Below are 284,039 nucleotides of genomic sequence, written 5' to 3' on the forward strand. Positions count from 1 at the left end.
CGGCTCACTGAGCGCTTACCTGCTCCAAGCACCGGTGGCCTCTCCTCTGTCTTCCGTCCTCCACGGCTCTCTGCACACTAAGGGTATGTGCGCACTAGGTGTTTTTTTCACACCGCGTTTTTTGTGCATTTTTGCTCACTGCTTTTTTATCCGTTTTTTTATCAGTGAACAATGCCATTAAAGATTGTTGAAAAAAAGCTGATGTCATTTCCTTCTTCAATATGTTCTTCATTCTCCACTAGTGTATGCAGGAGAGCAGACAGCAGCTGCAGAACCACAAGGCTCAGCATGCTCCATCCAGGACTGTATGCAGGAGTTTTTTGCCCTCCAAAAAATGACGTGGGCTTCGTCATATTTTTGTATGCTAGCCAGGTACAGCAGGCAGCTATGGGCTGCCCCCAAAACCCAGCTGCCTATGTGTACCCGGCTGGGAACCAAAAATATAGAGAAGCCCTTTTTTTTTTTATTTCATGAATTTCATTAAATAATTTAAAAAAAAATGAATTGGGCTTCGCCCAATTTTTGAGTCCAGCCAGGTACAACTAGGCGGCTGGGGATTGGAATCCGCAGTGCAGGGTGCCCAAGATTTCTGGGCACCCCCTCTGCGAATTGCAGTCCGCAACCACCCCAGAAAATGGCCCTTTCATAGAAGTGCCATCTTCTGGCGCTGTATCCAACTCTTCCAGCTGCCCTGATGTCGGGTGGCTCACTGGGTAATAATGGGGTTAGGGCTAGCTGTATATTATCAGCTGGCCCTAAGCCCGAAATTCATGGTGTCACGCCAATATTAGACATGGCCACCATGAATTTGTAGTAAAGATAAAAAAAAAACACAACACACAGAAAAATATTTTTATTAGAAATAAAACACAACACAATTAGTGACTCCATCTTTACTGAAATAAAGAACCCCCCTCCTCCGCAGTAATCCTGGGTCAAGGGTCCCGCGCCGTCCAATCCAGATCCAATATCCTCTGATCGGTTTGCTGGAAGGCAAAGCGATCTGATGATGTGTCAGGATCAAGGATGTGAATTCCATCACACAGCAGCTGATTGTATTAAAGCCATTTATACAATCAGCTGATGCATCAGTGCAAAAAAAAAACAAAAAAAAAACTACACACTTCAGTGCAGACTCCTGTCAGACCGATCAATGCAGGACCCGGTGGTAATCATCTGATAAAGTCTCCTGACGGCATCAGCTGATAGTTTAGCCGGCCGGGTAGTAAAAAGCCGGCGTCACCACTGTCACTGTCAGCTGATTCCTTCAGGTGACCGCATCAGGTGATCAGCGCCAGGTCCTGCAGCTATCGGAGGTGTCCCAGCCGTCTGCACACAGCCGGAGCAGGGGTGGCGGTACCGGGAGAAGAGCTGGGAGCGGACATGGCACCGGGAGGCTGCAGACAGGTGAGTATGACATTTTTTTCTCTACTGTTCACTTTTGACTTCGCAGCTGCTTCCAACTCCTGCCCGTACATGGCGCCGCACGGGAGCGGACATGGCACAGGACGGGAGATGGAAGTAGCGGTGCCAGTACTGGGAGGATTCATGCTTCTGTGTTTACCAACAGAAGGAATCCTCTTCCTGTACACGTCACTGTACTACTCACCCCTTGCGTTTACAGCCGCGTTTTTAGTCATAGAAGCGCAGCTATATTTGCAATATGTGTTTTTCATTGCGTTTGTGAACATCTCATTGAACTCAATGGGTGGAAAACGCAGTGAAAACGCAAAAAAGCGCTGTGTGCGGACAGCACTTCTGAAAACCCATAGACATTGCTGGGGAAGCAATGTCACATAGTTTTCTGCAAAAAAATGCGGTAAAAAACGCTGCTAAAAACGCAGCAAAAACGTCTAGTGCGCACAGGGCCTGACGCTGACAGACGGCAGGAGGAGGAGCTACCTCCCCACACTGCCGTGACCTCTGCAGCGTCAGCACGTCGCTGCACGCCGGGTCAGGGTCCACTGAATCCGGAAGTGCGGCGCATACGGAGGTACAGGGATTCATTTGTGTCAGTGTCTTAAAGAGACACTAACACAAATGAATACAGGGAACCGGATCGCTGGAGCTGTTTCTTGCTGGTTCTGGGAACCGGCTGCTACTTTAACAACCGGTTCTCCAGAACCAGACAGAACCGGCTGAATCCCACCCCTGACTGTGCAGACATTTGAATGGAATAAGGGTTAATGTTACTGATCTGATTGCCCACAGTCTCCACATGCCCAACCGACCCTCCCCCCGGGCACCTGCTTGCCCCCCTGGGCCCCCGTACACCACCCCTGGGCCCCCGCACCCCCCCCCGGGCCCCTTCTCGCTTCTCAGGCCCCCGCACCCTCCCGGGCGCCTGCTTGCCCCCCTGGGCCCCCGTACACCCCCCCTGGGCCCCCGCACCCCCCCTGGGGCCCCTGCTCGCTTCTCGGGCCCCCGCACCCCCCCCCCCGGGCCCATGCTTGCTCCCCCTGGGCCCCCGCACCCCAGCCCCCGGGGCCCCTGCTTGCCCCCCTGGGCCCCTGTACACCCCCCCTGGGGCCCCTGCTCGCTTCTCGGGCCCCCGCACCCCCCCTGGGCCCCTGCTTGCCCCCCTGGGCCCCTGCTTACCCACCTGGGCCCCCGTACACCCCCCCCCTGGGCCCCTGCACCGCCCCGGGGCCCCTGTTCGCTTCTCGGGCCCCCGCACCCCTCCCCCGGGCCCATGCTTGCCCCCCCTGGGCCCCCGCACCCAACCCCCCCGGGCCCCTGCTTGCCCCCCTGGGCCCCCGTACACCCCCCCCTGGGCCCCCGCAACCCCCCGGGGCCCCTGCTCGCTTCTCGGGCCCCCGCACCCTCCCGGGCCCCTGCTTGCCCCCCTGGGCCCCCGCACCCCACCCCCCCGGGCCCCTGCTTGCCCCCCACTGGGCCCCCGTACACCCCCCCTGGGCCCCCGCACCCCCCCGGGGCCCCTGCTTGCCCCCCTGGGCCCCCATACACCACCCCTGGGCCCCCGCACCCCCCCAGGGGCCCCTGCTCGCTTCTCAGGCCCCCGAACCCCCCCAGGCCCCTGCTTGCCCCCCTGGGCCCCCGTACACCCCCCCTGGGCCCCACAACCCCCCGGGGCCCCTGCTCGCTTCTCGGGCCTCCGCACCCCCCCAGGCCCCTGCTTGCCCCACTGGGCCCCCGTACAGCCCCCCTGGGCCCCTGCTTGCCCCCCTGGGCCCCCGAACCCCCCCGGGCGCCTGCTTGCCCCCCTGGGCCCCCGTACACCCCCCTGGGCCCCCACACCCCCCCTGGGGCCCCTGCTCACTTTTCGGGCCCCCGCACCCCCCCCCCCGGCCCCTGCTTGCCCCCCTGGGCCCCCGTACACCCCCCCTGGGCCCCGCACCCCCCCCGGGCCCCTGCTTGCCCCCCTGGGCCCCCGTACACCCCCCCTGGGCCCCGCACCCCCCCCCAGGGCCCCTGCTTGCCCCCCTGGGCCCCCGTACACCCCCCTGGGCCCCCGTACACCCCCCCTGGGCCCCGCGCCCCCCTGGGCCCCCGCACCCCACCCCCCTGGGCCCCTGCTTGCCCCCCTGGGCCCCTGCTTACCCACCTGGGTCCCCGTACACCCCCCCTGGGCCCCTGCACCGCCCCGGGGCCCCTGTTCGCTTCTCGGGCCCCCGCACCCCTCCCCCGGGCCCATGCTTGCCCCCCCTGGGCCCCCGCACCCCACCCCCCCGGGCCCCTGCTTGCCCCCCTGGGCCCCCGTACACCCCCCCTGGGCCCCGCAACCCCCCGGGGCCCCTGCTCGCTTCTCGGGCCCCCGCACCCTCCCGGGCCCCTGCTTGGCCCCCGCACCCCACCCCCCCGGGCCCCTGCTTGCCCCCCACTGGGCCCCCGTACACCCCCCCTGGGCCCCCGCACCCCCCCCCGGGGCCCCTGCTTGCCCCCCTGGGCCCCCGTACACCACCCCTGGGCCCCCGCACCCGCCCCCCCGGGCCCCTGGTCGCTTCTCAGGCCCCCGAACCCCCCCGGGCGCCTGCTTGCCCCCTGGGCCCCCGTACACCCCCCCTGGGCCCCCGCACCCCCCCCTGGGGCCCCTGCTCGCTTCTCGGGCCCCCGCACCCCCCCCAGGCCCCTGCTTGCCCCCCTGGGCCCCCATACACCCCCCCTGGACCCCACAACCCCCCGGGGCCCCTGCTCGCTTCTCGGGCCCCCGCACCCCCCCCCAGGCCCCTGCTTGCCCCCCTGGGCCCCCGTACACCCCCCCTGGGCCCCACAACCCCCCGGGGCCCCTGCTCGCTTCTCGGGCCCCCGCACCCCCCCGGGCCCCTGCTTGCCCCCCTGGGCCCCCGCACCCTACCCCTCTGGGCCCCTGCTTTCCCCCCTGGGCCCCCCCACAATGCCCCCCCGGGGCCCCTGCTCACTTCTCGGGCCCCCGCACCCCCCCTGGGCCCCTGCTTGCCCCCCTGGGCCCCCATACACCCCCCCTGGGCCCCCGCACCCCCCCGGGGCCCCTGCTCGCTTCTCGGGCCTCCGCACCCCCCCCCAGGCCCCTTCTTGCCCCCCTGGGCCCCCGTACACCCCCCCTGGGCCCCCGTACACCCCCCCTGGGCCCCTGCTTGCCCCCCCTGGGCCCCCGTACACCACCCCTGGGCCCCCGCACCCCCCCGGGCCCCTGCTCGCTTCTCAGGCCCCCGCCGAACCCCCCCGGGCGCCTGCTTGCCCCCCTGGGCCCCCGTACACCCCCCTGGGCGCCCACACACCCCCCCCCCCGGGGCCCCCTGCTCACTTCTCGGGCCCCCGCACCCCCCCCGGGCCCCTGCTTGCCCCCCTGGGCCCCATACACCCCCCCTGGGCCCCGCACCCCCCCGGGGCCCCTGCTTGCCCCCCTGGGCCCCCGTACACCCCCCCTGGGCCCCGCACCCCCCCCGGGGCCCCTGCTTGCCCCCCTGGGCCCCCGTACACCCCCCCTGGGCCCCGCACCCCCCCGGGCCCCTGCTTGCCCCCCTGGGCCCCCGCACCCCACCCTCCTGGGCCCCTGCTTGCTCCCCTGGGCCCCCGTACATCCCCCCCGGGGCCCCTGCTCACTTCTTGGGCCCCCGCACCCCCTCTGGGCCCCTGCTTGCCCCCCTGGGCCCCCGTACACCTCCCTGGGCCCCCGCACCACCCCCGGGGCCCCTGCTTGCCCTCCTGGGCCCCCGTACACCCCCCCTGGGCCTCCGCCTTCTATACTCACGTGCTGCTGCTCCTGCAGCCTGGCCTGGGGCGACGCCGGGTCCGTCCTGTGCAGCGCAATGCTGCCAGCACCTGCACAGGAAGGAAGCAGTCATCGCTCTGAGACTGCTTCCTCCTGCAGTGTCGCTGGCTGCGCAGATGAGTCAGAGCCGTGCGGCACTGACAGTGACAGGAGGCAGAGCTGGAGATCGCTCTCCCTGCTTGCCGCTGCAGAGGCAATGGGATTGTCACTAATCATATCGGCAATGTGCCGATATGATTAGTGAAATTACCGGCCGGGGGAGGGGGGGGCCTCTCACACATATCCATAGGGGCCCAAGGGGGGTAGGGGGGCGGGGCCTAGGCGGCGTGGCCATCAATAGCAGGGGCCCACCGGGGGTTCTCCCGACCTCCTGGTGGGCCAGTCCGCCCCTGGGTGGCTGGGAAAAACCCGTTGTTATGGTTGTTAGCCCAGTTCCAGCGGGAAAGCATCTGGCTGTGTTTGTTGTGTAAGTGAAAACCAGTGGTTAACCTCTCCCTCACCTGGGATGAGTATTGCACCTTAAATTAGATGCAATACCCTGTGGCGACTGAAGCCTCAAGGGCGCCACATATATATACAGTACAGACCAAAAGTTTGGACACATCTTCCCATCTCTAGAACAACTGTTAAGAGGAGACTTTGTGCAGCAGGCCTTCATGGTAAAATAGCTGCTAGGAAACCACTGCTAAGGACATGCAACAAGCAGAAGAGATTTGTTTGGGCTAAAGAACACAAGGAATGGACATTAGACCAGTGGAAATCTGTGCTTTGGTCTGATGAGTCCAAATTATAGATCTTTGGATCCAACCACTGTGTCTTTGTAGAAAAGGTGAACGGATGGACTCTACATGCCTGGTTCCCACCGTGAAGCATGGAGGAGGTGTGATGGTGTGGGGGTGCTTTGCTGGTGACACTGTTGGGGATTTATTCAAAATTGAAAGCATACAGAACCAGCATGCCTACCACAGCATCCTGCAGCGGCGTGCTATTCCATCCGGTTTGCGTTTAGTTGGACCATCATTTATTTTTCAACAGGACAATGACCCCAAACACAACACCCAAAATAGTGTAAGGGCTATTTGACAAAGAAGGAGAGTGATGGGGTGCTATGCCAGATGACCTGGTCTCCACAGTCACCAGACCTGAACCCAATCGAGATGGTTTGGGGTGAGTTGGACCACAGAGTGAAGGCAAAAGGGCCAACAAGTGCTAAGCATCTCTGGGAACTCCTTCAAGACTGTTGGAAAATCATTTCCGGTGACTACCTCTTAAAGCTCATCAAGAGAATGCCAAGAGTGTGCAAAGTAGTAATGAAAGCAAAAGGTAGCTACTTTGAAGAATATAAGACATATTTTCAGTTGTTTCACACTTTTTAAGTATTTCACTCCACATGATATAATTCATAGTTTTGATGCCTTCAATGTGAATCTACAATTTTCAGAGTCATGAAAATAAAGAAAACTCATTGAATGAGAAGCTGTGTCCAAACTTTTGGTCTGTACTGTATGTATATATATGTATATGTATATATATATATATATATATATATATATATATATATATATATGTATATATATATAGATATATATATATGTGTATATACATATATAGATATATATATATATATATATATATATATATATATATATGTGTATATACATATATAGATATATATATACATATATATATATACATATATATATAATCTCTGGCCAGGTCAGAGGAAATGGAGCTACTGGGAGAGATTATTTTCTTCCTGCTATTACTCGCTTCCAGTCGTTTAGGTGGTGATGCAAAGGACTGTAACAGTGCCTGCTCACTGCGCAGTAACACGTCTCCAATCTCTGACCTAGTATTATATATGAAGTACTGGAGTACATATACCATACCTGCCTTTCATATGACACTAAAGGGGGCTTTACACGGTAGCGATATCGCTAGCAATTTGTAGCGATAGGGAGCGTGTAAGTACCCGCCCCCGTCGTGAATGCGATTGTTTGTGATCGCTGCCATAGCGAACATTATCGCTACGGCAGCGTCACACATACTTACCTGGTCGGCGGCGTCGCTGTGACTGCCGAACAATCCCTCCTTCAAGGGGGAGGGACGTTCGGCATCACAGCGACGTCACCGCAACGTCACTAAGCGGCCAGCCAATCAAAGCGGAGGGGCGGAGATGAGCAGGACGTAACATCCCGCCCACCTCCTTCCTTCCGCATTGTGGCCGGTGGCAGGTAAGGAGACGTTCCTCGCTCCTGCGGTGTCACACACAGCGATGTGTGCTGCCGCATGAGCGATGAACCACCTGGATAAACAACCCTTACCGATTTTTGAGTTTGGGACGACCTCTCCATGGTGAACAATTTTCACCATTTTTGAGGTCGCTTAAGGTCGCTGGTCAGTGTCACACGCGGCGATATCGTTAATGACGCCAGATGTGCGTCACTAACAACGTGACCCCGACGACCAAACATTAACGATATCGTAGCGTGTAAAGCCCCATTAAAAGGTGTTTAGCTTTGTGTAACCTAATCAATAAATTAATAATTAAAAAAAAATAATGTGAAGTCCCCCTTATTTTTGGTAACTAGAACAGATAAAGCAGACAGCTGCAGGATATTATCAGGCTGGGAAGGTCCATAGTTATTGGGCCCTTCACAGACTAAAAATACCAGCCCACAGCCACCCTTGAAGTGGCACATCATATTAGATGCGCCAATTCTGGTGCTTCACCTCAGTTCTTCCCAATTGCCCTGGTAGTGTGGCAATCAAGGTAATGGTAGTTGAGGTTGATGTCAACTGTGTAGTGTCAGCTGACATCAAGCCCAAGGGTTAGTAATGGACAGGCATCTATTAAATACCCGCAATTCTAACCCAGTAAGTAAAAAACGAAAAAACACATAAAAATAGTTTATTCAGAATAATGAGTGGTGACATTCCTGACGTTACCACTCACCACAGCAGCCGGGTTTTGCGGAGTACAGCATGAGTGAGGAGAGACTGCTGCTCAATGTCTATGAAGCCTTGTTCTGAGGTCTCCTTCTGAGGCTCCATAGCCTTTGATCTTCGTAAGGCTGCTTTCACACTACGTTTTTTTAACATCTGTCATGAACGTTTTTTTAACGCAAATATGTATCCAGTGCAAATGCGTTTTCATTTCAATGCATTTGCAATGGACTCGCGTCACCATGCGTTCACATGCGTTTGTGTGCGTTATAGCGAGGATCCAGCGAGTTGCAGTTTTTTAACATTTTTCAAAAACGCTATTTGTAGCGTTTTTGAACTGCGTCCAAATACTGCAAATTGCTGGATCCTGACTAAACAGCACGCAAACGCATGTGAACGCTGGCATGCTGATAGACAGGATCCTGCTTGCTCTACTGAGCATGCACAGAAACCAGCCTCGGGTGATCAGTCTCTCTCCCCCCTCCCTCTCTGTCTCTCCCCACCTCCCTCTCTCCCATCCCTCTCTCCCTCTCCCTCTCCTCTCCCCCTCTCTGTCTCTCTCCCTCTCTTCTCTCTCTGTCTCTCCCCCTCCCTCTCCCTCTCCTCTCTCCCTCCCCCGCCTGAGAGCTGCAGACACTCGTAACCAAGATAAATATCGGGTAACCAAGGAAAGCGCTTCTCTTAGGTACCCGATGTTTACGTTGGTTACGTGTGCTGGGATGCTCCTAGCATCTGCAGACGCTGGTAACAAAGATAAATATCGGGTATCCAAGCAAGTTACCGATGTTTACCTTGGTTACGAGCCGGCTCCCAGTCTATCACGTTCAGTTCCACTGACTCCCAATCATATGACTCCAATGCCCGCCCATAAACTTAAAGTGACAGGATCCTGCAAAATAACACATGCGTTTGCATGCGTTTTTTTGCTGTAAAAGCAGGATTCGCTTGCAGCGCTGAGGTCCTGGGTTCAATTCTCACCAAGGGCACCATCTGCAAGGAGTTTGTATGTTCTCCCCGTGTTTGCGTGGGTTTCCTCTGGGTACTCCGGTTTCCTCCCAAAGACATACAGCGCTATGGAATTAATAACGCTATATAAATGAATAAATTATTATTATTACTGCAATGCCCTGCTCATGAGGTAAGGAACATAATTGATCAGGAGAGCTATATACTACATTTCCAAATGGAGGGATTTGCTTTTATAGTTTCCCTGCTGAACGACTACCAAACATGAGAGTCCGTTATACGCCACAAGAAAACACATCTAAATAGCGAACTCTGTTGTTAAGTATTCATTCAGCTGGATAACTGGACTTAAAGGGGTATTCCATCTCCAAGATCCTATCCCCAATATATAGTAGGTGGAATAGCAATAATATCAGCAAATACCAATATTTGGAAATGTAGAATAGTTCTCCTGATTAGGCATGCCCTTACCTCATGAGCAGGGCATTGCAGCTTTGGTAGCAACCATTACAACATGGACTCTGCTGCTGTGGACCCGGGGAGAGTGAGTGCAGATTCATTGCACCCACACTCCTCACATGAAGGGTCTGCACTCCTAGAAAATGGGGGATACGTTCCCTGAGTGTCTCCCCCCCATATTCTAGACGGTCCAGAGTCGTCGTGGGACCCCTTTATTTTTTTTCTTACAATAAATTGGTGAAAGAGGAAATGTTTTGGGGACTGTTTTTTCAAATAAATTTCTTTTGTCGATTTTTTTTTTTGTTAGTACTGACAGTTTATGATGTTGGGTATCTAATAGACGCCATGACATCACAAACTGCTGGGCTTGATCTCAGGTGACTTTACAGCTAGTATCAACCCGATTTATTACCCCGTTTGCCACTGCACCAGGGCACGGGATGAGCTGGGGTGAAGCACCAGGATTGGCGCATCTAGTGGATGCGCCACGTCTGGGGTGCCTGCGGCCTGCTATTTTTAGGCTGTGAAGGCCCAATAACTATGGACCTTCCCACCCTGAGAATACCAGACCACAGCTGTCCGCTTTACCTTGGCTGGTGATCCAATTTGGGGGGACCCTACTTTTTTTGTGTAATTATTAATATTTATATAATAATTATAAAAAAAGAGCCTGGGGGGACCTCCACATTGGATCTCCAACCACGGTAAAGCTGCCAGCTGTGGTTTTCAGGCTACAGCCGTCTGCTTTACCCTAGCTGGCTATCAAAAATGGGGGGACCCAACGTCATTTTTTTTTAACTATTTTTTAAATAGAAAAAATTAATGTGCTTCCCTGTATTTTGATTGCCAACCAAGGTAACGGCAGGCAGATGGTGGTGACAACCCATAGCTGTCTGCTTTATCTGCGCTGAGAATCAAAAATACCGCGGAGCGCTACGTCATTTTTTTTAAAGATTTATTTTTACAGCACTGTGATGTCCAGCAATCAAAATACAGGGAAGCCCATTTTGTTTTTAGTTATTTAAATAAATAATTAAAAAAAATATATATGGGCTCCCGCTGCATTTTTTGTATTGCTAGCTAAGGGTAATCCAAGCAGCTACTGGCTGCTAACCCCCACTGCTTGGTGTTACCTTCACTGGCAATGGAAAATCCATGGAAGCATTTTTTATTGTTTTGCCAAAAAACTACAAAAAAAGGACGTGAGCTTCGCCATATTTTTGTATGCTAGCCAGGTATAGCAGGCAGGTGCTGGAAGAGTTGGATACAGCGCCAGAAGATGGCGCTTCTATGAAAGTGCCATTTTCTGAGGCGGCTGCAGACTGCAATTTGCAGCAGTGGGGCCCAGAAAGCTCAGGCCAACCTGTGCTGCGGATTCCAATCCCCAGCTGCCTAGTTGTACCTGGCTGGACACAAAAATGGGGCGAAGCCTACGTCATTTGTTTTCTAATTATTTCATGAAATTCATGAAATAATAAAAAAAGGGCTTCCCTTTATTTTTGGTTCCTAGCCGGGTACAAATAGGCAACTGGGGGTTGGGGGCAGCCGTACCTGCCTGCTGTACCTGGCTAGCATACAAAAATATGGCGAAGCCCACATAATTTTTTCAGGGGGCAAAAAACTTCTGCATACAGTCCTGGATGGAGTATGCTGAACCTTGTAGTTCTGCAGTTGCTGTCTGTCTGTATGGAGAAGAGCAGACAGCAGCTGCAGAACTACAAGGCTCAGCATACTCCATCCAGGACTGTATGCAGAAGTTTTTTGCCCACCAAAAAAATGACGTGGGCTTCGCCATATTTTTGTATGCTAGCCAGGTACAGCAGGCAGCCACGGGTTGCCTCCAACCCCCAGTTGCCTATTTGTACCCAGCCGGGAACCAAAAATATAGGGAAGCCCGTTTTTTTAAATTATTTCACTTATTTCATGAAATAATTAAAAAACAAATGACGTGGGCTTCGCCCCATTTTTGTGTCCAGCCAGGTACAACTAGGCAGCTGGGGATTGGAATCCACAGCACAGGTTAGCCCGAGGTTTCTGGGCGCCTCTGCTATGAATTGCAGTCCGCAGCAGCCCCAGAAAATGGCGCTCTCATAGAAGCGCCATCATCTGGCGCTGTATCCAACTCTTCCAACAGCCCTGGAGCCGGGTGGCTTGTTGGGTAATCATGAGTTAATACTGGCTTTGTTTTACTAGCCAGTATTAAGCCAGAGATTCTTAATGTCAGGCACGTTTGACCCGCCATTAAGAATCTCCAATAAAGGGTTAAAAAAAAACACCACACAGAGAAAAAATACTTTAATAGAAATAAATACACAGACACATTAGAGACTCCATCTTTATTACCCCCTGTCAGCCCTCCACGATCCATGGTCTTCTGTCTTTCTCGTTCAACAAATGCAACTCTGCTCCATCACTGCTGCATGGGGGAAGACGCTGCTTCCCTGCAGCCTTCACTCCGTGAAGGCTGCACGGGAAGCAGCGTGCAGCCTTCACTCCATGAGAGATCAGTGCTGCTGGCTGCTGGCGGTGACAGACGCGTTACCATAGCAACAGGGCTCCGATCATGCGATTCCCGGAGCCGCGGTTAGCGGTGACGTCACCGCTAACTGCGTTGCTATGGCAACGGTGATCTCCGTTAATGACCGGCTGTGTCAGCCGGTCCCTAACGGAACGGGGACTCGACCGTGTGCTAGAGCATGTCGCCGGTACACGGCGATACACAAATGTGCACCGTGTACCGGAGAGTGCAATGACAGGTCCTACATGACACGTCATAGTCATGTGACCAGTCTGTGGCCAATGAGATAATAGCCACGTGACTGGTCACATGGCTATTTTGACGTTATGATAGCTCCTGCATCACTGCAGGCAGTGCTGGTCACCGGGAGGATTCAGCGATCATCGGATGGAATAGCGGCAGGAGACAGAGTGCAGGAGGGATCGCGGCGACCGGTAAGTGTTATGGCAATGTTTATTAACTGTATGTGTACATTTATAATGCATTTTTATGTGTTTGTGATTGCCTCCCATTATATCCTATTGGTTCGAGTTCGGTTCGTCGAACGTTCGCCGAACTGAACTCGAACGAGACCTCCGTTCGACGAACCGAACTCGAGCCGAACCACGGCCAGTTCGCTCATCTCTATTTGGGACTCCAGCAAATCACAGTGAGAGCCATTACACACAAATGGTGAAAATATGGAACAGTGGTGAACATTCCCAGGAGTGGCCAGCTGACCAATATTACCCCAAGAGTGCAGCGACGACTCATCAAAGAGGTCACAAAAGACCCCACAACAACACCCAAAAAACTGCAGGTCTCACTTGCCTCAGTTAAGGTCAGCGTTCATGACTCAACCATAAGAAAGTGACTGTGCGAAAATGACCTGCATGGCAGAGTTACAAAACAAAAACCACTGCTGAGCAAAAAGGACATAAAGGCTCGTCTCTATTATTGGGTGGACTCGCAAATAACCGGGACCGGCAGGTCAAACTGGTTAAAAAAAACCTGTTTTCGGCCCAGGATTGATCCCAGTTGTCTGGCCAGATGCCGGTCCCTATATAAATCTATGGGGACTAGAATCTGGGGATGAAAAATGGTGGTAAAAGGAATAGGGGGATAGGAGCAAGCGCTTCATACTTACCAAGGTTCCGAATGGCTGTAACTGCTTCCAGGCTGATCATTTACCTTCATTGCATATGCACTGCTTTCTCTGTCCACTGGCATCTGTGATTGGTTGCAGTCAGACACGCCCCCACGCTGAGTGTCAGCGTGTCAGCTGACTGCTTCCAATCACACAATCTATGTTTTAATGTTTTCTTTAGGATCCCCTCATATTTTGATACCCAGCACAAATAAAGCATACGGCTTCAGGCTGCAGCCCCCAGCCATAACTGCATGCTGCGCTTTTTTAAATATTTAAATAAATAATAAAACCAACATGCTGTCCCCTCCATTTTGATACCCAGCCATGATAAAGCTTGGGAGCTGGTATTCTCAGGCTGGGGAAATCCATGCTTATTGTACCCCCCCCCCACCTAAAAATTGCAGCCTGCAGCCACAAAGAATTTCCGCATCCATTACATGTGAAAAGCCTAGCGTTTTACCTGACTCTTCCCAATTGCTCTGGTGCGATGACAATTAGGGTAATAAGGGGTCAATAACATCCCATAGCTGCCACTAAGCCCTAGATTAGTGATCGGAGGTGTCTATGAGACCCCCCATGACTAATCTGTAAATGAAATGAAATGAACACAAAAAAACAAAATAATCCTTAATTTTAAATAAAATACAAAAAAAAATCACATTTTTCACAACTTTATTAACCCGAAAAACACCCCTGAAGGTCCCACAACGATTCCAGCTCTGCTACATCTGAATTCACAGAACAATGACTTCCTGCTGTGAACTGCAGGTAGAGACTGAGTGAGCTGCACGATCAGTGGTGACGTCACTCAGGTGATTTGCGGTCAAAGCTGGAGGACCGTGGAAACCTCCAGCTGTGACCAATAATCACCTGAGGGATGTCACTGCTGATGGCATGGCTCACTCAGTCTCTGCCTGCAGTTCACAGCCGTCAGTCATTGTTCTGTGAATTCAGATGTAGCAGAGCTGGAATCGTTGTGGGACCTTCAGGGGTGTTTTTGGGGTTAATAAACTGGTGAAAGAGGGTAGCTTTTTTGTCTTATTTCAAATAAAGGATTTTTTTGCTGTGTTTATTTCTTTTTACTTCCTGATTAGTAATGGAGGGGTTGAATAGATGCCTCCCATTACTAATCTAGGGCTTAGTGGCAGCTGTGGACTGTTAATTATCCCTTATTACCCCGATTGCCACTGCACCAGGGCAATCAGTAAGACCTGGGTAAAGCGCTGTGTTTGTCACATTCAATCAATACGGCTGGGAGGGCCCGATAAACATGGGTCTCCCAAGCCTGAGAATACCATCCTCCATCTGTCGGGCTTTGTCATGGATGGGTATCAAAATTAGGGGAACCGCACATTGTTTTTTTTTAAATTAATTTAAATAATTAAAAAAAAGACGCATGCGGTGTCTCTTATTTTGATACACAGCCAGGATAATCGCATGGCTGGGGGTTGCAGCCTGTTGTCGTATGTTTTATCTGTGCTGGGTATCATAATATGGGAGGACCCCAGACCAAATATTGTATTTATTTATTTATTTTTACACCACGATAGTGACTTACAGACAGTGCCTGTGATTGGTTGCAGTCAGACGCTGTCTCACAGGCTGAGGGCGCACCTGACTGCAACCAATCACAGATGCCGGGACTGCTGGTGGGCAGGGAAAGCAGTGCATATGGATGAGCAATAATGAGTATCCCTAGAGAAAGAATGAGTGGCCGCGGGAGCAGTTACTCGGTAAGTATGAAGCGCTCGCTTCATTCTTATTTTCTTCATTTTTCCTATTTTTTTAATTCCCAAGTGCTGGATCCAAATTATTAGTCGGAATTCCCTGATAATTCCAGGCCCGTGCTTGGCACTTGGGTACATTTGAAACCGCACGAATCCAGACTTTTACAGTTCAGATCCGCCCATCACTACTTGTCTCAGTTTTGTCAGAAAACATCTTTATGATCCCCAAAACATTCGAGAGAATACTCTCTGGCCTGATGAGACAAAAGTTGAAGTTTTTGGAACATGTATGTCCCATTACATCTGGCGTAGAAGTAACACTGCATTTCAGTAAAAGAACATCATACCAACAGTAAAATATGTTGGTGGTAATGTAGAGTCTGGGGCTATTTTGCTGCTTCAGGACCGGGAAAACTTGCTGTGGTAAGTGGAGCCATGAATTCTGCTGTGTACCAACAAATCCTAAAGGAGAATGTCCAGCCATCTGTTCATGACCTCAATCTGAAGCGCACTTGAGTTATGCAGCAGGACAATGATCCAAAACACACCAGCAAGTCTACCTCTGAACGGCTTAACAAAATCAAAATTAAGACCTTGGGGTGGCCTAGTCAAAGTCCTGACCTTAATCCGATTGAGATGCTGTGGCATGAACTGAAAAAGGCGGTTCTTGCTTGGAAATCCCCCAGTGTGGCTGAATTGCAACAATTCTGCAAAGATGAGAGGACAAAATTCCTCAAGAGCGAGGAAAAAGACTCATTGCCAGTTATCGCAAATGCTTGATTGCTGTTATTGCTGCTAAAGTGGGCTTTACACGCTACGACATCAATAGCATTTGCTGGCGATGTCGAGCGCGATAGCACCCGCCCCCGTCGTACGGCCGATATGTAGTGATCGTGCACATACCTGCTCTGCGACGTCGCTCTGGCCGGTGAACCTCCTCCTTTCTAAGGGGGCGGGTCGTGCGGCGTCACAGTGACATCACACGGCAGCCGTCCAATAGAAGCGGAGGGGCGGAGATGAGCGGGACGTAAACATCCCGCCCACCTCCTTCCTTCCGCATTGCCGGTGGAGGCAGGTAAGGAGATGTTCATCTCTCATGCGGTGTCACACACAGCGATGTGTGGTGCCACAGGAACAAGGAACAACATCGCTAATAAGTAGAAAACGATTTTTTATTTCAGGACGACCTCTCCACGGCAAACGATTTTGCCCTCTTTTGCGATCGTTTAAGATCGCTCTTAAGTGTTACACGCTGCGATCTCGTTAATGACGCCAGATGTGCATCACAAACAACGTGACCCCGACGATAATTCATTAACGATAATGTGGCGCCCTGGCCTAGCCAGGTCGTCACAGGTAACACACAAACACCCCCACCCCCCATTAGACAGTAACATTAGCCAAACACAAAACCCTTGTTGCCTCCCTCCAGGGTCTGATGTCCACACCAGGTGGGGCGGAGCCAAGCGATTGGCCCCACCCACCTAGGAGTTCACAGGCCTGGAGGCGGGAAAAGTGTCAGTTAGAAGTTGGAGTTAGAGTTTGGAGGTTGAAGTGAGAGGAGCAAAAACTTGGGTGTCTGGGTTTGTGGCCCAGGCACTGACAGCAAGGTTGGCAGACGGTGGTGGCCGTCTGCAGGAGTGGTGAAGCAACGCGGAAGCATAGGACCGGGGTCGGGTGTTGGCCTGCCGGTACCGACCGGGGAGCGAAGTGAAGCCAGCACACACAGGCAGGGCCATCGGACCCCGACCAGGCTTGGAGCCGCCGACAATAGTCAAATCCGAGTGTGACCGGAACCCCAGGGGTTTCCTAACAGCCAAAGACCCAATAGAAGGCAACCGCCCACACCGTGAGGGTATACAGCTACCGCCTAAGGCTAGAGACCCAAGTGCCAGCACCTGCGGGCAAACGGGCTCCTCCGGCATCCATACACCGGGGAGCGGACTACCGTTGGGGATCCATCGTAGTCAAACAAATACATCAAGGTGCAGGGAAAGACAGCCGCCATCACCTGTTTGGGGAGAGACACTGCAGCCGGCTGCAGGACCCGTCCATCCAGCCGTTTGGTTTACCGAGGACTTTGTGCATCTCTTACTGAGTGAGTACACCTGTGCCATCCGGCACCGCGCCGCGTTGTCCCTGCAACCCTGCACCTCACCAACCCTGCCTCCTCGTCACACCACCGGGCCCCGGGACAACCGACCCCTACCCACGGAGGGGGAAAACAACATCCCAGCTGCTCCCTACCATCGCTCCCGGGATCCCCGTCACCAGCAGCGGTGGTGCCCATCTTCACCACAACCCGTGGGTGGCGTCACGGACTAAATCCCCCAAACCAACCACCCCTTTCACTCACGGGCAAGGAGTGCCGCTCGAGTCCCCGGATCAGGCCCACCGCTCGAGCCACTGAGCAGCAGCAGCCGCAGCAGCGCCGGACCCGAGTGTTAGCGAGCGCGCGGCAGTGGCGTCCTCCCCGTCCGCGACAATATCGTAGCGTGTAAAGCCCCCTTAAGGGTGGCCCACCCAGTTATTAGGTTTAGGGGCAATCACTTTTTCACACAGGGCCCTGTAGGTTTCTAATTGTTTTTCCCTTAATAATAAAGACCTTCATTTATAAACTGCATTTTGTGTTTCATTGTGTTATATTTGTCTAGCATTTAAATTTGTTTGGTAATCTGAAACATTTATGTCTGACAAACATGCAAAACAATTCAGGGAGGGCGAAACACTTTTTCACACCACTGTACAGTATAAATATAAATATATTTTTATTGATTGCCAGAAGGGTTCTGGCTGGGAACTTATAAGTGTATATCGCACGAGACTTGCCAATGCATGTCTATGGGTACGAGAAAAAAAAATTGGATGACACACACGCCATTTGTGTGTCATGCAATATTTTTCTTGCACCCACAGACTTGAATTGGCAAGTCTTGTCCAATATGCGCAGCCATTGACAGCATGTAACAATATTTGCTTTAGCCCGATTACAGCTGAGGAAAAACTCGCAGATGGATCCTGATTGAATAACATTGCTGCAAGTGTAATCCAATTTTTTATCAGATTGCACTCAACATTTTTAATCGCAAGTGAGAGTGAGGCCTACGTTTGTACGTTTGTCTATATGCACTACATAGAAGCATGTTCACACTGTGGCCATGTAACAAACAAAAGATAGAAACAAAATGAGAACATACCCTGCTGTAAAAAAATAAAATAAAAGTAACAGTACATATAAATAACATAGGGTACCTTGTACACACTATTTTGATCAGAAAAAGCATAAACGCCATCCCACCGTGACAAAGTGTACCCCAATCAAGGTGGTCCTTAATCCTCTAATACAGTATTAAAGCAACACTATGGCTTTTTTTAATTCATTGTTGAAGTGGTGCTTTCAATGTAACTCCTCTGCCCTCGTCTTATACACACCGGAAGCCATCTTCATCTGTTTCCAGCATCACTCCCATTGGTTGCTGGCGATTTGTGTTTCATGGAGCGCGACAGAGACTCAACACAATTCTGTGAGAGCCACTTTCTGGATCTCGATTGAGTTCAGGTCTGGTGACTGTGGAGAGCAGGTCATCTGGCGTAGCACCTCATCGCTCTCCTTCTTAGTCAAATAGCCCTTACACAGCCTGGAGGTGTGTTTGGGGTCATTGTCCTGTTGAAAAATAAATTATGGTCCAACTAAATGCAAACCAGATGGAATAGCACACCGCTGCAAAATCCTGTGGTAGGCATGCTGGTTCTGTATGCCTTCAATTTTGAATAAATCCCCAACAGTGTCACCAGCAAAGCACTCCGACACCATCACACCTCCTCCTCCATGCTTCACGGTGGGAACCAGCCATGTAGAGTCCATCCGTTCACCTTTTCTACAAAGACACGGTGGTTGGATCCAAAGATCTCAAATTTGGACTCATCAGACCAAAGCACAGATTTCCACTGGTCTAATGTCCAGTCCTTGTGTTCTTTAGCCCAAAAAAAGTCTCTTCTGCTTGTTGCCTGTCCTTAGCAGTGGTTTCCTAGCAGCTATTTTATCATGAAGGTGTGGCGCCCTGGACTAGCCAGGTCATCACAGGTACTACAACATACACCCCCACCCTGAGACAGGCACATCAGCCAGACACAAAATCCTTGTTGCCTCCCTCCAGGGGCTGAAGTCCACACCAGGTGGGGTGGAGCCAGGTGGTTGGCCCCACCCACTGAGGAGTTCACAGTCCTGGAGATTGGAAAAGGAAGGCAGTTCAGATAGGGAAGTGGAAGAGTGAGGAGTAAACTGACCGTGTACGGGTGTGTGGCCCGGGCACCAAGAGCAAGGTTGGCAGACGGTGGTGGCCGTCTGCAGGAGAGGCAGATCAACGCGGAACCGTAGGACCAGGGACGGGCGGTGGCCCGCCGGTACCGAGCCAGGGAGCGAAGTGAAGCCAGCACATACAGGCAGGGCCTACGGACCCCGACCAGGCTTGGAGTCGCCATTAGAGGTCAAATCCGTCAGTGACCGGAACCCCAGGGGTTTCCTAACAGCCAAGACCCGATTGAAGGCAACCGCCCGACCAGCAAAAGGAAATACAGCTACCGCCACAGCTAAAGTTCCAAGGGCCAGAGCCTGCGGGCAAAAGGGCTCCTCCGGCACATATATACGCTGGGGAGCGGGTTACCGGTGGTAATCCATCGGAACCGAACATACACAAATGTGCAGGGAAAGGCAGCCACCACTAACCGTCCAGGAGAAGCCACAGCAGCCGGCTGCGGGACCCGTCCATCCAGCCGTTTGGTTTACCAGAGACTTTGTGTACCTTTGTGGCTGAGTGAGTACTACCGTGCCGCCTGGCACCGCGCTGCGCAGTCCAAGCGACCCTGCACCCATCCAACCCTGCCTCCCTGTCATCTCACCGGGCCCCGGGACCACCAACCCCTACCCACGGAGGGTGAAAACAACATCCCAGCTGCTCCCTGCCATCGCTCCCAGGATCCCCGTCACCAGCAGCGGTGGTGCCCAACCTCACCACAACCCGTGGGTGGCGTCACGGACCAAATCCCCAAACCAAACTACCCCCTTTCACTCACGGGCGAGGAGTGCCGCTCGAGTCCCCGGATCCGGCCCACCGCTCGAGCCACCGAGCAGCAACACCGGACCTGAGCGTTAGCGAGCGCAGCGCCCCGCCGCCCGCGACAACTTGGCGTCACGAACAGGATCTTACCGTTCTACCGGCTGGTAGAAGTGCGCCTTGTGTCCCACCGGCGGTGTCCGGCCGAAAAATTTCAGAATCCGTCATTTTGGGCGCGAAGATTTTCCCGCTCGAGCGTCTTCTCGAGCAGTGGAGGCGCGAAAGCCGAAGCCCCGCCCCTGAAGAGGAGGTGCCGAGAAGAGACCAAGGGATGACGGATGGCGTCTGGCCGCATGTAAGCCGAAGCCGTGAAAACAGGGACGCCAGGACTCTGTAAACAACCCGGTTCCTGGAACCCTAAAGCCGCGACACCATTTCAGCCCCGCCTGCACCGCCCGAGGCCCAGCAGCCCGCGCCCGGGACCGTGGCGTGGATGAGGGCCCGAGTAACTGAGTCTAACCAACGTCATCAGAATCAGATACGTCTCCTGGCGGAGCAGTGGACCACCGAGGTGGAAGCGCTGGTTGCGATTGCACAGATGCACGAGATGGGAGCCGACGTGACGGAGCTGGTGAGTGACCCACGCCTCCATGTCCCAAAGGGACCGGCCGCTGCGGCTGGGAGACCCGGTCCGATCCTGGCCCTTGTACCGTCTCTGCCACTACCCATGGGGCTCCCCAGCGCTAACCTGCCTGACCTGCTGCCCCGTGCTACGGCGGTGGGACCCGAAATGCTGAGTGCCGAGGGCCCGGAGGTCGGAGAGCTTGAGGAGGCTGCAAGCCCGTATGCTGCTGCGACTGGTAACGACTCACCTGGCGCAAAGGAGAAGAAGACCCCGGTAGTCCGCCTGGCCCTAGAGGGAGCGCCTGACCTTGAGGGGGTTAGGAGTGACGATTCCGGACATGATACAGAGCCAGTTTCGGAGTCCGAAGAAGCGGGTGAGAGTCTTCGTCACGGCAGTGGGCCGGTAGCTTTCTATGTCCCACGCGCCGGTGGAAATGGATACCGGGCGGCCCTTTCCCAACAGGCCTGCTACCGCATGTTTGAAATATTGGCAGCGGAGGGCGAGGCCACCTCAGGGGAAGAGTCGGAGTAAGGCAGCGGTTCCTCCGTTGCACCGTTGTCCCCGTTGGGACCACCAGTACCGTTATATGTTGAATGTGTAAATGAGTAAATGAATGAATCAACCGAGAAAGTAACCTGATTAGCACCGTGATTGACCCGGCCGTTGCCAGGAAGTTGTCCCCGTAGGGACCCTTTGTACCGTTGGCATGAGGAACTCTTCATGGACATGCCTGAGAACTTGCAGGGCACCCACGAACTAGTGGGATTGTAAATATGTTGGGGCATGTTTCCGTTGCCTTCTCCAGAGAGGCTGATTTGGAGGATGGGCCTGGAGGAAAGTGATGGCCCAGGCCCGCCACTACCGCAATCGGTGGCAATCCTCCGGAGGTCAGGGGTCCCCCATGGACGTGGGGTCCCCTGAAGTGACAGCCGGGTGCGAGGCACCGTACCCGTTCCCGCTCGGGCAGCTTGGATCTGGACTATGGTCAAGGGGTGCTGCCCACTTCTTAGGGGCAACATCAGGGCTAGGTTTCTTGGGTGGGAGAGCGGAAGCCGTCCTTTGTTATTAAAAATGTAAATATATGTGTTTTTGCAACGTTCAAGATGACCTGAAGTATGCTTAATATTTACGGTTACATGTTATTTATTATTTTTACAGTTGAAAAGAAAAATAAAACCGGTGATGGACGGGCAGCCCGTGGACGGTCTGCATTTAACCAAGAGGGAATGTGGCGCCCTGGACTAGCCAGGTCGTCACAGGTACTACAACATACACCCCCACCCTGAGACAGGCACATCAGCCAGACACAAAATCCTTGTTGCCTCCCTCCAGTGGCTGATGTCCACACCAGGTGGGGTGAAGCCAGGTGGTTGGCCCCACCCACTGAGGAGTTCACAGTCCTGGAGGTGGGAAAAGGAAGGCAGTTCAGTTAGGGAAGTGGAAGAGTGAGGAGTAAACTGACCATGTACGGGTGTGTGGCCCGGGCACCAAGAGCAAGGTTGGCAGACGGTGGTGGCCGTCTGCAGGAGAGGCAGATCAACGTGGAACCGTAGGACCGGGGACGGGCGGTGGCCCGCCGGTACCGAGCCGGGGAGCGAAGTGAAGCCAGCACACACAGGCAGGGCCTACGGACCCCGACCCGGCTTGGAGTCGCCATTAGAGGTCAAATCCGTCAGTGACCGGAACCCCAGGGGTTTCCTAACCGTCAAGACCCGATTGAAGGCAACCGCCCGACCAGCAAAAGGAAATACAGCTACCGCCACCTGCGGGCAAAAGGGCTCCTCCGGCACATATATACGCTGTGGAGCGGGTTAGCGGTGGGAATCCATCGGGACCGAACATACACAAAGGTGCAGGGAAAGGCAGCCACCACTAATTGTCCAGGAGAAGCCACAGCAGCCAGCTGCGGGACCCGTCCATCCAGCCGTTTGGTTTACCAGAGACTTTGTGTACCTTTGTGGCTGAGGGAGTACTACCGTGCCGTCTGGTACCGCGCTGCGCAGTCCAAGCGACCCTGCACCCATCCAACCCTGCCTCTCTGTCATCTCACCGGGCCCCGGGACCACCAACCCCTACCCACGGAGGGGGAAAACAACATCCCAGCTGCTCCTTGCCATCGCTTCCGGGATCCCCGTCACCAGCAGCGGTGGTGCCCAACCTCACCACAACCCGGTGGTGGCGTCACGGACCAAATCCCCAAACCAAACTACCCCCTTTCACTCACGGGCGAGGAGCGCCGCTCGAGTCCCCGGATCCGGCCCACCGCTCGAGCCACCGAGCAGCAACACCGGACCCGAGCGTTAGCGAGCGTAGCGCCCCGCCGCCCGCGACAAAGGCATGCCACACAAAGTCTCCTCTTAATAGTTGTTCTAGAGATGAGATGTGTCTAAACTTTTGGTCTCTACTGCATATATAATATATATATATATATAATTATGTACACCACGTGCAAAATTATTAGGCAAGTTGTATTTTAGAGAATTTTTTTTATTATTGATTAACAACTATGTTCTCAATCAACCGAAAAGACTCATAAATATCAAAGCTTAATATTTTTGGAAGTTGGAGTGGGTTTTTTTAGATTTGGCTATCTTAGGAGGATATCTATTTGTGCAGGTAACTATTACTGTGCAGAATTATTAGGCAACTTAATAAAAACCAAATATATTCCCATCTCACTTGTTTATTTTCACCAGGTAAACCAATATAACTGCACATAATTTATAAATAAACATTTCTGACATGCAAAATCAAAACCCAAAAAATTAGTGACCAATATAGTCACATTTCTTTATGATGACACTCAACAGCCTACCATCCATAGATTCTGTCAGTTGCTTGATCTGTTTACGATCAACATTGCGTGCAGCAGCCACCTCAGCCTCCCAGACACTTTTCCGAGAGGTGTACTGTTTTCCTTCCCTGTAGATCTCACATTTTATGAGTGACCACAGGTTCTCTATGGGGTTCAGATCAGGTTAACAAGGGGGCCATGTCATTAGTTTTTCATCTTTTAGACCTTTACTGGCCAGCCACCCGTGGAGTAGTTGGATGCATGTGATGGAGCATTGTCCTGCATGGAAATCATGTTTTTCTTGAACGATACTGACTTCTTCCTATACCACTGCTTGAAGAAGTTGTCTTCCAGAAACTGGCAGTAGGTCTGGAAGTTGAGCTTCACTCCATCCTCAACCCGAAGAGGTCCCACAAGTTTGTCTTTGATGATACCAGCCCATACGAGTACCCCACCTCCACCTTGCTGGCGTCTGAGTCGGAGTGGAGCTCTTTGCCCTTTACTGATCCAGCCTGTGGCCCATCCATCTGGCCCATCAAGAGTCACTCTCATTTCATCAGTCCATAAAACCTTTGAAAAATCAGTCTTAAGATGTTTCTTGGCCCAGTCTTGACGTTTTATCTTATGTTTCTTGTTCAAAGGTGGTCATTATTCAGCCTTCCTTACCTTGGCCATGTCCCTGAGTATGGCACACCTTGTGCTTTTTGATACTACAGTAACCTTGCAGCTCTGAAATATGGCCAAACTGGTGGCAAATGGCATCTTGGCAGCTTCACGCTTGATTTGCCTCAATTTATGGGCAGTTATTTTGCGCCTTTTTTGCCCAACACGCTTCTTGCGACCCTGTTGGCAATTTGCCATGAAACGCTTGATTGTTTGGTGATCACGCTTCAAATGTTTGGCAATTTCAAGACTGCTGCATCCCTCTGCAAGATATCTCACAATTTTGGACTTTTCAGAGCCCGTCAAATCTGTTTTCTGACCCATTTTGCTAAAGGAAAGGAAGTTGCCTAATAATTAAGCACACCTAATATATGGTGTTGATGTCATTACACCACACCCCTCCTCATTACAGAGATGCACATCACCTGATTACTTTTTTGGTAGTTGGCTCTCAAGCCTATACAGCTTGGAGTAGGACAACATGTATAAAAAGTATCATGTGATCAAAATACTCATTTGCCTAATAATTCTGCACACAGTGTATATATCTATGTTACTGGATACAACCACACTTGCTATTAAAAGTCTGTACTGTAGCCCATAGCCTCCTCTTTTTTAAATATCTACTTTTAATAGACTATGACTAAGGGTGCTGTGTACACCAGAAACACACACGTCTGTAACCAGTGGTGATTACATTTTTTTATACTCTCATAATGGATTTCTAATAAAGAAGCAAAGCGTTTGAATTTTTAGTGGTGGCGCTATCAAATCCTTCTTCAATTGTACCTATCGACTGCAGCAATTATCTAAATGCATTTTTTTTAATATAATGTAGATGTAAGTGTAGTTTAAGTGAAAAAATAGCTTAATGTTTTACATTCATAAATATCTTTTACAGGCATCCATAGAGCTATTTTCTAATTTTGCATTTTTGCTCCGCAGGCAATCAGTTGTGAAGTATAAATCACAAAATTATAGGAATAATAAATATGTATTTTTATATTTTTTTGGGAGGAAAACATTTTTAACATTTTTTTTTTCTTCATGTATTTACCTACTATTATAAGGCCATGCACAAATTCAGTGATTTTTATTCATTCTTTCACAAAGGCCAGTAAAGGCAGATTGCATCTCTGGAGCTGGAATTTGTGCATCTGTGGCAATGGGGTTAAATCTAAAAAACTGATAACAAGATGTGTCCTAATACTTTTGTCCATACAGTTCAGAATGAAGAGAAAGAGATTACCACTAGAGGGCACTAGTGCATGAAGGAAAAGGAATGGAAAAATAACCACATAAAGCTCCAAACTTGGCTTGATGGGAATGTTGAACCTCATCCAGCCCCCACTTATCTCCATTGGATCCCTTTAGATGTTCTTGGGGGTTATTTTCCTAAAAAATAAAATGAAAGGTATTTTGCTGTTTTATTTTCCAAGAAACATTTTTGCTTCTTTAAATACTCTTCTGCTGTCACTGAGCATTGATTTGAGTGTATGTGTATGAGAGCTACAGAAGCAGCCAATGCCACATTAAGCACATGTCGGGGAGGTACCTAAATTGTACCAAAACTCTCATGAGCGTATCAAAAAATCATTAGATTTTCATCTCAATTGTCATCATTTTAGCATCAAATTTTAAATATCAGCAGTTATTAAAATTTACTAGACAAAAGACAGTTTCATATATTAAAGAAATTGTGCAGTTACCAAAACTGATTTTTTTTTTCTCATAAATCTTGCTAATATGTGCCTCTCCACACATCTATTATGCTATAATAATAATAATGCAAACCACCGCGGCTCCGGCCGTGGATCTCCCCAGCGAAGTCCCTACGTGTAGCGCCAACCCCCTTTCAGAGCGACGTGACCCCCGGGTCTGTGGAGAGCTCAAGCCACTCACCGACGAGCACGGATCCGAGCGGCTCGGCAGCCCGGCCGAGCCCCGGCGCGGTACACATCAACTCTTCTGGCGTCACGAGCAGGATTGAACCCATCCACTTAGGCGGGCTTTGCACGTTGCGACATCGCAAGCCGATGCTGCGATGTCGCACGCGATAGTCTCCGCCCCCGTCGCAGGTCCGATATCTTGTGATAGCTGGCGTAGTAAAAATTATCGCTACGCCAGCTTCACATGCACTCACCTGCCCTGCGACCGTCGCTCTGGCCGGCGACCCGCCTCCTTCCTAAGGGGGCGGGTCGTGCGGCGTCATAGCGACGTCACACGGCAGGCGGCCAATAGCGGCGGAGGGGCGGAGATGAGCAGGATGTAAACATCCTTCCGTAGAGGCGCCGGCGGCAGGTAAGGGGAAGTTCCTCGCTCCTGCGGCGTAACACACAGCGATGTGTGCTGCCGCAGGAACGAGGAACAGCATCGTACCTGTCGCGGCAGCATAATTATGGAAAAGTCGGAGCCTGCAACGGTGATACGATAACGACGCTTTTGCGCTCGTTAATCGTATCATCTAGAATTTACACACAACGATGTCGAAAGTGATGCCGGATGTGCGTCACTTTCGATTTGACCCCACCGACATCGCACATGCGATGTTGCAACGTGCAAAGCCGCCCTTACCTGTGGAAGTGCACCTTGAAGTTCTTGTCAGCGGAGTTCCCGTTGAAAAATTGCAGAATCCGCCATCTTGTCACCTTCCTGTGGCGCGAAGTTTCCCGCCCAAGCCGTCTTCTCTGAGCAGGAAGGGCGCGAAAGTGAAGCCCCGCCCCCTAGAGCAGAGCGGTGCAGAAAGCAAGTGAAGTGCCCCGAAAAGACCAAGGGGGGGCGGGTGAAGATCCTGCCTCATGTGACTGAGGGGATAAAGGGCAGGGACTCCAGGACTCTGCCACCCGTCTGGTTCCTGGAAAAGCAAGCCAAAACATGTCCGCCCCGTCAGAGAAGCCCGAATTCCCAGAGCCCGCACCCGGAACAGCGGCGTGGGTGGAAGCCCGGACAACCCTGATGTGTTGCCGCCTACAGGTGCAGGTGCAGGTGAGGTACCTTATGGAGCAATGGTCGGCTGAGATGGGTGAGATAGCTTCGGCTGTGCGGGCACGTGAGATGGAGACAAATTTTGGAGGAGCGGGTGAGCGACCCACGCCCCTGTGTCCTTGAGGGACCGGCCGCTGCGGCTGAGGGATCCGGTCTGCCCCTGCTTCCCCTGTCGACTCCTCCATGGCCCGTATCAGTTGTGGCTGCTTCCCCGCTCAGTCCGTCGCCCCCGACACCGGCGGCGGAACCCATTCCAACTGCCCGCGAGGACCCACCTGTAGAAGCGGCTCGCGGACGGCCGTACGTTCGGCCAGCACCGACCCCGCTACCTTGGAAGGTGCCCGCCTCGGACGTAGTCCCGCCGGTCCCGGAGGGAGCGATGCCCAGAGAGACCCCGGCCCCGGCAGTCTGCCCGGCCAAGAGGAAGGTGATCGCTAACCGGAGACCCGCCCAGCAGGTGAAGCTGACCGCTTCCCGACCCCAGGCCTCGGCGGAGGCAGCGCAGGGTTGTCACTGCAAAGCAGCACTCCAGGACGCGACACAGCGGGGTTCCCCAGATGAGGTGCAGGTCGTGGCCGGCACGGGGGAGCTCCTGCTGGACCCAACCCGCGCGCAAGGAGGGCAACTGGACGCCCCATACTGGGAGTGGCAGCAGCGCCAGCTGGGCTTGGAGATCGCAGCCCGGGAAAAAAAGAAGGTGGAGATCCTGGCCCGCACCATCAAGGAAAAAGAGGATCTCTGGAACGCCACATTTCGGGTGCAGGGCCCGAGGCACGAAGGCCAGGTCAGGCGTTTTGACCACGACAAAGGGTGGGGGTTCGTGTCGGCCTGGAAGCGGAAGTCTTTGTGTCCCGTCGGGACGTCTACCCCCAACTGCCAATGGGTCGCCCGGACCGTGACCTGATCCCCGGAGAGCTGGTCAGCTATACCCGTCATTGTGAGGAGAGATGCTGGTTCGCCCTTGACGTTCAGAAGAGGGCATACAAAGAAGGCCCGAAGCGCTCCCAGACCCCTCCCCCACCATACAGCCCTGGAGTTACCGTTGAGGCTGAATACGAGGAAGAGGATGCTGAGTAAAGGCAGCGGATACCGGCTGCCAAGTTGAACACAGTCCCCGTTGGGACCCTACTGCCCGTCCCTGTTGGGACTTTGTTTTTGCCCCGTTCATAAAGTCAAGGCCGAGAACTTGCAGGCCACCCAAAACTTTTGGGTTTGTAAATAGTCCCCTTGACCGGCCTTCCCCGTTTCACGGCCTCCGGAGAGGCAGACTGGAGGATGGGCCTGCGGGAGAGGGATGGCCGAGGCCCGCCACCATTGCAACCGGTGGCAATCATCCTGGTCAGGGGCCCCCTGGACGTGGGGCCTCTGAGAGACAAGCAGGTGTGAAACCCTTCACCTGTCCCGTAAAAAACACCTGGGCCCGTTCCTGGACTGGGGAAAAGGGGTGCTGCCCATTTCTTAGGGGCAGCATCAAGGCTAGGTTTGTTTGGGTGGGTGAATGAAGGACTCGGTCCCGTTCCCGTGTTAATAAAAATGTTATATTTTGCAACGTTTAAGTATGTGCCTCCCGCAAGGGAAGAATTGAAGCCAATCTTCGAAGTTTATACAAATATTAGTATACTTGTAACGTGTTCCCAATCTTTTGCAGTTAAAAAAGAAAATAAACCAGTGATAGACGGGCAGCCCGCGGACGGTCTGCATTAAACCAAGGGGGAATGTGATGCCCTGAACTAGTCAGGTCATCCCAGGTAGTCGCGTGCACCCACACACACCCCTTAGAAAGGTGACAGCAGCCAAACTACAAACCTTTGTCACCACCCTCCGGGTTTGATGTTTACACCAGGGGGGCGGAGCCAGGTGGTTGGCTCTGCCCACCGAGGAGTTCACAGGCCCGGAGGTGGGAAACAGTAGAGAGGAGTTTTAGCTTTGACAGTGGAAGGAAGTGGGAGAGTCAAGTTCAATAGCAGGCCCGTGCTCAGGCCTGCCAAAGTCTACACTAGGTGTCTGGGTTGGAGCCCAGTCACCTCTGGCAAAGAGGCAGACGGTGGTGGCCGCCTGCAGGAGCTGGGATTACAGCCGGTGGAACCGTAGGGACCGGGGTCGGGCGGTGGCCCGCCGGTACCGAACCGGGGAACCGATTGGAAACCGGGGGAGCACCAGGAGGGGTACTCAAACCCAGTACTAGGCTAAGTCGAATCAACTGATTGAGGACTGGACTTTAGGACCTTTCCCACACAAGACCCGACTGAAGACAACAGCCCAACTATTAGGGTAAAGCCACTGCCAAGGCATAGAGACCCAAGGGGCCAGCGTCTGCGGGCACACAGGGCTCTCCCGACATACAGCAAGCTGGGGAGCGGACTACCGTTGCTTAGGCATAAGACTATGTGAGCAAGGATGGTTGACCTTAGGGAGATCAACATCCACCACTGCGGAGACACCATCACGTGTTTCTCAACGCAGTGATTCTAGAGCAATGCCCCCTGGGAAATATTCAAATCAAGAAGGCCTGCGGAGACACCATCACATGTTTCTCAACGCTGGCAGGAAACTAGCCAGGTCTTTCACCGGGAAGGAACAACCACGGGAAGGGCAGTCTCCAGTCAAGGAGACCACCTATGCCAAACATGGTATCCATCCACAGACAGCCGTTTCGGGGTATTTGCCCCTCATCAGTGTGGAGTAGGAATCTGGCTAGTGGGACATTGCCTAGTAAAAGACTATGTGAGCAAGGATGGTTGACCTTAGGGAGATCAACATCCACCACTGCGGAGACACCATCACGTGTTTCTCAACGCAGTGATTCTAGAGCAATGCCCCCTGGGAAATATTCAAATCAAGAAGGCCTGCGGAGACACCATCACATGTTTCTCAACGCTGGCAGGAAACTAGCCAGGTCTTTCACCGGGAAGGAACAACCACGGGAAGGGCAGTCTCCAGTCAAGGAGACCACCTATGCCAAACATGGTATCCATCCACAGACAGCCGTTTCGGGGTATTTGCCCCTCATCAGTGTGGAGTAGGAATCTGGCTAGTGGGACATTGCCTAGTAAAAGACTATGTGAGCAAGGATGGTTGACCTTAGGGAGATCAACATCCACCACTGCGGAGACACCATCACGTGTTTCTCAACGCAGTGATTCTAGAGCAATGCCCCCTGGGAAATATTCAAATCAAGAAGGCCTGCGGAGACACCATCACATGTTTCTCAACGCTGGCAGGAAACTAGCCAGGTCTTTCACCGGGAAGGAACAACCACGGGAAGGGCAGTCTCCAGTCAAGGAGACCACCTATGCCAAACATGGTATCCATCCACAGACAGCCGTTTCGGGGTATTTGCCCCTCATCAGTGTGGAGTAGGAATCTGGCTAGTGGGACATTGCCTAGTAAAAGACTATGTGAGCAAGGATGGTTGACCTTAGGGAGATCAACATCCACCACTGCGGAGACACCATCACGTGTTTCTCAACGCAGTGATTCTAGAGCAATGCCCCCTGGGAAATATTCAAATCAAGAAGGCCTGCGGAGACACCATCACATGTTTCTCAACGCTGGCAGGAAACTAGCCAGGTCTTTCACCGGGAAGGAACAACCACGGGAAGGGCAGTCTCCAGTCAAGGAGACCACCTATGCCAAACATGGTATCCATCCACAGACAGCCGTTTCGGGGTATTTGCCCCTCATCAGTGTGGAGTAGGAATCTGGCTAGTAGGACATTGCCTAGTAAAAGACTATGTGAGCAAGGATGGATACCATGTTTGGCATAGGTGGTCTCCTTGACTGGAGACTGCCCTTCCCGTGGTTGTTCCTTCCCGGTGAAAGACCTGGCTAGTTTCCTGCCAGCGTTGAGAAACATGTGATGGTGTCTCCGCAGGCCTTCTTGATTTGAATATTTCCCAGGGGGCATTGCTCTAGAATCACTGCGTTGAGAAACACGTGATGGTGTCTCCGCAGTGGTGGATGTTGATCTCCCTAAGGTCAACCATCCTTGCTCACATAGTCTTTTACTAGGCAATGTCCCACTAGCCAGATTCCTACTCCACACTGATGAGGGGCAAATACCCCGAAACGGCTGTCTGTGGATGGATACCATGTTTGGCATAGGTGGTCTCCTTGACTGGAGACTGCCCTTCCCGTGGTTGTTCCTTCCCGGTGAAAGACCTGGCTAGTTTCCTGCCAGCGTTGAGAAACATGTGATGGTGTCTCCGCAGGCCTTCTTGATTTGAATATTTCCCAGGGGGCATTGCTCTAGAATCACTGCGTTGAGAAACACGTGATGGTGTCTCCGCAGTGGTGGATGTTGATCTCCCTAAGGTCAACCATCCTTGCTCACATAGTCTTTTACTAGGCAATGTCCCACTAGCCAGATTCCTACTCCACACTGATGAGGGCTAAATACCCCGAAACGGCTGTCTGTGGATGGATACCATGTTTGGCATAGGTGGTCTCCTTGACTGGAGACTGCCCTTCCCGTGGTTGTTCCTTCCCGGTGAAAGACCTGGCTAGTTTCCTGCCAGCGTTGAGAAACATGTGATGGTGTCTCCGCAGGCCTTCTTGATTTGAATATTTCCCAGGGGGCATTGCTCTAGAATCACTGCGTTGAGAAACACGTGATGGTGTCTCCGCAGTGGTGGATGTTGATCTCCCTAAGGTCAACCATCCTTGCTCACATAGTCTTTTACTAGGCAATGTCCCACTAGCCAGATTCCTACTCCACACTGATGAGGGGCAAATACCCCGAAACGGCTGTCTGTGGATGGATACCATGTTTGGCATAGGTGGTCTCCTTGACTGGAGACTGCCCTTCCCGTGGTTGTTCCTTCCCGGTGAAAGACCTGGCTAGTTTCCTGCCAGCGTTGAGAAACATGTGATGGTGTCTCCGCAGGCCTTCTTGATTTGAATATTTCCCAGGGGGCATTGCTCTAGAATCACTGCGTTGAGAAACACGTGATGGTGTCTCCGCAGTGGTGGATGTTGATCTCCCTAAGGTCAACCATCCTTGCTCACATAGTCTTTTACTAGGCAATGTCCCACTAGCCAGATTCCTACTCCACACTGATGAGGGGCAAATACCCCGAAACGGCTGTCTGTGGATGGATACCATGTTTGGCATAGGTGGTCTCCTTGACTGGAGACTGCCCTTCCCGTGGTTGTTCCTTCCCGGTGAAAGACCTGGCTAGTTTCCTGCCAGCGTTGAGAAACATGTGATGGTGTCTCCGCAGGCCTTCTTGATTTGAATATTTCCCAGGGGGCATTGCTCTAGAATCACTGCGTTGAGAAACATGTGATGGTGTCTCCGCAGTGGTGGATGTTGATCTCCCTAAGGTCAACCATCCTTGCTCACATAGTCTTTTACTAGGCAATGTCCCACTAGCCAGATTCCTACTCCACACTGATGAGGGGCAAATACCCCGAAACGGCTGTCTGTGGATGGATACCATGTTTGGCATAGGTGGTCTCCTTGACTGGAGACTGCCCTTCCCGTGGTTGTTCCTTCCCGGTGAAAGACCTGGCTAGTTTCCTGCCAGCGTTGAGAAACATGTGATGGTGTCTCCGCAGGCCTTCTTGATTTGCTTAGGCATAAGAGTCATAACGTTTACACTAAAGAGGTGCAGGAAAAAGGCGGAAACCACCAACCTGTTAAGGGGAAGCTGCAGCCGGCTGCGGGCACCATTCATCATCTTGTTTGGTTTACCAGAGACACCAGCGTGTTTTAGCATAGTGAGTACACCAGTGCTTTCGGGCCGCGCACCGCACCGCACCAGCACCCCAGCACGCATCCATCTCCTCGCCTCAGCACCTCCCTCGGGCCCCCGGGACCATCATTCCCCCTACCCACGGGGGGGTCAACACCAAGCTGCGCAACACCATCCCCAGTCAACGGCAGCGGTGGTGTCCATCCATTCACCACAACCCGTGGGTGGCGTCACGAACGTAAACCCTCCTGCAAACCACCGCGGCTCCAGCCGTGGATCTCCCCACGGAAGTCCCTACGTGTAGCGCCAACCCCCTTTCAGAGCGACGTGACCCCCAGGTCCGTGGAGAGCTCGAGCCACCCACCGACGAGCACGCCGAGCCCCGGAGCGGTACACGGACACAGACCACGACCACTCTCTGTGAGCTTCCCGCATCAACTGAAGTGAGTCGCGCTATCACCGATGACGTCACTCAGGTTACCCGCGGCCACAGACCTCAGCGGGAGGACTGCAGCTGTGGCCGCGGGTAACCTCAGTGACTGCACTGCTGATAGCGCAAATCACTAAAGTCACTCGGTATTTACGGTCACCGGTGAGACCTTCACCGTTGACCCAAAATCAGGCCATGCCACACAGACAGAGCCGCGGGATGACAATGAAGTCGGGTGAAGTTCATCCGACTTCATTCTGATCGTGCGGCTCTGTCTGTGTCTGCTGTCAGCGGGCATTCAGCTCTGCTACAGGGCTCTGCCTGTGTCTCCTGTCAGCGGCCATGTAGCAGAGCTGAATGGCAGATGACATAGTTGCTGAGAATAAAAACGGATCCGTCAAAAATAAGCAAAAAAAACAGCACCCAAACGCATGCAAACGCAAGTGAACGGTCCGTTTTTATGCTGGATCCGGTTGACGGATCCAGTTACAAAACGTTCAGGTCACTTGCGGTGGCATGCGTTGTACTCCAAAAAAAACGGGTCCAGTAACATGCAGTTTGCGTTTTTTTGCTTTAAGGCAAAAAAACGCTGATGTGAAACCAGCCTTACTGCAGCAGCCTTCTCTTTGGTCTCTCATCCAGCACTCTTGCATGCCATGAATACATATTAAGCTATGAATAATTACACATACAACATATAACAGGGCGCTCCTATATAACTAATGGCATAACTATTGCGGCCGCAGAGCTCGCAAATGGGCCCAAGCGTACAGGTGACCTGCGCTTGCTTTAGCTGGATGGAGCCTAGGTGGAGTCTCAAGGGGGCCCAAAAATTTTGCCAGTATGTGGCCTGATATTCCTAGTGGCGGCCCTGATTGTACCAATAAAAACTCCAACTCATCTCACAAAAAACAAGTCCTCATATGATTCTGACAGCAGAAATTTAATAAAAAGATAGCCTTAAAAATGAAGCAGAAAATCGTAATTTTGTAAAAAAGAGTTTTTTTGTGTAATAGTTAAAAAAATATATAAATCTGGTATTATTGTTACTGGTCGTACTGACCTAAAAAATAAATAAAATCACCTAATCACTTATACCACAAGGTGTATAGTGTAAAAAATAGTAATAAACCCAATTCTTCAACTTCTGTTGATTTGATTATTCTGGTGTCGCTCACATTTATCCTGGTCTCTACACTGAGCAATTATATCGGGAGTTATGTGTATATCTCTGAAACACATGATTCAGAGAAAATTCCCAACCTTAAATACACTGCATTTAGGCAGAAGTAGTCACTTTGAACTCTTGTACGAGTTCCGTACAAGAAGTTCTCATATGGCCTGTGGTTTGGGGATGTCTATCTTTTTCTGCATCTGTGACACCCCTGGACTATCAGGTCGTCACAGGGTACTGCACAAGCTGCTCTTGCGTGCAGTATTTCGCCTCCCCCTTGTTTCTGGGTCCCTACTTAAGTGGTGTTGCCTACAACAGCAAATCAAATCCTAGAGACACCCTGCACCCCACCCACCTGACACACCAGTGGACGGCTTGAGTGAAATAGAGTCTCCCACCTGGGGGGTCAGGGAGGGGAGGTGAGGAGTATAGTTAGTGTAGTCTGTCTGTGAGTGGAGAAGGAGTTGGAAGTAGCCCTCGAGCTGAGAGGAGCTCAGAGGAAGTCAGGGAGTGGTGACTCCTGAGGTAACTGCCTAGGTTGCAGACGGTAGTCTGGGCCTAGAGGAGTTGAACCCCCGGTCGCAGGGGATTGTGGCAAGGTGCTCGGACCTGTCGAGGATAGCCGTCAGCACGACTGGGTACAAGGACCCTAGGTCGGGGAGTAGCTTGAGGCAACCCGGCAATTCACCAGAGGAGAATGGAGCCTTTACGATCCGTTCCCACCTGCTCCAGAATCGGGGCATTAGCGCAACGAGGGGGATAGGACTTTCCAACCAAAACGGTCGAGAAAATGCCAAGCGTGAGCCCTGAGAGCAAGCTCCCATACTTAGCCATAGTAGGGAGCGGGGCCCGGCTAGTTCCATGCTACCAGGGCATCAAGTTGAAGTCAAACTAAGTGCCAGGAGGCAGGTCACGGATCACCAGGCAGCACCACTTGGGGACAGGACCCGGACGAGCTCCCTTCAGCGGCAGCGGTACTCAGAGACTTGTTTTACCCGGTTGTCAGTGTCTGCCTATGAACTGAGTGAGTACAAGAGCATCTCCTGCATCCCCACGGCACCCCCTTCACCGAGTCCCGGGTCATCCCCTACCCGTGGAGGCTTACAACACCTTGCTGCCCCCGCTCCATCATCCCCGGGTACTCTCAACGGCAGCGGTGGTACTCCCAATTACCACACACCACGGGTGGCGTCACGAACTATAACTCCCCTGTTAATAGTGTGGTGCCCTGGACAAGCCAGGTCGTCACAGGTACTACACCAACACACCCTACACCCCGGCTAGGCACACCGAGGCCAAACACAAATCCTTGTTGCCTTCCTCCAGGGGCTGATGTCCACACCAGGGGGTGGGTCAGGCGGCTGGTCCCGCCCACCGAGGAGTTCACAGTCCTGGAGACGGGAAGAGTTGAGAGAGCAGTTGGAGAGAGTGAAGGAGTAGCAGAGGAGACTGACCGTGTCCGGGGTGTGTGGCCCGGGCACTCAGCAAGGTTGGCAGATGGTGGTGACCGTCTGCAGGAGAGGCTGATTGGAGTGAACCGTACGGACCGTGGATGAGCGGTGGCCCGACGGGACCGGATCGGAGAGCAAAGAGAAGCCAGCACCATCCGGCAGGGCTTACGGACCCCGACCAGGCTAGGAGTCGCCGAAAAACCGGTCAAATCCGTTAGCGAAGGGAACCTCCGGGGTTTTCCAGCAGCCAAGACCCGATTGAAGGCAACAGCTCACACCGTAGAGGGAAACACAGTCACCGCCAAGGCTACAGTTCCCAGGGCCAGAGCCTGCGGGCAAAAGGGGCTCCCTCAGCATCCATCCAAGCTGGGGAGCGGGTTACCGGTGGGAAGCCTTTGGAACCATAAACACAACACAGGTGCAGGGAAAGGCAGTCACCATCAACCTACCGGGAGGAGAACAACCGCAGCCGCCTGTGGGACCCGTCCATCCAGCTGTTTGTTTAACCAGAGACTCTGTGTGAATTACTGGCTGAGTGAGTACCACCGTGCCGTGCGGCACAGCACTGCCCCCGCAACCCTGCAAGGCCCCGTAACCCGCCTGTCACCCCCAAACCCTCACCGGGGCCCCGGGACAACCAACCCCCTACCCACGGAGGGGAGAACCAACATCCAAGCTGCTCCCTGTCATCGCTCCCGGGATCCCCGTCCAGAGCAGCGGTGGTGGTGTCACAACTTCACCACAACCGTGGGTGGCGTCACGGACAATATTCCCTAAACCACACACCAAACCGCCCCCTTTCACTCACGGACGAGGAACGCCGCTCGAGTCCCCGGGATCTGGCCCACCGCTCGAGCCACCACCGAGCAGTAGCAGCAGCAGCCGGACCCGAGCAGTGGGTGAGCGCAGCGTCCCCTCCTCTGCCCGCGACAACAGCCCCCTTTTCACTCGAGTGGCCGCATGACCCCCGGGCCCGGAGACCCTCGAGCCACAGCGAACCCGGATCCGAGCAGCTAGGCTGCTTCCACGGGGGCGGTATACATCTTTTTGGGCATTCATAAAAATGCAGTCAACAACAGTTTTCTGTACCATTAAAAAGAACATGTGTTGCCCAGGGTTATGAGGTACTCGGTTCCGGGCGGTGTATAACTGAGAAATGTCACTTTGGTGGCCGTTGCCCGGTTCTGTGCCCTGGGTGCTTTTTGAAAAAGGTATATATTTACAGGGAAATGATATGAAAGTTTATCACGATATGCCACTTGCGGTTTGCGGCTATGTGGATGGAGCCGCCGCTGAACAGTTTTCACTACTGCGGCTGGTGTTAGTGGCAGCCTGAATGTTAGGCCCTCCACAAGCAGGGCCAGGCCCCAGAGGATAGGTGATGTAGATGGGTGTTGAAAGAAGGTAGGCCATACAAAGGGTTGCAGTGTAACTGGTTCCTTTACTCACAGTAAGCTGGAAACTGATCACCCGAGGCAGGCTGGTCTAAAATGCAGGTCCCCTTAGTCCCAGTGCTGGTTTAGTGACCTGGTGGCTTCTTTGCCCTGCACCTGTCTTTGGTTGGTGGGTCCCCGTGGCTTGGAGTAGCTTGAGGTCCCCTCCTGGTAGCCTCTTAACGGTAGTCCGCATGATGGTAGCGTGAACCCTGTGTGGTTGGAGTCTCTGCTCCTGGTCCCCGGTTCTCCCATTGCTACTGTGTCTCAAACTTCAAGGTCAGTGAGGTCCTTGATGGTCCCCTCACTGTGCAGATTTTATCAGGTCTGCCTGGACCGTTTGCCTGACCTAGGATTCTGTACCCCGTTGGTGCGTGGTTCCGGGAGTACTCCACCATACTCCACCAGCAACAAACCGCCTGGGCCCTCAGGTCACTGTTTCACTCCTGTCAATGCGTCTACTTTCTTCCTCACTCTGTCACCGACACCTGCCGACTACTGTCTTTGACTGTCCATTGTCTGCCCCTCCCACCTGGTCATCTAGTGGACTAGATTGGCTCCACCTCTAGGTGGCCATCCATAGGTCCAAGCCTGGTACCAGTCTATGGGGAAATTGGGGAAAACAGGGATTTCTGGAATGTTTGGTTGTTAACGGCACTGGTATTCTGGGTCCCTAGGGGGTAGGCCCTGCATCCTGGTAGGGATGCAGTACCTTGTAGCTCCCTGATGGCTTCAGGGGGGCTGAAAATACAGCTGAACAGAGGCCCAACAGAGTCTGGATTAACTCTGCTGCCTCATTAGTGAATGGATCCGTCTGGGGGTTTCACCTGAATCACGTATTTTGGAGATGTAGATGTAAACTCTAATGTACCGTATTTTTCGGACCATAAGACGCACTTTTTTTCCCCCAAATGTTGGGGGAAAGTGGGGGTGCGTCTAATGGTCTGAATGTAGGGCATGGCTGCGGGGAATGAGGGTTGTTATGATCCGGAACCATGGAAGACCACCACAAATCATTGGCAAAAGGTGACAAGAGCATTAGAAACTAATCTGGCCGCCATCCCCTTACTAACCATCACAACTAGAAGTAGCCGAGGGGTGAACTAACATCCTGTGCACCGCGAACCCAGCCGGAGAACTAACTATCCTGAAGGTAGGAAAGATGAATAACTCTCTGCCTCAGAAAATAGACAAGAATAGCAAGCCCCCCACATTCAAGGACTGCGGTGATATAGGAAAAACACAATACACAGGTAGATGACAGGATTAGCAAAAGGTGAGGCCCCCGCTGACTAAAATAGGAAACGACAGGAAAGGGACTGATGGTGGCCAGAGAAAAACCCTGCAAAATACCAACTTCCTGATAGTACAAAAAGGCCCTCAGATCGCTCGATCTGAACTCCGTCCTAAACCAGGTGCCCTTGTCATACAAATGAACAGAAAACAAGAATTATAACAAATTCAACAAGCCACAAACACATGGACCCAAAGGAGCTATACTCCACACAGAACTGCAGGGAGTTCCTCAACAATCCACTGAGGGGGAAAATCCCTGGAAGGAAATAAACTGAAACCAACCACAACAAATGACAAACCCAGATAAGCAAAAGAACCAGACAATAAATTAAGAGCAAGCACTTATCTGGAGTAGATGTGGTGTAAAGCAGGATTAAGCAGGCTGGAGATACAAAGAACAACTGACATCCGGCAACAGCCTGCAATCAGACCAGGACTTAAATAAGCAGAGAGTTAGCAAAGGAAACACCCACTACACAACACACCTGGTCCAAGTCCAAACCATTCCCGGCCACCAGAGGGAGCCTCCCAGCAGCCAAAACATAACTAACATTCACAACAGTACCCCCCCTTGAGGAGGGGTCACCGAACCCTCACCCACGCCACCGGGTCGCTCGGGATGAGCATGATGGAAGGCGTGAACCAACCTGTCCGCATGAATGTCAGAAGCCACAACCCAAGAGTTATCCTCCTGCCCATAACCCTTCCATTTCACAAGGTACTGAAGCTGACGCCTACTGCGATGGGAATCCAGAATTTTTTCAACCTCATACTCCAGATCCCCTTGTACCAAAACAGGGTCAGGAGGCGCTGCTGCAGGAACTGCTGGCTCCACATGTTTCTTCAACAAGGACTTATGGAAGACATTGTGAATCTTAAATGACACAGGCAGAGTCAAACGGAAAGATACAGGGTTAATAATCTCCGAAATCTTATAAGGTCCAATAAATCTGGGCTTAAATTTAGGAGATGGAACTCTCATAGGAATATTTTTAGAGGACAACCACACCATGTCCCCTACTTTAAACCGGGGACCAACAGTCCTATGCCGGTTGGCAAACTTTTGGGCAGTTTCTTGGGACTGAAACAATTTATCCACTACCTGCCCCCAAATTTTCCCGCATTCTATTGACCACCGAATCCACCCCCGGACAGTCAGACGCCTCAAGCTGCCCTGAGAGGAACCTAGGGTGATACCCAAAATTGCAGAAAATGGGGGACACCAATGTGGTAGAGCTAGCTCTATTGTTAAGGGCAAATTCAGCCAAAGGCAAAAACGAAACCCAGTCATCCTGATCCGCAGAAACAAAACACCGTAAATAGGTCTCCAGGGTCTGGTTAGCCCTTTCAGTCTGACCGTTGGTCTGAGGATGAAACACCGAGGAGAAAGACAGCTGAACACCCAATTTGGAGCAAAAATTCCTCCAAAACCTGGATACAAACTGCACTCCTCTGTCAGAAACAATGTTTTCGGGAATACCATGCAAACGAACAACATGTTGGAAAAACAAAGGCACCAACTCTGATGAAGACGGCAACTTAGATAGGGGAACCAAGTGGACCATCTTGGAGAATCTGTCACAGATCAGCCAAATCACAGTCATTTTCTGAGAGACGGGAAGATCTGAAATAAAATCCATAGAGATGTGCGTCCAAGGTTTCTTAGGTACAGGCAAAGGCAATAATAGCCCACTAGAACGTGAACAACAGGGCTTGGACCTAGAACAAACTCCACACGACTGCACAAAACGATGGACATCTCGGGACAGGGAAGGCCACCAAAAAGAGCGTCTCACAAGATCCCGAGTACCAAAAATGCTAGGATGACCCGCCAAAACAGAGCAATGAACCTCAGAGACAACTCGGTCTCTCCATTGGTCTGGGACAAACAGTTTCCCTGTAGGACATCTCTCAGGTTTATCCCCCTGAAATTCTGCCAGTGCCAACCGCAGATCAGGCGAAATAGCCGAGAAAACTACACCATCATTCAGGATAGTAGACGGTTCTACAACCTCCAAAGAGTCAGCGCAGAAACTCCTGGAAAGGGCATCGGCCTTAACATTCTTGGTGCCCGGCAAAAAAGAGACCACAAAATTAAACCGGGTAAAAAACAAAGCCCACCTGGCCTGCTGAGGATTCAACCTCTTGGCCGATTCCAGATAGATGAGATTCTTGTGGTCCGTAAGCACCACAACTTGATGTCTAGCCCCCTCCAACCAATGCCTCCACTCTTCAAATGCCCACTTCATAGCCAATAATTCCCGGTTCCCCACATCATAATTCCGTTCAGAAGGAGAAAACGTCTGAGAGAAAAAGGCACAGGGCTTAAGTTTACCCAAAGTAGCGTCTCGTTGAGACAGAACAGCACCTGCTCCAATCTCTGAGGCATCGATCTCAACTTGAAATGGGCGAGACACATCAGGTTGCTCCAGAACTGGGGCAGAAGTGAATCGCCTTTTAAGCTCCTGGAAGACCACAATAGCCTCAGGGGTCCAATGCTCCGCATCAGCTCCCTTCTTTGTCAAATCCGTCAGAGGTTTGACAATGGCAGAAAAATTGGCTATAAATTTACGGTAAAAATTAGCAAACCCCAAAAACCGCCGCAGGGATTTTAGATAAGTCGGTTGCACCCAGTCGTAAATAGCCTGAACCTTAACCGGGTCCATTTCGATAGCGGAGGGAGACAGGATGAAGCCCAAAAAGGAAATCCTTTGCACCCCAAAGAGGCACTTTGACCCCTTAACGTACAGTGCATTATCCTTAAGTATCTGAAAAACATCCCGTACTTGCCCAACATGAGAGTCCCAATCATCTGAAAAAATCAAGATTTCATCCAAATACACAATCAAAAATTTACCAATAAGGTCCCGAAAAATATCATTCATGAAGGCCTGGAAGACGGAGGGTGCATTAGTGAGCCCAAAAGGCATCACTAGGTACTCAAAATGCCCCTCAGGAGTATTAAAAGCCGTCTTCCATTCATCACCCTCCTTAATACGGATGAGATTATACGCACCCTTGAGATCCAGTGTCGTAAACCATTTGGCACTCTTCACTCTAGAGAACAGATCAGACATCAGAGGCAAAGGGTACTGATATTTAACCGTAATTTTATTAAGAAGACGGTAATCAATACAAGGCCTCAACGAACCATCTTTCTTAGCAACAAAGAAGAAACCGGCACCCAAAGGAGAAGATGAGGGCCGAATGTGCCCCTTCTCCAATGATTCCCTGATGTATGACCGCATGGCATCATGTTCGGGCACAGACAAGTTGAAAATCCGCCCCTTGGGAAATTTACAACCGGGCACCAAGTCAATGGCACAGTCACAGTCCCGGTGTGGGGGAAGAGAATCAGATTCCTGGTCATTAAATACATCACGGAAATCAGACAAGAAGGCCGGAACATCAACTGCCTGAGCAGACGTGGATGACACGGAAAGGTCCCGATGCACACCTTGACAACCCCAACTAGCTACCGACAAGGATCTCCAGTCAAGAACCGGATTATGGGTCTGCAACCACGGAAATCCCAGTACCAAGGTATCCTGTAGATTATGCAATACTAAAAATGTACAAGTTTCCTGATGCGCTGGTGCAACTCTCATAGGCACCTGGGTCCAAAATTGGGGTTTATGTTCTGCCAAAGGGGTAACATCAATGCCCCTTAAAGGAATAGGAGTTTGCAAAGGAACCATGGGGAAACCACAATCCCTAGCAAACCCAAAATCCATCAAATTGAGCGCTGTCCCTGAGTCCACAAAGGCAAATGCAGAAAAAGAAGACAATGAGCAAATCAATGTGACAGACAAAAGAAACTTTGGTTGCAAAGAACCCACAGTAACAGAAGTAGCCAATCTCCTTTCACGTTTAGGGCAGACAGAGATGTTATGAGAAGCGTCTCCACAATAGAAGCACAATCTATTCTTCCGTCTGAACCCCTGCTGACTAGCATTAGAAAGGACCCTATCACACTCCATAGGCTCCAAAGGCTGTTCCACAGGCACAAAACCAGCAGATATCTTCCTGCGCTCACCTAAACGCCTATCAATCTGAATGGCCAAGGTCATAGAGGCATCAAGACCAGAAGGGACAGGAAATCCTACCATTTCATCCTTCACAGCATCAGCAATACCCTTGCGAAAAAGAGCCGCAAGCGCATCATCATTCCATTTGGTAAGGACCGCCCACTTTCGAAATTTCTGACAAAAACGTTTCTGCAGAATCCAAACCCTGAGTTAAGGACAACAAGACCTTTTCTGCTTGGTCCACAATATTGGGTTCGTCATATAATAATCCCAAGGCCTGAAAAAAGGAGTCCACATCATTGAGAATCGGATCATCAGACGCTAAAGAGAAGGCCCAGTCCTGAGGGTCACCACGCAGCAAGGAGATAACAATCTTAACCTGCTGTACGGGATTCCCTGAGGACTTAGGGCGCAGGTCAAAAAATAATTTACAATTATTTTTGAAGCTCAAAAATCTCGACCTATCTCCCAAAAAAAATTCAGGAACCGGAATCTTAGGCTCTGCAAGGGGAGTCTGTGCAAGATAAGACTCTATACGATGAACCTTAGCATCAAGAAGAGCAACACGCTCATCTAATTCATCCATGCTAGACAAAAGAAATCTTCCACAGAACCCAAAGAAGAAGAGGAAAAACACCCAAAAAAAAAAAAAGAAAAAATATTTTCTCAGCAGCTTTTTTTTTTTTTTCTTTTTTTTTTTCCTTCTTAAGAGTACCCTTTAAATTTGTGTGCCGGATGTACTGTTATGATCCGGAACCATGGAAGACCACCACAAATCATTGGCAAAAGGTGACAAGGGCATTAGCAACTAATCTGGCCGCCATCCCCTTACTAACCATCACAACTAGAAGTAGCCGAGGGGTGAACTAACATCCTGTGCACCGCGAACCCAGCCGGAGAACTAACTATCCTAATAACGAATAACTCTCTGCCTCAGAAAATAGACAAGAATAGCAAGCCCCCACATTCAAAGACTGCGGTGATATAGGAAAAACACAATACACAGGTAGATGACAGGATTAGCAAAAGGTGAGGCCCCCGCTGACTAAAATAGGAAACGACAGGAAAGGGACTGATGGTGGCCAGAGAAAAACCCTGCAAAATACCAACTTCCTGATAGTATAAAAAGGCCCTCAGATCACTCGATCTGAACTCCGTCCTATACCAGGTGCCCTTGTCATACCAATTAAAAGAAAACAAGAATTATAACAAATTCAACAAGCCACAAACACATGGACCCAAAGGAGCTATACTCCACACAGAACTGCAGGGAGTTCCTCAACAATCCACTGAGGGGGAAAATCCCTGGAAGGAAATAAACTGAAACCAACCACAACAAATGACAAACCCAGATAAGCAAAAGAACCAGACAATAAATAAAGAGCAAGCACTTATCTGGAGTAGATGTGGTGTAAAGCAGGATTAAGCAGGCTGGAGATACAAAGAACAACTGACATCCGGCAACAGCCTGCAATCAGACCAGGACTTAAATAAGCAGAGAGTTAGCAAAGGAAACACCCACTGCACAACACACCTGGTCCAAGCCCAAACCATTCCCGGCCACCAGAGGGAGCCTCCCAGCAGCCAAAACATAACTAATCATTCACAACAGAGGGTGCTGCAGTGGAGCCGGTCATCGGGGGCACGAGCAGGCAGCAGCAGCGCCTGCCGTGACCACGTGGACCCGCTCAATTAATATGCACGCCCATCCTCCCGCCCATCTCTCAGTGCTGAAGCCAGAGTAGACAGGTGGGCGGGATGATGGGTGGGAGGATGGGCGAGGGATAAACAGCCGGCCGTGGTCACCCCTGGCAACTACAGCCTGGAGTGATCATGTGCGGCTGTATTCACTGCCCCCCGAACATCATCATCAGCGCGGGGTGCAGTGAATCAGTACACTCACCTATCACCGTTCCCCTACAGCACCGCGATCTCCTGGCTGCCGGCGGCCGCTGAGTGGACCCGTCCCCGTTCTTCTGCAGCATCGCTCCTCCTCCCGTCTGTGTCAGCGGCAGCGCCGCTGAGTGGAGCTGTCCCTGTTCTCCTGCAGCATTGCGATGTCCTCCTGTACCAGCGGCGGCCGCTGAGACTAGCGGCGCACACAGCGATGACGTCATCGCTGTACGGACGTGTCCACACGCAGCCGTCGCTGGCACAGGAGGACATCGCAATGCTGCAGGAGAATGGGGACGGCTTCACTCAGCGGCGCTGCCGCTGACACAGACGAGAGGAGGAGCTGATGCGGCGGGGAGTGAGGTAAGGTAAGTATAAACGTTTATTTTTTTTATGTGCCACAGGATGTGGGCCGTATACCAGGATGGGGGTATAATATGAGCAGGATGGGGGTATAATATGAGCAGGATGGGGGTATAATATGAGAATGATGCGGGCCGTATACCAGGATGGGGGTATAATATGAGCAGGATGGTGGTATAATATGAGCAGCATGGGGGTATAATATTAGCAGGATGGGGGTATACTATGAGCAGGATGGGGGTATACTATGAGCAGGATGGGGGTATACTATGAGCAGGATGAGGGTATATTATGAGCAGGATGGGTGTATATGAGCCGGATGGGGGTATGTAGCAGGTTGGGGGTATATAGCAGGATGGGGGTATACAGCAGGATGGGGCCATATGCCAGGATGGGTTACCGTATATAGCAGGATGGGGCCATATGCCAGGATGGGGTATATAGCAGGATGAGGGACATATACTGTATATACAAGGCATGAGGATCATTACCAGGCTGAGGTACCTTAGTAGAGAATTTGGAGACATTACCCCCATAACAGTGTCAACAGCAGATCCTCGACCCATAACAGTGTGTCATGACTCCCATTTTTTGCTTAAAATTTTATTTTCCTATTTTCCTGCTCTAAAACCAGGGTGCGTCTTATGGTCCGGTGCGTCTTATAGTCCGAAAAATACGGTATGTGCTCAGCATAGAGCACAGGATAAATATAAGCTGATCCAAAATGTTCTGTAACCCAAATTACAACCAAATATCATTCAATTCAACCTACAAAGAAACAAGTCCCCACTCAGGCCCATGATCTCTTAACAGAAATATAAGGGGCTTCCATGTTACTGATACCACAAAGGCTTTGGAAAAGACTATGGCCCCCCAAGAAAGAAATCCAGCAAAATTTGCACTATCGATCCAAAGGCCCACCTCCCTTCTGAGTCCCACAGTATGGCTATGCCACATTTAGAATCCACATGTTTGCATTTTTGTGGAGGGAGGACCCCTTTAATTTATGATGTGTGAGTCTCCAGAGCATAAGCTGGGCACAATGTGTGACGCCCTGGGCAAGCCAGGGGCCACAGGTAATGACATCACCACACCCTACACCCCGGTTAGGCACATCAAAGCTAGACCAGAAATCCTTGTTGCCTTCCCCAGGGGCTGATGTCCACACCAGGGGGTGGAGCCAGGCGGTTGGTCTCCACCCACCAAAGAGTTCACAGTCCTGGAGGAGGGAGAACACAGGCAGTTAGAGTGAAGCGAGGGAAGTGAGAGGAGAGACAGAGTTTGGAGGAGGAAGTAAAAAGAGGAAAGTGACAGCTTAAGAGCCTGAAGTTGGTCCGGGTGTGTGCCCCAGATGGAGACAGCAAGGTTAGCAGACGGCGGTGACTGTCTGCAGGAGTGGCCTATCGGAGGTGCCGTGAGGACCGTGGACGGGTGGTGACCCGGCGGTACCGGACCGGTACACAAGGAGAAGCCAGCACCATTGGCAGGGGCCTTTCGGATCCCGGCAAGGCTAGGAGTCGCCGTAAATTTGCCAAATCCGTCAGTGAAGGGGACCTCCGGGTTTCCAAACAACTAAGTCCCGATTGAAGGCAACAGTCCAACCGTATGAGAGAGACACCGCCACCGCCAAGGCACCAGTTTCTCAGGGCCAGCGCCTGCGGGCAAAGAGGGGCTCCTCCGGCCCATATCCAAGTCGGGGAGCGGGTTACCGGTGGGAACCCATCGCTACCAACTTTACACAAGGTGCAGGGAAAGAGACAGTCACCGTTAACTACCGGGGAAAAGCAACAGCAGTCGTCCGTGGGAACCGTCTTTCCAGCCGTGTGTTTTACCGAGAACTGTGTCACCGTCTCAGGCTGAGTGAGTACCACTGTGCCGTGAGGCACAGCGCTGCCCCCCGCGACCCTGCACCACACCAGGCCCCGCACCTGGCCTGCCATCCCTCATCCTCCACCCCATCACTGGGCCCCGGGACAACCAACCCCTACCCACGGAGGGGAGAACTAACAACCTTGCTGCTCCCTGTCACCGCTCCCGGGATCCCCATACAGAGCAGCGGTGGTGTTACCAAAAATCACCACAACCGTGGGTGGCGTCACGGACAATAAATCCCCAAAACCACCCCTTTTCACTCACGGGCGAGGAGCGCCGCTCGAGTCCCCGGGATCCGGCCCATCGCTCGAGCCACCGAGCAGCAGCCGGACCCGAGCAGTGGGAGAGCGCAGCGTCCCCTCCTCCGCCCGCGACAATTTGGTGTCACGAACAGGATCTTACCGCTCTGCCGTTGGGTAGAGGTGCGCCTTGTTACCGCCGGAGGTGTCCGGCCAGAAAATTTCAGAAGCCGCCATCTTTGGCGCGAAAAGTTCCCGCTCGAGCGTCTCCTCGAGAAGTGGAGGCGCGAAGGCCAAAACCCCGCCCCGATAGAGGAGGAGCCGGAAAGAGGCTAAGGGGGACGAAATGGCGACTGGTCACATGTAGCCGCGGCTATAAAGGCCGAGACGCCAGGACTCTGCAGGAATACTGGGTTCCTGGAAGGCACGATTGCCAAGATGTACAGTCTGACCGCCAACGAGGACGCTCCCGCACCCGGCACAGCGATGTGGCTGAGAGACTGGACTGCCCCGTTGAGTAACCGTCTGCAAGCCCATATGCAGCTCCTCCTAGAGGAGTGGGAGACCGACATGGCGGACGTAGTGGCTGCTATGCGGAGACGCGAGGTGGAAGAGGATTTGGAGGAGCGGGTAAGAGACCCATGCTCCTGTATTCCCGAGGGATCGACCACTGAGGCTGAGGAGCCCGGCCTGCATCCGCTCACCCTGCCTCTCTCCCCACTACCCGTGTTAGCTGCTGCCGCCCCGCCACTAGGCCTGCTACCTGCCCAACCGGTAACGTTACCCTGCCAATCCGCCCCGGCGGACCAACCGGCTGCAGACGCTCAGGACGTCCCTGAATCACTCCCGGGGAAACCACTAGGATCGCGGCCCCTTAATAGAAATGTGCCAGAAGTCCCGGCAGTGATTGCACCAGACCCCGAGCCCGGAACCGTGGCATGGATGAAGGCCCGGGTGATTGAGTTCCACCAACGTCAACAGGACCAGATCTTCCGGATGATGGAGCAGTGGACCAACGAGGTGGAGATGCTGATAGCAACTGCCCCGATGTACAGAAGGGGAACAGATGTAACAGAGCTGACTGGTGACCCACGTCCCTATGTCCTACCAGGACCGGCCACTGCGGCTGAGGGGCCCGGCCTAGTCTCGACCTATGCATCACCCTTGCCGTTACTTATGCGGCGCCTCAGTGTAAACTCGCCTGACCTGCTACCCCGTGCTACTGCGGAAGGATCTGATGTGCTGGATGCTGGAGGCCAGGAAGCTGCGGCAGCTGGCGGCAACCCGCCTGACGCAGATGCAAGTGATGGTGACTCCAGCGACTCCAGCTCTGGTGCGGAACCCGCCCTTGAAGGTGAGGAGGCAAGTGAGCGTCTCCGCTATGTGGGGGAACCAGTAGTTCATTACACCGCACGTAATGGTGGGAATGGATACCGGGCGCCCATGTCACAGCAAGCCTGTCACTGCATGTTTGATATGCTGGTGGCAGAGGACCCAGCAGACACAGAAGAGTCACAGTAAGGGCAGCGGAGCACCGTTGTCACCGTCCCCGTTGGGACCACCAGTATGTGTTTTAAAGTTTTGAAAGTTTGAAAAATGAAAATGATTAACCGAAGTTAACCTGATTGTCTACACTGCTGATTGAACCGGTCGTTGCCGGCACCGTTGTCCCCGTGGGGACCGTCTGAAGTTGCGTAAGGGACTCCTTACGGACAAGCCCGTGAACTTGCAGGGCAACCACAAACTTGTGGGATGTAAATAATGTTGTTGTTGCAGCTTCCACCGTTGCCGCCTCCGGAGAGGCAGATTGGAGGGAGGGCCCGCAGTGGAGCAGGCTGGGGCCCAGCCACCACCGGAACCGGTGGCTACCCTCTGGGGTCCAGGGGCTCCCCATGGACGTGGGTCCCCTGGAAAGGACAGATCCCGCTTGGGTAACTTGGTGCAGGACTGGGGTCAAGGGGTGCTGCCTGTTTTCTTAGGGGCAGCATCAGGGCCAGGTTACTTGGGTGGGAGAGACCGGAAGCCGTAACCGTTTGAAACCGTTTGCAACGTTTAAGAAAGTGCCTCCCGAAGTGGGATGATGTTAATATGCATGTATGTCTGTTACCGTTTTTTATCTTTTACAGTTTAAAAAGAAAAATAAAACCGGCGTTGGACGGGCAGCCCGCGGACGGTCTGCATTTTGCTAAGGGGGAATGTGACGCCCTGGGCAAGTCAGGGGTCACAGGTAATGACATCACCACACTCTACACCCCGGTTAGGCACATCAAAGCTAGACCAGAAATCCTTGTTGCCTTTCCCAGGGGCTGATGTCCACACCAGGGGGTGGAGCCAAGCGGTTGGTCTCCACTCACCAAGGAGTTCACAGTCCTGGAGGAGGGAGAACACAGGCAGTTAGAGTGAAGCGAGGGAAGTGAGAGGAGAGACAGAGTTTGGAGGAGGAAGTAAAAAGAGGAAAGTGACAGCTTAAGAGCCTGAAGTTGGTCCGGGTGTGTGCCCCGGACGAAGACAGGAAGGTTAGCAGACGGCGGTGACCGTCTGCAGGAGTGGCCTATCGGAGGTGCCGTGAGGACCGTGGACGGGTGGTGACCCGGCGGTACCGGACCGGTACACAAGGAGAAGCCAGCACCATTGGCAGGGGCCTTTCGGATCCCGGCAAGGCTAGGAGTCGCCGTAAATTTGCCAAATCCGTCAGTGAAGGGGACCTCCGGGTTTCCAAACAACTAAGTCCCGATTGAAGGCAACAGTCCAACCGTATGAGAGAGACACCGCCACCGCCAAGGCACCAGTTTCTCAGGGCCAGCGCCTGCGGGCAAAGAGGGGCTCCTCCGGCCCATATCCAAGTCGGGGAGCGGGTTACCGGTGGGAACCCATCGCTACCAACATTACACAAGGTGCAGGGAAAGAGACAGTCACCATTAACTACCGGGGAAAAGCAACAGCAGCCGTCCGTGGGAACCGTCTTTCCAGCCGTGTGTTTTACCGAGAACTGTGTCACCGTCTCAGGCTGAGTGAGTACCACCGTGCCGTGAGGCACAGCGCTGCCCCCTGCGACCCTGCACCTCACCAGGCCCCGCACCTGGCCTGCCATCCCTCATCCTCCACCCCATCACTGGGCCCCAGGACAACCAACCCCTACCCACGGAGGGGAGAACTAACAACCCTGCTGCTCCCTGTCACCGCTCCCGGGATCCCCATACAGAGCAGCGGTGGTGTTACCAAAAATCACCACAACCGTGGGTGGCGTCACGGACAATAAATCCCCAAAACCACCCCTTTTCACTCACGGGCGAGGAGCGCTGCTCGAGTCCCCGGGATCCGGCCCATCGCTCGAGCTACCGAGCAGCAGCGGCCGTGGCAGCAGCGGCAGCCGGACCCGAGCAGTGGGAGAGTGCAGCGTCCCCTCCTCCGCCCGCGACAAATGCACTGAACACTACAAAGTACTGGGCACTACAATGGCAGATATGCAATTGTCACTGTACTGTTCGGTGCAAAGGAGGATATACGGGACCGTGCACCGGACTCCCCCATGGGGGACTACCAGGAGTGAAGTCCTATACAGGGGCTGTCTGGCGGCCACCCCAGAGGGCCTAGATGCACAGCAGCCGGGACACAACAGGAATACGGGTTAGCGTCCTTAAGATATCCGTGCAGGATAGGGAGGCTGGTCCAAGGGTACATGTAGGCTGAAGGAAATCAGGACGGATGAGCGGAACCGGGTACAGGTGCCGACTGGTGGTAACAGACGGAGTCGGGGATCAGCGAGGGTGCAGACTGATCATACCGGGTGGAGTCCAGAACCAGCGACGGGTACCGGCTGACGGAAGGTGATGGGATCTACAGCAGATCGTCACTGGGGAATCTTCTGGAAGACCGGTGGGCTGGACACACACAGGCTGGCAGTCGGGATCTGTGGGAGGGCCCTGAACACCTAGCATAAGAGACAAGGCTACTACTACACGTTGAACAGGCATCGCCCACATGGAAAAGGAAGTCTTATATACCCTGTACCTGTTATCAGCCATATCCTGTTTCAGAGACGCTGGCCCTTTAAGAGAAGATGAGGAAGCGCGCCCGCGCCCTAGTGCGCATGTGCGAGGCCCGGGAGCCAGAGATCAGTGCAGGAAGAGGAGACGCAGGGGAGTTGGAGGCAGAGTCCCGGGCTGCAGTGAGATGGCGGGGATGAGGAACAGGGAACACGGAGGAGGCTGAGGAGGGGGAGCAGGAGCAGCAGCCGCGGTCAGAGCGCACAGGGACTGGGTCGGTGAGTGAGGAGCTGCGCCGAGATCAGCGGCGCCATGACGAGCGGCGCCGTGGCCCCGGGAGTGTGACAGTCACGGAGCAACATCCATTGCTTCTTGTTTCTGGAAAACACCCATAGAGTCAAAATCGTTGCTACACCTCACTCACTTGAGATTCTGCTTATCTGGCACGTAGGGCTTTGTATATGGAGTCAGCAAACTGTTTTATGAAAATTTGTACTCCCAGAGTCAAATAGCACTCCTTCCATACTGAGTCTCGCCATGTGGCTAAACAGTATTGTACAGCCACATTTGGGGTATTCCCACCTTCAGCAGAAATTGTGTGACAAATTGTGGTGCCATTTTTACCTATTTTGCTGTGTGTATATGTAAAATCTGTCGCTATAACAATTTTTTTGTGGTAAAGATTTAAAGATCTTCATCACCCAACGGTATACAATTCTGTGACACATCTGTTGTGTCAATATGATCAGTGCACTTCAGATGAATTCATTGAGAGGTGTAGCTTGTAAAATGTGGTCACTTATGTGGGTGGTTTCTGGTGTTCTGGCACACCAGATGATCTGCCAATGCGCCATAGCACCCTCAAAGCATAACGGGAAAATCTGCACTATAATAAAGTGCTCCTTCCTTTCTGAGGTTTGCACTGTGCCTCAAAAGTAGTTTTTGACCACATATGGTGTATCAGTGTGCTCAGAAGAAATTGTATCATTTGTTTTCTACCATTACCCCTTTGAAAATTCAAAACGTGGGACCAAAACACTGTTGTAGAGGAAAAAGAAATGGTAATTTCCATTTGCTCAGCCCAATGTTTTACAATTCGGTGAATTGCATGGGTATTAGAAATGCTCACTAATCCCCTAGATGAATTCATTAAGAATTATAGCTCCCAAAATGTGTGCACTTGTGGCGTGTCAGGGGCTCTTCAAATGTGACATGGCATCCGCAATCTATTCCAGCGAATATGGCTCTCCTTCCTTTTTGAGCCGTGCACCAAAGCAGTAGTTTTTCACCACATATGGGATATCACTATACTCAGGAGAAATGGTAGTTTTCCACCACATATGGGGAATCACTATACTCAGGAGAAATGGTAGAACAAGTTGTACAGTACAATATCTCATGTTACCCTTTTGAAAATAAAAAATTGGGGGCTGAAGCAACATTTTTGTGAGAAAAATTAGATTTTTTTATTTTTACGGCTCAAAGTTATACTATTTTGTAAAGCACGTGGGGGGGGGTTCAAAGTGCTCACCACACATTTAGATAATTTCCTTGAGGAGTCTACTTTTGTGTGGGTTTACACTGTTTGGGCACATCAGGTGCTCGCCAAATGCGACATGGAGTACGCTAATGATACCAGTCAATTTTGCTTTCCAAAAGTCAAATGGAGCTCCTTCTCATCCAATCTCTGCTTTGCACCCAAACAGTAGTTTTCCTCCACATTTGGGCTATCACTGTAGTCAAGAGAAATTGCAAAACAAATTGTATGGTGCAATTTCTGCTGTAACCCTTCTGAAAATAAAAACATTTGGGGCTAAAGCAAGATTTTTGTGGGAAAAATGTGATTTTTTTATTTTCATGGCTCAACGTGATAAAATTCTGTGAAGCAACTGAGGGGTCAAAGTGCTCAATACACATCTAGATAAATTCGTTGAGGGGTCTAGTTTCCAAAATGGGGTTACGTATATGCGGTTTCCACTGTTTAGGCACATAAAGGGCTCTCCAATCACGACATGGCTTCTGCTAACAATTGCAGCCAATTTTGCATTCCAAAAGTCAAATGGCGCTCCTTCCCTTCCGAGCCCTGCCGTGAGTCCAAACAATTTACTTTCACCACATATAAGGTATCACCATACTCAGAAGACATTGCACAACAAATTTTAAACTGCATTTTGTCCAGTTACCTTTGTGAAAATAATACATTTGGGGCTAAAGTAACATGTTTGTGGGAAAAGGTAAACATTTTTTTTTCTTTCCACATTGCTTTAGTTCCTGTGAAGCACCTGAAAGGTTAATAAACTTCTTAGATGTGGTTTTGAGCAGTGTGAGGGGTGCAGTTTTTAGAATGGTGTCACTTTGGGGTATTTTCTGTCACATAGACCTCTCAAAGTCACTTCAAATGTGATGTGGTCCCTAAAAAAATGGTTTTGTAAATTCTATTGAAAAATGAGAAATTACTGATAAAATTTTAACCCTTCTAACTTTGTAACAAAAATATATTATTTTTAAAAAATTGTGCTGGTGTAAAGTAGATATGTGGGAAATGTTCTTTATTAACTATTTTGTGTGAAATAACTCTCTGGTTTAAGGGCATCAAAATTAATATTTTTGAAAATTGCTACATTTTCAAAATCTTTGCCAAATTTCCAACATTTCACAAATAAACACAAAAAATATCTTTCTAAATTTTCCACCACTATGAAGTACAATATGTTATAAACAAAAATCTCAGAAGCTATTACCTAGTCAGAATTGAAAAAAATTGGCTTGCTCAGAAAGGTGAAAACCGGTTTGGAGGTTAATACACCCTAAAATCCTGTTTGCTTTTGCACCTGCTGCCTGACCTGACTGCTGCTTGGCTTAGGCTGCTTTCACACATCCGGTTTGAGCCGTGCAGCTCAATCCGGCTGTGAAACCTATGCAACGGATGCAGTGAAAACACCGCATCCTTTGCATAAGTTTTTTAATAGCGGCCCGTCCGGTTTTTGCCGCTTGCGGCATGCTACTGAGCATGCGCAGTGGACAAATCCGCATGCGGCGGCTGGATGCGGTTTTTGCCGCATTGCGCCGCATCCGGCGTCCATAGGAATGCATTGAAAAATGCGCCGCATCGGCCGGATGCGGCGCAATGCGGTTTTTTTTTGCCGGAGCAAAAAACGTGCCAGGGAACATTCCATCTGGCCGCCGCATTGGCTAAATCTGCCGCATGCGGCAAAAAACGGACGGAACGCAAGCCCATGCGGCACAATGCGGCGCCAATGCAATACAATGCTGTAAAAAACGAAACCGGCGGCAAAAAAAAAGGTTTCGTTTTTTCAGCAGAGCGCCGGATTGTGCCGCACTTCTAGAGCCGGATGTGTGAAAGCAGCCTTATCTGTAACCTTAATACCCATGTCCTTCTCCTGTTCTGTAATCCTGAATATATTTCCATATAATGTATATGCAGCAATATGATTACTCCAGCCATGGTGCAAAACTCTACATTTATCAACATTAGTCCCTTAGCAACTGAGACAAATTTTACCTTAATGACCGGATCAAATTTTTAAAATCTGACCAGTGACACTTTATAAGGTAATAACTCTGGAACACTTCAACGGATCCCAGTGATTCTCAGATTGTTTTTTTCCGTGACATATTATACTTCATGTTAGTGGTAAATTTAGGATTATATTTTCCTGTTTGTTTGGAAAAAATTCTGAAATTTGGAAAAATTTCTCAATTTTTAAACTTTGATTTTATTTTTTATGCCTTAAACCACATTAGAGTCATGATGGTACCACTACGGATAGTGGTCCCTCCTATTTCTGGTGTCAAGAGATTGCGGTGCAGGGCTATATACACATTTGCTCAGGTTAATACTGATGGATGTGCAGCTTCTCCTTTATCAGGTGATGCTATGGTTAAGTAGTTTCTCTGGTCTCCTAAACTCTGGATGAAAGCTATAGCCAGTTGCTCTGTGTTGATAATTACCTCTGCTATGAACATGCCTCTCCCAGCCCAGGTAATTGCTAGTGATAGCTTCTGCTTAGCTTGCCTCTAGAGCAGGGGTTCCCAAAACATGGCTCGAAACCCACATGTGGATAGTGTGCCTATGATATGTGGTTCGTGGCTGTCTTCCAGCTTGGTGCATAAGCATCAGAGATAGCAAATAGCTATGAACAGCAGGTCTCCAGATGGTGACTTTTGTGCATAGCCCCACATAGAAGAGCAAAGCTAAATGGGGTAAGGTTGGAACCCCTGGATCTTGGTATACTGCCTTGGTGGGATTTCTGTGGAGAAACTTTGGCTTTCATTATATTTAAAATATGGGCTCTGGGTGCCACTACAATGAGAGTGGCAGGAGCTGAAGTGGCTCTCGAACCTCTCTCAGAGCTGAATGTGTCTTGCGATGCTCTTTCAAAGCTGACTGTGGCTCTCATGGTCAGAAAGATTGGGGACCTCTGCTCTAGAGAGAACCTGTGAGCTGTAGACCATGAAGTCATTCAGAGATCCATTGCTGGAGTTTGCTGTTTGAGGTGAGTGGTGGTTTTCCCTTCCTTATTCCTTTTTTGGTTTTGCTTTATCGGTCAGTTCTTTATTACTTCTTCCTGTCATTTGGAGTGCTTTGTATGAGTGCTGTTTAATTTACCCGTGTCTTTTTAATCCTCTCTGTGTCTTTAACCTAGAGGAGGACTAGGGCTGAGTTCAGGGAAAGACAGGGATAGGCACATGATCGGTGACGGGGTGAAAGAATGAATCTATATAGGGATGTTCAGGAGTGCAGGAATCAGCCTCAGGTGAGTTTAGGAGGTGACCCGGCTCCCCTTTTTCTTGCATTCTGGCCCACCATTATATTATATTCCCAATGCACCCTCTGTGTTGCGGCGCTCGCCAAAGATTCCCATGTACCAGGTGGGACCCCAGTAGTCAATGTTTTATAATCAGGATCATTTTTAAACCCATTTTTTTGTTAGGAAGTTAGAAGATAGAAGGTTAAAAGTTTATCAGCAATTTTTCATTTTTACGACAAAATTTACAAAACAATTTTTTGTGGGACCACATTACATTTGAAGTGACTTTGAGAGGCCCATATAACAGAGAATACACAAAAATGACACAAATCTAAAAACTGCACCACTGAAACTGCTCAAATCACATTCAACAGGTTTATTAACCCTTCAGGTACTTCAAAGGAATTAATGCAAAGTGGAATTAAAAAAAATACATTTTTCATAAAAATGTTGCTTTAGCCTCGATTTATTCACTTTTACAAGGGATAGCACCACAAAATGGACCCCAAAATTTCTTACCCAGTTTACCTACATGTGGTCAGAAACCTGTGTGGATAAATGGCAGGGCTTGGAAGGGAAGGAGCACTATTTAAATTTTGGAACACAAATTGGGCTGATATAGATTGTGGGCACCATGTCCCATTTGCAGGGCGCCTAAGGTACCAAAAACCCCTAACAAGTGACTCCATTTTGCAAACTAGACCCCTCAAGGATTTTATGCAGGATTATTGTGAGCATTTTTAACCCATAGACACTTCATAGAATTTAATAACATTCAGTCATCATATTGTCAATTTTCATATTTTTTACTAAAATGATGTTTTAGAACCAAATTTCTCATTTTTACAAGAGTTAACTGTGACAGCTCAGAGTCTGACCCCTTGTGTGGAGGGTGAACTAATCTTAATTAGGCCAGACGTATTGTTCCTTTGATAAATAAAGAGAAGTTAGCCATTATTTCATGTTAGACTTACCAGGGCCTTATTGTTTGTTAAATGTGGATTGCCGCAGCCCCTTTGGCTACATCAATCAGAGGAAGATTATGAAATCGGATTGAACTAGCGACTAATGTGAGAACAGCCATCTCCCTCCAATCCTGTAAGACACAGTACCCTGAAATAAGAACTGAGGGGTATAAAAGGGCCTTGCTCCTGTGACTACATTCATTTCACATGATATCAGCCTAGGATCCACAGTTCCAGCTGGAGGATCACAGAACTGATTCACTGCTCAATGCTGAGCCCATAAAGTCACTTGCAGCACCCAGGTTGGGACAATTCGGTTGCCTGGCTACATATCTTGCTGTGCTCTGTCAGCTTCCTCAGCCTGCCGCTATCTCCTGTCAGTGAATGCCCACCAACAGCGGGGTAATACTGGCTGGGATAGTTTACCCTGGAAACCATAAAGATTCTAATCCCTGGCAAACAAGCAGAAGGCTGAGACTCTGTCGTTTGAACCATCTTGTTTTCTTGCTGGGAATGTACAATATGTTTTTGACTGCTGGTGAACTAAAAAAGTCTAATCAAGGTGTGGTTCCCTCCCCTCACCATGTGCTGTCTGAGTAGTTTTCGGCCCACAGGGAAGGAGTGCGGGTGTTCAGTGGGATTAGTCTTAGTCTATGTGGTCTTTCTGAAGGCAGTCAGGCCAGCAGGAAGAGCATTTGTGGCACCCCAGTGGCCCGGTTGCCACAGTATCATTGCCTTCTTCACAGGGAGTAATGTTGTGCCTGGAAGCAAGAAGGGGGTCCCCCATGCTAGGTAGCACCAGCAGTCAACACTTTCCTGACTCCAGACCAGAAGGGGAAGCTCAAGAACCCGGTTTAAGGGGAGCTTCCCTATACATTCTGGCCTGGGGAGGGATCAGAAACAGGGAAGAGCAGAGCAGAATCAAGCAGACAGTCTCTAGAGAAAGAGCCTGGGGAGCGGATCAGGAACAGAACTTGTGCCAGAGCAGAGCGCTAGGAACAGGACGCCGGAGTCTTTCGTTGTCTGGGTACTGAAGGCCCGGCAGCTGAATCCAGAGGGTAGGAGACTGCATGTCTTCTGGCCACACAAAACGCCCGGGGCACAGCAGCATACTAGAGCCCAGAGTTATTACCAGAGGAGCGGCACCTGTAAAGGGCTCGCGCCGCCTGCCATACAGGTGAGAAACAGTACAACACCAGGAAGAGGGTCGCAGCAAAGCTTTAAGCAGCAGGGGCCTACACTGGACAGCACAGAAGGAAGGCCTCCAAACCCACCTGGCTTCCAGGCTACCCGGACCTCCGTTACCATCCGAACTAGTTTCCCTGGCCTGTACCATCTACCACCAAGTAAAAAGGTAAGGGAAACTACAGTCCCTGCATCATCCAGTTATTAGCTGCGTCTTCGGTCCTGCACCCCAACGTTAATTCGTCCATCATACACTATATCGGTTGCCCTGGGGCCCTGCTCCACCTGTGGCAAGCTGTACCATCATTGCTGCTCCACCATCTGCCCCAGCGGTCCCTTCTAGTAGCGTCGGCCATACATTGCTGAATACCACAGGTGGAATTGTGTCGCCCTGGGCAAGCCAGGGGACACAGGTCACACACCACCACACCCTACATCCCAGGTAGGAACATCTAAGCTAACCAAAAATCCTTGTTGCCTTCCTCCAGAGACTGATGATACACACCAGGGGGTGGGCCAGGCGGTTGGCTCCGCCCACCGAGGAGTTCACAGCTCTGGAGGCGTGAGAAACCAGGCAGTTGAGTCAGGGAGGAGGAAGTGGAAGGAGTGGAGGAGTAGCCCAGACAGGGCTAAAGTAAACAGCTAAGTGAAAGTGAAGGAAGAAAAGTAGTAAAGGAGGAAAGCAGGAGTGGTGACAGAACAGAAAGAGTGTGCAAAGCCTGAAGAGTCCAGCTGAGTGCAGGGCAGGTCAGCAAGGTCAGCAACGGCGGTGACTGTCTGAAGGGGGACCGTTTGGAAGTTCCTGGAAGGACCCCGTAGGCTGTGTGCCCGGTGGTCTGGAGCAGTGTTCCGAAGGACAGTCAGCACCAGGGCAGGGGCCTCTCGGACCCCGGCAAGGCTTGGAGTCGCCATAATTTGCCGAATCCGTCAGTGAAGGGGACGTAGATCCCCCAACAACCAAGTCCCGATTGAAGGCAACAGCCCAGCCAGTGTAAGAGAGACACCGCCACCGCCAAGGCACCAGTTTCTTAGGGCCAGCACCTGCGGGCAAAGAGTAGAGCTCCTCCGGTCCAGCTTGAAGCCGGGGAGCGGGTTACCGGTGGGGACCCATCGCAACCAACAAGTACACCAAGGTGCTAGGAAAAGGGACATCACCGTCACCTACCGGGAGAGCAAGTGCAGCCGTCCGTGTGACCGTCTTACCAGCCGTTTGGTTTACCGTAAAAACTGTGTCAACGTCTCAGGCTGAGTGAGTACCACAGTGCCGCAAGGCACAGCGCTGCCCCCGCGTCCCTGCGCCCACCAGGCCCTGCACCCCCCAAGCCATCACCGGGCCCCGGGATCACCAACCCCTACCCACGGAGGGGCAACACAACACCTGGCTGCTCCGCATCACCATCCCCGGGATCCCCATCCAGAGCAGCGGTGGTGCAATCACCACAACCGTGGGTGGCGTCACGGACAATAAACAATCCCCACACCCAACCAATCCCTTTCACTCACGGGCGAGGAGTGCCGCTCGAGAAACCCCCGGGATCCGGCCCACAGCTCGAGCCACCACTGAGCAGCAACCGCCGGACCCGAGCAGAAGGGGTGAGCGTAGTGTGCTGACACCCACCTCCCCGCCCGCGACAACTTGGCGTCACGAACAGGATCTTACCGCTCTGCTGTTTGGTAGAGGTGCGCCTTGTTACCGCCGGAGGTATCCGGCAGAAAAATTTCAGAAGCCGCCATCTTTGGCGCGAAAAGTTCCCGCTCGAGCGTCTTCTCGAGTAGTAGAGGCGCGAAGGCCAAAACCCCGCCCCGAGAGAGGAGGGGCCGGGAAAGAGCTAAGGGGGATGCGATGGCGGCTGGACGCATGTAGCTGCAGCTATAAAAGCAGAGACGCCAGCACTCTGCAGCAATACTGGGTTCCTGGAAAGCACGACTACCGAGATGTCCGCCCCACCTAGTTCTGCAGAAACTACCGAGCGGGTGTCTGGAACTGCGGCATGGTTGAGGGCCCGGGCGGCGGGGATCTGCCGTCACTACCAGCGTCAGATCGGCGGGCTGATGGAGCAGTGGGCCGCGGAGGTGGAGGCCCTAGTTGCGGTGGCACGAGTGTATGGAGTGGAGGCCATGATGGAGGAGCTGGAGAATGACCCACGCCCCTGTGTCCCCGAGGGACCGGTCGCTGCGGCTGAGGGACCCGGTCTACCCCTGGCTCCTGTGTTACCTCCGTCCTACTCGCTCGCGCGCTGCACTGCACCTGGCCCGTCGGGTGTGCCTCCCTCTGTGACTGCGGCGGGGGCAGAAGATAGCGACTCCGGTCCTGACACTGAACCTGTGTCAGAAGAAGAGGAGGGGGTCGTCGCCCTGCCTGGCATGGAGGCCACCTATGTTCCCCGAACCGGGGGCAACGGGTATCGGGCGGCCCTTCCACGCCGTGCTTGCTATGCACTGGAGGGGCTGGTGCCCGTGTCCTTCCACCCCGAGCCGGGTGAGGAGGACGAAAATACCCAGTAGGGCAGCGGAGCACCGTTGTCCAGTCCCCGTTGGGACCACCACTTTGTTTGTTGTTTAAAAGTTTGAAAGAATGATAAGAAAAAGATGATTACCGAAGTTTAACCTGATTTGCTTTGTGATTTGCAACCGGCTGGAGCCGGCACCGTTGTCCCCGTAGGGACCGTTTAAAAAGTTATTTTGCATGGGAACTATCCATGGACAAGCCCGTGAACTTGCAGGGCACCCACAAACGTTAAGTGGCTTGTAAATATGTTGTTTGCCGTTACCGTTTCCGCAATGCCGCCTCCGGAGAGGCAGGTTGGAGGGAGGGCCCTGAGCAGAGCAGGCTGGGGCCCAGCCACCAAAGGAACCGGTGGCTACCCTCTGGAGGGAAGGACAGATCCCGCTCGGATACCGTGTGCTGGACTGTGGGTCAAGGGGTGCTGCCTGGGCTTTAGGGGCAGCATCAGGGCCAGGTTGCTTGGGTGGGAGAGAGCGGAAACCGTAACCGTAAACCGTTTGCAACGTTAAAGAAATGTGCCTCCCGTTTGGGAAGAGTTATTAAAAATGTACATATGTTATTTTACCATGTTATCTTTTACAGAAGAAAAATAAAACCGGTGTTGGACGGCAGCCCGCGGACGGTCTGCATTTTGCTAAGGGGGAATGTGTCGCCCTGGGCAAGCCAGGGGACACAGGTCACACACCACCACACCCTACATCCCAGGTAGGAACATCTATGCTAACCAAAAATCCTTGTTGCCTTCCTCCAGAGACTGATGATACACACCAGGGGGTGGGCCAGGCGGTTGGCTCCGCCCACCGAGGAGTTCACAGCTCTGGAGGCGGGAGAAACCAGGCAGTTGAGTCAGGAAGGAGGAAGTGGAAGGAGTGGAGGAGTAGCCCAGACAGGGCTAAAGTAAACAGCTAAGTGAAAGTGAAGGAAGAAAAGTAGTAAAGGAGGAAAGCAGGAGTGGTGACAGAACAGAAAGAGTGTGCAAAGCCTGAGGAGTCCAGCTGAGTGCAGGGCAGGTCAGCAAGGTCAGCAACGGCGGTGACTGTCTGAAGGGGGACCGTTTGGAAGTTCCTGGAAGGACCCCGTAGGCTGTGTGCCCGGTGGTCTGGAGCAGTGTTCCGAAGGACAGTCAGCACCAGGGCAGGGGCCTCTCGGACCCCGGCAAGGCTTGGAGTCGCCATAATTTGCCGAATCCGTCAGTGACGGGGACGTAGATCCCCCAACAACCAAGTCCCGATTGAAGGCAACAGCCCAGCCAGTGTAAGAGAGACACCGCCACCGCCAAGGCACCAGTTTCTTAGGGCCAGCGCCTGCGGGCAAAGAGTAGAGCTCCTCCGGTCCAGCTTGAAGCCAGGGAGCGGGTTACCGGTGGGGACCCATCGCAACCAACAAGTACACCAAGGTGCTAGGAAAAGGGACATCACCGTCACCTACCGGGAGAGCAAGTGCAGCCGTCCGTGGGACCGTCTTACCAGCCGTTTGGTTTACCGTAAAAACTGTGTCAACGTCTCAGGCTGAGTGAGTACCACAGTGCCGCAAGGCACAGCGCTTCCCCCGCGTCCCTGCGCCCACCAGGCCCTGCACCCCCCAAGCCATCACCGGGCCCCGGGATCACCAACCCCTACCCACGGAGGGGCAACACAACACCTGGCTGCTCCGCATCACCATCCCCGGGATCCCCATCCAGAGCAGCGGTGGTGCAATCACCACAACCGTGGGTGGCGTCACGGACAATAAACAATCCCCACACCCAACCAATCCCTTTCACTCACGGGCGAGGAGTGCCGCTCGAGAAACCCCCGGGATCCGGCCCACAGCTCGAGCCACCACTGAGCAGCAACCGCCGGACCCGAGCAGAAGGGGTGAGCGTAGTGTGCTGACACCCTCCTCCCCGCCCGCGACAGAATCATGACTCATCCCCTGTAAATATCCCTCATTTAAACGACACCGCCAGGGTCACAGAGTCAGGCCCTGCCGTCGTGACCTCCCAACAGAACCGGCCTGGTTCCGAGTGTTCCATGGCCCTAGTGGGCGTGTCACATCCACTGACCCTTCTGTCTCCACAGTAACACCAAAAAGTGGACCCTCAGTTTGTTACCTTCTTTCTTACCCTACGTGTAGTCAACAAGTTCTGTTTGGACAAACAAGAGGGCTCGAAATGGAAGGAGCAATATTTGAACTTTAGAAAGCAAATTTGGCTGAAATAGATTGCGGGTACCATCTCGTATTTGCAGCGCCCCTAAGGTACCTAAACACCAAAACCCCCCCACAAGTGACCACATTTTAGAAATTAGACCCCTCAAGGATTTCACACAGGGGTATAGTGAAAATTTTGAACCCACAGGCACTTCACAGAATTTGATAACATTAGGGTGTCATATTGAAAATAATTTTCTTTTTTTTTTCCACAAAAATGTTGCTTTACTACCAAATTTCTCACTTTTACAAGAGATAGCATTAAAAACAAGAGTCCACAGTTTGTTAACCACTTTCTTATGTTTGCAACAATACCTCACACGTAGTAAAAAAGTTCTGTTTGGACAAATGGAAGGCCTCAGAATGGAAAGAGCAATATTGGAATTTTGGAAAGTAAATTTGGCTCTATTTGGAATAGATTGTCATATTTGCAGAGCCTGATTGGTTGAAAAAGAACATAAAACACCTATAAATGTCTTTTTTGTAAATTATACTCTCTAACGTATTTATTTAAGGATGTAGTGAGTAGTTTGATGCCACCATTCTCTATTAGAGATGAGCGATCCTGCTGAGGATTGGATAGGGTCGAGATCGCCTGGGTTCCAATCGACGATCCTAGCCAAACCCACTGAATTCAATGGGAGTCAAAACTTATGTTATAAAATGGTGTAGGGGGGCTGCAAATGGTGTAGAGGGGCTGCATTAGAAAGAAAATAAGGAAGGACTAAAGCAGGACATACTTACCGAGTCTCCCCGTGGCTCTAACGCTAGTTCTGGGCCCGCTAATTATCCTCATACATATCAACTGCTTTCCCTAACCACCAGTGTCTCTGACAGGCTGCAGTCAGACAGTGTTGTAAAATCTATATATATAATTGCCTTATTCTGTCTGTCTGTCTGTCTGTCTTGCTCCAAAATTGTGTCCTTACGGTGACACAAAGCTGATTGGCCGCTGGGATCGCCATGGCCCCGCCCCCCCGCACGGATTGGCAGCTCGCCTCGCCTCGGCTCCGCCCCCCCACGGATTGGTCGCTCGCCTTGGCCTGGCCCCGCCCTCCGCATGGATTGGCCACTCGCCCCGGCCCTCTGCACGCATCGCCAGACATAACCTTGCGCTGCTGGGATCGTGACGGAGCCGGTGAACGCTGGTAACCATTATACACATCGGGTAACTAAGGTCCCTTAGTTACCCGATGTGTATCATAGTTACCTGTGTACACCGGCTCCGTCACGATCCCAGCAGCGCCAGACATAACCTTGCGATGCTGGGATCTTGACGGAGCCGGTGAACGCTGGTAACCATTATACACATCGGGTAACTAAGGTCCCTTAGTTACCCGATGTGTATCATAGTTACCAGTGTACACCAGCTCCGTCACGATCCCAGCAGCGCCACACATAACCTTGCAATGCTGGGATCTTGACGGAGCCGGTGAACGCTGGTAACCATTATACACATCGGGTAACTAAGGTCCCTTAGTTACCCGATGTGTATCATAGTTACCAGCGTACACCGGCTCCCGGTACACATGTGCAGGGAGCCGGCATTATACTCCTCTCCCCCCAGGACTACTCCTCCTATTATAGTCCTCCTATTATACTCTTCTCTGAGTATAATAGGAGAACTATTATAGCATGGGGGATGGAGCACGATGGGGTGCGCAGCATGGGGGATGGAGCACGATGGGGGGTGCGCAGCATGGGAGATGGAGCACGATGGGGAGTGCGCAGCATGGAGGATGGAGCACGATGGGGAGTGCGCAGCATGGGGGATGGAGCACGATGGGGGGTGCGCAGCATCGGGGATGGAGCATGATGGGGAATGCGCAGCATAGGGGATGGAGCACGATGGGGGGTGGGCAGCATGGGGGATGGAGCACGATGGGGGGTGCGCAGCATGGGGGATGGGGCACGATGGGGGGTGCGCAGCATGGGGGATGGAGCACGATGGGAGGTGCACACCTCCCCCCAACACACACACACAACACACCACACACACACTGGGAACCACAAACACCGCCATACACAGACACCCACACACACAGACAACGCCGCACACACACAACACCCAACACACAAACACCGCGGCATACATAAATATACGCACATACCGCACAACACACACATTGCACAAAACATACCTCCCCCCAAAACACACCACACCCACACAAACCGCGCAACACACACACACAACGCTACAGACACACAGCGCTCCACAAACAACGCAACACACGCAACACACATACAACACCGCTCTCACCCCCCGCCACACCCAGACAACACCCAGAATATGTACAGCGCCCTACACAAACACTTGGTAACTACACACAACAACATCTATATATATATATATATATATATATATATATATATATATAACAAAAATCATACATGAACTACACAATACGTAAATTCTAGAATACCCGATGCGTAGAATCGGGCCACCTTCTAGTAAATAAATAAATGTCTTGTGGTTCTCCTATATATTGATACCCGGCACAGATAAAGCATACAGTTTTAGGCTGCAGCCCCCAGCCATGCGCTTATCTTGGCTCTGTATCAAAATAAGAGGAACCGCATGTGGCCTTTTTTTTATTTTAATTATTTAAATAAATAATTTTTAAAAACAATGTGTGGTCCCCACAATTTTGATACCCAGCCAAGATAAAGTCCAACAGCTGGGGGCTGGTACTCTCAGATTGGGGAGGCCCATGGCTATTGCCCCAGCCTAAAAATAGTAGCTTGCAGCCACCTAGGATTGTCTCATCCATTAGATGTGACAATCCCAGAACTTTATCCAGCTTATCCCGAATGCCCTGGTGCAGTGGCAATCGGAGTATTAAAGGGTTAATAACAGCCCATTATATGCCATGACTGGGCAGATCTAAAAATGGCCGTTTTTGTATGCTAAATATCTCATTTTTCTTACATTTTCCTTTAGCATTAATGCGTATCTATATTCATACATTCATGGTTTTCATGCTTTAGCATTTCAGAGTACAAACTGTATATATTTTTGTAAATTTAATTTCATGTTCAGTTATGCACCTGTTCACATTGCAGTTTGGTGAGTGATGTCAGTATTTTTGTCTAGATTAATGGGGGTCATGCCTTATGACCATGCACCCCTCCCCCAATAGCCACAGGTGATTTTAGTCTCTATAGCAGGTTCCTACTTGCCAAAACACAGGAGGGTTTTAAACCCAGAGAGAGGCTTCAGTATAGAGTAGGTGCCCAGTATACGAGATATGCCGTGAAGTGGGTACTCGGCAGATATACAAATGGCCATTTCTATATGCTAAATATCTCTTTTATCTTAGATTTTCCTTAGCAGTAAAGCATATTTATATTCATACATTCATTGTTTTCATACTTTAGCATTTCAGAGTGCAAACTGTCTCTATTTTGCAACCAATCACAGACACCAGGACTGCTGGTGGGTGGGGAAAGCAGTGAATATGTAAAGGCTAAAGAGAGGCCCCGGAAGTAGAGTGAGTGGCCCAGCAGCAGGTACAGCCTCGTCGGAGACTCGGTAAGTATAGCGCACTTGCACTAATCCCACTATCCCTTCTACCACCATATTTAAGTGTCGGATTCTGGTTCTCATAGACTTAAATGAGAATGGCGTCAGGCCAGATATCTGTGATCAATTCCAGGCAAAAAACATATTTTTTTCTTTTGTTTTTTTTTTAAATCAGGTTACACCCGCAGATCCCAGATATCTGCGAGTCCATCCATCACTACTCAAGACAAACTTCCTCTCATTCTTGGTCCACATTACAATTGGTTTCAAGCCTTGCAGAGATCCCACACATTGTGGATGTTTCCGACTGATCTCTTAGAATAACATCCTATAAATAACATCCATCTTTTCGGATGATTGATTATTATGTCACATTACCTAGGATCTCACTTCCCATAACCCTATTGGAGTTTAGGCATTTTGCCTCCCTGTCCAACTTTAAGGTTAAAGGTAACCTGTCACCTGAAATTTCGCCCAAAACCTAAAAGATTCCCCCTCTGCAGCTCCTGGGCTGCATTCTAGAAAGGTCCCTGTTATTATTGTGCCCCATGTGAGACCAAAATAAAGACTATATAAAGTGGTACCTTTTTGGATTCAGATACTGTAAATGTGACACGGGGGCGGGCTCTCTGCCGTCCGTTATTCTGCCTCCTGGTCCTGTATGCCGCCCCCCCATCACTCCTTTCCATAGCTGATGCACCGCCCACTGCTCCAGCCATCCCCGCGCATGCTCAGTGCCAGTCTCACGGGACTGAGCAGTGTGACCGCTGGTGACGTGTGGCAAGTGATTATGGTTATCAGCAAGTACCCGCCCATAATCTCGTGAGCGCGCAAACCTCACCAGCGGTCACACTGTGCTCAGAATAGATGCTAAACTGTATGGGCTGCTTCCAGGGATGACGTCCCTTTTGTCACGTGATAGTGGCGTGTTCAAAATACTATCACGTGACAAAAGGGAAGTCATCCCTGGAAGCAGCCCATACAGTCTAGCATCTACCCTGAGCACAGTGTGACCGCTGGTGAGGTTTGCGCGCTCACGAGATTATGGGCGGGTACTTGCTGATAACAATCACAGCCCCGCCCATAATCACTTGCCTGCGCACACGTCACCAGCGGTCACACTGCTCAGTCCCGTGAGACTGGCACTGGGCATGCGCGGGGATGGCTGGAGCAGTGGGCGGTGCATCAGCTATGGAAAGGAGCGATGGGGGGCGGCATACAGGACCAGGAGGCAGAATAACGGACGCCAGAGAGCCCGCCCCCGTGTCACATTTACAGTATCTGAATACAAAAAGGTACCACTTTATAAAGTCTTTATTTTGGTCTCACAGGGGGCACAATAATAACAGGGACCTTTCTAGAATGCAGCCCAGGAGCTGCAGAGGGGGAATCTTTTAGGTTTTGGGCGAAATTTCTGCTGACAGGTTCCCTTTAATCTAAAGGGTGCTTTACACGCTGCAACGTCGCTAACGATATATCGTCAGGGTCACGTCATTAGTTACGCACATCCGGCGCTGCTAGCGACATCGCAGCGTGTGACACCTAGGAGCGACGTGCAATGATCACAAAAACGTCTAAAATCGTTGATCACTGACACGTTGCTCCTTTTCATAATATCGTTGCTGCTGCAGGTGCAATGTTGTTCGTCGTTCCTGTGGCATCACACATCGCTGTCCTTACCTGTGTCCACTGGCAATGAGGAAGGAAGGGGATGAGCGGCATGTTCCGGCCGCTCATCTCCGCCCCTCCTCTGCTATTGGGCGGCCACTTAGTGACGCCATAATGACGTCGCTATTACGCCGAACGCATCTACCCCTTGGAGGAGGGATTGTTCGGCGGTCACAGCGTCATCGCTGACAAGGTATGTGCGTGTGACGCTGTCGTAGCGATAATGTTCGCTATGGCAGCGATCACCAAATGTCGCACGAACGACGGGGGCGGGTGCTATCGCGCTCGACATCGCTAGCAATCACTAGCGATGTCACAGCGTGTAAAGCACCCTTAAGTCAAACCTGCTTACAGGGGTTATGCAGATTTGACATGAAAGTCTGCAATCACTCTATGTGACTATAGACTTGTGAATTCTCACTTTGTGTACAGCACACACTGTCAGAATTCATCGATGCTGGCTGCGAGACGATGGGTGTCAAGTAACTACAGATATGCAAAATGCATACTTCTGGCCACATTATCACATTTTAGCTAGACATACTTGGCTTCTCTCAACTCACTTGTATTGAACGTGCTCATGCAGATCTAATCAGAATATGGCCGAGAGCATGCATATTTCATACTTGCAGTCATATGACCAACCAGCCTTGACGCAGGCGCCAAAGAATCCTGACGGATTCTGAGGATTCACAAGTCTGCAGTCACATAGAGTAATGGGTACTTTACACGTTGCGACATCGCTAGCATTGGCTAGCGATGTCGAGCGCGATTGCACCCGCCCCAGTCGCACATGCAATATGTGGTGATTGCTGCCATAGCGAACATTATCGCTACAGCAGCATCACATGCACATATCTGCTCTGCGACGTCGCTGTCGAACAATCCCTCCTTCAAGGGGGAGGTGCGTTCGGTGTCACAGCGACGTCACCGCGACGTCACTAATCGGCCGGCCAATAGAAGCGGAGGGACGGAGATGAGTGGGGCATAACTTCCCGCCCACCTTCTCCCTTCCGCATTGGCGTCTGGACGCAGGTAAGGAGATGTTTGTCGCTCCTGCGGGTTTACACACAGCGATGTGTGCTGCCGCAGGAGTGACAAACTACATTGTACCTGCGGTCGACCCAACATTATGAAAATGAACGACGCTACACAGATCACTGATTTTCGACAATTTTGCGATCGTTTATCGGCACATCTAGGATTTACACATTGCGATCTCGTTACCGGCGCCGGATGTGCATCACTAACGACGTGACCCCGACGATATTTCGGAAGCGATGTCACAACGTGTAAAGCCCCCCCTAACTGCAGACTGTCGTGCCAAACCTAGACAACCCCTTTAACATTAATCTCCCAGATGCAGAGGTTTTACATCTAAGTTCTACATTCCCTTTAAAATGAAAGAGGGATCACATGAAATATCTTACAATTTATATTCCAGCGATATGTCTAAGGCCTCTGTCACACGTCCGTGAAAAACATACACGTTTTGCATGGACATGTAAAAGGTGCGCATGGCTCTCCGTGTGCCATTATTTTGGCACACAAATGCTCTCCGTGTGCTATCCGTGATAATACATGGAGAACAGGAACTTTCTGCTCACCTGTCCCGCTCACTGCTGTCCATGGTGCTGATGTCTTCCGCTCTGTGGTCTCCGACCCTGCTGACTCCCTGCTGCTGCTGCTTCCGGCCCGAACTGCAGTGAATGTGCGAGGAGCATAATGAGTGGGGGTTGAAAGCAAATGACAGCAGCGGTAGAGACAGCAGGACTGGAGAAGGTGAGTATAGAAATTAATTTTATTTCACAGAAACGTGGTTTTCTCCAGTACGTGTCACACTGATGTCACACGGAGCACGTTTGTGTGGTCCGTGTGACGCCCATAAAAAAACGGATAGGTCTACGTGTGGAGCACATAGACACACAAATGCTCTACATGGACACATGGTACATGTGAAAACATGCACATATGCGCAGACCCATTAATTTTAATGGGTCTACGTGTGCCCATGTCTACGGTATCTGTGAAAACGGACATCACACATATCAGAGACATGGATGTGTAAAGAGGGCTTACCATATACTCTTTTAAATTTCAATCCCTACTCAGGAATATAGGAAAAAGCCCTATTGGACTGGAGTAAATTCTGTATCTTCGTTTTGGCAGAATCAATATCCTGAAGATTAATATTTTACTAAAGGTACTCTACCTTTACTAGATTAGTAATTAAAAAAATCAGAGACCCTTCCCTCTTAAAATAAAGTCCATGGCTTCCAAATTTGTCTGGGGTCTTTCCAGAATGAGATTGTTTTACTCACTTTTGGCAAGTTTTATGGGACAAAGGGACACACATGTCCCACTTTCTAGATATAGGGCCTCGATTCTTACCTGTATACTAAATATTATTCACAAGAATTTTGAGTTGGAGATAAATATTAACCTATTGCACTTTGGTCTATATCTGTTCTACACTATAGGTCTTCTCCTACATCTCCATTATACTGCACACTCTTTTCCATTTGGAACTTGTCAACAGATAAATATGGCTTATCTTCGATACCAAGACCTATGATTCTCCTTCGGTTTAATCCTTAAGGCCCACGAGGTCCAAATAAACTTAAGTTCCTGGATTTTTGGACATTTTCAAACTCCGAATGAGACATGTCACTACCAGCATAAGCTTAAAGATCCCTTGAAAGCCTAATCCTTTTGGGAGGAAAGCATGAGAAGTTTAAGGCCTCTTTTACATGTCCGTTAAAAACCACGCACGTTTTTCACGGGCGTGTCAAAGGTGCATTTTGCCCTCCGTGACCCATGTTTATGGGCTATGTGTGTTCTCCGTGTTTTATCCGTGATAACACACGGAGAATGGGAACTTTCTGCTCACCTGTCCCTGGCTTCGCTGTCCGTGGTACTGATCTTCGGACTCCAGCCCTGCCGTCTCCCCGCTGCTGCTGCTTCCGGACGCAGTGAAGTGAATATTCAATGAGCATAATGAGCGGCAGTCGGAAGCAAGTGACAGCTGCGGCAGAGACAGAAGGGCAGGAGAAGGTGAGTAATGTTTTGGGTTTTTTTTCTCACAGACACATGTCTTCTCTCCGGTGCGTGTCACACGGAACACATCCGTGTGGTCCGTGTGTGTTACGTGTGACACGTTTGCGTTCCGTGTGACACCCGTGATGCTGGAGAGAAAACGGACATGTCGGTGTGTAGAGCGCATGGACACACGTAAGTATGGAACGGACACACGTTCCATGCCAACATACTTACGCGTGTCCAAATCCATAGGAATCCATAGGTCTACGTGTCTGTGTGTCTCTGGTACGTGAGAAAACTGCCAAACACGTACCGGAGGCACATACGTGTGAAAGAGGCCTTAGATGGAGAGCAGCTGGAACCATAGTTTGTTTTATTCAATCCTTTCTCAAATGATGTAGACAAGAGCCTTGACCTCATTGGAGCATATTTTCTCTTTTAAGGAAGCCTGCTCTCATACCAATTCAGTGATATATGGGTTGCTGTTCAGTAAGGCGACAACAAATATACCAGTCCTGTTAATTCATTAACCATCTGTGCAAAGCTAATCTTCATCTTTTTAACTTTCTTTTCAACGCATAATTCCGTAAAATTTCCAACATTTCCCTGCATTCCGTCCTACCAAGTTCAAGTTCATGTCTTAAGAAGGGACTTTTCTGCATATTTTTGGTAGAAACCATATACGATACGATACACTTTATTGATCCCGTGGGAAATTATGGTATCACAGCAGCACAACAGATGGATAAAGAAAGGAATCAATTGATTTCCATATACTGTATGTATGGAAAGAATGGTGCTTTTAGATAGCTGGTCTGCCCAGAGTCACATGAATATACTTATACACTGTGTGCTGAATTATTAGGCAAATGAGTATTTTGATCACATGATACTTTTTATACATGTTGTCCTACTCCAAGCTGTATAGGCGCTTGAGAGCCAACTACCAATTAAGTAAATCAGGTGATGTGCATCTCTGTAATGAGGAGGGGTGTGGTGTAATGACATCAACACCCTATATACAGTGTGCTTAATTATTAAGCAACTTCCTTTCCTTTGGCAAAATGGGTCAGAAGAGAGATTTGACAGGCTCTGAAAAGTCCAAAATTGTGAGATGTCTTGTAGACGGATGCAGCAGTATTGAAATTGCCAAACTTTTGAAGCGTGATCACCGAACAATCAAGTGTTTCATGGCAAATAGCCAACAGAGTCGCTAGAAGCGTGTTGGGCAACAAAGGTGCAAAATAACTGCCCATGAATTGAGAAAAATGAAGCGTGACGCTGCGAAGATGCCATTTGCCACCAGTTTGGCCATATTTCAGAGCTTCAACATTACTGGAGTATCAAAAAGCACAAGGTGTGCCATACTCAGGGACATGGCCAAGGGAAGGAAGACTGAAAGACGACCACCCATAAACATAAGATAAAACATCAAGACTGGGCCAAGAAATATCTTAAGACTGATTTCTCAAAGGTTTTATGGACTAATGAAATGAGAGTGACTCTTGATGGGCCAGATGGATGGGCCAGAGGCTGGATCAGTAAAGAGCAGAGAGCTCCACTCCGACTCAGACGCCAGAGGACTCTTCACGGTAAGAGCAGTGAGGCTCTGGAACTCTCTTCCTGAGGAAGTGGTGATGGCCAACTCACTGAATGAATTTAAGAGAGGAATTGATGCTTTTCTTGATAGCAAAAGTATAGAAGGTTATAAATAGCATAATCTTACAGGTAGATAGAAGATTATTAGAGGAATGGGTGGCCTGCAATACCAAGACAAGTTATTAAACTTGGGGTTATTTAGTTGGAAAAACAAAGGCTTAGAGGGGATCTAATCACATTGTATAAACATATGAGGGGACAGTACAGAGACCTTTCCAAAGATCTCTTTACACCTAGGCCTGCAACTGGAACAAGGGGGCATCCACTACGTCTTGAGGAAAGAAGGTTTAGTCATAATCACAGATGAGGATTCTTTACTGTACGAGCAGTGAGACTATGGAGCTCTCTGCCGCATGATGTTGGAATGAGTGATGCACTACTAACATTTAAGCAGAGCCTGGACTCCTTTCTTGAAAAATTTAATATTACCAGTTATGTATATTAGATTTTATGACAGGGTGTTGATCCAGGGAACTAGTCTGATTGCCGTATGTGGAGTCAGGAAGGAATTTTTTTTCCCCATTGGAGCTTGTTTGACAGATTGGGTTTTTTTTGCCTTCCTCTGGATCAACATGTTAGGCTACGGGTTGAACTAGATGGACTTAGGGGTACTTTGCACACTACGACATCGCAGCTGCGATGTCGGTGGGGTCAAATTAAAAGTGACGCACTTCCAGCATCGCATGCGACATCGTAGTGTGTAAAGGCTCGATGATACGATTAACGAGCGCAAAAGCGTCGTAATCGTATCATCGCTGCAGCGTCGGCGTAATCCATAATTACGCTGACGCGACAGTCCGATGTTGTTCTTCGCTCCTGCGGCAGCACACATCACTGTGTGTGAATCCGCAGGAGCGAGGAACATCTCCTACCTGCGTCACTGCGGCTTCCGTAGGATATGCGGAAGGAAGGAGGTGGGCGGGATGTTTACATACTGCTCATCTCTGCCCCTCCGCTCCTATTGGCTGCCTGCCGTGTGACGTCACAGTGACGCCGCACGACCCGCCCCCTTAACAAGGAGGCGGGTCGCCGTCCAGAGCGACGGTCGCAGGACAGGTGAGTCCATGTGAAGCTGCCATAGCAATAATGTTTGCTACGGCAGCTATCACAAGGATATCGCTGCTGCGACGGGGGCGGGGACTATCGCGCTCGGCATCGCAGCATCGGCCTGCGATGTCGCAGCGTGCAAAGTACCCCTTAGAGTCTCCCTTCAACCTTAAAAACTATGAAAACTATGAAAGCAAGGTGGAGGTGGGGTAACATCAAAGATGAACTTGTGGGACCTTTTCGGGTTGAGGATGGATTGAAGCTCAACTCCAAGACCTACTGCCAGTTTCTGGAAGACAACTTCTGCAAGCAGTGGTACAGAAAGAAGTTGGTATCGTTCAAGAAAAACATGATTTTCATGCAGGACAATGCTCCATCACATGCATCCAACTATTCCACAGCGTGGCTGGCCAGTAAAGGTCTAAAAGATGAAAAAATAATTACATGGCCCCCTTGTTCACCTGATCTGAACCCCATAGAGAACCTGTAGTCCCTCATAAAATGTAAGGTTTACAGAGAGGGAAAACAGTACACCTCTCGGACCAGTGTCTGGGAGGCTGTGATGGCTGCTGCATGCAATGTTGATCATAAACAGATTAAGCAACTGACAGAATCTATGGATGGTAGGCTGTTGAGTGTCATCATAAAGAAAGGTGGCTATATTGGTCACTAATTTTTGGGGGGTTTGTTTTTGCATGTCAGAAATGTTTATTTCTATATGTTGAGCAGTTATATTGGTTTACCTGAAACAAGTGAGAGTGAGTGGTTTTTATTAAGTTGCCTAATAATTCTGCACAAACAGATATCCTCCTAAGATAGCCAAATCTAAAAAAAAACCACTCCAACTTAAAAAAAATATTAAGCTTTGATATTTATGAGTCTTTTGGGTTGATTGAGAACATAGTTGTTGATCAATAATAAAAAAAATTCTCTATAATACAACTTGCTTAATAATTCTGCACTCAGAGTAGATGGTCTCCCTGGTCACTTCTCAGAAATGCACAAGAATTAAATTCTTGGGTCTCTGGATCTGGTTGCTGTGGTATATGATCTTGAGATCTTCCCATCTATTTTTCTTTCCATCTTACTCTGCTTCTGAGTATACTCTTGCTTTCCTAGCTTCTGATAAGTTTTACTCCCTTCCTATCCCTCCTTATATTTTATCCTTCGTTCAGAGGCAGATCTAGGCTTTCCAGCACCTGGAGTAAGAATTCAGTTTGGTCGCACCACATGCAATTCGAGAAGTCTTCATGTGACCGCTCATTAATGCGATTGCACATTTACAGTCATGTGTCGACGAATAAGCTCCACACACACACCACCATTACAGTAAATTTTCGGTGTCTTCAGATCCACATGAGCACTTACCACCAACACTGTGTGTACTTCTGTGGTGCAGGCAAATAACGTTAGCAGCGTGGTCAGATGACCTGATCACACTGCTGATTTGGCCCTGAAGTGCCAGCAAAAGACGCTAGTACAATTGGCAAGGCGGTTCAGAGAATGGCAGATTCCAAGTCTTGGGGATGGCAAAATGTCACCTGGGAGACACCTCAGACTGCTTCATCAGGCGTCCCAACGGCGTCCCCTGCTGGCTGCTCCACAAGGCAAATACCCTGTTGCCCCTCCCTGGATACACCTCTGCTTTACTACTTTTATCCGTTCACCATCTAGTCTTTCAATCAGAAGTACCTTTTTCTGCTGATTTGTATTTGGCGTCATAGTAATAATTTTGTTTTCTTGTTTTGCCAGTGATTTGGTAAGTTTTAGCTTTGACTTCTGCACAATGACCACTTTCATGCCTTGTACATTTTGTGCATTTTATATTATATTTTATATTGTATATGTTCTTGAATGTTGATTCCAAATAAAACTTTTATTGAATGAAAAGACTTGCCCAAGACATTCCATGAGAGGAATTTTAACACTTTGCTGCCAGTTTTCATGTTCAGAACCACTTTTGGCTGGAATGACTTTAGCCGAATTCTATGCCGAAGTCATAGCCGAAGTCATCTTATATGTATCCAATGTGATAAAAAAAACACCCATTAGAAATACAGTTTAGTTTCAGTTACCTAAGTAAAATAAAAAATCAGTCGGAAAAAATAAGCAACATGTGCATGAGAAAAAATGTCATTCATTTTTTTGTAACAATAAAATGCTGATTTTCTCACATGAAAAACACGCAGATTTCTTTGTGATCTATTCTCCCTTCTTTTTACTTTTAGAATAAAAGAAAATAGGACCATGCATTGTTGGCATAGGAGCTTCTACTAACCTAGATCTGGTTCTGGGGAAATAATATCTATTACATAGTGTTAGGTTTTTTTATGACTACGGAGCTAAATAAGAAACCAACTGAGCGTCGTCACTGACTGTTCTGTACATACTTCCACACGAGTGGTGCACAGTCTGGTATGTAGCACTGCTCCCTCCACCCTCACTCCCTCCTGTATTGTCACATCCTCCTCAGTTCTGTGGATGCTCTAGTCAATCCAGAGACAAGGATGCGAAGAGACTGCAAGATCCCCCTGCGAGGTAAGGGATACCTACAGCTGAAGCTTTATAGAATTGTGACACAGTTAGTAAGTAACCATGTGGAGGTCCTACTAAACTAGTGGAGATGGTAAAGTATGTGATCTCAGGAGCAAACCTTACTGAGGGTGGGTGACCGGTGGGCTTAGAAAATACAAAATGATATTAAGATGAACACATTTGCTCCCACATGAGGAGAAGACCCAGTGATTCAACCCAAGGAGTTTCAGAGGGTCTTCTCATAGATATGAGAGGGTATGCAGAATTTAGAAAAAGTATGAAGACCAATGAGTAATTTCAGGGTGAAGAAGTAAACAGGTGAGTTACTCGAGGAGGATATTGTTCTGCCTGTTGAATATTTCATAGAGTTGGATTGAGTTTCCTTAGTGTATAAAACAAAAAAGAGGAAAAAGTTCAAAATTGGGACATGAAATATTGTCATTTCCTCAAAGATAACAGTATCAATGTCCCAAATGGCAAATTATTAGGGATCATATCAGAAGGCTTAAACTATAACAATCTAAAGACGTTTACAATATGTAACCTCATGCAAGTAAAGGTTTATAATATGTGTGGTGAGGGGTGTGTGATCAATATTAAAACCATGCTTTTGTATATGTTTATGGTATGGTAGTGAACATGTAATGATTAACTCGCGTGTCGCCCTATAATCACCAAATCCTTATAACACATAACTCTCTTGTATCATATCACTTATCATATAATTAACCTCTTGTTGATATCTGACTCAATAAAACAACTTTTTACCCTTCCTAATCAATTTTTATTTTTTTTTTAGTAAATGAACAAAATACAAATGACTCTGTTGACTCTGGCGTTTGTCAAGGATACAATGCTTTTAGCGACATTATTGCCCTGAAATGTATTTGTACCCTGACAGACCCCAACAAAAGTCAAAGGGTACATGTACATACTGTAGATTACCTCTACATGTATAGATAAACAAAAGTATCCTCATAACTCACATTAGGAGTGCAAGCTTAAAAAAGCACTACTTCCTTTCAAACACTAGAGATCACATGGTGGTAACCCTTTTTATGTCTATGGGTTTTTGCACTTTTTATGCTTAAAAACCTGCTACCTTCCAACTACTAGTGATCAGATGGTGGTAACCCTTTTATGTCTATGGGTTTTTGGACTTTTTATGCTTAAAAACCTGCTACCTTCCAACCACTAGTGATCAGATGGTTGTAACCCTTTATGTCAATGGGCTATTGGACTTTTTATGCTTAAAAACCTATTACCTTCAAACCAGGTAGTGATCAGATGTGGGTAACCCTTCTATGTTTATGGGTTTTTGGACTTTTTATGCTTAAAAACCTACTACCTTCCAACCACTAGTGATCAGATGGTGGTAACTCTTTTATGTCTATGGGTTTTTGGACTTTTTATGTCTTTCATTTTTAATGGGACAGCAATTTTCTATTAAAAATGGTCAGCAGGAAAAAATAAAAAACATTATTATAGGACAGCAATGCCAAATATATGTATATTGTGAAATGTTTGACATTGCTATACTGTGTATAACACAATTAGTTTTACATATATCTTCGTCCCTTAGATTTACATGCATCCTCTGTACATAGATGTTCATCCAGGTCCAAAAGCTTTTAATAAGCCTGAAGTGGAAGAGAAAGGAATTGGTTAAATTGATGTACTGTATATACATACATACCTTTTTTATCATTATATATATATACCTTTGTTATCATTATACTGTCCTAATGTCTGACCACTTGACTCTTGTTCAAAATGGGTTCATGTTACTTACCGTAGTTTGTCTAATATTGGTGCATTTTAGATAGTTGGGGAACTATTTTAATTACTTTTGTCATTTTTTTACACTTTTGGGGCTCGTATATTATCAATGAATACATGATCTACATCTCCCCCAGAGTCTTCATATACAGATCACTGGTAGCAGAGATATAAAGTTACTGTCTATCAGATCATTGTTACCAGTGATCTCTATACCAGAATATGTGGAGTGAAGACAAAGACCCCATACATGCTCTCCAGCTCGTTAAGCCTGAGGGACATCAGCAATGATTATATTGGTTTCCTTACAATTAAGCCCAAATATACAAGCAGTGGTGTTAAATATGAGTGTGGTGATCATAATCCAAAGACCCATTAATAGTATAATAACACATTCTAGATATTCCAAAAATGAAAATACAAACACATGTATGAAACCTCAGCAGGTAATTTAGTTTTTACATGTGAGGAAAACATGATCACAAAGCTATTAGACAAAAACGTAAGAATCTTTTCCAAGGTTGACAACGTGAGACAAAGATCTAATGTAGGGTCCCCCTTGTGAGATTTCCTCAAATCTGTAAAACTTATGCACCTTCCCCATTGAGTGCTCTATAGAGGGAATAGTGGTAGAAAGCCAGAATTATGGGATGAGTGAGCAGACTGTACCCATTTGAGTTGACTCATAGTTTTCCATACATGTGAGTTATTTTAATGGCTCCCCTATTGCAATGATGACAATGACTGCAGATCTCCAGTATGGCTATATGCTTGAATGAGACAAATCAGTATACCTGAAGGCTCCTTCGTAGGCTTAAATGTGGTTGGGAGATGACCACATCATGTCTTTTGAACACATTTTCCAACTTATTTTCAAAGAAAAATGACCTAATAATATCCTATTACTAATATAGCCCCCATCTTACTTAGCTAATTGAACTAATGATCAATTCATATGGCTTATACTCTATTGCTAACTGACAGTGAGGTTGGTTTTATCTACAAAGTTCAAGTCCGAAGATCTAGTAATTCTTTTGCCTCCTCCTTGGTATCACTCGTGGAATGCAGCTACCAACATCTGGTGAGCCACATGTAGAAGGCCTGGAAAACAAGATATCAGATCAACTATTTTTTTTTTATTGACCATCCAATCTTGCATTAATTTTAGACCTGTGTCTTTTTTATCTTGATGACCCTTCATGCATGTTCCTCCTCACTGCATCAATGATACTTTTCAAGACTGGGCAAAAAAAATAATCATTTATGTACGATGGCTTTTGTTAGGGCTCTTGATGAATCTGCTCCTAATAGGAATTGGCAATGGTAGCATTTGAATTATATCTGCATATTTACAATGTTTGCTTCATGGATCTGTATGCTCCTTGTAAAACTTGGCACTAGCCCCATATGGTCAATAGTATTTTCAGTCAATGATCTAAGTGCTCAGAGATATACACCGTGTCCACCTCTGTCCACCGGTTTTATTTTATCATTCGAGAAAATCAGTCAGATTACACTAATCACACTCTGATCAGAGTTTGATCAATGCGTGATCCCATGTTTTGTCAGTTCAAGTGGCTTGCATGTGCCATTTGAGTTACAAAGGTAACTCAGACATGCTGTGAGCCTTTCCAAAGATAAAATCGGACATATGTAAGGTCACATAAAATAACATTGATCCGAGTGCAATGCTTTCTCGGATCGCACTTGAACTGAAAATACTGTGGTGTGAGAGAGGACATAAATGGAGCAATAATTGAGTATGGTAAATCCTATGACGTAGTTGTCAATTCTCCTTAAATAGCAGTGGAATAAATCCCTAGAACTACTCATCTCACCCAAACTAATATGGAAACAAAATACTCGAAGTCTCCTGAGAATGAGTGTCTGATTTTTGGTGGCCAATTAAGAAAAATAGTTTTAATTCTTAGTGGTCTTATCAACTGTACTCCAGCAAACAGATGAAACTTGAAATGGCTTCATATGTACCATAGGTGATTCCAGTCTGATAGGCATACAAGTCCTCTATGCTACTCCCATACAATGTGCCGTTACAGGTTGGCTGCCTATGGAATATGCAGAAATTATAAATCAATTTCATTGTTGCAGGAGAAAGTTCACTGTCTTTCTACACAATGTATCTTTGTATGTTTGAAGTGAAGAAAGTCTACTTGCTATTGCTTTTTATTCTTGTCTTCCCTGATAAACCCCATGGGACCAGAATGTCACTATTCATAGACTATTTTTGTCTATTAATGTGATGGAATTAATAAAAGATTAAGTTTTAATCTATCTCTGTTGCCTTGGAATATTGGATAATGTTTCTTCGGCTGGGTGGAAGGTTGAGCCGAGTATTCTTTATGAAGAATGGGACTTTTCTCAAATGCACAGTCCTGGTAGTAAAATGCAGAGATTACTACGGTAATTAGGGTTTTTTTTTTTTATGGAAGGACGAAAGCTATTTTTTTTTTCAATAGACTAAAAAAGAGAATGGGGGGCAATGCAATGATTCATTGTAGGATATGAAAAAGGTCTATTTTCTTACCAATGATTGTGTATATATTGTCCAGTGTTATTTATGGATCCTTTTTTGTCCTTTTTGAATATTGAAATGCTAGGTAGAAGCAAAGTTTTATTCCAGCACCAAAAGGTCCTTCAGTGATCCCAGGTTCTGACACGATGCTGATGATAACCAACTTAGAAGCTCAATTTGGACCAAATCTTTTACCACTAGGAGTTATTGCTAAGTGATTGAATTAATAGCAGCTTCTTTAATGCTAATAATAAAGGCTGTGATGAAAATAAAAGTGTCATTCACATGTTCTGTATATGTACAATGAAGATGTAGTGTGAGACCTTAAAATAATTTGCTCTTGAAGACTCCAGAAACCTAAGCCCAAAGGGTGGAGGTGCCAAAACAAAATTCTGCACTGGTTCCATCTGTTGACTGTCCTGTAAAGATCTAAAAATAAAATCCTCCCTGGCACATATACAGTATTTCCAAAGTTATAGTAATAGTCTAGGTTATATGGTTAAAATGCTTGCTGTAGACACATAAACATTAACTAATTTGTGCTTTGTTCTCTTTTTCTCCTGCTTGCTTTTCCTTACTCTTCTTTATTTGTCATAGGCTCCCTCCAGTACCTCCTTGGTTTTCTCCTCCTCCTTCCCCTTTCACTTTCTTACCCTTTTTCCCTCTCCCCTTGTCCTTCCCTGTGTACGTGTTATCCCTCACCCCCAACAGCCAGCTGCCAATCTCACAACCTCTCCCGAGTTCCCTCTCCTCTACCCAGTCAAGCACGAAGAGTTTTCCTGCAAAACAACCAGATCTCAGATCTGGGTCCTGGGTTATTTTCTCCCTTCACATCTGTTCTATGGCTTTTTTCGAATCGTATCTCTGTATTACGTCCTGGGACTTTCCAAGGTTTGGAGCACCTTGAGGAGCTAGATCTAGGCAAGAATCCCAATTTACCACCTCTTCAGCCAGACACCTTCAGTGGCCTCAACTCTCTGCTGTCCCTGCACCTGTATCAGAGTAATATCCACAGGCTACCGGCTGAGCTGTTCCGAGGCCTCCACTCATTGCGCTACCTCTACCTTCAACACAACCGCCTGACAGGCCTGCCGGTGAGATGCATGTTTATCTACTGTTATTATCTTCTAATTTTAAGTTCTAAGTCTACCCTAAAGACCTCCCATACACATTAGACTAATGTCGGCCAATCGTGCCAATATCCATTGGTGGTATAATTAGGGCCCTGGACAATTTATCATCGAAGGAGTTAAGGATCCGTCTTGTCTGAATTTGGACTGCCAATCCTTTTGTTTTCCCAGAGATAAGTCAGCATAGTGGCTCTCTTATAGAGAACACAAGTTTGTTCGGACGAAGAAGCACTCCTATGTTTGAGAGTGCCAGCCAAGATGGCTGATAGCTGAACCATCATTTGGCTGACAGTCATCTAATATGTCTGGCAGGCTTAAGCCTTTATATTCTCCACTTTTGACAATGTGTAAACTAGAAACCTATTAGCAAAAGACAGAAAATGGAATCTGGTTTGTTGAATCTGTTGTTTTATATAGCCATTATATTATAAACTGGAAATGCATACATGAAACATATAGAGATTATTTTAACAATGTTCTTTTATTTTAGATGCTTTAAATAAAACTTGTATATTTTCTTTAATTTTCTTGTCTAAATGCTGCTTTACACGCTATGAGATCGCTCAAGCGATCTCGTTGGGGTCACGGAAATTGGCTTTAGCAATGTCGTTGCGGGTGACACCTATGAGCGATTTTGAATCGTCGCAAAAACGTTCAAAATCGCTAATCGGTGACATGCCCCCCTATTCCCAATTATCGTTGCTGTTGCGTGTACGATGTGAATCATCGTTCCTACGGCAGCACACATCGCTGTGTGTGACACCGCAGGAACGAGGAACCTCACCTTACCTGCGGCCGCCGGCAATGCGGAAGGAAGGAGGTGGGCGGGATGTTACTTCCCGCTCATCTCCGCCCCTCCGCTTTTATTGGGTGGCTGCTTAGTGACGTCGCTGTGACACCAATCCAACCGCCCCCTTAGAAAGGAGGCGGTTCGCCGGTCACAGCAACATCGCTAGGCAGGTAAGTAGTATGATGGGTCTGAGCGATGTTGTGCGCCACGGGCAGCGATTTGCCCGTGTCGCACAACCGATGGGGGCGGGTACGGACTCTAGCGATATCGGTAACGATATTGCAGCGTGTAAAGCGGCCTTTAGGCTGTTTTTACTGTTAAATAGAATCTGTCACCAGGTTTTTGCTCCACCATCTGAGAGCAGCAGAATGTAGAGACAGAGGCCCTGATTCCAGTAATGTATTACTTACTGAGTTTATTTTTTTTTCTCTACCAGTTCTCTGAATGCTGAGCTCTATGTAATCCCGCCCACACCACTGATTGGCAGCTCAGTTTTGGGTGCAGGGTTATACACAGCTCATGAATATGCTGGACTACCTGGCAGCACACTAAGTAGTCCTCCAATGATAATATCCTGCTGCTAAAACAGTCATTTTATCAAAACTATCAGCACTAAGCAACCCTGTAACTAACTCATTTCTCATTGCTCTGTCTCTATATTGTGATGTTTTCAAATTTGGTGGCAAAAACTCGGTGAAAGATTTCTTTAAATGTCACTCTCCTTCAGTTCCTCACTTATAGACATAAAGAAATGAATCAATCTGATCCCTACCATTTTATTGGGTTGGTTGCTTAAAGACAGGCAGGGATTACTATTCCAATTCTCCTATTGCAAGCAATGCAGTGGTAAAGATTTACTACCACAGACAATCTATTTAAAGGAAACCTGTCACATGAAAAACTATATTAACCTGCAGATATGGGATTAAAGCACCGCTCCAGGATTTTTTTTTTTTGCACCGCTGCCGCTTCATTGGGCTCTGGCGATTTGCGACCTGCAGTTCCAGTGTGTCATGGAGCATGCCAGAGGCAACAAATCAATATAACTCTATGGGAGCCTCGTTCTGGCTTTCAGAGAGATGCATTGAGATCTTGTGATGTAATTTCTGACTTCCAGACAGTCAGAAGTTACAGTCACAAGATGGCGCCATGGGACTGGAGTGGCGCCGGTAAAAGGTTAGGACACTAAAGGTGAGTATAATACTGGGGCCAGGGAGATTGGATTTAAGGCACCACTCCAGCGCTGAAAAACAAACAGTGGAATGATGCTTTATTCTACATCTGCACTTCAAAGCCCACTGATGGGAGGAAATTAAATTTAATCCTCTCGGCAGCATTCTGGTTTCAGCTGCGGGGTGCGGTGCCGTCACTGGTTGATTCTTTACTTTGTATGCAGAATGGAAGCTGTAACCACTCCCCCGACACTGACTGACAGTCTCCTCTAATGCTGAGCGGCCCGTGCAGGTTCCTCCCCAATGACTGAAACTCGAATGCTGCCTAGAGGAATAAAGTCCATTTCCTCCCAGCAGCAGGTCTTGTAGTGCAGGCGCCAGGCAGGTACAGAATGTTATTAACCTGTAGATTAACCCCATATCTGTAGGGTAATAGCAATTTTTCATATGATAGGCTCCCTTTAAATTAAGAGAGAGGAGGAGATGAATAATCTCCTAGGACACATACAATACAGTTTATTCTGCGATACGAGAGCACAAATAGGTTTGTGCACTCAGGATATTTTGTGTGTATTTTGTTGAAAACATTTATGGGTTTAAACTGCACATTTTACCCTTTGTGCTGCAAAGCGTGAAATATGAAATTTTGTATTATCCGTTGCATAAATTTACATTTTTTTGGTATTCTGACCTGCAGCACTGGTCAGTTTAGGCTACTTTCACACATCAGGTTTTTCCCATCAGGCACAATCCGAACAAAAACGGTTAAAACGGATGCGGTACCGCATCCGTTTTATCCCCATTGATTTGTATTGTCGCCGGATTGTGCCTGATGACCTTGCATTGCATCCAGCTTTTTCCGGATGCGGCTTAGTTAATGAATGCGGTGGCCGCATGGAATGTTTCATGCAACGTTTTTTGTCTCCTAAAAAAAAACGCACAGCGCCGGGTGCGGCGTTGTGCGGCATGGTGCATAATGAAAGTCTATGCATGCCGAATCTGGTGGCATGCATCAAACGCCGGAAGCATGTACCGGATTCGGTTTTTACTTCTGAGCATGCCCAGAAGTGATTCTCTGGCCTAAGAAAATCGGTGGACCAATTCTAGCCTGTGTGTCTGCGCACATGAGCGATTATTTTCTCAGCCCTAATCGGACCGAGAAAACAATCACAGCATGCTGCGGGTGCAATGCGAGACTCTATTCAAGCGAATGGGGCGAAAGAAAAATCACACTGCACCCGCGGTACACTGGTGTACCATGCATGCAGAGCGAGAGTCGCAATAGCCGGCAACGGAGAAGAGAGGGAGATAAATCCCACCTTCCCCTCCTCCATGCTAGCCCGCCCCTCCTGAGAGCCTGCCCACCCCCCGCAGCTGTGGTTCGCTCGCACGGTCGGACCGCAGACGCAGGGACACTAGCATGACACTCGGCTCCTGCTGTGCTGCCAGCACGAGCCGAGTGTCATGCGAGCATCGCAGTAGTGCCCTGTGTGGCCCCAGCCTCTCTCTCTCACACTCACTGACTCACTCGCTGACTCATTCACTCACTCTCACCCACTCACCGATCACGGGCGCGGTGCTGCACGGCTGTCACACTGCTGGCGGCTTCTCCTGATTTGAAAATGCCGGCCTACCATTATTCAATCTCGTATTCACTACTTTCCCCGTCTACCGGCGCCTATGATTGGTTGCAGTCAGACATGTCCCCACACTGAGTGACAGCTGTCTCACTGCAACCAATCACAGCTGCCAGTGGGCGGGTCTATATCTTGCAGTAAAATAAATAAATAAATAATTTAAAAAAAATGGCGTGTGGTTCCACCCAATTTTGATACCAGCCAGGGTAAAGCCACACGGCTGAAGGCTGGTATTCTCAGGATGGGGAGCTCTACGTTATGGGGAGCCCCCCAGCATAACAATATCAGCCAGCAGCCGCCCGGAATTGCCGCATGCATTAGATGCGACAGTCCCGGGACTCTACCCGGCTCATCCCGAATTGCCCTGGTGCGGTGGCAATCGGGGTAATAAGGGGTTAATCATGGGAGGCATCTATGAGACACCCCCAATGATTAACCTGTAAGTGAAAGTAAAGAAACACATACACCCAAAAAAATACTTTATTTGCAATAAAGGACAAAAAAACATCCTCTTTCACCATTTTATTAAAATCCCCAAATACCCCTCCTGGTCCGACGTAATCCACAGAGGTCCCACGACCCTTTCAGCTGTGCTACATGAAGCTGACAGGAGCGGCCGTGGAACACCGCCGCTCTCTATCAGCTCCACGCAGCAACTGAGGGAGTCGCGCTGTCAGCGGTGACGTCACTGAGGTAGTGTCGTGGTGTGCGGTGATGATGATGCATGTGGGAGTGCCGGGGTGTGTGCGGGGATGATGCGTGTGGAAGTGTCGGGGTGTGTGCGGTGATGGTGCGTGCGGGAGTGTCGGGGTGTGTGCGGGGATGATGCGTGCGGGAGTGCCGGGGTGTGTGCGGTGATGATGCGTGCGGGAGTGTCGGGGTGCGTGCGAGGATGATGCGTGCGGGAGTGCCGGTGTATGTGCAGTGATGGTGCGTGCGGGAGTGCCAGTGTCTGTGAGGTGATGGTGCGTGCGGGAGTGCCGGTGTATGTGAGGTGATGGTGCGTGCGGGAGTGCCTGCGTGTGCGGTGATGACGGGGTCTCTCCCTCTCTCTCAGCTTTAAAAAAAAAACAAAACAAAAAAAAAACCCGGATCCGTTTTTTACCGGATCCGTCGCATCAGTTTTTACACACTCTGACACGGATCCGTTGCATCAGGCACAAACCGGATTGTGCCTGATTGCAAAAAACGGATGTGTGAAAGTAGCCTTACACTGTGGATATTCTTCACAATGTGAGCATGATATTTCCTAAAACCTTACAAAAGCATTGCAAAAAAAACAACCAGTTTTCTATCTTTAAAATCCAGACAGAAATTTGTATCAGATGCGCACAATGGTAATATACTCTTCAGATCCATAGAGGGCAGTTTCATACCCTGCTGAAATAGTTTATGAAGTGCTTTAGGTGCGGTTTGGTTACCTTGATTAAATCTTGATCACGGCATTGTACTTGGAGTAACCCATGATTACGGTCTCCTTTGACATTCTAGGATGGGGTGACAGTATAGTTATGCAGACAAAAAAAAAATCAATGTTAACCCTTTAGCAACTGTAGCGCCCCTGAAGCCATCAGGGAGCTACAAGGTTCTGCATCACCACCGGGATGCAGGGCCTACCCCCTAGAGCCCCGGAAGACCAGTGTCGGTGACACATAAAAAGTCCAGGTAATTCCAGTTTTACCTAACAATCCCCCATACAATGGTACAGGCTAGGGTCGGACCAATGGATGGCCGCCTAGAGGTCGAGCCAGTCCAGTCCACTAGTTGGCCAGGTGGGAGGGGCAGATTGTGGAGAATAGTCAGTACAGAGTAAGAGAGGAGTGAAGGTGGACATGAGGAGATGCACTGACACGGGGTTGACAGTAACCCAGGAGAGTAGTTGCTGGTGGACTATGGTAGAGTACTCCCGGAACTACGCACCAACGGGGTACAGGACCCTAGGACAGGTATAAAGCTCCAGGCAGGCCTGTTAACACCTGAACATTGAGGGGACCATCAAGGACCTCACTGACCCTAAAAATCTGAGACTCAGTAGCAAAGAGAGAGCCGGGGACAGGACCAGAGACTCCAACCCCATAGGGTTCACACTACCGTCATGTGGACAGAAGTGAAAGGAAACACCACCAGACGGGGACCCACAGTTGCTCTACACCACGGGGACCCACTAACCAGAGACAGGTGCAGGGGATGAAGGTACCAGATTACTACACTGGCACTGGAACAAAAGGGAACTGAAGGTGAAACCAGCCAGCCTCGGGTGACCAGTTACTACCAGAAATTGAGTGAAGAACCAGTTGCACTAAACTCCTTGTGTGGACTACCTTCTTCCGACACCTGTCACTACACCTACCCTCTGGGGCCTTGCCCTGCTTGCGGAGGGTTTAACATCCAGGCTGCCATTAACACCAGCCCCAGTGGCTCCGCAAGTGATGTTACGTATGAACATTAATCTCATCCCCTGTAATTATATCGCCTTTACAAAAAGGGCCCAGGGCATGGAACCGGGCATCGGCCACCAAAGTGACATTCCCAATATATGAACTGCCCGGGACCGAGTACCCCATATCCCTGGGTACGACAACCCTCATCTAAATAATAAATATGTTGGCAGTTAATGCCAAGTCCTTCATAGGTGATCTCTTAACTTCATTAAAAAGTGTAACTACAAACGTAATAAAAATGAGACAAAATTAAAAGAAAAAACCTATTATGTTCTTAAATATAATACTGTACATAACGTAAAAAAACTAACAACATACACTAATTAGATATATTCTTGATTGTACTTCACTTTTTTATTATATACATTGCACAGTAATTTATATGTAACTGTGGCGCCCTGGACAAGCCAGGACGTCACAGGTACAGCAACAACACACCCCACACCCCGGTTAGGAACACCAGAGTCACACACAAATCCTTGTTGCCTCCCTCCAGGGGCTGATGTCCACACCAGGTGGGGTGGAGCCAGGCAGTTGGCCCCACCCACCGAGGAGTTCACAGTCCTGGAGACGGGAAAAGGAGGGCAAAAGAGTTTGAGAGTTGAGGGAAGTGGTAGTGGAGCAGACTGGCCATGTCCGGGTACGTGGCCCGGGCACAAAAACAGCAAGGTTGGCAGACGGTGGTGACGCACAACCGTAAGGACCGGGTTCGGGCAGTGGCCCGCCGGTACCGGACCGGAGAGCGAAGAGAAGCCAGCACCATTCGGCAGGGCCTATGGACCCCGACCAGGCTTGGAGTCGCTGTTAAACCGGTCAAATCCGTCAGCGACGGGAACCTCCGGGGTTTCCCAGCAGCAAAGGCCCAACTGAGGGCAACCGCTCAACCGTGAAGGGAAATACAGCTACCGCCACAGCTAGAGTTCCCAGGGCCAGCGCCTGCGGGCAAAAGGGGCTCCTCTGGCAAATACACCGCTGGGGAGCGGGTCATCGGTGGGAAGCCATCGGAGCCGAAAACACATCAAAGGTGCAGGGAGAGACAGTCACCGCCAACCTACCGGGAGTGACCACCACAGCCATCTGTGGGACCCGTCCATCCAGCCGTTTGTTTTACCAGAGACTCCGAGTACGTTACTGGCTGAGTGAGTACCACCGTGCCATCTGGCACTGCGCTGCCCCCGCGACCCTGCACCTCCCCAACTCCTGCCATCCACCCTCCAGTCGCTATCACCGGGCCCCGGGACCACCAAACCCCCCTACCCACGGAGGGGAGAGAAACATCTCAGCTGCTCCTTGTCATCGCTCCCGGGATCCCCGTCCAGAGCAGCGGTGGTGTCCCATTATCACCACAAACCGTGGGTGGCATCACGGACTACATCCCCAAACCAAACCATCCCCTTTTCACTCACGGGCGAGGAGCGCCGCTCGAGTCCCCGGATCCAGCCCACCGCTCGAGCCACCGAGTAGCAGTAACAGCAGTGCCGGACCCGAGCGTGGTGAGCGCAGCGTCCCCTCCCCGCCCGCGACAACTTGGCGTCACGAACAGGATTCTTACCATTCTACCGCCTGACTCCACGGCCCCCCGAAGAAGTTAGCGAAACGTGCGCGTCGGGGCACGTTTTCCTTGGCTTCCACGATATCCAGTATGGGTGAGTTCAAGATGGGAATTTCTCTATTTGCTCTCATTACTGTTTATTCCTATTCTGGCTGTCTGTAACATGGTCTAGGATGTGGCTCCTCTGAGCACTGGGAACTATTAACTGTATGAGTGCCCGTTACTTTAGACACATACTGTAATGCCCCTTAACCCTGTATATGCTTTGTTATTCTATGATGGGCAAATTTGCAGTCCCTGTATAGTTGCTTAGAGGAGTCATCATTTGACATTGTTGTATTTTTACTCCCTATATGGTACGTGGATCCGTGTTCTACACCAGTGACATATCTTTAGCCTGATCAGTACTCTTTATTAACGCTTTCTGATGATGTTTTTGTACTGTTACTTCTTTTGCTATGCATTATATTTAAATAAATATTTGTTATATTTTTGCAAAAGATGTTGTGCTAATTATTGACCCTGTGGTCCCTTGTGTGACCCATGACTGCTTTGCCCTTGTTTTTCCTGGGTCATTCTACCGCCTGGTAGAAGTGCGCCTTGTGTCCCGCCGGAGGTGTCCGGCCGAAAATTTTCAGAAGCCGCCATCTTGGGCACGAAAAGTTCCCCGCTCGAGCGTCTTCCCGAGCAGTGGAGGCGCGAAAGCCGAAGCTCCGCCCCTGAAGAGGAGGTGCCGGAAAGAAACCAATGGGGGACGGATGGCGTCCGACCGCATGTGAACCGCGACTGTGGAAGCAGGGACGCCAGGACTCTGCGGCCATCTTTTGGTTCCTGGAAGGTACCGCTGCCAACATGTCCGCCCCGTCCAGCTACGCAGAGACGGAGCCGGTGCCCAAAACAGCCGCCTGGCTTAGGGCCCGAACTGCGGGGATCTCCTGGCGCTACCAGAATCAGATCTGCCTTCTGATGGAGCAGTGGACCGTGGAGGTGGAGGAGGTGGCTGCAGTCGCCCGGGTGTACGGGATGGAGACTATGATGGAGGAGCTGGTGAGTGACCCACGCCTCTGTGTCCCTGAGGGACCGGCCACTGCGGCTGAGGGACCCGGTCTGCCCCTGGCCCCCATACTACCCTCGTCTTCCCTGCCTGCGCACCCCGCCGCTGCTGGTCCGTCTGGCTTGCGGCCCCCTGTAGCGGCAGCAGAAGGAGTAGCGAGCCCGGAGACTGCAGCAGCTGGCGGCAACCCACCTGGCGCAGGAACAGACGATAGTGACTCCGGGCCCGACACCGAACCTGTCTCGGGGGACGAAGGAGTCGTCGCCTTGTATGACATGTAAGCCACTTACATCCCACGGAGCGGAAATAATGGATACCGGGCAGCCCTTCCCCGTCGCGCCTGCCATGCGCTGGAGGGGCTGGTACCCGTGTTCTTCTACCCGAGGCCGGGAGAAGGGGATGAAAGCGATCAGTAATGTCAGCAGTCTCTCCGCCGCAAGTTGTCCCCGTTGGGACCACCAGTACCGTTAAATGAATGAATCAACTGAGTAGTTAACCTGATTTGTAACCGTGATTGAACCGACCGTTGCCGGCAACTAGTCCCCGTTGGGACTTTCTGCACCGTTTGCGTAAGAAACTACTTACAGACAAGCCCGAGAACTTGCAGGGCAACCACAAACTAGTGGCATGTAAATAAAAAAATGTTGGCTTATATCGTTACCGCCTCCGGAGAGGCTAATTTGGAGGATGGGCCTGGAGGAAATGGATGGCCCAGACCCGCCACTACCGTAACCGGTGGCGATCTTCCGGGGGTCAGGGGTCCCCCATGGACGTGGGTCCCCTGAAAGAGACCGTACCCGCTCGGGCAATTTGGTTCTGGACTGGGGCAAGGGGTGCTGCCCACTTCTTAGGGGCAGCATCAGGGCCAGGGGTGAAGAGCGGAAGCCGTTTGTTTAATAAAATTGACTACCGTTTAGTAACGTTAAAAGTACCGTGCCTCCCGTTATGGGAAGTTTATACAGTGATGCTTGTGTTTAATGTTTTTGTATGTTTTTCTACATCTTTACAGTTAACAAAAATAAAACCGGTGATGGACGGGCAGCCCGCGGACGGTCTGCGTTTAACCAAGGGGGAATGTGGCGCCCTGGGCAAGCCAGGACGTCACAGGTACAGCAACAACACACCCCACACCCCGGTTAGGAACACCAGAGTCACACACAAATCCTTGTTGCCTCCCTCCAGGGGCTGATGTCCACACCAGGTGGGATGGAGCCAGGCGGTTGGCCCCACCCACTGAGGAGTTCACAGTCCTGGAGGCAGGAAAAGGAGGGCAGAAGAGTTTGAGAGTTGAGGGAAGTGTTAGTGGAGCAGACTGGCCGTGTCCGGGAAGGTGGCCCGGGCACAAAAACAGCAAGGTTGGCAGACGGTGGTGACCGTCTGCAGGCGAGGCCGATTGACGTACAACCGTAAGGACCGGGGTCGGGCGGTGGCCCGCCGGTACCGGACCGGGGAGCGAAGAGAAGCCAGCACCATTCGGCAGGGCCTACGGACCCCGACCAGACTTGGAATCGCCGTTAAACCGATCAAATCCGTCAGCGACGGGAACCTCCGTGGTTTCCCGGCAGCAAAGACCCGACTGAGGGCAACCGCTCAACCGTGAAGGGAAATACAGCTACCGCCACAGCTAGAGTTCCCAGGGCCAGCGCCTGCGGGCAAAAGAGGCTCCTCTGGCAAATACACCGCTGGGGAGAGGGTCATCGGTGGGAAGCCATCGGGGCCGAAAACACATCAAAGGTGCAGGGAGAGACAGTCACCGCCAACCTACTGAGAGTGACCACCGCAGCCATCTGTGGGACCCGTTCATCCAGCCGTTTGTTTTACCAGAGACTCCGAGTACGTTACTGGCTGAGTGAGTACCACCGTGCCGTCTGGCACTGCGCTGCCCCCGCGACCCTGCACCTCCCCAACTCCTGCCATCCACCCTCCAGTCGCTATCACCGGGCCCCGGGACCACCAAGCCCCCCTACCCAAGGAGGGGAGAGAAACATCTCAGCTGCTCCCTGTCATCGCTCCCGGGATCCCCGTCCAGAGCAGCGGTGGTGTGCCATTATCACTACAAACCGTGGGTGGCATCACGGACTACATCCCCAAACCAAACCATCCCCTTTTCACTCACGGGCGAGGAGTGCCGCTCGAGTCCCCAGATCTGGCCCACCGCTCGAGTCACCGAGTAGCAGTAACAGCAGCGCCGGACCCGAGCGTGGTGAGCGCAGTGTCCCCTCCCCTCCCGCGACTTAACCCCCCAAACAATGATAAAACAGTACAAAGTTTCCAACATAAAAATGAACATGAAAAAAGTGACATCAGTAAAAAAACAACAACTTTTAGCTGATGAAATGATGAGAACACAAGCAGTACCTCAATAGAAAATCAATATAACAAAAGCATGTGCCAGGACTGAAGGCAGGATCTGACGAAGCATTGGCGAAACATGCCGGGTATTTGATGGGTGAGGCTTGTTATGTCTTTACTATTCTATGACCTATTTGCACTTTATGTTATGAAATTATGGGGAGGGTTTTTTTGTTGGCATTCCCACTTGTATTATTATATTATGTACAGTTAGGTCCAGAAATATTTGTACAGTGACACAAGTTTTGTTATTTTAGCTGTTTACAAAAACATGTTCAGAAATACAATTATATATATAATATGGGCTGAAAGTGCACACTCCCAGCTACAATATGAGAGTTTTCACATCCAAATCGGAGAAAGGGTTTAGGAATCATAGCTCTGTAATGCATAGCCTCCTCTTTTTCAAGGGACCAAAAGTAATTGGACAAGGGACTCTAAGGGCTGCAATTAACTCTGAAGGCGTCTCCCTCGTTAACCTGTAATCAATGAAGTAGTTAAAAGGTCTGGGGTTGATTACAGGTGTGTGGTTTTGCATTTGGAAGCTGTTGCTGTGACCAGACAACATGCGGTCTAAGGAACTCTCAATTGAGGTGAAGCAGAACATCTTGAGGCTGAAAAAAAAAGAAAAAATCCATCAGAGAGATAGCAGACATGCTTGGAGTAGCAAAATCAACAGTCGGGTACATTCTGAGAAAAAAGGAATTGACTGGTGAGCTTGGGAACTCAAAAAGGCCTGGGCGTCCATGGATGACAACAGTGGTGGATGATCGCCGCATACTTTCTTTGGTGAAGAAGAACCCGTTCACAACATCAACTGAAGTCCAGAACACTCTCAGTGAAGTAGGTGTATCTGTCTCTAAGTCAACAGTAAAGAGAAGACTCCATGAAAGTAAATACAAAGGGTTCACATCTAGATGCAAACCATTCATCAATTCCAAAAATAGACAGGCCAGAGTTAAATTTGCTGAAAAACACCTCATGAAGCCAGCTCAGTTCTGGAAAAGTATTCTATGGACAGATGAGACAAAGATCAACCTGTACCAGAATGATGGGAAGAAAAAAGTTTGGAGAAGAAAGGGAATGGCACATGATCCAAGGCACACCACATCCTCTGTAAAACATGGTGGAGGCAACGTGATGGCATGGGCATGCATGGCTTTCAATGGCACTGGGTCACTTGTGTTTATTGATGACATAACAGCAGACAAGAGTAGCCGGATGAATTCTGAAGTGTACCGGGATATACTTTCAGCCCAGATTCAGCCAAATGCCGCAAAGTTGATCGGTCGGCGCTTCATAGTACAGATGGACAATGACCCCAAGCATACAGCCAAAGCTACCCAGGAGTTCATGAGTGCAAAAAAAGTGGAACATTCTGCAATGGCCAAGTCAATCACCAGATCTTAACCCAATTGAGCATGCATTTCACTTGCTCAAATCCAGACTTAAGACGGAAAGACCCACAAACAAGCAAAACCTGAAGGCTGTGGCTGTAAAGGCCTGGCAAAGCATTAAGACGGAGGAAACCCAGCGTTTGGTGATGTCCATGGGTTCCAGACTTAAGGCAGTGATTGCCTCCAAAGGATTCGCAACAAAATATTGAAAATAAAAATATTTTGTTTGGGTTTGGTTTATTTGTCCAATTACTTTTGACCTCCTAAAATGTGGAGTGTTTGTAAAGAAATGTGTACAATTCCTACAATTTCTATCAGATATTTTTGTTCAAACCTTCAAATTAAACGTTACAATCTGCACTTGAATTCTGTTGTAGAGATTTCATTTCAAATCCAATGTGGTGGCATGCAGAGCCCAACTCGCGAAAATTGTGTCACTGTCCAAATATTTCTGGACCTAACTGTATGTAATATACATACTGTATATACCACATTTGTACTTGAAATAATACTTCCTTCACTTATCAATTATGTGATTTACATACTGTGTATATATACTGTGAGGTAGCAGCGTTGTTTGGGCAAAAACGTGAGGCAGTGAGGCAGCAGCGTGTTCACACCAACAGTCTATTTATTGTTTCAGCATAAATAGATCCAATTTCCCACAGTCAAAGTCTCTTCCGGATCATAGCCGGTGCATATAGACAAATTCTTTGCATCAAAAAGTCTTGTTACCTTAGGACCCCGATAACCGCAGGGATCTGTATAAGGTTCTCCTAGGCTGACACTCTTCGCCTGTGTTCACTCCACACAGAGCCAGCCCAGCTCACACCGCATGTGTTAGCTTCACCAAGCCTGGCTCTCAACTGAGACACCCCCTGCTGTGCTCTTCATGATTTTAAATGAAAATGCCGGACATGAGGATTGCTACAAAACCTGGACTGGGAGGAGGGATCTGTCTCCCTGTTACCCTTTGTGCTATACTCCCAGTAATAGCTATAGCAAACTCAGAGGGTTTCCAGACACATTCTGGGGGACACATAGCGGTCTTCAAATATTACCCCTGTCACTGCCTCACATATCCCCCCCCTCAGTTAAAACGGGCGGGGTTGAACTTTTGCCAACATACAGGGACCTCTGGACAGGGCATCCGCATTGCCCTGCAACCTACCAGCCCGGTGTTCCACAGAAAAGTGAAAGTTCTGCAAGGAGAGAAACCACCTGGTGACTCTAGCATTTCTCTCCTTAGCATTCCTCATCCAGACCAAAGGGGAGTGGTCTGTCACCAGGCGAAAGTGTCGCCCCAGCAGGTAGTAGCGTAGGGATTCCAGAGCCCATTTTATGGCCAGGCACTCCTTCTCCACTATGCTATAGTTCTTCTCTGCCGGGGTGAGTTTTCTACTCAAATAGGTGACCGGGTGCTCTTCTCCATCTACCTCCTGGGACAGAACCGCACCCAGACCCACCTCAGAGGCATCTGCCTGTACTATAAACTCCTTTTGAAAGTCAGGGTTGACAAGAACAGGCTGACCACATAGGACTACCTTTAGCACCTGAAAGGCTTCCTCTGCTTGTGTATTCCAGTGGACCATGACCGACTTCTTCCCTTTTAAAAGATCGGACAAAGGCGCCGACCGTCCAGCAAAATTGGGTATGAATCGTCGGTAATACCCCATTATACCCAGAAAGGCTCTTACCTGTTTTGTGGTAAGGGGACGAGGCCAGTTTTGAATGGCTTCGATTTTGTTTACTTGTGGCTTGATAGGCCAAGGGGTTATCACATACCCCAAGTAACGGGCTTCTTTGAGACCCATAGCACATTTGCTTGGATTCGCCGTCAGACCAGCCGCTCTGAGCGAATCCACTACCGCTTGTACCTGAGATAAGTGGGTGCTCCAGTCACTGCTATAGATGATGATGTCATCCAAATATGCGGAGGCATATGGTTGATGGGGTTCTAACACTATGTCCATTAATCTCTGAAACGTGGCCGGAGCCCCATGTAAACCAAATGGCAAGACGACATAGTGATAGAGCCCCCCTGGCGTGACAAAAGGGGTCTTTTCTTTTGCCGCCTCTGTCAGCGGCACCTGCCAGTAACCTTTAGTGAGATCGAGAGTCGTGAAGTACTGGGCCCGTCCCAGTCTCTCTATCAGCTCGTCGACCCTGGGCATGGGATACATATCAAACTTCGATACCTCATTTAACTTTCGGAAGTCATTACAGAATCTTAAAGAACCGTCTGGTTTCGGGATCAGCACAATGGGACTGGCCCATTCGCTCGTGGATTTTTCAATAACCCCTAGTTGGAGCATCTTTTTTACCTCCTCCGCAATGGCTTGCCTACGAGCCTCTGGTACCCGGTATGGCCTCAGGCGTACCCTTACTTGAGGCTCTGTGACAATATCATGGTGGATTACGGTTGTTCGGCCGGGTAGGCTTGAGAACACATCCGTATTCCGCTGCACTAATCTCCGAGACTCCCGTCTCTGCTGTTTTGAGAGAGAATCCCCTATCCTTACTCCCAATTCATCATCAGGGGACTCCTCCTTTGTTGTTGTCAAGGCACCTGAAAAGGTTAGGTCCAACGTTACGTCAGCCACCATACATTCCCTGTCTTTCCACGCCTTCAGCAGGTTTACATGGTAGATTTGCTCTGGTTTTCTTCTACCTGGCTGATACACTTTATAGTTTACTTACCCCACTTTCTCCCGGATCTCATAGGGACCTTGCCATTTGGCTAAGAACTTACTTTCTGCAGTAGGTATTAGGACTAAGACACAATCTCCCGGTTTAAAAGACCTGATGGAGGCCTTTCTATTATACTGAGTACTTTGGGCTGCCTGAGCATCCAGCAAATGCTCTTTAACAATGGGCATTATTGCCGTGATACGATCCTGCATACCCAAAACGTATTCCACTGTGCTTTTGTGAGGGGTGGGCTCCTGTTCCCAAGTTTCCTTAACTATATCCAGCAGTCCCCGCGGATGTCTGCCATACAGTAACTCAAATGGCGAGAACCCGGTGGAAGATTGTGGGACCTCGCGGATAGCGAACATTAAATAGGGCAATAACATGTCCCAATCTTTCCCCTCTTTGGAGACCACCTTTTTCAACATAGCCTTTAGAGTTTTATTAAAACGTTCCACTAGACCATCAGTCTGGGGATGGTACACCGACGTGCGTAGCTGCTTGATCTGGAGGAGTTTGCACAGTTCCTTTGTAATTTTAGACATAAAGGGAGTGCCCTGATCGGTCAGGATTTCTTTGGGTAACCCCACGCGACAGAACATAGCAAACAACTCCCGAGCAATAAGCCTCGCCGAGGTGTGACGTAGTGGAATGGCCTCCGGATAACGTGTCGCGTAATCCATCACTATCAGGATGTGCTGGTGACCACGGGCTGATTTTACAATGGGTCCGATCAGATCCATAGCAATCCGCTCAAAAGGCACCTCTATAATGGGTAAAGGTATCAGAGGACTACGGAAACGGTGCGTTGGTGCGGTCAACTGACAAACTGGGCAGGACTCACAGAACCTCTTAATTTCTGCGCCGACCCCTGGCCAGTAAAACCGCTGAAACATTCGTTCCCGCGTTTTCTCTTCACCTAGGTGCCCACTCATTAGGTGGCTATGAGCCAATTCCAAGGTCTGACGGCGGTACGGCTGAGGGACCACCAACTGTTCCACTATTTCCCCCCGGATTGTATCAACCCGATAGAGCAACTCTCGCTTTAAAGCCATGTAGGGAGTTTCCAGCCTGGCACCAGGCCGCTGGGGTACCCCATCAATTACCTGTACATTTCCACGTCCAGGAGCCAATGTGGGGTCCCGGAGCTGTGCTGTTCCGAAATTATCTGGAGACAGGTTCAACTCCGGGATTGCCTCGGGTGGCTCAACCTCTCCTGCCATTACCTCTAGGGAGAACCTGGCAGGGTTACACTCTGTCCCTATACTGGTGACCCCTACGGCAGGTATCCCTGAGTCTGGATCGTCCGGCTCAGGGCCTGGTTCAATCATACACCTCGGAGGGCTAGGTCGCCTCCCACATAATGTCCAGAACAGGGGCAAGTCTCTTCCCAAAATAACAGCATATGGAAGTCTTTTCATCACCCCCACTTCATGTTGTACCTCTCCACACGAGGTAGCAATGGTGACCCTTTCCATAGGGTATTCACGTAGGTCTCCATGAATACAAAGTACCCCTACTTTATGTCCCGTAGGGTTTTCCCCGGAGACCAAGGAGGCATGTACAAGAGTCACTAAACTTCCTGAGTCCAACAAAGCCTCTGCTGTATAGCCATTAACACGTACTTTGCAGAGATGGGGCTCCTCCCCCATAGTAACAGTGCTTACGGTACAAACAGTATGGGCATACATTGATACCCGGCGAGCGTACCGGCAGTCCATGGGTTCTGATGTGAGTGGGCACTGTGCCATCACATGCCCGAGCTGATGGCACCGCCAGCACATAACAGCAGAGGTGTCCCTGTTTCGGGTGTCTGACTTTGGGGAACCGGGACTCCTGCTGACCTTAGTCTGGGGTTTACTCTCTGCCAGGGCTGAAGACGGGGCAGCACCCGAGGAGGGACGGGAGTCTTTTACCAACTGTGAAGGGGGCGTATTCCTACGGAGTGCCCGCCGTGAAGCAGAGTCCCGGACCAACTCCTGGGTAGCTGTGTAGCGTTCCACCAAATTCACTAGCTGGTCTAGGGTACCGGGGTCCCCCTGTCCCACCCACCGTTGAATGGGGGCTGGCAAAGTCCGCACAAACCGTTCAATCACCACCCGCTCAATCATCTGTCCGGGGTTCAAGGTCTCCGGCTGCAGCCATTTTTTTACAAGGTCCAGTAAGACATGGGCCTGTGAGCGTGCAGGTTTTCCCTCCTCAAAGGACCACTGATTCACTCGTTGGGCCCAGAGATAAGTGTTAACCCCCATTCGTGCAAGGATCTCACCTTTCAGTGTGCCATAGTCCTTGGCATTCTCCGTGCTGAGATCCAGGTAGGCTTTTTGGGGTTCACCTACCAAGAACGGGGCCACGACATCAGTCCAACGGTCGATAGACAATTTCTCTCGCTCAGCGGTGCTCTCAAACACGGAGAGAAAGGCTTCTGGGTCATCCTCTGCACTCATCCTCGTAAGTGCTGCCCTTACTCTGTCCTGGGCCGCAGGAAGCACTGGATGACCTGGAGTTACCGCTGGGAGCGCTTCTCGCAGAGCAGAAAGCTGCTTAGCCAACAAGCTGTTTGTCTCCTGTTGCTGAATGAACGCCCGCTGGAGCTGGACATTGGTTTGTTGCTGCTGAGCATTAGCCTGGGCCAGCTGCTTTACAAGATCCTCCATGGTGGCTGCTGAGTTAAACTGTAACTTTGCAGGCTTGATCATAAACATGTGAAAACTGGGTTGTTGCCCCTAGCAACCAGGCTGCAACGCCTGCAGGCTTCGTGGACCCGCCGATCCACCGCAAACAGTCAGTAGAAAAAAATTTATTTTTTTTTTCTTCCGGGTAAGTACCTCTTAGGCCATTGCCCTTAGCAACCAGGCTGCCATGCCCGCATTCTCCACCATAATGTGAGGTAGCAGCGTTGTTTGGGCAAAAACGTGAGGCAGTGAGGCAGCAGCGTGTTCACACCAACAGTCTATTTATTGTTGCAGCATAAATAGATCCAATTTCCCACAGTCAAAGTCTCTTCCGGATCATAGCCGGTGCATATAGACAAATTCTTTGCATCAAAAAGTCTTGTTACCTTAGGACCCCGATAACCGCAGGGATCTGTATAAGGTTCTCCTAGGCTGACACTCTTGGCCTGTGTTCACTCCACACAGAGCCAGCCCAGCTCACACCGCATGTGTTAGCTTCACCAAGCCTGGCTCTCAACTGAGACACACCCTGCTGTGCTCTGCATGATTTTAAATGAAAATGCCGGACATGAGGATTGCTACAAAACCTGGACTGGGAGGAGGGATCTGTCTCCCTGTTACCCTTTGTGCTATACTCCCAGTAATAGCTATAGCAAACTCAGAGGGTTTCCAGACACATTCTGGGGGACACATAGTGGTCTTCAAATATTACCCCTGTCACTGCCTCACAATACCCTTTGTGTAATCTTTTTGTGGGGGGTTCTCCCCCTCTATGACTCACCCACTAGACATTTCTGTGTTAGCTATCTATTTTTTCACATATATATATTCACTTCAGTTCTCGCACATTCTTTTGTTGTATTGGTTTTCTGACAAAATTATGAGAATCCTTCTGTTGAGTCCCAAAGTGGCTTCATCATTAAGGATGGTTGAATCAAATTCCTTTCAAATGACAAAAAGCAAAAAAAATAAGATAAAACAACACATTTTATTAAATATTATATATAGTACCAGTCAAAAGTTTGGTCACAGCTGATCATGGAATGGATTTCCTTGTTTTTATTGGAATGTGCACATTGTAGATTCATAATAAAGGCAGCAAAACCAAAAAACAGAATATATGGAAACAGGGACTAATAAACGTGTGAAACAAAGCAGAATATGTATTAAACCTTAGATTCCGCAAACTGCCCCTTTTTTACTATGATGACAGCTTTACACACTGTTAGCATTCTCTGAAGCAGTTTCAACAGACAGTCACGTGGAAGGGCTTCCAATAAAACAGGTAAGTCTCATCATTCATGAGTCAATTTGTGAAATCATTCAGACAGTCAAATGTGTTTTGCAGAGGCAGTGTGGCTATACAGTTTCACACAGTGATGAGCCGTATTCCATAAAAAATATGGCAAAAAAACACTCAGCTACATAAAGACAATTGACAGTACATCACTAATTTTAAATCATGAAAGTCAATCAACCTGGAAATTTTTTAAAACCTTGAAAGTATTCTTAACTTCAGACTTAAAAAATATCAATGAATTGCCATGATGAAAGTACATCTCATGAGGACTGCCCCAGGAAAGGAAGACCAATAATGATTTCTGCCTCTGTAGCAGAGGATAAGTTCATCAGAGTTACCAGTCATATAAACCATGAATTGACAGCAAGTCAGACAATAGCTCTCATAAATGATGCACAGACATCAACTAGCCAACACATCTTAACATCAGCTATTCAGAGGAGACTGTGAGAAGCAGGCTTTTATAGTCGAATTGTTTCAAAGAAGCCATCACTGAGGACAAAAAACAAGAAAAGATTTGTTTAGGTCAAGTGACACAGATAGTGAATAGGTGAGTGAATATATTCGAGCAAAATTGAATTCTAAAAATGTTGATTTTTTTTTTTTGCAATGCGCTTCCACATGGATTCAGCAAAATGAAGCCCACTGATTGACATTTTTCTGAACTGTAAAAGCCCATCAAAAGGTTAAAAAATAAAAACAATCTTTATCTCCTCACCCACTCACCTGTCTAGCCCCTCCGCTCCTCACTCATTTGATCCTAGCTGCATTTTTTGATCACCACTGCCAGCGCTGAACTCCCCACACTTACCACAATGATTCAGGACTTCCAGCACTAATTAGGCATCAAAGCAGTTCTGCGCATGCACACGCAAGGTCATGTCACTCATCCTTAGGTCAAGGATCACGTTGTGATCTTTCGCACTTGAGCAGAACCCTCCAGGGTTTCATCCTGGGGATTTCTTTGCTCACTGCAAGGATAAGATTTAACGAGGATCAAACTAATGATGGTAATAAGTGGATTGTGCAAAGAGGTGAGTAGTAAGGTGAATGTAAGGATTTGTCTTATTTTTTATAAATTGCATTTATTATGTGCTGGGCTCTTGAGAGGGACATTAAATTTGCAAAGAATAGCCTCTCTAATAGGGATAAATGGACTCGGACTCTATAAGTCCGAATCCACACGGTTTAAAAGATACCCAGGTGCTGGACCCGGGCCCGGCATTTTGAGTGTTTGATCGGGATCCTGCAGTCGAGAAATTAAAAAACAATAATGGAAAAATAAAGAAAATAAGAATGAAGCAAGCACTTCATACTTACTGAGGCTCCATCGCGGCTGTAGACTGCTCTTGCGGGTCGCTCATCATTGCTCATCCATGTACACTGCTTTCCCCGCCCACCGGCCGGCCTGGCATCTGTAATTGGTTGCAGTCAGAGGCGCCCCCAGCCTGTGTGACAGCGTCTGACTGCAACCACTCACAGGCACTGTCTGCGATCAGTATCGTAGTATAAAAATAAATACATAAAACAATTGGTGTAGGGTCCCCCATATTATGATACCCTGCACATGTCGCGGGCGGGGAGGCCGCCGCTGGTGCGCGCTCGCTAACGCTCGGGTCCGGCGCTGCTGCGGCTGCTGCTGCTCGGTGGCTCGAGCGGTGGGCCAGATCCGGGGACTCGAGCGGCGCTCCTCGCCCATGAGTAAAAAGGGTGGTTGGTTTGGGGGATTTAGTCCGTGACGCCACCCACGGGTCGTGGTGAAGATGGGCACCACCGCTGCTGGGATCCCGGGAGCGATGGTAGGGAGCAGCTGGGATGTTGTTTTCCCCCTCCGTGGGTAGGGGTCGGTGGTCCCGGGGCCCGGTGATGTGACGGAGAGGCTGGGTTGGTGAGGTGCAGGGTTGCAGGGACAGCGCGGCGCGGTGTACTCACTCAGGAAGAGATGCACAAAGTCCTTGGTAAACCAAACGGCTGGATGGACGGGTCCCGCAGCCGGCTGCAGTGTCTCTCCCCGGACAGGTGATGGCGGCCGTCTCTCCCTGCACCCCGACGCAACTGATCGACCACTATGGATCCCCAACGGTAGTCCGCTCCCCGGTGGATGGACGCCGGAGGAGCCCGTTTGCCCGCAGGCGCTGGCCCTTGGGTCTCTAGCCTTAGGCGGTAGTTGTATACCCTCACGGTGTGGGCTGTTGCCTTCTATCGGGTCTTTGGTTGTTAGGAAACCCCTGGGGTTCCGGTCACATTCGGATTTGACTATTGTCGGCGGCTCCAAGCCTGGTCGGGGTCCGATGGCCCTGCCTGTGTGTGCTGGCTTCACTTCGCTCCCCAAATGCCAATGCCCAACCCCGGTCCTACGGTTCCGCGTTGCTTCACCACTCCTGCAGACGGCCACCCCCGTCTGCCAACCTTGCAGTCTGTGCCTGGGCCACAAACCCAGACACCTAGTGTTTACTCCTCTCATTTCCACCTCTTGGACTAAACTGTTCTTTTCCCGCCTCCAGGCCTGTGAACTCCTCGGTGGGTGGGGCCAACCACTTGGCTCCGCCCCACCTGGTGTGGACATCAGACACTGGAGGGAGGCAACAAGGGTTTTTGTTTGGCTGGTGTCACTGTCTAATGGGGGTGGGGGTGTTTGTGTGTTATCTGTGATGACCTGGCTAGTCCAGGGCACCACACACACACATCATATGGCTACAGGGTGCAGCCCCCAGCCCTGCACTTATATAGGCTGTGTATCAAAATAAGAGGAACCGCATGCGGCTTTTTTTTTTTAACTATTTAAAAAAATAATTTAAAAAAACAGCGTGCAATCCCCCAATTTTGATATCCAGCCATGATTAAGCCCAACTGCTGGGGGCTGGTATACTAAGACTAGGGAGGCCTATGGTTATTAGGCCCCCCCAGAATAAAAATAGCAACTTGTAGCTGCCTGAAATTGTCGCATCCATTACATGCAACAAGCTCGGTAATTTACTCGGCTCTTCCCGATTGCCCTGATGCGGTGGCAATCAGGGTAATGAGCGCACAACTGTCATCATGCCCAAAATTAGTGATGGGAAGGGGTCTCCCCCATCACTAATCCTATAAGTAAAAAGAAATAAACACAAACACAGAGAAAAATCCTTTATTAGGAAAAAATATAAAAAATACCCTCTTTCACCGCTTTATTATCCCCCAAAAACACCCCTGCAGGTCCGACGTAATCCACACAAGGTCCCACAACGATTCAGCTCTGAAACATCCAAACCTGGAGAGACCGAAAACATGTCCAATCTCTACAGGCTACAGGAAACAATGACAAGAAGGATCCGTCTTTCAGCAGTGACATCACTCAGTTCACCGGAGGTCATAACCGGGTTCCCACGGTATGACCTATGATGACCTGAAGCACTCTGGTTTAAAGTACGGGGCTGTGCCTCGCACCTCACCAGCCCTTTAACACTGACAATGGCGACCGGGGGTCAGGGAGTGCAGCCCGCACCCCCCTGCCGGCACTGTCTCTGTTAAAGTGCAGGGCCGTGTCCCACACCCTATCAGCACTTTAACAGTGACAGTGGCGGCATGGGGGTGCGGGCTGTGCCACATTCCCCAGATGGCATTGTCATTGTTGAAGGGCTGGTGGGGTGCAGGGCACAGCCCCGCACTTTATCAGTATCAGTGCCAGCAGGGGATGCAGGCTGACCCGCACTTCCCAGTCAACACTGTCACTGTTAAAGGTCTGGTGGGGAGCAGGACATGGTGGAGTTTTTGCTAAAGGTGCGCTGTCTCTTTAAGAAACTGAACTTTTGAATTGGGGGAAAGAAATCGTACTGCAGCTCCATTGGGACACCCTGATAAGATTCCCAGGGTGTTTTATGCAAATTGTGGATTTTTTGCTAAAAGTGTGCAGTCTCTTTAAGAAACTGCCCCGCACTCTCCGTTAAGCACTGTCACTGTTAAAGGGATGGCGGGGAGCAGGAAACGGCCCCACACTTTACCAGTGACAGTGCCGGCAGGGGAGTGCAAGACAGCCATGATCAGCGGTGACGTCACTAAGGGAAGGAGGACCATGGAACCTTTCTGCTGTGACCGCAACTTACCTGGCTGACATCACTGCTGATCGCAGCTCATACTCTGCCTGTGTCGCGGGCGGAGGAGGGGACGCCGCGCTCTCCCACTGCTCGGGTCCGGCTGCCGCGGCTGCTGCGGCCTGCTGCTGCTCGGTGGCTCGAGCGATGGGCCGGATCCCGGGGACTCTAGCGGCGCTCCTCGCCCGTGAGTGAAAGGGGGGTTTTGGGTGTGGGGATTGTGGATTGTCCGTGACGCCACCCACGGTTGTGGTGAAGGGATGTACACCACCGCTGCTCTGGCTGGGGAATTCCGGGAGTGATGGTATGGAGCAGCCAGTTGTTGTGTTGCCCCTCCATGGGTAGGGGTTGGTGATCCCGGGGCCCAGGGATGTGGGTTGGGGATGGTGGACAGGCAGGCTATGGGGCCTGCGGAGGTGCAGGGGCGCAGGGGCAGCGCTGTGCCGCACGGCACGGAGGTACTCACTCAGCCAGTAAACACGACACAGTTCTCGGTAAACAAATGGCTGGTTGGACGGGTCCCTTAAACGGTTGTGTGACGCCCTGGGCAAGCCAGGGGTCACAGGTCATAACACCACCACACCCTACACCCCAGTTAGGAACATACCTCCCAACCGTCCCGGATACAGCGGGACTATCACGCTTTGCATTGTTTGTCCCATTGCCACGAGCGGGACGGCCGTCTCCCGGGCTCCGCCCACCCACTCTCTCCCCGCATCCCTGCTTTTCCCTCCTACCATCCTAACACGTGAACAGAGAGGAGCGCGCTGCCCGAAACTAGTCTCTGTCTCTGTGCTGCTGCTAAGGTATGTAGAATCTCTCCAGCGCTGATTCCCCTCCCCTCCCCTCCCGGCCGGAGCCTCTCTGTGCGGTCGGCCGGCCGCCTCTCTGTGCGTGCGGCCGGCCGCCTGTCTGTGCGGTCGGCCGGCCGCCTGTCTCTGCGGGCGGACGGCCGCCTCTCTGTGCGTGCGGCCGGCCGCCTCTCTGTTCGGGCGGCCCGCGCCTGTCTGTGCGGGCGCCCCCAGCCGCCTGTCTGTGCGGGCGCCCCCCGCCGCCTGTCTGTGCGGGCGCCCCCCGCCGCCTGTCTGTGCGGGCGCCCCCCGCCGCCTGTCTGTGCGGGCGCCCCCCTGCCGCCTGTCTGTGCGGGCGCCCCCCTGCCGCCTGTCTGTGCGGGCGCCCCCCTGCCGCCTGTCTGTGCGGGCGCCCCCCGCCGCCTGTCTGTGCGGGCGGCCGGCCGCCTGTCTGTGAAGGCGACCGGCTGCCTCTCTGTTCGGGCCGCCTCTTTGTGCGGTCGACCCGCGCCTCTCTGTGCGGCGGCCCGCCACCTGTCTATGCGGGCGCCCCCCGCCGCCTGTCTGTGCGGGCGGCCTGCCGCCTCATTGTGCGGGCGGCCGGCCGCCTCTCTGTGCGGGCGGACGGCCGCCTGTCTCTGCGGTGGACAGCCGCCTGTCTCTGCGGGCGACCGGCCGCCTCACTGTGCGGGCGACCGGCCGCCTCACTGTGGCTGCCTGCGTCTCCGTGCTGGAGGCCCGCCGGCTGCCTGCGTCTCCGTGCTGGAAGCCCGCCGGCTGCCTGCGTCTCCGTGCTGGAAGCCCGCCGGCTGCCTGCGTCTCCGTGCTTGGGGCCCGCCGGCTGCCTGCCTCTCCGTGCTGGAGGCCCGCCGGCTGCCTGCCTCTCCGTGCTGGAGGCCCACCGGCTGCCTGCCTCTCCGTGCTGGAGGCCCGCCGGCTGCCTGCCTCTCCGTGCTGGAGGCCCGCCGGCTGCCTGCGTGTCCCTGCTGGAGGCCCGCCGGCTGCCTGCGTGTCCGTGCTGGAGGCCCGCCGGCCGCCTGCGTGTCCATGCTGGAGGCCCGCCGGCCGCCTTCGTGTCCATGCTGGAGGCCCGTCGCCCGCCTGCGTGTCCATGCTGGAGGCCCGCCGGCTGCCTGCGTGTCCATGCTGGAGGCCCGCCGGCTGCCTGCGTGTCCATGCTGAATGGGTGTGGATGGGGAGTGGATATGGGCGTGACTGTGAAATGGGTGTGGTTAGGGGCGTGGCCTAAAAATTTAGCGCGCCGCAAACTTTGTCCCTCTTTTCCTTCTTTAAAAGTTGGGAGGTATGGGAACACCTAGGCTAACCAAAAATCCTTGTTGCCTTCCTCCAGGAGCTGGTGTCCACTCCAGGGGGTGGCCCAGGCCGTTGGCTCCACCCACCGAGGAGTTCACAGCTCTGGAGGCGGGAAAACCAGGTAGTCAGCTCAAGATAGAGTTGAGAGATCAGTTAGGGAAGTGAAGGAGTAAACAGTGAGGTGGAAGGAGGAAAAGTAGAAAGTGAAGAAAGTGACAGTTTGTAAAGCCTGAAGCTGGTCCGGGTGTGTGCCCCGGACTGAGAGACAGCAAGGTCAGCAGACGGCGGTGACTGTCTGCAGGGGTGACTGCTTGGAGGTTGCTGGAAGGACCGCGGACGGGTGGTGGCCCGGCGGTACCGGAGCGGTATACGAAGAGCAGTCAGCACCAGCGGCAGGGGCCTTTCGGATCCCGGCAAGGCTAGGAGTCGCCGTGAATTTGCCAAATCCGTTAGTGAAGGGGACCTCTGGGTCTTCCAACAAGCAAGTCCCGATTGAAGGCAACAGTCCAACCGTAACAGAGAGACACCGCCACCGCCAGGGCACCAGTTTCTCAGGGCCAACGCCTGCGGGCAAAGTAGGGCTCCTCCAGCCCATATCCAAGCCGGGGAGCGGGTTACTGGTGGGAACCCATCACAACCATCATCATCTTAGGTGCAGGAAAAAGGGACCGTCACCGTCAACTACTGGGGAAAGCAAGTGCAGCCGTCCGTGGGAACCGTCTTTCCAGCCGTGTGTTTTACCGAGAACTGTGTTATCGTCTCAGGCTGAGTGAGTACCACAGTGCTGCAAGGCACAGAGCTGCCCCCGCGTCCCTGCACCCCACCAAGCCCTGCATCACCCACCGCATCACTGGGCCCCAGGACAACCAACCCCCCTACCCATGGAGGGGAGGACTCACATCTAGCTGCGCCATACCATCACTCCCGGGATCCCCATACAGAGCAGCGGTGGTGTCAACAAATCACCACAACCGTGGGTGGCGTCACAGACAATAAACAATCCCCACACCCAAAACCCCCCTTTCACTCATGGGCGAGGAACGCCGCTAGAGTCCCCGGGATCCGGCTCATCGCTCGAGCCACCGAGCAGCAGCGGGCCGCAGCAGCCGCGGCAGCCGGACCCGAGCAGTGGGAGAGCGCGGGGTCCCCTCCTCCGCCCGCGACAGTTGCGCTGCTGATATCCCCTGCAGGTGACGGTCTCTTTCCTGCACCTATGTGTTGTTGTTTGGTTGCGATGGGTTCCCACCGGTAACCCGCTCCCCGACTTGGATATGAGCCGTAGGAGCTCCACTCTTGCCCGCAGGCGCTGGCCCTGGGAAACTGGTGCCTTGGCGGTTGCGGTGTCTCCCCTCTACGGTTGGACTGTTGCCTTCAAACGGGACTTGGTTGTTGGGAGACAGTCGTCCCCTTCACTGACGGATTTGGCAAATTATGGCGACTCCTAGCCTTGCCGGGATCCGAAAGGCCCCTGCCCTGGTGCTGACTGTTCTTTGTATACCGCTCCGGTACCGGTACGGGTCACCACCCGTCCACGGTCCTTTCGGCAACCTCCGAGCAATCTCTCCTGCAGACGGTCACCGCCGTCTGCCAACCTTGCTGTCTCAGTCCGGGGCACACACCCGGACTAACTTCAGGCTTCTTGCTGTCACTTTCTCTTGCTCCTTTTCCACTTCCTTCCACTTCACTGTTTACTCCTCACTCAAGCTCTTCCCTGAGCTAACTGTTTACTCCTTCTACTTCAAGCTCTCACTCTCATCTGCCTGGTTTTCCCGCCTCCAGAGCAGTGAACTCCTCGGTGGGTGGAGCCAACCACCTGGCCCACCCCCTGGTGTGGACACCAGCTCCTGGAGGAAGGCAACAAGGGTTTTAGTTTGACTTCGGTGTGCCTGCAGGGAATGTGGGGTGCATGTGGTGTTGTGACCTGTGACCCCTGGCTTGCCCAGGGCGTCACACCTGCAGTTATAGCTTGCAGACATGTTACATGATCTCGCTCTGTGACTTCAGATATGTTGCAGTGCAAGGACCGTCGTGGGACCTTGTGTAAATTACGTCGGACCTGCAGGGGTGTTTTGAGGTATTAAGAAAGTGATGAAAGAGGGTGGCTTTTTGTATTTTATTCCAAATAAAGGATTTTTTCTTTGTATATTTCTTTTTATTTATAGGATTAGTGAGGGGGGTCTCATAAACCCCTTCCCATCACTAATTTTGGACTTGATGACAGTTGTGCGCTGTTATCAACCCCTCATTACCCCAATTGCCACTGCATCAGAGCAATCGGGAAGAGCCAGGTAAAGCACCAAGCTTGTCGCATCTAATGGATGCGACAATCACAGGCAGCTACAGGCTGCTATTTTTAGGCTGGGGGCCTTATAAAAAATAGGCCTTCCCAGTCTAAGAAATACCAGCCCCAGCTATCGGGCTTTATTATGGCTGGTTATCAAAATTGGGGGGGACTGAATGTTTTTTTTTATGTTTTTTTTTTATTATTATTTTTTTAAATAGTAAAGAAAAAGAGTCGCGTGCAGTTCCTCTTATTTTGATACACAGCAAAGATAAGTGCATGGCTGGGTGCTGCATCCTGTAGCCATATGCTTTATCTGTGCTGGGTATCATAATATGGGGTGAACCTACACCAATTTATGTATTTATCTATTTTTACTGTACACTATAGACGCACACAGTGCCTATGAGTGGAAGCATCAGACACGCTGTCACTCAGTGTGGGGGCGTGTCTGACTGCAACCAATTACAGGCGCCGGTGGGCAGGGAAAGCAGTGCATATTAAATTATCAGCTCTGGAAGCGAATGTGTGACCTGGAAGGAGTATACAGCCATGACGCAGCTTCGGTGAGTGCACAATGCATGCTCCTATCTCCTCCACCACCATTTTTAATCGCCGGATTCTGGTCCCCATAGACTTATATGGGTATCGGATTCCGGATCGGAACCAGATTTTTAAAATTTTTTAGCAGGAGCCGCTCATTTCTTCTCTCTAATAATCAAATTTCCCAGGAAAATCTGCTCAAACGGGATTTCGAATTTTTAATGATTTGCTCATCTCGAAAGAGGATAGTTTCTACACGCGTAGTGCCCACAATTAAGTATAAATGTGAAGGTGGTATGGTGCATTGCTAGAAAGTTTTTGGTGATTTATTCAAATTTCAAGACACACTTACCCAGCATGGCTACCTCAGTATTCTGCAACGACATGCCATCCCATCTGATTTGCACTTAGTAGGACCATCATTTGTGCTGCAGCAGGACAATGACCTAAAATACAACACCAGGTTACATAAGGGCTATATCACTGAAGAGGCAGAGGGTTTTAGACCTGTGTCACACAACATGGCCTCCACAATTACCCAACCTCAATCTAATTGAGATGGTTTGGGATGAGTTTAACTACAATGGGAAACAAAAGCAGCAACTGTGAGAATGTTGAGAAGCCATTCCAGGTGATCTCTGATGAAGCTGCTCGATAGAATGCTAAGGGTGTGTTAAAAACCGTCATCAGAGTAAAAAGACAGTACTTTGAGGAATCTAAGGTTTAACACACATTCAGGTTTATTTCACACGTTTCTCTACTCTTTGTTTCCCTATGTGTTCCATAGTAGTTTTACTGCTGAACAGGTGTGTACAAGTTTTTGTCTAGTACTGTATGTATTCAATAAGTGTAGATACATATATACAGCAGGTGAAATAAGCATTGAACACATCACCACTTTTCTTAATACATATATTTCTAAAGGTGCTATTGACATTAATTTCTCAGCAGATATCGGTAACAACCCATCCAATCCACATAGGCAAATAAATCAAACCATAGATGTCCATAAAGTTAGTGATGTGTAATAATGAGAAATGACTCAGTGAAAAAGTATTGCAAAAACACTTACTCAAATGTATTTAATATTCGTACAATAGCCTTTGTTGGGAATGACAGCTTCAAGATGCCACCTGTATGGAGAAACTAGTTGCATTCATTACTCAGGTGTCATTTTGGCCCATTCTTCCACACAAGCACTCTTCAGATCCTGAAGGTTCTGAAGGCTTCTTTTTTGAACTCTGTTCTTTAGTTCCTTCCATAAATTCTCTGTTGGATTCAGGTCAGGTGATTGGCTGGGTCATTCGAGCTTTATTTTCTTGTGAGAAGTGGGATTTTACCATGTACCAAGAAACCCCCAACAGGTGTCGCAACACATAGTGTACATCTTCTGTCTTCTCTATTTGGGTTCTTTAACCCCATCGCCGATCATGTTCCTAAGCCCTTGTTTTCCCTAAACTCACACTGGCTGGTAAGCAGGCTGGCAAGAGCACTAGTCTCACCTCCACAATAAAAAAACTCAAGTGTAGGAAATTGGATTGGGGAAATAGACACAAAAAGCAAAAAACACTCCAAGCAGCTATTATGTAGCTAACACCACAGCTGCAAAATGATATGTGACACAAGATAAAAAGCTTCTTCCAAAGCCAGGCTCCTTCCAAAGAGGACCACAAACAAATGAGGATTCAGTTTCTATCACCGCCATCAGTTGACCAGACATATTAATTTATATATTGAAAAGGATATAGCAAAAAGGCTGCTCCTCGGATTAATGCTACAGCCAGCAGTCAGACAGGAAAGGGTGCTTAGCCATTCGAGCACTATAAGCAAGTAGATGTCATTCAAATATCAGTAGTGGATCTGCAAGCAATAAGGCGCTGTGACCTTCTGATTCCAGACTCGCCTGAGATCTCCCCCAGGCGGGACACACTCATGACAGGTTCCTTGGCTGTGTGTTTGGGATCATTGTCTTGGTGAAATGTCCACCCTTGTTCCATCTTCATCATCCTGGTACATGGCAACAGATTTTTATCAAGTATGTCTTTGTATGTTACGCCCTGACATCGCAGGTAGTCACACAATAGGCCCCCGCATAACACCTTCCCTCACCTAGGTTACATACAGCCGACCTGAAATCCTAGCCACTCCCCTCAGGGCAAGACAGGCACACCAGTGGGCGGGACCAGGCAGTTAGGAAACACCCACCTAGGGGTCTAGACAGCCCGGGACGGGAAAACCAGCAGTTCTAGTCGAAAGTTGAAGTCGAAAGTTGAAGTCGAGAGTTCAAGTTGAGAGGAGTGGAAGCTGGGGGCTAGGTGTAGCTCCAGCGGAGGTGAAGCTCGAGCTGACAGGTACCAGGGTCGGAGCCCTGGTACCTTGGCTAGGTGGCAGACGGTGGGCTCCATCAGCAGGCAACGGGAAGATTGCAGCCAGAGATCCGAGGTGGACCGGGAAAGGGTTGGAGCCCGCCGGTACCGACACCGGAGAACCGACCCGGAAACCGTGCACAGAGGGGGTACTTGGACCCTGAAGCCAGGACCAGAACCAACGGCCTAGCTAATTAACCAATTGAGGGCAGGATTTTAGGTCCTGTCCCAACCAAAGTCCCAAAAGCAGACAACCACCCACAGAGAGGGATAGGGCAACCGCCAGGACCCGATAGATCCCTCGGGTCAGCGTCAGCGGGCACGGCTCCTCAGGTACACAACAAGCCGGGAGCGTACTCCCATGTTCCATACCGGGAAGTCCAACACAAGCAAACACAGTGCAGAGGGAAAAGACGGCGACCACCAGCCTGGGTGGGGGACCAGAGTACAACCGGCCGCTGCGGCCGGCCACCAGCACCTTGGTTTACCAAAAGACTCGTGTGATTTATTCAACTGTGAGTAACCAAACATCCCCTGATACGTCTGGGCGTGCAGATCCCCTGCTATTGCCATTCCCTGCACAGAGCCACTGGGCCCCGGGGCAACCATCCCTACCCACGAAGGGGTTAACATCCAGCTGCCATTACATCTCTCCCGGGGTGTCCCACAACAGCAGCGGTGGTGCCACCTTTTACCACACACCGTGAGTGGCGTCACGAACTGAATACGGCCAAGCCCGTACAACTACGTCCCCCTTTTCACCCCTCCGGACCCCCTCGGGTCCGGAGGATCCCTCGAGCCACACAGCGGGTCCGGATCCGAGCAGCCCGGCTGCTACAGGCGTGGGGGCGGCACATGTACATTTGTCCATTCATTCTTCTTTTAATTATATAAGGTATGCCAGTGCTGTATGCTGAAAAATAGCCCCACACCATGATGTTCCCACTTCCAAGCTTCACTTTTGACATGGTGTTTTGGGGGTGACATGCAGTGACTTTTGGCCTCCAAACATGGTGTGTAGCATCGAAAGAGTTCAATTTTGCTCATCTGACTATACTGTATTCTCCAGGTATTTTGCATTTGTCTAAATGGTGTTAAGCAAACATGAAATGTGCTTGAACATGCTTTTTGTTCATCAAGTCTTGCATGGTAAGCTTTGTGGGGGAGTCTAGCATGTTGAGCATGCGTACTGGCCATAGAGGTTGAGTGCATTACTTATTGTTTTCCTTGAATCAATTGTACCTGCTGATTCCAGGTCTTTCTGTAGCTCTCCACAGTTGGTTCTCTGCTCTTTGACATCCATCTCTTCTGATAATTATTTTTCATTTTTCTGTTTGACATCTTGAGGGGATCACCTAATCGTGGCCGGTTAACAGTGAAATTATGTTCTTTTCACTTTCAGATTATGGTCCCAACAGTGCTCACTAGAACTTTCAGTAGTTTACAAATTCTTCTATAACGAATGCCATCAGTATGTTTTCTAACAATAAGGTTGCAAAGTCTTGAGACATCTTACTGGCTTTACCCATCATGAGATGTTTTTTGTGTGGCACCTTGGTAATAAGACAACTTTTTATTTATAGGCCATCAGTTGAACCAGCTGATATTATTTTTCACTAAGTGGCAGGATTACTTTCTAATTACTGATAGATTTCATCTCATTTCATGACTTTGCATGGCTTTTTGCACCTCTCTCTTTACTTTTGTGACATTTTTCATTATTACACATCACTAAATTTATCGCAATCAATGTTTTGATTTATTTGCCTGTGTGGATTGGATGGGTTCTGGTGATACATTCATGTCAATAGCACCCTTAAAAATATATATTTACTTAGAAAATTGGTGGCGTTCAATACTTATTTTACCCGTGCTGTATATCTATAATATAATGCTGAACGCGGTTCTGTACGAAGCTGGAATGACAGCCCCAGCCCCCTATATACAGTATGAGCACTCACATAGCCGTCCTATATACAGTATGAGCCCCACATATAAAGTATGAGCTCTTACAATACCCTCGTATATAAAGTCACACATATAGGAAAAATAAATATATACTTACCTCGTTCCCGTTACCCCATCACTCTGCTCCGGTCTCCGGTCCACTGACGCTCCGCACAGGAGATGCAATGAAGTGACATCATGTCTGCTGTCTCAGCTACACACAATGAATGGTGTAAGAAGTAGAGTTGAGCGCGGTTCGCGGTTCGAGGTTCTCCAGTTCTAGGCTCGAGAGATTTTGGGGCCTGTTCTAGATCGAACTAGAACTCGAGCTTTTTGCAAAAGCTCGATAGTTCTAGAAACGTTCGAGAACGGTTCTAGCAGCAAAAAAACAGCTAATTCCTAGCTTGGTTTCCGCTGTAATAGTGTAAGTCACTCTGTGACTCACACTATTATGACATTTCAGTGTATAGTGTGCATGAACAGCGCCTTCAGATCACTGCTGTTTCTATAATGGCGATCGCCATTTTTTTTTTTTTTTCCTTGTCTTCCTTCCCTAAGCGCGCGCGTGTAGTGGGGCGGGCCAGCATGTCAGCCAATCCCAGACACACACACAGCTAAGTGGACTTTTAGCCAGAGAAGCAACGGCATGTGTGATAGGATGTCCATGTCACATGTCCCTGCATTATAAAACCGGACATTTTCCTCCAGGACGCCATTATCTCTTCTGCGTCTTTGGTGTCAGACATCACTGTTGCAGCTCCGTCCTCCTGAGTCCTATCGCCGATACAGCTGTATGCGCTCCATACACAGCGCTGGACAGCTTAGGGAGAGCACTTTCTAGCAGTCCTTTTAAGGCAGGGGTGGGGAACCTCCGGCCCGCGGGCCGCATGCGGCCCGCCATGACCTTTTATGTGGCCCCCGGGCAGATTCCCGGGGGAGGCAGTGCTGGTGCTGTCACCGCAGTTTGCTGCCGCCGGCCCTTTAAATCCACACATTGCTGTTTGTGCTGCAATGTGTTCTCCCGCCGGCCAGTGCCAATTGTGGGCGGGTCCACAGCAGCCTCACAGCTTCCCTCGTTCTGTGCACGCCCCCTGCCCTCCGGAGATCAGTGCCTGCCTTCTCGTTCTGATGCAGTGTCCGGTAGTGATGGGAAATCTAGTTCATTTTGGTGATTAGTTCACCATGAACTAGTTCACTGAAAAGATTAGTTCAAAAGATTAGCTCATTTAGTTCATTTAGTTCAGTATTTCTCTCCACCCTATCCTGAGGAGCTGATAGGAAATGCATCATGTGACCTGTGAACTAGATGAACTATATGAGCTGCTGAACTGAATGTTCTACTGAGAATGAATCAGGACAGTCTAGTTCAGTCTGATGCATCTCACTCAGCCCAGCAGCGCCCCCTGTGTAGAGTGTAGAGTACTGACCCATAATGAATGTGTATGAGGGAGCTGAGAAGCAGTTCAGCAGCCACCATTTTGAGAACAGAACAGGAGCCAATGGTAAAGATTTTAGCAAGACTGATCTAGGCTACAGGAGGCTGATCCTCTACAGGAGGGTGATCCTATCACACAGACGGGTGAGGGGCATGAACCACACACAGAAACTCTCTCTCTCATACACACATATGAGCTGTGTCTGTCTACTGTGCAATTTCAGTATTTATTAATATTATTATTACTATTATATTTATATTTGATGTGTGGTATAGTGTTACTCCCTTCTTTTCCAGCATCAGGGGCTATAAAGAGCAAGTGTGAGAGCAGGAGCCTCCTGGAGCTGTAGAGGAATCACTCTCTGTCTCCTCACACTGCTGTTTAGTTCAGTATCTCTCTCCACCCTGTCCTATGAGCTGACAGGAAATGCATCATGTGACCTGTGAACTAGATGAACTAGATGAGCTGCTGAACTAAATGTTCTACTGAGAATGACTCAGGACAGTCTAGTTCAATCTGATGCATCTCACTGAGCCCAGCAGCGCCCCCTGTGTAGAGTGTAGAGTACTGACTCATAATGAATGTGTATGAGGGAGCTGAGGAGCAGTTCAGCAGCCACCATTTTGAGAACAGAACAGGAGCCAGTGGTAAAGTTTTTAGCAAGACTGATCTTCTAGACTACAGGAGGCTGATCCTCTACAGGAGGCTGATCCTCTACAGGAGGCTGATCCTATCACACAGACAGGTGAGGGGCATAAACCACACACAGAAAAACTCTCTCATACACACATATGAGCTGTGTCTGTCTACTGTGCAATTTCAGTTTTTATTAATATTATTATTACTATTATATTTGTATTTGATGTGTGCTAGTGTTTTACTACCTTCAAGTGTGAGAGCAGGGAGCCTCCTGGAGCTGTAGAGGATCACTCTCTGTCTCCTCCCACTCTAGTTCATAATGAACTAATCTCTGTCAGGATGGTGATAGATGAACTAGTTCACTCTGAAGATTAGTTCATTTTGAACTACTCACTCACGAACTACCCATCACTAGTGTCCGGCTCCTGCACTCCGGTGATGTGAGTGCAATGCTGCTGTGAGTCCAGCGCCGATCCTCTGCTGCTATGCACCCTGCCCAATGCTTGTGCCTCCCCACACCAGTTCTGTAAACCTTCTCCCCCAGAGTGGCATGAAACTCTCAGCGCAGTGTGGCCCCCAATATCCTGTGTGCACACCTCCCCCAGTCCTGTGTGCAGCCCCCCAATGTCCTGTGTGCAGCCCATCACCCAGTAGTCCTGTTTGCACCCCCCCAATCCTGTGTGCACCCCTCCCCCAGTCCTGTGTGCAGCCCCCCAATGTCCTGTGTGCACCCCCACACAATCCTATGTGCAGCCCATCACCCAGTCCTGTGTGCACCCCCCAGTCCTGTGTGCACCCCCCCAGTCCTGTGTGCACCCCCCCCAGTCCTGTGTGCACCCCCCCCAGTCCTGTGTGCACCCCCCCCAGTCCTGTGTGCACCCCCCCAGTCCTGTGTGCACCCCCCCCAGTCCTGTGTGCACCCCCCCCAGTCCTGTGTGCACCCCCCCAGTCCTGTGTGCACCCCCCCAGTCCTGTGTGCACCCCCCCCAGTCCTGTGTGCTTCCCCCCCAGTCCTGTGTGCTGCCCCCCCCAGTCCTGTGTGCTGCCCCCCCCAGTCCTGTGTGCTGCCCCCCCAGTCCTGTGTGCAGCCCCCCCCAGTCCTGTGTGCAGCCCCCCCCAGTCCTGTGTGCAGCCCCCCCAGTCCTGTGTGCAGCCCCCCGCCCAGTCCTGTGTGCAGCCCCCCCCCAGTCCTGTGTGCAGCCCCCCCCAGTCCTGTGTGCAGCCCCTCCCCAGTCCTGTGTGCAGCCCCCCCCAGTCCTGTGTGCAGCCCCCCCCAGTCCTGTGTGCAGCCCCCCCCAGTCCTGTGTGCAGCCCCCCCCAGTCCTGTGTGCAGCCCCCCCCAGTCCTGTGTGCAGCCCCCCCCCAGTCCTGTGTGCAGCCCCCCCCCAGTCCTGTGTGCAGCCCCCCCCAGTCCTGTGTGCAGCCCCCCCCAGTCCTGTGTGCAGCCCCCCCCAGTCCTGTGTGCAGCCCCCCCCAGTCCTGTGTGCAGCCCCCCCCAGTCCTGTGTGCAGCCCCCCCAGTCGTGTGTACAGCCCCCCCCAGTGATGTCTGTGCCTCCCCCCCAGTGATGTCTGTGCCTCCCCCCCAGTGATGTCTGTGCCTCGCCCCCAGCCCCGCGTGTGGTGTCTGTGCCCCCAGCCCCGCGTGTGGTGTCTGTGCCCCCAGCCCCGCGTGTGGTGTCTGTGCCCCCAGCCCCGCGTGTGGTGTCTGTGCCCCCAGCCCCGCGTGTGGTGTCTGTGCCCCCAGCCCCGTGTGTGGTGTCTGTGCCCCCAGCCCCGCGTGTGGTGTCTGTGCCCCCAGCCCCGCGTGTGGTGTCTGTGCCCCCAGCCCCGCGTGTGGTGTCTGTGCCCCCAGCCCCGCGTGTGGTGTCTGTGCCCCCAGCCCCATGCCCCCAGTTAATTAATTGCTTCATCCAATATAGCAGGGTCATTTAAACATTGATAATTTTGTGCGGCCCCCGAAGGTTGGTAGAAATTTCCAAATGGCCCCCGACAGAAAAAAGGTTCCCCACCCCTGTTTTAAGGGCTCAAACCGGCAGGGTCAGAGCCATAGGTGACAGGTCCTGAAAACAGCGACAGCGTCTGTGTAGCCAAGGTCAGGGATTTCCTCCTTGCATTTCCCTATTAGGAGGGAATAGAAAGGCAGGCTTCCATTCCTCTACCCAGAGCCCCACAATCCTGGCACTGTACCCTCCTGTCCTCTGCACACTCCAACTCATTATAACTAAGCCATTATACTAGCAAACACTCAGTGTACCTAGTGGCATCCTAAACGTGGCTATTGGACTTTGCTATAGTACCACTAGTGCAAAGACATTTGCAGAGCACGTCTGCCTGCGTTGCACACTCCAACTCATTATAACTAAGCCATTATACTAGCAAACACTCAGTGTACCTAGTGGCATCCTAAACGTGGCTATTGGACTTTGCTATAGTCACACTAGTGCAAAGACATTTGCAGAGCACATCTGCCTGCATTGCACACTCCAACTCATTATAACTAAGCCATTATACTAGCAAACACTCAGTGTACCTAGTGGCATCCTATACGTGGCTATTGGACTTTGCTATAGTCCCTCTAGTGCAAAGACATTTGCAGCACGTCTGCCTGCATTGCACACTCCAACTCATTATAACTAAGCCATTATACTAGCAAACACTCAGTGTACCTAGTGGCATCCTAAACGTGGCTATTGGACATTTGTCTAGTCACAGTAGTGCAAAGACATTTGCAGCACCTCTACCTGCATTGCACACTCCAACTCATTATAACTAAGCCATTATACTAGCAAACACTCAGTGTACCTAGTGGCATCCTAAACGTGGCTATTGGACTGTTGTCTAGTCACACTAGTGCAAAGACATTTGCAGCACCTCTACCTGCATTGCACACTCCAACTCATTATATCTAAGCCATTATACTAGCAAACACTCAGTGTACCTAGTGGCATCCTAAACGTGGCTATTGGACTTTGCTATAGTCACACTAGTGCAAAGACATTTGCAGCACCTCTACCTGCATTGCACACTCCAACTCATTATAACTAAACCATTATACTAGCAAACACTCAGTGTACCTAGTGGCATCCTAAACGTGGCTATTGGACTTTGCTATAGTACCACTAGTGCAAAGACATTTGCAGCACCTCTACCTGCATTGCACACTCCAACTCATTATAACTAAGCCATTATACTAGCAAACACTCAGTGTACCTAGTGGCATCCTAAACGTGGCTATTGGACTTTGCTATAGTCACACTAGTGCAAAGACATTTGCAGAGCGCGTCTGCCTGCATTGCACACTCCAACTCATTATAACTAAGCCATTATACTAGCAAACACTCAGTGTACCTAGTGGCATCCTATACGTGGCTATTGGACTTTGCTATAGTCCCTCTAGTGCAAAGACATTTGCAGCACGTCTGCCTGCATTGCACACTCCAACTCATTATAACTAAGCCATTATACTAGCAAACACTCAGTGTACCTAGTGGCATCCTAAACGTGGCTATTGGACATTTGTCTAGTCACAGTAGTGCAAAGACATTTGCAGCACCTCTGCCTGCATTGCACACTCCAACTCATTATAACTAAGCCATTATACTAGCAAACACTCAGTGTACCTAGTGGCATCCTAAACGTGGCTATTGGACTGTTGTCTAGTCACACTAGTGCAAAGACATTTGCAGCACCTCTACCTGCATTGCACACTCCAACTCATTATATCTAAGCCATTATACTAGCAAACACTCAGTGTACCTAGTGGCATCCTAAACGTGGCTATTGGACTTTGCTATAGTCACACTAGTGCAAAGACATTTGCAGCACCTCTACCTGCATTGCACACTCCAACTCATTATAACTAAACCATTATACTAGCAAACACTCAGTGTACCTAGTGGCATCCTAAACGTGGCTATTGGACATTTGTCTAGTCACATTAGTGCAAAGACATTTGCAGCACCTCTGCCTGCATTGCACACTCCAACTCATTATAACTAAGCCATTATACTAGCAAACACTCAGTGTACCTAGTGGCATCCTAAACGTGGCTATTGGACTGTTGTCTAGTCACACTAGTGCAAAGACATTTGCAGCACCTCTACCTGCATTGCACACTCCAACTCATTATAACTAAGCCATTATACTAGCAAACACTCAGTGTACCTAGTGGCATCCTAAATGTGGCTATTGGACTTTGCCATAGTCCCACTAGTGCAAAGACATTTGCAGCACCTCTGCCTGCATTGCACACTCCAACTCATTATAACTAAGCCATTATACTAGCAAACACTCAGTGTACCTAGTGGCATCCTAAACGTGGCTATTGGACTTTGCTATAGTCCCACTAGTGCAAAGACATTTGCAGAGCACGTCTGCCTGCATTGCACACTCCAACTCATTATAACTAAGCCATTATACTAGCAAACACTCAGTGTACCTAGTGGCATCCTAAACGTGGCTATTGGACTTTGCTATAGTCCCTCTAGTGCAAAGACATTTGCAGCACGTCTGCCTGCATTGCACACTCCAACTCATTATAACTAAGCCATTATACTAGCAAACACTCAGTGTACCTAGTGGCATCCTAAACGTGGCTATTGGACTTTGCTATAGTCCCACTAGTGCAAAGACATTTGCAGCACGTCTGCCTGCATTGCACACTCCAACTCATTATAACTAAGCCATTATACTAGCAAACACTCAGTGTACCTAGTGGCATCCTAAACGTGGCTATTGGACTTTGCTATAGTCACACTAGTGCAAAGACATTTGCAGCACCTTTACCTGCATTGCACACTCCAACTCATTATAACTAAGCCATTATACTAGCAAACACTCAGTGTACCTAGTGGCATCCTAAACGTGGCTATTGGACATTTGTCTAGTCACATTAGTGCAAAGACATTTGCAGCACCTCTGCCTGCATTGCACACTCCAACTCATTATAACTAAGCCATTATACTAGCAAACACTCAGTGTACCTAGTGGCATCCTAAACGTGGCTATTGGACTGTTGTCTAGTCACACTAGTGCAAAGACATTTGCAGCACCTCTACCTGCATTGCACACTCCAACTCATTATAACTAAGCCATTATACTAGCAAACACTCAGTGTACCTAGTGGCATCCTAAATGTGGCTATTGGACTTTGCCATAGTCCCACTAGTGCAAAGACATTTGCAGCACCTCTGCCTGCATTGCACACTCCAACTCATTATAACTAAGCCATTATACTAGCAAACACTCAGTGTACCTAGTGGCATCCTAAACGTGGCTATTGGACTTTGCTATAGTCCCACTAGTGCAAAGACATTTGCAGAGCACGTCTGCCTGCATTGCACACTCCAACTCATTATAACTAAGCCATTATACTAGCAAACACTCAGTGTACCTAGTGGCATCCTAAACGTGGCTATTGGACTTTGCTATAGTCCCTCTAGTGCAAAGACATTTGCAGCACGTCTGCCTGCATTGCACACTCCAACTCATTATAACTAAGCCATTATACTAGCAAACACTCAGTGTACCTAGTGGCATCCTAAACGTGGCTATTGGACTTTGCTATAGTCCCACTAGTGCAAAGACATTTGCAGCACGTCTGCCTGCATTGCACACTCCAACTCATTATAACTAAGCCATTATACTAGCAAACACTCAGTGTACCTAGTGGCATCCTAAACGTGGCTATTGGACTTTGCTATAGTCACACTAGTGCAAAGACATTTGCAGCACCTTTACCTGCATTGCACACTCCAACTCATTATAACTAAGCCATTATACTAGCAAACACTCAGTGTACCTAGTGGCATCCTAAACGTGGCTATTGGACATTTGTCTAGTCCCACTAGTGCAAAGACATTTGCAGCACCTCTGCCTGCATTGCACACTCCAACTCATTATAACTAAGCCATTATACTAGCAAACACTCAGTGTACCTAGTGGCATCCTAAACGTGGCTATTGGACATTTGTCTAGTCCCACTAGTGCAAAGACATTTGCAGCACCTCTGCCTGCATTGCACACTCCAACTCATTATAACTAAGCCATTATACTAGCAAACACTCAGTGTACCTAGTGGCATCCTAAACGTGGCTATTGGACATTTGTCTAGTCCCACTAGTGCAAAGACATTTGCAGCACCTCTGCCTGCATTGCACACTGCAACTCATTATAACTAAGCCATTATACTAGCAAACACTCAGTGTACCTAGTGGCATCCTAAACGTGGCTATTGGACTTTGCTATAGTCACACTAGTGCAAAGACATTTGCAGCACCTCTACCTGCATTGCACACTCCAACTCATTATAACTAAGCCATTATACTAGCAAACACTCAGTGTACCTAGTGGCATCCTAAACGTGGCTATTGGACATTTGTCTAGTCACACTAGTGCAAAGACATTTGCAGCGCCTCTGCCTGCATTGCACACTCCAACTCATTATAACTAAGCCATTATACTAGCAAACACTCAGTGTACCTAGTGGCATCCTAAACGTGGCTATTGGACTTTGCTATAGTCACACTAGTGCAAAGACATTTGCAGCACCTCTACCTGCATTGCACACTCCAACTCATTATAACTAAGCCATTATACTAGCAAACACTCAGTATACCTAGTGGCATCCTAAACGTGGCTATTGGACTTTGCTATAGTCCCACTAGTGCAAAGACATTTGCAGCACGTCTGCCTGCATTGCACACTCCAACTCATTATAACTAAGCCATTATACTAGCAAACACTCAGTGTACCTAGTGGCATCCTAAACGTGGCTATTGGACATTTGTCTAGTCACACTAGTGCAAAGACATTTGCAGCACCTCTGCCTGCATTGCACACTCCAACTCATTATAACTAAGCCATTATACTAGCAAACACTCAGTGTACCTAGTGGCATCCTAAACGTGGCTATTGGACATTTGTCTAGTCACACTAGTGCAAAGACATTTGCAGCACCTATGCCTGCATTGCACACTCCAACTCATTATAACTAAGCCATTATACTAGCAAACACTCAGTGTACCTAGTGGCATCCTAAACGTGGCTATTGGACTGTTGTCTAGTCACACTAGTGCAAAGACATTTGCAGCACCTCTACCTGCATTGCACACTCCAACTCATTATAACTAAGCCATTATACTAGCAAACACTCAGTGTACCTAGTGGCATCCTAAACGTGGCTATTGGACATTTGTCTAGTCACACTAGTGCAAAGACATTTGCAGCACGTCTGCCTGCATTGCACACTCCAACTCATTATAACTAAGCCATTATACTAGCAATTTTTGCTGCCAGTTTAAGGGCCGTAGTTGCATTGTCAGGGATATTTATTCTTTATTATTCTGCTGTTAATAAAGCTAGACCACCACTGCAATCTACACCACCTCTCAATTTTTACTACCACATTTTCAGTCCACAATCTTGTCGCAATCAACATGAGTGGCAAAATGACAGATGCTGGTGGAAAGGTGAAGAGGCGTGGTGGAAAAGGCAAAAAAGGTTTTGCCCGTGGGGAAGGTGGCAAAGCTCCATTATCATCTGCTGAAGATAGACCATCTACCAGCAAAAGTAAGATGTCTACTACTTACCGTGGACAATCCGATGTGCTCCCTTTTTTACGGACACGAACAACAGGAACAAAGGTAGATGATGGCCAAAAAAGGAAAATGCTTGAATGGATCTCAAGTGGTCCAACAAGTGCCCTCTCAGCCACTTCAAGTACCGCATCCTAAAAACACCAGTCCTCTGAGTTGTCATCCCAATCAAACTTGATTTCTCCCAGCTCTGAAGTCTCCATCAGCCCTGCACAGTATGGTGGAACTGAGATGGCTGAGTCTGCAGAGCTGTTCAGTCACACTATAGCCTGGGAATCAGAGGTCTGCTCCCAAGCTACAGTGAGTACAGAACAGGAAATGGTCTGCAGTGATGCCCAGAACCTTTGTGACTCTGATTCAGGCCGTGAGGACCAAGTTTCGGAGCATAATGTTGACCCTTTGTCACAAACTGTAACACCTGTGGTTATAGACAATGAGGAACATACTGATGAAGATGAGACTCAGATACCCGATTGGGATGACAACTTAAATATTCGGTCAGGGCAAGAAGAGGCTCGGTCTGAGGAGGAGGGGAGTGCAAACACAACAATTGATGACGAAGTTCTAGATCCCACCTACTGTCAACCCACAGTCAGGCACTCGAGGAGGTCAACAGAGGTGGTGGAGGAGGATGCAACTGATGACGAAGTTACCTTGCGCCTTCCTGGACAGAGTCGGAGTACTGGTAGCACGTCTACAACTGCATCCTCAGCCACCACTCTGCCTCTGAGCACTAGTCGGGGTGGATCAACAGGTTGCATGCCCTCTAAGCCTTGCCTAGCCTGGTCCTTTTTTGACATAGCAAAAGATCGCCCAAATTATGTGATCTGTAAAATTTGTCATGCTTCTATTAGTAGAGGTCAAAACCTCAGCAGTTTGACAACTTCTTCCATGAATCGTCACATGAATAAATATCATATGTCCCGGTGGGAAGCTCACCTTGCTACAATGCGGCCTAGCGGAGCGAACCATCCACCGCCTGCCCCTTCCAGTGCATCCGCGCGCTCGTCATCTTCTAGGACTGTGGGGACAGCTGTCACACCTGTTTTTCCACCCACAACTTCCACCACTGTAACCGCAACAGGCAGTTTGCTTGGTAGGTCGTCAGTTGTTTTGGAAGGGGAAACAAGTGAGTGTGTACAGCTCTCTCAGACATCGATAGCACCAACTTTGGATGAAGGCAACATCATGTCTCCGCCTGCACTTTCCTCACAAACCTGCATTTTTCCAGGGACACCCTACTCAACACCGTCTACACACAGCAGCCAGATCTCTGTCCCTCAGATGTGGACAAATAAAAGGCCATTTCCTGCGACCCATGACAAAGCTAAGAGGTTGACTCTATCCCTCTGTAAGCTGTTGGCTACAGAAATGCTGCCTTTCCGCCTAGTGGACACACAGGATTTTAGAGACCTTATGTCTGTCGCTGTGCCCCAGTACCAGATGCCTAGTCGCCACTACTTCTCTAAGAAAGGTGTGCCCGCGCTACACCAGCATGTCGCACACAACATCACCGCTTCCTTGAGAAACTCTGTGTGTGAACGGGTGCATTTCACCACCGATACTTGGACCAGTAAGCATGGACAGGGACGTTACATGTCGCTGACTGGGCACTGGGTAACTATGGTGATAGATGGTGAAGGGTCTGCTGCACAAGTCTTGCCGTCCCCACGACTTGTGTGTCAATCCTCTGTCTGTCCAAGTTCCGCCACTGCTTCTGCATCCTCCACCTCATCTGGGTCCTCCACCTCCGCCCCAAGCCTGCCTGGTCAGGCCACCAGCGTTCTCACTGCACAGAAGGAATCACGCACTCCACATTACTATGCTGGCAGCAGAGCGCAACGGCATCAGGCGGTCTTTAGCTTGACATGTCTTGGGAATAAGAGTCACACAGCTGAGGAGTTGTGGTCAGCTCTCCGGTCCGAGTTTAATAAATGGTTGTCTCCACTCAACCTGCAGCCTGGTAAGGCCGTGTGCGACAATGCTGCAAACCTGGGTGCGGCCCTTCGCCTGGGCAAGGTGACACACGTACCTTGTATGGCTCACGTGTTGAACCTTGTCGTGCAGCAATTTTTAACACAGTATCCCGGCCTAGATGGCCTTCTGAACAGGGCACGAAAACTGTCTGCTCACTTCCGCCGTTCAAGCGCCGCAGCTGAGCGACTTGCATCGCTCCAGAAGTCTTTCGGCCTGCCGGTTCATCGCCTGAAATGCGATGTGGCGACACGCTGGAATTCAACTCTCCACATGTTACAGCGACTGTGGCAGCACCGCCGTGCCCTGGTGCAATACGTCATGACGTATAGCCTGGGCCAACGAGATGCAGAGGTGGGGCAGATCACCCTGATGGAGTGGTCTCAGATCAAGGACCTATGCACCCTTCTGCACAGTTTCGACATGGCGACGAATATGTTTAGCGCTGACAATGCCATTATCAGCATGACGATTCCAGTCATTTACATGCTGGAACACATGCTAAACACTATTCGGAGTCAGGGGGTGGGACAACAGGAAGGGGATGAACTACAGGAGGATTCATATGCGCAAGACACAACAACATCACCAAGGTCCAGACGTTCATCATCACCAAGGCGCCAGGCATGGGAGCATGGGGGACAGGGATCAACAAGGGCGCATGGTAGCAGGCGAGATGTTGAGGAAGGTGCAGGAGGACATGAAGAAATGGAGGACGAACTGTCCATGGACATGGAAGACTCAGCAGATGAGGGAGACCTTGGTCAAATTTCAGTTGAAAGAGGTTGGGGGGAGATGTCAGAGGAAGAAAGAACGGTAAGCACCTCTATGCCACAAACACAGCGTTGCCTTGGTCCGCATGGCTGCGCAAGACACATGAGTGCCTTCTTGTTGCACTACCTCCAACATGACCCTCGTATTGTCAAAATTAGAAGTGATGATGACTACTGGCTTGCCACACTATTAGATCCCCGGTACAAGTCCAAATTTTGTGACATAATTCCAGCCATAGAAAGGGACGCACGTATGCAGGAGTATCAGCAGAAGCTGTTACTCGATCTTAGATCCGCTTTTCCACCAAACAACCGTGCAGGTGCAGGGAGTGAATCTCCCAGTTGTAACTTGACAAACATGGGACGGTCTCGTCATCTTCAACAGTCTACACGTACCAGTAGGACCGTATCTGGTGCTGGTAACAGCAATTTTATGGAATCTTTTCATAATTTTTTTAGACCCTCCTTTGCAAGGCCACCAGAGACAACAAGTCTGACACATAGTCAACGGCTGGAGAGGATGATACAGGAGTATCTCCAAATGAACATCGATGCCATGACTTTGCAAATGGAGCCTTGCTCCTTTTGGGCTTCAAACCTAGAAAAATGGCCAGAGCTCTCAACTTACGCCTTGGAGATTTTGTCGTGTCCAGCTGCCAGCGTTGTCTCTGAACGTGTCTTCAGTGCTGCTGGGTGTGTGCTGACAGATAAGTGCACGCGTCTGTCCAGTGACAATGTGGACAGACTGACGTTCATCAAAATGAACAAGTCATGGATCCAGAAGGAATTTACAACCCCTGTGTCATCCTGGGGAGAGTAAATGCTTGTGGATTTGGAATGTGCTTGATGCAAATCTAGCTGTGAAGTGTACAACTAGGGCACAAGTGCTGCCACTGAATGGGTGGGTGTGTGTGGGGCACAATTTTTGGAAAAAAAGGGAGACTCCGCTTGGAGTAACCCTTGCTTACATTGTTTTTAAAAGAAGCCAAGATGAACAAGTCATGGTTCAGCAAAGACTTTGCTACCTACCCCGGTGTCATCCTGGGGACGGATAAGAATGGCGTATTTTTGAATGTGCTTGATGCAAATCTAGCTGTGAAGTGTATAACTGGGGCACAAGTGCTGCCACTGAATGGGTGGGTGTGTGTGGGGCCCAATTTTTGGAAAAAAAGGGAGACTCCGCTTGGAGTCACCTTGCGGTGTTTTACATGACTTTAGAAGGGCGTGCCATGCCTATATCTGTGTCTCCTCCTCTTTTTCCTTGTCCAGCTCTTTTGTTTTTGCATAAGTATATGTCCTTGTCACTTTCCCATGTGTTTGTGTTGTGTTGTGAGTTGTTTGTGACCTTTTGGACACCTTTGAGGGTGTTTTCTAGGTGTTTTTATGTGTTTGTGATTGCCTGCCATTGTTTCCTATGCAGTTCGAGTTCGGTTCGTCGAACGTTCGACGAGCCGAACTCGAACGGGACCTCCGTTCGGCGAACCTACCTCGAGCCGAACCGGGACCGGTTCGCTCATCTCTAGTAAGAAGGAGCCAGCAGCTCCGTTCTCCATCACTGTATTCACTATCCGCATCCTGAGGATGTAGGTAGCAGTATGTGTGCAGCAAGCAGAAGGAATGGTGCAGCCTGTGGGCCATAGTTTTCAGCCCTTCGGCTGCCTTGGTCCACACTTGGGCAGCACTTTGCCCAGGTCTGGTTTAGATCAAAGCATATTCAAGTGTGTGAATAACCCAGTCAAAATTCAGACCTAAATCAAATTGAGAATCTGCAGCAAAACTTGAAAATTGCTGTTCACAGATGCTCTCCATCTAATTTCACTGTTAAGCTATGTGCGCACGTTGCGTAAATTCATGCAGTTACACTGCGCTTTGTAGCGCAGCGTAACTACATGCGTCCTGCGTCCCCTGCACAGTCTATGGAAATTGTGCAGGGGCCGTGCGCACGTGGCGTTTTAGAGCGCAGCTCTTCGGCTACTGCCGAAGCGCTGCGTAAAAAGAAGTGACATGTCACTTCTTTCCTGCGCTTTGCCGGCAGCTCCTGCTCTGTCTATGGCAGGAGCTGCAGGCAGAGCGCACGTTCTCGCCGGCACCATGCGCTTCAGAACGGAGCTTTTCAGCTGCGCTCTGAAGCGCACCTTTTACGGTGCTGGGCTAGTACGCAACGTGCGCACATAGCCTTAGAGCTATGTTTCAAAGAAGAATATGGAAAAATTTCAGCCTCTAGATGTGCAAACCCAGTAGAGACATATTCAAAAGACTTGCAGCAGTAATTGCAGCAAAAGGTGGTCCTACAAAGTATTGACTCATGGGGGCTGAATGCAAATGCCCATAACTATTTTCAGATCTATATTTTTAAAATAATTAGAATGATGTTTCAATTCCTTAATACTTCACAAAACTTGATACTTAGTGTTGGTATATCAAATAAAATCCCAAATAAAATATATTTATGTTTGTGGGTGTAACATGAAAAAATGTGGAAACCTGTAAACATGCTACAGCATGCAGCATCTCTAGACTTCTCTCCAATTGACCCCAATCCGGGATGTTATCGATTGACCGTTGCAAAGGGACCTGCCTTAAATGATTTGTATGCCTAAACGCATTCAGCATGGCAGAACATTCCTCAGCAAACCATTAATAACCATTGATAACAGCCAAGGGAAGTAAACTGATGAATTAGGGATGAGTGAACCCAAACTGTAAAGTTTGGGGTTCGGGTCTTAGGCCAGCTTCTCACTTGCGAGTTTCTTGCAGTAGTGCAATGCGAGAAATTTTCGCATTGCACTCGGACACATGTTAGTCAATGATTCAGCTCTCATCTGCGATTTTTTTTTCTCAGTCCAAATCGGACTGAGCAAAAAATCGCAGCATGCTGCTTTTTGGAGAGTTTCTCACACGAGTCTCTCTAATGCAACTCTATGGGAGCGTGAAAAAAATGCATGTAACACGGACCGGCACTCACACCATCCTAGTGACATTCATTTTTCTAAATACATTAATCACATGTTTCTCAAAACACTGGAAATGAGTGAGGTCTCACAATGTCGGTCAATTATAGAGATTGACCGACGTTGTGAGACCTCACTCATTTCCAGTGTTTTGAGAAACATGCGATTAATGTCAGTCGGTCTCTCCCTCTCGGTATCTATTCTCTCTCTGTCGGTCGGTCTGTTGGTCGGTCTCTCTCTCTGTCAGTGTCGCGGGCGGAGGAGGGGACGCCGCGCTCTCCCACTGCTGCTCGGGTTCGGCCACCGCGGCTGCTGCGGCCTGCTGCTGCTCGGTGGCTCGAGCGGTGGGCCGGATCCCGGGGACTCTAGCGGCGCTCCTCGGCCGTGAGTGAAAGGGGGGTTGTTTGAGTGTGGGGATTGTTTATTGTCCGTGACGCCACCCACGGTTGTTGTGATTTGTAGCACCACTGCTGCTCAATATGGGGATCCTGGGAGTCGTGATGCGGAACAGCCAGGTGTTGTGTTGCCCCTCCGTGGGTAGGGGTTGGTGATCCCGGGGCCCAGTGATGGAGTGGAAGGTGCAGGGCCTGGTGGGTGCAGGGACGCGGGGGCAGCGCTGTGCCTTGCGGCACTGTGGTACTCACTCAGCCTGAGACGTTGACACAGTTTTACGGTAAACCACACGGCTGAAAAGACGGTTCCCACGGACGGCTGCACTTGCTCTCCCAGCAGGTAACGGTGATGTCCCTCTGACCTGCACCTAGTGTTTCTGTGTTGGTAGTGATGGGTTCCCACCGGTAACCCGCTCCCCGGCTTGGATATGGGCCGGAGGAGCCCTCTCTTGCCCGCAGACGCTGGCCCTGAGGAACTGGTGCCCTGGCGGTGGCGGTGTTCCTCCTCAATGGTTGGACTGTTGCCTTCAGTCGGGACTTGGTTGTTGGGGGATCGACGTCCCCTTCACTGACGGATTTGGCAAATTATGGCGACTCCTAGCCTTGCCGGGGTCCGAGAGGCCCCTGCCCTGGTGCTGACTGTTCTTCGTATACTGCTCCAGACCGCCGGGCCACTACCCGTCCGCGGTCCTTCCAGCAACCTCCGAGCAGTCCCCCTCCAGACGATCACCGCTGTTGCTGACCTTGCTGACACTGTCCTGCACTTAGCTGGACTAACTTCAGGTCTTTCTACGCTCACTTTTGCTCTTTTCTTCTTTGCTCCACTACTACTTCACTTTCACTTAGCTCCTCTACCACTTCCTTCTACTTTCACTTCCCTCACTGTACTCTAGCTCTTCCCTGAGCTGACTGCCTGGTTCTTCCCGCTTCCAGGGCTGTGTACTCCTCGGTGGGCGGAGCCAACCGCCTGGCCCACCCCCTGGTGTGAACATCAGCCCCTGGAGGAAGGCAACAAGGATTTTAGTAGCTTTGGTGTTCCTAACTGGGATGTAGGGTGTGGTGGTATGATGACCTGTGACCCCTGGCTTGCCCAGGGCGTCACATTCCCCCTTAGCAAAATGCAGACCGTCCGCGGGCTGCCCGTCCAACACCGGTTTTATTTTTCTGTAAAATGTAAAAAGTAAACATATAAAGCATAACATCATCCCACAACGGGAGGCACATTTCTTAAACGTTACTAAACGGTTTTACGGGTACGGTTTCCGCTCTCTCCCACCCAAGCAACCTGGCCCTGATGCTGCCCCTAAAGCCCAGACAGCGCCCCTTGACCCACAGTCCAGCACCAGTTACCCGAGCGGGATCTGTTCTTCCCCTCCAGAGGGTATCCACCGGTTCCTTTGGTGGCTGGGCCCCAGCCTGCTCTGCTGAGGGCCCTCCCTCCAACCTGCCTCTCCTGAGGCGGCCACTGCGGAAACGGTACGGTAAAACAACATATTTACAAGCCCCTTAACGTTTGTGGTTGCCCTGCAAGTTCACGGGCTTGTCCATGGATAGTTCCCATGCTAAACTTTTTAAACGGTCCCCACGGGGACAACGGTGCCGGCTCCGGCCGGTTCACTCACTGTAAATCAGGTGAAGTACTCGGTAATCATCATTTTTCTTATCATTCTCAACTTTTTCAAACTTTTAAACAACAAACACAAAGGTGGTCCCAACGGGGACTGGACAACGGTGCTCCGCTGCCCTACTCCAGGCCTTCAGCCTCATCTGCGGGAGGGGGTGCAGGACTCACTCTGCTCTCCTGGCTGCCCCGCAGTTTCACATCCAGGGCAAACCACCCCCTCTCTCCACAGTGCTGTGTATACTGAACAATGTCTCCCGGCATTAGGTTGCGGCCGGGATGCTCCTTAGGCAGGTGGGCATTCACATCCCGCCGGGCTACAAACACTTCGGCCTCCAGGCCCGGCTCATAGATAAACCCGTAGCCCCGGTGGACATCAAACCGCCTCACCTGCCACTCGTACAGTGGACCCCGGACACGGAACGTGGCCTGGCGGAGATTCTCCTTTTCTCGGATAGCTCGGGCCACCAGCTCAGCCTTCTTCCTCTCTCTCTCTCCAATCTCCAGGCCCAGCGGTATCGGCTCCCTGTCCCAATACGGGGCTGCTGCGAGCTCCGGCGCACGGGTCGGGCCCCGCGGGACATCTTGGACATTGCCCACTGTCAGGAATCTGGGCGGCGTGTCCCGCGGTGTCTTGGCCTTGGGCGCTGCCTTACAGCAACAACCCGGCGCTACCTCAGCCAAGGTGTGGGGGATGGGCACAGGGGCTTTCCGCGGCTTGGCCTTCGGCTCGGAGCGGGTCATCGGCTCCGGCTCGGGGAACTTCTCAGGGGCTGCCTCCGATGCAGACTTCGGGGCCTTCCACGGCAACACCTCCAACTTGCTACGGGCTCCGGCTGCAGGTCGGCCCGCCGGGGCGGGCATGCTGGGTATCGCTACCGGTTGCGGTGGCAGCGGGCCTAGTGGCGGGGTCACGGCCTCTGAGACGGGTGGCGAAGAAGGCAGCGGAGGGAGAGGGCTTGGACGGGGTCCCTCAGCCGCAGCGACCGGTCCCTCGGGGACATAGGGGCGTGGGTCACTCACCCTCCCTTCCTCCGCTTCCTCCTCGCGTCTCCGCACGGTGGCTATAATGTCCGCCATGTCGGTCTCCCACTCCTCCAAGAGAAGCTGCATTTTGACCTGCAGCCTTAGGTGGAGCTGTGCGGTCCGGATTTCCACCCCCGCTGCGGTTCCCGGCGCGGGGGCCACGGTGTTTCGGGACGGCATCCACATAGCGACTTTTTCTTCCAGGAACGAAGTGACTGCAGAGTCCTGGCGTCCCTGCTTTTATAGCTGCAGTTACATGCCGCCATCGCGTCCCCCTTAGCTTCTTTCCGGCCACTCTTCTACTGGGGCGGAGTTTTGGCCTTCACGCCTCTGCTACTCGAGAAGACGCTCGAGCGGGAACTTTTCGCGCCAAAGATGGCGACTTCTGGAAATTTTCAGCCGGATACCTCCGGTGGTTACAAGGCGCACCTCTACCCAATGGCAGAGCGGTAAGATCCTGTTCGTGACACCAAGTTGTCGCGGGCGGAGGAGGGGACGCCGCGCTCTCCCACTGCTGCTCGGGTCCGGCCGCCGCGGCTGCTGCGGCCTGCTGCTGCTCGGTGGCTCGAGCGGTGGGCCGTATCCCGGGTGACTCTAGCGGCGCTCCTCGGCCGTGAGTGAAAGGGGGGTTGTTTGGGTGTCGGATTGTTTATTGTCCGTGACGCCTGTAACGGGGTGCCAGGGGTGCCTCGGGGGTTGTAGTCGTGGCCCCTTTTTCTAGCAGGCTTACCCCTGGCTCCGCCGTCACTTTTGGGACAGGAGATGACTTGGTGGGGGAGAGTGTGGTGGCGCAGATGTCGCCGTCAGAGATACAAACACTTGATAGACGTGGATCAATTGAACCAGCAGGCATGTTTATTGTACACTTCTTCATGACAGAGGCAATACGCAGATGATGTCACAACTTTCGGCTGGGGAAAACCTTCTCTGGATGTCTCCTCTAGTGGGGATGTGCCCGGCTACTCCACTTCACCTGGCTCCCACTCCGGCTAACACAGACTGGACCCACACCAATACTGCTTCACCCTTGAGGACACTTCTTCTCTTCTTTTCCTTCACTTTCCTGTTCACCCAGCTCCCACACTCTGTTCCTTCTGCTTCTTCTCTCCCGTCCCGTACTCAACTGCCTCAGACTCTAACTTTTTCTTTAACAACTCCTTTTCTCCCTCCCCCTTCTGCTGCCGGCTCCACCTTGCTCCTACACTGTTGCTGTGGGGACAGCCGTCCCACCCGGCCACTAGGGGAAACCCACTAAAACAGAATAAAACATCTTTATTAAATCACATCAACATTAACAGTTTTCAGGGGGAAACTGCGCCTCCTTGTAAGGGGTCTGCCCACCCCTTACATTCCTCCCCTCTTTAAGCCTTAGCCTCCCGGCAAGGCCCGCACCTGAAAAACAGAAACTGAGCAATATACAAACTTAGCAGCAAAGTCACTTTTATAAAAACCTTAAAAAATGTTCACATGAAGGCACACTCAAGGGGCGCACAAGTCTGGCGCCCGGAGTCCCTCCTGGGAGCTCCCGGTCTTAGTAGATGGTGTGCCCGGGGGCTTTCATAGCACTCCCGGTCTTTGTAGACAATGTGCCCGGAGGCTTTCACAGCACTCCCGGTCTTTGAAGGCAGGATCATAAAACAACAAAGTCTTCTTTGGCAACACAGAAGGGGCCCCTGGGCTCAGTCCAGCATCGGCTCCTTCCAGGCTCGGTAGCTTAAACTTTGGTTGCAAACTGTGAAACTTTTCCGGCTCTGGAACAATGCCGGTCTTCAACATGAACATGTCCATCACCTCCGGTCATTACGGGTCACTCGGGGTGGTATGCGCGCTGCCACTCAGCCCGCTGAGCCCTAACACATAATCACAAAGGGACTGACCTGGCAAGTGACGCAGCCTCCGGAATGGTTCGTAGTTGACGGTTGGTTCTGGTGCCTCTGCCTCCGGTTTTGCCTCTTCAACCCCCGATGGGGGTGACGGGGTCGCTGAATGGGACGGCTGTGGGCTGCCCACGACGATCACCGGGTGTGTGACCAGGCTCTGGTGAATTGCCAACACCACCGGGGTCCCCTTCTCTGGGTCAGCACTCTGTCCGGTCATGACTTCAGGTGATACCGCTAGTGTGCTTCTCGGCCGGGAAATCTCAGCCAGTACCGGTCTTTGTTGGGTACGCCTCCGGTATTGGCACTCTTCCCATTCGATTTCTTGTTGCCCACTAAAACAGAATAAAACATCTTTATTAAATCACATCAACATTAACAGCTTTCAGGGGGAAACTGCGCCTCCTTGTAAGGGGTCTGCCCACCCCTTACACGCCACCCACGGTTGTGGTGATTTGTAGCACCACCGTTGCTCAATATGGGGATCCCGGGAGTGGTGATGCGGAGCAGCCAGGTGTTGTGTTGCCCCTCCGTGGGTAGGGGTTGGTGATCCCGGGGCCCAGTGATGGAGTGGAAGGTGCAGGGCCTGGTGGGCGCAGGGACGCGGGGGCAGCGCTGTACCTTGCGGCACTGTGGTACTCACTCAGCCTGAGACGTTGACACAGTTTTACGGTAAACCACACGGCTGGAAAGACGGTTCCCACGGACGGCTGCACTTGCTCTCCCAGCAGGTAACGGTGATGTCCCTCTGACCTGCACCTAGTGTTTCTGTGTTGGTAGCGATGGGTTCCCACCGGTAACCCGCTCCCCGGCTTGGATATGGGCCGGAGGAGCCCTCTCTTGCCCGCAGACGCTGGCCCTGAGGAACTGGTGCCCTGACGGTGGCGGTGTTCCTCCTCAATGGTTGGACTGTTGCCTTCAGTCGGGACTTGGTTGTTGGGGGATCGACGTCCCCTTCACTGACGGATTCGGCAAATTATGGCGACTCCTAGCCTTGCCGGGGTCTGAGAGGCCCCTGCCCTGGTGCTGACTGTTCTTCGTATACTGCTCCAGACCGCCGGGCCACTACCCGTCCGCGGTCCTTCCAGCAACCTCCGAGCAGTCCCCCTCCAGACGATCACCGCTGTTGCTGACCTTGCTGACACTGTCCTGCACTTAGCTGGACTAACTTCAGGTCTTTCTACGCTCACTTTTGCTCTTTTCTTCTTTGCTCCACTACTACTTCACTTTCACTTAGCTCCTCTACCACTTCCTTCTACTTTCACTTCCCTCACTGTACTCTAGCTCTTCCCTGAGCTGACTGCCTGGTTCTTCCCGCCTCCAGGGCTGTGTACTCCTCGGTGGGCGGAGCCAACCACCTGGCCCACCCCCTGGTGTGAACATCAGCCCCTGGAGGAAGGCAACAAGGATTTTAGTAGCTTTGGTGTTCCTAACTGGGATGTAGGGTGTGGTGGTGTGATGACCTGTGACCCCTGGCTTGCCCAGGGCGTCACATCAGTCTCTCTCTCTCTGTCCATGTGGGTCTATCCCTTTCTCCCCCTCTCTCACATACTCACCGATCCCCGATCACCGGTGCGGCACTGCACGGCGTTCATACTGCTCCGGCAGCTTCTCCTCTTTTGAAAAAGCCAGCCGCTCATTATTCAATCTCGTATTCCCTGCTTTCCCCGCCCACCGGTGCCTATGATTGGTTGCAGTTAGACACGCCCCCATGATGAGTGACAGCTGTCTCACTGCAACCAATCACAGCTGCCGGTGGGCGGGTCTATATCATGCAGTTAAAAAATAATACCAGCCAGGGTAAAGCCACATGGCTGCAGGCTGGTATTCTCAGGATGGGGAGCCTCACGTTATGGGGAGCCCCCCACCCTAACAATATCAGCCAGCAGCCGCCCGAAATAGCCGCATCCATGAGATGCGACAGTCCCGGGACTGTACCCGGCCATCCCGAATTGCCCTGGGGCGTTGGCAATCGAGGTAATAAGGAGTTAATGGCAGCAGCCCATAGCTGCCACTAAGTCCTAGATTAATCATGGCAGGCGTCTCCCCGAGATACCTTCCATGATTAACATGTAAGATTAAGTAAATGAAGACATACACCAAAAAATCCTGTATTTGAAATAAATAACAAAAAAAACAACCTCTTTCACCACTTTATTCAAGTCCCCAAATACCCTTCCATGTCCAACGTAATCCACAGAGGTCCCTTGACGCTGTCAGCTCTGCTACATCGGAAGCTGACAGAGAGCGGTCACAGAGCACGACCGCTCTCTGTGAGCTCCCCGCAGCGACTGAAATGAGTCGCGCTATCAGCGATGACATCACTCAGGTTACTCGCGGCCACTGCTCTCAGCAGGAGGACTGCAGCTGTGGCCGCGGGTAACCTCAGTGACGGCACCCCGCTGATAGCACCGATCACTGCGGTCACTCAGGGGATTTATGGTCACCGGTGAGACCTTCACCGGTGACCGAAAATCAGGCCATGCCACACAGACAGAGCCGCGGGATGACAATGAAGTCGGGTGACGTTCATCCAATTTCATTCTGATCGTGCGGCTCTGTCTGTGTCTGCTGTCAGCGGCCATTCAGCTCTGCTACATAGCTCTGGCTGTGTCTGCTGTCAGCGGCCATTCAGCTCTGCTACATAGCTCTGCCTGTGGCTGCTGTCAGCGGCCATTCAGCTCTGCTACATAGCTCTGGCTGTGTCTGCTGTCAGCGGCCATTCAGCTCTGCTACATAGCTCTGGCTGTGTCTGCTGTCAGCGGCCATTCAGCTCTGCTACATAGCTCTGGCTGTGTCTGCTGTCAGCGGCCATGTAGCAGAGCTCAATGGCAGATGACAGCTGCTGAGAAAAAAAAGGAAAACACACGCATTATACACGCTATGCAAGTCATTAAATAATTTTAAAAAAAAGCATCGCACTTGCGTTGCACTCTGACCTAACGTGAACTAAAATCGGCCGAGTTTTTTTCATGCAACTCGGACCGATTTTACACGCATAAGTGTGTTTCCAGCCTTAGATTCAAACTCAGACATTAAAAAAAGTCAACGTCCGAGTTTGAAGTTCGTGTACACTTCATATGCTAATAAAGTTTGCTGAAAGACGGTAGTGTGGCCAATAAACAAGCTTTATTGCATGAGGAAATTGCCTGTACGCTGCTGTGAACAATAAAGAAAAAAGTAGAATGAAGTGGGCTCCCATCTATTTTTGATAACCAGCTCAGGTAAAGCAGACCACTACGTGCTGCAACCTTCAGCTGTCAGGATTCCCTTGGCTGGTTATCAAAAAAAAGGGCGGAGCCCAAACCATTTTTAAAAATGATTTCAATAAATAATTTTAAAAGCAGTGTGGGCTCCACCCTATTTTTATAACCAGCCAAAGTAATCCACAGAGTAACGTCCCACGATATTTATGAATTCCTATGTAGATTTGTTCTGAGAATGTTCTCAGAACGAGGCTGCATAAGTCACTGCCGGTCAGTGAGAGGCCCAGAATTTTTCAAGAGCGGTGACGTCACTGAGTTACTGACGTCGCCTCTCATGAGAAATTCTGGGCTGCAACTGACCGGCAAAAACCTATGCAGTCTAGTTCTGAGAACACAGCTCCGTAAGAATCAATTGGCGTTGTGGGACATTACTCCATTGGATTACTATGGAACTTCAAGGGTTTCTTTTTAATTAATACATTGGTGAATGAGGGCATGTGGGAAGTCTTTATTAAAAAAAAAAAAAAATTCCCTATGTTTGTGGGGGGTTTTTTAACTCTATACTTGCTAGGTTAGGAATTGGGGTGTCTGATAGACATCTATCCATTACTAACCCCTGAGTTTGATGCCAGCTTTCAATTTGCAGCTGACATCAACCCCAAAAGTATTACTAACCTGGCAGCCGTAGAGTTAGAGTTAAAAACAACTCAGACATAAGAAAAAAAAAATATTTGAATACACACTCCCCCATAAGCCAATGTTCACCACTTTATTAATAACAAAAATCCTCAACTTTACGAAATAATCCAATTCGGGAATAAACACTCCCCCATACTCCCTTGTGGAACATTACTCTCTGGATTACGTCAGAACTTCCAGGATTTATTTTTAATTAATAAATTTGTGAACGCGCGAGTGTGGGGGAGTGTTTATTCCCCAATTGGATTACATCTGAACGTCGAGGATTTTTTTATTAATAAATTTGTGAACGAGAGCATGCGGGGGAGTGTGTACTCAAATAAACTTTTTTTCCTACGTCTGTGTTTTTTTAACTGTATGCTTGCCGGGTTGGTAATAGGGGTGTCTGATAGACGCGTACCCATTACTGACCCCTGGACTTGATGACACCTGTCAATTCAATGCTGATATCAACCCTACAAGTAATACCCCAATTGCCACTGCACCAGGGGAATTGGAAAAACTTGGATAAAGTGCCTTTTTTGCATCGTTTTTCAGCCCCCTAGCCCTTACTATGACCATTTACAGCCATTTTACAGCACACAAGTTTGGATCTTCAATGATTTATATGTGGTTCAGCGTCCGAGCTCAAGTTCGAGTCCCAAACCAAATTTTTTTTTCTAGTCCTGCCAAACCCAGTGAACCTGAACTTGCACTGGTCAGCTCATCACTACTGATGAACAAAAGGGTAACAATGTTTTGAACCTTTGATTTCAGGCTCCATATCTCACCAGCCACTACAGCTTTGAACGGGATACTACCTTCATTTTATAGACAATCATCTTGGCTATCTCATACATAAATTTGTCTTGCAACTATTTAGTACATGATTAGTTATGCAGATTCTTGTCATATCACCGCATTGTTTATGTTTTGCTCCTAAAACCTAAAATCTAAATTTAAATTTTTATTATTTTGTTAGTATTTTGTATATCCACCTTTGGCTTTCAACACTGCCTGAATCCTTCTGGTCATGCTCTCGATCAGATTCAAGCAAGTCTGATCCCAGATCTCTTTTACACATTTTCAGTGTTGGTCGACTCATTTGGATATCTATACAGCTTTTTCATCATTTCTACCCACAAATGTTTGATTGGGTTAATAGTGGAATGCAGATGTTATGGTTATGGGCATTCCAGCTACCTGCACGCTAGGTGCTCAACTATCCAGTGGAGTCATCCTACAATACAACAACCATCTCCTGCACCTCCAAATCGATATCAGTCCCCATGTTTACTTAAGTCCTTCTCCAGACTGAACACAGTTGGGTTACTGGGACCCCAATAAACTTCCAAAAAGAAAACTGGAAAAATGCTGATAAAGATAGACTGCAACAGCACCTGTCAGCACTATTCAAATGGTCTACAATAGAGAAATCACCCAAAGAGTCCTAAACAGTCAAGTATTGGATTTGTCCATTTTAGCAGAAGTTGAGTTGATCCAGGCCCTACATTCCACCAGACCCCTGCTTACTCTTTTTCCACCCTGATGCCACACTGGTTTGAGAGGCTCTGAAGACAGGTCCCAGTCCGAGATATTTGTTGTTGACAAAGCCAGCTTTTCAAAAAAGGAGGGTAAGTTCTCCAGAGAACATAGAGTAGCTGATATTACATCCTTCCGGGCAATCAATGCAAAAGGAAAACCCCACCTACAGGAGACGTGTTGATCTTGCAAGGTCTTCAATAATTGTTTAAGGTGTCTCCTTTTCTGATGGGTTATGCAGGAAAGGTTATGGAATATCTGCAACTCATTGCACATGTGAGCGATAGACCATTGTGATCTGGCCTTTAACATAATTCTCTCCTTTTCATAGTCATGTTAGCAACAAATTATATCACGAGGATGTGGCGAGGCACTCTTATGTTTCAGGGCCCTATGTGCTCTGTCAAAATTAATAGGCAAAGTCAGTGGATCTCCTAAAATGTAATTAAAGATTGTTTGAAGCATAGCTTTAGGATCTTCCTGGCCAGTTGATTCGGAAATGCCCCATACTCTTATGTTATTAGTTTGCAACTCTTTCACAGCTCTTTTTTGGGATGTTAAAAACTTTTGAAGATCAGACACATATGATCTAGTAACATCATGATCCTCTTCCAGAGAGTCTAGCCTGCCTCCAATATGATGCAAATCTTGTCTCACACTTGCACACTTTCTTGACTTCAGTAATTAAAGATCTAAAGTCTTGTTTGGATGGCAGACCACTAAAACTTTCCAATCAGAAGGAGATAATGGGGGGGACATAAACTATCAATTTGTCTGCGGTTGAGGGATGGGAAAACACTCTAACCCCTGCATTTTTGTTATGGTCTGGGTGCAGAGCATTTCCCTCAGGTCTGAGTCATTTCTATGAGCCCCATCAGTATGGACCTTTTTAATAGGGTATACTGTCTCAGGTCTGGGGGGGGCAACAGGATCAGAAATGCAGGGGCCCAAAAGCAAAGACAGACTCCTCACTTACTGAACATTCAAGGGCTGCGGATGGCGTCAGTTCTTCTCTGTGAGATGCAGACCCAGGGGCGCCCAGCCCCAGATAAGTCTGAGACTGTAGTAAGGCTGAACCAGGACCAAGAACGTAGCATGGTATATGAAGAAAAATGGATCCAGCGCTTTACCATTCGTGTGCAATTTATTTATTTATATTGGTGCACATTACAATTGGCAGTGACACATAAATAATGGAACTTCAATGCGTTTAAATTGCCGTAGCAATCTTAATCATGATGGATAAATAAATTGTACACTGAATGTTAAAGAGCTGGATCCATTTTTCTTCATATACCTGGTGGATTGTGGCCTTGGTGAGGCTGGATCCTGTGCTCCATTTTGAGAGGGAATAGAACTAATGGTGAGCTGGATTTTCTTTAATAAGAACATAGCCTAAATCCTGGACCCCCTCCTCCACTTCCAAAGAGACCAGAGCTTCTCCTACCTCAGAGGTGCCAGCCCACTGATCTCCGAGAGAGGAGCAGACAGGAGGCATGATGGCGCTGTGTCATCAGAGCCTGCTGGCTCTTTGATGAAAAAGGTGTCCAACTCTGTGGTGGGAATAGCTGCAGAAGAACTAGAAGCCACACAAGACTTCACACTCCAAGGCCCTATGTCTGAAGCTCTTTCATTTGGCCGCTGCGGTGCTGAAATAGCCGGCAAATAGCAGCGTCTGAAAGAAGCTTCAGACACACACGTCTTCTGAGCTCAGCATATTGGGCATGCCTCCAGAGCAGCAATTTGAAGATCTCTCCACAAGTGTTCAATGGATTTTGATCGGGACCCATTGCTGGTAACTTCAGAACTCTCCAGCACTTTGTTTCCATCGATTTCTGCATTCTTCTTTGAGTATGTTTGGGGTCATTGTCCTGCTGGAAGACCCATGAGCCAGGATGCAAACCCAACTTTGTCCCACTGGCCACTACATTGCTACACAAACTCCGTTAGTAATAATCAGGTTTCATGATGCCTTGCACCCAGTGTCAGAGGCAGCAAAACAATCCCAAAACATTTTTGAACCTCCACCATATTTGACTGTAAGTACTGTTGTTTCATTTGTAGGCGTCATTCTGTTTTTGGTAAACAGTAAAATTATGTACTTTACCAAAAGCTCTATCTTGGTCTCACCTGTCCACAAGATGCTTACCCAGGATTTTGGCTTACTTACATACATTTTGGCAAGCTACTTTCTAGCTTTTTTATGTCTCTGTGTCAGCAGTGGGGTCGTCCTGGGTCTCCTGCCATAGGTTTCATTTCATTCAAATGTCAGAGGATAGTTTGCGCTAACGGTGATGCATCCTGAGCCTGCAGGACAACTTGAATTTCTTTGGAAATTTATTGGGGCTGGTATTCCACCATTGAACTATCCTCTATTAAAAATGTTCAGAAATTTTGCTCTGCCATGCATGTCCATGGAGATTAGCTACGGTGCCATGGGTTGTAAATTTCTTGATTATATTGAGCATCGTGGACAAAGGAACATCAATAATATGTGCAAATGGGCTTGTAACCTTGAGGTTGTTGATATAATTCAACAATTTTGATTTTCAATCCCTCAGACAGTTTTCTTTTTTTTCTGTTCTCCGTGCTTAGCATGGAACACACAGAAACACAATGCAAAGATCGAGTCAACTTCTCCCCTTTTTATTTGCTTTCAGATTTGATTTTTATATTGAACACGCCTATTACTTGCCACTGGTAAATTTGAACGAGCATCACATGCTTCAAACAAAGTTGTATACCAACAATTTGGAAAGGTGCCAACAATTTTGACCAGTGATTTTTAGAGTTTTGTGAGAAATTATGTCCAGATTGCCCTTTCTTTCTCAGTTTTTTGTTTTGTTCCAATACACACAAGGGAAATTAACATGTGTATACAAAAAATGTGTAATTGCAATCATTTTCTGGGAGAAATACTTAATTTTCTGGAACAATTTCAAGGGTACCAACACTTTTGGCCATGACTGTATATTACAAAGTTGCTTATTTTGATGTGTACTATTGCTTTATGAAATAAAAATTATAATGACGGTTATGCTTTAAATTCCACCATTGGTTGTCACATGAAGTCTAATACAACTTCATTCACATTGCACTATAATCAACTCAGATTTGAAATGTCTATTTTATTGGACATAAAATCTAAACCCTAGTGCTTCTAAATTCTACAGCCTCTAAATTCTATAGCCCTTATACTCTAAAGTCGAAAGCCCTTAAACTCTAAATCTATAGTTCCTAAATCCTAAAATTTAAAGCCCTTAAACCTTTTAATGCTACAGCTCTTAAACTCTAAAATCTTTAAAATCTAGAGCCGATAAATCGTCAACCTCCAAGTGCAGTAAATTTATGGTGCTTTGTCCTGAACTTTAATGCCATGCCATTGTAAATTAACAATGTGGGGTTAAAGCTCCTGCAGCAACTCTACAGAGAAGACAGAAGTGGTTTATTACCACTTCAGTCTTCTACCTTGCTGGCTATATAGTGCATAGTAAACACTATGCTTCAAGCAGATGCATCTGTATGACTTTGGCAATTACATAATTGCTGGTTTTCTGCTGGTACAGCAGAATTTTTTAATTTTAGTGAACCTAGATAAACTCTGGAAATGAACGTTGACTCTTATAGATGCCTAATTACAGTGGGGGAAAAATAATAATAAAAGAAAAATGTTCCACATAGATCTTTTGTGGGAAAATTATGTAAAAAGTATAAACATATATAAAACATCTGCAAAAAAAACAAATTACAAAAAAAAAATAAAATGGAAAAATCCAAAAAACACAAAATATGAAAAACTGTGTTGTTTTTATATAAAATACATTTTATTGCATACATATAACAAAAAAAACCCTATACATATTAGGTATCGATATGACTGAAATAACTTTTTCATAGCAAGAAAACTTATAGAAATTCAGCACTTGCTAAGTCATTTGTACATCACTTCTAAGGCCAGGAGTCACATTTGAGAGTGAATCAGGTATAATACGCGTGAGTCACACATCACCTCACTCGTATAAGTATAAGTCTTGTCTTGCATTGCATCACCCGGCATGGCCGCACACTCTACTGATAGGAGCAGGTCGGCTGCATGTATTTCTATGCAGCTGAGACACTCATTTCCAGAGAGCGGCAGGTCATGACGGGTAATGCTGATGCGAGTCACTCGCAAGTGTGACTCCGGCCTAAGGCTGAGTGTATGCAATGTCTTTTCAGGCAGCCTCTCAAAAGACTGAACACATACATCTAATATATAAAGCTGAGTGTATGTGTGTGTGTTTGTGTGTGTGTGTATGTGTGCGTGTGCGTGTGCGTGTGTGTGTGCGTGTGTGTGTGTGTGTGTATGTCCGCTAAAGGAATCCGCACCGTCGCATTTACAATCACGAAATTTTGCACAGACGCCTCATGTGACTCAGGGAACGTCATAGACTATGTTATGACGGGAAAATTTAACCCCGAGCTTTACAGTTACTCTCCAAAATCCTGCCTCCACAAAACTGAATGAATGTGGGAGCTACAGGCTATTAATGACAACTGTCAGTGGTTGCTATAGGGACAAAATAAACTGTTAGTATAAGAAGTTTATGTGTGAGGTAATATGATGTTGGTGGGGAGATGGATCGAGAGAGACAGAGACAGAGAGATAGAGACAGACAGAGACAGACGGGCAAAGAGACAGACGGGCAAAGAGACAGACAGACGGGCAAAGAGACAGACCTGGAAAGAGACAGACCTGGAAAGAGACAGCCGGGCAAAGAGACAGCCGGGCAAAGAGACAACCGGGCAAAGAGACAGACGGGCAAAGAGACAGATGGGCAAAGAGACAGATGGGCAAAGAAACAGACGAGCAAAGAGACAGACGGGCAAAGAGACAGACGGGCAAAGAGACAGACGGGTAAAGACAGACGGGCAAAGAGACAGACGGGCAAAGTGACAGATGGGGAAAGAGACAGCCAAGCAAAGAGACAGCCGAGCAAAGAGACAGACTTGGAAAGAGACAGACGGGAAAGAGACAGACGGGGAAAGAGAGAAACAGACAGACACACACACAGAGACAGACACAGAGGTAGAGAGACAGACAGACACAGAGATGGAGACAGATAGACTGATACAAATACAGACAGAGAGATAGAAACAGACAGACAAGGAAAGAGACAGACAGAGAGTCAGACAGCGACACACAGACAGAGACTGGGAGAGAGATAGTTACTATCCCGGGCAACGCCCGGGTACTACAGCTAGTTTCTATATAAAGACAACTTGCTGTGCATATGTACAGGCTTTTAAGCATCTTTTAGCCACTTCAGGATTGAAAAAGTGCTGAGTGGCTAAGTAACTAACCTGTCAATTCATCAGGTGCCTTCTGCTCTGAAAACGCTATATACTTTACAATGTAAGTCAATGAGAAGACACAAAAGACGACAGCTTAGGTGTCTTTTTCGGCAGTTTCCTAGTGTTTCTGTTTCAGAAATTGCAAGCAGTTCCTTCATTGTTGAATGGAGAAAAAACAACACAAGAAAACGCCAATAAAAAGACGACTCAAGAACTATGGAAAATCACTTGAAAAAAATGCCAATGGTTAAAAAAGACAAAGCAAACACTCAGGAAACAACAAAAAAAAAACACAATTTAGGCGCTTCAGGACTAGTCATGATGAAACGTCTTTCTCTTGGAAAACTCAGAGAGTTCAATCGAGCTTACAAAATGTTGTGTTCACATATCTTAAAACCATGTGCACATATTGGGCATTTGGTGAGTTTTTACCTCAGTATTTTGTAGCCACAACCAGGAGTCGGACAATCAGAGGAAAAGTATAATAGAAAAATGGGCACCACTTCTGTATTTATCATCCACTCCTAGTTTTGGTTTACAAATACTTAGGTAAAAATAAATCACCAAATACTCAACATGGGCACATGGCCTAAAATGGATTACTCTACAACAGTGTTGCGTTTTTGCTTAATAAAGGTATGGAGGTATTGGTTTGACTTGTAATCTTATAACACGCATATGTAATCAGTTGGAGCTGAAATATTCCCTTTAAATTCTAAACTAGAGATTTTATAAACCCTAGATAAACCTATAAACCCTATAGCCAGGGTCGCCACCAGGAATTTCAGGGCCCCATACTGGCAACATTTTCTGTCCCCCTTGAGACTCTGCCCAGGCTCCATACAGCTCCACCTCCAGTCCTCAGACCTTCCACAATGCCACTGTCCACTCTGGAAAAACTCTCCATCTGCACTCCACTCCCTCCCCCAAAGCGGTCTGAGTAGTTGTCATGTGATCAATCATTGATATGCAATTTTCATACTTAGAGTCATGTGATGATGAGCATCTCTTCCTAATTCTCTCAATGTTTAGTAAAAAAAGAGAGCGGTAAGAAGAAAAGCAAATTTTCAGATGATAAGTATGAAAATCACAAATGAGTGGAGAGGCCATGTGATGTCTGCTGGAATCAGCAAGCAGAGCCGAATCCTGACAGTGAGTATATTATACGCTGTTAGGATTGGGCATGCTACAGGGCTTAATTTTGTAATTAAAGGGGTTGTCTAGGTTTGAGATGAACATCTACAGTCACTTTAGGTGACTGCAGGCTTCTGAATTCTCACATCACTTGCACTGCACACTTTTAGGATTCTCTAGTGCCAATGGTAAGATTGGATGGTCATATGAGCACAAGTATGTGATTTGTATACTTCTGGCCACATTCTTACTAGATGTGTCCGGCCTCACGCAATTCATTTTCATTGCTCAAGGCCCCGCATGTCTAGTCGGCATATGACCACATGTATGTATATAGCATACTTTTTGTTTGCATGGTTTTGTAACCTCCCACTCTCACCGCCGGAACCAGAGAATACTGATAGCGTGCAGTGTGCAGAACTGTGAGAACTCAGAGGTCTGTAGTCACCTAGAGAGACACATAGAGTGAGTGCAGGCACAAAAGTGGAACAACCCCTTTAATATTCCTAATGTTAAAAAAGATAGTAACCCTTAAATTGGCAGATGGCACAATACTTTATTAACATAGCCCTGTATAATGTAACCTTACAAGCTTTGAACTGTTACATTTGTACAGGATCAGGACTTATAACAGCACAGGAATACATTAACCAAGAGCCACCAGAGGTACAGAAATACATCACTAGAGCCCCCATCAGTACATAAACACAGCATCAAAACCCTCATCAGTACAGAAATGCATCACCAAAACCACCTAAGGTACAGAAATACATCAGCAGAACCACCATAGATGCTGAGAAAAAGCATCAAAATGCTTATCAGTAGAGAAACTCATCATCATAACCACCAGCAGTACAGAAATACACCCATATAACCCCTATCACTACACACTACAAAAACAGCATCAAAACCCTCATCAGTTCAGGAATACATTACAAGAATTGGTACACGGTTCATCAATTGTAATGTCAGGTCAGCCCTGCATATATATTTATTGCATGAACCTAGAACTTCCAGTATGTCCTTAACAATGGTAAGAAGATACTGGGAGTGAATTGGTGGAGGAAGGTTGAACTAGATGGACTTAGGTCGTTTTTCAACCTATGTAACTATGTAACTATGAGTTGTAGTTATCAGTCCTTATCAGACCATACAGGAACCACAATACTGATGAGAATTAGTCAGTATCACAAATAAACATTTACATCCAGGTACCTTATAGATGATGTCTCTGAAGAGTCGTGCCTTTACTTTTCTTTAGCATGTCCAGATGTCATGATGAATTTTCATGGCCACAGCTCGTCTCTGCAGGCTTCCATCTTCTCCGCTTTTCTGCAGCACATTCCGACACGATGCCTGACAAATAAGATTGTCATTATAATGTCCCTGAATAAAAATATCTCCCCTACACGCTCCTGAATAAATAATTTCCCCTCACTGTGTTCCCTGCACAAAAGATGATGCACACACAGTCCCTCTTATGGTACATTCCCTCCACACTGCCCCCACCTTTCCTTCCTGGGCCCTCTATTCATACTCCTCTACACTGTGTCCTCCTATACTGACCAGTCTCTATACTGTTCTCTCTCATCACACTCTCCCATTTTCACCATACTGTGCCCGCCTTGCTATGGCCTCACACTATTCCCCAATGAAGTCCTTTCTATAAACCACCCCCACTCACACTACCCAGTCATGTCTGCATCCATCCTGCCCCCACCCTACCCAGTCTTTATTATGTGCCATTTTTCTCATCCCATACAGTCTCATAATGACCTTCATAGTCATCACCTCCTTGCTTCCCATATTCTGTCCGCTCCCATCTCCCTCCTCATACTGTCTGCACCTATCCCCACTCACTACTCATACTGTGTCCACACCCATCCTCCCTCTCTGCATACTTTGTCTGCACCCATCCCCCTCTCTCCCAATGCTATGTCTGCACCCATCCCCCATCCTCATACTCACTCCCCATAGTGTGTCTGCACCCATCCCCCTCACTTCCCATACTATGTCTGCACCCATCCCCTCTCTCTGCATACTTTGTACGCACCCAACCCCCTCTCTCCCAATGCTATGTCCACATCCATCCCCCTCCTCATACTGTGTTTCGCACCCATCCTCCCCTCCCTTCTCATACTGCGTCCACACCCGTTCCCCCCTCACTTTTCATACTGTGTCCGGACCCATACTCCCCTCACTTTTCGTATTGTGTCCGCAACCATCCTCCCTCACTTTTCATACTGTGTCTGCTCCCATCCTCCCCTCACATTTCATACTGTGTCTGCACCCATTACCCCTCACTTACTCCCATACTATGTCCACACTCATCCCCCTCACTTCCCATACGGTGTTCGCACCCATCCCTCCTCACTTTTCATACTGTATCCGCACCCATCCTACCCTCATGGTCCCAGCACTGTGTCTTTAAATTTAACCCATGGCTCCCTATCTGCCCTCTCCATTCAGTCCTTATACTGTGTGTGCACTTATCACTCCTTTGCTTCCCATTCTGGGTTTCAAATGACCCCCATTTGCTCCATATACACACCCTCTCCTCCTATCTCCTAATTACAATCAAACGTCAGTGTCTTCAGCTCGATTTCAGCACTTTCCACCAGCTCTGTTTGCGTCTTTGCGGCGCCAAGTGACGTCAGCAGCGTGATCAGCTTACCAAATCATATTGCTGACGTCACTGGGTCAGGGCTTGTACTGGCATCTCATAAACGCTAGTATTGATCCCTAAGGGCCGGCACTGCAGATTCTGTGAGCCACGGTCAGCTTAATGGCAGCTCAGAGGACGTCCGACTCCCATGCAGCTGCTGGGAGATACCGCGGACTTCACGTCAGGTGCCATCTGCCAGCTGCGCCTGCCTGCCTCCTCTACATACGGCTCTGGTCCCCGCCCCTGGGGCCCGGTGAGTTGAAGAATAAAAGTGGAGGGGCCTGGGCTACCAGTGTGTCCAGGCCCCCCTGTGTGCTTCTGCTCACCAGGTGCACCCTCTGACGCACATCTTCCCTTCCCCCTCTGCTCCACTGACCCAGTCTCCAGTCTAGCACATGGCCAATTTGCATGCCCCGCCCATTTGCATGCAAATTATCCATCTATCGTAGCCGAAGCGACAATGCTGGGCCCCTCTGCTGCGGCTGTGACTGGGGCCCGGTGAAGAGGGGGGGTCTTGCCAGTAGGGGCTTAGTAAAGCTAAGTAATTACCCAAGGCCCCCCCCTCTTCACCGGGCCCCCTACACCAGTCATGGTTGTAATGCCCTGATGGTAGGTCTTCCTATAGCTCCCAAACTAAAAATTCTAGAGCTCCTAACAGCTTTTAACCCTAACTCCCCTAAACTATATATCCTAAGGCTCACAAGTCTCAATTCTACAGCTCCTAAGCTCTAAGCATTATGAATGTGAGCTTCTTTTAACAGTTTAACATCTTGTGTACATCTAAAAAACCTCCCTTCCCCCAAACCACCTACTTATCATCATTTCCACTGGATGAGATCACACTATGATTCTTCTTGCAATAACATAATTCCGTTCTGACTATAAGCTGCTCTGCCAATATGCATGTCTTCCATTTAATATTCATACTTCTTGTGTCCCTATGTTCTAGTTTTCAAATGTTTTTATTGTCTTAGATTTTTTTCAGTTTACAAATGTATTAACAAAAACAATACAACACAGGATGGATCGGACAACGATGCTTTATACATCATTATTTATCTCCAATGTCAGTAATCTACCCTATCTGCGCCCAGAGAATAATCCCAGGGATCAAAAAGACACTATTGGACAACTGGACATGGTGCAGTAGATATTGTACAGGATCTCCTTAAACAATGAATATGTAGAGAGAACGGAAAGACTGGGGAACAAAAATAAAAAACATCATCCCAAAACTGTAGAACAATGGAATATATGTGTGTGTGTATATATATATATATATATATATATATATATATATAGATAGATAGATAGATAGCTAGATAGATACTGTGTGTATATATAATTTTTTTTATTTTCTCTATTTTTTTTTTTTTTTTATTTATAATTTAGCATCATGAAGAGAGAGGGCAGTGGGGAGTTTGGAGAGTAAACCACTTTCTGATTTACGAGGCCAGCCTGGCCTTTAATAGTCCCTGGAAACTCTGTGTATTATGATTGGGAGACTTTGGCTGTATAAATATTTTGGTTGGAGCTAAACAACTAAAGGCCACTTTACACACAGAGATAAATCTGCGGCAGATCTGTGGTTGCAGTGAAATTGTGGACAATCAGTGCCAGGTTTGTAGCTGTGTACAAATGGAACAATATGTCCATGATTTCACTGCAACCACAGATCTGCCAAAGATTTATCTTTGTGTGTGACGGGGCCTTTAGACTCCAGCAGCATTCAATAGGAAAATAGAGAATCATCTAACCAACACATTTAATTTTTTCCTACTGTATGTGTGACGCCCTGGCACCGCCAGGTGGTCACACAGTAGAGGCCCCGCACAACACCTCCCTCACAGGGTTACATACAGCCGACCTGAAACCCTAGTCACCCCCCCTCAGGGTAGGACAGGCACACCAGTGGGCGGGACCAGGCGGATGGAGAACGCCCACCTAGGGGTCTGGAGAGCCTGCGCCGTGAAAAGTCAGTCAAGTTTAGTAGTTCAAGTGGAGTAGTAGTGGAGGAGGAGTGAGAAAGTGAAGCTCAAGTACTGAGAGCAGAGGCGCCGGGGTTGGAGTCCCGGTGCAATGGCTAGGTGGCAGACGGTGGACGGTGGCAGACATTTAAATGTTTTACCTGCCTACCTTCTTGTAACATGAACCCGGTCTCCGGAGACGTCGATTGGAGGAAGGGCTTGCGCTGGAGTCGGCTGAGGCCCGTCACCATTGCAACCAGTGACTACCCTCCAGACCGTGGAACCCGTAACAAGGACTGCCGGGTAAGGAACTTTTTATCTGGCCCGTGTGGGCGTCACCTGGACCCGTCCCTGGACTTGGGCAAAGGGGTGCACACCTGTTCTAGTGGTGGCACCAGGGAACAAGTTGTTTGGGTGGTGGGGGCGAACAGAAGGTGGTCCGGTCCGTTTAGTTAATGTAACGTTTAAGATCTGTGCTTCCCGTCAAGGGAAGAAATGTTTTAAAATGTTTGAAATGTTTTTCATGTTGAAAATATACCTTTTCCATCCAAACAGATGCAGTTTAATAAATGTTGGTGGTCGGACAGCCCGCGGACGGTCTGTATTAAACCAAGGGGGAATGTGATGCCCTGGCACCGCCAGGTGGTCACACAGTAGAGGCCCCGCACAACACCTCCCTCACAGGGTTACATAAAGCCGACCTGAAACCCTAGTCACCCCCCTCAGGGTAGGACAGGCACACCAGTGGGCAGGACCAGATGGATGGAGAACGCCCACCTAGGGGTCTGGAGAGCCCGGGGCGAGAAAAGAGTCAGTCAAGTTTAGTAGTTCAAGTGGAGTAGTAGTGGAGGAGGAGTGAGAAGGTGAAGCTCAAGTACTGAGAGCAGAGGCGCCGGGGTTGGGGTCCCTCCCGGTGCATTGGCTAGGTGGCAGACGGTGGTCCGTGTCTGACAGGAGACGGGAAGACGGCAGACGGAGATCCAAGGTGGACCGGGGCAGGGTTGGAGCCCGCCGGTACCGACACCGGAGAACCGACCCGGAAACCGTGCACAGAGGGGGGGTACTAGGAACCAACGGCCTAGCTAATTAACCAATTGAGGGCAGGATTATAGGTCCTGTCCCAACTAAAGTCCCAAAAGCAGACAACCACCCACAGAGAGGGATAGGGCATCCGCCAGGGCCCGGTAAATCCCATGGGTCAGCAGACACGGCTCCCAACAGAAGTACTGGGAGCGGACTCCCGCGTTCCACACCGGGAAGTCCACCACATCACAACACAGTGCAGAGGAAAGTGACACAGCCCACCAACCCGGGTGGGGAACCAAAGTACACCCGGTCGCGGCGGCCGGCCACCAGCACCTTGGTTAACCACTGGACTTATTGATTTATTTAACCGTGAGTAAGCTGAGACCCCCTGGTCTGACCAGGCGCACCGGCCCCTGCCATCACCGTCCCCTGCACTGAGTCACCGGGTCCCGGGGCAACCATCCCTACCCACGGAGGGGTTAACAACCAGCTGCCATCCCATCGTCCCCGGGTGCCACACAGCAGCAGCGGTGTTGCCACACTTCACCACACACCGTGGGTGGTGTCACAGACTGATCACGGCAAATCCCGTACAAATACGTCCCCCTTTTATTTGGAGTGTCCGCATGACCCCCCGGGTCCGGAGCATCCCTCGAGCCACACTGCGGATCCGGATCCGAGCAGCCCGGCTGCTACTGGCGTGGGGGCGACACATATGAACGTACAAAATTTTCTAGGTATGCTTTATTGGGGGTAAGGCGGGCAATGATCAACAAAGCAATCAAGTCAACAGAGAATTTACTTGCTCAAACTAAAATTGACAAGCATGACACATTTAGAGCCCACTAGTTCAGATGCTCGGGTGCTCAATACTCGTAACGAGCAGCTGGATGCTCGGCTAGGCTTGGAACAGTTCCTGGAAAAATTCTTGAGTTCCCCATTGACTTCCATTATACTTCGGGTCTCGAGTCGCGCCCATCCGAGCATCCAACTGCTCGTTAGGAGTACCAATCACCTGAGCATTGTAATGCTCATCACTACCCGACACCAACATCCCTGAAACAGTACCAGTATGGGAGCTGATTATCTTTTTTCTTTTTTACCCTGGGGAATACAGTATTTAATAAGCAGTGGACAAGCTCTTTCATTTTTTGTTGTTGTCCCATTAGGTCTTGTTTTTACAGGACAAGTGGTATTGTTTGCTATATTTTAGGATTACTTATGAGCAAGAGTTTACATTCTATTAATTTTTATTCATATCAGTATATTTTAATACAGTATATAACAAAAGTAAGTACACCCCTCACATTTTTGTAAATATTTTATTATATCTTTTAATTTGACAACACTGACGATATGACACTTTGATACAATGTAAGTTTACAGCTTGTATAACAGGGTAAATTTGGTGTGACCGCTAAATAACTTAACATCCAGCCATTAATATCTAAACCACTGGCAACAAAAGGAGGTACATATGTGCTGCCCCTGCAGCAGTCGAACTGCTCGGATCCATGGTTGCAGTGGCTCGAGGGTCTCCGGACCCGGGGCCACTTCAAATGTAAAGGGGGTATTTACAGGGGATAAATGTTCGTGACGCCACCTGCGGGTTGCGGTAAGTGGAGTATCGCCTCTGCCAAAGGGAGTACTGGGACAGATGGTGTGGGGGCAGCACAGATGGTGTGGGGGTAGCAAGGTGTCAGTCCCTCTGCAGGTAGGGAAGGCCCCGGATAGTGGGGTTTTGGTGAACGGGTGGCTTGGCAGGGGTTCGGGGGTCCAGATACTCACTGCGGTAGTATTGGTGCTGGATTAGGTTGAACAATCAGACACTCACACAGATGGTAAACCAAAGTCTCTAGGCACCGCAGTCTCTGCGGGGGGGGGGGAGCCGTCCAGATCCCGCTGCCACCGGTGTCGCTTGGTAAGTCTGGAGCCCTGCCTCCGTGCACAAATTGATTGACCGTTGTGGCCCCTCAGCTTGAAGCTTTCGGGGCCCCGCTACCCGTTTGTATGGCAGCTGTGCTCTTGATGGCTGGCATTTGGGATTTTAGTGGGTTGTGTACTTTGGAGAACCCTATCCCCCGCGTTGTGCTGATGCCTTCAATCTCTGAGCTCCTGGGGAAGGTTCATAAAGAGACTATCCTCCACAGGTTAATTACCAGGACGGATAAACCTGCTCCTGACCTAGGGTCCTGTACCCCGTCGTGCTCGGTAACGATAAGGTAATTGGGTCTTCTGGTGCCGACTGTCTTCCTAGACTTCGTCCATTACACCCTTGTCCAATATCCCTGCTACCGCTCCCCGACTCCTGTGATCCCGGACCACCGTCTGCGACCCAACCTGTCGCCTCCCTGGGAGCTACAACTCCCCAGCTTCTCACTTTTTGAGAGCTCTCACTGCTCTGCTCTTGACTTTCTCCCTCCCACCAGTCTGCCTGACCCCTAGGGGGGTGGCCTGCTCCAACCTGACCAACTCACTGGTGTGTCTGTACAGGTCATGGAGTGAAATAGGGTTGGGATTTGTAGTGCGGATGTTAGTGACACCGTTGTTGGGAACCTGGAACTATGGGGGGATAGGCCCTGCACCCTGGGGGACAGGATGCAGTTCCCTGTAGCACCCTGATGTATTCAGGGACGCTACACATACCTAACTGAAAATGGCCAAATTGTGCCCAATTAACCATTTTCCCTCCCTAGTGTCAAGGAGCTCTCAACCACCTGGTACTTTTTCACCAGAGCAACCAGGTCATCAACATTCCAGGGATCTCCTTTGGCAACCCAGGACCTCACCAGTTTCCGAAGGGATTGTATTAACCTGTCCATGACAACCCATTCCAGCATTTGACACACTACCTCAATTTAGTCAGACACAAAAGGGTTTCTTTTTTTATATTTTATTTAATTTTTGAAAAAAAGAATTCATGCATAATGATGTCCAAATTTTTAACGTTTCAACCATAATATGGTCTTCATCAAAAGGACCATCTGTGGTAATAGGGCAAGGTGAGTAGTTACTGGGAGATGCGCTGCGGCGAGTACCGAGAAAAGGTTACTCAAGAGTATAATTGACCATACAATCTTAGAGCTATGGATCATAAGTTATATGTAACACCGCTATATTGGTTCAGCTCAGTCATATTCTATACTCAGGTATAGCCACCGTAGTATATATACTTGCTCTGTTACTGGATCTAGTTATGAAGTAGAGGGGGGCAATATTTTGCTCCAGTATCCTATAAAGTATAGCAGAGTAATGTCCGTATCCAGGTTAAACTCGTGCCTGTATATTATAGTGTTGCATTTAGTATGACCTCTGAGTGATATTCACTGCCTTATATAGGGATACATGTTGCTGTGTATATACATGGGTAAAGGGTTTCTGTTCAGGTTCCTAAGTTTCACAAAGTCACATGTGCCTCTTGGGATTCGTGCCCACACTTCTGCATCGGCTGTAAAGATACTGCTCACATGGTTATGGTTTGAGGTAGGCACAGGGAGCAGTTTCAGTAGAACGTCCGGCAGGTTTATTTAGACTTCATAAACCATTCAGGATAACATAACCAATAAATAGCCTTTTCCAGCACAAAGTGAAAACACAAAGCTAATATTCCAGACAATAGTTCGGGTTTGCCCGCTACAGGTTAATGTCCAGCTCTCATTCCTTAACAAGGAAAAACAACATTGGATATCTGCACCCCTCCATACACAGACACCTAATGAATCTGTGAAGCCCCGTAAGTATTGTGTCGGTGCATTACCTTCAGGGACTCCACTCAGCTGGATCTGTCTGGTCACAGGTAGGAAATCTTCTATTCTTGTCGTGACGCCACTCTCAGTATTGCGGTCAGTGGGGGGACCGCCACTGCAGGTTAAGGGACGCCTGGGGCTGATGGTGAGTGCAGTTAGTTGGAATAGCCTCCTGAGAGTGAGGCAAGCCCCAGGGCCCTGTGTAGGTGCGTAGTACCACAAGGCGCAGAATGACTCAACACAGGCAGGATGTCTTTCAGGGTTTTTACTCACAGTTGATGGCAGGGTGAGTGACCCGGGCGTAGCTGGGATGAACCAAGTGGGAACCAGGTGTCCTTCAGGCTGACTTGTGAGGGTGACTACTAACTCGCCTTCCTTAGCCCTTGGTGGTTTGGGGTAACCCCGACTTTGAGTCCCTATGGGGGTCACCCAGGGAAGATGCTGCAGCCTCTCTCCCCTTCGTTTGCCGTTTGCTTGTCGCCTGGACCAGGCCACTCCAGCTGCTTGCCTCCTGTGACCTATGGGCCCTAACTGTGGCTACGTGGCTGCGGCTTTTGTGGTGTTGTGGCGTGGGCTTTGAGAGCCCCACACCGGCAGGTTTAGCAAAAGAAAGCTGGATCTATCTCCGCTTCGGGATCTGCCGCCCGTTTGGGCCTGGTACTCTCTAGCAGTCTCCTTACTTCCCACTCCGTGCTCTCTCTTTAGCTGAAGATGGATTTCGGGTAGCACTCCTAGTTGACCGTTCTCCCCCGTCAGTAGCCACTGCGCGGGCGCTGTCAGACTGCAGCAGCCCAGGGGAAGGGGTCAGCTCTCCTCGGAGCTCCCTGGACTCTGCTCTGAACCGGCTCACATCTGGGACCTTCACTGCTGCTCCTGTCTGAGCTTCACTTTCCTGCTCCTCACTCCTCCACACTCTGCTGCAGACACTAGACTGTTTACTCCTCCTTCTCTTTTCCCTTTTGTGCCTGCCTACGCCACCTAGCAACCAGACTCTCTTACCACACCCCTTGAGAGGAGATGGAGGCTTTTGGCCCCCTCCACTATTCCAGTGAAGGTGAAGGCTTTTCCCCCTCCTGGGATCCCCAGGGGTCCTCTCATAGGTACATGTGTGAGACCTGATCACTATGCGCCTGTGTACCACACCCCGGTCAGCCTTCTGGATTACCTGTGTTGTACTGTCCCCAGCATGGGTGCAGTACTCAGTGGTGCCTGACCAGGTCAGGGGCGCCACATTCCCCCTTAGTTATCACCAGCACGTCCTCGGGCTGCAAGACAACATTTTAAAAATGCATAAAACATTAAAACATGTAAAACATTTTAAAAGCACCAGGTACCATACATCACCACCCTCCACCCACAAGTCCGTTAACCCACCCAAACCCTTTCAGGAGGCAAGTCACCGGTCCTTTTGGTAACCAGACCTGGGCCATCTACTTCCCCAGACCTTTCCTCCAATCTGCCTCTCCCGTTGGCCGCGCCTTCAGCCACTTCTGGCAGGATGTAGAGGCGGCTTTCATGGGCTGGTGGTTTCAGGGTATACCTGGCCTGATGGATCCGCGCCTTCAGCCTCTTCTGGCAGGATGTAGAGGCGGCCTCCACAGTTGGTGCTGACCAGGTACCCTCTTTGTGGTGGAGAGCCAGGCCCCATAAACAGGCATGCTCTCTGGTCGCAGGCGAGCCAAGGCCCTATATACGGACGGGCTCCTCCTGGTTGCAGACGAGCCAAGCCCCTAAACAGGCTGACTCTGGTGGTGGTGGTGCCCTCTGGTGTAACTATTTACACTGCGAGAGTTTGTGGCTATAGCCAGTTCATAGCCTTAAGGTTTATGGTTTTCTCACACAAGTTTATGTGGGCACATACTTAAACGTAAACGTTGCAAAACTTCAAACTTTTCAAAACTTTAACTTGCTGTATGCTTTACTTTATGCAGATTCCTCTACTCTTCCATACCAGGGCTTGGGCCTGTAGGGCTGCGGCACCTGTTGGTTTCTTGATCTCTTTCTTCGTCTGTGGGTTCGTTGTATTTTCTTTCTTCTTCAGTGTCTCTGTCTTCATCTTCTGTTGTGACTGCAGGGCTTCTGCAAGGACTTCTAGAACATGGTGCAACATCTAGGGCATACCAGCCTCTTTCGCCTTGATGCATGGTAAACTGCACTGTGTCTCCCATTCTCAGGTTCCTTCCAGGATGTCCTCTGGGCAAATTAGCTCTGACGTCTCTCCTATTGACAAAAATGCCTTCTTTGATACCAGGTGCAACGATGAACCCGTATCCTGACTTCAGGCTAAAGTCTTCCACAATTCCTCTACAAAGGGGTCCTCTGACCTGTGCTTTGGCTCTTCTCAGGAACCGTTTTTCTTCTAGGTCTCTGGCCGTTATGTCATCTCTTTGCTCTGGGGATGGCGGAGCAGGTGACAACTGGTTTCGGCTACGGCGCCGTGTCTTGCGGGCTTGATTCTGCTGGGTGGCTGCTTCACTGCTGGCAGGCTCCCAGGTGAGGTTGCTGGATAAATCTTCCTCTTCATCCCAGCGAGAATATGGCAACATCTCCGGCTCTGGGCATGGATCCACTGCTGATGGCTCCTGGGTCAGCTCCTCAGCTTCCTGGCCTCCCCTCCCCCTTAGTTCTTCTGAGCACTCCTTTGGTGGCAGTGCTGGGGATGGACTTTCTTCAGCAGGCCCAGGCAGGGATCTTTTTGGCATGATTGCTGCAGGAGTCGTCTTGGGGGTATGCGGAGGGAGTATGTACTGGTCCACCAACCATTGTGGAAACTTGGCCTCCATGTCAGCCTTCAGCTGCCAGTATGCGGGGTCCTCCCCCAGCGTGGGCTTTCCAGCAGGGACCTCTTTGGACTGGGGAGCGGTGTCTGCTCTGGCCTTGCAGGCCGGGGTATATGGTGATGCCATCTTATCTTGGCGGGCCGCGCCTGACATGGCGGCGGCCTGGTCTTGGCGGGCCGCGCCTGGCATGGCGGCGGCCTGGATGGGCGTTTCTGGCGCAGCTTGGATCGACGTCGCAGCTGCGATGGGGTCTTTGCAGGCTGGGCTGGGCGTCGCTGCCTCGATCGGAGCTTGGCGGGCCGCACCTGGCGGGGCTGCGGCCTGGTTCAGCACCTCACTTGCGGCGCGGACGAGCGTTGCTGCTGCGGTGGGGTCTCGGCGGGCCGGGCCTAGCAAGGCGGCGGCCTGGGTCAGCGTCACACCTGCGGCGTGGATGAGGGTCGCGGTGGCAGCCGGTTCTTTGCGGGCCGGGCAGGGCATCGCTGCAGGGACCGGGTCTTGGTGGGCCGAGCAGGGCATCGCTGCGGCGGCCTGGGCTTGGCGGGCCGCACCTGGCGTGGCTGCGGCCTGGCTCAGCGTCGCCGCGCCGGGCGCCTCTTCAGGGACCGCGGGCGTGGCAGCAGGGGTCGGGGCATCCGGGCCGGCAGGGGTAATACTGGACTCACCCATCGGTGGCAGCATCGGGGTCTGAGTCGTTGCCACTCGGTCTGGCGCTCGGCGCGCGGCTCTCCCTTCATAGGCCTGAACCGCGGCAGCCATCTCCAGAAGTTCCATGCGTTCTTCTCTGATCTGCTCCACGACCCGGGTCTCCAGTCGGTCGCAGAACTGGGCCAGCTCCCGATACCACCAGGCAGCGGAGCCCGGTTCTGGGTTTCTGCGGTCAGACGCCATTTCTTCTGCGCCCTCTTCTGTACGATTTCCCAGCAGTGGACTCGTCGTTGCCTCAAGTAGCAAGCTGTTCAGTTTCCGCTCTGCCTCTTTCAGCAGCTCCTCTCCCAGCAGCAGGCTTCTGGCTCCCTTTCTGTCCCGACGTCTCTGAACGCTTCCGCTCCCTTCACTTGCGAGGTCAGAACTCTGCAGGGGATCTCTGGGTAGCCACACCTCTTCGTGGGCGGTAACTTCTCCCAGCGCGGGCTGCTGTTGTTTTTCAGCGCGCTTTTCATGGTGGCAATATGGCGGCGCTTCCAATTTTTCAAGCGGACCGCCCAGGCACATGGTCACCTGTCTCAACAGGTCTAGTCCTTATCCTGTTCGTGACGCCAGATGTGAAGCCCCGTAAGTATTGTGTCGGTGCATTACCTTCAGGGACTCCACTCAGCTGGATCTGTCTGGTCACAGGTAGGAAATCTTCTATTCTTGTCGTGACGCCACTCTCAGTATTGCGGTCAGTGGGGGGACCGCCACTGCAGGTTAAGGGACGCCTGGGGCTGATGGTGAGTGCAGTTAGTTGGAATAGCCTCCTGAGAGTGAGGCAAGCCCCAGGGCCCTGTGTAGGTGCGTAGTACCACAAGGCGCAGAATGACTCAACACAGGCAGGATGTCTTTCAGGGTTTTTACTCACAGTTGATGGCAGGGTGAGTGACCCGGGCGTAGCTGGGATGAACCAAGTGGGAACCAGGTGTCCTTCAGGCTGACTTGTGAGGGTGACTACTAACTCGCCTTCCTTAGCCCTTGGTGGTTTGGGGTAACCCCGACTTTGAGTCCCTATGGGGGTCACCCAGGGAAGATGCTGCAGCCTCTCTCCCCTTCGTTTGCCGTTTGCTTGTCGCCTGGACCAGGCCACTCCAGCTGCTTGCCTCCTGTGACCTATGGGCCCTAACTGTGGCTACGTGGCTGCGGCTTTTGTGGTGTTGTGGCGTGGGCTTTGAGAGCCCCACACCGGCAGGTTTAGCAAAAGAAAGCTGGATCTATCTCCGCTTCGGGATCTGCCGCCCGTTTGGGCCTGGTACTCTCTAGCAGTCTCCTTACTTCCCACTCCGTGCTCTCTCTTTAGCTGAAGATGGATTTCGGGTAGCACTCCTAGTTGACCGTTCTCCCCCGTCAGTAGCCACTGCGCGGGCGCTGTCAGACTGCAGCAGCCCAGGGGAAGGGGTCAGCTCTCCTCGGAGCTCCCTGGACTCTGCTCTGAACCGGCTCACATCTGGGACCTTCACTGCTGCTCCTGTCTGAGCTTCACTTTCCTGCTCCTCACTCCTCCACACTCTGCTGCAGACACTAGACTGTTTACTCCTCCTTCTCTTTTCCCTTTTGTGCCTGCCTACGCCACCTAGCAACCAGACTCTCTTACCACACCCCTTGAGAGGAGATGGAGGCTTTTGGCCCCCTCCACTATTCCAGTGAAGGTGAAGGCTTTTCCCCCTCCTGGGATCCCCAGGGGTCCTCTCATAGGTACATGTGTGAGACCTGATCACTATGCGCCTGTGTACCACACCCCGGTCAGCCTTCTGGATTACCTGTGTTGTACTGTCCCCAGCATGGGTGCAGTACTCAGTGGTGCCTGACCAGGTCAGGGGCGCCACAAATCCACTTGGACTTTCTTATGTCTCCCATAGCATGCCCGGGGTTATTTGAGCAGCCAGACCCACACATCTCTTTGACTGCTTGTAAATCAGGCCTTTGTCAGCTCTATTAATCCTCTCAATACTACATGTACTGGAGCTATCTTCCAGGCTTACATCACCCAGGATAACTATCTCTGTGATACATATCTCCCCTCCATGATGTGTCCAGCTGCCATCTTACAGTGCTCATTACCCATCCAGCCTCTGACCCTTTCATCTGGTCTGTCAAGAGTCTCTCTCATCTCATCATTCCATAAAACCTCAGAAAAATCTGTCTTTCTATATTTCTTATCTCAGTCTTGATGTTCCAGCTTTTATGTCTTGTTTAGTTTTGGTCAGGCTTTAGCCTTTCTTACCTTGGCCATGTGTCTGAACACTGAAGGGCCTGATTGACCGAAAGGGGTTTAATAAATCAATTCCGCCAGCAGTCACTAAGAGAAGAAAAATTCCTGGGTTCTCAGAGCATAGAACAACGCTGACTGTCTCACTCATATAGATGCTATGCGATGGTTTGCTCACAGTGTATTATGTGTGCTCCCCTGTCTCTGCACACATAACCCATTTAGTATAAAAAAAAACAAAAAAATGTTGAGCATGCTCAACCGGTGCTGGAGAACCCTACTACTGGATAAACTATATATTAAGCAGCCTATTTAAGGAAAATAATACACTTTTGAAAATGAATTCTATTTGCACAGTTTTATTGTTTTTACGCAACCTTTTATACAGAACGGATTCAATATCCTGGTAAAAACACCTTTAATGCATGTACTATGATATGTGTGTAATACCTGATATACAAAGCAAAAGATACCTGTTGACATATAGTATATAATAGATACAATTAGCATATGATAATGTCCTCTGTGGAAAAGGCACAGTACAAAGAACAGAGTCAGAACCCTTCTGTATTCCAGCCCAATCCAGACAGTTTAGCTCCAGTGCTGAAAAGGCTAATGTTACACGTATTAAATAAATTAAGTGGAAAGAGTGCTCCAGTTTCTGTTACGTGTAAGAAACAAAGTCTGTGACTGATTTATATTTAATGAGTTAATGAGGAAGAAATATCCTTATGTGATCATAACACACTGAGTGCAGAAACATGAATATATACTATATATATATATATATACTTATATACATATATATATACTGTGTGTGTGTGTGTATATATATATATATATATATATATATATATATATACTGTATATATATATATATATATATATATATATATATAAATTAAAAAAAAATGGAGCAGCACCTTTTAAAGTTTGGTGCAAATGCTTCTTAAACCAGTCTCACCCAGTTCCAGTAATCCAGCAAAAAAATGAAGGCAGCACTCAGCAATAAAGTGAAAAAATCTAGCCTTTATTGGCCCATAGGATACAGCAACATTTCAGTCACAAGGTGACCTTTGTCCTGCAGTACTGCTTGACAAAAGTTCACCTTGTGACTGAAACGTTGCTGTATCCTATGGGCCAATAAAGGCTAGATTTTTTTCACTTTATTGCTGAGTGCTGCCTTTATTTGTTTGCTATATATACAAACAAGATGGTGGACGGTGCCTGCAGCCAGCTGCGCTTTTCCCCTTTTTAGGTTGGTGGTTTCCGCCTTTCTCCTGCACCTCACTTTTGTAGAAAATGATGACTCCTATGCCTGAGCAACGGTAGTCCGCTCCCCAGCCTGATGTATGCCAGTAGAGCCCGTGTGCCCGCAGATGCTGGCCCGAGGGGTCTCGATGCCTGGGCGGTAACTTTCTACCCCTATCATTGGGCTGTTGTCTTCGGTCGGGTCTTAGGTGGGAAAGGGCCTAAAGCCCAGTCCTCAATCAGTTGATTCGACTCGGTCCAGTTGTTTCTGGGCCTTGTACTGGGTCTGAGTACCCCTCCTGGTTTCCTGTCTCAGGCTCTCCGGACCCCTCGGTGGGCGTGGCCAACCGCCTGGCCCCGCCCCCTGGTGTGACCATTGAACACTGAGAGAGGTGACAAGGGTTTTGTAGGTTGGCTGCTGTCACCTTATTAAGGGGGGGGTGTTTGTGTAAGGGCCTACCTGTGACTACCTGGCTAGTCCAGGGCGTCACATATACTGTATATATATATATATATATATATATATATATATATAGATATATATATAGTGCCTTGCGAAAGTATTCGACTCCCTTGAATTTTTCAACCTTTTCCCACATTTCAGGCTTCAAACATGAAGATAAAAACTTTAAATTTTATGGTGAAGAATCAACAACAAATGGGACACAATTTTGAAGGTGAATGATATTTATTGCTTATTTTAAATTTTTGTAAAAAATAAAAAAACTGAAAAGTGGGGCGTGCAATGTTATTCGTCCCCTTTAAGTTAATACTTTGTAGTGCCACCTTTTGCTGCGATTACAGCTGTAAGTCACTTGGGGTATGTCTCTATCAGTTTTGCACATCGAGAGACTGAAATTCTTGCCCATTCTTTCTTTGCAGACAGCTGGAGCTGAGTGAGGTTGGATGGAGAGCGTTTGTGAAGAGCAGTTTTCAGCTCTTTCCACAGATTCTTAATTGGATTCAGGTCTGGACTTTGACTTGGCCATTCTAACACCTGGATACGTTTATTTGTGCACCATTCCATTGTAGATTTTGATTGATGTTTGGGATCATTGTCTTGTTGGAAGACAAATCTCCGTCACAGTCTCAGGTCTTTTGCAGACTCCAACAGGTTTTCTTCAAGAATGGTCCTGTATTTGGCTGCATCCATCTTCCCATCAATTTTAACCATCTTCCCTGTCCCTGCTGAAGCAAAGCAGGCCCAAACCATGATGCTGCCACCACCATGTTTGACAGTGAGGATGGTGTGTTCAGGGAGATGAGCTTTGTTGCTTTTACACCAAACATATCGTTTGGCATTGTGCCCAAATAGTTCGATTTTGGTTTCATCTGACCAGAGCACCTTCTTCCACATGTTTGGGGTGTCTCCCAGGTGGCTTGTGGCAAACTTTAAACAACATTTTTTATGGATATCTTTGAGAAATGGCTTTTTTCTTGCCACTTTTCCATAAAGGCCAGATTTGTGCAGTGTATGACTGATTGTTGTCCTATGGACAGACTCTCCCACCTCACCTGTAGATCTCTGCAGTTCATGCAGAGTGATCATGGGCCTATTGGCTGCATCTCTGATCAGTCTTCTCCTTGTTTGAGATGAAAGTTTGGATGGACGGCCGGGTCTTGGTAGATTTGCAGTGGTATGATACTCCTTCCATTTCAATATGATCGCTTGCACAGTGCTTCTTGGGATGTTTAAAGTTTTGGAAATCTTTTTGCAACCAATTGTGGCTTTAAACTTCTCCACAACAGTATCACGGACCTGCCTGTTGTGTTCCTTGGTCTTAATGATGCTCTCTGTGCTTTAAACAGAACACTGAGACTATCACAGATCAGGTGCATTTATACGGAAACTTGATTACACACAGGTGGCTTATATTTATCATCATCAGTCATTTAGGACAACATTGGATCATTCAGAGATCCTCAATGAACTTCTGGAGTGAGTTTGCTGCACTGAATGTAAAGGGGATGAATAATATTGCACGGCCCAATTTTCAGTTTTTTATTTTTTACAGAAATGTAAAATAAGCAATAAATATTGTTCACCTTCACAATTGTGTCCCACTTGTTGTTATTTCTTCACCATAAAATTTACATTTTTTATCGTTATGTTTGAAGCCTGAAATGTGGGAAAAGGTTGAAAAAGTCAAGGGGGCCGAATATTTTCGCAAGGCACTGTGTATATATATATATATATGTATATATATATATCTATATATATATATATATATATATAGATATATATATATATATACATATACACTATTGAAACCATCTAAAAATACACATCTGCATGTTTTTCTCACTTTCTGACATGAAATTAAAATAAACCTTTCCCATTTTAGGTCAATTAGGAACCAAAATTATTTATATTTGCCACATGCCAGAATAATGAGAGAGAGAGAGAGAGAATATTTTAAGGCATTTTTATTACCTTCTGCAAAATCAAAAGTTTAAATACATTTCATTAGTATTTGGTACCATTGTCCTTAAACTGTATGACTAGGGTCAAACATTTTGGATCTCCTTCCATAAGCTAGTTGGTATGAATTTGGGTTTATTCCTCCTGAGAGAACTGGTGTAACTGATGTAACATGTTTGTAGGTCGCCTTGCTCGCACCTGCCTTTTCAGCATTGCCCATAAATTTTCAATAGGATTGAGATCAGGGCTTTATGATGACCACGCCAAAACATTGACTTTGTTAACCTTAAGCCACATTGTTACCAGTTTGGTAGTATGCTTCAGGTCAGTGGCCATTTGAAAGACCCATTTCCGCAAAAGCTTTAAGTTCCTGGCTGATGTCTTGAGATGTTGCTTCAGTATTGCCACATAATTGTCTTTTCTCATGATGCCATCTATTTAGTGAAGTGCACCAGTCCTTCCTGCAGCAAAACAACCCCACAAAATGATGCTGTCACCCCCTTTTTTCACAGTGGGATGGTGTTCTTAGGCTTAAAGCTTCTCCCTTTTTCCTCCAAACGTAACGATGGTCATTATGGCTAAACAGATCCATTTTAGTTTTGTCAGACCTCAGGACATGTCTCCAAAAAATAAGGTCTTTGTTCCTGTGTGCATTTGCAAACCTTAATCTGGCTTTTGTATGTTTCTTTTGGAGTAATGGCTTCTTCTTAGCAGAGTGGTCTTTTAGACCCTGTTTCACTGTGGATAATGACACAATCTTACCAGCTTTTGCCAGCATCTTCACAAAGTCTTTTGCTTTTGTTCTTGGGTTGATATGCACATGTTTGACCAAAGCACGTTCATCTCTGGTACACAGAACCCAGCTCCTTCATGAACGGTATAATGGCTGGACATTCCCATCTTGTTTATACTTGCGTATAACTGTTTGTATAGATGAACGAAGCATATTCAGGTATCTAGAAATTGCACCCACAGATGAATCACACTTGTGCAAGTCCACAATTCTCTTCCTGAGATCTTGGCTGATTTCTTTTGACTTTCCCATGATGCTACACAAAAAGCAGTGTGTTTCAGGTGTGCATTATAATACATCCACAGGTGTGTCTCTGATTAACTTAGATGTTTCCTATAAACCTATGAGAAGCTTCCAAAGACATAACATCATTATATGGGCTGTCCCATTTTGTTTAAAGGTATAGTGTTCTTAGTGGATGTAAACTTTTGACTTGCAGAAAGTAATAAAAATGCCTTAAATCATTCACGCTCTCATTATTCTGGCATTTGACAAACATAAACAATTTTGGTTCCTAATTGACCTAAAACTGGAAAGGTTTATTTTGATTTCATGTCAGATAGTGAGAAAAACATGCATATGTGTCTTTTTAGATAGTGTATGTAAACTGGTTTCATATATATATATATATATATATATATATATATATATATATGTATATATATATATATATATATATATATATACATATATATACATACACAGTATATATGTATACCGTTTCATAAACTGTGTGTCTATATAGTCAATTGGAGAACAGAGTTACCACATCAGCTCACCAATTCCACGTGGAAATTTCAGATGAATACGATGCACGACAGAGTCCAAGGGCTGGCTCCCAGGTATTCAATGAACAAATTAGAAGAAATAAAGTCAGCTACATGTACATACAGTACCTTGAAAAAGTATTCATACCCAGTAAACTTTTCCACATTTTTTTCATGTTACACCCACATACGTAAAATGTATTTTATCGGGATTATATGTGATATGCCAACACTAAGTAGCAATTATATGTGAAGTGTAAAGGAAATGATACATGGCTTTCTAAGTATTTAAAAAAAAAATAAATCTGAAAATTGTGACATCCATTTGTACAGTATTCAGCCCCCATGAGTCAATACTTTGTAGGACCACTTTTCTCTGCAATTACTGATACAAGTCTTTTAGGGTATGTCTCTAGCAGCTTTGCACATCTAGAGGCTGAAATGTTTGCCCATTTGTCTTTGCAAAATAGCTCTAGGTCAGTGGGATTGGATTGAGAGCGTCGGTGAACAGCAATTTTCAAGTCTTGCCAAAGATTCTCTTTGGGGTTTTGTTCTGGACTTTTAATGGGCCATTCATACACATAAATATTCTTTAATCTAAACCATTGGTGTATCCAGGGGGATGAGAAGGGGCATTTGCCCCAGGCACAGATGTCAGGGGGGCGATTCATTTTTACGCTCACTGCATTTTGCCGCCCCCTCTTAGTGGGAGTCGGCAGTTCTCCATGGCAGCTATCAAGATGACAGCTGGCAGAGAGAAGGTGCAGTGTGCCGGCTCCCAGTGATCAATTGTACTCATGTCTCATATGCGAGTACAATTGAAGCCATGACTGGTGGCATTTTCAGGTCAAGGCGATGTCAGCAGTGTGATCAGCAGGTCAGCCGATCAACTGCTGACGCCACTCGCTGGCACTGCAGAGGTGGTTGACAGCATTGGTGGTAAGTGCTCCAGTGGAGCTGAAGACACCCAAGATTTATTATAATTAGGGGAAGCGGGGAAAGAATATGAAAAACAAGTATAGGGACAAAGTGTGGGGGAATGTTGGGGAGCGAGGGGGGGATTTGTAGACATGGTGTGGACAGCAATGATTGGGGGCAAGACGGATGAGGACACAGTATAGAGAATGAAGGGAGAATGTATGCGGACACAGTATGAGAAGTTATGGTGTGATAGGCATGGACACGGTATGAGGAGTGAAGGGGGAATGAGCACAGACAGATTATGAGGAGCTAGGGCGGAATGGGTTTGGACACAGTATGAGGAGTGAGGGGCGATGGGCAAGGACACACTATGAGGAGTCAGAGGGGATGGGCATGGACACAGTACAGAGAGCAAAGGAGGGAATGTATGTGGATACAGTATGAGGAGTGAGGGGATGGTCGGGAAAACAGTATGAGGAGTGAGGGGTGAATGTATGTGTATACAGTATGAGGAGTGATGAGTGTGGGAGTGGACACAGTATGAGGAGTGAGGGGGAATGTTTGCGGACACAGTATGGAGAACAAGGAGTGAGGGGGGATGGGGCAGACACAGCATGAGGAGTAAACAGGGATGGGCGTGGACACAGTATGAAGAATAAGGGAGATTGATGCAGATACAATATGAGGTGTAAGGGCGATTTGCTCAGACACAGTATGAGGAGTGAGGGAGATGTGAACGAACACAGTATGGGGAGCAAAGGCATGAATGTATGCGGACACTTTATGAGGAGTGGGAGAGATGAGTGCGGACACAGTATGAGGAGTCATAGGAGTAATATGTTCAGACAAAGTATGAGGTGAAAGGGGGCATGAGCGCGGAAATAGTATGGGGAGCAAAGGGGGAATATATATTGACAAAGTATGAGAAGCGAGGGAGAATATGTGCAGACACAGTATGTGGATTGAGGGAGAAATGTATGTGGACACAGCATGAGGAGTGAGGGGAGAATGTATACTGTCTTCATACTTTACCACCTCACTCCTCATAATGTGTATGAAAACAGTATGAAGAGCAAGGAGGGGAATGTATACAGACACAGTATAAGGAGCAATAAGAGAATAAATGCAGACATAGCATGAGGAGCGAGCAGGGAATGTATGCGGACATATTATGGGGAGCAAAGGGGGAATATATGTGGATACAGTATGAGGAGCAAGGGGGAATGAGAGTGGACACAGTTTAGGGAGTGAAGAAGGGAATATATGTGGACACAGTATGAGGAGTGAGAAGAGAATGTGTGCAGAGTATAAGCAGCAAAGGGGGGAATGAATGCAGACACAATATAAGAAGCAAGGGGTGAATATATGCAGACCCAGCATGAGAAGTGAGGGGGGATTATGTGGGCACACAGTATGTTCAGAGAGGGGGGAACGTATGAAGACAGTATAAGGAGTGAGGGGGGGATGGGTGTACAAACAGTATGGGGAGTGAGGGGGGAATGGGCACAGACACATTATGAGGTGTGAGGGGGGATGGAGACAGACACATTATTAGGAGTGAGGTGGGGATGAGTGCAAAGGTAGTGAGGAGACAGTATTGGATTAGAAAAATCTGAGGGGGCACAGAATAGAATTTGGGTAGTGTGAGAGGGGCGGTATGCAGAGAGGGAAGCATGGGGGAACAGTGTGTGACCACCACAAGGTGGAGCAGTATGCTGAGGAGGGGGAGTGTGATGAGGGAGCACAAGTTAGAGACTGGGATGTATATGTGGGACACCGTGTGATGACGGGGCCCAGTATAGAAAGGAGATAGCAGCGTGGAGGGCATGTACCATAAGAGGGACAGTGTGTGTCATATTTTGTGCAGAGAACACAGTTAGAGCCAATTATATATTCAGGGGCACAGCGTAGAGCAGATATATTTATTCAGGAGTATTATAATCATTTTGCTATTTTTAAGGGTGTTGTGTTGGGATCAGCTGCAGAAGATTGGAGAAGAAGGAAATCTGCAAAGACGAGTTGTTGATATGAAAACTCATCTTGGAGTCTGGACAAGATGAAGAATATAAAGTGGACTACTCCAATCAGACATATCTATTAAGTACCTGAATGTAAATGATTACTTTTGATACTAAAGGTCCAGTCACACTAAGCAACTTACCAGCGATCCCAACAACGATAGGGATCGCTGGTAAGTTGCTAGGAGGTTGCTGGTGAGATGTCACACTGCAACGCTCCAGCGATCCCACCAGCAACCTGACCTGGCAGGGATCGCTGGAGCGTGGCTGCACAAGTTGCTGGTGAGCTCACCAGCAACCAGTGACAAGCCCCCAGCGCCGCGTGGAAGATGCTGCGCTTGGTAACTAAGGTAAATATCGGGTAACCAACCCGATATTTACCTTGGTTACCACCGCACGGAGCTACACGTGCAGAGAGCAGGGAGCAGCGCACACTGAGCGCTGGCTTCCTGCTCTCCTAGTTACAGCACACATCAGGTTAATTACAGGATGTGTGCTGCAGCTACATGTGCACAGAGCAGGGAGCAGCGCACACTGCTTAGCGCTGGCTCCCTGCTCTCCTAGTTACAGCACACATGGGGTTAATTTCCCGATGTGTGCTGTAGCTACATGTGCACAGAGCAGGGAGCAGCGCACAATGCTTAGCGCTGGCTCCCTGCTCTCCTAGTTACAGCACACATGGGGTTAATTTCCCGATGTGTGCTGTAGCTACATGTGCACAGAGCAGGGAGCAGCGCACAATGCTTAGCCCTGGCTCCCTGCTCTCCTAGTTACAGCACACATGGGGTTAATTTCCCGATGTGTGCTGTAGCTACATGTGCACAGAGCAGGGAGCAGCGCACAATGCTTAGCGCTGGCTCCCTGCTCTCCTAGTTACAGCACACATCGGGTTAATTTCCCGATGTGTGCTGCAGCTACATGTGCACAGAGCAGGAGCCGGCAGTGACAGTGAGAGCGCAGAGTCTGGTATCAAAGGTAAATATCGGGTAACCAAGGACAGGGCTTCTTGGTTACCCGATGTTTACATTGGTTACCAGCCTCCGCAGAAGCCGGCTCCTGCTGCCTGCACATTTAGTTGTTGCTGTCTCGCTGTCACACACAGCGATCTGTGCTTCACAGCAGGACAGCAACAACTAAAAAATGGCCCAGGACATTCAGCAACAACCAACGACCTCACAGCAGGGGCCAGGTTGTTGCTGGATGTCACACACAGCTACATCGCTAGCAACGTCACAAAAGTTGTTCGTTAGCAGCGATGTTGCTAGCGATGTTGCTTTGTGTGACGGGGCCTTAATTCTCATCAGTACTGTTCTTTTATGGTCCACCGTCTGATGACAACAGATAGCAAAAACTCCCAGTATCTCCTTACCATTGTTAAGGACCTAACTTGAAGGTTAACATAATACAAATGTATATGGGTCTGACTCGACATTACAATTGATGTACCAATGTGTGGTTTTGCTGATGTATTTCTGTACTAATTAGTGTTTTTTAAATTTATTTCTGTATTTATGTGGTTTATATGGATATATTGCTATACTGCTGGTGATTCTGATAATGAATTTCTGAGCTTCTTGTGGTTCTGAGGATGAATTTATGTGCTGCTTATGATTATGATGATGTATTTCTTTACTGCTGGTGGTTCTAATGATAAATGTCTGGGTTGCATGTGGGTCTGATGATGAATTTTTGCACTGCTGTTGGTTCTGATGATAAATTGTCTGCTGGTGGTTTTTATTATGTAGTTCTGTACTGTTGGTGGTTCTGATTGTATTTCTGTGCTGCTGATGGTTCTAATGATGAATTTCTTAACTGCTGGTTGTTCTGGTGATGTATTTCTGTACTAATGAGGGTTGTGATGCTGTGTTCCTGTGCTGATGGGGCTCTAGAAATGTGCTTCTGTACCTCTGTTGGTTCTGGTCATGTATTTCTGTATTGATAGTGGTTCTAGTTATGTATTTCTGTACCTTCTTATGGTTCTGGTGATGTATTCCTATGCTTTTATCAGTTTTGATCCTGTACACTTGTAACAATTCATAATTTGTACAGCGGGCTTTACACACTACGATATATCTAACGAGATGTCGGTGGGGTCACGTCATAAGTGACGCACATCCGTCATCGTTAGTGATATCGTAGCGTGTGACAGCTATGAACGAGCAGAAATACTCACCTTCTCGTTCATCGTTGACATGTCGCTCATTTTCAAAAAATCGAACGTCCTGTTGTTCATTGTTCCCGAGGCAGCACACATCGCTCCGTGTGACACCCCGGGAACGATGAACTGCAGCTTACCTGCGTCCCGCCGGCAATGCTGAAGGAAGGAAGTGGGCGGGATGTTTACGTCCTGCTCATCTCTGCCCCTCCGCTTCTATTGGCCGGCCGCTGTGTGACCTCGCTGTGACGCCGAACGTCCCTCCCCCTTCGGGAAGTGGATGTTCGCCGCCCACAGCGAGGTCGTTTGGAAGGTAAGTACGTGTGACAGGGGTTACAACATTGTGCAACACGGGCAAGAAATTGCCCGTGCCGCACAAACGATGGGGGCGGGTGCGATCGCAAATGCGATTGCACGAGAAATCGACTCATGTAAAGTAGCCTTTAGTTTACGTGATACAAGGTTATGTTAATAAAATATTCTGCCATCTTACAAGTTAAGGGTTACTTTACTATGTTTTTATTTATGCTAGGAGCATTAAAGGGGTTTTCCAGGTTTGTGATGAGTCTGCAATCACTCTATGTGTCACTCTGTGAGACTGCAGACACTGCACACTGTCAGAATTCTCTGGTGTTGGCGGTAAGAGTGGGAGGTTACGAAACTGCAAGTATAGAATTTGTATAAATGTAGTCACATGCCAACTAGACACGTGCTACCTCACTCAATGAAAATCAATTGAGAGAGGCCAATCACGTCTAGTTGGAATGTGACTGGAAGTATAGGCATACCAATGCGCTCTCACCACTGGCATGGGAGAATCCTAAAAGTGTGGAGTGCATACACTGAGAATTCAAAGCCTGCAGTCACCTAGAGTGACTGCAGACTTTCACCTGAAACCTGGACAAGCCATTTAATTATTAAATTAATCAGTGTAGCATGCCCAATCCTAACAGCATATAATATTCTCCCAGTCAGGTTTCAGCGCTGCATTCTGCTTCCAACAGTCATTACATGGCCGCTCATATGTGATTTTCATACTTAGGGGCACTTTGCACACTGCGACATCGCAGGTGCGATGTCAGTGGGGTCAAATTGAAAATGACGCACTTCCGGCATCGCATGCGACATCGCAGTGTGTAAAGGCTGGATGATACGATTAACGAGCGCAAAAGCGTCGTAATCGTATCATCGGTACAGCGTCGGCGTAATCCATAATTACGCTGACGCAATGGTCCGATGTTGTTCCTCGTTCCTGCGGCAGCACACATCGCTGTGTGTGAAGTCGCAGGAGCGAGGAACGTCTCCTACCGGCCTCACTGCGGCTTCCGTAGGATATGCGGAAGGAAGGAGGTGGGCAGGATGTTTACATCCTGCTCATCTCCGCCCCTCCGCTCTGATTGGCCGCCTGCCGTGTGACGTCGCAGTGACGCCGCACGACCCGCCCCCTTAACAAGGAGGCGGGTCGCCGGCCACAGGGACGTCGCACGGCAGGTGAGTGTGTGTGTGAAGCTGGCGTAGCGATAACTTTCGCTACGCCAGCTATCACCACATATCGCTGCTGCGACGGGGGCGGGCACTATCGCACTCGGCATCGCAGCATCGGCCTGCGATGTCGTAGTGTGCAAAGCCCGCCTTACTGTCATGTGACAACTGGCAATTCTTCCTACTTCTCAGTTTTTTACTGAACATTGTGAGAATTATGAAGAGCAGCTCGATGGTGTGCAAATCACATCTAAGCGGTCACATGACGACTACTCAAACCGCTTGGGCAGTTCCAAACTAAATTCTTGCCCCTGGTGCCACAAAACGTAGACATACTGTTAGGGTGAACTCTTAACCAGAGATCACTAGTTGCCTACTGCTTGCCGAATTGGTATAGGCCAAGTGCATGCATAAAAGAATTCACACCAGACACAGTCGGATATGAAGTCTCTTCTTGGTCACTAGAAATGGCACCGAACAGACTGAGGAGACTCATGCATCCTCTTGATATAGGCTAGGGGCGTACACAAGTTCAGATATGCCCATTTAGTGGGACAGTTCATGGGCTAGCGAATGGGGAGATCCGTGTTGCTGTTGATGGGTGGGTCTGACCAGTGGATGAAACCATGACGATGGGAGGGACGTCATTTAGTGGATCCATGCTGATGGTTTGGTCTGTGATGTCATCTGATCTTTGGGTTGGTCTTCTAGCTTGACCAGGGGTCTTCCCTTATATGGTGGTCTTCTTTCATCTGGACATTCCTTGCATTCCAAGCAAGGTGTGGATAACAGGAAATGGCAGCCATCTTTATATCTGTGTCATGTATATGATCTGAAACCTGAATTATGTAAGGCAAATCGACATATTTCCCACAATCCCTTGTCAAGAGGTTAATTAAGTATTTAATCTTATGGCTCTCCTCAACAGTCCCCCCTAAATACTTTATTAACCTTCTGACCCTACCATGGTCCTCTAACACATCAGCTCTAATGCTTTAACTGCAACCTTTTTTCGTTTTGCTATCCGCTATACAAGCAATACTAAGCCTTTGCCCCCGCTGGTACAGACTGCTGATCAGAGAGTTGATCACATCCCGCACACACAGTTCACAGAGGCACAGGTAACTAGAACAGATTTATTTAATGCTGAAGAGCTTACTCAGAATTTGAGATTAATCGATTAGAAAGAGTAAGGCAATTGTAATAATAAGCTTCTTACTGTTATGCTGCAGCTTTTAGCATTACTGTTTCTGAAAGGCTGATTCTCAGTCAATATCTGAGTGCTGTCCGCGTCTTCGAGACTTTTCTACCCGAATACACCTGATTGTATCACAACGCTAATGGATCTCTTCTTGTCTCGGGTCTATAATCTACCACCAGGAGGCCTTTAACAAGATTTCCCTTACACATGGATCCGATTACCTTCAGTAACACAGGGTAGCACTTTTACGGCTTCAAATACCAACAAATAAAACAATACCAGTTACCTACAAGTGTATGTTATCCTTAAAAAGTCACTTAAACCATTAAAATAATTGATTGGTTCAGGTCAGATAATGTTTTTCCCACCATGAGCCCTTATTTGTGTAATGTTCCTGTACCCATTGTTCCCTTATGGTTATTTCCCATGTATAATCCCCAATCTAGAAATTCTCCATAAGGTTCTATGTGAGATAATCCAGCACTATGTGTGTTGTGACCCTCATTCTGCTGGTACGATGGACTCTTTACAGTGGTTGTTGTCTCCAGATGGGTTTTCCCTCAAGCTTCATGGAAGTTGCTGTGGTTGGGATAAGCTGGATCGGTCCACCTGATTCTGACTTCAGGGATCATTCTGACTTGTCTTTTTAGGATCACTCAGTCTCCTGGCTGGAGACCACGTGCTCCTGACACTGATTTACGATCTGGAATTGGAGGATACACATGTTTAACACACTATACAGGCAGTTGTATACGGCTCGTACATCACTGGTCAGGATATCACACTGTATCTGCAGTATCTGTGAGAAATATAATCACGTTCTAGGTACTAAACCAAAAATATCTTATGTAAAGATCGAATTATGAAGGAAAACGAACATTTGTTACATGATTTGCAGCATCCACCATTATCTTGTGGATCGTTACATGTTTATGTTATAATCATTAAAATTCCAAACAACATACACCCATGTGATTATAGACCCAATTAAATATTCCAATAAAGGAGGGGGCAGGGATTGGGGCAATAGCCCTAAACTCTCCCTACCTCGCAGCGGAGGTCGGCACCCTATAAGGCGAATTGGCGCCCCCGCTCACCGACGGCTCACCCTTCCTATCCCTACACTACTAAACTAATACGTGCTGCTAATGTCAGTGAGGAACTATAGAAACCATGAGATACCGGGGATAAAGAGGCATCAATATGCAATTATATATATCCAATTCATTCCCAAAGATTAAATATTCACACTCTGTATTTACATAGCTGTTTGGTAGCTTAAATCAATATGATACAGCAAAATTGAAGGACCAAACCCTAAAATAAATTAAATATCTCACATGTATAACATGTACCCACTGTATCAATATAATAATAATAATAATAATAAGGCCAGGTAAAGTCATGAGGAGATCTTGTCCGATCACAAACCCTCCACTGTCCAATTCACACTCAGGCTAATAAAATAAACGCATATTTGTCAGACATTTAGCTTGAAAGAAGCCCAACGCGTTTCTCCCTTCTTCACAATGGCAGATGGGTTCATCAGGTACTGATCTCTATAGTGACCTCTGCTATAGAATATGTTCTTTTACCGCTTTTTTAGGAACTCCATCTTTACATACCACCAGCTCCATGAGTTTTTCAGCAGTAACATTTTCCATACTGGATATGTTTCAGAGCAGGCCTGAAAAGAAATTCACTCAACACGCACAAAACTCATATAAACCTACTCATGGTAGATGTATATGACTAATCTGCAATCACCGGAGCAGTAGAGCGGATGAGGGGGGTGTTTCTACGAGGTCTTTACAGTTTTTTCTACCTTAATAGGCACACGTCTTACAAGACTGGAGGTGTCTGGCCACCTGGGTACTGAGCAGTGGTGCTGCCCAGATCTTGTCCATCCCAACACCTTTGTCACATGGGTTACCTGGGCCATTATTGAGTAGAATGCTCATGGCAGAGAAAGCTAACCGCCCTTTATCCACAGACCTTCCTCAGTCACTGGCTCCCTGCGTCTCACACTCCGTTCCTTGCTGAATCACTTGTTCCTGTAAGGATTTAAGAACACAAGGAGTGACCAATGTCACGGACGACGTGACAGGAGCCACCGAGGTACTGGTCTGCATTGGTAAAGGACTCTCAACTCTAGGCCCATTCACTGCTTATTTGTTGTGCACCTTTGCGAGCATCTCCTCCGGCTGCTGCCTATATCCACATTTTGACTATCTTACCCCTTTCCGCTCTACAAACCACAGTGATCGCAAATCTTCATCTCGTTCTCCTATTACGATGAGAGAGGAGTGAGTGGTTTGATTTTTATTACCTCATGTTGTGTAACCTCAGCATATCCAGTGCAGAATCAACCAGCATCTTGGTATCTGGATCCATCTACGGAAAAACTCAAAATCTGCATTAGCAATGGCCTCATCTGAGACATGTTCAAAACCTTACAATTCTTGTTACATCAGAGCAATCATGAGATATATGTGTGTCTGCTGTATCCTCCTTACAGATAAAAATATAAAGAACACTTAATAGAAAAACCCAATCGATGAACAAATTAAAACCTTAAATAATATGTGTGACTTTCCACATCATCTTCTCCCCCTTTTTGAATCTATTATCCAAAACATAATTAGATTCAAAAGGTGTGTGGCCCCAGAGCTCTACATTTAGGCAAAAGTCACATTGTATAGATTGTACCTAATCAGGAACACCAGAAATATTGTTTTTATCTGTAACTTAATAATGGAAAACCCTTTCAATGGCTTTTATAACTTTTGCTTGGACCACAGAAATCTGCATTGCATTCATTCTTTCTATAAAAAGAAAGCAGATTATTCAATATATTAAATATAAAACACAGAATTCCATAAATCATCCACATTCCTTAAAACAAATTATTGTAAGTATTAATAAATATATTAACAAATTATATTATTATTATTATTATTATTATTATTATTATTAATAACTATAATAATGTAGCACAACCTTTGGATATTGGATGTAGAGGCGTTCATTTTTGAAACATTGAGGAGATTATCAGCATCTCTGTGATACTGTCCTAAAACTTGAAGGGATAAAAGAATCTAGAACAAATAAACTGGCCATGTGGGAAAACAAAACGTTGATTTGCCATAGAAAAATTATCTAACAGACTTATATGCTTGAAAAGCTATCAATGAATCTAAACATGTCCACAGTTAACTTTTATTTCTTTGGGATAAAATTAGTAAAATAAAACTATTGTCAATGACCTTTTTCCAATATAATTTGCAATGAATTAAATGCAGGAAGCCCCTTTTTTTTTTTCTCTTGGGCTGCTCTCACAATAGATCGAAGGTGAGATGAAAAGCCTGCCCTACAGGTTTTTTTTTTTTCTAAAAGTTGCTACTTCCCCCAAAAGCACACTGTTCATTTTCCCTGGACACGAGTGATATCTCCCTCCTTCTGTTGGATTTTTTTATTATTATTTATTTATTTATTTTCCTTTCTGCAAGACATGGATATCCCATGGATATATTTATCTATTTATTTTTTTTAAAACATTCTACTCTCAGGATTATTCGCCACATTCGTAATTGGAATATGTATTATTTATCATGACATCTGCCGCAAAGGTACGTTTATTTTAAGGTTTTTCTCTTATTCTTTTATTGCTTATTAATTAATAAGATATTGCTCCTTGTGACTGTCCTGACTCAATCCAACCTGCACACTGGATCTATATTAAGTGTTTTCCACAACTACCCAATCATTCAATATTCCATCTTTTAGTGCTATAAACATTTACTAACACTTCATGTTATTCAGTGGCTGCAGTTTTGTCAGCACCACTGAGGCCTATAGAAAATGGCCCCACAGCACATGATTTCCTTCTCTTTGTTGGGATTGCAGCATCATGTGGGGGGGAAGGGGAAGAGAAACTGATTTTTTTTTTTTTCTCAACTATTTCCCCCTATATTCCATAGTCTGTGTTTTTATACATACATACACATACAATTATATATATCATATATACACACATATTCAGATATCCACAGTCCTGGTCCAACTATAGTTAAAAACACCTTCTTTTTTTTTTGTCCAAGTATATGGTACTCCATCTAATCCATTGTTCATACATTTACAGAGCACATGGTCTTCACACATGCCCTGACTCACTTCCTGTCTTTGTTTCAATCATGCCTCAGCCATGTGCTTCGTCCACCATTTTAAAATCTGACCTAAATAGCTGCAACCAAAAATAGCACATGGTTTCCGGATTTTTTTCCAACTACACACAACTTCATCAATTTCTCCATCTTTCTCTCAAGATAAACAACACCAAACAAGCAATCTTTCTCTATGCATACCAGATAAAAACAGACAAACAAAAAGACGGGGGAGATGACAAATAACTGAAACACTAAAGAAAACCTGCAGTTTGCAGCACACACTTCCAAATCCTTCCTTATACTGCCACGTGGTCCCTGTCTGATTTCTGCGTTCTGTAATATACAAAAAAATACCTAGTATCACCCCTGACTACAAGGTGTCTATACCGGCCGATTCGCCTCTCTTGGAGGACTTGTAACTAGCCTCTATAATACCGACTTCCGTTAACCTGCCTCTATTGGAGGACTTGTAACTTGCCTCTATAATACAGACTTCCGTTAACCTGCCTCTCTTGGAGGACTTGTAACTAGCCTCTATAACACAGACTTCTGTTAACCTGCCTCTCTTGGAAGACTTGTAACTAGCCTCTATAACACAGACTTCTGTTAACCTGCCTCTCTTGGAGGACTTGTAACTAGCCTCTATAACACAGACTTCTGTTAACCTGCCTCTCTTGGAGGACTTGTAACTAGCCTCTATAACACAGCTTTGAGAGCCCGTGAAAAACACGTGCCTAACCTGACCAATTAAAACTTGCTCTTTATCTCTAGGCCTCTTGCCGAGTCATTCATTCTAGGCCTGAAGCCAAAACTCTATTTATTACACCCCGAGCCGAGTCATTCACTCTAGGCCTCGAGCCACAACTCTATTTAAATCTCTACCAGAACCGCAAAACATGACAGGCAACAACCAAAAACCGTACCACATGGAGTGTCCTCCACGTTTCCAAACACCGCTCAAAAACTCACTTGCTATCCTAACTACCAGTCAATCTCCCCTCTAGACAAATACAGAACAGACAGCAGGCAACTGAATATGTGACGGTTCTTCCGAGATTAATATGGCCAGCAGCGGAGAAACTCTTCTGCTGTCACAGATATCGCAAAAAATAGACACGGTCAAGCAATCAGTGCCACACACCCTGAGACACACGAGTAAAGCGGGCTTTACACGCTACGACATCGCTAATGCGGAGTCGTTGGGGTCACGGAATTCGTGACGCACATCCGGCCGCATTAGCGATGCCGTTGCGTGTGACATCGATTAGCGATTTTGCATCGTTGCAAAACAGTGAAAAATCGCTAATCGGCGACACGGGGGTCCATTCCCAATTATCGTTACTTCAGCAGTAACGAGGTTGTTCCTCATTCCTGCGGCATCACACATCGCTGCGTGTGACGCCGCAGGAGCGAGGAACGTCTCCCTACCTGCCTCCCGGCCGCTATGCGGAAGGAAGGAGGTGGGCGGGATGTTACGTCCCGCTCATCTCCGCCCCTCCGCTGCGATTGGGCGGCGGTTCAGTGACGTCGCTGTGACGCCGCACGGACCGCCCCCTTAGAAAGGAGGCGGTTCGCCGGTCACAGCGACGTCGCCGGACAGGTAAGTATGTGTGACGGCTCTGGGCGATGTTGTGCGCCACGGGCAGCGATATGCCCGTGTCGCGCAACAGATGGGGGCGGGTACGCACACTAGCGATATCGGGACCGATATCGCAGTGTGTAAAGTAGCCTTAAGACTTCAGATTATAAAAATCAGCAGACTTACCATGTTCTCGTATAAAGAGCTGATCAGACTCTTGGATCAGGGTATTTAGCACGTCCTGCCATTCCAATCGCCGGTCCTCAAGATTGTAGAGTTTCTCCTATACTGGCCCCACATTGGGCACCAATAATGTTAGGGTGAACTCTTAACCAGAGATCACTAGTTGCCTACTGCCTGGCCGAATTGGTATAGGCCAAGTACATGCATAAAAGAATTCACACCAGACACAGTCGGATATGAAGTCTCTTCTTGGTCACTAGAAATGGCACCGAACAGACTGAGGAGACTCATGCATCCTCTTGATATAGGCTAGGGGCGTACACAAGTTCAAATATGCCCATTTAGTGGGACAGTTCATGGGCTAGCGAATGGGGAGATCCGTGTTGCTGTTGATGGGTGGGTCTGACCAGTGGATGAAACCATGACGATGGGAGGGGCGTCATTTAGTGGATCCATGCTGATGGTTTGGTCTGTGATGTCATCTGATCTTTGGGTTGGTCTTCTAGCTTAACCAGGGGTCTTCCCTTATATGGTGGTCTTCTTTCATCTGGACATTCCTTGCATTCCAAGCAAGGTGTGGATAACAGGAAATGGCGGCCATCTTTATATCTGTGTCATGTATATGATCTGAAACCTGAATTATGTAAGGCAAATCGACATATTTCCCACAATCCCTTGTCAAGAGGTTAATTAAGTATTTAATCTTATGGCTCTCCTCAACAATACCTCCCTCTAAACCATTCTATTGTGGCTCTGGAGGTATGTTTTAGGTCGTATTCCTGCTGGAAGGTGAAGCTACACTCCAGTCTCAAGTCGTTTGCAGCCTCTACCAGATTTTTTTCCAAGATTGCCCTGTACTCAGCTCCATCTATCTTCCCATCAACTCTGAGCAGCTTCCCTGTCCCTGATGAAAAAAGCCTACCCACAGAATAACGCCACCGTCACCATATTTGACGATGGGGATGGTGTTTTCAGGGTGATGTGCAGTATTTGATTTCCACAGAGGTGCATCTAGGCTTTCTGGCATCCAGGGCAAGAATTCAGTTTGGAGCCCCCCCACCAAGTGGTTTGGGGTGGTCGTCATGTGACCAATCATTCATATATGATTAGCACACTTACAGTCACATGATGGCAAGCTGCTCTTAATGATTCTCTCGATGGTCAATAAGAAACATAGAAGAAGAAGGAAGAAATGCCAGTCATCACATGCAAGTATGAAAATCGCATATGAGTGGAGAGGCCATATGATGACTGCTGGAACCAGCAATCAGAGCTGAATCCTGACAGGGAGTATATTACACGCTATTAGAACTGCTACACTGCTTACTTTTATAATTAAAGGGCTTATCTAGGTTTGAGATGAAAGTCTGCAGTGACTCTATGTGGCTACAGGCTTCTGAATTCTTACAGTGCGTGCTGCACACTTTTAGGATTCTCCCATGTCAGTGACAAGAGTGGACTGTCATGTGAGCACAAGTATGAAATGTGTATATGTGACGCCCTGGACTAGCCAGGTAGTCACAGGTAAGCCCTTGCATAACACCCGTCCTCCTAAAAAGGTAACAGCAGCCAACCACACTAAAACCTAGTCACCTCCCTCAGAGCCTAATGGTCACACCAGGGGGCAGAGCCAGTTGGTTGGCCATGCTCACCGAGGAGTCCAGAGGGCCTGAGGCAGGAAACTGTCAGATCAGTTGGAAAAGTCAGTTGTGAGTAGTCAAGTGGAGGAGTGTGCAGCAGGCCTGTGGTGACAGGTCTGCAGCGGAAACTGACAGGTGTGAGGGTCGTAGCCCGCACACCTTGGCTAGGAGGCAGGTGGTGGCTTGGCCTGCAGGAACCGGGAAGATGGCCAGGTGGAACCGTATTCACTGATTGAGGTCTGACCTTAGGTCCTTTCCCATCCCAAGACCCGAAAGAAGGCAACAGCCCACCGAGGGAGATAGAAAGCCACCGCACAGGCAGAGAGATCCCACGGGCCAGCGCCTGCGGGCAAACGGACTCCACCAACACAAACACAGCCGGGGAGCAGACTCCCACTGCTAAGGCACAGGCAGTCTACACAAACATAACAAGGTGCAGGAAAAAGGTCAGGACCACCAACCCGGGTGAGGGACAAGACGCAGCCGGCTGCGGGCACCGACCACCATCAACTTTGTTCATCAGAGACTTGAGTGTATCAGCAATCGTGAGTACAACAGTGCCATCCGGCCGCGCACCGCCCTGCACCGCCCAACCACTATGCTCACCTAGCGGGTCCCGGGGCCACCATCCCTGCCCATGGAGGGGTTAACATCTTGCTGCACTACCATCTCCCCCGGGTGCCCCGTAACTGCAGCGGTGGTGTCGACACCTTCACCACGTCCCGTCGGTGGCGTCACGAACTCTAACATGGCTCCGGCCGTACACCTACCTAACCACCCCCATCGAGATCGCCAGCAATCCCTTGCAGAGTAACATGACTCCCGGGTCCGGAGGCGCTCGAGCCACCCACCAAACGAGCCCGGACCCGAGCGGCTCGGCTGCAGCCGAGCGCGGGGCGGTACATATATTTCTGGCCACATTCTGATTTGATATGTCCGGCCTAACTCAATTCATTTTCAGTGAGTGAGGCCAAGCATGTCTATTCAGCACATGCCCACATGTATGTAAATTGCATATTTGCAGTTTCCTAACCTCCCACTCTCACTGCCGGCAACAGAGCATCCTGACAGCGTGCAGTGTGCACACTGTGAGAGTTTAGAAGTCTGCAGTCACATAGAGTGACACATGGAGTGACTGCAGACTCATCACAAACTTAGACAACCCCTTTAATGCTCATAACGTAAATAAAAACATAGTAATCCTTAAATTGTCAGACAGCACAAGACTTGATTAAAGAGACTACTTCAACATTGATGGCGTTTTCTTAGGATAGGTCACCAATTCTAGGTGTCGCGGCAGGTGGCTGGAAGTACTCAGTTCCAGATCTACTCCATCTGCTGATAGTGTACCGCCCCACGCTCGGCTGCAGCCGAGCCGCTCGGGTCCGGACTCGTTTGGTGGGTGGCTCGAGTGCCTCCGGACCCGGGGGTCACGTCGCTCTGCAAGGGGTTGCTGGCGATCTCGATGGGGGTGGTTAGGTAGGTGTACGGCCGGAGCCGTGTTTGAGTTCGTGACGCCACCCACGGGATGTGGTGAAGGTGTAGACACCACCGCTGCAGTTATGGGGGCACCCGGGAGAGATGGTCGTGCCGCAAGATCTTAACCCCTCCGTGGGCAGGGATGGTGACCCACTTGGGGAGAGTAGTGGTTGGGCGGTGCGCGGCCGGATGGCACTGTGGTACTCACGATTATTGACACACACAAGTCTCTGGTGAACAAAGTTGATGGTGGTCGGTGCCCGCAGCCGGCTGCGTCTTGTCCCCCACCCGGGTTGGTGGTCTTGGCCTTTCTCCTGCACCTTGTTATGTTTGTGTAGACTGCCTGTGCCTCAGCAATGGTAGTCCGCTCCCCGGCTGTGTATGTGTCGGTGGAGTCCGTTTGCCCGCAGGCGCTGGCCCGTGGGATCTCTCTGCCTGTGCGGTGGCTTTCTATCCCCCTCGGTGGGCTGTTGCCTTCTGTTGGGACTTGGGATGGGAAAGGACCTAAGGTCCAAACCTCAATCAGTAAATTTGACGTGGTCCAGTGGCTTCTTTGCCTCGTTCTGGGTCTGAGTACCCCCCCTGGTGCTCTGGTTTCCAGTCAGTTCCCCGGTTCGGAACCGGTGGGCCACTACCCTGTCCCGGTCCTTTACGGTTCCACCTGGCCGTCTTCCCGGCTCCTGCAGGCTAAGGCCACCGCCTTCCTCCTAGCCAAGGTGTGCGGGCTACGACCGTCACACCTGTCAATTTTCACTGCAGACCTGTCACCACAGGCCTGCTGCACACTCCTCTCAACTCTACTTCCAACTTAACTGAACTGAACTGAACCGCCTGGCTCCGCCCCCTGGTGTGTCCATTAAGCTCTGAGGGAGGTGACTAGGATTTAATGTGGTTGGCTGCTGTTACCCTTTTTAGGGGGACGGGTGTTATGCGGGGCCTATCTGTGACTACCTGGCTAGTCCAGGGCGTCACAATAGTAGCAGCAGCCTCCTATTAAAATCAAGGAGGCAAATCTGCAGTACCCGGCCGAGAACACTATCAGAAGACGGAGCAAATCCGGAACTAAGTATTTCCGGGCACCTGCACCAAGTACGGCTGATCAGCAGGGGTCCCATTCCTCTCCCATCGGAAGTGAGGCGCAAGTGGGACCGAGGCCTAATGATCAGAATTAGTCAGCATCACAAATAAACATTTACATCTAGGTACCTTATAGATGACGTTGTCTCTGATCGGAGTCATTTCTTTCTATTCTTCATCTTGTTCTGACGCCATGATGACTTTTCACATTCACAGCTCGACTCTGCAGATCTCAATCTTCTCCGCTCTTCTGCAGCACATCCTGACATAATGCCCTTAAAAATAGCAGAATGATTACACTACTTCTATATAAAAACAACTGCCCTACGCTGTGCCCCTAAATAAATCATGGCCCCACACTGTGTTCTCTGCACAAAATATCACACACACACTGACCTTCTTATGGTACATGCCCTCTCCTTTCCATACTGAGCCCACTCTTCACACTGTTGTCTCACACTGTGTCCCCTTATACTGCCCAGTCTTTATACTGTGCTCTCTCATCACACTCCCTCTCCTCCTCGGTATGGCCTCACACTGTCCCCTCATGCTACCCCCTCTCCATACCGCCCCACTTCCACTACTCAGTCTCTATTTTGTGATCCCTCACATTTTTCTCATCCCTTACTGTCTCTTCACTACCTCCGTCCTCAGCCTCCCCTCACTCGCCATACTGTGTCTGTATACATTTCCCCCTTGCTCCTCATACTTTGTCCGCACTCAGCCTACCCACTTGCTTCTCATACCGTGTCCTCAAATTTGCTCCCTTGGTCTTTATTCTGTCTTCAAAATTTCTTTACCCTCTTTGTTCCCCATACTATGTCCGCATACATTCCAACCAATCACTCCACATACTATGTTTATATACAATCCTCCCTCACCCTCGCTCCCTATAGTATGTCTGTATACATCACCCCCACCTTCTCTCCCCATACTTCACCCCTCACCCTCTCCCCCAGATACTGTGAGCATAGATACTTGCCCCTTCCCACCCTCTCTCTTCCATACTGTGTCTATAGATATTTCTCCTACCTCATCCTCTCTCCCACATATTGTGTCTATAGATACTGCCTCCTCTCCACCCTCTGTCCCCCAAAACTGTGTCCATAGATACTCCCCCTCTCATCCCATATTGTTACTCTTTGGTGTCTTCAGCTTCACTGGAGCACTTATCACCAACGTTGCCTGCCGCCTCAGCGGCACTGAAGAGTGACGTCAGCAGTGCGATCAGCTAACCTGATCACACTACTTACATTGCTCTAACCTGGAAGTCAGGGCTGGGGGTCACGGCTTCAATTGTCCTCAAGTCTGAAACTTACAAGGACAATTCATTAGTGTGAGCCGGTGTGCCACACTTTCGCTGAATCTCAGCTATTAGATTGACAGCCGGTCTCAGGCTATGTGTCCACGTTGCTTTTTACCTGCTTTTTACCTGCTTTTTTGCTGCTTTTTCAACTGCAGCGTTTAATGGCAAAATAGATGTGCTCTTCTTTTCAAGCAAAGTCTATGGGAATTTGGGTTTCTTGTCCGCACTATGCAGTTCAAACTGCTGCCTTTTTGTAGCAGAACTTTGGCAAAAAGTCAGCTTTGCAGTGCAAAACCCAAATGGCAAAAACAATTGACATGTCAATTGTTTTTGCCATTTGCGTTTTGAACTGCAAAGCAGAGTTTTTGACCACATTTCTGCTAGAAAAAGGCTGCAGTTTGAACTGCATAGTGGGCACAAGAAACCCAAATTCCCACAGACTTTGCTTGAAAAGCAGAGCACATCTATTTTGCCATTAAACGCTGCAGTTGAAAAAGCAGGTAAAAAGCAGGTAAAAAGCAACGTGGACACATAGCCTCAGAGAATATCCGTGACTGCCCTACTGCAGAGGCTTTCTTCATATTGTCAGCAGAATCCCCCACCCCAAACCCCCCTTTTTCCCAACCGCTAATAAAAACACAACACCCTTCTTTGGATAAATTGGCCAAATCGGCCCGGTTTATTAACAAACATTATAACAGATAATAAATAACCATTTTGCCAATGCAAGGGCGGTTCTTGGAGCCCCAAAACCTGGCGGACACCAAATATTGTTACCAAACCATCCGGCATATTTTGCCCCCAGCCGCGCCTACAAGCTCGGGGGCACCACCTTTGCCGGAAAACAGTGTCCCTAACCGACTCTCAGGGGACCCCACCCCTGGAGAGCCCCCCCAAGTCCGCCAGGCAATTACCATACCAGAATAAACAAAGGGGGGTGGTCCCCCATCTATCCGATGTACCACCCCCCACCCCGAATTTCCACCGACTCCAAGAACCCCCCTCGCCACCGCTCGCCGAAATGACTCGAACCCCAATATAAAATTAAATGAACCTCGACTCCACCGTCTTCTCCGACAAAGATTAAACATATATGTATAGGGCGGGAGGGCGGGACCTTCTCTAATGGTACCTCGCGCCGAAGTAGTGCCCCCCCCCTTTCTCCCTGGACATATATACAGCCCCCACCCTGTCCCCTCCCCTGGCCCTATAGATCCACCCCCCCTAAACTCTTGACCCCGCAAAAGCCCGCTCTTTCTACAGAAAAACATTAACCCCTTGCTGCCCTGCAAAGGTGAGTCATGGGTCACTACGCCCATAGCTCTGCCCTGGCTCCGTTCAGCCTTGACTGCCCTACTGCAGAGGCTTTCTTCATATTGTCAGCAGAATCCCCCACCCCAAACCCCCCTTTTTCCCAACCGCTAATAAAAACACAACACCCTTCTTTGGATAAATTGGCCAAATCGGCCCGGTTTATTAACAAACATTATAACAGATAATAAATAACCATTTTGCCAATGCAAGGGCGGTTCTTGGAGCCCCAAAACCTGGCGGACACCAAATATTGTTACCAAACCATCCGGCATATTTTGCCCCCAGCCGCGCCTACAAGCTCGGGGGCACCACCTTTGCCGGAAAACAGTGTCCCTAACCGACTCTCAGGGGACCCCACCCCTGGAGAGCCCCCCCAAGTCCGCCAGGCAATTACCATACCAGAATAAACAAAGGGGGGTGGTCCCCCATCTATCCGATGTACCACCCCCCACCCCGAATTTCCACCGACTCCAAGAACCCCCCTCGCCACCGCTCGCCGAAATGACTCGAACCCCAATATAAAATTAAATGAACCTCGACTCCACCGTCTTCTCCGACAAAGATTAAACATATATGTATAGGGCGGGAGGGCGGGACCTTCTCTAATGGTACCTCGCGCCGAAGTAGTGCCCCCCCCTTTCTCCCTGGACATATATACAGCCCCCACCCTGTCCCCTCCCCTGGCCCTATAGATCCACCCCCCCTAAACTCTTGACCCCGCAAAAGCCCGCTCTTTCTACAGAAAAACATTAACCCCTTGCTGCCCTGCAAAGGTGAGTCATGGGTCACTACGCCCATAGCTCTGCCCTGGCTCCGTTCAGCCTTGACTGCCCTACTGCAGAGGCTTTCTTCATATTGTCAGCAGAATCCCCCACCCCAAACCCCCCTTTTTCCCAACCGCTAATAAAAACACAACACCCTTCTTTGGATAAATTGGCCAAATCGGCCCGGTTTATTAACAAACATTATAACAGATAATAAATAACCATTTTGCCAATGCAAGGGCGGTTCTTGGAGCCCCAAAACCTGGCGGACACCAAATATTGTTACCAAACCATCCGGCATATTTTGCCCCCAGCCGCGCCTACAAGCTCGGGGGCACCACCTTTGCCGGAAAACAGTGTCCCTAACCGACTCTCAGGGGACCCCACCCCTGGAGAGCCCCCCCAAGTCCGCCAGGCAATTACCATACCAGAATAAACAAAGGGGGGTGGTCCCCCATCTATCCGATGTACCACCCCCCACCCCGAATTTCCACCGACTCCAAGAACCCCCCTCGCCACCGCCACCACGAGCATTACCTGACACCTCATAATGCGAGTCACCCCACCAAAATGAGTGCCCGCTCCACACCTTCCTGAATGCCCAAGGCCCACAAATCAATACCCACGGCAGTCAGGTGCACACCATCTGATCGCCAAAAATTCCCCTCCCCCGACTCCAAGTCCCTGTGCCGAACCACAACTCCTCCATTCCTGGCCACAAAATTCCCAACCACCCTGTTGACCTTTATTCTGGTCTTGTCGATCCCCTCCAGGGACCGAGCCCCCCGCCAAACCTTTCTGGGAACAATGTCCGACCAAACCACCCTCAGCTTAGGACAAACTGACCAAAGGCGGAGCAGGTCATACCGTATATCCCGAATCAACTCCCGACAGGGGCGGGCCCCTAAATCGTTTCCCCCAATGTGCAACACCAGCACATCCGGGGTGCGATCCAATCGAGCGAACCGGTGAAAATCAACCAACACCTGCCGCCAGCGCATGCCCCTCACCCCGATCCAACGTACGATTACCTCGTCTCTGGACCAACCCAACTGCCGACCATTGCGCCGCACATCAGCTCTCAGTGCCCCCCAATAAACAAATGAATGGCCGAAAATCCAGACCAGGGGCGCACCACCTATAAAAGGAAACAAAACCAGAAAAGAGGGGGGGGGGGGGGAGGGTACAACAACCACAAGTCAGACACACTCCAGGAACTGCCATTAACTTGAGAACAACATTACAAATTTTTTTTTTTTTTTTTTATATATAAATACACCACTACACCAGACTAGCCACGACTTTTACAACAAATGGGGGCGGACGTACAGCCTGAACCTCCTCGACTCCCACCTGCCTATCCTCTTCACTGTCTCCGCTGGAAGCCCCCACCTATCTGCCTCCGTCGCCGCCCCAATGCGAAAAGAGTGGGCTGAAAACTTGTCCGCCTCCAACCCCAACCTCTCCAGGCATCTCTGAAAGACTGCCACAAACTGGTACCTGGACAAAACCGATCCGTCCTGATGCTTCAACAACGGGCCCATACGGCCAGGCCCCAATTCTAAGTACTGTTTAAAACAAGAGACAGGGCACATCAAGGCCCCCGCCAATGCCCATAAAGTGACCCTTCTTCCCCGACCAAGTTGATCCGCCTTAGACCGCCGGATCCAAAATTCCACAGAGTCTCCCAAATCAACTGTGTCTTCTCCCAAAACGCCCCCCCCACGGGACGACGCTGGGGACACCAATTCGCCTATCCTCGTAGCTCCGAAGAAAGCCCAGGAAAACGCCAACCGAAACAAAACCAATTCAAAATAGGAAACACACACTCGCTCCAGCTGCACACCCAGCTCTTCCAGCAGCTGGAATGACACCGGCCTCCGACTGTCCAGTCTATGAAGCCCCTTCCTCAAGCCCCTCACAGCTTGTCGAACCAAAAAATTCTTTGTTATGTCAACCATCCCCCGCAATTTACAACCAAACGCAACCCCTGCCATAAACCGATTAACCCTGGAAAAAGACCACTTACCGGAAGCCATCCGGCACATCCAACAAAGCAAAGCGCCTACAGAATCCTCGGCAGACTCCCCCGCCCCAAATTCCTGCCTCCAATTTGTCCATTCCATCCAAGCTGCTTCATATGCAGCCCACGTGCCAGGGGCCAATGATGCTCTGATCAACGAACTCGCCTCTCGAACACCAATTCCAAGAGCTCCGCCGGCCAGATGCTGCCAGCGGACTCCGCTTCCGGTGCCAGGCTCCAAAAACGATCCCACTGCAAGCGAGAAAGGGAATCAGCAATGGCGTTCTCAACCCCCGGCACATGCACTGCCACAACCCACGCATTAAGACAAAGGCACCGCAACACAAAGTACCGCAACAAGCGGACAACCGGAGGAGACGCGCCCGACAGGTTATTAATTGCCATGACTACTGACATATTGTCACAGTGAAAACGAATTTTTCTGTTGCTGAAATGCTCTCCCCAAACGGACAACGCCACCACAATTGGAAAAAACTCCAACAAAGTCAAATTCCGTGTAAACCCTGCTTCATGCCAAGCCGCGGGCCACTCTCCCACGCACCATCTGCCGCCGAAGTAAGCTCCAAAGCCCTTACCCCCCGCGGCATCGGTGAAGAGCTCACAATCAAAATCATCTAAGACTTCCGCAATCATTAGCGACCGGCCATTGTACTTCTCTAAAAAACTGCCCCATACCGCCAAATCCTCCCTAAGGTCCCGAGTCAACCTTATGTAATGCCTTGGGGAGCGCGCTCCAGCGGTCGCCGACGCCAACCTTCTTGAGAAAACGCGGCCCATGGGCATGATGCGGCAAGCAAAATTAAGCTTGCCCAACAAAGACTGGAGGTCCCTCAACTGGATTTTTCTAAGACGCGCAGCCGATCCCACCTCTGCCCGCAAAGCTGAGATCTTTTCTTCAGGCAGCCTGCACTCCATCAACACAGTATCAATAGTGATACCCAAAAAATTCAGACAAGTACACGGGCCTTCCGTCTTATCCTGAGCCAAGGGGACCCCGAACCGGCCAGACAACCACTCCATAGTCCCCAACAACGTCTGACACACTGCCGACTCAGCGGGGCCGATAAACAAAAAATCGTCAAGATAATGGATCGCCGACGAGAGCTGCGCCACATCACACACTGCCCATTCTAAAAAGGAACTAAACGCTTCAAAATAAGCGCAAGAAATGGAACACCCCATTGGTAAGCAACGATCAACAAAATAGGAACCGTCCCAAAAACAACCCAACAGTCGCATACTCTCAGGATGCACCGGCAGCAAGCGGAATGCCGACTCGATGTCAGTCTTCGCTAACAATGCTCCCCGACCACATTTCCGAACCCAGCTGACGGCTGCGTCAAACGAGGTATAAACCACCGCACAGAGGTCTGGGTCAATACCATCATTCACCGACAAACCCTTGGGGAACGACAAATGCTGAATGAGCCGAAATTTGTTCGGCTCCTTCTTTGGGACGACCCCTAACGGAGATACTACCAAATTGGGGATGGGGGGGGATGCAAACGGACCCGCCATCCGCCCACAAGCAACCTCCCCAAAAAGCTTTTTAGCCACAACCTCTGGGTGTCGCCGCGCCGACAACAAATTCTTTAACTGAAACGGAACAACATGAGGAGGGGGGGGATCCTGAAACCAACACGAAAACCATCCTCCAACAATACCGCCTTATCCCGCTTGGGGTATCTATCTAGATAAGGGGCCATCTCGTGAAGCCTCACCGGGCTCACCCCCTTTTCCCAAATCTCCCCCTGCCTTGGGCCTACCCTTCTTAAAGCAACGAGCTGCTCCATGGGAGGACCCTCCACAACCTGAGCACTGATGCTTAAACTTGCAGGAGTTTCCAAACTTGCACTGGCTGTCGTTAAACTGCCAGCACACACCTGCCTTTGCTCCAACACCCCCTGCCTGGGTCCCCGCACCCCCAGCAGTAGTGTGGCCGGCCGACCCGGCCCCCCCGTGAAAGGGCTGACCATAACGAGCCGGAGCCATGACTTTTAACCATAAACCAATATCCTTCTGATCCCAACGGATACTGGGTCGCACGGCTTTCCGCTGCCTAAATTGTTCATCGTACCGCAACCACGTCTGCCCACCATAAATCCTATGAGCTTCCGCTATAGCATCCATGTAGCAGAATAGCCCAGAACAATTATCCGGCGCCTTTTCGCCAATGACGCTAGCTAGGATCGCAAAAGCCTGCAACCAGTTAACAAACGTTTGAGGGATCAGCCGCCACCTCCGCTTTTCTTCCTCCTCCTTCTTGCTATCATCCTTCTTTTTCTTATCCAAATTAAACTTCTCCAAAGGAAGGAGGGAAAAAATTTCCACGTATTCATCCTTCCAGATCTTCTCCTTCACTTCCTTCTTTAAATGCGCCCCCAGGGGGCCCTCAAAGCAAACGTACACCTCCCCTCTGGCCCTATCATCCAAAATAATCCTATCTCCCTCCTTATCCTTCTCCTTCTCCTTTTGCCCGGGATCCGCCACACTATCCCCAGCAACCACCTCGCTTCCCGTCGGTACCACAACCACAGCCGATGCTGCCGCCCCAGAATCCGGCACCCACGCTGGGACAGGAGACCCGGACGCCCCCTGACTCGTCCTATCCAACTGCGCCAACAAATCACGCACACCCTTCAAAACATTGGTCAGACTACCGACATCAAACCCCGCCGCGCTCGGCCCCGCGACCCCCAGACCCCCTATGACGCCCTGCGCCTGGCCCCTGCTCACTCCCGGGGAAACTAAACTAGGTGAGGACGCACACAACATAGAGGAGTACTCACCAAGCTGCGTCGGTACATGAGACCCACCAGCCGAAAATCCTGACTCCAGACGACGATCTCCTCCAGAATGGACCAGCACGGAAACGTCTTCGGCAGCTCGACCAGGGGGGACCTGGGAACCCGCCGCGCTCGACCTTGGTCGGATGACCCGGGAGCGAACCGGATAATGAGATGCAGGATGACTCCCCTCAGATGCCGACCGTGAAGGCGACCTCCTCCTGGATCGCGACCTCGATCGGGATGGCGCAGGCCCCTGCCGTGCGGGCGAATTTCTCCCCGTCGCTGACCTCCCTGATGGCGACCCGCTCCTCCGCGTCGAAGGGGACCGAAACCTGGACCGCGACCTCCTCTCTGGCGATGATCTCTGCAGCTGCAATGCCCCACTCCTGGCAGTATCCTCGAACCCAGTGCGCGCTGTCATCCTGGAAGCTGCATCCATCCTGGGCTCGGCAGGTGACGCTCCTTGCAGGGTCGTACTCCACACTCCCGGCCCCGGAGGCCCCGCAGAAACTCCATCTCCATGCTGTCTAGCAGTCCCCCCGACAGGAGCATCGCCAGGGAGGACCGCCGCCATTTTGTCGTAGCCTGAAGCAGTAGAGGCAGCTGAGCCGGTCACATGACCCCTGGAGGGACCGCCCACCGCCGCAGGTCCTGAACGCCGAGCAGGATTCCTCCCTCGCCTGCTCCTGCTAGCTGCTGCAGGTGGATTCTTCTGGTGAGGAGGGTCCCCGGAGGGGCTCCTACGGCGCCGCTGAGGACCAGGAGCAGCATCAGGCGAGAACCTCTCCGGTGCCCTCGCCCTGCGCCCACTCCGGAGCGGTGGGGGGTCAGCTTCAGACACCGCATCCGGACCTCCCAGGATCTCCCTCAACGCTGTCCTGATCGCCGCTCCATCTGCGCCGCCGGCAGCAGCCCGAAGCTGCTCCAGGAGTCCTGCAACCGATGCCATCAGATCAGGGGGAGACAAGGTGAGGTGACACGGGGACCTTCTCTAATGGTACCTCGCGCCGAAGTAGTGCCCCCCCCCTTTCTCCCTGGACATATATACAGCCCCCACCCTGTCCCCTCCCCTGGCCCTATAGATCCACCCCCCCTAAACTCTTGACCCCGCAAAAGCCCGCTCTTTCTACAGAAAAACATTAACCCCTTGCTGCCCTGCAAAGGTGAGTCATGGGTCACTACGCCCATAGCTCTGCCCTGGCTCCGTTCAGCCTGCTCCCACAACGGAGCAGCAAAACACAGCCACCAGGGAAACTGTCAGAGCACCACATCAGGCAACCCGACGACACCCCCTGATAGCTGCGCCTAGGGCACATGCCCCGCCAGCCCCCCTAGATACGCCTTTGGTTTTTCACTACACATAGTGTTTTGCGTTTAGCATAAAAAGCTCTACTTTGGGCTCATCTAATGAGAATAACTTTTTCCACATGCATGTAGGGGACACAGCTATCATGTGGAAGAAGTAGTTTTGCTCAGATGAGACCAAGGTAGAACATGTGATAAAAACTAAAGGGTGCTTTACACGCTGCAACATCCCTAGCGTTTGCTAACGATGTCGAGCGCGATAGCACCCACCCCCGTCGAACATTATCGCTACGGCAGCGTCACACGCACATACCTTGTCATCGACGTCGCTGTGAACGCTGAACAATCCCTCCCTCAAGGGCGAGGTGCGTTTGGCATCATAGCGACGTCACTGCGGCGTCACTAAGCGGCCAGCCAATAGAAGTGGAGGGGCGGAGATGAGCGGCCAGAATATCCCGCCCACCTCCTTCCTTCCGCATTGCCGGTGGACGCAGGTAAGGAGATGTTCGTCGCTCCTGCGGTGTCACACAGCGATGTATGATGCCGCAGAAACGAGGAACAACATCGCTAGTGCCCAAACAACGATATTTTGTTTTAGAACGACCTCTCCAAACCCAACGATTTTTACCACTTTTGGGATCGTTGGAGGTCGCTCATACGTGTCACACGCTGCGAAGTCGCTAACGGCGCCGGATGTGCGTCACAAACACTGTGACCCCGACGATATATTGTTAGCGATGTAGTAGTGTGAAAAGCACCCTTATGACTGCACATCACCCTGAAAACACCATTTATACTGTCAAATATGGTGGTGGCCGCATTATGCTGTGGTTATACTTTTCTTCATCAGGGAAGGGAAGCTGGTCAGAGTTGATGAGAAGATGGATGGAGCTAAATACAGGGCAATCCTGAAGGAAAACCTGTTAGGCTAAGTTCACACTTCGATTGTTTTGCATCAGTCACATGCGTCGCTTGTGCTCGTACAACGGATGACAACGGATGACAAAGAACAGAATTCTTTGTCGGATTCTGTTGTGTGCGGGGGGTGGAGTTCGGGGGGCAGAGTTCGGGGTGGGTGGAGCCGAGCGGGGCCGTGGCATTGAGTGCGTCAGTGCCGCGGGGACTGCAGGACAGGTAAGTGTGAGTGTAAGTGTGAGAGTGTGTGTGTGTGTGTGTATATATATGTATACATTCTGTGTGCGGGGGGCGGAGCGCGAGGGGGCGGAGTTCGGGGTGGGTGGACGTCAGTGCCGCGGGGACTGCAGGACAAGTAAGTGTGAGTGTAAGTGTGAGAGTGTGTGTGTGTGTGTGTGTGTGTACACATGCTGAGTGCGGGAGGTGGCGGAGCCGAGCGGTGAAGTGTCTGGCTCCGTGCACAGCCAGGGTAAATATCGGGTAAAAGCAAAGCACTTTTTGCTTGGTTACCCGATATTTATCTTGGTTACCAGCATACACCGCTTAGCGCGGGCTCCCTGCACATGTAACCAGTGTAAATACCGGGTAACTAACCAAAGCGCGTTGCTTAGTAACCCGATGTTTATCCTTGTTATCTGTGCGGGGAGCCAGAGAGCGAATGCGCAGCTAAATCCAACGGATTCCACTGCACAAAAAACGTTACAGGCTGCGTTGCTCCCGCCCGGCGGTCAGTCAAAAAACGACTGACCGCGACGCAGCGGATGCAACGCAGCATCATCAGTCACAATCCGTCGCTAATAGAAGTCTATGGGGAAAAATTGGAATCCTGCAAAATATTTTGCAGGATACCGTAATTCCTCAAGGCGACGGATTGTGACTGATACAAAACAACGGAAGTGTGAACTTAGTCTTAGGCGGGCTTTGTACGTTGCGACATCGCAAGCCGATGCTGCGATGTCGCACACGATAGTCCCCGCCCCGTCGCAGGTACGATATCGTGTGATAGCTGGCATAGCAAAAATCATCGCTACGCCAACTTCACATGCACTCACCTGCCCTGCGACCGTCGCTCTGGCCGGCGACCCGCCTCCTTCCTAAGGGGGCGGGTCGTGCGGCGTCATAGCGACGTCACACGACAGGCGGCCAATAGCGGCGGAGGGGCGGAGATGAGCAGGATGTAAACATCGCGCCCACCTCCTTCCTTCCACATATCCTACGGAAGCCGCGGTGACGCCGGTAGGAGATGTTCCTCGCTCCTGCGACTTCACACACAGCGATGTGTGCTGCCGCAGGAGCGAGGAACATCGGACCGTCGCGTCAGCGTAATTATGGATTACGCCGACGCTGCACCGATGATACGATTACGACGATTTTGCGCTCGTTAATCGTATCATCTAGGCTTTACACACTACGATGTCGCATGCGATGCCGGATGTGCGTCACTTTCAATTTGACCCCACCGACATCGCACCTGCGATGTCGTAGTGTGCAAAGCCCGGCTTAGAGGCTGCAAAAGACTTGAGATTGCAGCATAGATTCACCTTTCAGCAGGACGACTCTAAACATACTACCAGAGTTATAATAAAATGGTTGAGATCAAAGCATATTGATGTGTGAGAATGACCTAATCAAAGCCCAGACTACATCCTAATGAGGATCTGTAGCAAGATTTGAAAATTGCTGTTTACAGATGCCTCCATCCAATCTCACTAAGCTAGGGCTATTTTGCAAAGAATAGGCAAAAAATGTTAAGATATGCAAAGCTGGTAGAGACATACCCTAAAGGTCCAGTCACACTAAGCAACTTACCAGCGATCCCAACAACGATAGGGATCGCTGGTAAGTTGCTAGGAGGTTGCTGGTGAGATGTCACACTGCAACGCTCCAGCGATCCCACCAGCAACCTGACCTGGCAGGGATCGCTGGAGCGTGGCTACACAAGTTGCTGGTGAGCTCACCAGCAACCAGTGACAAGCCCCCAGCGCCGCGTGGAAGCTGCTGCGCTTGGTAACTAAGGTAAATATCGGGTAACCAACCCGATATTTACCTTGGTTACCAGTGCACGGAGCTACACGTGCAGAGAGCAGGGAGCAGCGCACACTGAGCGCTGGCTCCCTGCTCTCGTAGTTACAGCACACATCAGGTTAATTACACGATGTGTGCTGCAGCTACATGTGCACAGAGCAGGGAGCAGCGCACAATGCTTAGCGGTGGCTCCTTGCTCTCCTAGTTACAGCACACATGGGGTTAATTTCCCGATGTGTGCTGTAGCTACATGTGCAGAGAGCAGGGAGCAGCTCACACTGAGCGCTGGCTCCTTGCTCTCCTAGTTACAGCACACATGGGGTTAATTTCCCGATGTGTGCTGCAGCTACATGTGCAGAGAGCAGGGAGCAGCGCACACTGCTTAGCGCTGGCTCCTTGCTCTCCTAGTTACAGCACACATCGGGTTAATTAACCCGATGTGTCCTGCAGCTACATGTGCACACAGCAGGAGCCGGCAGCACAGGCAGTGAGAGCGGCGGAGGCTGGTATCAAAGGTAAATATCGGGTAACCAAGGACAGGGCTTCTTGGTTACCCGATGTTTACATTGGTTACCAGCCTCCACAGAAGCCGGCTCCTGCTGCCTGCACATAAGTTGTTGCTGTCTCGCTGTCACACACAGCGATCTGTGCTTCACAGCGGGACAGCAACAACTAAAAAATGGCCCAGGACATTCAGCAACAACCAACGACCTCACAGCAGGGGCCAGGTTGTTGCTGGATGTCACACACAGCAACATCGCTAGCAACGTCACAAAAGTTGTTCGTTAGCAGCAATGTTGCTAGCGATGTTGCTTAGTGTGACGGGGCCTTAAAAGACTTGTTAATTGCAGCTAAAAGTGGTCCTACAATGGGTAGTGATGGGCAGATCTTGACTGAAAAAAAAGTCCGGATCCGCGTGGTTTCAAAAGAATCCGGGTGCTGGGCCCGGGCCTGAAGCTCTCACGGAACTGTGGCTAATGATCCTGATCCTGCAATTCAGGGAATAAAAAAGAAATAAAGGAAAAATAAAGTAAGCACGCTATTGTGGCGCCCCTGAGGCTTCCGTCGCCACAGAGACATTGCACCCCAGCCAGAGGTGTGATGTCCCATCCTGGGTAAGGAAAGGGGTGAACGCCGGTCCACAGGCAAATTCACACTACACCCATTGTTAGGTACACACAGGGACCAGGGACAGTGGCAGCAATCCTCCCATGCTGCATGCTGGGAGGGGCCGTAAGACCCATCCCTGCTCCCATAGGATGGTAGCTTAGCAACTGGGTGGGTGGGAGGAGCCAGCCGAGAGTAGAGCAGACAAGGAAGGTCTAGAGAGAGAGTTTCAGTTTACCTTAGGGAGGAGGGGAGTGAGGAATTCTGTGGGAGACAGAGAAGTGAGAAGTGTGAGTCTGCAGAGAGAGCTGAAAGGAGAAGTGCTCTAGTCAGTCAGGAGCAAGAAGAAGAAAGCGACGCTTCCTGGTGAAGACCCTGGGACCCAGTAGGTCCAGGTGACACCAAGTAGAACAGAAGGGATTCCAGGGCCACAGATAGCTTTCAGGCTCGTGGCCTGTTCCACAGAAACATCGGTGGAGGGATCAAGCTGCACACATGGGACGGTCCCTAGAAACTGGAGGAGGAAAAGTCATCTCCAAAGGTGAAAACCGAGGCCCAGGGAAAGCTGCAAGCTCCCCGGGCCACAGCCCCCAGCAGAACCTCTAGAAAGGGGGTAAATTACCGACAGGCAAGCCCCTGGCCCGGAGGCTGTTGTGGATGCCGAGCCAGGTTCAGCCAACAAGGGCAAGGCTTAAGGAGACAGCTGAAGAAAGGAACACATAGAGGGGTGCACCGGCTTTCATTCCAGGATCTACTCAGGATCGGTGGAGGTCCCTGACAGTGGGTTCCAGCAGTCCAAAGGCTCCGGTGTGCTGCAGCCCAGGAACTGTGAGTAAACATCTTGAAATTGCACCCCCTGGTGTTGTCTCCGTTTTTCCGCCTGCACTATTCCATCACTGCATAGACACTTACAAGCACCAACAGATGCCCCGGGGCACCGCTCCACCTGTGGGGAGTAGGACCATCCAAGCTGCCATTCCACCAGCCCCGGAGGCCTCATACAGCAGCGGCGGCTTATTAGCCACAAACCACAGGTGGCGTCACGAATAATACAAACTTTAATCACCCATCAGTCACCAGCCATATTAATTGACCCCACCAGAGTCACGGAGTCGGGCCCCGCCACCACTGACGACCCCCGGACTAGTCCGGCCCGGCACCGGGTGTCCCATAGCCCTGGGGAGGGCGAGTCACTATACTTACCAAGTCATCGATGCAGCTGCTTCCGTGCCGCTCAACCTTCTTCCAGGGCCACTTATTAGCAGCCTATTATGTATTTACTGCTTCCCTAACCCACCAACAAACCTGCCATCTGTGGTTGGCTGCAGTCAGAGGCGTCCCCAGCCTGTGTGACAGCTTGTCTGACTACTTGCGATAATAGACCCTGTCTGCGGGTCTTTATCGTGGTATAAAAATAAATAAATAAATTGATGTAGGATCTCTCCATATTATGATACCCAGAACAGATAAAGCATACGGCTACAGGCTGCAGCTGTGCCGCCCCTGCAGCGGTCGAACCGCTCGGATCCGGGGGTTGCTGTGGATCAAGGGTCTCCGGACCCGGGGGCTCACGGCCACTTCAAATGTAAAGGGGGTATTTACAGGGGATAAGAGTTCGTGACGCGGTAAAAGGGAGTACCGCCTCTGCCTATGTGAGTACCCGGGGAAACTGGAGTGTGGCAGCCAGCTAACGTTCCCTCCACTGGATGATGGATATGTAGGGGAGCGTGGTGCATATTGCAAGCAGGGGAGGATAGCGTACTCACTCAGGCAGTGTTGGTCGTGAAGCGACCGCAAAGCAGACTCTGACACAGAGGTAAACCAAGCCTCTGGGTGCCTCTGCCACTCCAGGAGAGCTCGTCCGGGAGTCCACTCCCTTTGGTATTGCTAGTGGTCCGTACCTTGCCTCCATGAACTAGTATTTTAGATGTTCTAAGTGACCCCTCTGCTTGAAGCTGTCGGGGTCCCGCTCCCCACTATTAAGTAGGGAAGCTGTGCTCTCGATGGCTGACACTTGGGATTTCAGTGGGCCGCATAAGCTGGAAAGCCCTATTCCCCTCTTTGTGTTGATCCATTCGATCTCTGAGCTCTTGGGGAAAGTTCATAAAGAGACTATCCTCCACAGGTTAATTATCAAGTTGCGTGAAGCTACTTCCTAATCTAGGGTCCAGTACCCCGCCGTGCTCGGCACCGGTTTGGTTACTAGGTACTCTGGTGCCTACCGTTACCCAAAACTAAGCTTGGCACCTATTTCCAATACCCTGGGACCGGGTCTCCGACTTCTTCGGTCCCAGACCACTGTCTGGGACCTAGCCAACTTCTCCCAGGGAGGTCCAACTCCCCCTAGCTCCTCACTCTCTGATGGCTACCACACAACTAAGATGATTGAAAAAAGAAAATATTCAGCTCACCTGTCATCCAAGACCACGAAAACCAGGAGGTGCCCGTGGTCCGCTGGTCAGTCCTAGCAAGCAAGTTAGGAATAGGAAAAAATGAAGGTATGGACCCAGCACCAATATCCAGATAAAATAGAAAAAAATCCGTTATTTATGTAAGTTAAAAAATATTGTTCATGCTGAAACTGAAGGCTGAAAAATTATTACATAGGGGACCTTAACGCGTTTCGGACTAGCAATTAAAAGAAGTCCTTAGTCATAAATGCTTATAACTAAGGACTTCTTTACTTTAATTTCTAGTCCGAAATGCGTTAAGGTCTCCTATGTAATAATTTTTCAGCCTGCTGTTTCAGCATGAAAAATATTTTTTAACTTACATAAATAAAGGATTTTTTTTCTATTTTATCTGGATATTGGTGCTGGGTCCATACCTTCGTTTTTTCCTATTCCTACCACACAACTAACTCTGCCCCTCCCACCAGTCTTCCTGACCCCTAGGTGGGTGGCCCTGTTCCAGCTAGACCCCCCCCACTGGTGTGCCTGACAGGGTGTGGTGTGAGGAGTGACTAGGATTTGAATGCTGATGGAGCAATACCAAAGGTTAGGATCCTAGAACCATGGGGGGTTGAGTCCTGCACCAGAAGTAAAGGAAGTGCAGTACCCTGTGACACCCTGACTAGTTCACGTTCGTCACACAGACATGTGCTTATCCTGGCTGTGTATCAAAATAAGAGAAACTGCATGCGGATTTAAAAAAAATAAAACACATAAACAAATAATTTTAAATATACGCGTGTGGTCCCCCACTTTTGATACCCAGCCATAATAAATCCCAACAGCTGGGGCCTGGTATTCTTAGGCTGGGGAAACCCATGCTCATTGGGCTCTCTGAGCATAAAAATAGCAACCTGCAGCCGCTGAGGATAGTCGCATCCATTAGATGTGACAATCCTGGAACTTTACCCGGCTCTTCCCTATTGTCCTGATCCGGTGGCAATCAGGGTAATAAGGGTTTAATAACAGCCCACAGCTGCCACTAAGCCCTAAATTAGTAATGGGAGGCATCTATGAGATCCCCTCATTATTAAACTGTAAGTGAAAAAAAATAAACATAAACACCAAAAAATATTTATTTATTTGTTTATTTTTAAATAGAATGCAAATAAACCCCTCTTTCACCAATTTATTAACTGGATTAATTTATTTTATATTTTGCTAGATCAGACATTTCTGAGCACAGCGATACCAAATAAAACTGCATCTCAATAATTAAAATATCATCAAAATGTTAATTTATTTCAGTAACTCCATACAAAAAGGGAAACACATATATTATATAAAGTCATTACACACAGAGTGATCTATTCCTATATACCGTGTTTTTCCAAAAATAAGACACTGTCTTATACTTTTTTGCCCCCCATAAAAGCACCAGGTCTTATTTTTGGGGGAGGTCTTATTCTTGGAAAAACACGGTTGGGGGGTACGTTTACCCCCCAAAAAAGCAGACCCCCCCACTTCCAAGGTGACTCATACTTACCAGACCCAGACGTCTGTGTGGCTCCCAGGTCCTCCTGTGATCTCCGGTGGGTGCTGCACGCCAGTCCTCCCCTGATGCTGGGTGGCACGCTGACACACACAGCAGATCGCTGACACACTCACACAGACACACACACACACAATGACACATAGACACACACACACGCACACACACACATACACGCACACACACACACACGCACACACATTATATCCAGCATTAAAGAATGCTTCCGGCCACAGGGAATGATGGGAGGATGTCACGTGTCCGTAGGTCCTGTAAGCAAGCATTACGGCCGGTCCTTGCGCTCCACTGCACAGTCTCTCAGGATTCTGCCGGCGAGAAGAAATCGGTGTTGCTGGATGTGGTAAGTATGTGAGCCATCTGATGTGTGTGTGATTCGATGTTTGTCTGTGATCCGTTGTTTCTGTTAGTGATCCGATGTTTGTGTGTGCAATCTGATTATGTGTGCCATCTGATTGTGTGTATGATCTGATTGTGTATGTGATCCGATGTATGTGTGTGTGATCTGATTGTGTGTGAGATCGGATGTGTGTGGGTGTGCGATCACTGCAGGCCTCTGCTCGACATCTGGGGAGTGTGAATACGGGGTGTCCCGTTGTCTATAATGAAGTGTTCTGCAGTATCTTTAACTTTTTTAGCTGCATGGACATTAATTAATTCATTGCTGCATTTCCGAAGAAGAACAGGGTGAAAGTGATTATATAGCCAAATATGTCAGATGATTTGAACTCAATCAAACACATATGAGATATTCTGAAGAGACCAATTGAGCATCACTCTCTATCCATCATCCAAGCTCTGAGATATGGTGCTGTCCATGGAATTCACACAAAATGCTAGATGTAGTCGTTTTTGATCGGGGGGGTATTCATTTTTATTAACTGATGAGTAAAACTGAAGATTTTGGAATGAAAGTTACCTTTTTAGCCTTACTTTCATGTTATAGGTTAAAAAAAAAGTTCTATGAATCTCAGTCTTGGCAAAATTTGGGATATTGTTATTGTATTCACTGAGATATTGATTAAAATCTCACTTTTCAAAAGGGTGTATTTATTTGTGCTGGGCACTGTACCATATATATATACATGGTGTGCAGAATTGTTATCTAATTAGTTATTTTAATTATTGATTTTATTATTGAACTACAGTACTGTTGGTCAGTCCAAAGGCTAATAAACCTGAAACCTGAATATTTCAGAAAGTAAAAGTGAGGTTTTGTCATTCTTAGGAGAATATCTATGTGTGCAGAATAATTGAGCATCTATTAGTGTGCAGAATTATTATGCAACTAAGTGAAAATATTTTCCCATCTTAGTTGTTTATTTCCATTTGTTAAAGTTAAAATTAGAACCAAAAAAAAATTCAAAATGTCCAAAAATATACTATTAAGATTTAAAATAAATAAATATAAATATATAAATATATATATATATATATATATATATATATATATATATATATATATATATATATATGTGTGTGTGTGTGTGTGTGTGTGCACAGTATATCAGTCACCAATACAGCCCTTTTTGTTTTCAAAGAAGAAGAAAAAAGCCACGGTATAAAGGGCGCTGCTCACAAGAGAGATAGGAGATAAATTAATGAAGATTTATTTGAGCTACAACGCGTTTCAGGGATACAATAAAATAATAATTTCCCCCTCCCTCAGGTAGCAATGTTTTCAATGACAGTCATAAGCCATTTATCCATGACGTCAGTTTCTTAATCTGTTAATGACTCTCTGGGCAACACCAAACAAAGTCTCCCAGGAACTGGTCAGAGAGGTGTACAGTTTTTCTTTATTGTAAATCTCCCATTAAGAATGACTCACAAGTTCTCAATAGGGTTTAGGTCAGATAAGGAGGAGCCATATCGCTATTTTTTTAATCTTTAAGCACATTAATCACCAGGATTTTCCTATATAACCTAAAGCCAGTGCTATATTGGCACTATCAGGCTGATTCTATACATACCTTTAGTTGTCAGCTAGTGTTAGTGTGAATACTCTGTAATGTCTAACAGTTGCCTACTCTTAACGTAATTACTTTGGATCAAGTGCATGCTTAACACTAGAATTCCCTGGAATTTCAAGCTCCATAGGGTTCCAATGGTAGAAATGTTAAATGACCCCTCTCTGGGACTTCTAGTGTTAAAAGAATAACCTCAGACACACACACAGTCGGATGTGAATCTTTCCTCGATCAGAGGTTGGCCCAAAATGTGTTTATTCTAAGTGTAATATGAACTTATATAAACTCGGAAAAGGGGCATGGTCGGCTCGACAGTGGGCATGCCCGGATGTGTTCATTGGTCAGTAGGTTGGTCCATGGGTTGACTATTGGGCGGATCCATGATGCTGGTGGGTGGGTCTATGATGTCATCGGGGCAGATCCATGGGGACGTTGGTAGGCGGGTCTATGATGTCATTGGGGCAGATCCATGGTGATGCTGATTGGTGGGTCTATGACATCATCGGGGTGGATCAATGGTGATGCTGATGGGCAGGTCTATGATGTCATCAGAGGCCATCTTGCCTTGTGTGTGTGTTTGAAAACTGACTTATGTATTGAGAATTGGTTTCATTGGACATACTTCCCATAATCCCCAATGTCAAGAGGTTAATTAAGTATTTGATGGAAAGGCCCTCCTCAACAGTCCCCCCTAAATACTTTATTAACCGTTTGACCATACCATGGTCCCCTAACTCATCAGTCTCAAATACCCAACTGCAACTCTTTTCGTTTTGCTATCCACTATACGAGCAATGCTAAGCCTTTGCCCCCCATTGTTACAGACTGTTGATCAGAGATTCTGATGTACTTGCCCTACTCTGACTGCCTAGCTCAGGACTGTGAAAGACTGAAGGGGACCTAGCTGTTATATATCTACAGAATAACTAAACTCCTGAGCTAGGAAAGTGGGAACTGACGTTTCTACTTTTTTCTCGATCATCCTCCTTATACAGGGAAAAACACATCAAACAATAACAGCAGTTCAAACTTACACATCGATCACATCGCGTGCACATAATTCACAAAGGCATAGGTAGCGTCCCAGTTCTTGGAGCAGACTATTTAATGCAGAATAGCTCACCCAGATTTTGAGATAATTGATTAGAAAGAGTAAGGCAATTGTAAGAATAAGCTTCTTACCGTTATGCTGCAGCTTTTAGCATTACTGTTTCTGAAAGACTGATTCTCAGTCGACATCCTAGTGCTATCTGCGTCCTTGAGACTTTTCTACCTGAATACACCTGATTGTATCACAACACCAATGGATCTCCTCTTGTCTCGGGTCCATAATTTACTACCAGGAGGCCTTTAACAAGATTTCCCTTACATATGGATCCGATTACCTTCAGTAACACAGAGTAGCACTTTTACGGCTTCAAATACCAACAAATAAGACAATACCAGTTGCATTCAGGTGTGTGTTATCCTTAAAAAGTCATTTAAACCCTTAAACAAAATCACAAGGAGGAAGGGCCCACAGACTACCACACTGGTTCTGACCTTTGACTTACCCGGGATGGGCTGGAGCTTAATCACAGCGGAGACTGGTGCCTGCGGGCAATCTACGAACTGTGAGTAAAAGACCTGGAACCGCAATTGCCATGTCACTCCTTTATTGCCGGCACCGTCGCCCCGCGCTTCGGTGCCAAATGCCATTGTCTCCCTCATTACCTCCCTGGAGCCCGCTCCACCATTGAGGAGCAGAACCACTCTTGCTGCGACATAATCAGCCCCAGAGGACATCACCCGCAGCGGCGGCTAATCCTTTGCAGTCTACCACAGGTGGCGTCACAAGACAAACCACCATCATCCACCATCACCCCCCTTCTCTTTATTGTACACCTCGGGGCCATGAAACCGGGCAAAAGGTCCACCCGTGACATTCCCAGACCCAACATCACTAGATAAGTAAACAGTTAACCCCTTGCCCCGTGGGTGCTACACTTTCATCTTAGATGTAATGATAGTCAAAGATTTATTGGAAGACCACATGGGCAATGTCATGAAGAGGCCTTCACAAGGAAACATGACACTGGCCCTACCCCTGGGATCATCATGTAGGATGCCATAATGTAGTGTAACCAGACCCTTCTTATCTTCTTAACAGGTACACTTACAGCTCGTGTAATATTGATTTAGTCTTGGAACAAGTGGTACAGCCCAGGCCGCATGCTTCACATTCTACTTAGAGCTTGATGGCCTACATGTGCTACCATGGCCTTGAGCGTCTCTGAACTTGTCACCCATCGAGCACATTTGGGACATCATAAGTAGAGTTGAGCAATGTTCGAGGTTCGCCAATTTCATGTTCGAGTGATTTTGGGGGTGCTCGAGATCGAACTCGAACTCCAGCTTTTTGTTAAAAGCTCGACAGTTCGAGTTACGTTCGAGAACGGTTCGATCACCAAAAGCAGGGCTTTTTACAGCTACAGTGTGCAGGGAGCCATCGCTGGCAGCCTGCGTTAAGCAGGTAACCAAGATAAATATCGGGTATCCAAGCAGAGCGCTTTGCTTGGTAACCTGATATTTACCCTAGTTACGTGTGCAGGGAGCCGACACTTCCCCGCTGGGCTCCGCCCCCTCCTGCACTCGGCATGTACACACACACACTCACACTCACCTGTCCCCAGCCATGCAGTCCCCGGCACTGACGTCCTCAGCGCCACATGGCCCCGCTAGGCTCCAGCCACTTTGCACTCCGCCGCCCGCACACATGGCCCCGCTAGGATCCACCCACTTTGCACTTCGCTGCCCACACACATGGCCCCACTAGGCTCCACCCACTTTGCACTCCGCACACATTACCCCGCTTAGCTCCACCCACCTTGCACTCCACACACATTACCCCGCTTGGCTCCACCCACCTGGAACTCTGCACACATGGCCCCGCTTGGCTGCACCCACCTCGTACTCCGCGCACATTACCCCGCTTAGCTCCACCCACCTCGCACTCCACACACATTACCCCACATGGCTCCACCCACCTGGCACTCTTCACACATTTCCCCGCTTGGCTTCACCCACCTGGCACTCTGCACACATGGCCCCGCTTGGCTCCACCCACCTCGTACTCCGCACACATTACCCCGCTTAGCTCCACCCACCTCGCACTCCACACACATTACCCCGCTTGGCTCCACTCACCTGGCAGTCTGCACACGTTACCTCACTTGGCTCCACCCACCTCGCACTCCACACACATTACCCCGCTCGGCTTACCTGCGGTGATGAAGTCCCGCCCTCCCAACTTCAACGCTGTCACTGTCTTCCATGGCCGCCGCTTCACATTTCCTCTCGCTGTCGACCCAAGACTGTGACTAGCGGTGACGTCACAGGCTCCCGCGATTCTTGGCTGTGAAGGCGGCGGTCATTGAAGTCAGTGACAGCTCTGCTATCAGCAGTGCAGGAGATCGTCACCGCAGGTAATGTACCTCGCTCCTGACAGCAGCACTTGTCATGCCCTGCAGTGACCTGGGCTGACCTATTGATGTTAGCTCAGGTCACTGCATTGCTCTCCCAGTCAATATGGAACATTCTGTTCTTCATTGACTGGGAAATTGACTATGGTATGGATCGTCATGGGAACCCTTTAGATTACAGCAGACCTGGATTTGTTTTTCTTTCTAATAAATTGGTGAAAGAGGGAATGTTTTGGGCACTGTTTTTTCAAATAAAAATGTGTTTGTTGTCTATTTTTTTTTATTACTGACTGGGTTGGTGATGTCGGGTATCTGATAGACGCCTGACCTCACGAACCCCAGGGCTTGATGCCAGGTGACATTACACATCTGGTATTAACCCCATATATTACCCCGTTTGCCACTGCACCAGGGCACGGGATGAGCTGGGGCGAAGCACCAGGATTGGCGCATCTAATGGATGCGCCACTTCTGGGGCGGCTGCGGCCTGCTATTTTTAGGCTGGGGAGAGTCCAATAACCATGGACCTCCCTAGTCTGAGAATATCAGACCCAAGCTGTCCGCTTTACCTTGGCTGGTGATCCATTTGGGGGGACCATCATGTGTTGGTTTTTTTTTAATTATTTATTTAATTTAAAATAACAGCGTGGGATGCCCCCAGTTTTGGATTACCAGCCAAGGTGAAGCTGCCAGCTGTGGTCTGCAGGCTGCAGCCGTCTGCTTTACCCTAGCTGGCTACAAAAATAGGGGGAACCCCACGTCATTTTTTTTTAAAATGTATTTTTTTTTGCTAAATACAAGGCTAAGCACCCCTTAGTGCCACATGAAAGGCACCAAAGGGTGCAAAATTACAAAATGCAGGAGAGTGCGACATTATGTGTCTTTGTGCCATTATAATGACAGAAAAGACTGATATGAAGTGTACAAGCACAGGAAAATCACCAGAGCGCTCTACGCTGTGAAAAGCAGTAGAAAATGGCACTGGAGTGAACATGTGACCGCCTCATGAAGGTTGAAGCTATGGATCCTGGGTAAATGTATGTATTTTCCCTCCTTCAGTTTTTTTGCAGTACGCAAAAAAACGTAAGGCACACGGATGACAAACGGATGACATACGGACCATATACGGAACGGAAACGTATACCAATGATCACGTTACAGTAAATGACAGCGCCGGTAAAAAATTATTTATCTCCCATCTGGCATGAACAAAGATGTCAGATGGGAGATAAATCTCCTCCCCGGTCCCCTCCGGTCCCCCAGTGTCGCCAAAGTGCACCCCCCCCCGACCCCCGACTGGGAATCCAAGATGACCACGCGCACAGCAGCGCGCCGGCCGCATTCCCCCTACTCCTCTGATTTCTGTCACATGTGCCATGACACATGCGACAGAAAACTCCTCCCTAGGCCCTGCCAGGTCACCCCCTATAACACCACCGGTGTTCCCCGGTGTCCCACGGTACCTGTGCCGCGTTGATCCCCAGCGGCCCCCTCCTTCACAATAGACGCTGCCGCATGCACAGAGCGGCTGTCAGCTCAGCTTCCTGTGTTCAGACACAGTGAGTGGTGGTAACCATGCATCTGTAAGCAACTGCAATGCCCTGCTCATGAGGTAAGGAACATAGTTGATCAGGAGAGTTATACTACATTTCCAAATGGAGGTATTTGATTTTATAGTTGCCCTGCTGAACGACTACCAAACATGAGAGTCCGTTATACGCCACAAGAAAACATGTCTAAATAGCAAGCTCTGTTGTTTAGTATTCATTCAGCAGGATAACTGGACTTAAAGGGGTATTCCATCTCCAAGATCCTATCCCCAATATATAGTAGGTGGAATAGCAATAATATCAGCAAATACCAATATTTGGAAATGTAGCATAGTTCTCCTGATTAGGTATGCCCTTACCTCATGAGCGTTGCATTGCAGCTTTGGTAGCAACACTTACAACATGGACTCTGCTTCTGTGTACCCGGGGAGAGTGGGTGCAGATTCATTGCACCCACACTCCTCACATGGAGGGTCTGCACTCCTAGAAAATGGGGGATACGTTCCCCATATTCTGGACGGTCCAGAGTCATCGTGGGACCCCCTTATTTTTTTTCCTTACAATAAATTGGTGAAAGAGGGAATGTTTTGAGGAGTGTTTTTTCAAATACATTTTTTTTTGTCTATTTTTTTTTTGTAGTACTGACAGTTTGTGATGTCGGGTATCTGATAGACGCCATGACATCACAAACTGCTGGGCTTGATGTCAGGTGACCTTACAGCTAGTATCAACCCCATTTATTACCCCGTTTGCCACTACACCAGGGCACAGGATGAGCTGGGGTAAAGCGCCAGGATTGGCGCATCTAGTGGATGCGCCACTTCTGGGGCACCTGCGGCCTGCTATTTTTAGGCTGTGAAGTGCCAATAACTATGGACCTTCCCACCCTGAGAATACCAGACCACAGCTGTCCGCTCTACCTTGGCTGGTGATCCAATTTGGAGGGACCCTACTTTTTTTTGTAATTATTATTATTTATAAAATAATTATAAAAGAGCCTGGGCTGACCTCCACATTGGATCCCCAACCACGGTAAAGCTGCCAGCTGTGGTTTTCAGGCTACAGCCGTCTGGTTTACCCTAGCTGGCTATCAAAAATGGGGGAACCCTACAGCAATTTTTTTTTAACTATTTTTTTTAATAAAAAAAATTAATGGGCTTCCCTGTATTTTGATTGCCAGCCAAGGTAACACCAGGCAGATGGGGGTGGCAACCCGTAGCTGTCTGCTTTAACTGAGAATCAAAAACACCATGGGGCGCTACGTCATTTTTTTTAATGATTTATTTTTACAGCACTGTCATGTCAGGCAATCAAAATACAGGGAAGCCCATTTTTTTGTTATTTAAATAAATAGTAAAAAAAAAATATATGGGCTCCCGCTGCATTTTTTGTATTGCTAGCTAAGGGTAATCTAAGCAGCTACTGGCTGCTAACCCCCACTGCTTGGTGTTACCTTCACTGTCAATGGAAAATCCAAGGAAAGCATTTTTTATTTTTTTTTCCCAAAAAACTAAAAAAAAAATGACGTGAGCTTCGCCATATTTTTGTATGCTAGCCAGGTACAGCTGGCAGGTGCGGGCTGCCCCCAACCCCCAGCTGCCTATTTGTACCCGGCTGGGAACTAAAAATATAGGGAAGCCCTTTTTTTAATTATTTCATGAATTTCATGAAATGATTAAAAAAAAAACCACGTGGGCTTCGCCCCATTTTTGTGTCCAGCTGGGTCCAACTAGGCAGCTGGGGATTGGAATCCGCAGCACAGGTTAGCCCAAGCTTTCTGGGCCCCTCTGCTATGAATTGCAGTCCGCAGCCGCCCCAGAAAATGGCGCTTTCATACAAGAGCCATCATCTGGCACTGTATCCAACTCTTCCAGCTGCCCTGGTGACGGTGGCTTGCTGGGTAATAATGAGTTAATACTAGCTTTGTTTTACTAGCTAGTATTAAGCCAGAGATTCTTAATGTCAGGCAAGTTTGACCCAGCCATTAAGAATCTCCAATAAAGGGTTAAAAAAAAGACACCACACAGAGAAAAAATACTTTAATAGAAATAAATACACAGACACACTTAGAGACTCCATGTTTATTACTCCCTCTCATCCCTCCATGATCCATGGTCTTCTGTCTTCTTTCTCTTTCAACACATGCAGCTCTGCTCCATCAGCAGCACTGCATGGGAGAAAGACACTGCTCCCTGTGCAGGCTTTTCACTCCGTGAGTGATCAGTGCTGCTGGCTGTTAGCGGTACCGTCACCGCTGACAGATGGGTTGCCATAGCAACGGTGCTCCGATCACGTGATTCCCAGTGCCGCCGCGGCTGTTAGCGGTGACGTCACCGCTAACAGGCGCGTTGCTATGGCAACGGTGATCTCCATTATTTACCGGCTGTGTCAGCTGGTCAATAATGGAACGGGGAAGCAGAACGGGGAGTCGACCGTGTGCCAGAGCATGTCGCCGGTATACGGCGATACACAAACGTGCACCGTGTACTGGAGAGTGCAATGACAGGACCTAGGACAGGACATGACGTCAAAGCCATGTGACCAGTCTGTAGCCAATGAGATAATAGACACGTGACTGGTCACATGGTTATTTTGACGTCATGATAGGTCCTGCATCACTGCTGGTTACCGGGAGGACTCAGCGATTACCGATGGAAAAGTGGCGGGAGACAGAGTGCAGGACGCATCACGAGCACCGGTAAATGTTATGGCAATGTTTATTAACTGTATATGTACATTTATAATGTGTTTTTATGTGTTTGTGATTGCCTCCCATTGTTTTCAATGGGGTTCGAGAGGTTCGTCGAACAGCTCGTCGAACGGGGCACCGTTCGACGAAACGAACCGAACTCGAACTCCAGGGGGTGGCTTATCTCTAATCATCAGTCGGCAATTTATCAGCAATGACAAAGTTAGCTGCCAGCAGCAGATCTTGATGATTTGCCAAAGTGCATTCAGTGTGGCAGAACATTCCTGAGACAACCATTAATGACCTCATTGATATTATGTAAGGAAAGTAAGTGTGCACAGTATTTTTCTATTTCTATCATACTCCATACTGAATAAATCAAGATGTTTTGAAAATTTTTAGTTTTTTTTCATCATTTGGATATCATTATCATGTCTATACATTTTGGGATTTTCATAATTTTATGACTTTTACATAGTTACATAGTTACTTAGGTTGAAAAAAAGACCTAGGTCCATCTAGTTCAACCTTTATTTCTTGGTGTTACAACTTCAATGTTAAGGACTATGTGTAAAATTTTATAATAAATGGACACTCCTCAACATTAAAATTACAACACCAAGAAATAAAAAGCATAAAATTAAGGAAGTCACATGATGGACAGACATGATATGCAAATGTTGGAAAAATAGGAACAACATTTTCAAAACATCTTGATTGATTCAGTATTGAGTATGAGCACCATGTGCAGAAATCCACACACTTACAGACCTTGGCTGCTCTCAGTGAGGTTATTAGTGGTAGTCTGAGGAACGTAATGCCGCACTGAATGCACTCGGGCTAATCATCAAGATTTATTGTGTTTATATATTACACACAAGCACTAAAAAACACTAAAAAACTCCATGTATACAATATCGTGGAATACCTTAAAATAATGTACACAGTATATATATATATATATATATATATATATATATATATATATATGTTACTTATAATGTATATATCTAACATATTTTGAGCCCTTTTTATATATATTTTCAGCAATTCACATATTAAAAGCATGACTACAATCCTATGGGATATCTTAAAGTAATCCATTAAGTTTATTCAAAGTATTTATTGAACCATTTTACTATAATAAGTAGAAAAGCAAATAAAATAAGACCTAGATGCATAATAAATAATGGCAAATTTAGGTAGCTACAATGTGCACAAAAAAGAAAAAAAATTATCAGATGATCATAATTTTAATAACTTAACACAAAGAGAACGGAACACTGTAGTGTTTCAGAGAATGTGACTGGCTACAATCTTACAGCGAGGCTCTAATTCATACAGGACGTGGTTTGGACTGACAGGTTCTCTTTGTCTATAATGTATGTTTGGATATATATGACCAACAACTAACTACTCTAGCCAAAAATCGTTTACTTAAGATGACTAAGCAAGTCATGTCTTCAAATGCTAGTAACTTGCAGATATGGGGCTTAGAGCATTTCAAAGCCATCTTACTGAAAACATGACCAGGAGGACATAAACTTTATTCCTCCCAGCAGCCTCTGGCTTTCAGTCATAGAGAAGTGTCGGCACAGATATAGTCACCGCTCATAATACAGTGTGTGTCAGCTGTAACCATCCCCTGTCATATTGACTGACAGCCGTCTCTGCACTGATTGACTGACAGATGTCTCTGCACTCATACACTGCTGAGATTGCTGTCAGTCAATGTGCCAGGGTCTGTTCACAGCCACCACTCACTGTATACTGTGCAGTGACAAGCTACTGTATGCTACCATGTCTCTATGACTGAAAGCTGGGGGCTGCCGTGAAGAATAAAGCTCATTTCTTTCCGCTAGTTGGTATGGCGGCCAAGCAGCTTTAGAACGCTATTAACCTGCAGATTAACACCATATCTGTAATGTATTAGCATTTGGAGACATGACAGATTCCTTTTAAAAAAATGCATAAATTAAATAAGTATATCCTCCAGGATCTTAGTATATGCCTTGGTTTTCCCACTGGGCTGAGGATGATAATAGTGTACCGCCCCGCACTCGGCTGCAGCCGAGCCGCTCAGATCAGGGCTCGTTGGTGGGTGGCTCGAGCGCCTCCGGACCCGGGGTCACTTCGCTCTGAAAGAGGATGCTGGCGCTTTTGGTGGGGGTTAGGTAGGTGCATGGCCGGAGCCGTGCTTGAGTTCGTGATGCCACCCACGGGATGTGGTGAAGGTAGACACCACCGCTGCAGTTACGGGGCACCCGGGGGAGATGTTATGCAGCAAGTTGTTAACCCCTTCGTGGGCAGGGATGGTGGCCCGAAGCCCATTGGGGATAGCTGGGCGGTGCAGGGCGGTGCGCGGCCGGATGGCACTGTTGTACTCACTGTTATTGACACACACAAGTCTCTGGTAAACCAAGTTGATGGTGGTCGGTGCCCGCAGCCGGCTGCGTCTGGTCCCCCACCCGATTCGGTGGTCTTGGCCTTTCTCCTGCACCATGTTGTGTGTTACGAACCGGCGCCGCCATAGCCGCAAGCAGCCTGCTGCGGTTCCTGTTGCGCTCAGGCGCCGGCTGCCGTTCTTGGCCGTGCCTCGGGTCGTCCAGTTGGCTGTTCCTTCCACCACGTCTAAGTGTGGAGAGGCAGCTAGTGCGCATGCGTGCGCCAATTTACCCCAGCCAGAGTCTAAGTCCGGTGTTTTGCCTAGTGAGCATGCTCAGCCTGTTTGTGTTATGTCTGAGACTAAGTCCTCAGTTCAGGCTACTGAGCATGCTCCCACAATTAACCCTAACAGCCTCTTTGCACAGGTACTTGGACTTCGTGCTGCGTCTAAGTTCTGGGATGTGCCTACTGAGCATGCTCAAACTGATAGTCTGCTTTCTAAGCCTGTGGCTCAGGCTACTGAGCATGCTCAGGCACTTAGTGCATCAGAGGCTAGGTCCGGTAAGGACCTCACTGAGCATGTCCGTGAGGTGGCAGGCCCTGATAGGGCAGAGGGTGTCAGGTGTCCTGATGACGTGGCAACTCCGGACTGGCTCGCAGAGGCCCGCCCCTATGATCTGGCACCTCAGTATTGGTCGTCAGACGATGACTGGTGAAGTGTTTGGGGCGTGGCTGCCATGAGGTCATCAATGACGTGGCGGTTCCGGATAGGTCGCATGTGACGTCACTGATGACATGGCACTCTGCTATTGGACCTTGGTGGTTCCACCCTGGGTTTGGGGCGGACCCAGGTTATAAAAGGGGCTGGAGACAACATGGAGGTGCGCAGTCTTCACTTTTGCTCAGTCAGAGCACACCTCCATGTTAGAGCCTCATTGCGGCATAAGCCTATGTTGGGAAGCGGTAGGTAGGGTTAGGCGAACGGTGCCTGTCACACCAAGATTCGTGGCTCGGCACATCATGGTCAGGCGCCGTGCTTCCCTCCTGCCGTTCCAGTCTTGCTATAGCAGCCCAGTGGCGTTAACTGGGCTGTGTCTGCTGTGCTTCCTGTCCGATTGTGCCCCCTACGCACACGGACAACGCACCTGCTGCGCCACCTGTCTGATTGTGCCCCCTACGCACACGGACAACGCACCTGCTGCGCCACCTGTCCGATTGTGCCCCCTACGCACACGGACAACGCACCTGCTGCGCCACCTGTCCGGTTGTGCCCCCTACGCGCACGGACAGCGTACTCCAGGACCCCTGTGGAGTTAACAGGGTGTTCCTTATTTTCCTCGGCTTCCCGGTCAACGCTACTGGTGTACCCATCTGGCCTGACGTGTCCTACACACACGTGGCCAGTCGAGAGGTGGCCAGAAACGCTAATCGGAGGATCGCTCGGCCTGACGTGTCCTACACACGTGGCCGACAGGGCGCTTTCGTGGCGGTCTTCCGGTCAACGCTACCTGGTTACCACCCGGCCTGACGTGTTTCCTGCACACGTGGTTGGTGTAGCGCTAGGTGCACCAAAACGCTAATCGGGTTGTCGTCCGGTCTGACGTGTCCCAACACACGTGACCGGTTCCCAGAGTTCCTGGGTTATCTCAGAGCCATCCAGCTCTATAGTCTCCGCCTAACCCTCAGGTGCCAGCAGCTCCATTGTCATCTGGAGCACGGTGGGCCCCGACTGGCAATTAGGATATACAGTTAGGTCCAGAAATATTTGGACAGTGACACAATTTTCGCGAGTTGGGCTCTGCATGCCACCACATTGGATTTGAAATGAAACCTCTACAACAGAATTCAAGTGCAGATTGTAACGTTTAATTTGAAAGTTTGAACAAAAATATCTGATAGAAATTGTAGGAATTGTACACATTTCATTACAAACACTCCATATTTTAGGAGGTCAAAAGTAATTGGACAAATAAACCAAACCCAAACAAAATATTTTTATTTTCAATATTTTGTTGCGAATCCTTTGGAGGCAATCACTGCCTTAAGTCTGGAACCCATGGACATCACCAAACGCTAGGTTTCCTCTTTCTTAATGCTTTTCCAGGCCTTTACAGCCGCAGCCTTCATGTCTTGCTTGTTTGTGGGTCTTTCCGTCTTAAGTCTGGATTTGAGCAAGTGAAATGCATGCTCAATTGGGTTAAGATCTGGTGATTGACTTGGCCATTGCAGAATGTTCCACTTTTTAGCACTTATGAACTCCTGGGTAGCTTGGGCTGTATGCTTGGGGTCATTGTCCATCTGTACTATGAAGCGCCGTCCGATCATCTTTGCAACATTTGGCTGAATCTGGGCTGAAAGTATATCCCGGTACACTTCAGAATTCATCCGGCTACTCTTGTCTGCTGTTATGTCATCAATAAACACAAGTGACCCAGTGCCATTGAAAGCCATGCATGCCCATGCCATCACGTTGCCTCCACCATGTTTTACAGAGGATGTGGTGTGCCTTGGATCATGTGCCGTTCCCTTTCTTCTCCAAACTTTTTTCTTCCCATCATTCTGGTACAGGTTGATCTTTGTCTCATCTGTCCATAGAATACTTTTCCAGAACTGAGCTGGCTTCATGAGGTGTTTTTCAGCAAATTTAACTCTGGCCTGTCTATTTTTGGAATTGATGAATGGTTTGCATCTAGATGTGAACCCTTTGTATTTACTTTCATGGAGTCTTCTCTTTACTGTTGACTTAGAGACAGATACACCTACTTCACTGAGAGTGTTCTGGACTTCAGTTGATGTTGTGAACGGGTTCTTCTTCACCAAAGAAAGTATGCGGCGATCATCCACCACTGTTGTCATCCGTGGACGCCCAGGCCTTTTTGAGTTCCCAAGCTCACCAGTCAATTCCTTTTTTCTCAGAATGTACCCGACTGTTGATTTTGCTACTCCAAGCATGTCTGCTATCTCTCTGATGGATTTTTTCTTTTTTTTCAGCCTCAGGATGTTCTGCTTCACCTCAATTGAGAGTTCCTTAGACCGGATGTTGTCTGGTCACAGCAACAGCTTCCAAATGCAAAACCACACACCTGTAATCAACCCCAGACCTTTTAACTACTTCATTGATTACAGGTTAACGAGGGAGACGCCTTCAGAGTTAATTGCAGCCCTTAGAGTCCCTTGTCCAATTACTTTTGGTCCCTTGAAAAAGAGGAGGCTATGCATTACAGAGCTATGATTCCTAAACCCTTTCTCCGATTTGGATGTGAAAACTCTCATATTGCAGCTGGGAGTGTGCACTTTCAGCCCATATTGTATATATAATTGTATTTCTGAACATGTTTTTGTAAACAGCTAAAATAACAAAACTTGTGTCACTGTCCAAATATTTCTGGCCCTGACTGTATACCCCCTGGTCCTAATCTGCCGGTCCCCCCGTAACAGTAAGACTGCGACAGGGTCTGGCTGGTATGGCGGAGATGGAGCAGCTACGTCAGTTCATGCTGCAGCTTGATGCCAGAGTGAGGTCTCTGGAGAAGTCTGCTCTTGCTGCTGATATGGATGATGTGGTGGCTCAAGCGGCTGCAATGGTGTCCGTCACCAAGCCTACTCCTACCCTCCCTCACCTCTCGCTGCCCAACAAGTTTACGGGGAACAGCAAGGCATGTAGGGGATTCGTGAACCAGTGCTCAGTCCATCTAGAGCTGTTGGCTGCACGGTTTCCTACAGAGAGGTCGAAGGTGGGGTTTATCATCTCCTTGCTCTCTGATAGAGCACTGGAGTGGGCTACACCATTGTGGGAGAGGAATGACCCCATAGTACAGGACTCTAAGGAGTTTTTGGAGTCCTTGCGACAAGTGTTCCTGGGGCCTCAGGTCACTCACGACTCGGCCCTACAGCTACTGACTTTGGAGCAGGGGCGTACCTCCTCAAGTCAATATGCTGTTAGTTTCCGGACACTTGCTGCAGAACTGAGGTGGTCAGAGAGGACTCTCATTCCACTGTTTTGGAGGGGATTAGCCTCGCACGTGAAGGACGCATTAGCGTCGCGTGAGGTACCAACTACTCTTGAGGGCCTCATGACTCTGGCTACACGCATTGACCTGCGGACCTCCGAACGTCAGCTGGAGCGCAGGTCAGAGGGTCGTTCAGCCACTGTAGTGGTCTCTCCTACTGCACCTCCCTTAGAGGACATCTCTGTCCCTATGGACATCTCTAGGGTTGGTGTTGCTAGGTCTTCGAGTCGCAAGGGCATTTCCTGTTTCGCTTGTGGGCAGTATGGTCATTATGCCAACCGTTGCCCAAAGCGTCAGGATAAGCGACCACGATTGATGACCATAGCTGGAGGTAGACTGGACTCTGCGTCATCCATTAGGGTGACGTTTTCCGCGTCCATTTCCTTTAAGGGGTCAACATGGTCCACAAGGGCAAGTGTGGACACAGGTGCTGGGGATAGTTTCATCTCCTCCTCTTTTGCCCGGCAGCATGCCATCCCGCTGGTGCAAATGCCAAGGCCAGTGAGAGTCCGTGTGGTGGATGGGTCCTTGTTGCCCAAGGTAATTCACCAGCGGACAATGCCCATTACCCTTGCCATGTCATCTGGGCATAGGGAGACCATTTCATTTCTGGTTCTCCCTAAGGGTGCAGATGATATTCTGCTGGGTATTCCTTGGTTGAAGCGGCATTCCCCACATATCGACTGGTCGTCTGGGGTGATTACGCGGTGGAGCGAGTCTTGTAGCTCCCACTGCATGTCTCCATCTTCCGTCCGTCACTCAGTGGTATCTGTGGCGACTATAGACCATTCGAGTGGGAGGGCCGCTAGAGGGGGGGGTACTGTTACGAACCGGCGCCGCCATAGCCGCAAGCAGCCTGCTGCGGTTCCTGTTGCGCTCAGGCGCCGGCTTCCGTTTTTGGCCGTGCCTCGGGTCGTCCAGTTGGCTGTTCCTTCCACCACGTCTAAGTGTGGAGAGGCGGCTAGTGCGCATGCGTGCGCCGATTTACCCCAGCCAGAGTCTAAGTCCGGTGTTTTGCCTAGTGAGCATGCTCAGCCTGTTTGTGTTATGTCTGAGACTACGTCCTCAGTTCAGGCTACTGAGCATGCTCCCACAATTAACCCTAACAGCCTCTTTGCACAGGTACTTGGACTTCGTGCTGTGTCTAAGTTCTGGGATGTGCCTACTGAGCATGCTCAAACTGATAGTCTGCTTTCTAAGCCTGTGGCTCAGGCTACTGAGCATGCTCAGGCACTTAGTGCATCAGAGGCTAGGTCCGGTAAGGACCTCACTGAGCATGTCCGTGAGGTGGCAGGCCCTGATAGGGCAGAGGGTGTCAGGTGTCCTGATGACGTGGCAACTCCGGACTGGCTCGCAGAGGCCCGCCCCTATGATCTGGCACCTCAGTATTGGTCGTCAGACGATGACTGGTGAAGTGTTTGGGGCGTGGCTGCCATGAGGTCATCAATGACGTGGCGGTTCCGGATAGGTCGCATGTGACGTCACTGATGACATGGCACTCTGCTATTGGACCTTGGTGGTTCCACCCTGGGTTTGGGGCGGACCCAGGTTATAAAAGGGGCTGGAGACAACATGGAGGTGCGCAGTCTTCACTTTTGCTCAGTCAGAGCACACCTCCATGTTAGAGCCTCATTGCGGCATAAGCCTATGTTGGGAAGCGGTAGGTAGGGTTAGGCGAACGGTGCCTGTCACGCCAAGATTCGTGGCTCGGCACATCAGGGTCAGGCGCCGTGCTTCCCTCCTGCCGTTCCAGTCTTGCTATAGCAGCCCAGTGGCGTTAACTGGGCTGCGGCTGCTGTGCTTCCTGTCCGATTGTGCCCCCTACGCACACGGACAACGCACCTGCTGCGCCACCTGTCTGATTGTGCCCCCTACGCACACGGACAACGCACCTGCTGCGCCACCTGTCCGATTGTGCTCCCTACGCACACGGACAACGCACCTGCTGCGCCACCTGTCCGGTTGTGCCCCCTACGCGCACGGACAGCGTACTCCAGGACCCCTGTGGAGTTAACAGGGTGTTCCTTATTTTCCTCGGCTTCCCGGTCAACGCTACTGGTGTACCCATCTGGCCTGACGTGTCCTACACACACGTGGCCAGTCGAGAGGTGGCCAGAAACGCTAATCGGAGGATCGCTCGGCCTGACGTGTCCTACACACGTGGCCGACAGGGCGCTTTCGTGGCGGTCTTCCGGTCAACGCTACCTGGTTACCACCCGGCCTGACGTGTTTCCTGCACACGTGGTTGGTGTAGCGCTAGGTGCACCAAAACGCTAATCGGGTTGTCGTCCGGTCTGACGTGTCCCAACACACGTGACCGGTTCCCAGAGTTCCTGGGTTATCTCAGAGCCATCCAGCTCTATAGTCTCCGCCTAACCCTCAGGTGCCAGCAGCTCCATTGTCATCTGGAGCACGGTGGGCCCCGACTGGCAATTAGGATATATACCCCCTGGTCCTAATCTGCCGGTCCCCCCGTAACATTGTGTACTTGGGCTGCCTGCACTTCAGCAACCGGAGTCCACTCCCCGGCTTTGTGATTGTCGGGAGAGCCCTTTTGCCCGCAGACGCTGGCCCATGGGATCTCTCTGCCTGTGCGGGGGCTTTCTATCCCCCTCGGTGGGCTGTTGTCTTCATTTGGGACTTGGGTGGCAAAGGACTTATAGTCCAGACCGCAATCAGTTAATTAACTCAGTCCAGTGGATTCTGGACCTTGTTTCAGGGTCTGAGTAGCCCCCTGTGTGCTCCGGTTTCCGAGTCGGTTCCCCGGGTCGGTACCGGCAGGCCACTACCCTGTCCCGGTTCACCACGATTACACCGAGCCGTCTTCCTGGCTCCTGCATAAGGCCACCGTTTGCCTCCTAGCCAAAGGTGCCCGGGCTCCAACCCCGGAACCTGTCAGACTGCTGCAGACCTGGGCACAGGCCTGCTTCCACTCTCTTTCACTCCTATCACTAATCTGACTACAACTGACAACTGACTGTGTTTCCTGCCTCAGGCCCTCTGAACTCCTCGGTGGGCGTGGCACTTTCCTGGCTGCCAGCCCTTTAAAGCCGACACTTGCACCCATCGTTCACTCCTGAATGCTGCGTCCACATGTACGGAAGTTCATCTGTGGGTGGAACTAGTGTGCGATGTGCTGCACTCCCGTCCTACAGATGGAGAGAGGAGCCGCAGCAAAGCACCAGGCAGTGTCACCATGGCCTAAGATTGTATGTGTCCCCCACCCCCTATCTAGTTGTATGGGCAATTTTTGGACTAAATTACAGCAAAGAAAATGTTTAAATTATTGATACAGATATATTATTCTGAACTGGCAGTTGAATAAACTAGGACCATCCCATTAGAAAATGACAGACGATTGTACTCTCAATGACAGTGCACGTACTATCCTTGTGGGCTATTCTTTGGTGTTACACTTTACCCACTATTATACAGGAGCACTGGACATCTATAGATAGAGGAGGGTCAATATAGACGTTAGTCAACGAAGAACGGGGGCATCAAGAGTAATAGGATGCCGGCCCCGTAGTTCAGGAAGGGACAGAGTAGGATGTATATGAATTTCCCACCTTTCCCTCCTTATATCGACATAGGAAAAATAACAATTGTGTATACTATGTTTGTGGCATATATGTTCAATAAAATAATTGTTTTTAAGGTAATGAAAAATTTGGTATTTGATTAGTTGTATTGGCCCCCCAGAGCTGTATAGGACCCCCAAGCTGTATGGGCCCCCTCGAGCTGTATGTGCAACCTTCCAAGCTGTATGGGCCCCCCAAGCTGTATGTGCCTGCTCACAGAGCTGTATATGCCCCCAGAGTTGTATGACCCCCCCCCCCAGTAATGTGTACGCCCCTGTTGTGAATGTCAGTTATGCTTTTGCTGCTTTGAGGCTCCCTCTTGTGGCCAGGAATGGTTTGGACAGAGACCAGGTGTGTTAAACAATGGGCGTTTCCATTGCTAACTCTCTGCCTATTTAAATCCTGGTCTGCTAGCAGGCTATGCCGGATGTCAGTTGTTCTTTGTTCACCAGCCTGCTTCATCCTGCTCCAGACCACATCTACCCAGATAAGTGCTTGGCTCTTTATTTGTTGTTTGGTTCTTTTTGCTCTTATCTGAGTTTGTCATTTCTGTGGTTGTTTTCACTTTATTTGCATGCAGGGATCTTCCCTCTCAGTTGCTTAGCTGGGAAGCTCCCTGCAGCTATGTTTGGAGTATTGCTCCTATAAGTCCATGTGTTTGTTGCTTCTTGAATTTGTAATGGTTCCTGCTTTCTGTTCATTGGTATGACAAGAGTGCCTGGTATAGGACGGAATTCAGATCTAGCGATCTGAGGGCTTTTTGTACTATCAGGTTTTTGGATTTTTGCAGGGTTTTTCTCTGGCCACCATCAGTCCCTTTCCTATCCTGTCCTATTTAGTCAGTAGGGCCTCACCTTTTGTTAATCCTATCATCTATCTGTGTATTGTGTTTTCCTATATCACTGCAGTCTTTGAATGTGGGGGGCTTGCTATTCTTTATCTATTTTCTGAGGCAGAGAGTTATTCATCTTTCCTTCCTTTAGGATAGCTAGTTCTCCGGCTGGGTTCCCAGTGCACAGGATGTTAGTTCACCCCTCGGCTACTTCTAGTGTTGATGGTTAGTAAGGGGATGGCGGCCAGATTAGTTGCCAATGCTCTTGTCACCTTTTACCAATGATTTATGGTGGTCTTCCATGGTTCCGGATCATAACACGCCCCCCAGTAATGTGTATGCCCCCAGTAATAGCTATGCCCTCCAGTAACGTTTATGCCCCCCAGTAATGAGTATGCCCCAGCAATGTGTATGCTCCCCAGTAATATGTATGCTCCCTAGTAATTTGTATGCCCCTCAGTAATGTGTATGCCCCCAGTAATGTTTATGCCCCCAGCCCCTCCTGAGATTTATATACTGTAGCCCCAGCCACTCCTGTGATGTAAATACTGTAGCTCCAGCACCTCCTGTGATGTATATACTGTAGCCCCCAGCCCCTCCTGAGATGTATATACTGTAGATCCTAGCCCCTCCTGTGATGTACATACTATAAGCCCCAGCCTCCCCTGTGATGTATATACTGTAGCCAACAGCCCCTTCTGTGATGTATATACTGTAGGCACCAGACACCACTGTGATGTATATACTGTACTGTGGCCACCAACCCCTTCTGTGAGAGGTCCATTAGGGATCCAGCGGGTCACGAATCAGAGACGCAGGCAGAAAGTTAACCAACTAAATTTTACTGACAGGGTTAGGAGAGGTGAAGTAAAGTATATACAACAGTACACTGACTTTTTCCCCAAACGAACACAGTTGGAGTGAAGCTCTCTGCCCTTTACTGATCCAGCCTCTGGCCCATCCATCTGACCCATCAAGAGACCCTCTCATTTCATCAGTCCATAAAACCTTTGAAAAATCAGTCTTAAGATATTTCTTGGCCCAGTCTTGACGTTTTATCTTATGTTTCGTGTTTAAAGGTGGTCGTTTTTCAGCCTTCCTTACCTTGGCGATGTCCCTGCGTATGGCACACCTTGTATTTTTTGATACTCCAGTAACGTTGAAGCTCTGAAATATGGCCAAACTGGTGGCAAATGGCATCTTGGCAGCTTCACGCTTGATTTTCCTCAATTCATGGGCAGTTATTTTGCACCTTTTTTGCTCAACACACTTCTTGCGATCCTGTTGGCTATTTGCCATGAAACGCTTGATTGTTCGGTGATCACGCTTCAAAAGTTTGACAATTTCAAGACTGCTACATCCTTCTGCAAGACATCTCACAATATTGGACTTTTCAGAGCCCGTCAAATCTCTCTTCTGACCCATTTTGACAAAGGAAAGGAAGTTGCCTAATAATTAAGCACACCTTATATAGGGTGTTGATGTCATTACACCACACCCCTCCTCATTACAGAGATGCACATCACCTGATTTATTTAATTGGTAGTTGGCTCTCAAGCCTATACAGCTTGGAGTAGGACAACATGTATAGAAATTATCATGTGATCAAAATACTCATTTGCCTAATAATTCAGCACACAATGTATAAGCAATTTGGGTGTACCCAAACACAACTGTACCAAAGGTACCGTACTGCCTGGCAGAGTCTGTCACAGGCCTGTGCAATGTCCCGTCCTCCTGGGGTATTTGGCGCCAAACAGGGGATCAATCCAAACGTCCACAAGCAGATGTGTCCTCTCTCCTCCTCAACGTCCTAGGGCCTCTGCTCAGATGTCTTCTTTTGCTGTGGTCCTCTGGTGCCCTTAACCGGGAAAGGCTTTTCCTCACTCTCTGGGTGTTGAAACGATGTCCCGGCTAGTAGCAGGCCTTCACCTCAGCAAGAACTACTGACCACAGTTCCCACAGCTCCCGACAACAGTTCTTTCCAAGGCTACGTGCCCACGGGGAATGTGTCCTGCGGATATATCCGCAGGACATTCCGCAGGAGCTACCAGAAATCCACAGCACAACTTTGTTTTCATGCTGCGGATGTGCTGCGGATGTACTGCGTAATGTCCTGCGGATATGCTGCGGTCATTCTGCATTGAGGATATAGTACCATGGCTTCGGCACTGCATCCTCAATGCAGAACAAGTGCTGCAGTGATCGGTGAGTTCATACTTACCTCCATCACGCAGCACTTCACTTTCTGGCCATGTCTGTCAGTGTCTGCACTCTGCAGGAGAAGGTGGGCGGGCTTGAACTAGCTCCGGCTGTCACATGACCGGAGCTTGTGCAGGCCCCGCCTACCACCTCCTCCTTCCTGCTCCTCGCTCCACCACGCTCCTCTGCACCAGAGGAAGTGACTCCGGTGTCTGCTATCAATGCAGGTAAGTATGGGATCCTGCGGAAAAATCAGCAGGAATAATTGACATGCTGCAGATTTTTCCGCAGGGATATCCGCATTATTTCCGCTGCAGAAAAAACTGCAGCATGGGTACAGCACTCCCCAAATGCCATAGAAATGGCTGGGGACTCGCTGTACTGTGGATTTTTGAAAAATCCGCTGAATTTCTGCGAAAAAATTGCAGAAAATTTTCCGTAGCGTGGGCACATAGCCTAAAGCGGGCTTTACACGCTACAACAAATCTAACGATGTAATAAATTAAGAAACAGGAGGACAAAGTGGATCATATGCAAAAATATCAAGTGTATTTAATAGGTAGTACAGAGATTATAAGTACAAAAAATATCGTGGAGAAGAAAAAAGGCATGAAAACTTGCCGGCACACACAATACAATCTGTTACAGAATGCTGTTAAAACATGGTAACATATGTAGAAGGCTGCATAGGCGGATAGGGTAACACAAAGCGGTACAATATCAATACAAAGTTAGTACAAGTGACATACCCAATACAACCTAGTTACCAAAAGATCAAAGCATAAAGTGCCAGCAGTGCAGAAAGCAAAGGTCTGGGGACCCCCCTAGGAAGGGTAACGCGCGTTTCGCGTTTTTAGAGTAACACGCTTCATCAGACCGTGAGGTTCGATTCATTTCTACATATAATCACGAATGGCAATCTATGCGAAATATTCTCAATAAATATTGGCCAATCCTGAAGAGTGACCCCACCCTGAATTCCCATTTGTCTGATCACCCCTGTGAGGCAAATCCCGGGATATGAAGATGAATTATGACTTCCAGTCATAATCGCTCATCACTCCCTGGCAGTGCCCCCCTCCCTTCTTGTTCTCAATGTCCAGCATCTGTGAAGGTGTTACACCTCCATGGCCATCTCCTGTGATATGGAGATGAGATGATGTGGGAACAATGGACACAGGAGGACTCCCTGCCGTGACCCTGTGGTAGGAGCTGCTATCTAATTAGCAAGCTTGGAAGTATCCAGACAGAACGACTCCAGTAAAAAATGGTTCATATCTCGCAAGCCATATTTCCGATAAATATGGCAACCATAAAAATGGTGTCTCCGCATGCGGACGATGCTGGCACACCCTTTTTATGGGAGCGGGAGCTTGGGAAATACCCCAGGCGTGATATCAGCCAATGGGGAACTAGTAGACAAGTCATGAAACCTCTCGTTCTGTAGCTAAATTCATAGCTGTCACAATGAGAGCGTCGGCGTCCGCCTACGACGCTCCCAGGCAAAGTTATGGCCCATATTCCATGTTGTGGATTGTCCATAACTCCAGCCAGGGGTGGAGCAGTGCTCCCTCTGAGGTCACTAAGGTAGGAGGGGACCTGGATTTGCCCAGGTTGATAACCCTACTTCGGCCATTTTCCAGGGTTCTTTCGCTGGGGGTCACGTGCAGGAAACATCTGTGGGAGTTCCTGGAAACCTGGTCTACAGCGCCCCCCTGTGGCCAGACGCACAAGGTAACTGCTGGAACTGTGTATGCCTGTTTGTAAACCATGCTTTATCTGTAACTGTACTCTGACATATGTATATTCTGTAGATTCCCTATTGTATATATTGTAGTTTCTAGTGTGCTTTAGGCTGATTAAATTATATAATTAATCTTGGGCTGTTCTGTTATCTCGATCTTGAATCCCACGTCTGTGTGTTCGGCTAATAGTTACCGTGAAGCGGTTGGTGGCAGCGAGTTGTGCCAAGGATTATTGTGGAGAGGCCAGTGAGATCCGGGGAGGTTTTATATATTCCGCCCGCGGAGGTCGGGGGGATATATACCCTACTCTCACTGGGGACCCTTCAATAATCGGCATAAGTAGTATAGCGGCCTCCTTGCTTATTGTCGGGCAATTCCATAATTGGCCTGACTATAAGAGGGGCGCTAGAGAGCGCGTCACGTGCTCTGTCTGTCGGTCGGGAGGTATAAAGGAGGGGTGACCCCCACTTGTTACCCCCCGATTGTGACGTACTGGTAGCCAGCGCGGGGGATTTCTGAGTGACCCCCCCCGGTGGTTTGTGACAACCCCCTTATGACGGCACGGCGTTCTAAAAATCTTAAGGACTATCTCGTGCGTAGTCACTATGTTCCAGCTATGTCCCATCCATTTGGTCAGATCGCCCCTCTACACGGATGTTTTCCATGTGGCCACTGCCTTGCGTGCACCAATGTCTCTCGCAGTAAGACTTTTACAACTGTGGACTGTGGTACGATCGCATACGATATAGTATGCAGAATTGAAAGGTGTAAAGCAGGCTTAACTCTCTCTCTTTTGCTTGTCTTTTCACATCCTGTACATGCTATTCCCTTCTCCTCTGGCCCCCAGCTTTGGCAGGGAGGAGTTTCCCATTTCCTGGAGTACTCTCATTCCTCTCCACACACACAGGAATGTCAGCTGTTGCAGCACCTTGCAGCCTGTTACAATGTATAAACTGTAGTCCCCAGTCCCTTCTGTGATGTATATACAGCAGTCTCAATGTGCACTTGTGGCGCCCTGGACTAGCCAGGTATCCACAGACAAAACACACACATACCCCCACCCCCGGACAGTTACATTAGTCAGACAAGAACCCTTGTTGCCTCCCTCCAGGGCCTGATGTCCACACCAGGTGGGGCGGAGCCAGGCAGTTGGCCCCACCCACCGAGGAGTTCACAGGCCTGGAGGCGGGAAAAGTGTGAGATGAGTCTTGGAGGTGAAAGTGAGAGGAGTAAACACTTGAGGTGTCTGGGTCGGAGCCCAGGCACTGACAGCAAGGTTGGCAGACGGTGGTGGCCGTCTGCAGGAGTTGGTGGAACTCCGCAGAGCCGTAAGGACCGGGGCTGGGCGGTGGCCCACCGGTACCGGACCGGGGAATGGAGTGAAGCTAAGCACACAGGCAGGGCCATCGGACTCCAACCAGGCTTGGAGCCGCCGTCAATAGTCAAATCCGAATATGACAGAGACCCCCGGGGTTTCCTAACAACCAAGTCCCGACTGAAGGCAACCGCTCACACCATGAGGATATACAGCCACCGGCTAGAAATCCAAGGGCCAGCGCCTGCGGGCAAAACGGGCTCCTCCGGTATCTATACACCGGGGAGCAGACTACCGTTGGGAAGCCATTGGAGTCAACACAGTACACAAAAAGGTACAGGGAGAGACAGCCACCATCACCTGTCCAGGGAGAGACACTGCAGCCGGCTGCGGGACCCGTCTATCCAGCCGTTTGGTTTACCGGAGACTTTGTGCATCTCTTGCTGAGTGAGTACACCAGTGCCATCCGGCACCGCGCCGCGCTGTCCCTGCAACCCTGCACCTCACCGACCCTGCCTCCCCGTCACACCACCGAGCCCTGAGACCACCAACCCCTACCCACGGAGGGGGAAAACAACATCCCAGCTGCTCCCTACCACCGCTCCCGGGATCCCCGTCACCAGCAGCGGTGGTGCCAATCTTCAACACAACCCGTGTGTGGCGTCACAGACTAAATCCCCAAACAAACCACCCCCTTTTCACTCACGGGCGAGGAGCGCCGCTCGAGTCCCCGGATCCGGCCCACCGCTCAAGCCACCGAGCAGCAGCAGCAGCGCCGGACCAGAGCGTTAGCGAGCGCAGCGCCCCGTCGCCCGCGACAACTTGGCGTCACGAACAGGATTGAACCAGTCTACTTACCTGTAGAAGTGCGCCTTGTGGTCTCCGCCGGCGGCGTCCAGACGAAAAATTTGAAGTTCCGCCATCTTTTGGCGCGAAGATTTCCCGCTCGAGCATCTTCCTCGAGCAGGGAAGGCGCGAAAGCAAAGCCCCGCCCCCAACAAGCGGAAGTGCTAAAGAGAACCGGGGGGGCGGGTGAAAACCTGCCTAATGTAACCGAGGCCATAAAAGCAGGGACGCCAGGACTCTGCAAACCATACGGTTCCTGGAACACTGCTGCACAAGATGTCCCGTCCGTCCGGCACCGCTGAAACCCCAGAGCCCACGCCAAGAACAGCGGCGTGGGTGGAGGTCCGGACCACACAACTGTGCAGCCGCCTGCAGGCCCAAGTGCAGTCCCTCTTGGAAGGATGGGTGGCCGACATGGCGGAAGTGGCGGCGACCGTGCGGAGACGCGAGGTGGAGACAGAGTTGGAGGAGCGGGTAAGCGACCCACGCCCCTGTGTCCCTAAGGGACCGGTCGCTGCGGCTCAGGGGCCCGGTCTGTGCCCGCTCACCCTGCTGCCTTCCCCGCTACCCGTATCCTTTGCCGCTACCCCCACCACCGGTAGCGGAGCTCCGCCCGTCCGCCCTGGAGGACCAGCCTGCAAGCGATGTCCGCAGATGACCTGCACCGCTGCCATGGAAGATCCAGAGGGAGGTGCCCGTCCACGAAGAGGAGCCGTCAACACCGGAAGTGGCCGCACCCAAGACCGTCCCGGCTCCGGTAGTCCGTCCGGTCCAGAAGGAGGCGGAGGTCCAGCCAGTGAGGATTCCTGTTCCCAAACCCCAAACCTTGGCTGAGGCTGCGCCGGGTCGCCGCTGCGAGGCAGCACCCCAGGCCCCGTCACCGCGGGACCTTCCAAAAAGGGCGCTAGTTGTGGGCAGCGTGAAGGAAGTCCCGCGGGGCCCGACCCGTGCGCAGGGGCATGCAGACGCCCCTTACTGGGACAGGGAGCCAAACCCGCTGGGCCGTGAAATCGCTGAGAGAGAGCGCCAGAAGGCCGAGATGGTGGCCCGTACCATCCGTGAGAAGGACCACCTCCGAAATGCCACCTTCCGGGTACAGGGCCCGGTGTACGAAGGACAGGTCCGGAGATTTGACCCTCACCGGGGGTACGGCTTCATATACGAACCGGGCCTGGAGGCTGAAGTGTTTGTAGCCCGCCGGGATGTACATGCCCATCTGCCGACGGGCCACCCGGGCCGAGACCTGCTGCCGGGAGACCTGGTGGCCACCTGGTACACTCGACACTGCAGGGAGAGGGGCTGGTATGCCCTCGATGTGAAGGTGAGGGAAGGCCGCAGTTTCCAGGCACAGTCCCAGTCCCTTCCCCCACCTTGCTGTCAGGATGTCGAGGTGGAGAAGGTCTATGAAGAGGTCGACCTAAAGTGAAGGCAGCGGTTCACCGTTGCACCCTGTTGTCCCCATTGGGACCCTCAGCACTTTGTTCTTTCTGTTGAATGAAAAATGAATCAATCCGAAAAATCACCAGATTGCCGTCCGAGAAGAGAACCGTCCCCATTGGGACAGGAGTTGCCCCTGTTATTAAGTTCACTCCCCAGACCCACATGAGAAACTGCTCATGGACATGGCCGAGAACTTGCAAGCCACCCACGAACTTGTGGGCCTGTAAATAATGTTGTGGGATGGATACCGTTGCCGCCTCCGGAGAGGCTGATTTGGAGGATGGGCCTGGAGGAAAGTGATGGCCCAGGCCCGCCTCTACCGTAACCGGTGGCGATCCTCCGGGGATCAGGGGTCCCCCTTGGACGTGGGGTCCCCTGAAGTGACAGTCGGGTGCGAGTTACCGTACCCGTTCCCGCTCAGGCAGCCTGAACCTGGACTGGGGCAAAGGGGTGCTGCCCACTTCTTAGGGGCAGCATCAGGGCTAGGTTGCTTGGGTGGGAGAGTGGAAGACATCCGTCCGTCCGTTATTAAAAATGTTGATGTGTGTTGTAACGTTTAAGAGGACCTAAAGTATGCTTATGTTTTATGTTTTACCATTTTCCATTTTATTTATCGTTTTACAGTTTAAAAAATAAAACCGGTGATGGACGGGCAGCCCGTGGATGGTCTGCATTTTACCAAGGGGGAATGTGGCGCCCTGGGCTAGCCAGGTAGCCACAGACAAAACACACACACCCCCACCCCCGGACAGTTACATTAGTCAGACAAAAACCCTTGTTGCCTCCCTCCAGGGCCTGATGTCCACACCAGGTGGGGCGGAGCCAGGCGGTTGGCCCCACCCACCGAGGAGTTCACAGGCCTGGAGGCGGGAAAAGTGTGAGATGAGTCTTGGAGGTGAAAGTGAGAGGAGTAAACACGAGGTGTCTGGGTCGGAGCCCAGGCACTGACAGCAAGGTTGGCAGACGGTGGTGGCCGTCTGCAGGAGTTGGTGGAACTCCGCAGAGCTGTAAGGACCGGGGCTGGGTGGTGGCCCACCGGTACCGGACTGGGGAATGGAGTGAAGCTAAGCACACAGGCAGGGCCATCGGACCCCGACCAGGCTCTGAGCCGCCGTCAATAGTCAAATCCGAATGTGACAGGGACCCCCGGGGTTCCCTAACAACCAAGTCCCGATTGAAGGCAACCGCTCACACCATGAGGATATACAGCCACCGTCACCGGCTAGAAATCCAAGGGCCAGCGCCTGCGGGCAAAACGGGCTCCTCCGGTATCTATACACCGGGGAGCGGACTACCATTGGGAAGCCATTGGAGTCAACACAGTACACAAAAAGGTACAGGGAGAGACAGCCACCATCACCTGTCCAGGGAGAGACACTGCAGCCGGCTGCGGGACCCGTCCATCCAGCCGTTTGGTTTACCAGAGACTTTGTGCATCTCTTGCTGAGTGAGTACACCAGTGCCATCCGGCACCACGCCGCGCTGTCCCTGCAACCCTGCACCTCACCGACCCTGCCTCCCCGTCACACCACCAGGCCCCGGGACCACCAACCCTTACCCACGGAGGGCGAAAACAACATCCCAGCTGCTCCCTACCATCGCTTCCGGGATCCCCGTCACCAGCAGCGGTAGTGCCCATCTTCACCACAACCCGTGGTGTTATGATCCGTAACCATGGAAGACCACCACAAAACATTGGCAAAAGGTGACAAGAGCACTGGCAACTAATCTGGCCGCCATCCCCTTACTAACCATCACAACTAGAAGTAGCCGAGGGGTGAACTAACATCCTGTGCACCGCGAACCCAGCCGGAGAACTAACTATCCTAAAGGTAGGAAAGATGAATAACTCTCTGCCTCAGAAAATAGACAAGAATAGCTAGCCCCCCACATTCAAAGACTGCGATGATATAGGAAAAACACAATACACAGGTAGATGACAGGATTAGCAAAAGGTGAGGCCCCCGCTGACTAAAATAGGAAAGGACAGGAAAGGGACTGATGGTGGCCAGAGAAAAACCCTGCAAAAAACCAACTTCCTGATAGTACAAAAAGGCCCTCAGATCGCACGATCTGAACTCCGTCCTATACCAGGTGCCCTTGTCATACCAATGAACAGAAAACAAGAATCATAACAAAGTCAACAAGCCACAAACACATGGACCCAAAAGAGCTATACTCCACACAGAACTGCAGGGAGTTCCTCAACAATCCACTGAGGGGGAAAATCCCTGCAAGCAAATAAACTGAAACCAACCACAGCAAATGACAAACCCATATAAACAAAAGAACCAGACAATAAATAAAGAGCAAGCACTTATCTGGGGAAGATGTGGTGTAGAGCAGGATTAAGCAGGCTGGAGATACAAAGAACAACTGACATCCGGCAACAGCCTGCAATCAGACCAGGATTTAAATAAGCAGAGAGTTAGCAAAGAAAACACCCACTGCACAACACACCTGGTCCAAGTCCAAACCATTCCTGGCCACAAGAGGGAGCCTCCCAGCAGCCAAAACATAACTAACATTCACAACACCGTGGGTGGCGTCACGGACTAAATCCCCAAACAAACCACCCCCTTTTCACTCACGGGCGAGGAGCGCCGCTCGAGTCCCCGGATCCGGCCCACCGCTCGAGCAGCAGCAGCAGCGCCGGACCCGAGCATTAGCGAGTGCAGCGCCCTGCCGCCCGCGACACACTGTGCATGGAAATGTCTTTTAAAGTGACGGCTATCACACAGTGTGCCCTGCACAGCCACATACCCAGGAGAAACTGGACAAGAGACAAGCGGCGAAGGTGAGTGAGGCTGCTGCCGGCTTCCCCATTTAAAAAAATATCTAATGTGTCTGTGTGTGCATGTATGATGTGTATCTATGTATGTCTGTGTATATATTTTTGTCTGTTTATATGTATTTTTGTGAAGTTGTCTTCAAATATATAAATGTATGTATTCCTGTATGTGTACGTATCTGTGTATGTGCCTGTCTATGTGTGCATGGGGCCCACTGAGACGCTTTCACCCAAGCCCCACAATAGCCTAGAGCCAGCCCTGGGTTTAATGGAGAAAATAAAAAAAATCACCATAAATAAAATGGTCACTGTTTTGTACAGGTTATTACGGTTTCAGGGATACCAAATATATCCATATTATTTACAGATTATTTTTTACAGTGCAAAAAAAACCCTTCCATTTTACCCCTAATATACAGGCATACAAAGATGTATCTGTCGAATAGTTCAAGATGTCTGCATAGAAAAAAAATACTATTTAGTTCATTAGGAAGAAAAAATCCTCTTAGGCCTAAAACACATTTCCGCAAAAAAAGCGTACGTGTCTCACGGTCCGTTTTTCGGGTCCATGTTCCGTTTTTTAGGGGCGTTTCTCCGGTACGTATGGCATCCGTGTGATGGCGTATGCGAGCCGTGTGTGCGTGTGGAATGTCTGTATTGACATAAAATACGTACGTGTGCTGTCCGTGTGCTGTCCGTTTTTAAAGGCCCACATTCTTACCCAATTAACGATTTGAATCATTCATCATGAGATCCTGGTGTTGTTGTTTGCTTTCAATTGACCTGATAGATTGGAAACAAGTGTTTCAGATTTTGTGATGAAAAATGGACACGGAAGATACGTGCTGAACACGGACATACTCCGTGTGCGGTCCGTCCAGGCATAGACTAAACCGGGTCCGTGCCTGCGTGCTGCCGGCCAAAAACGGACATGTTGTCCGTGTAGAAAAGCGCACACACGTACTTACCACACGGACACACGTTCCGTGTGATTTTACGTGTGTGCCATCTACCATTGAATAACATGGGTCTCCGTGTCTCCGTGTCTCCGGTACATGCAAATACGTACCACACACGTACAAAAAAAACGGATGTGTGTTGCGGGTCTTATACGGTATTTAGCAGTGCAAGCTGTGGTTTTCTGCTAAAGTTTGCCTGTTCAGCTACAGGTTGAATCGCAGAAAAAAACATACTTCAAGGAAAGCAAACGATTATAAACTAAATATGAAGGTTTTCACTGAGCGCAGACAGAAGGACAATCACAGCTGCTCAGCCTTTGTGTTTTCCACCTAATTCCACATAAGAACCCTCCAGAACTGCTCACACCTGTGGTATGACTAGGGCATTACTCAGACATCAGTCGTTTCTCAGGCACAAAAAAGTCAGATCTTCATCAGTGTTCCAGATTTTACCATCACTTTTCTTGTAGAAAAAGAAATTGCAAAGCTCTCGAACCCATTTACAATATAAAAAACGAACATGTATGTGAAAAGAAGTTACGGACATCTGAATGATGCCCTAATATCAGGTGAAGTGTAATATTTGTCCCTAATATCAGGTGAGGTGTAGTATTTGTCCCTAATATCAAATGAGGCGTAGTACTTGTCCCTAATATCAGATGAGGCGTAGTACTTGTCCCTAATATTAGATAAGACATAGTATTTGTACCTAATATCAGATGAGACATAGTATTTGTCCCTAATATTAGATGAGGTGTAGTATTTGTCCCTATCAGGTGAGGTATAGTATTTGTCCCTAATATCAGCTGAGCCGTAGTACTTGTCCCTAATATTAGATGAGGCATGGTATTTGTCCCTAATATTAGATGGGGCATAATACTTGTCCCTAATATTAGAAGAGGTGTAGTATTTGTCCCTAATTTCAGATGAGACATAGTATTTTTCCCTAATATCAGGTGAGGCGTAGTATCTGGCCCTAATATCAGATGACGCACAGTATTTGGTCCTAATATCAGATGACGCATAGTATTTGTCCCTAATATTAGATGAGGCATAGTATTTGTCCCTAATATTAGATGAGGCGTAGTATTTGTCCCTAATATTAGATGAGGCGTAGTATTTGTCCCTAATATTAGATGAGGCATAGTATTTGTCCCTAATATTAGATGAGGCATAGTATTTGTCCCTAATATCAGGTGAGGCATAGTATTTGTCCATATAACAGACAGACCTCACACACAGCACGCAGACCGATGTTATATGGGTACAGTCATATTATTTTACACATTTTCTTTGTGAAAAAAATTGCATGTGTTAGTCTGATCCATTTTTCGAATGAGACTTGCCTATATTTTTCAATGGGAGAACAAAACAAAATGGGTTCCATATGTACGAGATCCACATGGCATCCATTTATAACAGATCCAATGTAATTTTTTGATATAGAAAATTTTATTTGGCCTTGTATAATGTATAAATGTATGAAACAGATGTCACATGGATGTTAAAAAGGACATGAGGATGGGAATATGGCTGAAAAATCCTCCAGGCGATTTTTGATCCATTCATGTGAACTTAGCCATATATATTGACCATCATGGAGATGGTATCTGCTATGGGGCTCGTAGGCGCAGGAATAAACAGGATCTGCTTTGGGATCACTCTTTATTGGAACTGTTTTACCAGAATTACGTTACTCAAAAATGCTATGTAGACAGAAATTATTTTACATTGCATTGAATGTAAACTGTATTTTGATGTTTATGTCACCAGATTTTCTGACAAGTGTCAGCATTTCATTCACACTTTCAAGTATATTCTGGTCTTGTAAATGTTTAATGAGGGGGTGTGTTACCATAGGAGGACACATGGTTAATAATAATAAGAAAAAAAATCATTGCAAAATGTGGATCAAAGGGTAACAATTATTTTTTCCCATAAAGTAATAATACACTTTGAAACTTTGCATTATATCTTATTAGACAAATACGCTTTCTTTTCCACCAGAAATGATCATTTATTCTCAAAATTCTTCGCTCTCGGGTAAAATCTGTATTCAGTGAATGAAGATTTTTCTCATTAATGAGATAGGAGATGGATGTTGGTGTTCATAAAGTTATATGTAACCTGTCTGCCTCTTGCCATACAATTTTACAAGCACCAACTGTTATCTGCTATCTTAGTAATGTGATAATGTGTCTTCATTGAATACAGATTTTACCCATGACTTGAGAAAGAATAATAAAACTAAAAGGAGAAAGAAGCAGACTTCGCTTATAAGATATATCACAAAGTTGATTATTTTGGCATGTATTGATTTATGAAATAAAAATTAAAATGATGGTTACTTTTTTAAACATATGCACTAACATGATATTAAATATAGGATACTCTTCTGGCATTGATTTGAATTGAAAGGTAATATTCTATTCAATAAAGTAAAAAAACTGTTTATTCTAGGAGTCTTTAAAGGGAACCTGTCAGGTTCAATGTGCACCCAGAGCGACGAGCAGTTCTGGGTGCATATTGCTAATCCCTGCCTAACCGTCCTTGTATACACTAGCATAGATAAAGGGATCTTTGGAAAAAAGGATTTCTAAAGATCTTTTACCATATACTAATGAGCGCGGAGACTAGTCGCAAGAGCGTTAGTTCCTGCGCTCATTCCGCCCTCTGCATGTTAGCACACACACAGGGGTGTACTAACATACCATTCAATGCAGCATCACCAGCAGTGACGCGCATACCTGTGTCTGCTGTCACTGCTGATCAGAAGTCCCAGCACTTCCGGTCATGCGCACTAGACCTCTCTGAAGCCGGGCACATACACTGAGCTTCATACTGTGCATGACTGAAAGTTCCAGGACTTCAGCTCAGCGGTGACAGCGGACACAGGTACGCGCATCACCGCTGGTGACCCTGCATTAAATAGCATGGTAGCTCCTCCCCTGTGGGCGTGCTAACATGCAAAGAGGGCGGAATGAGCGCAGGAACTAACACCCTTGCGACTAGTTCCTGCGCTCATTAGCATGTCATAAAGGATCATTAGAAATACTTTTTCTAAAGATCTCTTTATATATGCTAGTGTATACAGGGATGGTTAGGCAGGGATTAGCAATATGCACCTAGAACTGCTCGTGGCTCTGGGTGCATATTACACCTGACAGGTTCCCTTTAAAAGAACATTCCAGGAAAATAAACCTCTAAAGTGTGTTTTGCTAAGTGAAGGATCTAAAAGGGCAATGTTTTGTGAATTTGTGTCAAGCACCACCCCTGCAAGATCGGCACTAGTAGACATACATTGAGGGGGCGAGCATCGTACAGCTATAAGGAGCACTAGAGATATATCATGCATTGTTCCTTTAGGCCCTACACTAGCCATTTCTCCGTAAATTCGATTTTCCTGGAGTGTTCCTTTAAGTGCTTGCATTTGAGTAATCTCGCTGCCAGCTGCCTCCCTGGTCTGTGATCGCAGGAGACAGATCCTATATGTACTACAGACTGTCAATTAAACGTTCACATATACGGTATCTTTAACTATGGTGCGGATGCTGTCATACACTATATATAAACTGCTTACTTTACCAGTGTGAGATACTCCTACTATACTCCTTCCACCACCTGTTATTCCTTTTCTATTTTTCAGTTGAGCTTATTAATTAATTTTCACCACAGCTTCGGAAGACTTCCAGCTACTAATCATGGCATTGTTTCTCTCTCCTTAGGATGGCTTATTTCGTGACCTGTCAAATCTCACCCAGTTGTTTTTGTATGGAAACCAGTTGCAGTCTCTCCCAGCCAGTACATTTCTTGGTCTCTCAAGCCTGGATCGTCTGTTGCTTCATAGTAATCGCCTTGTGACTATCTCCCCTGCGGCTTTTAGTGGGCTGAGCAGCCTCACCATCCTCTTCCTCTTCAATAACAGCCTGCCGTCCCTTTCGGGGGATTGTTTGCGCTCCTTACCCTCTCTGCAGTTTTTGCGTTTGAATGGAAACCCATGGCATTGTGACTGCAGCTGTCGATCACTGTGGGGTTGGTTTCGATCCTCCCCAGGAATCTCTAGCTCCCCAGTAACCTGCTCATCCCCACCAGCTTTTCGAGGAAGAGACCTGCGCTCTCTTGAGGAGCGGGATCTATGGTTTTGTAGCTCTCATAACCCTATCCCAACAGGAAATCTGTCAGGGTTATCCTTCCCACCTAAACCGTCCTCTTTCTATAGAGGTCAACCTGGCCCGAGTGAGAATGAGTTCAAACAATGGGAAGATAGGATAGAGGAGCAAGGAGAAGATATTGGCGACAGTTTAAATGCAGGAGGAGATAGAGGTGGCCTAAGCCTTTTGCTTTTGTTGGCTTTGCTCATTGGGAATGTGGAAATAGACCTTTGACCTGTGTATAAAGAATCCTCTCAACGATTGTTACTTCACCCTCTGTAAACACTTTCTGACAAATAAATTATATATATTTACCTAAGTGTATGTGGTTGTTTTTTACCGCAACTTACCTGAAAAGTCACCTTCGGCCACGTGCAGACATTGAGTATTTAGTGCGTTTTTTTACCTCAGTATATGTAGCCAAAGGTAAAGTATAATAGAAGCACAGCACCACTTCTGTATTTATCACCCACTCCTGGTTTTGTCTTACAAATACTAAGGTATAAAACTCACCAAACACTCATCAGTGGAACACAGCCTAAGGCCACGTGCACACATTGAGTATTTGGTGAGTTTTTTACCTCAGTATTTGTAGCCAAAACCAGGAGTGGAACAATCAGAAGAAACGTGTAATAGAAACACGGCACAACTTCTCAATTTTTTACCTGCGCTGAGGTAAAAACTCACCAAATACCCAATGCACATGGCATTAGTATTATTCATTCTCAATGGTGCTCACCAGTTTCCTTCAAGGTCAACTTCTCAAGTTCTCAGGTCTCTGAAATTTTCCAAGACATTTCCTTATAAGAAAACACACAAGATGTTTGAGCGTTTTGTTCTTTTTGGGGGGGGGGGTTTAGGTTAATATCTCACATACATTTTGTAGGTTGGGTGGGAAAAGGATGTGTGTGTGGCTCTCATGGATCTGAACCGCAATTTAATGAAGATATTAGTGATGAGCGAGTATGCTTGCTACTACTCGGTACTCGCACGAGTATCACTGTACTCGGGCTACTCGGCGGGGACCGAGTAATTTCGCGATACTCATGCTGTACTCGTGGTCTTCATCCCTGCATGTTGGCGCTCTTTTGAGAGCCAGCCCTCATGCAGGGATTGGCTGGCAGACGACTGCAATGCCACAGCCCTGTTAGTTGTGGAATTGCAGTGATTGGCCGGCCTGCACAGCGTGACCGAGCCTTTATACCGGCGGGCGCGCTGTGCTCTGCACACAGCCATCTCATATTCCCTGCTTTCCCCGCCCACAGGCGCCTATGATTGGTTGCAGTGAGACACGCCCCCACGCTGAGTGACAGCTGTCTCACTGCACGCAATCACAGCAGCTGGTGGGCGTGTCTATACTGTGTAGTAAAATAAATAAATAAATAATTAAAAAAACCGGCGTGCGGTCCCCCCAATTTTAATACCAGCCAGATAAAGCCATACAGCTGAAGGCTGGTATTCTCAGGATGGGGAGCCCCACGTTATGGGGAGCCCCCCAGCCTAACAATATCAGTCAGCAGCCGCCCAGAATTGCCGCATACATTATATGCAACAGTTCTGGGACTGTACCCGGCTCTTCCTGATTTACCCTAGTGCGTTGGCAAATCGGGGTAATAAGGAGTTAATGGCAGCCCATAGCTGCCACTAAATCCTAGATTAATCATGTCAGGCGTCTCCCCGAGATACCTTCCATGATTAATCTGTAAATTACAGTTAAAAAACACACACACCCGAAAAATCCTTTATTAGAAATAAAAAACACTAACAAAGTCCCTCATCACCAATTTATTAACCCCGACAAACCCTCCATGTCCGGCGTACTCCACAGTCCTCCAGCGTCGCGTCCAGCTCTGCTGCATGCAGGTGACAGGAGCTGCAGAATACACCGCCGCTCCGGTCACCTCCACGCAGCTAATGAGATGAGTAGCGCGATCAGCTGCTGTCACTGAGGTTGCCTGGATGCAGCGGTGGCCGCGATTAACCTCAGTGACAGCTCAGCTGATTGTTATACTCACCTCAGTTGCTGCGTGGAGCTGACCGGAGCGGCAGTGAGTAGCGCGATCAGCTGAGCTGTCACTGAGGTTACCCGCGGCCACCGCTGCATCCACCGCTGGATCCAGGTAACCTCAGTGACAGCTCAGCTGATCGTGCGGCTGTCTTCATTTGCTGCATGGAGGTGACCGGAGCGGCGGTGTATTCTGCAGCTTCTGTCACCTGCATGCAGCAGAGCTGGATGCGACGCTGGAGGACTGTGGAGTACGCCGGACATGGAGGGTTTGTCGGGGTTAATAAATTGGTGATGAGGGACTTTGTTAGTGTTTTTTATTTCTAATAAAGGATTTTTCAGGTGTGTGTGTGTGTTTTAACTGTAATTTACAGATTAATCATGGAAGGTATCTCGGGGAGACGCCTGACATGATTAATCTAGGATTTAGTGGCAGCTATGGGCTGCCATTAACTCCTTATTACCCCGATTTGCCAACGCACTAGGGTAAATCGGGAAGAGCCGGGTACAGTCCCAGAACTGTCGCATATAATGTATGCAGCAATTCTGGGCGGCTGCTGACTGATATTGTTAGGCTGGGGGCTCCCCATAACGTGGAGCTCCCCATCCTGAGAATACCAGCCTTCAGCCGTATGGCTTTATCTGGCTGGTATTAAAATTGGGGGGGACCACACGCCGTTTTTTTAAATTATTTAATTATTTATTTCACTGCACAGTATAGACACGCCCACCGGCTGCTGTGATTGGGTGCAGTGAGACACCTGTCACTCAGCGTGGGGGCGTGTCTCACTGCAACCAATCATAGGCGCCGAAAAGCAGGAAAGCAGGGAATACGAGATTGTTTAATGAGCGGCCGGCTTTTTCAAAAGAGGAAAAGCCGCCGGAGTTTAGTGAACAGCAGTGCAGCGCCGCGGCAGTGATCGGGGAACGGTAAGTAAGAGAGAGGGGGGAGAATGACCGACAGACTGTGAGAGGGACAGATAAGACAGAGAGAGACCGACAGAGAGAGACCGACCGACGGGAGATAGAATGAAAAAAAAAATGACCGACATCGCTAGTAAAAAGCACAAAACGTGCGTTTTGGACATCGGAGTGCCACACAATGTTTTACGTAAAATCTTTCATGTATTACTCTCAAAAAGTAACATACACCAGCTCTATCTCACTATTGGGTATGTGCCCTTAACATTTCCGCCATGAAAATTCATTTTGGTGTCATTTTGGAAGGTTTTCTGGTGAGTCCGTAAAAATGGCGTAAAACGCGGACAAAATTGTTCACAGCTGTGACTTTTGAGTGATAAATGCTTCAAGGGGTCTTCCCCATGCTGTTGCCATGTCATTTGAGCACTCTTCTGAGACTTTTGTGACATTTTTAGGGTTTCTCCATGCTGCCGGGGGGTCATTTCATAAAAATACTCGGGTCTCCCATAGGATAACATTGGGCTCGGTGCTCGGGCCGAGTACACGAGTATCTTGGGATGCTCGGCCCGAGCCTCGAGCACCCGAGCTTTTTGGTACTCGCTCATCACTAGAAGATATTGTTGAAATACAGATGCTGGCAGTAATAAAGAAATTATGTGGAATGATAGAGACTGACATGACCGGAGATAAAAATCTCAATGCAAAGTAATGTTAAAAAAATGAATGAGTAACTTTAGATTATTCTCAAAGTAATTGCCACTTCTATTTGTTGCAATACGCGTCTATAGTATGGTAATACTTCATCAGTTTCTTATTGTTCCCTGCAGCTGGCTGCAAGGATGGCTCTTCTTGGTCAGTCTGTGGTGGGACATCTGAGAGAAGATGCAGCTGCACAATATGAAACTAAGAAGACAAGGTTAAAGGGACTCTGTCAGCAGACTTTTGCTACCCCATCTTACAGCAGCATGATACAGGGGCAAAGACTCTGATTCCAGCCATGTATCACTTACCGGGCTGCTTGCTGCAGTTTTGATAAAATCCCTATTTACTCTGCTGCAGCTCTATCAGTTCTCTGAATACGGGACTCTTTAGAACCGAATCCACAACACTGTTTTCTGTGTAAACTGTGCATAGGCAGAAAGTTGCCAATCAGTGGTGGGCTGTGGTTATACAGAGCTCATAAATATGGCCATGAGCAGTACAGAGGCTCAGTGGTTAGTGCTACTGTGAAGCCCCACAGGTGTTGTGTCGGTGCATTACCTTCAGGGACTCCACTCGGCTGGATCCTGTCACAGGTAGGAAACCTTCTTTGTAGTTTGTCGTGACGCCACTCTCAGATTTGCGGTCAGTGGGGGACCGCCACTGCAGGTTAAGGGATGCCTGGGGCTGATGGTGGGTGCAGCCAGTTGTAGTAGCCTCCTGAGAGTGAGGCAAGCCCCAGGGCCCTGTGTAGGTGCGTAGAACCACAAGGCGCAGAATAACTCCACACAGGCAGAATGTCTTTCAGGGTTTTTACTCACTTCAGGTGGCAGGGTGAGTAACCCGGGCGTAGCTGGGATGAACCAGGCGGGAACCAGGTATCCTTCAGGCTGACTTGTGAGGGTGACTACTAACTCGCCTTCCTTAGCCCTTGGTGGTTTGGGGTAACCCCGACTTTGAGTCCCTATGGGGGTCACCCAGGGAAGATGCTGCAGCCTCTCTCCCCTTCGTTTGCCGTTTGCTTGTCGCCTGGACCAGGCCACTCCAGCTGCTTGCCTCCTGTGACCTATGGGCCCTAACTGTGGCTACGTGGCTGCGGCTTTTGTGGTGTTGTGGCGTGGGCTTTGAGAGCCCCACACCGGCAGGTTTAGCAAAAGAAAGCTGGATCTATCTCCGCTTCGGGATCTGCCGCCCGTTTGGGCCTGGTACTCTCTAGCAGTCTCCTTACTTCCCACTCCGTTGCCCTCTCTCTAGCTGAAGATGGATTTCGGGTAGCACTCCTAGTTGACCGTTCTCCCCCGTCGGTAGCCACTGCGCGGACGCTGTCAGACTACAGCAGCCCACGGGATCTGCTCCTCACTCGAGCTCCCTGGACTCTGCACTGCCTGGCTCACATCTGGGACCTTCACTGCTGCTCCTGTCTGAGCTTCACTTTCCTGCTCTTCACTCCTCCACACTCTGCTGCAGACTCTAGACTGTTTTCTCCTCCTTCTCTTTTCCCTTTTGTGCCTGCCTACGCCACCTAGCAACCAGATTCTCTTACCACACCCCTTGAGAGGAGATGGAGGCTTTTGGCCCCCTCCACTATTCCAGTGAAGGTGAAGGCTTTTCCCCCTCCTGGGATCCCCAGGGGTCCTCTCATGGGTACATGTGTGAGACCTGATCGCTATGCGCCTGTGTTCCACACCCCGGTCAGCCTTCTGGATTACCTGTATTGTACTGTCCCCAGCATGGGTGCAGTACTCAGTGGTGCCTGACCAGGTCAGGGGCGCCACATTCCCCCTTAGTTATCACCAGCACGTCCTCGGGCTGCAAGACAACATTTTAAAATGCATAAAACATTAAAACATGTAAAACATTTTTAAAAGCACCAGGTACCATACATCACCACCCTCCACCCACAAGTCCGTTAACCCACCCAAAACCCTTTCACGTTGGCCGCGACTTCAGCCACTTCTGGCAGGATGTAGAGGCGGCTTTCATGGGCTGGTAGTCTCAGGGTATACCTGGCCTGGTGGATCCGCGCCTTCAGCCTCTTCTGGCAGGATGTAGAGGCGGCCTCCACAGTTGGTGCTGACCAGGTACCCTCTTTGTGGTGGAGAGCCAGGCCCCATAAACAGGCATGCTCTCTGGTCGCAGGCGAGCCAAGGCCCTATATACGGACGGGCTCCTCCTGGTTGCAGACGAGCCAAGCCCCTAAACAGGCTGACTCTGGTGGTGGTGGTGCCCTCTGGTGTAACTATTTACACTGCGAGAGTTTGTGGCTATAGCCAGTTCATAGCCTTAAGGTTTATTTCTCACATCAGTTTATGTGGGCACATACTTGAACTTTTAAAACGTTGCAAAACAAACTTTTTCCAACTGGTCAAAACTTTAACTTGCTGTATGCTTTACTTGAACTTATGCAGACTCCTCTTCACCAGGGCTTGGGCCTGTAGGGCTGCGGCACCTGTTGGTTTCTTGACCTTTTTCCTCATCTGTAGTGGTCTCTTCATTAGGTCTTTGGTCTTTTCTTTCTTTATGGCTGTCTTTCCTTTCTTCTTTGGGACATGGCACTACATCTAGGGCATACCAGCCTCTTTCGCCTCGATGCAGGGTAAACTGTACGGAGTCTCCCATTTTTAAGTTTCTGCCAGGGTGTCCTCTGGGCAGATTAGCTCTCACATCTCTTCTATTGACGAAGATACCTTCTTTGATACCAGGTGCAACAATGAACCCGTATCCTGACTTTAGGCTGAAGTCCTCCACTACTCCTCTACAAAGGGGTCCTCTGACCTGTGCTTTGGCTCTTCTCAGGAACCGTTTTTCTTGTAGGTCTCTGGCCGTGACTTCTCTCTGCTCTGGGGATGGCGGTGCAGGGAAAGACTGGGTTCTACTGCGGCGCTGTGTCTTGCGGGCTGGATTCTGCGAAGTGCAGCTTACAAGCTCCCAGGTGAGGCTTTGGGGCAGGTCTTCTTCGTCAGCAGGAGGTGTCAGGTCTTCCTCGTCCCAGCGGGAATATGGCAGCATCTCCGGCTCTGGGACTAGCACTGCTGCTGGCTCCGGGGGCAACTCCTCAGCTTCTTGCCCTCCTCTCCCCCTTAGTTCTTCGCTGCACTCTGGTCGTGGCAGCGCTGGGGATGAGTGTTCCTCAGCTGGCCCAGGCGGTGGACTCTTCAGCGTGGTTGCTGCAGGGGTTGCCTTAGGGGTGTTCGGAGGGAGCATGTATCGGTCCACCATCTCCTGTGGGAACTTAGCCTCCAGGTCAGCCTTCAGCTGCCAGTATGCGGAGTCTTCACCTATCAGGGATTTCCTAGTAGGGACTTCCTTAGGCTGGGGAGCGGTGTCTGCTCTGGCCTTGCAGGCCGGGGTAAATGGTGATGCAATCTCTTGGCGGGCCGCGCCCTGTATGGCGGCGGCCTGGTCTTGGCGGGCCGCGCCTGGCATGGCGGCGGCCTGGTCTGTGCGGGCCGAGCCTGGCGTGGCGGCGGCCTGGATCTGCGTCGCTGTTGCGGCCAGTTCTTGGCGGGCCGGACTGGGCGTTGCTGCAGGGACCGGGTCTTGGTGGGCCGAGCAGGGCATCGCTGCGGCGGCCGGGGCTTGGCGGGCCGAGCAGGGCATCGCTGCGGCGGCCGGGGCTTGGCGGGCCGAGCAGGGCATCGCTGCGGCGGCCGGGGCTTGGCGGGCCGAGCAGGGCATCGCTGCGGCGGCCGGGGCTTGGCGGGCCGAGCAGGGCATCGCTGCGGCGGCCTGGGCTTGGCGGGCCGCACCTGGCATGGCTGCGGCCTGGCTCAGCGTTGCCGCGCCGGGCGCCTCTTCTGGGACCGCGGTCGTAGCAGCAGGGGTCGGAGCACTTGCGCTGGCCGGGGCAACTCTGGACTCACCCATCGGTGGCACCATCGGGATCTGAGTCGTCGCCGCTCGATCTGGCAGGCGTCGCGCGGCTCCCTCCTCGTAGGTCCGAACCGCCGCAGCCATCTCCAGAAGCTCCGTGCGTCCCTCACTGAGCTGTCGCATAATCCTGGCCTCCAGCTGATCGCAGAAGATAGCAAGCTCCCGGCACCACCAGGCAGCAGAGCCTGGTTCTGGGTATCCACGTCCGGACTCCATCTCTTCTCTCTGCAGCAGCAGGCTTGTGGCTCTCTTTCCTTCCCGCCGTCTCTGGACGCTTCCGCTCTCTTCACAAGCGAGGTCAGAACTCTGCAGGGGATCTCTGGGTAGCCACACCTCTTCGTGGGCGGTAACTTCTCCCAGCGCGGGCTGCTGTTTTTTTTCAGCGCGCTTTTCATGGTGGCAATATGGCGGCGCTTCCAATTTTTCAAGCGGACCGCCCAGGCACATGGTCACCTGTCTGGACAGGTCTAGTCCTTATCCTGTTCGTGACGCCAGAAGTGAAGCCCCACAGGTGTTGTGTCGGTGCATTACCTTCAGGGACTCCACTCGGCTGGATCCTGTCACAGGTAGGAAACCTTCTTTGTAGTTTGTCGTGACGCCACTCTCAGATTTGCGGTCAGTGGGGGACCGCCACTGCAGGTTAAGGGATGCCTGGGGCTGATGGTGGGTGCAGCCAGTTGTAGTAGCCTCCTGAGAGTGAGGCAAGCCCCAGGGCCCTGTGTAGGTGCGTAGAACCACAAGGCGCAGAATAACTCCACACAGGCAGAATGTCTTTCAGGGTTTTTACTCACTTCAGGTGGCAGGGTGAGTAACCCGGGCGTAGCTGGGATGAACCAGGCGGGAACCAGGTATCCTTCAGGCTGACTTGTGAGGGTGACTACTAACTCGCCTTCCTTAGCCCTTGGTGGTTTGGGGTAACCCCGACTTTGAGTCCCTATGGGGGTCACCCAGGGAAGATGCTGCAGCCTCTCTCCCCTTCGTTTGCCGTTTGCTTGTCGCCTGGACCAGGCCACTCCAGCTGCTTGCCTCCTGTGACCTATGGGCCCTAACTGTGGCTACGTGGCTGCGGCTTTTGTGGTGTTGTGGCGTGGGCTTTGAGAGCCCCACACCGGCAGGTTTAGCAAAAGAAAGCTGGATCTATCTCCGCTTCGGGATCTGCCGCCCGTTTGGGCCTGGTACTCTCTAGCAGTCTCCTTACTTCCCACTCCGTTGCCCTCTCTCTAGCTGAAGATGGATTTCGGGTAGCACTCCTAGTTGACCGTTCTCCCCCGTCGGTAGCCACTGCGCGGACGCTGTCAGACTACAGCAGCCCACGGGATCTGCTCCTCACTCGAGCTCCCTGGACTCTGCACTGCCTGGCTCACATCTGGGACCTTCACTGCTGCTCCTGTCTGAGCTTCACTTTCCTGCTCTTCACTCCTCCACACTCTGCTGCAGACTCTAGACTGTTTTCTCCTCCTTCTCTTTTCCCTTTTGTGCCTGCCTACGCCACCTAGCAACCAGATTCTCTTACCACACCCCTTGAGAGGAGATGGAGGCTTTTGGCCCCCTCCACTATTCCAGTGAAGGTGAAGGCTTTTCCCCCTCCTGGGATCCCCAGGGGTCCTCTCATGGGTACATGTGTGAGACCTGATCGCTATGCGCCTGTGTTCCACACCCCGGTCAGCCTTCTGGATTACCTGTATTGTACTGTCCCCAGCATGGGTGCAGTACTCAGTGGTGCCTGACCAGGTCAGGGGCGCCACACTACCCTTAAGTGCTGGGGTTCCAAGTTTAAGTACCACTAAGGACAACATCTCCAGAGAGTTTGTATATTTTCCATGTGTTTGTGCAGGTTTCATCCAATTTACTCCCACACTAGTTTGTGAGGATAGTGATGATGATGAGCACCATAGAGTCCTCTAGTGAAAATCTCCCGATTTTATCAAAGCAACAGCAAGCAGCTCAGTAAGTGACACATGACTAGAATAGGGTCTCTGTCTCTACATTATGCTGCTCTCATAGTAGGTGGAAAAGACCTGATGACAGATTCCCTTTTTCCAGGTACATGGAGGAGCTGCAGTGTGGCCAAAGAAGAGGCAATGTGGTCTTATCGCCAATCTAATTGGTAGTAGTAATAAGAAATTATTGGACAAACTGGGATTTAGCTGAAAAATTGTTTGGTAACAATCAAATTAATGTTCTGATATGCAGTTTGCATGTTGTAGTTTTAGGTGCTCCATGTAGAGTGTAATCAGAGTATAATCATAGTATGATCAGTGCGTGATCATTGAGTGATCATAGTGTGATCAAAGTGTAATCGGAGTGTGATCATACTGTGATCAGAATGTGATCACAGTGTGATCAGTGGGTGATCATAGTGCGATTAGAGTGGGATCTTTGAGTGGTTATAGTGTGATCAGAGTGTAATCATAGTATGATCAGTGGGTGATCAGTGGGTGATCATAGTGTGATTAGAGTGGGATCTTTGAGTGATTATAGTGTGATCATAGTGTAATCATTGTGTAATCATAGTATGATCAGACGGTGATCAGAGAGTGATCATTGGGTAATCATAGTGTGATCAGAGTGAGAGCAAAGTGTAATCATAGTATGATCAGTGGGTGATCATAGTATGATTAGAGTAGGATCTTTGAGTGATTATAGTGTGATCATAGGGTAATCATAGAGCAATCATAGTATGATCGATTGGTGATCAGAGTGTGATCATTGGGTGATCATAGTGTGAGCAAAGTGTAATCATAGTATGATCAGTGGGTGATCAGTGGGTGACCATAGTGTTATTAGAGTGGGATCTTTGAGTGATTATAGTGTGGTCAGATTGTAATCATAGTATGATCGGTCGGTGATCAGAGGGTGATCATAGTGTAATCTTATTATGATCAGTGGGTGATTAGAGTGTGATCAGAGAGTGATCAGAGTGTGAGCAAAGTGTGATCAGCGTGTGATCAGTAGGTGATCATACTGTGAACATATGATCAATGAGTATTCATAGTGTGATCATTGAGTGATCATAGTGTGCCGCCCTGGCAAAACCAGGGTGTCACAGAGGTCTGCATCCATCTTTTTGGTGCAGATCTCACTCTCCCTTGGGGAGTTTCCCACACAGATACACACCAGCCAATCAGGCCCTACTCACCCCCTCCCCAGGAAAAAGGGAGGGGCGAGAGGAGCTTAGAAAGAGCAGAGCAGAGTTTGAGCTGTGTTCAGTCTGCAGGAAGAGAGAAGTCTGGAAGCCGCTCCTGTGTGGAGCTAGGAAAAGTGGCAGTGAGGGCCTCAGGAATAGGCTAGCCGCTTGTGGGGCCCGAAGTTGACCGGGAGAGGGTAGTGCCCCCCCTGGTGCCAACTTGCCAACTGTCGGGACCCAGTCCGGACCTGTGTACAAAGCAGACACAGACCTCAGGCAGGAGAAGAGCACCTGAATTGCACACACGGGTGTGGGACCCATCCTCGCAGCATCCGTGGGCACCAGTTACTAGCAACTTGGTTAATTCCTGGACTCGTGTCAGTTATTGCTTTATACTGTGAGTACTCCTGCACCACCCGGTCCAAGCCGTGGACTGCACCCGTCACTCCCCAATCCACTACACCGGAGTCCCAGGACATCAACACCCTACCCGTGGAGGGAAAATCACCACCTTGCTGCCCATCACCATCCCCGGGATCCTTAGACCGGCAGCGGCGGTGCTCCATTACCTCACCGCACACCACGGGTGGCATCACGGATCATAGACTTACAAATCCCCCTGTACATAGTCCCCCTTTTTGGTTGTGGAGCCTGGGATCACAGACCGGGTCACGCCACTGTGATACCTACAGAAGTGACCCCTTGGCCCGGATCTGAGTACCCCCTATCCCTGGGCGACACAATAGTGTGATCAGAGTGTGATAATAGTGTGAGCAAAGTATGATCAGAGTGTGATCTGATTTTCTTGGATGTGAAAAAAGCTAGAAAAAAAATTCTCTATTTCCTCTGTTGTGTCAGTCTGAAACAATCATACTGCATTCGGATTTCTGATTTTTTTTTTTTTACAGACCCATTGACGTGCATTCGAGGGTGATCCGATAATAATATGCTATGCCTTTTTTCTTAGACTGATTCGATCAAAGTAAAAAATCAGACTTGCAGAATAAGCCCTAAGTCTGATTTTTTACTTGGCTCATTATTAACACTATTGGTCCGATAGACTGAAGATACGGTCATGTGAACAGGCCCCAAGTGTTATTAATGAGCGCAAAACGACTTGCACATGTTCCATCTTTTGTCACTTCTTTTAACCACTTCAGACTTCAAAAGCCGCGAAGCAGCTAATAGGAGTGACCTGACCATTCTTCAGACAGCTTCCGCTTGGAAGCCACCACTATTTTATATATATAACTATTTTTTTAAAAGGATAAAAATGACAAAAAAGATGAAAAGGAAGTTGTTTCAAGAAAAACACTACTGAAGATCTGAATACGCCGCCTTTTAAAAGACATCATGTTCAAATATCCTCAGAATCCTTAGAATAATCACAGAATTTTGGAAAAAGAAGCAATTAAATGGCTGCTCTCTATAAAAAAAAAAAAAAAAGAGCGCCACGTCTTTTTTCATGTTGTGTATGGTACTGAAGCTCAGCTCTGTTGAAGTGAATGGGGATGAGCTGCAGTAGATTTTAGTAAGAACTGCTCTTCCCTGTAGTGGCTATGCAGTAGAAAGTGAACTGGTACGGTTGCCAAGGGGTGGCGAGTGACCGGGAGTGGATCCACTGGGCCGTACACTGGATTCCCCTGAAGGAGGTAACCAGTAGTGAAACCCTATACAGGGACTGTCTGGCGAAGCAACAGGGGGTCTAAATGCACGACTGCCAGGAACCAGTGGTGATCAACTGTTATGGATGGACAAAGTCACTTAAGGCCGCTTTACACACAACGATATCGCTAGCGATCTCGTTAGCGATGTGACACGCCCAGATCGTTGTTACGATTTGCCGAGATCGCTCATAGGTCATTTTGTAACTGTCACACGTACCCATCTCACAAACGATGCTACATCGTTCAGCGATATATTGTTTGACCAAGGCGGTCGTGTGGACACCGTCACACAGCATTCCTCCCAACGATTCCGGCAACAACAGAGGCGTATAATTGTCTATAGCATACACCCTGGCGTGTGATTGCCTCGGCCTCTACACGCCCCAACTTCCATACTGTTAGAATCTCCTACATTTTGTGTCCGCCTTATCAACCATGGCTGCCAAATCAGAACGCAGTTGGGATCACCAATCAGAGTGGAGGAGGCGTGGAGCATTGGTCGTAACGACACGCCCGCGTCGCTGATGACGGACGCACTAACGATGTTGTTTGTCGTTGGCAGGGTGTCAAATGTAGCAATATGTCTGCTGCGTTTGAAACGATGAACAATATTTTGAAAATGAACGACGTGTCACCGATCAACGATTTTCGCTATTTTTACGAGCGTCCGGAGTTGCTCGTAGGTGTCAAACGCAACGACGTCGCTAACGGCGACGGAAGTGCATAACGAAAACCGTGACCCCGACGATATATCGTCAGATAAATCGTAGCGTGTAACGGGGCCTTTAATGTCGAGTGCTGGTGCACTCGGATGTGGCAGCACAGAGATGATAACTTGGACTTGGCAGCACGGAGGTGGTAGCTCAGACTTGGCAGCACAGAGGTGGTGGCTCAGACTTGGCAGCACGGAGGTGGTAGCTCAGACGTGGTGACATGGAGGTGGTGGCTCAGATGTTGCAGCACGGAAGTGATGGATCAGACATGGCAGCTCAAAGGAGATGGATCAGACGTGGCAGCACAGAGGTGGTGGCTCAGACATGGCAGCATGGAGTTGGTGGTAGAGAGCAGGCTCTAGGACGAGACACAGATTAGGAACACGAGACTGGTACTAGGACACAAATAGCAGAACTAGACACAGTATTGAAATGGGACCTGAGAACTAGCAACGCACTAACTAGTAGGCAACGATGCTCAGGTGCCTCCTGTAACAGGAGGCAATCTTAAATACCTTTAAGGTAACAGGTGACCTCAAGGATTGCTTTGGGGGTAATGGGATGCTGGCCCTTTACGGGCATGCACAGAAGGGCTGCGTGTGGACTGGAAGCAGGAAAACGTCGCAGCAGACTCTGGGGCAGGAAAGGTGCGAGTGGAGCCGCCGAGCAAGTGAGAGGAAGGGTGACCTCGCCGGAGACTGGGAGGAGTGTGTGGGGATATCGTGCTGGGACCAGGCAGGTGAGAGGGAGGGCCCCGCTGGGACCAGGCAGGGGAGAGGGAGGGACCCCTCCGCCGGAGCCTGGGTGCAGGGCTCGCAGAAATGCTGCGCTGGGACCGGGACCGGGTGCTACATGAACATTCGTGGCTGGGCTTCCCAATATCTTGCAGCTAATTACTAGAATTCCTTACATAAGATATGAGAATGCCCAAGGTGACAGCCTCTACAGTAAAATGTTTTCTTAAATTGTAAAGGACACTGTACTCTGTCTCAGTTAGCCAGCCATAATGTGTACTAAGTAAGTACTGTGCCGCAATTACTTATGTATCTTCCAAGATCTTTGTACTATATATCCTCTTAGGTTGAAGTATTTCTTTGTTGGGTATAAGTCCATGAGAGTCACTGTAGAAGAACACCAGAAATAAGGTATGTATTTAATCTAAAGCATTTGAGTTGTCTCATGAGGACGTAGTAGACTTGAGCTTAGGGAAGCAACCAAGCAGTGTCCTTTTTTGGTATCCTCCTTCTATGACTCTGAGCTGAGATATGCTGATAAACAAAGGTTCTCGCTATGAAGACTCCAGACCCAACTCAATATTGAATTTGCAGTCCTGTTTTCAATGCTTTTTGCCTTTTTTGTTTCCACTACATTTTTCTTTCCATTTGTGCCTTTTTTTTCTATTACAGTATATGTGTTTGCCATTTTTATTTTGGAGTTCACCACTGTGGGTATAATTTAAAGTTTCCCAAAAAAGTTGCAAAATTTGTTGTGTATTGTAGTCCGTTCTTTAGAGTGATTTTATGTACAACAATAATTTTGGAGCAATTTTTTTGTGTTACATTGCCAAACAATGTGATTTTTTTTTTTTTTTGCTCTAAAAAGTCACAAGAAAGGTCAAAGAGAAAAGAAAAGATGACTTTTGACTTTGCACAAAAATCATGAACTATGTAATTTTAAAGAAATTGACGCAATTCAACAAAGAGAAGTCATAAAAAAACAAATACAAATGGAGAAACGGGAGCTCGGTTTTTGTCAATGTAATACATAGTTTCATTCCTACAATTCCTTGCCATGTAATATTATATACATATATAGCCTGGGTCTCAGCTTCCCATACACGGTACGTTTTTTAACTGCATGAGAGGACACACATTAGCTAGGACACCAATGTAAGAGAATACCGTGACGAGGTTTTGGGGCTCTGTTGCATTGATCAATTCAATAGCTAAATTTCTCTTTATTCATATTTCATGGCAGTAATGCAGATTCTATTATCATATTTTCATTTTTCCATGTAGCTATTGTATTTTTCATGTCAGTATTCACACAGCAGTTTCTGCTTTACATTTATTCCCCTTGCATAGTCACTGGTGTGCATACCTTCTCTCTCTATATAATGTAATATTATATAGTCATGAATAAATGGGTGATAATGATTTATACAGAACAAATTCAGATATAATATTATAATTCAATATTTAATAAAAATGTAACCTATGGCTCAAAAATAAATCAGTGGGCAATACATTGTACCTTACAACTAAACATGTAATAAAGGGAACCTGACAGGTGATAGATGCTGCCCGATACACACACATTGTATGTCAGACATTGGGTGCATGATTTCCACTAGGTATGTTTGTTCTGAAATGCCGGGCATCGAGCTGCAAGGCAGAGTAATCAAGCAGGCAGGTCCCTGATGGTGTCTCCCCTCCTGCTGACAGTGACTGACAGGTCTCTTTCTATATGTACATGCATGCAGGGAGAGACCTGTCAGTTATTGGCGACTTGTGGAGCAATGCCACAGGGACCTGCCTGTCCAACTAGTTTCTCATGCGACTCCATCACTGGTGACTTTTAAAGTATAGTACAGACCAAAGGTTTGTATCTCGATTTCGATTGGGTTCAGGTCTGGTGACTGTGGAGGCCAGGTCATCTGGTGTAGCACCCCATCACTCTCCTTCTTAATCAAATAGCCCTTACACAGCCTGGAGGTGTGTTTGGGGTCATTGTCCTGTTGAAAAATAAATGATGGTCCAACTAAACGCAAACCGGATGGAATAGCACGTCGCTGCAAGATGCTGTGGTAGGCATGCTGGTTCTGTATGCCTTCAATTTTGAATAAATCCCCAACAGTGTCACCAGCAAAGCACCCCCACACTATCACACTTCCTCCTCCATGCTTCACGGTGGGAACCAGCCATGTAGAGTCCATCCGTTCACCTTTTCTACAAAGACACGGTGGTTGGATCCGAAGATCTCAAATTTGGACTCATCAGACCAAAGCACATATTTCCACTGGTCTAATGTCCATTCCTTGTGTTCTTTAGCCCAAACAAGTCTCTTCTGCTTGTTGCCTGTCCTTAGCAGTGATTTCCTAGCAGCTATTTTACCATGAAGGCCTGCTGCACAAAGTCTCCTCTTAACAGTTGTTCTAGAGATGATAAGGTGTGTCCAAACTTTTGGTCTGTACTGTATGTGTTTCTCCTAAATGTGGCAGCATACATGGCTGAAATCATACAGCCAATGCATCGGGCAACATCTGCTCTCAGGTTCCCTTTCAGAGGCCTTTTTCCTACATCAACATCATTCCTGAAACTTTTCCAGACCTACATTCTAGGCCGTGCAGTGAGGATGGTGCTTTGTTATCTGGAGCTTTGTGTCTACAAATGTAGAACAATGGTGCAGCAGGTTAACAATCCCTATTTAATATATTATTAATGAACGGAGTATACAATTTCTACTTGGCCGCAAGTAAGGAGGTCAATTATAAAGTGGACAAAGATGTGAAAACCTACTTCGATTTCTTGTGGTCAATGTCCTTAGTTGTCTATATTTTTTTTATAACAATTATTTTAATACTACTACTTATACTATTATTTGAAAGCATTGAATAAACAGAAAGATTTAGAAAACACATAGAACTGCTGGCTCCATGCAAAATGCAGCACTCGGCTCTTCATTGGAAACTTTTAAAGATATGTGCGCATGGCATCTGTTAGACACCGGCATATCCATATTGGTTTTACTCCTAAGGAAATAAATTTAAAAATTGAGCCACTTAGAGCATAAAAAGGCCAGTTTTACGTGAGCCCAGTAGCCAGCGTCAAGGCGTATCTTTTATGCTAGGTCAGTTGCTAAATGCCTCTACCTGGGCTGAACAGCCTACAATTTTATGGGCGGGCAGAAACCTACTAATAGCAAATAACAAATTGCCTTAAGCTAGAGGGAAGGAGTGCTCAGTCAGAAGGTATGACCCTATAATCTAAAATGTTTGCATACTTTAGCATCTCAGAGTGCAGCTGTACATTTGTCGAGTATATGTCATGTTCAGCTTGCACCTGATCACATTTGTGCGTTCGGAAGTGCTGTCAGTTTACTCATTTTAGATTATAGGGTCATGGCTTCTGACTGAGCACGCCTTCCCACCAGCTTAAGACCTCCTTCACACGTCTGTTTTCTCATGTACCGGAGAGACGGACACATGTAAACCTATTAAAATCAATAGGTCTGCGCACACGTCCGTGTTTTAACATGGACCGTGTGGAGCACACATGGCATGAGAAAAGAACAGCAGCATATATCGGGTCACACACACCCATACAAGTCTATGGGTGCGTGTGAAACATTGGACTTCCTTCGGATGACATCCAAGTGCAGTCCGATATACGCAGAGACAAGCAATGGAGAAGATGGAGAGATTAATCTCTCCCTCTTCTCCGCAGCTGTGATCTGACTCTCACATGCAAGAGAATTGTAGCACAGTAACATTACACTTGGTTCATGCTCGTAGCAGAGCCTGAGATTAATGTCATAAGTATATTACTTCCAATGTTCTCGAATTGGATGCTGTACATTAATGTGAGTGCACCCATATACTGTAAAAAATTTTATTGCTGATCACTCAAAACTTATACACTTGGTTCAGATATGTGTACATATTTTTTTTTCAAGGAGAAGTGAAAAGAAATACTACTACATGCACATTGAAACTACTTTTCTCCTGTTACAACCCATTGTTCACTTGCCTGATATGGTGGCTAAAAACCCTGGGTTTAAGTTTTGTGTAACGTGTTTAGGCACTTGGCAATATTTAAAGGGATTTTCCCACGAACAAAATTAATTTTAAAGTTAATTTTAATCAAAAGATATTGGGTATAATAATAAGTTCCATAATTGGATGTGTTTCACAAAAATATTCCTTCACTGAGGTAATCTGATATATGTGCACCTACTATGTACTGTGTAATGGCCGTGTCTGTCCATACAGGGACATGGTCTGATCATACCACATCTCCTGGGCAGGGGAGCATGTGTCGCGGACAGGTGCTGCTCCACGGCAGAGGGGCTGCTCGGGTCCAGGATCGTGTCTGGGGCTTGAGTGACGGCAGGACCTGGGGCTCGTGCAACTTCCCATCCTCGCAACAGTGAAAGGGGTATTTACAGGGGAGATAGTTGTTGTCTGTGACGCCACTCGTGGGTTGCGGTGATGAGATGGTAGCACCGCCGCTGCCTGGTATGTGGGTGCCCTGGGCCAGTGGCGTTGGGCAGCAAGATGGTGTCCCCTTCACGGGTAGGGGAGGTGTAGTCCCGGGGCCCAGGTGTTGGTGGGGAGCAGTGCGGGGGCGCCGACGGCAGGTTGAACCGGATGACACCGGTGTACTCATGATTAGGAATAATCCACACACAGTCTGTACTGTAAACCAAGGCTGGATGCCGGTTGCCGTTGGAGAGGTGTGCTGGTCCCGCACAAGGGGTAGCAAGGTAGGGACCCTTCCTCCTGCACATGCTGTGTGTTGATTAAACCTGCTTGAAATGGGAGAAATGCGCTCCCCTGCAGCTTTCTACACAGAGGGAGCCGTTGCCCGCAAACTCTGACCCGTGGGATTTTAATGGGTTCCTGGCGGACACCCTATCCCCCGCATTGGGCTGCTGATTTGCTCTCTCTGGGCTGCTCTCTACAGAAACAAGGCCTGGTACCTTGTCCCACTGGTCAATTAACAAGGGGCCTGAAGCTTGCCTCGTCCTAGGGTCTAGGTACCTCGCCTGTGCACGGCCTCCGGACTGGATTCACATTGTCGGTACCAGCGGGCTACAACCCTGCCCCGGTCCACTTCAGGTCTCCCGCAACCGAATCTCCGTCGCATGTGGCCCGACCCTGCCGTCTGCCACCTAGTCGGTTCTCCCATGGTCCAAGGGCTTCAACCCTGACCACGCTGCACTTCAGCTCCTCTCCACTCAAACTAACTGGTTCCCACCCCTTGTCATCTCAAGACCCCCTAGGTGGGCGTTCCCATCCACCTGGTCCCGCCCCTGGTGTGTCCTGGCTGTCATGGGGGGGCAACTAGGCTTTGTGGCTGGTGTTCTTGTGTGTGGGATGTGGTGTTAATTCCCAAGGAGGAGGCGATTCCTGTACCCTTGGTGGGGGTACAGTCATCTGTGACTACCTGGTTTTGCCAGGGCGTCACATATGTAAAATTGGCTAAAGACATTACAGCACGGGATCATAGCTGATTCTTTTTGTGAGTTAAAACATTTACCTGTCGGTTTTTAAAACATGTTTTACCTCAAAGAAAGCATTATTTGCGATCCCATGCTGTAATGTCTGTACACTCTTTTACTTCCACCCCTGCTCAGGAGATGTGGTATGATCAGCCCATGTCCCTATACGGTCAGACACGGCCATTACACAGTACACAGCAGGGGCACATTCATAACATTATCTCAGCAGAGGAACATTTTTTTAAACACTACCAATTTTAGAAATTACTATTATTCCAAGATCTATTGATTAAAATGAACTTTGTTTGTGGGATAACCCCTTTAAGGGTGAAAATAAGTGATTTTATATATTGATGAGATGCAAGTTTAGACAGCCATACTTTGTAACATATGATCAATACACATAATTGACAAATGTATGATCCCTCATATGTTCTTGTGAGGCAGATCATCCATCTAGTATAGTATTAAAGCTGAGGAAGAATTTAATAGCAAAATCTTTAGACCCCAGACGAAGGCAGACTGACAATACGGCTTTGGTTACACATGCCTTGATTTCTATTCTGTGCAGATAGCCATGTCTTGGCACGTTCACCACCTCTAGCATACACAGGCTAGACGGGGCACTATGGTTCCCATCTGAGGTTATAAACACACTTTGTGATAGAAATTGAGCAAGAATTAGAGAAGGATGTAAAAATTTGGCACAGGAAGGGGTGCAGAATCTGCCTCAGAAAAGTCGTTTTCGCTGCTAACAAGCAACAGATGGTGTGAAGGATGAGATGGAGCGGGGGAAGAGGAACAAGCAGGAAAACAAGGCCAGATTTAAAGGGTTCTGTAGAATTGTGGGGAGTAAGGAGAGCCAAACAAGAAGAAGGGAGACGATAACAGAAGACCCTGCGAAGAGTTAAAATAAAAGGAGAAAACAGAACAGTAATCCAAGACAAAGGCAATATCAAAAAATGAAGAAATTAAACGTAAATGAGAGAGGAACAGCTAACATTCTGTGTTCAGACAGCAAATGTGAGTCATTAGAAGTGATAATATGGTATAATTAGAGGAGCGCATGGTATACATCTCCTGCATTAACTTCGCAATCTGGTCACATTTGAAATCGAGGACTGTTTGCACCATGTACTTAAAGAAGAAGCAGCAACACTGTGTTCAGTGTCTGGTACTGATTCCATATACACTGAAATTCCTATAAAACAGTAAGCACTGACCCGTCAGCCAACGTGTGTGATGTGTTAAATGTTATGTATAGAAATAGTCAAGATGTTCCTTCACATGTGATTGTAGACTTTCCTATATTTCCGCTCAATAAAACACACACTTGAGACTTCAAAAGTACAATAGACAGTTTGATGTCAATACTTCCCCGATATTCCCCAAAATCTTGAGCGGGTCATTTCCCCTGCAGGTACAAATTATATTAAGTGCAATCTAGCCTGCCACCCTGGACTTGCTGCTCAAGGGGAACCCCACCCATAACCAGTCCCCTTTCTTTCTAATCTATTTCACCACCTTTACCGGGCACAGAACATTCCGGTAGCTCTACTGCCTACAATAAAGAAAGAATAGTATTGGAGGTGAAGAACTTTTTCCGATGCAATTATGTATTTGGGCCACCTGTGTCATTTGACGAAACCCAGCTAGAAGAGGCCTATACCACTGACAGAAGCATCGTCACAGTGGATCTTCTTGAGAGGTCAGGTTTTTGTTTTGTTTTGTTTTTCACAATTGGGCAGAAAACAATGTACAGGCACTGGTAATAAATTAGAGGAAGGAGAGAGGACACAGAACAATGACTAGTAATGAATTGGGGGGAAAACACAAGACAAGGACTGGTAATGAATTGGGGGGATGAGACAGAACAAGGACTGGTAATTAATTGGCTTAGGAATTGGGGGAGGAGAGCGAGGACACTGGACAAGGATTGGTAATCAATTACAGGGGAGGGAGAGAGGACACAGGACAGGGACTAGTAATGAATTGGGGGATGACACAGGACAAGGATTAGTAATCATTTGGGGTGGGAATTGGAGGAAGACAGTGAGTACACAGGACAAGGTCTGGTAATCAATTACAGGGGAGGGAGAGAGGACACAGGACAGAGACTAGTAATGAATTGGGGGATGACACAGGACAAGGATAGTAATGACTTGGGGTGGGAATTGGAGGAAGACAGTGAGGACACAGGACAAGGACTGGTAATCAATTGCAGGGGAGGGAGAGAGAACACAGGACAGGGACTAGTAATGAATTGGGGGATGACATAGGACAAGGATTAGTAATGACTTGGGGTGGGAATTGGAGGAAGAGAGTGAGGACACAGGACAAGGCCTGGTAATCAATTACAGGGGAGGGAGAGAGAACACAGGACAGGGACTAGTAATGAATTGGGGGATGACACAGGACAAGGATTAGTAATGACTTGGGGTGGGAATTGGAGGAAGAGAGTGAGGACACAGGACAAGGACTGGTAATTAATTGCAGGGGAGAAAGACATCAATTTATTTTTGAATAGTGATTTGCACAGTGGCTTATTGTATATTAATGGTGTGTTGCAGATTTGCATTAGGTGGCCCAGTGTGGGGTTTTTTAATCAGGAGGCAAATATGCAGTGCTGATTATAATTAATCAATATCTCACTGAATACAAGAACAACTTCAAAAAATATTGACATTGCCAACTTTCATAGAACATTTTTTAACCCAGTACATGAAAGTAAGGTAAATAATATAACTTTAATTACAAAATCTATAGTTTTACTCAAATTAGTTGATGCAAAAAAAATATACTCCATATCAAAAACTACTACATCTATTTTTTTTTTTTATGACCTACATGATTTATTTGTTAAGGACAGCATGAAGTCTTGAAGGCACGGAATGAATAAGTTGGTGACATACTGCAACATCTTTTCCATTTATCAAGAATGACCTCTTTTGAAGCCTGCATGCTAGATGGAGAGGGATGCTTAACCTGTCTCTTCAGAATTCCTCATAGGTATTCGATTGGGTCCAGATAAGGAGACCTACTTGGCCACTGAATCACTTTCACCCTGCTCTTCTACAGAAATGCAACAGATGTGTTTGGATCATCTTCTTTTCAATATAGAGCAGTACAACTGTGAAATCATGGTACCATAAATGACATGTTGCTCCCAACACCAGCAACATCATGCAGCCCCACATAAGGACACCACCATGACTCACTGTAGGCACCATGCAGTTTTCTAAATTCATTTTTCTAAAGGCATGGTGCCAACGGTGAAACCATTGATACACAAATGTAAAACCTATGACTTAGAATATAATGACATAAAGACAAAATTATTATTAAACAGTGTTTTATTGTATGAAAGTAATAAAACTATATACATTTTATGTTGCCATAATCGTACTGACCAACATAATAAAGTTCACACTTTATTCATGCAGCAGGTGCATAGATTAAAAATATAAAACTTGTAAAAACAAGAGGAGAATTGCTGCTATCTATTTATTGCTGAAATTTTCCACAGACAACTTGACCTGCAGTATGGATTCTGAAATCCTTAGCCTGCCATTCTCAAAACATGCTGCGCAAGATCTGCAGATATAAGATACTGTACATATTAAAACTAAAGCAAAGAATTGAGTGCCAAAGGGAGAAATGATTGCTTCTTTCAGGGGATATGCAAAGAATGTCAATTTGCATATAGCCATAGAATACATAACTTCCTGATCGCTGGGGGTCTCAATGTATATGATACTACTGGAAACAGTGGAAAACAGTGCTATCTCTAGTAGTCCTACAGAGAATGAATGGACACGCCAGAATCCTATTCTCAGAACAGTCAGAATCCTGACTTGTGCTTTGCTCTCTCTATTGAAGTCTAGCTAGTTAAAAGGAACCTGTCTTCTTGTTTTCCCTATAAAAACTATTGCATCCCTATTGCGGAGGCTTTTAATCTATTCCTAAAAAGCCATGTTACTAGGCACACAACATTAACTCGTATAACAAAAGGTTTGACTTTGGCCCACACTATATTCTAATGACTGCAGTCCAGTGGGTCTCCATACCATGTTTGGCACCCCGACTGCCATGTAATGTCACCACCACCCCTATAATTGATGTGTATGAAGTCTATTTCATCCATAAGCCCAGCAGAACCTCACCTTTGCATATACACAAATACCAAAAATGCAGGTATTTGACAAAACGGTCAGGAAAAACACCTGATGTGTTTGTGTGTGCATGAGATTTCAGAAATCTCAGACTTTGCTGGGACTGTAAAAAGCAGCTTTTTATTAGCATGGATTTGCACAAAACCAAGGCAAATCTGCAGTTAAAAAACGCCGCAAAAACTTACCAAAAAAGCCCTGTGTGAACATAGCCTAAGGCAGATGGCCAAGCGGAGGTGGAAGCACTAGATGCAACCGAGTCAGATTTGTGGATTGTACAAGAACATCAGATCTATAACACCAATTGGCATCTTGCTAGGTGGGGAATAGCAGAGATTTGTGTGCAATACTACCAGGATAGCAGAAACAAATAAATGATCAGGTAACTTGATATAAGGCTGGAATCCCACTTGGGAGTGTAAAATCGGTCCGATTCTCATGCTAGAAAGTAGGACGATTTCTTCTCACATTTCATCAGTGTGCAGTCAGTTTTTACCCTCAGCAGCTGCTATTTATGTACTGTTATGTACAGGAGCATTTACAGTGTTCTCTGCGACATGCGTGAAATGTATTGAGAAAAATGCATGTCACTAGGATGGTGTGTGTGCCGTCCGTGTGACATCCGTTTTTTTCACGCACCTGTGGCGCCCCTGAGGCTTCCGTCGCCACAGGTCATTGCACCCCATCCAGCGGTGTGATGCCCCATTCTGGGAGAGGAAGAGAGTGAACTCCGGTCCCCTGGTAAATCCACACTACACCCATTGCTAGGAACACACTGGGACCAGGGAAAGTGGCAGACAACCCTCCCATGCTGCATGCTGGGAGGGGTCGTAAGACCCATCCCTGCTCCTATGGGTTAGAACAGGGCAAATGGGGAGGTGGGAGGAGCCATCTGAGAGCAGACACAGAGGGGAAGGTCAAGTTTAGTCAGTTTACCTCAGGGAGTGAGAGAGTGAGGAGCGAGCATGTAGTCGAAGTTGGAGAGAGAATGGTGAAGGAGGAGGAGGAGGCCTGCTGGAGGCAGGCAAGGAGGAGAAGAAAAGAGAAAGAAAGCTCCAAGTCAGACAGGAGCAGAGAAACAGAAAGAGACGCTTCCTGGTGAAGATCCTGGGACTCGGAGGGTCCAGGTGACACCACGTAGAAGACAGAAGGAGTCGCAGGGCCACGGGTAGTCTGTATAGCTGTCGGGGCAGTTTAGAGCTACGGTGGCCTGTTCCACAATAACATCGGTGGAGGGATCAAGCTGCGACAGGGGACAGTCCCTAGAGACTGGAGGAGTGCAAAGATCATCTCCAAACAGTAAAAACCGAGGCCCAGGGAACGTAGTAGACTCCCCGGGCCAGAACACATAGCAGAACTTCCAGAAAAGGGGTAATCAGCCGACAGGTGACCCCCCAGCCTGGAGGCTGTAGTGGAGGCCAAGCCAGGTTTACCCTATTAAAGGCAAGGCTAAGGAAGACAGCAGAAGAAAGAGACACTTAAGAGAAGGGTACCGGCTTTTACTCTCTGAATCACCCAGAAACGGCGGAGATCCCTGACAGTGGTCCCATCAGTCCAAGGGTCCCTACAGTACTGTAACAAGAAGTGTGAGTAAAGAACTTGAACTGCACCCCTGGAGTGGTCTCTGTTATTTCAGCTGCATAGACACTCACGAGCACCAACTGTGCCCCGGGCATTGCTCCACCTGTGGGGAGCAGTACCACCATTGCTGCCATAACATCACCCCGGAGGCCTTACACAGCAGCGGCGGCTTCATAGCCGCATACCACTGGTGGCGTCACGAACACAAACTTTATTCATCAAGCCACATATTCTACTGACACCCACCAGGGCCACGGAGCCGGGCCCAGCCACCACTGACTACCACCGGACTAGTCCGGCCCGGCACCGGGTGTCCCATAGCCCTGGGGTGGGCGAGTCAACTTTGGCATCACGAACAGGATTTCGTGCCCGGTCCCACCGGGTACTGTGCGCCTGCATAAACTGTGCTTAAAAGACTGTGTTACTGTGAAAAACCGCTGCTGCCATTAGCGCTGCTGAGCGCGGGAAGAAGAGAGGCGTGCCTGCAGAAAGAGCGCGAAAGTAAGCCCCGCCCCCTTTGATCTTGCAAGGAAGAGCGCGAAGCGGTGCCCGCTATGGAGAGCGGACGGAAGATGTTTGCATTCAGCCCTGTCGGCGGCATGGCGGGACTCCGAAGTGGAGGAGGCGGAGTGGCTTTTGAAGTGGAGGATCGCGGCCCGAGTGAGCTCCCCGCGGGAACCGCTGCCTGGTTGGAGCGGGAGCTGGGTCGATTCTGTGTCCGGGTGAGAGCACAGACGCTGCAGCAGGTGCTCGACTGGAAGGCGGACGTCCGGAGGATGGTCGCCGCGGTGTGGGCCCAGGAACAGAGGGCCACCACAGCAGCCGTGTCGCGTGAAGACAAAGCCACGCAAACCCCCACGGCATCCCTCCTCAGCTGGGAGCCAGGACCAGACAGCACCGTGACGAGTGAGCCCTGTGAAGCACCACTCCGGGACCAAGAGGTACCGTGTACGCTGCCCCCGCCACCGTTCCCGCTGGAGGTTCAGAGCCCGGGGATGTATTGTGCCTGGAGAAGAAGTCCGGTGTCCCGTACGACACTGGCACAGTAACAGCCCCCTGCAGACGAGCATCCCTCTGCAGGAACGCCGTATAGCACCTGCAAGCAGCCCCACTCCAATCCAGGCTGCAGAACAGCGCAGAAGGTCAGGGACCAGCGCCCAGGGGACCCAGACGATGATATCGTCAGCATACCTGCTGCCAGGAGCAATGCCGGAGTGGGACCCCCGCATCTACCCTCGTGAATAAAGAAGAAGAGATGCTGAACTGTAAATAGCCCCTGTCTGACCCTCATTCTTTGTGAAGATGTCCTTTGTGTTCTGCCCTAATGTTCTTTTTGAAGACGACACCCTTTCCTGCTGTACTGCCCCTCATGCTTTTCGAAGATGTCACCCCCATGTTTATATGTACCGGGCCACGGAACTGGAATGTGGTCCCCGGTGAATGTTTTTGTGTCATGTCTTACCAGGCCACTGGACTTAGTGGCTGGTATGTTGTTTATGTGTCTTACGTTTAAAATGAAGCTGAACGAACTGCCAGGCTACTGGACTTGTTGTAGCCAAGAAATGTATATAGTTGCACCCGTTGTGCCCCCTACCAGAATTATGGGGGATGTGCCCGAACCGTGCAATGAACTGGAAGTGCACACATAGTTTTCTTTATAAGAAGTTCGTAACGTTCGAATGATTGTGCCTCCCATAAAGGGAAGAAATGTTTTATTGTTTTATGTTGTTCATAACAAAATGTTTTGCAGTTCTCCCACATGTTTTTGTTGTTTTTAAGCCCGAGGACGTGCTGGGATTTGCTGTGGGGGAGTGTGGCGCCCCTGAGGCTTCCGTCGCCACAGGTCATTGCACCCCATCCAGCGGTGTGATGCCCCATTCTGGGAGAGGAAGAGAGTGAACTCCGGTCCCCTGGTAAATCCACACTACACCCATTGCTAGGAACACACTGGGACCAGGGAAAGTGGCAGACAACCCTCCCATGCTGCATGCTGGGAGGGGTTGTAAGACCCATCCCTGCTCCTATGGGGTAGAACAGGGCAAATAGGGAGGTGGGAGGAGCCATCTGAGAGCAGACACAGAGGGGAAGGTCAAGTTTAGTCAGTTTACCTCAGGGAGTGAGAGAGTGAGGAGCGAGCATGTAGTCGAAGTTGGAGAGAGTGGTGAAGGAGGAGGAGGCCTGCTGGAGGCAGGCAAGGAGGAGAAGAAAAGAGAAAGAAAGCTCCAAGTCAGACAGGAGCAGAGAAACAGAAAGAGACGCTTCCTGGTGAAGATCCTGGGACTCGGAGGGTCCAGGTGACACCACGTAGAAGACAGAAGGAGTCGCAGGGCCACAGGTAGTCTGTATAGCTGTCGGGGCAGTTTAGAGCTACGGTGGCCTGTTCCACAATAACATCGGTGGAGGGATCAAGCTGCGACAGGGGACGGTCCCTAGAGACTGGAGGAGTGCAAAGATCATCTCCAAACAGTAAAAACCGAGGCCCAGGGAACGTTGTAGACTCCCCGGGCCAGAACCCATAGCAGAACTTCCAGAAAAGGGGTAATCAGCCGACAGGTGACCCCCCAGCCTGGAGGCTGTAGTGGAGGCCAAGCCAGGTTTACCCTATTAAAGGCAAGGCTAAGGAAGACAGCAGAAGAAAGAGACACTTAAGAGAAGGGTATCGGCTTTTACTCTCTGAATCACCCAGAAACGGCGGAGGCCCCTGACAGTGGTCCCAGCAGTCCAAGGGTCCCTACAGTACTGTGACAAGAAGTGTGAGTAAAGAACTTGAACTGCACCCCTGGAGTGGTTTCTGTTATTTCAGCTGCATAGACACTCACGAGCACCAACTGTGCCCCGGGCATTGCTCCACCTGTGGGGAGCAGTACCACCATTGCTGCCATAACATCACCCCGGAGGCCTTACACAGCAGCGGCGGCTTCATAGCCGCATACCACAGGTGGCGTCACGAACACAAACTTTATTCATCAAGCCACATATTCTACTGACACCCACCAGGGCCACGGAGCCGGGCCCAGCCACCACTGACTACCACCGGACTAGTCCGGCCCGGCACCGGGTGTCCCATAGCCCTGGGGTGGGCGAGTCACACCCATAGACTTGCATTGAAGAGACTTGTGCGAGAAACTCACCAAAATGCAGCATGCTGCGATTTTTTTTCTCAGTCCGATTCGGACTGTGAAAAAAATAGCAGATGGGAGCTGCCTCATTGATTAACATTGGTCCGAGTGCAATGCGAGAATTTCTCGCATTGCACTCGTGCGAGTTAATCGCAAGTGAGAAGCCGGCCTTAGAGATGGGTTTGAATACATGTAATCAAACACAGCAGGGCTAAGAGTACAATAGCACAAAGACTAGCTAGACTGGGCAGAGAAATATTAGTTGGTTACTGCATTGCCGTCAGAAGTAGCTGGAAAGTTGCACCTGGCTGGATCAGAGACAAGTAGAAAATAAGGCAAACTCCTGGAAAAGCAAGACTGTCTGAATACTCAGGCGGCACAGAGCCAGCCTTAAAAAGCCTTAAGGCTACTTTACACGCTGCGATATCGGTCCCGATATCGCTAGCGTGGGTACCCGCCCCCATCTGTTGTGCGACACAGGCAAATCGCTGCCTATGCCGCACAACATCGCGCAGACCCGTCACACATACTTACCTGCCCGGCGACGTCACTGTGACCGGCGAACCACCTCCTTTCTAAGGGGGCGGTCCGTGCGGCGTCACAGCGACGTCACTTAGCGGCCGCCCAATAAAAGCGGAGGGGCGGAGATGAATGGCCGGAACATCCCGCCCACCTCCTTCCTTCCTCATAGCATCCGGGAGGGAGGTAAGGGGAGCTTCCTCGTTCCTGCGGCGTCACACATAGCGATGTGTGCTGCCGCAGGAGCGACGAACTACATCGTTACTGCTGCAGTAACGATAATCGAGAATGGACCCCCATGTCACCGATGAGCGATTTTGCACGTTTTTGCAACGATGCAAAATCGCTCATCGGTGTCACACGCAGCAACATCGCTAATGCGGCCGGATGTGCGTCACAAATTCCGTGACCCCAATGACTCCGTATTAGCGATGTCGCAGCGTGTAAAGCCCCCTTTAGTAGTAAATGTCAGAGATGGATTACAACAGTAAACCTGGACCAGACTAGCATAGAGGGTGTTGGAGAAAGGTGAAATAAGCCAAACCTGGCGAGGGATCCAAAGGAACAGGGTAACAACAGCTATTATAAGGAAAACCCAATGATAGCCGAAGGGTTCCTTAAGGAGATCCTATGTACCCACGGGGACAGTGTCCTGCGGATATATCCGCAAGACATTCCGCAGGTGCTCCCAGGAAACAGCACCACAACTTTTGTCTGTTTCCATGCTGCGGAATGTCGTGCGGATATGGTGCGGGCATTCTGCATTGAGGATACAGTGCCATGGCTTCGGCACTGCATCCTCAATGCAGAACAAGTGCTGCAGCGATCGGGGGAGTTCATACTTACCTCCATCATGCAGCACCTCGCTTTCCAGTGGCCGGGTCACTCTGTCAGCGTCTGCAGAAGAAGGTGGGCGGGCCTGAACTAGCTCCGGCTGTCACATGACCGGAGCTCGTGCAGGCTCCGCCCACCTCTTCCTTCCTGTACCTGGATTCACCGCGCTCCTGTGCACCGGACGGAGAAAGTGACTCCGGTGAGGCAGGTAAGTATATGGGACCCTGCGGAGAAATCCGCAACAATAATTGACATGCTGCAGATTTTTCCGCACGGAAATCCGCACGATTTCCGCTGTGGAAAAATCCGCAGCGTGGGCCCAGCATTTCCCAAATGCCATAGAAATGGCTGGGGAGTAGCTGTGCTGCAGATTTCTGGAAAATACGCGCATTTTCTGCAGCGTGGGCACATAGCCTTAGGGGTACTTTACATGCTGCAACATTGCTAGCATCGGCTAGCAATGTCCAGCGCGATAGCACCCGCCCCCGTCGCACATGCGATATGTGGTGATTGCTGCCGTAGCGAACATTATCGCTACGGCAGCTTCACCCGCACATACCTGCTCGGTGACGTCGCTGTGACTGCCGAACAATCCCTCCTTCGAGGGGGAGGTGCGTTCGGCGTCACAGCGACATCACTAATCGGCCGGCCAATAGAAGCGGAGGGGCGGAGATGAGCGGGACATAACATCCCGCCCACCTTCTCCCTTCCGCATTGCCGTCAGGACGCAGGTAAGGAGATGTTTGTCGCTCCTGCGGGTTTACACACAGCGATGTGTGGAACTGCAGGAACGACAAACAACATCATACCAGCGGTCGAACAGACATTATGGAAATGAACGACGTTACACAGCTCAGCGATATTGTACGCTTCTGTGCTCGTTCATTGTTCCATCTAGGATTTACATGTTGCAATGTCACTACTGGCGCCAGACGTGCGTCACTAACGATGTGACCCCGACGATATAGTGGTAGCGATGTCGCAACGTGTAAAGTACCCCTTAGAGAACACCAGTTCTACTTAAAGTAGTCTCAATATCAAAAGTGGTTAAAATTGCAGATTGGTTATGTCATTGCAATATATTGGACTAGTGTCATTTTGGGCTCCGTCTCGAGTCACTGATGAATGCCGTTGACGGAGGGAATAAAAACACACACAACAGCAGCTCTAAATATAACAAAAATCCCCATTTATTAGGAGGTAGTGCTGAATTTTATAGTCCCAATAATGGGCATAACAAAGAGACAAAATATAAGCATCTTATTGGTTGAACATACAAAATATAAGCATCTTATGGTTGAACATACAAATATAAGCATCTTATTGGTTGTGTTGAGGAGAGCCATAAGATGAAACACTTAATTAACCTCTGGACATTGAACACACTTCTCACAGTGCTCTATGAAATCAATTCTCTATACATAAGCCAGTCAGTCTTCAGAGAAGGCACCCAAGATGGCCCCTGATGACATCACAGACCCTACCATCAGCATGGATCCATCCAATGACGTCATAGACCCGCCTACGATCACGCCCACTAATCAGCTCATGGACTAACACATTGTTCAACCCACTGACCAATGGACACATCCAAGTATGCTCACTGTAGAGCCGACCATGCCCCTTTCCTAGGTTATATAAAGGCATGCTGTTGAATAAATCAGGCAGCTCTAAGCCACCTCTGACCGAGGAAAGATGAATATCCGACTGTGTGTCTGATGTCATTTTTCAAGCATGCACTCGATCCACACCAATTAGGCCAGGAAGTAGGCAACAAGTGATCTCTGATTAAGAGTTTCCCCCTAACAGTTGCATATACAAAATTTATACAATTTAAGCATTTTATTGGTATATATATATAGCATATAATGGATATTAATTTCTACTACTGTAGTGTTTTAATAGGTAATGTAGGTATACTGCCATACTGCCTTTGTAGGGGGATGTATGTGTGCACATCACTTAAAATGAAAAATAAATCAACAAAAAAATAATAAGCTTTTGTGTTACTTTTCAAAGGGAAACATTAATGAGCTCTGCATTCCTTTTCAAGGGAAAAAAAAAAAAAAAAAAAATCAATAGAGTGTTATCTCGCAGGTCAGTGCTTGTAGAAAATCTACATTTTAGAAATTTGAATAGAAACTCAGTGTGTTTAATACCCCAACAGAAAAATCTTTTTGCACTTGAAAGCACCATGCAGGAGACAAAAATGAAGTCCGGTGCGAAGTTCCAAAATTTACATCACTGTCACAGTTGTACAAATAAGTAACATTACAATTTTAATCTTATTAAAAATCCCTCTGTCCTCCAGAACAGAGGGATTTATAATTTCATTGTTTAATGCTTGTTGTCGAGGTTCCTGATCATTGCTGCAGACTAGCAGTATGACCAACCTTGCACAGTGCTTACAAGCTCTTTTTAATAGAACTTGTAAGCAATGATCTAAAGCTGGCAAAAGCTATGTTACTGGTCTGAACTGTCCATCTTTAGGAGCACACCGTCTCCAACAAATAAGAAGCTGGAAGGCAGAAGAGTGATGATGAGCTCAAACAGATAAAACTTTAGAACGACTCTTTTTATGATAAGTGATCGTTATAAAATGTTGAATACTACTCCCAAACAATTAGGGATATTTGGCTTTTGGATACATTTTTGGGATGATCCTAAAATGCCCTCTAACCTTTCCAGGTGACTTAATGTGACTTTCTCTAAACGTTTGGATGCACATGTCCAACTATTCAATGTACTTTTTACACAACTTGCTGTTCTCTTACAAGGAGCTTATTGGCAAAATTCACATTAGGTGTTTAATACATCAATACATTTTGGGATTCAATTAGAATTGGTATTTAAGCAGTGCTCCTGATCCTGCTATTCACATTTTAACATCAAGAGACCAAGACCACACCTAACAATTGATCAACAGTAGCTCGCTATTGCAAGGCTTCAAGCAGGATGTTCTCAGACGGAAATGGCCACTGAGATTTGAGTGTCATCAGCAGGTTGCAACAGAGATACAGAGAGACTGGAAGAATCACAGAAAGACAGAGAAGTGGACGACCTTTGGCCAGATCCCAAAATGATTACCTTCAAACCGAATGATGAATGCCACACAACTCGAGGCACATTTATAGGAGGTGAGAGGCACCCAAGTGTCATGTCAGACCATTCAAAACTATTCACGTGAGCATGTTCTGTGTGCAAGACAACCTGCAAGGATACCTGACCACACTACCGGGTACAGGCATCATCATCTTGCTGGATGAGGGACCAGTGAGCCTCAGTGCAGTTCACTGATGAAAGTCGATTTACGCTGAGCAACATTGATGGCCGCCAATCATGTTGGAGATGTCAAGGAGAGCATTATACATCAGCCATTGTTGTCACAAGACTAGCCTTTGGTGGTGCTGGTGTTACACGGTGGGCAGGTGTGTCTAATTACAGAACTGCTATGCACTTTATGAATGGTACAGTGACAAGCCCCTACTACCTGAATAACATTATTAATAGAGTCATTAAGCCTCTGCATGAACAACACAGGACTAATTTTATCTTTGTGGACGACATTGCTCTAGCTCATCGAGGTCACATCATTAGGGAACAGCTACTTTAGACTGAGGTACATCAAATAGAGTGGCATGCACTTTCTCCAGACCTGAATCCCATAGAAAACCTATGGGATCAGCTGAATCGCCGTGTAGAGGCTCGTAACTCTGTATCTCAGAACCTTAATGACCTGAGGGCTGCCCTTCAAGAGTGGGATGCCATGCCCCAGCAGACAATAACAAGACTTGTGAACAGCATCAGAAATTGTTGTCAAGCTGTAATTGATGCTGAAGGCCACATGGCAAGTTATTGAGACATTGACATTTTTGGGATATAGCCATCACTGTTGTTCACTTTTGTTTCAATATATTATTTGAGATGAGGAAATCACCATTACATGCTTCTACTTAAATGCCCTACTTTCATTATAGAATATCACTGTAGTATGAACTTTTCACGTTTTACATAAATTTGACCCGAAAACCAATTATCCTTAAATTATGTGAGTAGTGTATGACATTTACAGTATACAGCTTGTAAAATTATCATAAATGCTTTAGCGGGAAACCTGTTTAACAAATTTCTTTTGGCCATAGCTGGTGCCAGATATTAATTTATATGGGAAGTATGAGCTTTAAATAGTATGGGGCTGATTCATCAAAGCTTTGAAAAGTAGCAACATTTTGAGCAAAGAGTATGTGCACAAAAAAAAATTGTGATGTTGAGTTCTTACAGCACTTTGATTCAGCTATGACAGAATGGGTGGTTCCGAGGGAGATTAGGCTTGGCAAAACACACTGATCAAGAAGGATGGTGCTTTTTACACAAGAAACGCTACTCTAGTCTCTGAAACAGAGCCGTGCGTCACCTAGGAGAGGCACTCCATTTATTGTGGTGTATGGCTCTTAATGAATTTGGTGCTTTCTATTTCGGCAAGAGACTGGTCCACCACGATTGTGCGTTATGCCAATCTTGATGAATCAGCCTCTCTACAGTGTGTCCACCGCCATTAACTTGATAACGGCGGCAGCTATAGGAATAGAAGTGGTGTCTAGGTATAGTAAAGTGGCCATACGCTACGCAATGAAACCACCTATAGCGCCACCTGGTGGAAAACAACGGAGTTAGCATTTTTATCTCGAAAACGGAATGAGATATGGATAAAAAGAAGGGAATTTTGTTTACTTACCGTAAATTCCTTTTCTTCTAGCTCTAATTGGGAGACCCAGACAATTGGGTGTATAGGCTATGCCTCCGGAGGCCGCACAAAGTATTACACTCAAAAGTGTAAAGCCCCTCCCCTTCTGCCTATACACTCCCCGTGCTCCCACGGGCTCCTCAGTTTTGGTGCAAAAGCAAGAAGGAGGAAAAAGAATTATAAATTGGTTTAAAGTAACTTCAATCCGAAGGAATATCGGAGAACTGAAACCATTCAACATGAACAAACATGTGTACACAAAAAAAAACAGGGGCGGGTGCTGGGTCTCCCAATTAGAGCTAGAAGAAAAGGAATTTACGGTAAGTAAACAAAATTCCCTTCTTCTTTGTCGCTCTATTGGGAGACCCAGACAATTGGGACGTCCAAAAGCAGTCCCTGGGTGGGTAAAATAATACCTCGTAATAGAGCCGTAAAACGGCCTCTTCCTACAGGTGGGCAACCGCCGCCTGAAGGACTCGTCTACCTAGGCTGGCATCCGCCGAAGCATAGGTATGCACCTGATAGTGCTTCGTGAAAGTGTGCAGGCTCGACCAGGTAGCCGCCTGACACACCTGCTGAGCCGTAGCCTGGTGCCTCAAAGCCCAGGACGCGCCCACGGCTCTGGTAGAATGGGCCTTCAGCCCTGAGGGAACCGGAAGCCCAGCCGAACGGTAAGCTTCGATAATTGGCTCCTTGATCCACCGAGCCAGGGTTGATTTGGAAGCCTGTGACCCTTTACGCTGGCCAGCGATAAGGACAAAGAGTGCATCCGAGCGGCGCAGGGGCGCCGTACGAGAAATGTAGAGTCTGAGTGCTCTCACCAGATCTAACAAGTGCAAATCCTTTTCACATTGGTGAACTGGATGAGGACAAAAAGAAGGTAAGGAGATATCCTGATTGAGATGAAAGGGGGATACCACCTTAGGGAGAAATTCCGGAACCGGACGCAGAACCACCTTGTCCTGGTGAAACACCAGGAAAGGGGCTTTGCATGACAGCGCTGCTAGCTCAGACACTCTCCTAAGTGAAGTGACTGCAACTAGGAAAACCACTTTCTGCGAAAGGCGTGAGAGAGAAATATCCCTCATTGTCTCAAATGGTGGTTTCTGAAGAACTGTCAGCACCCTGTTCAGATCCCAGGGTTCTAACGGCCGCTTGTATGGAGGGACGATGTGACAAACCCCCTGCAGGAACGTGCGTACCTGTGGAAGTCTGGCTAGGCGCTTCTGGAAAAACACAGAGAGCGCCGAGACTTGTCCCTTAAGGGAGCCGAGCGACAAACCCTTTTCCAGTCCAGATTGAAGGAAGGACAGAAAAGTGGGCAAGGCAAAAGGCCAGGGAGAAATACCCTGAGCAGAGCACCACGACAGGAAAATTTTCCACGTCCTGTGGTAGATCTTGGCGGACGTTGGTTTCCTAGCTTGTCTCATAGTGGCAATGACGTCTTGAGATAACCCTGAAGACGCTAGGATCCAGGACTCAATGGCCACACAGTCAGGTTGAGGGCCGCAGAATTCAGATGGAAAAACGGCCCTTGAGATAGCAAGTCTGGTCGGTCTGGTAGTGCCCACGGTTGGCCGACCGTGAGATGCCACAGATCCGGGTACCACGACCGCCTCGGCCAGTCTGGAGCGACGAGGATGACGCGGCGGCAGTCGGCCCTGATCTTGCGTAACACTCTGGGCAACAGTGCCAGCAGAGGAAACACATAAGGGAGCTGAAACTGCGACCAATCCTGAACTAAGGCGTCTGCCGCCAGAGCTCTGGGATCTTGAGACCGTGCCATGAACGCTGGTACCTTGTTGTTGTGCCGGGACGCCATGAGATCGACGTCCGGCACCCCCCAGCGGCAACAGATCTCCTGAAACACGTCCGGGTGAAGGGACCATTCCCCTGCGTCCATGCCCTGGCGACTGAGATAATCTGCTTCCCAGTTTTCCACGCCTGCAATGTGAACTGCGGAGATGGTGGAGGCCGTGGCTTCCACCCACAGTAGAATCCGCCGGACTTCCTGGAAGGCTTGCCGACTGCGTGTGCCGCCTTGGTGGTTGATGTATGCCACCGCTGTGGAATTGTCTGACTGAATTCTGATCTGCTTGCCTTCCAGCCACTGCTGAAACGCTTTCAGGGCAAGATACACTGCCCGTACTTCCAGAACATTGATCTGAAGCGAGGACTCTTGCTGGGTCCACGTACCCTGAGCCCTGTGGTGGAGAAAAACCGCTCCCCACCCTGACAGACTCGCGTCCGTCGTGACCACCTCCCAGGATGGGGGTAGGAAAGATTTCCCTTTCGATAATGAAGTGGGAAGAAGCCACCACCGAAGGGAAGCTTTGGTCGCCTGCGAGAGGGAGACGTTCCTGTCGAGGGACGTCGGCTTCCTGTCCCATTTGCGAAGGATGTCCCATTGAAGAGGACGCAGGTGAAACTGCGCGAAAGGAACTGCCTCCATTGCTGCCACCATCTTCCCCAGGAAGTGCATGAGGCGTCTCAAGGTGTGTGACCGACCTTGAAGGAGAGATTGTACCCCTGTCTGTAGTGACCGCTGCTTGATCAGCGGAAGCTTCACTATCGCTGAGAGGGTATGAAACTCCATGCCAAGGTATGTCAGCGATTGGGCCGGTGTCAGATTTGACTTTGGAAAATTGATGATCCACCCGAAACTCTGGAGAGTCTCCAGGGTAGCGTCGAGGCTGTGTTGGCATGCCTATAGAGAGGGTGCCTTGATCAACAGATCGTCCAAGTACGGGATCACCGAGTGACCCTGAGAGTGGAGGACCGCTACTACAGTAGCCATAACCTTGGTGAAAACCCGTGGGGCTGTTGCCAGGCCGAACGGCAGTGCCACGAACTGCAGGTGTTCGTTCCCTATGGCGAAGCGCAAGAAGCGCTGGTGCTCTGGAGCAATCGGTACGTGGAGATAAGCATCCTTGATATCGATCGATGCAAGGAAATCTCCCTGGGACATTGAGGCGATGACGGAGCGGAGGGATTCCATCCGGAACCGCCTGGTCTTTACGTGTTTGTTGAGAAGTTTCAGGTCCAGGACAGGTCGAAAAGACCCGTCCTTCTTTGGGACCACAAACAAGTTGGAGTAAAAACCGTGGCCCTGTTGCTGAAGAGGAACAGGGACCACCACTCCTTCTGCCTTCAGAATGCCCAGCGCCTGCAGAAGAGCCTCGGGTCGCTCGGGAGGCGGGGATGACCTGAAGAATCGAGTCGGGGGACGAGAGGTGAACTCTATCTTGTAACCGTGAGACAGAATGTCTCTCACCCAGCGGTCTTTTATTCGTGGCAGCCAGGTGTCGCAAAAGCGGGAGAGCCTGCCACCGACCGAGGATGCGGAATGAGGAGGTCGAAAGTCATGAGGAAGCCGCTTTGTTAGCTGCCCCTCCGGTGGTCTTTTTAGGACGTGACTTAGACCGCCATGCATCAGAGTTCCTTTGCTCTTTCTGAGGCCTTTTGGACGAGGAGAATTGGGACCTGCCCGCGCCCCGAAAGGACCGAAACCTCGACTGCCCTCTCCTCTGTTGGGGTATGTTCGGTTTGGGCTGGGGTAAGGATGTATCCTTTCCCTTGGATTGTTTGATGATTTCATCCAAACGCTCGCCAAACAATCTGTCGCCAGAAATTGGCAAACTGGTTAAGCGCTTTTTGGAAGCAGAATCTGCCTTCCATTCCTGTAGCCACAAGGCCCTGCGGAGTACCACCGAATTGGCGGCTGCCACCGCCGTACGGCTCGCAGAGTCCAGGACAGCATTAATAGCGTAAGACGCAAATGCCGAGGTCTGAGTGGTAATGGACGCCACTTGTGGCGCGGACGTGCATGTGGCTGCTTCAATTTGCGCTTGACCTGCTGAGATAGCTTGTAGTGCCCATACGGCTGCGAATGCTGGGGCAAAAGAAGCGCCGATCGCTTCATAGATGGATTTCAACCAGAGCTCCATTTGCCTGTCAGTGGCATCCTTGAGTGAAGCCCCATCTTCCACTGCAAGTATGGATCTAGCCGCCAGTCTGGAGATTGGAGGATCCACTTTGGGACACTGAGTCCAACCTTTAACCACGTCAGGTGGAAAGGGATAACGTGTATCCTTAAGGCGCTTAGAAAAACGCTTATCTGGACAAGCATGGTGATTCTGGACTGCCTCTCTGAAATCGGAGTGGTCCAGAAACATACTCGGTGTACGCTTGGGGAACCTGAACCGGAATTTCTCCTGCTGAGAAGCCGACGCCTCTGCTGGAGGAGCTGAGGGAGAAATATCCAACATTTGATTGATGGATGCAATAAGATCGTTCACTATGGCGTCCCCGTCTGGAGTATTAAGATTGAGAGCGCCCTCAGGATCAGAATCCTGATCAGCTACCTCCGCTTCATCAACTCGAGATTCCCCTCGCTGAGACCCTGAACAATATGATGATGTCAAGGGAAAATCTAAGCGAGCTCGCTTAGTCGGTCTGGGGCTGGGGTCTGTGTCAGAACCCTCAGCCTGGGATCTATGAGATACCCCGGGAGGACATTGTTGGTCCAACTGAGGGGGGCCAGGGAACAAAGATTCAACAGAGTCCCTGTGCTGAGATACCGGCCTGTACTGCAAGGCTTCTAGTATCTTAGCCATAGTCTCAGAGAGTTTTGCAAACTCTGTCCCCGTCACCTGGACATTGTCAGCAGGTGGCTCCCCCTGGGCCCCTCTTAGCAGAGGCTCTGGCTGAGTAAGTGTCACAGGGCCCGAGCACTGTATACAATGAGGGTCAGTGGAACCTGCCGGTAGCGGGGTCGTACATGCGGCGCAGGCAGCATAATAAGCCTGTGTTTTGGCACCCCTGCCTTTTGTGGGCGCCATGCTATTATCTTCCCTGAGCAACACAATAGGGTATATAGCCAGAAATCAACTGTGCACTATACAGTGTAAAATAAACATATAATGTTACACTACTGCACAATGGGGCTAGCACCACAGGTGCTGCTTACCACCCGCTTAAAGCGGTTGTGATGCCACCAGAGTCCCTGCCTGGGTCTCCCAGATTTTGTCCCCCTCTGCAGCGTCCGAGGAGCTGACAGGAATGCGTCCTGAGGAGAGGAGGGAGCTGTGGGCGTGACCCAGAAAGAGCGGGAACTGGTGCCTGCACTGTGCACAGTGAGGGGAGTGGAGTATGCAAAGCATGCTCCAGCCCTCAGTGCTGCTCGTTCTGTGCAGCGTCCCGCCCTTCCCCTGCCTGTTAGGGCTATGGGCGGGAGGAAAGGAAACTAGGCCGCAAAAAGCCGGGGACTCTAGTAATAAACGCGGCCGCCGTAAAAGCGCGGCCGGCGTGGAAGTCCCCGGCGCACTACAAGTCCCAGCCGCGCCGCAGTGTTTCCAAGGCAGCGGTGGTAAATGCGGCAGTCCCTATACATAAACACACTCAGCAACGCTGAGTGTGTAATGGCACATATTAACCCGGTCAGCGCCGTGGTCCCCGGTGCACTAGCACACCCAGCAAAGCTGGAGTGTTGCTGTGCGCGGTCCCCACGGGGACACAGAGTACCTCCAAGTAGCAGGGCCATGTCCCTGAACGATACCCGGCTCCTATCCAGCAGGCTCCACAGGAGTTGTGGATGAAGCACGGTCTCATGTGCCTGGAGACCGATAGGATCCCACTTCCACCAGAACCCTGAGGGGGATGGGGAAGGAAAACAGCATGTGGGCTCCAGCCTCCGTACCCGCAATGGGTACCTCAACCTTACAACACCACCGACAAGAGTGGGGTGAGAAGGGAGCATGCTGGGGGCCCTATATGGGCCCACTTTTCTTCCATCCGACATGGTCAGCAGCTGCTGCTGACCAATCTGTGGAGCTGTGCGTGCGTGTCTGACCTCCTTCGCACAAAGCAAAAAACTGAGGAGCCCGTGGGAGCACGGGGAGTGTATAGGCAGAAGGGGAGGGGCTTTACACTTTTGAGTGTAATACTTTGTGCGGCCTCCGGAGGCATAGCCTATACACCCAATTGTCTGGGTCTCCCAATAGAGCGACAAAGAAAAAGTGAATTACAAAGTATTAGGGCATGATAAATTCAATACGAATCGACACCTTGCATACAGAAATGCTATGATTAGAACGTGTAAAACTCACAAGGCTGCGGACGTGAAGCCATACCTCATGGAGACCTTCCTACAAGTCATTGGGTATGGTGGCTGCAAGGCGTGGCCCCCACGCTCACCTGACCTGACCCCATTGGACCTCTTTCTGTGAGGTCACATCAAACAGCAGGTGTTTGCGACCCCTCCACCAACATTGCAGGACCTACGACAACGTATCACAGATGCTTGTGCAAACGTGTCACCTACCATATTGCACAATGTGCAGCAAGATACAGTATGCGGTCCAGAGTCCAGATGTGCATTGCAGCTGACGGTGGCCACTTGTAGCATCAAAGTTACATGAGCGGCACATGCGTGATCAGCATTCACTGTTTTGGGGGGGGGGGGGTGTCATGGGTTTCATATCATAGCATTTCTGTATGCAAGGTGTCGATTCGTATTGACTTGATGATGCCCTACAAGTTTGTAATTCACTTTTTTTCTCTATCTCGTTCCGTTTTCGAGATAAAAATGCTAACTCCGTTGTTTTCCACCAGGTGGCGCTATAGGTGGTTTCATTGCATAGCACATGACTACTTTACTATACATAGACACCACTTCTATGCCTACAGCTGCCGCCGTTCTCAAGTTAATGGCGGTGGACAGGATATGGGTGGACACACTGTATATACATCTTACATAGCTCACAAATCATGGGGGATGGGAGATGAAAGGGATATTTCACATATCAAATCCATTATGTTTTAAACAACATTCTGATCAACCACTCCTTACTTATCTTGTTTGACAAATTATTATTTTTTTTTTTTACAGTGACCCTTTAACAAACCTTTGTCTATTTGACCATATAATTTGCCCACTATATGATAGTGATTTAAGGTCAGTCACCATATGGAAGTATTATCTAATCAATAGATATTACTTGTCTTTCTTCTGCCATTCATTTATAACTAAGATGTTAAAGTACTGATTAAATGCAGATTCTGGTGACCTCTAGTGTCCAGTAAGAACAATGCAATCCTTTTAAATTCATAGTTTATGTGAATTTTCAGGAAAAACTCCTCCAATGAAAAGCATAAATATAAAAAATAGGTTTGATAAAAATGATTCAATTTAAAGGGCTTAAGAAGAAAAGTGTGCAGGGTGGGTGGTCACATGACCACATATGAGATTTGCATGCTTGCAGTCATCACGTGCCAACAAGTCTCATCGGAGTCTCTCAATTGTTTTCTATTGAAAGCCAGATGAGACTAGTCTGCTCATGAGGGCAAGTATACAAATCGCACATGTGGTCACATGACCGCCCACATGCTCAAGGCACACACGAGAACCATGACAGTGCGTCACAAATTGACAAACTTGTCTGATCAGGGCAGGTGCAGACAGTCGTATTTTCGGGCTCACAATAACAGTTCTATTTCACCCAAAGCTGGTCTGTGGTGTTGAAGTCAGGCCTCCGTGTGAGACCATTCAACTATTTTCACACCAAATTAACCCAAACATTTCTATATAGACTTTGCATCATGTCCCTGAAGAAGCCATCAAGCGAAACTCTAGGTTGGGCTTATGCAAGGAATGACACTTTTTTAAAATGGTTTATTCTGAGTTTGGATTTTAATCCTGCGATTATATTGAATAAATCTTGCTAGAATCCAGAACTTGTAATGCTTTTGCACTATGTACAGTTTTACCTGTTCGAACAACTGGAGGTGAAACCTAAAAAGCTGACAGGAAGAGAAGTGGTGCAAAAGCTGAGAGTATCAAACACGTAACCATAGGAAGGTTACGACTGGGAAAACTGCAAACTCTGACACAGGGTAACAGGTGAAGAAAAGAAAAATCTGGACAGTATGAAGACAATTCAGGAGCGTTTCATCGGACAATGTAGAGTTGTGAGAGGTCTTATTGTTTTTAGTATCTTTCTAACTTTGTCTATATTATAAATATAGTACAGACCAAACGTTTGGACACACCTCCTCATTCAAAGAGTTTTCTTTATTTTCATGACTCTGAAAATTGTAGATTCACATTGAAGGCATCAAAACTATGAATTAACACATGTGGAATGAAATACTTAACAAAAAAGTGTGAAACAACTGAAAATATGTCTTATATTCTAGGTTCTTCAAAGTAGCCCCCTTTTGCTTTCATTACTGCTTTGCACACTCTTGGCATTCTCCTAATGAGCTTCAAGAGGTAGTCACCGGAAATGGTTTTCCAACAGTCTTGAAGGAGTTCCCAGAGATGCTTAGCACTTGTTGGCCCTTTTGTCTTCACTCTGCGGTCCAGCTCACACCAAACCATCTCGATTGGGTTCAGGTCTGGTGACTGTGGAGACCAGGTCATCTGGCGTAGCACCCCATCACTCTCCTTTTTAATCAAATAGCCCTTACAAAGCCTGGAGGAGTGTTTGGGGTCATTGTCCTGTTGAAAAATAAATGATGGTCCAAATAAACGCAAACCGGATGGAATAGCATGCCGTTGCAGGATGCTGTGGTAGGCATGCTGGTTCTGTATGCCTTCAATTTTGAATAAATCCCCAACAGTGTCACCAGCAAAGCACCCCCACACCATCACACCTTCTCCTCCATGCTTCACGATGGGAACCAGGCATGTAGAGTCCATCCGTTCACCTTTTCTACAAAGACACGGTGGTTGGATCCAAAGATCTCAAATTTGGACTCATCAGACCAAAGCACAGATTTCCACTGGTCTAATGTCCATTCCTTGTGCTCTTTAGCCCAAACAAGTCTCTTCTGCTTGTTGCCTGTCCTTAGCAGTGGTTTCCTAGCAGCTATTTTACCATGAAGGCCTGCTGCACAAAGTCTCCTCTTAATAGTTGCTCTAGGGATTAGAAGGTGTGTCTAAACTTTTGGTCTGTACTGTAACTGTATAATATATACATATATATATATATATATATATATATATATATATATATACACACACACTTTTAAACTGTAGTGTGTGTGTGATATATTTATATATGTATAACACACACACACACACACACACACTACAGTTTAAAAGTTTAGGGTCACTTAGATATTTCCTTATTTTTTCCTGAAAAGCACATTTTTTTTTCCGATGAAGCCAACATTAAATTATACAGAAGTACACTCTATACATTGTTAATGTGGTAAATGACTATTCTGCAAATGTCTGGTTTTTAATGCAATAGCTACATAGGTGTATAGAGGCCCATTTCCACAACCGCCACTCCAGTGTTCTAATGGTACATTGTGTTTGCTGTGTTAGAAGGCTAATGGATGTTTAGTAATCCCTTGAAAACCCTTGTCCAAATATGTTAGCACAGCTGAAAACAGTTTTGCTGATTAGAGAACCTATAAGGGTATGTGCGCACGTTGCTTTTCACCTGCTTTTTTGCTGCTTTTTCTTCTGCGCTGTTTAATGCCAAAATGGATGTGTTCTTCTATTCAAGCATAGTCTATGGTAATTTGGGTTTCTTGTTCACACTATGTTGTTCAAAATGCTGCCTTTTTGAGGCAGAACTTTGGTCAAAAACTCAGCTTTTCAAAGAAGCAACATGTCAATTGTTTTTGCCATTTGGGTTTTGCACTGCAAAGCTGAGTTTTTGACCAAAGTTCTGCCACAAAAAGGCAGCATTTTGAACAACATAGTGTGAACAAGAAACCCAAATTCCCATAGACTTTGCTTGAATAGAAGAACACATCCATTTTGGCATTAAACAGCGCAGAAGAAAAAGCAGCAAAAAAGCAGGTAAAAAGCAACGTGCGCACATACCCTAAAACTGACCTTCCCTTGAGCTAGTTGAGAATCTGGAGCATTATTTTTGTTGGTTCCATTAAACTCTCAAAATGGCCAGAAAAAAAGAAAACTTTTATGTGAAACTCGACAGTCTCCTCTTGTTCTTAGAAATGAAGGATATTCCTTGTGAGAAATTGCCAAGAAACTAAAGATTTCCTACAATGGTGTGTACTACTCCCTTTCCCTTCAGAGGAGAGCACAAACAGGCTCTAACCAGAGTAGAAAAAAGTGTGAGGCCCCGCTGCACAACTGAGCAACAAGACAAGTACATTACAGTCTCTAGTTTGAGAAATCGACTCCTCACAGGTCCTCAACTAGCAGCTTCATGAAATAGTACCCGCAAAACGCCAGTGTCAACGTCTACAGTGAAGAGGCGACTCCGGGATGCTGGCCTTCAGGGCAGAGTAGCAAAGAAAAAGCCATATCTGAGACTGGCTAATAAAAGGAGTGTAGTGTAATGGCCAGCCCAGTCACCAGATCTTAACCCTATTCAGCAGTTGTGGGAGCAGTTTGAGCATATGGTATGCAAAAAGTGCCCATCAAGTCAATCCAACTTGTGGGAGGGGCTTCTGGAAGCATGGGGTGAAATATCTCCAGATTACCTCAGCAAATTAACAGCTAGAATGTCAAAGGTCTGCAAAGCTGAAATTGCTGCAAAGAGAGCATTCTTTGAAGAAAGCAAAAAGTTTGAAGGAGAAAATTATTATTTCAAGTAAAAATCATTATTTCTAACCTCATCAATGTCTGGACGATATTTTCTATTCATTTTGCAATTCATCTGATAAATAAAAGTATGTTTTTCATGGAAAAGACTTGTCACCCAAACCTGTGAACAGTAGTGTGTGTGTGTGTGTGTGTGTGTGTGTGTGTGTGTGTGTGTCAGTGTCATATATATATATACACATACATACACACACTCCTATACATACATACACAGTGATTGAGATAGAGATATATATATATATCTATCTCTAGCACTGTGTATGTATGTATGTATGTATGTATAGAAGTGTGTGTATATATGTGTATGTAATTATATATATATATATATATATATATATATATATATATATATATATATATATATATATATATATATATATATATATATATATATATATATATATATATATATATATATATATATATATACATACACACACACATACACTCCTATACATACACAGTGATTGAGATAGAGATATATAGATATATATATATCTATATATCTATATCTACCGTATATACTGGAGTATAAGACGACTTTTTACCCCCTTAAAATAATGGCTACAGTGGGGGGTTGTCTTATACGCCGGATATACGGGGGGGGGGGGGGTGCATGTACACTGCAGAGCGTCCAGGGGAGGTGGGGGCAGCAGCTCTGGAGCACAGGGGAACGCTGCGGCTTGCAGCCTTTGATCTCCTGCACCCGCTCATATAATATGCACAGCCGCTGTCCATCTCCAATGGTGCTGAAATCGCACGCAGTGAGGGGCTGGGGCAGCGGTGCATATTCTATGAGCCTGCGTCCCAGTGTGATCGCACATGTCCCCCATGTGTTAGATTTGGCCCCCAGGCTGCTGCTCATTCTAAAATAAAAAAGCTTTACTTACCCCTGCAGCGTTTCTCCCTGTGTCCCTGCTTCCACTGTGATCAGGCAGAGAGCTCAGCCTGCTGTGCCGATCACATGACCGCACTGAACCAGGAAGTGGAAGAACAGAAGCACGGAGCCAGACAGGAGGGAGCTCAGCGCTGGAGGAGATAAGGAAAGAGGGTTTTATTTTACTATGGGCAGCAGCCTAGGGGCCATATCTGACACAGGGGGACTTGTGCGATCTATATAGGGGCCATGGGCAGCACCATGGGGGCATATCTAACACAGGGGGACTTGTGCCCATTATGGGCCCCGGTGAGCTGCTTCTAACCCCCCAGATGTATGCCCTGCCAATCCCCCCCCCGCCGATGCCGCGGGTGCTGTACCCGCCGAGCCGCGGGTGCAGGCCCCACAGAGCAGCAGAGTTGTGTGTATTTGTCTGTATGTAGCAGAGTTGTATGTGTTTGTCTGTATGTAGCAGAGTTGTACGTGTTTGTCTGTATGTAGCAGAGTTGTACGTGTTTGTCTGTATGTAGCAGAGTTGTATGTGTTTGTCTGTATGTAGCAGAGTTGTATGTGTTTGTCTGTATGTAGCAGAGTTGTATGTGTTTGTCTGTATGTAGCAGAGTTGTATGTGTTTGTCTGTATGTAGCAGAGTTGTGTGTGTTTGTCTGTATGTAGCAGAGCT

At 49.1% G+C, this 284,039-nt stretch overlaps 1 protein-coding gene across 1 annotated transcript; it reads left to right on the forward strand.

Moving 5' to 3' along the window:
• The first annotated feature begins 75,971 nt into the window (after positions 1–75,971).
• Positions 75,972–237,987, forward strand: RTN4RL2 (reticulon 4 receptor like 2). The gene is made up of 3 exons (XM_075349467.1): positions 75,972–76,031; positions 80,938–81,434; positions 237,274–237,987. The coding sequence occupies exons 1-3, from the start codon at positions 76,001–76,003 to the stop codon at positions 237,931–237,933; spliced, it is 1,188 nt and encodes a 395-aa protein (XP_075205582.1). The 5' UTR covers positions 75,972–76,000; the 3' UTR covers positions 237,934–237,987.
• The last annotated feature ends 46,052 nt before the right edge of the window (positions 237,988–284,039 follow it).

The sequence above is a fragment of the Anomaloglossus baeobatrachus genome, chromosome 5 (genome assembly GCF_048569485.1).
Source record: "Anomaloglossus baeobatrachus isolate aAnoBae1 chromosome 5, aAnoBae1.hap1, whole genome shotgun sequence".
Lineage (NCBI taxonomy): Eukaryota > Metazoa > Chordata > Amphibia > Anura > Aromobatidae > Anomaloglossus > Anomaloglossus baeobatrachus.

What these genes read in the sequence shown, in the direction of transcription:
- RTN4RL2 (XM_075349467.1), top strand. Translation starts at nt 76,001, where the DNA reads ATGCGAAGAGACTGCAAGATCCCCCTGCGAG. An exon ending in CTGCAAGATCCCCCTGCGAG is followed by an intron (nt 76,032 to 80,937) that starts GTAAGGGATACC and finishes TATTTGTCATAG; the next exon opens with GCTCCCTCCAGTACCTCCTT. An exon ending in ACCGCCTGACAGGCCTGCCG is followed by an intron (nt 81,435 to 237,273) that starts GTGAGATGCATG and finishes CTCTCTCCTTAG; the next exon opens with GATGGCTTATTTCGTGACCT.